The sequence below is a fragment of the Oreochromis aureus genome, linkage group 17 (assembly GCF_013358895.1).
Source record: "Oreochromis aureus strain Israel breed Guangdong linkage group 17, ZZ_aureus, whole genome shotgun sequence".
NCBI classification, from domain to species: Eukaryota; Metazoa; Chordata; class Actinopteri; order Cichliformes; family Cichlidae; genus Oreochromis; species Oreochromis aureus.
In genome coordinates, this window is record NC_052958.1 from 1,102,582 (window position 1) to 1,331,008 (window position 228,427).

The 228,427-nt window shown below is 42.5% G+C and overlaps 8 protein-coding genes across 14 annotated transcripts; 3 read left to right on the plus strand and 5 right to left on the minus strand.

Annotated features, from left to right (window-relative positions):
* Positions 1 to 13,912: 13,912 nt before the first annotated feature.
* On the minus strand, positions 13,913 to 14,955 carry LOC120433987 (transmembrane protein 178B-like). Its single transcript, XM_039601321.1, has 2 exons — positions 14,876 to 14,955; positions 13,913 to 14,624 (listed from the first exon to the last, which is right to left on the minus strand). The coding sequence occupies exon 2, from the start codon at positions 14,312 to 14,314 to the stop codon at positions 13,913 to 13,915; it is 402 nt and encodes a 133-aa protein (XP_039457255.1). The 5' UTR covers positions 14,315 to 14,624; positions 14,876 to 14,955.
* Positions 14,956 to 19,432: 4,477 nt separating this feature from the next.
* Positions 19,433 to 26,205, plus strand: mrps33 (mitochondrial ribosomal protein S33). The gene is made up of 3 exons (XM_031726311.2): positions 19,433 to 19,741; positions 23,010 to 23,226; positions 25,694 to 26,205. Exons 2-3 carry the CDS (start codon positions 23,012 to 23,014, stop codon positions 25,797 to 25,799), a joined length of 321 nt encoding a protein of 106 aa, XP_031582171.1. The 5' UTR covers positions 19,433 to 19,741; positions 23,010 to 23,011; the 3' UTR covers positions 25,800 to 26,205.
* Positions 26,206 to 26,852: 647 nt separating this feature from the next.
* Positions 26,853 to 60,885, plus strand: braf (B-Raf proto-oncogene, serine/threonine kinase). 2 transcript variants are annotated; one of them, XM_031726310.2, is made up of 20 exons: positions 26,853 to 27,524; positions 36,739 to 36,840; positions 36,948 to 37,235; positions 38,616 to 38,719; positions 41,666 to 41,768; positions 41,870 to 42,018; positions 42,567 to 42,686; positions 42,797 to 42,956; positions 44,446 to 44,485; positions 46,529 to 46,648; positions 47,770 to 47,906; positions 47,985 to 48,102; positions 48,871 to 48,955; positions 49,083 to 49,259; positions 49,345 to 49,391; positions 49,895 to 50,013; positions 50,332 to 50,463; positions 51,563 to 51,697; positions 53,278 to 53,431; positions 57,232 to 60,885. In XM_031726310.2, exons 1-20 carry the CDS (start codon positions 27,369 to 27,371, stop codon positions 57,252 to 57,254), a joined length of 2,469 nt encoding a protein of 822 aa, XP_031582170.1. In that variant the 5' UTR covers positions 26,853 to 27,368; the 3' UTR covers positions 57,255 to 60,885. The 2 variants fall into 2 exon arrangements, with proteins under 2 accessions (XP_031582170.1, XP_031582169.1); XM_031726309.2 differs by lacking the exon at positions 46,529 to 46,648 and having other exon boundaries at positions 26,855 to 27,524.
* Positions 60,886 to 62,618: 1,733 nt separating this feature from the next.
* Positions 62,619 to 71,139, minus strand: LOC120433805. 2 transcript variants are annotated; one of them, XR_005608768.1, is made up of 4 exons: positions 70,922 to 71,139; positions 70,452 to 70,834; positions 63,148 to 69,003; positions 62,986 to 63,060 (listed from the first exon to the last, which is right to left on the minus strand). XR_005608768.1 is itself a non-coding variant. In XM_039600709.1 (3 exons), exon 3 carries the CDS (start codon positions 67,310 to 67,312, stop codon positions 65,495 to 65,497), a length of 1,818 nt encoding a protein of 605 aa, XP_039456643.1. In that variant the 5' UTR covers positions 67,313 to 69,003; positions 70,452 to 70,834; positions 70,922 to 71,139; the 3' UTR covers positions 62,619 to 65,494. The 2 variants fall into 2 exon arrangements, 1 of the variants encoding a protein (XP_039456643.1); XM_039600709.1 differs by having other exon boundaries at positions 62,619 to 69,003.
* A 3,409-nt stretch (positions 71,140 to 74,548) lies between these two features.
* On the plus strand, positions 74,549 to 87,803 carry LOC116320218 (interferon-induced protein 44-like). Its single transcript, XM_039600618.1, has 9 exons — positions 74,549 to 74,637; positions 80,382 to 80,898; positions 81,336 to 81,384; positions 81,674 to 81,869; positions 81,944 to 82,096; positions 82,175 to 82,346; positions 85,211 to 85,311; positions 85,785 to 85,975; positions 87,240 to 87,803. The coding sequence occupies exons 2-9, from the start codon at positions 80,427 to 80,429 to the stop codon at positions 87,340 to 87,342; spliced, it is 1,437 nt and encodes a 478-aa protein (XP_039456552.1). The 5' UTR covers positions 74,549 to 74,637; positions 80,382 to 80,426; the 3' UTR covers positions 87,343 to 87,803.
* An 854-nt stretch (positions 87,804 to 88,657) lies between these two features.
* rabgap1l (RAB GTPase activating protein 1-like) lies at positions 88,658 to 194,761 on the minus strand. 4 transcript variants are annotated; one of them, XM_039600622.1, is made up of 27 exons: positions 194,656 to 194,761; positions 189,137 to 189,363; positions 188,647 to 188,794; positions 186,595 to 186,799; positions 186,035 to 186,209; positions 185,036 to 185,193; positions 184,504 to 184,614; positions 183,904 to 183,970; positions 183,716 to 183,818; positions 182,171 to 182,337; positions 179,322 to 179,396; positions 178,610 to 178,736; positions 173,531 to 173,624; positions 172,070 to 172,220; positions 136,087 to 136,200; positions 121,517 to 121,591; positions 120,141 to 120,266; positions 117,195 to 117,338; positions 112,091 to 112,132; positions 107,200 to 107,328; positions 97,530 to 97,622; positions 93,816 to 93,926; positions 93,305 to 93,409; positions 92,378 to 92,461; positions 92,200 to 92,271; positions 91,466 to 91,666; positions 88,658 to 91,060 (listed from the first exon to the last, which is right to left on the minus strand). In XM_039600622.1, exons 2-27 carry the CDS (start codon positions 189,272 to 189,274, stop codon positions 90,905 to 90,907), a joined length of 3,171 nt encoding a protein of 1,056 aa, XP_039456556.1. In that variant the 5' UTR covers positions 189,275 to 189,363; positions 194,656 to 194,761; the 3' UTR covers positions 88,658 to 90,904. The 4 variants fall into 4 exon arrangements, with proteins under 4 accessions (XP_039456556.1, XP_031595619.1, XP_031595618.1 ...); XM_031739759.2 differs by lacking the exon at positions 179,322 to 179,396 and having other exon boundaries at positions 194,656 to 194,760; XM_031739758.2 differs by lacking the exon at positions 179,322 to 179,396 and having other exon boundaries at positions 178,610 to 178,739; positions 194,656 to 194,760.
* Positions 158,400 to 160,351, minus strand: gpr52 (G protein-coupled receptor 52). The gene has a single exon (XM_031739768.2). The coding sequence runs from the start codon at positions 160,349 to 160,351 to the stop codon at positions 159,233 to 159,235; it is 1,119 nt and encodes a 372-aa protein (XP_031595628.1). The 3' UTR covers positions 158,400 to 159,232.
* A 2,224-nt stretch (positions 194,762 to 196,985) lies between the features above and the next one.
* fam163ab (family with sequence similarity 163 member Ab) lies at positions 196,986 to 224,862 on the minus strand. Of its 2 annotated transcripts, none has more exons than XM_039601428.1 (5): positions 224,403 to 224,862; positions 200,212 to 200,293; positions 200,066 to 200,087; positions 199,397 to 199,511; positions 196,986 to 199,049 (listed from the first exon to the last, which is right to left on the minus strand). In XM_039601428.1, the coding sequence occupies exons 4-5, from the start codon at positions 199,487 to 199,489 to the stop codon at positions 198,651 to 198,653; spliced, it is 492 nt and encodes a 163-aa protein (XP_039457362.1). In that variant the 5' UTR covers positions 199,490 to 199,511; positions 200,066 to 200,087; positions 200,212 to 200,293; positions 224,403 to 224,862; the 3' UTR covers positions 196,986 to 198,650. The 2 variants fall into 2 exon arrangements, with proteins under 2 accessions (XP_039457362.1, XP_031595614.1); XM_031739754.2 differs by lacking the exon at positions 224,403 to 224,862 and adding an exon at positions 211,375 to 211,458.
* Positions 224,863 to 228,427: the final 3,565 nt, after the last annotated feature.

The following is a 228,427-nucleotide window of genomic DNA, read 5'->3' on the forward strand; positions in this document are numbered from 1 at the left end:
ATAAAGCGGCATGTTGCAAGCCGGGAAGAAGACTGACTGTCAGAATTGTGTGTGTATGCATGTGTGTGCACATTTTCTGTATCTGCTTAGAAGGTCCTGTTGAGGAAAGGCAGCTTTACTGAGCTCAACACCTATCTCCACCTGTCAGCAGACAGGCCTCAGCCAATTACTCACAGAGAAATGGATGTCATTCAAATGTCAGAGTCATTCCAGTGGCACGTGTTGCCTGAGCCACGTGTCAGTGTGTTAATTAAATGCATCTCACAGGCTGACTGGATCAAACCTGAGTTAAAAACAACAAAAACAAAAAGCAAAAATCTGCTGAAATGTGCAGGTGTGCCTTTGTATACAGCTTGGTAGGGGGTGTGCCTGAGCATATTTCCTGTTGTGTCCTGATGATGCAGGTGGAAGCGTGCGGTGGCTGGTACCCTGGACACGTCCCATCAAAAAACATTGCCCAAGGCTTTATAATTGTAAATGGTTCATGAACTGTTCATGATCTTCTGGTGCTTTCTCAAAGCACTTTATACAACATATAAGACACAAGAACTTTTTTCTATGTCTAAGTAATTTCTATCTAACATTCACACATCAGGAACAACTTGGGCTTAGTATCATCCCCAAGGACACCTTGGCAAGCAGACTGGGCCATCCAGGGATCTAACTACCAACCTTTCATTTAGTAGATGACTTGCTCTAATTGTATAATGTGCTAATGTGATGAATTAGAGTAAAATCAAATCTGTAACAACCAATACAAATAAATAGTTTCAACGCAACGTCCAACATCCAGGAAACACTATGGTAATTGGGCTTTTCCTATTTCAGTGACGCTGGACCTGAAGGAGAGAGGAGTGCAGGTGACAACAGCTAGAAAGCTGCTGCTTCACATAAGTCACTCGTGTGTGAATCAACAATAAAAAGAGTTTTTCAAAGTGCACATCCCAGGTCCTTACTGTCCACAAATGGACCTAATGTGTAGACTCCCAGCTTTCATTTGAGGGTATCCAAGGGTGTAGCAGTTTCAGCTCCTTAACATGTGCCAACCTCTTTTTAAAGGGACCAAAAGTAATTGGACAATTGACTCAAAGACTATTTTGTGGGCAGAGGTTGGAAATTCCTTGGATATGTCATTATCAACTAAGCAGCTAAAGGGCCTGGAGCTGATTGGAGGTGTGGTGATGACATTTGGGAGCTTTTACTGTGAACAGACAACATGCAGTCAAAGGAGCTCTCCATGCAGGTGAAACAAGCTGCGAAAACAGAAGAAAAAAAAACATCACAGAAACTGTTACAGTCTTAGGATTGTCAAAATCTTTGGTCCATCCTGAGAAAGAAAGAAAGCAATGCAAAAAGACCTGGATGTCCACAGAAGATAACAGTGGTGGATGATCCCAGAATCATGGTGATGAGAAACTCCTTCACAACAGCCAACCATGAACGACACTCTCCAGGAGGTCGGGGTATTGATATCCAGGTCTGCCATAAAAAGAAGACTGCATGCAGAGGGTTCAATGCAAGGTGCAAGCTATTTATAACCCTCAAGAAGAGAGAGGCTAGATTTAAAAAAGACATCTAAGAAAAGCCAGTACAAATCTGGAAAAACACACTTTGGAGAGATGAAACCAGACAGATGGTTGGGCTGCGTTTCATAATACAGATGGAGAAATGATTCAGATAGAGGGAGATGAGGTGGAGGTGGTCAACAAGTACAAGTACCTCGGGCTGTGGGTGGACAACAAACTGGACTGGTCATGCAACACAGGGCACCTGTATAAAAAAGCCCAAAGCCGACTGTACTTCCTCAGGAGGCTGAGGTCTTTTAACATCTGCAGGAAGCTCCTGAGGATGTTTTATCAGTCAGTGGTTGGAGTACTTTTCTATGCTGTGGTGTGCTGGGGGAGCAGCACAGCAAAGAAGGACTCATCCAGGCTGGAAAAACTGACCAGGAAGGCTGGCTCTGTGGTCGGCATGAAGCTGGACACTCTGGTGACAGTGGCAGAGAAAAGGACACTAAAGAAACTGCTGGACATTATGGACAATGCTGGGCATCCTCTGCACACGGCCATAAACAACCAGAGGAGTCTGTTCAGTGACAGGTTGCTTCTCCCAAAGACAAGAACCAACAGACTTAAAAACTCCTTTGTCCCACACGCCATCAGACTGTTTAACTCCTCTCTGGAGGGGAGAGGGAGGGGAGACAGGAGGACAAAGGAGGGGGGACAACTAAGCTGTAGTGCCTTTTCACTGTGCAATACTTTTTGTTAATAACCAACGGTGCAATAGACTCACAATACTTGAAATGTCTCTGTATTTATTTATGTGTATATATGGTATTCTGCTCACATTCTGTAACTTCTGTTGGTGCTGTGCTATTTGGAAACCGAATTTCCCAGAGGAACCCACCCGAGGGATTAATAAAGTTCTATCTTATCTTATCTTATCTTATCTTATGATCCAAAACATACAACAAAAGCAATACAGAAGTTTGTTAAAGCAAAGAAGTGAAATATTCTTGAATGGCCAAGTCAGTCACCTGATCTTAACCCTGCATGCATTTCACTTGTTGCAGTGAAAGCCTGGCAGAGCATTAAAAAGGAGGAAACCAGCATCTGGTGATGTCCATGAGTTTATTCAACCTACTGAATTAAAGCTGAAAGTCTGCTCTTCAAGTGCATCTGAGCTCATTGTGGTCATGAACAGAACCAAATTAGAAAAAAGCTGCTCTGTCCAAATATTTATGGACATAAGTGTATATGTTTGTATATGTTATGATTCTGAACCTTGCCTCTCGTGACTTAAAGTATAGTTGTTACAATTTTTTTACTGACATTTCTCTTGCTATAATGAACACCAAAATACTTTTGTTTGCTGTAATAGTTGCTTGTGTCCATACTGATCCTCAATCTGCAAAGTTCTTCTAATGGAAGGAGCTGAGACAGCTGGAATAAATCCAAATCTTCTGCCATTTAATTCATATCAGTCAAACCAAGTAAGTATTATCTGAAGTACAAGTGTTAATTAACAGTTAATTAATTGCAAATTAATAGTTTGTGTTAAATTATGTTTCTGTGTTTCGGTAAGTATGTACTCACACTCATGGTGTTTTCATCTTCACTGTACCATGACAGCAGTGATGAAATGTTAATATACTGTTAATACGGTGCAAGTGGTCAAACGTGTATATCTATACACTACCAGTCGAAAGTTTGGACACACATTCTCACTTAATGGTTTTTCTTTATTTTTGCTACTTTCTACATTGTAGATACAAACTGAAGACATCAAATATATGAAGCAACATACATGGAATCCTGCACTGTAAACAGCACTGTATAAGAAATTCCAGGTTATTGTAAGCAACAAATGGCTATGCTAAATTAAGCGGTATTTACAAGTAAAATAATCACTTAGAAAGTTAGAAGTGTCGTTCAGGTCTGTATTGGAAGCCATGACATCTGCTGAATGAGCCTCCCTGCTCCTAATAGTGCTGGATATTCTCACACAGACCTCTTTCTGAAAAGCGCATTCAATGTTGATTGAAAGCTACAGATACAGGCTGTTAGAGGCGGGGGCCAAAACCATAGGTTAGACATCCGAGGTACAGAACATGACCTGTGGGCTATTTGGGGGCTGAAACCTACATTCTGGGCACATGTAAACTAACCTTGATGATACTTAAAGTGGAGGAATATGAGGCATTTAAATAACCCATTACACATGAAGCTTGATCAAACTTTCACTTCTGTTCATTTTCTCTAAGGGGCAGACGTTTGTGTATTTGTTTAATGTTTGTTCCTGATGCTCATTAATGAAGGACACCTACTTGTGTAGGAGCTTTAGCTGAACTCAACTGCCCAGAAAACCCCACCCCGCCAGCAGTGATGCTGTCGTCGTGGGAACAGCATTTTTCTTTCCACGACTGTTGTCACCCGGAGCAGGAAGATTTGTTGTCTAACCTCCTGACGTTCAGAGAAACATTCATCCTGACCTGCTCTCATCATCTCAGCTCAGCTCAGCCGCCGGCTCAATCTGCCTGAATAACATCTGTCAAACAGTCAATGCGTGTTACCATGACGACACAAACTAGGGGGGGGGGGGCGTTCTTGATTGTTACAAAGCACATGATAATGATGCCCTTGTTTAGTCCCCCTTGTGTTAATCAGCAGTTGCAAATTAACAGTCTGTGGTTAGTGTGAGACGATGTTATGAGCAAACAGGGAGCACAAAGCTGATAACTATTGCCTTTCACTGAACACCCTGCCTGGATCCTGCTCCTGCACAATAATGCTCCCTTCATAGGACATAATTCTTCTGCTGTCCTGCAGTCCTGAGCAGTGAGAAGGACTTTCTTGTGTGGCGGGCAGCTGTGGCTACAGAGCTCCCTTCATCAGCTCTCCCTCCACACAGGCAGCAATTCTTTGGGGCAGGCAGAATAAGGGCCTGATTGATGTGGGCTCTTCCTAGAGGCCCACAGCACTCTGTTGACTTGATAAGCCATTGATTAAATGGGCCAGAGGAAGATGAGGCTGGAGAGACACCGCGGGAGAGAGAGCTGCCTTCTAAAGAATGGAAATGTCCACTGATGTGAAATCAAACATGGTTTTTATGCTGAATGCTTCAGGAAGTCTCAGCAGTGCATCCCAGCTCTCTGTAAGTGCACTCTCTTTTGTGAGGTGTGTGGATTTGCTTTGCTTCTTTTATGTTGTATTTTATGTTTCAATTGAACTGCACTGTTTCATTTGTTAGGGTGCATTTACACCACGCTGCATGCTAAAGTGCATGAGCCAGGTGGCCTAAAGATAAAAGTAACAACGTACAAAATATAACTACTTTTTACATTCTAGACACAAACTGAAGAGATCACATATATGAAGGAAGATATATGAAATTATATAGCAATGGAAAAACTGATAAATAACTCTAAATATGTTCTATATTTTTGATTCCTCAAAGTAGCCGCCCTTTGTCGACAGGGCTGCAAACCCTCGGCCTTCTCTCAGTGAGCTTCATGATGTAGTCATCTGAAATGGTTTCACCTTATCAGGTAAATATGTTGAGAAAATTAGTTTCTTTCCTGGCACCCATTATTCTTGTTTATCTGTGGTTAAACACACACACAACCCCCAGATAGACTGGTCCAAGGTCTGTATTGCTGGATGGAGCCTGTCGTGCCATGAGAACTGTCTACGCTCTGCCACACCCAGTGTCTCATCCTGCGCTCCATCTGAATTTGTCAAGTTACTCAAGTTCCAGTGGTCTATCATGACCTCGCTAAGGTCTTTAGCAAAGACTTAGCTCTCTCCCTCCCTCCACATCCCCAATACCACTGTGGGATAGATCTGCTCCTTGGTGCTCTACTTCCCACTAGTTGCCTGTACAGCCTGGCCAAACCTAAAAGCGAGGCCATGGAGTGGCATAGCACAGACTCATTAGGAGCCGGAATAATCCATCCATCCACATCGCTGCCTGAGCCGCGGTTTTTTCTTCGTGAAGACGAATGATAAGTCTCTGTCCGTGCATAGACTTTCAAGGATTAAACAAAATCACCATTAAAAATAAGTATCCTCTTCCACAGCTGTGTTCTGCCTTTGAACTTCTTCAGGGGGCCACTATGTTCACTAAGGTGGATTTAAGGAATGCTTAACATTTGGTCAGGATAAGGGAGGGAGAGCTTTCAGTACTCACCTCAGACATTTCGAGTACTTGGTCATGCCCTTCAGCCTCACCAGTGCAGTTTTCAGGCATTGGTCAATGATGTATTGAGGGATTTTATTAACCACAGTGTTTTCATGTACCTAGATAACATTCAGATTTTTTCAAAGTCTTTGGAAGAACACAAGAATCACATCTGCCAGGTCTGCAAAACCTGGCAGATGTGATTCTTGCAGACCTGGCAGACCAACCTTGTTAGAGAACCGGATGTTTGTCTAAGTCGAGAAATGTGAGTTTCACATACATTCTCTCTCTTTTTTGGGGTTTATTGTGGAGCAAGGTCAGCTTCGGGCTGATCCGGCCAAGATTAAGGCCGTGGTGGAACGTCCGGAGCCCCAGACTCGGAAGCAACTGCAGGTTTCTTGGTTTCGCCAATTTCTACGGACGTTTTATTCCAGACTTTAGTGGAATTGCTCTGCCTCTGACATGCTTGACCTCTCCCAAGGTTCCATTTCAGCGGTTCCCGGCGCCACAACAGGATCAGGAGTTGTTGGCCATAAAGCTCACACTAGAGTCTGACTGGAGGGGACGGAACAGATCCTTAATAGCTTATCATGTACACATTGGTCAGTTGTCTTGGTAAGGTTATTATTTATACATGCATTCTTTGTGATGTGTGCATTTTGTACAGTGCATCTTTCTATGCAGCCATTGTGTACGTTATGTCTTAGTGTACAAAGGTTGCTGTCCCGCAGTACAGCTGCACATGCTCTGTATGTATCCATACAGCGATGGTCTGTGGGAGAAACCATGAGGTCATCAAACATTAATGTTGGCTTTGTAACGACAAGGAAACAAACCACATCTTGATTCTTCCCCCTCATCGCTCTCGCTTTCTCACCGTGTCCATCTACTCTGCCTGTGGTTGTAGGAGTCACACTGACTCCGGGATGAGTAAGTCTCCCAGCCGATCAGCGCTGCTGTCTGCTTCTGGACTCGCATGTTAACGGCAAAAGAGGAATCGGGTTTGTGTGCTGAGCTGCCGTCATCATTTGTATTGCATTTATATTCTCATGTTCCACGAAAAGACACAAAATGACCATAATATAATGGATCCATTTGACTGGATGTACAACATATTTGGAGTGATTTTCAGTTGCTTCTCTCACGCAGTAGTTTAATGTAATGAGGAGAGAGCGCGAAAGCCCCCTAGTGGAGGATGGAACCTCTACCAATCGATCCCAGAAAAGGCTTACAAGCCGATTAGTAACATACAGATTGCAGTTCACTGAAAAATAATGAAAAATAATAACTTTTTAACAGTTTTCATACCGTATTTACATTGTTTTTCATACTTATGCCAACTAATATGAATTCATATTAACCATTTTACTGTCAAATCTTGTGAATAACGGCTGCATGGAGTCCTTTGGTGCTGCCTAGGGGGGTCATAGCGGTAGTCTTCCAACCTATCACAATTATTCAAAGTTTAAGGTTAACAGTTAGCAGAATGTAAGAAACAGTTGTTGCTCTGTTGTGTGTGTGAACTTCACAGGTTCCTTAATAAACATTATTCTGTAACCAGTTGTCTGGTTCTACGTGTTAATCATCAGTATTCAGAAAAATGCAGAACAGATTTTGCAGTACATGAATCTCATATTCTGAATATGATGAAAACCTGGACACACATATTCACAGAGAAACACTGACTTTAATGGTTTGGCCCATAGATTCCCTTTTCTGTTTATTAAATAAATATTGATCTTTCCTTGGAACTGATTGTGAATTGAAACAAGTTGAGTTAACTCCTGATCTTTAGTATTTTACAAAACTCTACTGGGATTTCTGTAACGCAGTCAAAGAGCTTCCTGTATTAGTAATAGAGAACGTGTACACACAAAGCCCTTTAAAGGAGAAACAGTTAGTTTGTATCTGTCAAAATGAGTGAAGCAGCAGAAACCAGGTCATTTGCTTGAAGTCAAACCTTATGTTTAACCTTTATGCGACAAAACTAGCAAGAGTCTCCTCACCTCACAGCCACTGAAGCTACAGACTCAACCCGACTCCATCTCTGAAATATTACAAAGAGACAGCAAAGGCATAAAGGAGCATTCAGTACACGGGCACTGAAGCTTCTGTCAAATCTCATTACATCTGTTCATCAGGATCATTCTCTACTAAATAGCACAGAAACATCAGATTAGCTTTGTCGCCTGGTGCCTGACTACAGTTCTGATACTTTGACATGTTTGTGTGACATTACTGCAGAGTGACACAAAATAAAGGTGTACCTTATACTGCTCAGGGAAATATTTTTGTCTGTGTTTCATTACTCTTGGGGTGTGATGGCTGCACCGGCACCTAACATGAAGTGAGTGAGTTTGCTCAGCCTGTCTTCAGTCTGTGGGTGCACTAATGAGCACAGAGTGCAGCCACATGTGAATAATTTAACTGTTTCCAGGAGGATAGGAGAACTCCTGGCTGAGTTTCCGTGGCCACAAGAAAACATGTTTCACATAAATAACCTAAATAAAACCTGGATTCTTAAAAAGATGGAGGCTATAATAACCTGACACACAGACGCGCCTATGGCCTGGTTACGACCCGGTTTAAATGAGGCAGAAACTGAATCTGAGGCCATCGTTTGTCATCTGCTTGGATATTTTTTACAGTAGTATCATCAAGAACTGATACAATGATTTAGTACTTCATTGGAAGGTAACACAATCAAAACCACTAAAATATATGTTTTTGTCGTGTCCACCTTCAGACGGCTGCCTGAGGAAACCCAAACCAGCACTGAGCTCCTCACCTTTACTCACATGGCTACCTCTTTCCTGAATTAGTAAAAACAAAGTTTTGCTTCCTGAGTTTAACCCAGAGAATCAAAAGAGGGCGTGTCACTCTAGTACTGGCCAATGACAGACCAGGAGGTGGGCCTTTCACTTTCTCATAACATTGCAGGTATGAGAATGGGTGGATGGGTGGAGTACTTGTTGAAATGTTACCAGCGTCACTGACTTTCAGGTGTGTTCCTCTTTTATCGTCCTCTAATTGCAGAAATCATTTTGACGTTACAGTTTTTGACACAGAGCAGGTCTCAAGTTTAAACAGGAAACTTGTTATTTTATTTTCATAAAAATTAGACCTCATAGACAGGTGTCCATCGCAAAAGTGCCACACCCACCTGCCAAACCCTCCATGTGTCTATCAAATAAGTAGTTCAGCCAGTGGGCTCATTTACAAGGAACCTGTGAGATACCTTTAACCTCCCGTAGTATCTAATTTAACCCTCCCCAGGTCTCCTGGGGAATCGAGTAATCCAATCCAAGGCCTTTCCCTGCTGTTTCTGCTTGGACAGGACTGTGAATGTCTTTATGAGGAACTGAAAGGCCTTTTCCTCACAGGGTGATGGCAGATGGTACAGGAAACCTCACTCCCCCACCCCCACCACACTCTCTCTGTAATCCTCCCCTCCCTGTTCATCCTGTTCTCCACAGCCATCATTGGTTTTCTCTTTCTTCTCATTTTCTGTCTCATACCACTTTTTAGCTCATTGTTGTTTTATCTGTCCCTTCCTTGGGACGGACACAGCAGCAGAGTGAGCTGCTTCCATAGCACATCCCCAGCAGATCGTACACCATGCCCATTCACTGTAACCAAGATCATACAACACATATTTGGATTATCAACATGACACACACACACACACCGTGTTTTCACATCTTTGTGGGGACATGTAGTTGACATAATACTTTCCCGAGGCGCTTACCCTAACCATCAAAAATAAATGCCTAACCCTGACTCTAACCCACAACCTAAACCATGACCTAACTGTAACCCTGGCACTAAAACCACATTTTGAGTCTAAAGAAGTACCTTTAAACTCATGAGGACGGGGATTTTTTTCCCCATAATGCTTGTGGGGTTGTTGGTCCCCACAAGCATAGTAAATTTCCAATTGTTGGTCCCCACAAAGATATGTAAACACGTACACTCACACACACACTTTTTTTATGTGTGTGTCGTTTGATACAGACTTACAGACTGTGTCATTCAGACTCCACCTCAATATGCTTTGTGAGGTTTGTTGTAAAGAAATAATTTATAATCACTTGATAAGTCATCCTCTTACTGTGGCCGTTGACCTCATACCTCATCTTCTCTGCCCTCTTTCCATAAATCTGCATAATGATGCAGCCTGCTATTATGGAAGATACTGGAAAATGAGGAGATGAAGGGATGTTGCTGATCTGGCTAAACACTGAACGCTGAAGCAATATTAGAGCACATGCCAGAGAGATGAATAAGGACCAAAACATTAGTCTCAGATCTGTTAAGTTTGAAATTAAATGTGAATGTGATTTGATCATGCAAAGTGATGGGCAGGTTATGATTCATGTCTTATATTTAACAAGTTCTATATTTATTCTTTTAAAAACAGCATAATCTATTTAAAATGGGCAGGACACGATTCATCAGTGTTTTGATGTGTGTCCAACAACAAGGATGCAGAGCAATGAAGAAGCAGCAGCATGTGGTCAGTTTGTGTATTTAGTATCTTGTCCAAAGACACGTTGACATGTGGACTGGAGGAAGCAGGGTTTGAGGTTAAAATGGAATAAATGTGTGTGTGTGTGTGTGTGTGTGTGTGTGTGCTCGCTCACTGGGAGCAGCTGGGTGACCCTTAGTACAAGTTTGTGCACAAAAGCAAACACAGAGGAGACCCCATCAAAGCGCTACTTTGGGGTTTCAATCTCTCGCCTGGTAATTGTGAAAAAACTTTAGATATTAGGACTATAAAATAACTTGAGCTCTTTGTTTTTTTCCATATGCAGGAGAATATGGGGAGGAGGCAGGCACATATTAAAATATCCAGGTTCATATTTGCTTATTCAGCTAATTTATACTGTACTTTAGACCAACAACACAGTACTAGTTAATCTTCATAAATGTGGAGAAAGATTCTCCTAAAAGTCGATCATGAATTAACTCAGGTTAACCACATTTGTTGGAAAGCTCAGTTCAGTTTCACGAGCCACACCCTAATTACTAACAGGCCTGTTGAATCAAGGAAGAGAACCTCTCTGACAAAGTACAGCAGGCTAAAAGATCTCATACAGCAACACATAATTTCATGCTTTAAAGAAACAGCTGTAAAACAAAGTGAAAGCTTTCAGTCTGGAAAGAGTTACAAAAACATTTCTAAGGCTTTGGGACTCCAGTGAACCAGGATGAGAGCCACACATGAACCTTCCCAGGAGCGACCAGCCTACGAAAGGTACTCCAAGGGTTTATCAACAACTCATCCAGGAGGTCACAGGAGAACCCAGAACAACATCTAAAAATGTACATGTGTCATTTGCCTCATTTACAGTCAGAGGTGGTGATTCAACAATAACAAAGAGCCTGGGCAAAATGGCATCTGTGGGAGAGTTCCAAGGAGAAACCACTGTTGACCAAAAAGAACACAAAGACTCGTCTCACATTTGCAAAAAATTAAAAAAAAAACATGTTGATGATCCCAGGACTTTTGAGAAAATATTCTGTAGATTCGTGAGGCAAAAGCTGAGCTTTGTGGAAGGTTTGAGTCCCGTTACATCTGCCATCAAACTAACAGTCGGACATGATGTGTGGTCGTGTGATCGTCTGGGACTGCTTTGCTGCTTCAGGGCCGGATGACTTGCTTATAATTAATGGAGCCATGAATTCTGATGTCTAACAGAACATCCTGAAGGCAAATGTCCAGCCATCAGTTTCTGCCCTGAAGCTCAAGAGGACTTGGGTTATGCAGCAAGTCCACCTCTGGATGACAACAAAAACCAAATGGAGACTTTTGAGTGGCCGAGTCAAATTTCAAATGTAAATGATTGAGATACTTTGGAATGACCTTAAACAGGTCGTCCGTGCTGGAAAACCATCAGTGTGGCTGAATTAAGACAATTCTGCAAAGCAGAGAGGGTCAGATGTCCTCCACAAGGAAGCGAAACTCAATGCTAGTTACTGCAACACTTGAGTTACAGTTGTTGCTGCCAAGGGTGGCACAACCAGTTATTAGGCTGTATTGATGCGTGCTCAGTCATCCAGGTAAGTAAATCCCAAAAGGTTGATTCTGTTCATCTGGATGTTTTCAGTGGGAGAAACATTTCGTCATCATCATCAGGTGACTCAGCTGACTGCAGGTTTCCAACCTTATAATCAGGACATTTGCACAGTGACTGAAACCAGCACACTGAATGAACAACGGGCTGGGAGGTCAGCTCATTGATCATTAATATCCAAATTGTCGTGATGATTGATCAATAACCATGAGTCCCGTTCACAGAGAGTTGGGGAATGGCTGCAATCACAGCATTGTAAGATGGTGACAGATGTACCCTTAGGCCCCCTCCTCCATTCAGAGGTGGTCTTTCCCTTTTCACATAAATGGCCTCCTTGACTCCATGTCCAGGATGTGTACATCCTCATCATTGAAAGAGTGATCAATGAGCTGACCTCCCAGCCCATTGTTCATTCAGTGTGCTGGTTTCAGTCATTGTGCAAATGTCCTGTTTATAAGGTTGGAAACCTGCAGTCAGCTGAGACTGAAGACGTCACCTGATGATGATGAAACATTTCTCCCACTGAAAACGTCCAGATGAACAGAATCCACCTTTTGGGAACTACTTACTAGGTTTAGGGGCAATTACTTTTTTTACATTTTGAATACTCATTTTTTAATATGATTTATGTTTTCTTATTTCTTAACATCACAAAAATGACATTTAAACAGGCGTTTGTACACAGTCATTTCAGGCCGATGGGGTATTGTCATCATCCTACTGTGGTGCCCGTCTGGCGTTCCCACTGAACTTTTATACTTTTAACAGTAGTATTAGTAATACCAGTATCACTAAAAGAATTGGCAGTAATTGTATTTGTGGTGTAGTTGCAGCAGTAATATGGCAAAATATGGTACTAATAGGTTGCTGCTTGTAGGTGTCACTGCTGACTGTGTGTCGTTGTAAAGCAGCTGCATGTAGCTACAGGAGTTGTTAGATGATCACACGACTGTACATGCATCATGCATGGATTTAAGTGTTTATGTCCACAGCTACGTCCTTATTGAGCCATTATTGTGAGGTGACACTCAGAGGCATCATGGAGACAAACCACACGTAGTTTTCCAAGCTGATGGAGATGGAACAGATCAGAGCTCTCTATGGAGGCATTCATCTGATCACTGAGTGCTCTGACTGTGGGCTGCCCATTACTGCAGATGGTAGGCCATCAAGGCCATTCAGGCATCGTCAAAGGAAGGCACAGCTGCAGCTCACACACACATATGCACATATCACCTCGCACACACACACACACACACACACACAGTCTTGTTCCATTTTTGACTTGAGCCAGTAACTTCCATCAGAAAGCTCATCCTCCTTGCCTTAACACGCAGCTCGCCTGTGAAGCACAGTCAGAGGCAGAAGGACGGACCTGGACTTTGAATATACAAATCATGGTGGGTGTTTGTTTAAATGCAGGAATTAACATTTGCATAAGCAGTAACTAAAACTACCATGTCTCATATGGTCCTCATAGGTTTAGGCTGACTCTATTTTGATAGATAAGCTACACTTTATAATAGCAAACAAAGGTGAAGTGACTCCATAGTGCAGCAGTTTACACATTCTTCTAACGAGCAAAAGATCCCAGGATCACAAACAAATTCCTTATATGTGAAGCTACGCTGTGTCAATAAGGGAGTAACTTTGCTCCAGTTCCTGTTTATGAAGTAATATGGACAGTACCACCGTCTGTACTATCCTGATCATCTGCACATACTTGTTGTACTATAGCACAGTTAACATTTTTGATTTGCAATGCTGCATTACTGGTGACTGAGCCCATGCTCATTCACAGTGTCACATACTGCTCTTTAGCTCCTTCCTTAACAAGCAACTCTTCCTGTTTCAGGCTGAGTGTTTGGCAAGCCCATGCACATCCTGAAATGATTATGTCATATTTTGCAGGAGCAGGTTCACACACACGCACGCACACACACACACACACACACACACTGCTGCTTGGCGTCATCGTCAACATGCAAATAGCATGACAACAGGCCCTAACCCTGAGCCATGCCCGTGGAGCAACATGAGCTTCCAGAACAGGATGATTTATATTGTTCGATCAGTGACCACAGAGCAGCCTAAATCCTTTCCTGCGATTCATGTTCCAGCACATCCATCGTGTTTCTGTCACTCTAACGTAGCGTCTATTTCATTCTTGTCTTACCTTTCCGGATGCTCTCTTCGATTTCGTGGTCGAAGGCCAGCCGATGGCATTTCCTCCACAGCCCCATGTTGGTGGAGTTATACTGCCTACTACATTCATCTGCGGCGCTCATGGCGAACAGCTGCCGTCTGTTCCGGGCCAAAAGCAGCTTCTCTTGCCAGCGGGACACGCTGCTCCGGCTGGCCCGCAGCGGTAGGCTGTTGTTGGGGATGTAGATGAAGCCCGGGTCCTTGCGGCGGCTGGAAAAGCTTCGGCACCGCTCCCTGTACCGTCTGGCGTCTGTCTCGTACCAGTGGTCGGAGCACATCGCCACGGCCAGCATGCCCAGGGCGCAAAGAGAAAGAGAGAGGCCGGCGTAGAGCAGTAACTTCCCCGCAGCCATGCTCGGTTCTGTCACAGCCGCATCAGCACCTCGACAGACGGACAGCTCCTCTGCGGCTTCCCCACCGCTTCAACTCACATCACCTCTGGAGAGCAGCGTCGGGACCATCCTCCGGGTGACCTTTATGTACAAACGGAAGGCGAACCTTTCCGGGGGAACAGTCTGCAGACAAATACGTTTAAACCCCGGACGCGGAGGTTTTCGGTGATAAAGTGCCCACGTCCGTCCTGCGTGCGCGGCGCTGCAGCACCTCGGCGGAGAGAAAAGGAACGCTTATCTCATCTCAGCTCCCAGCCACGGATCCGTCTGTCTGAGTAGGGCGACACCATCAAGCACAAAACACATCAGTACGCCGCTAAGGGTTTAGTTAAGCATGTAGTAGGCCATACTTGACACGAACCACTGCATAACCCACCCACTGACAGAAACGATGAACGAAGAAGAGTGCAAACAAGCAACGAGTGATTTATACAGCCGTATTTACCGAATGTAAAGGTGCGATTGAACCAGCACGAACATGCACGATCTATAACGTGCAGCTCATAGGTTTAGAGAACCAACCTGATGTGTCCACAGAGCCCACGCAGACCGCAGCCCACCAGAGCAGAGCGCAGGGGTATCAGCGCCACAGTCAGCATCCCCAGCACGTCTGAGGGGATGACGGCAGCTGCTACACAGCAGGCCTGTGCGCTGACCAATCAGCACCAGTCTGTCTGGAGCAGCGCCGTCAGCTCACGGGCTACATGACTACAGCTGCCCGCGTGAAATCTTCAGTCAGGTTTGATTTTTGATTCGGATTCAACTTTATTGTCATTACAGTTTGAATCTAATCACACGTGCAAGAGCAGTAAGAGCAATAGGAGCAGATTATATATCAATAAGGGTAGTATGAAAGGTGGAAATAGTTATAAACAGATTATGTACAAATAAGTTAAGTATACAGATGTTTATATTGCTATACAGACGGGCAGATTTACAGATGTAGTATGAACAAATATACAGATGTATCGATCTGTGGTAACCAGATCTACAGAGCGCTACACTGACATTCACTTAAATGGAAAAATCCAACGAAGCAACAATGGAGGCGGAGTGGATTCCCTCACAGTGTTAGAACATTCTGCTTTAAACACTGAAAGCTAGAATCACCCACTTTTAGCTGAGCCCTTCCCTTCAAACCAATTGGGGGGGAGGGGGGGGGGGGAGTGAACAAATGTGATCATGTGAAACAGGTTTTCAGTTGTTTCTAGTGTTTTGCCTCAATAAGTGCTTCCTGCAGGAATACATGTGTTTGACACAGTCACGTGACCGTACATATCTTCAGCTCCTGAACAGGCTGCTGTCAGACTGCTTCATAGTGTATCAAGCACATGTTGGTGGACTGACCAGCAGTGACGTCAAGGCTGGTATTACTGTTCTTTTGAGTGTGTGTTTATTGGTGGAGACATTTACCTCAAAGGTGGTTTTGATAACTATGGTCCATGTTTATTTCTGTGTAGCTCAAATATTTTGTGTCACATTAAAATGAAGCGACAGCTGAAGCCATGTTTTCCTGAATTCAAGTAGTGTTGGTTCTTAAACCTGACTCAAACGTTTCTCAAGTCAAAGAAATTGGATGTTTTTCATCACCCATGAAGAATATGCCATATTCTGCAGAAACTGGCTATTTTAGGACCCAGAAGAGCAGCTTTTCAGTTAATGTAGGCAATATTGAATGCATTAAGATATTAGTATGTTGTATGCTGTTTATTTAGCCTGACACATTTGTTTTGTAGGTGTTTGAGCACTGCAGCACAAAAAGACATTGAGTCACATATTTAGAAGGAAGCTAAAGTAATTTATGATTGGTCATAGTTATGCTGATCAAAGCTGTTTAAATAATTAATTAAGGTACATAAAAAAAAATGCACATTTTAAAAAATTTGGACTGAAAACATCCAGAACAATCTTCGGCTTCTACGTTCTGTTTCTTCATATCTGGCGCCATCTTCTGTTATTAAACTGTAAAAACATAAGAGCAATAGACTGCGGGTGCCACCTAGAGCTGGAATTAATTCAGTGCCGATTCAAAAGATCCATTCAAATTCTCAAAGTAGCTTCGGCTTAAATGAAAATTCGGAAAAAACTGAACAGAATGAAAAATAATAAATGGTAAAGTATTGATCGAGAGTGAAACCACATTTAAAACACAGAGCAGTGTTTGCAGGAAGCTGGCAGGAAACGCTGTGTGTGGCGGGCACAGTTGCAGACCCAAATTTCAGACAGCAGGCGGGACTGTGCTTGGAAACTGGAACTGGCAAATACCAATAGACAGGTTCAAACAGAGAATTGGCACTTAGAGAGGACACACAGTAAGAGGGAGATGGCAACACTGGACGGAGGGAGACAGATACTAAATACAAGAGGGAATCAGGGCAAACAGGAAACACCTGGGGAACATGGCTGGCAACAATCTTAGAGGTGAGATGGGGGGAACAACACTGAACGTGACGCACACAGGACAAGTGGCTCCAGAATAAAACAGGATACACAAACTGAGGCGCAGACTGACTAAAATACAGGGAACAAAGGGAGAGGGCCAAGAGAGGTGAGAGAAAGCAGACAGACACACAGAGACATGACTGGAAACAGGCGACTACACCTGGAGAAGAGAAAGACTTCACAGGGAAGGACACAGAAACGAGACCAGGACATGAAAAGGGGCCTAATAACAAACAAGACAACCTAAACTAGAAATACAGAGAACAAGGAAACATAGTCACACAGGGAGCCCAACAATAATGATTAAACAAGACCCTAACAGAACCCTGCTGGAATGACTCTACATTTAAAATCTTCAGTTGGTAAAAAACAAAATGAAAATGTAGTTCTAATGAGCGAAGACGAAAAAGAAGGAAACACTGACAAAATATAAATAAAGGAAGAAGGCAAAGAACTTGACAGCCTTTAGGTTTACTCAACAAACTAATTCGCTTTGCTGTCGCAACTTAGTTTAAGAAATTTAGTCCAACGTTTGTCAGAGTAAACATTACTCACCTTTCACATGTACTCAGTGGTTTAACATAAGAATCCTCAAACTATCTTCCTTCACTATACCTTTTTAGCATGATAAAATGGTAGGGTGCATACCATTAGTGTTGCCTGTATGCACTTTACATGAGCATCTTCACCTTTCTGCTATCCTGTTGCCTGTTTTGTGGTCTGAGCCATCATCCCCCTCTCCATCATGCTAATGCTCATGCTAACTTAATTATTAAAAACTTTTTCAAACTCCATCTTCTCTACGTCACACTTGTTGCCCAAGGTGGTTAGCAAGAGAATCCCATCTATTATGATGCTAAATCACTGAAGCTCGTTTACTGGCTAATGCTACAGTTGAGGCCAAAATTATTAGCCCCCCAGGAATTTTGGATCATTTTGCTAAACTTTTGCCCAATGTTTGCAGCATTGATTAAACTGATGAAATCAAGAGTGTTGTCTATTTTCATAACGGGGGCTAATAATTTTGGCCTCAACTGTAGCTGGTCTAACTGATCTCAGAACAGTAGGCACCATACCTTCCATCAGTTCAGTCACAGAGTGGCAGTTTATCCACAACGAGCATGCGCAAACCACCAGAAACAAGCTGCTGGCCCCTCAGCTTGCTCATCTCCAGTCTTTGTTAACGTGAGACGAAAACACCTTCAGACAGAGATAGCTACACTTTGCTGTGAGGTGAAACAAGCACAGCTTTCTTCAGCCACAAGATGCCTGTAATGTAAAGGCTGGATGCACATATTATTTGACAGGTGAGTAGCTTTACGACAGAGCTGTCTGACATGAAAGCCTTGCTTTATTTTGGTACATTTTTATTTAAGTCTATTTTCAGATGCGAAAACGCCACAGCTTCAGGTCACCAAGACCTTTACAGTCTAACATCAAAACAATGATGCTGGTACTGTAGATGAGCTTTTGATCTTATAACTCATATTCAACCACAGTAAATAAAAAAAAGGTTCAATATTACTGTGTAATGCACAGCTCTTAGACAAGCGTTTGCAAGAGCATCTTTTCCAAGTGTGCTACTGATGACAATGTCTCATGCATTCTTACACTACTATACACTACACTATTGCTGGTTGTGCTCCACTCTGGACTGGCTGAGTGAATGTGACTACAGTAAAGTGACTCCGTTGCCAGAACTACCATGGCAGGTTCAAGCACATGTGTGCACTGTGGTCCCATAGAGCATTAAGCCGTGGGTCCCATGCACCTACCTTAAATGTCTCATGATACGTTGCATGGACCAGGCAGGTTAGGACCCAAATACAGGACTCTCAAGCTGGACTGAACTTAACAACAGCTTTATTGCTGGAGACAAAACAAACTAAATACAAGGAACTTAACTGTCAGGAACTCAAACACTCGAGATTGTGTGAAAAGGAATGACAGTCAGAAAGAAAGTAAATAGCAAAGATATGTTGAATAGAAAGGTATTAATGAAATGTCACAAAACAATGTCATTAAAATATCATTATGAATTTATAGTTTTTTTATTTATATAGGCACGAATTAAACCCAATTTGTGTGTGTGTGTGTGTGTGTGTGTGTGTGTGTGTGTGTGTGTGTGTGTGTGTGTGTGTGTCAGAAAAAGTGTTAAGCATAGATAAAAGTGCTGCAGAATGAGACTTTTAGAAAGCACCTTTAGTGTTTGACATGAGTAGAGGGTTGCTACAGTATGTTGTCATTCATCTGTCTGCACATGAATATAAACTTGAGTAACGCCCCATTCTTAATCCATAGGATATTTAATATGATGCTGGTGCACCCTTACCAGCTATAACAGCTTTACAAATATTTTATTTTTTTATTAAGGTTTATATGTTGTGTTTTTTTGTTGTTTGTTTTTTTTTTAAAGATGGACGTAAAGTGTGTTAGTAAAGAGTAATTGATTGAATTGAATTATGTGCTGCTGAACACATGGGCTAAATATTGTTTTGAAATGCTTCGTCGTGCACCGTCGCATTATTACCAAGCCAAATAAAAAATCAGCACCTCCTGCACTTATAAGCGAACGAGCTGCATTTAAGCGGAACTTTGCCTATACGTGTCACATCCACGGAACTATTAAGAGCGACGGACTTCCTCTTTGATTGCGTAAACGCATTGGTAGATAAATTAGAATATATCGACTAGGATAGTGTTTTCGAGAATTTAATGACGGCTAATGGATACATATATGTGTAATAAAAACTACTAATTGTTCCAATGATAGATATGTGTAATTCACACAGAGTCGCACAAACAGGAAGTAAAAGAAACAAGCCAATCAGTTCCACGGAGCATGTGTCACGCGTGCTGCACCGTCTCTGGTGAAGGTTACTGTTAGCTGTTACCTGAAGCAGAGGCTACAGACAGATTCTGGAGACAACGCTGTGCGCAGTTGCGGTAAGAATTAATTTCACTGTCATGAAGCTGTTCGTCTGCTCACATCAGCTCACAGACACGAGCTGGTTCCTCGTGTTCTTGGCAGAATGCTGCTTATTATTTACTGGAGTGGGTCTGTGTGCAAACATTATCGAAGTGTTAATAGATCATCCTGTGACTGCAGCATCAGAAACCCTAGTTCTCATATTTACCTGCTGTTCAGTGATCCAGTCTGACTCACTTCGTCGGCTTCCCTCTATAATTTATCCCAGCTGACCCAAAGTAACAAAAAACGTGCTAATATATAATTAGTAATAATTCCTAAAGCTGCAATACAACGAACCTTGCTAACTGAATTATACAGACCCGCGAACGCACTTTGATAAGTTAACATAGTTTATAATCTGGATTTAGCGTGTTTATGTAAATCTACGCCGCTGGACTCCTGGGTTTACCGGCCTGCCGTTAACATTCACGGGAAACTGGAAAATACAATTATGTTTAAAATGTGCGTGATCCGCGCTGCTTGGTTAGTTTTCTTGACAGTTCTCATGAATGGTCAGATGGTCCTCGCTAAGAATTATGGGACGGCATTTTCCCTTTCCTTTCATAAAGGATGCCCCAGTGTTAGGAGAGGCAATTTTGGGGGGTTATGCTTTTAAACGAACAGCATCAAAACACCAACATCATGATTGTAAAGCCAATAATTCCTTTTTTTTAATTAATTAATTAAATTTAGATTTTTATTTATTTTTGGGAAAGCGACTGTTCTCCTGAAAACAATCTGGTGGCTTTAATGAGAAAAACCCTTTCAGTAACGTTCAGGCTTCATAGACTCTGTAGTTTAGTCTTACTTTTCATGTCACTGTTTCTACAGCAATAGGAAAATCAGGCTATTGCATAGCTATGTTAATGCAATAAATATGAATCTTTATGTTTTATTCTGGTTTGATTCCCCATGGGTCAGACACTGTCAGCTCAGAAAATATTGAAATATGAAAGATTAAATTAAATTAGTAACTGGCCGGGTGTGGGTTACTATGGTTTTAAGTTGTTTCTGCCTCCGATGGCTGTTAGCTACTGATATGTGTGTACTTCACTGTCTCTGTGAGTGAAGTGACCTGCAGTCATAGTAAGAATAGGTTAAATATTTGAAATGATTAGGATTGGTGCTTCAATCAGAATCAGAGCACTTTATTAATTTCTATGGAAATGATCCAGTTCCTCCAAGACAAGAACAGACTGAACTAAATTAAATAATACAACATATTATACATCTCCTAAAGTTGAATCTGTTCATCTGGACGTAGCGTTTGGTGGGAGAAACGTTTCGTCACTCATCCAAGTGACTTCTTCAGTCTCAGCTGACTGCAGGTTTCCCCAAACCTTATAAACAGTACATTTGCATAATGACTGAAACCAGCCCACTGAAGGAACAATGGGCTGTGAGGATGAGTGATGAAACGTTTCTCCCACAAAACGCTACGTCCAGATGAACAGATTCAACTTTTGGAGATTTACTTTCCTGGATGATTGAGAATGCATCAAGACGTTTTAAAACACATTATACAGTTTACAAACTATAAGAAACAGCACTAACATATATGGTTCCTTTATTAGCTCCTTTAGCAGAGAGAGGAAAAATTGTACTTTATCATAATTTACAGCAATAATCAACACGACTGACTCAAATGTCTCAGATAATTTAGATGCTAATACTGCATTTTCCAGTTCAGGCCAAAACCTGCTGATCTGTATTAAACCTTGAATGTCAGGCTGGCATAACTAGTTATTACATTAGCATCAGGGAGAAGGCTAGCAATACTACAGCACATGGTATGTTAAATGTTTTTGGAGAAATATTCACTGTTCTTTTTATTGTTTCCTTTACGTATTGTGTATTATTGCTAGGAAAATAAATCAGTTCTTGCTGTATGTATCCCAGTCATATACAGCTATATTTCTCAATAAGTACATATCTGACCACTTTGTAGGCTGGCTGGATCAGCATAGAGTTAAAATGTGCATGATCTTAACAGCTAACAAAGTCATTTCTGGATTCTGGTAAGTACATCTGTACGGATCATCCATCCATCCATTTTGTGCCACTTGTCTGGGTCACGGGTGCAGCAGTCTAACCAGAGACACCCAGAGCTCCATCTCTTCAGCCACCTCCTCTAGCTCTCCTGGGGGGACACCAAGGTGTTTCCAAAAAACCTGAGAAATATACTCTTCTGTGTAGCCTGGGTCTGCCCTGGGGTCTCCTCTCAGTGAAACATACCCAGAACACCTTACCTAGGAGGTGTCAGGGAGGCATCCTAGTCAGAACCACCTCAACTGGCTCCTTTCAGTGTGGTGGAGTAGCAGCTCTACTCTGAGCTCCTCCTGAATAACCAAGCTCTTCACCCTGTCTCTAAGGCGAAGCCAAACCATCGTGTAGCGCAGGGGTGGGGGAACTCTAGGCCTCAAAGGCCGGTGTCCTGCAGGTTTTAGACGTGTCCTTGATCCAACACAGCTGATTTAAATGGCTAAATGACCTCTCAACATGCCTTCAACTGCTCCAGAGGCCTGGTAATGAACTAGACTCTCACCATTACCCCTTGAGTGCAAACTAGAACTTCTGTCCATAAATATTATGAGCAGAACAGCAGAGTCCAAAACCCACTGAAAATGAGTCTGACTTTTTGCATGCAGCGCAGACCAAACTTTCACAACGGCTGCAAGGGAACTGGACCCTGCAACAACAGGCTCGATCTACTCTGGAAGCATCCTGAGGGACACGGTCAAATGCTTGCTCCAAATCCACAAAACACACACAGGCTAGTTGGGCAAACACCCAGATGCCCTTGAATGTTTTGAGAGGATACAGAACTGGTCCAGTGTTCCCTGACAAGCATGAGCACCTCATTGTTCCTCCAAATAAAAGCCCGAAATTTTCACAGTCCTTTCTTACCATGAAGATGAATCACCAGCTCTTTTACAATCATGGAAAAACTTACGTAGAATACTTTTAAACATGCTAAGTTCATGTAACTTTCATGCTGATTAAAAAAGTAAGACAAGTTGTACCACAAAGAAACCCAAACACTGTACATTGTGATATCAGACATGTTTAGTTATTTTTCACATTTTGCTTTGCTACATAACTCCATAGATCCTGTTTGACATATTTGATGTCTTCAGTTTGTATCTACAATGTAGAAAGTAGTAAAAGTAAAGAAAAACGTTAAATGAAAAGGCGTGTTCAAACTTGTCAAATGTCAAACTATATGTTTCTTGTGCTCATCAGTGATGGCAGGCCTGTCCAGCTATGCATTGCGGATGGCCAGACTGAGCTCACAGATCTTTGGAGAAGTTGTGCATCCAACGGACCCGAAATCTATGAAGGTGGTCCAGCTGTTCCAGGAGCCCCCTATGGCCAAGAGGAAGGAGGTGTATGACTGGTACCCACACCACAAGATTTACTATGCTGTGACCCAGAAGCTCAGGTTCATGGGTCTGTTCAGGTACAATAGAACACACCTGTGATACGATGTCAGTATTTACCTTTGTAAAAGCAAAAATGGCTTCATTTATTTTTACACAGTTGTGCTGCTGAAACACATTTTTAAGAGTTTGAAAGTTCATGACTTCTGATATTAACATTTATTTTCATTTTTTGCGGGATTTACAAAAAAAATGTAAAACAAATCCCACTGTTGTCATTTTGTCCCTTTAAAAAATGTAATTGCATTACAGTGTAGGTGTGATAATGAACTGAATGGATAACTGAGGATCATCCTAATTAAACAACAAACAAATATAAGTATACATGCTGAAGTGTGTTTTGTTTGAACGACATTTTTTAAATAATTGAAATTTACACTTCGGCATGAAACACTGTAACATACAATAAGTATGTCAGTGCAGGAGCAGTTACATTGTTTCCAAAACCAAAAAAGATAACCAGGAAGTGAAGGCTGGAATCTGAGAGATCCAAGCTCCGCCCTCTGCGTTGGCCTCTGTCAGTGCCTCTGAAGTTTAATCAGCCACTAGTTATTACTTCAGAAAGAATATGAAGTGACTTATAAATGGAGGAAAAATGTGAACTGCAGTTGCTTCAGAAAGTACTTTGACTCCTTTGCTTTTTTGTTAAAAACTGAAATGACTCATTTACAAAAGTATAAGACCCTGAATGCTTTAACGGTACTTTAAAGGTCATCATGAGTAAGTCTGATGAAGAGGGGTTTTTTTACTTTCTTTGATTCTGGCATATTGGACGGCATCTTCGGTTCTATCCATAAATGTTAATAATGTAAAGTGTGGTTCATGTCTGGACTGTAACTCAACGACAGTTCTTGTTTCTCAGCATCGTCTTGGCCTCGTGCTGAGAGCTGACCCACTGCCTCAGTGTCAGGTCGCTGCTCACTGGAGCAGGTTTTCCTACCATGGAGCTGTGCAGCCTGACAACATCCTGCCACTCCCACACTTCCCACTAGTTTTTAATCACTTAATTATTCTTAATTACTAATTAACTTGTTACTAGATATGCATTTTTTTCGTTATTTATTCTGTTTTGTGATGAAATGTTTCTGTGGCCCAGATATTGAACTGATTGCATCCAAATTATTTGCTGTATCAGGGTTTTTGTTTCTTTGTTTGCATTCAAAGATCATGTGACGTGGAGGTGTCGTCATTCATTCTATTATGGAAAATGTCTCATGGTTACCAGTGGGGATTTTAACCACGCCTCACTGGAAAACAGTAAGTCGAGTGTGCACCAGAACACAGAGAGCGAGAGGTGCTGTGTGGTAATGCTGCTAAAGCACACAGTGTCACTGGAGTTATTAGGCTAGCTGTTTGAAGCTGCTGAGGCACTGCAGGAGTCCACGTGCTGGAATGAACTTTGTAAACCACATGGAGAGGACATTAATAAGCTGTATGACAGAATATATCACATTTGTGTGTAACTACACCATCTTACCATCTCAGGGCTGCATGTTGCTTTGTGAACAAGAAGTTTTGGCTCATTACTTCCCTTAAAGACGTGTTTAACTGCTCAGGTCAGCGGTGTCCAACCCCAGGTCTCGAGGGCCGGCGTCCTGCAGGTTTTAGATGTGTCAGCTGATTTAAATGGCTAAATGGCCTCCTCAGCATGTCTTGAAGTTCTCCAGAGGCCTGGTAATGAACTCATCATTTGATTCAGGTGTGATATCTAGAACCTGCTGGACACGGCCCTCGAGGCCTGGAGTTCCCACCCCTGGCTTAAAGCTTCCAGGTCAGGCTCCCACTGAGGAGGGTCCAGCATGAGCTAAAGGGGAAGCTGAAGAAATACAAGGACTACTAGCTTGAGCGGAACAGCACAAGATGTGTGGAGAAGAATGAAGAACATCACTGTGTTTAAGTGACTGGTTGTGGCTCAGGTGGCCGAGTGATGGGAGAGTGGGTCGTTTACCAGTTGGGAGGTCGAGGAAACGATCCCCAGCTCCTCCTGTCCATCTGTCAAAGTGTCCCACTGAACCCCGGTTGCCCCCGATCCATCCATCAGAGTGTGAATGTTACATAAACCTGCTTCACTGTATGAGTGTGTGTGTCCACCAGTCCACTGAATGTGACAGACGACCAGTGAGCAGCCTGGAGAGAGCAAATTAGTTGCACCATTCCTCCACCAGGTTTAGCTCACAGCCCTCTGCTGCTTCCACACCCTTACTGCCTTTAGTGATTACCCCCAGTGGGAAGCAAAAAGTTCAAATCGAAACCCAGATATGCTCGGGCAGCTGTTATGTTGCATACCTGTGCAGGTAAAGTCTGCAGAGATGTCCTGTACCCTTCTTCAAAGTGGCTTTCTTCTGCTTCACCAGAAAGTCCTGAGTGATGGTTTGATAACTTTCTGAAGAGATCTCATATGAAAAACAGTGAAATCCATAAGATGAAGTGCATGTAAATATGGCAAAAGTAAAAACTGTGTCTAATCAAATTTTTAATTCGTTTTAGAGATGAGCATGAAGACTTCAAGGAGGAGATGCGTCGTCTGAGGAAACTAAGAGGAAAAGGGACGCCAAAAAAAGGAGAGGGGAAGAGAGCAGGCAAGAAGAAATGAACTGCCACGCTTCTGCTCCCCGAGGCTGCACAGGACTCGACGTTCTTTGGTTTCTGTGCAGGCTGCACTGGTCGGTGTGCACTGTGGTGGGATGCTGGTCCTGAGAGCGTTCCACTGGTCGGGACTGTCCTTTGTTTCTGTGCTGACAGGACGTTCTGAGTCGGGCATATTCCACTTCTGTTAAATTGTGTATGTTATTGAACATGTGTGTGTGTGTGTGTGTGTGTGTGTGTGTGGTAGTAAGAGGGCTGTGCTTATATCTTATTACCACATAATAATGCCTTTCTGTAGAACAGCCCAGGAGGAAGTGTTAGCTGCTGATAGCTTGACTGTGGATGGAACAGCTCAAATGTATAGAAGTAGACACCCTTATTTTTCACAATAAAGTCAATGTGATAAATCTGCAGAGTGGTGCAAAACTTTGTTTTATTGCCTTTTAAAGAAGAAAAATCAAAAAGAGGGGGATAAAATCCCTCCATGTAGGAAACACTCAGCATACACTGCTATCCACAATCTATGTTTTTCTGGGTCGACCTGCTGACATAAGCATATATGGTCATTAAACGATTTGTGAAATACTGAGGCTGGTGGAATCATCGACCAATCGGAATGATTGCCAGCTCCTATTGTTCAAGAGTTGAAGTATCATTGGGCAACATACTGAACCCCGAGATACTCCGATGGATGCACTGGGTGTGTGTGTGAGAATGTCGGACAGTACTTGGGCACAGATAAAAGCACTGTATGAGTGTGTGTGACTGGGTGAATGAGACTTGTAGGAGAAAGTGCTTTGAGTGCTCACATTGAGTATTAAGGTGTTCTTAGCAGCCCATCCATTTACCGCATTCGGACTTCCATGACATTAAGAAAAAGGTTTGCTATTGCAGGTAGTTACTAAACCAGGGGTGGGGAACTCCAGGCCTGAGGGCGGTGTCCTGCAGGTCCAACACAGCTGATTTAAATGTCTTGAAGTTCTCCAGAGGCCTGGTAATGAACTCATTTGATTCAGGTGTGATATGTAGAGCCTGCAGGACACCGGCCCTCAACACTTGGAGTTGCCCACTTGTGATCCTATAAGAAGGCTGCTAAATTTATTCACACTGGGCCCTCGTGTGAATAAATGTTTTAATTCAGATATTGTTAATGTTCGGGTCTCACTGCACTGCCATCTTTGTGCGGACTTGTTTTACTGTGGCTGAGCGCACACTCATAATCAGCCACGGTTCGCTCATGCTAAGCCCGTGTTTCCTACCACGCTGAGTACTGAGGGGCTGAATCCTGGCACTCGGCACGCTTCAGGTCATCCAGGGTTGCTACCCTGCAGCACTCCTGCGTGTTCAGCGTACCGGGCACCTGAAGCTCCCAGCGGCAGGTGGACGCAGGAAGGCTGTAAGAAGCTCTCCGTGGTCGTTTCCAGCACCGTGGTCGTTTCAAACGGCTGCTTTTCCCGGTTTTACTCAATCGAAAGAGGTCCGGAGCTCTGGCCCGTGCCTCTGTCTCCCCCTCCTGTCCTCAGCACCGGGTTGCGTTTTCCTCGATTATTTTCCACTCACTTTCTCGCAGTTTAAAATGGCGGCGTTGAGCAGCGCCGAGTCCCCACCGCCCGTCTTTAACGGAGACACCACGGAGCTGGAGCCGGGCAGGGAGCGGGGCCTGGACGAGCTGGGCGCCGGACTGGACTCGTCCTGCTCGTCGGGGATCCCGGGAGGTCCGCAGGATGAGGAGGTAAGCCCCACGGCAGCGGGTCGAAGCTGGGCAGGGGACACGGGCTCCGAGCGGAGGTAATTGGATGGAAAGGTTCGGGAAACGGCGGCTGGAGCCCGGGCGGTGGGCTGCGGCGCAGGGCTGGAAATGCGAGCGGCCCCGGCTCACCCGGCTCGCGGGCCGGGCTCCGTGGCGGGGGAAGCTCCAGGCTGCGGAGCTGTGTTTGTGTCGGGCCTGCTCGCTTCGCTCTCCAGCCTCACAGCATCTGCAGCCTGCTGCGACAACAGCACACGCGCACACACACGCGCGCACACACCGCTGTTCAAAGCACAAAGACGCAGTTTAGCGCTTCGTGGTGTGTCGTGCGGAATTGTGGTGCGGACAAAGTTTGACGGCGAGCGGTGCTGCGAGGCCTGCGCTCACAGGGCTGCTGCCGGGGATGCTGATGGTGGACCTGGAGGCTAGCCCGAGTCGTGCTTGTGGTGTTTGAGGTGTGATTTAGCCACACATGCTACTTTTCTTAATGTGACACGATATGACTAGCATCTCCGCAACTCCTGCACACACACACGCAGAAAGCATCAGGCTGTGTCCTCAGCAGTGTCCGCACTGACCACGTAGCCTAGCCTTGATTCTGCAGGTCACAGGCCTCCCTGCTGGACCACGACAGCAGCCTGAAGCACACAGCAGGATGGCTTTGTCTTAAAGTTTGGAACAAACAACACTGCAGCTCATATCTGACGTGAACACATTTCCCTGCTATGTCATACAGAACATGAGAAATCCGTCACAGGCTTTGGCAGCACCCATTTTAGGGTCCAGAACTCCTGCGTGAACATTTGGAGAGTTCCTGTGTCCACGTCTCTGTCACTGCAGCTCAGCTCTGTAGTGAGAGCTCCAGGGCCCTGAGCTCACCAGAGACTAAAAATAAAAGCATTTAAAGACTGCGCTGACTCTGGATTTTAGTCTCTGGAGCATCTACGGTGTGGTGGCCTTAGTGTGTCGGTTACAGGCGCGCATCTGCTGGTTTCTCTTAAAATTTCTGTAATCACACATCTGAGCTCAGCTATAACTCTTAGGCTTCTTCATAAAATGGTGTAGTGTGTATTTTAGAGGGGCTTTTTTTCATGTGCCATTCAAACTCCAGATAACATCCGGTGCAGGATGTGTTGAGCCCTGGTCCACACACAGCGCTGTTTTATATGAAAAACTGCAGATGAAGTCTCTGCAAAGCAAACTCACCTGTCCCGGCGGCACCGTTCTCCATCAGCTGGTTTGAGTCGTTTCTGGATCATCTACTCTCTCTCACTGCGTCTCGCTGAGAATGTTCCATGTTTGGTTAAAAATATCATCAGAAATTATTTTATGGCTCAAACTATTGATTTAAAGGAAAACCCGGGATGAATATTTTGGTGCCTCAGTTTGGACATCACCCTGAGAGGATTAAACGTCATCCCAGAACACTGGGATAATTCAAGACTGCTATCTATACAGTACAGCTAGCAAACTGTGATCCATTGGTTATCCAACTCTGCCGCTGTGCAGCTGGATAGAAAATCAGTCTTTATTCCCTAACACGACCTTCATGTTGGATTTCCCAGCATGTCTCAAGCTGTGTAAACATAAACTGTAGCTTTTCTGACCCTATTTAAAAATAATCATTTCTAAATTCTGTAAGTTTGTGTTTGGCTGGTTATTGAATTAGCTTCATTCTGATTATTTTCAGGACTTTGTGGGACGGAGAAACTATTTGAACCTGCTGTGCATTGGAAACTTGGACAAAGCTCCAAAGTGATTAAAGTAATGAGAGCTGAGCTTGAGCTAGGACGGTGTCTGATGGTGCTTTTCAGTTGCATTCTGTTCATCCAAGATCAGATGTTGTCAGCTGTCACAAGTGTCCATATTTACAGGATGTGGTCATTAATGTGTGACCAGAGTAAAGGATCGTCCAGGTATGGAAATCCCAGGAAGCTGATGCTGTTCATCTGGACCATGAACACAATCAAAAAGTTGATTCATGTCCAGATGAACAGAATCAGGGAGACTTTTCAGAGCAGGCTCTGTCTGTTTGGAGCAGCATCGGAGCTTGACACTGAGAGGAGAAGTAAAAGATGGTGAGGATGGATTATTGATTAATGCTGGGGAACAGTTGTTTTAACATTAGTATAAAAAGCTTTGCTTTAGAAACTCTCCCTTTTTTCTACAAGTACAATTCACATCACTTAGTGTGTGCACAGAGCACCAAATCAAAACAGTACTAGTTTCAAGGTATGAGGAGTTGGACCATAAAACATTACCGATGGAAACCAACTGTCCAGTGATCAGCTGTGAGCCACTCAGAGGTCAGATGACAGGTGGGGGAAAGCAAAGTGCAGAGATGACCAACAAAATGTGACAAAGCACAGGAGAGCAAAGATGTGGAGTAGTGGCATAAAAACCTTGAAACCTTGCTTCAGTTTCCCAAATGATTGATCCTCAGCAGCTGTTAATGGGCAGCGTTAGGACAGTGATACGTTTTTAAGAAAGCCAAACTTTTGTTTCAGAAACGGATCAAACGGCTAACTGCAGGCCTGAAAGTGAAATCTCACTCTAGCATCTCCTGACTTGAAGTGATTAGCCGCCTACTAACTGTAAAGAGTGTAAAGCAGTCAAAGTGCATCGCTGTGGTGGAGAATCGTCAGTGAGATCAGAGAAGACACAAATGTCCGCTTTCCTTTCCAGACATCAACATGATGTTGTCTCCTCTGCCTGTCTTCTTTGACACTGAGAGGATACCATGTATTTATTTTTTATCTATTTATTAGAGATTTGAGTCTTTTTTATTTCCCCAAGTTGATTAGTATTGTTTTACATTTATAATTCTAAATGTGTAAATTTAGCACACATAAAGTCAGGTATATAGAGCATAGCATGATGACCACTGCATGACCCTGCGGCTAAACTGAATGCATCACATTACGCTTCCACTATAATAACAACAGTTTTGTCTGAGAGGGACGGGCGATATGAGGCGAATCTGATATCACGATATTTTTACGTGATATATATCACAATATCTGTAAATAACCTTAAATGTTATTTTTAACCACATAGTGCTAACACTGCACTGGTATACTCATTCAAATAGACAAGTCAATGTTTGTTTTCTACGCTGAAAACAAAAAATCTGAATGAATTGAAACATTTTATTTTACCCACATTTGCACACACAGGTTTTCCACAAATGACTGTGACAGTAAGTCTCTCCCTGTGGTCAACACTAAACCTTTAACGAACAAAAGATCAGCAACGACACAAAAGTCTGGATAGTAACTATAAAACGACTGACCTGGGACCGTTACAGGTGTCACGGGTAGTTTGTTTAACGTGTTCTTTGGTGCGTTTGGAGACGTTCGTGTGCCAAGTTTTAAACATTGATTTTGCAGGTAATAACTTCTCAGCTGGTGGAATAAATTTGTGGCACTGCTGCCTTTTAGTGACAATAGTTTCACAGCATGTTTGTCAAATTACCACGTTTTGCAAACAGCTTATGATAAAGCGATTTCAGCCATGGAAAAACCAGCGATACATCGAGTATATTCGATATATCGCCAGCCCCTATATCACAAACATAAAAATAGACTAGTGTTATACTAATATTTGAACAGATTACCGCTATAAACAAAATAACTGCACTTATTTTGCTAGTACTAGCTGCTAACAGGCAATGACAGAAGGCCCTCTTAACCTATAACCAGATTTTTAGTTTGCCAAGTGTGGCAGTGTGCAGATAATGTGCCCAGTGCCAAGTGTCCAACCATGTTTATATATGATTTGCTTAATGGAAAATGTTATTGGTGGTGAGCTGCCCCTCCCAATGAAAATCCTAGCATCGTTGGCTCTGGCACCTCCAGCTCCACCGCATTGCTTTTGTCAGTGCCACAGTCTCCAAACCATAGTGTAAATGAAGAACTCACGCACAATGATAGCAGCTTCAGCTTTTGTTTATTCGCAGTATTTTGTGTGCTTTCTTTCTAATGGGTTGCAATTCAACTCAATTTGATTTATACAGCGCCAAATCATAACAACAGTCCCTTCAAGGTGCTTTATATTGTAAGGTAGACCCTACAATAATACATACAGAGAAAAACCCAACAATCATATGACCCCCTATGAGCAAGCACTTTGGCGACAGTGGGAAGGAAAAACTCCCTTTTAACAGGAAGAAACCTCCGGCAGAATCAAGCTCAGGGAGGGGCGGGGCCATCTGCTGTGATTGGTTGGGGTGAGAGAAGGAAAACAGGATAAAGACATGCTGTGGAAGAGAGCCAGAGATTAATAACAGATATGATTCAGTGCAGAGAGGTCTATTAATACATAGTGAGTGAAGAAGAAACACCCAGTGCATCATGGGAATCCATGGGAATGAATTAAGAAGCAGAAAGTTAGCGGCCATCCAGGTCTTTATGTCTTTAAGACATTCCTGCAGTTTAACTAATTGGTGTGTGTTACCTGGCTTCATGGATAGATAGAGCTGCGTGTCATCTGCATAGCAGTGAAAATTTATGCTATGTCTTCTAATGATGCTGCCTAAGGGAAGCATGTATAATGTAAACAGAATTGGTCCTAGCACTGAACCCTGTGGAACACCATAATTGACCTTAGTGTGTGAAGAGGACTCTCCATTTACATGTACAAACTGGAGTCTATTAGATAGATATGATACAAACCACTGCAGTGCAGTACCTGTAATACCTACAGCATGTTCTAATCGCTCTAATAGGATATTATGATCGACAGTATCGAACGCAGCACTGAGGTCTAGCAGGACAAGCACAGAGATGAGTCCACTGTCAGAGGCCATAAGAAGATCATTTGTAACCTTCACTAAAGCTGTTTCTGTGCTGTGATGAGCTCTGAAACCTGACTGAAACTCTTCAAATAAGCCATTCCTCTGCAGATGATCTGTTAGCTGTTTGACAACTACTCTTTCAAGGATGTTTGATATGAAAGGAAGGTTGGAGATTGGCCTATAATTAGCTAAGACAGCTGGGTCTAGAGATGCTTTTTAAGTAAAGGTTTAACTACAGCCAGCTTGAAGGCCTGTGGTACATAGCTGATTATTAGAGATATGTTGATCATATTTAAGATCGAAGCATTAATTAATGGCAGGACTTCTTTGAGCAGTTTTGTAGGAATGGGGTCTAAAAGACACGTTGATGGTTTGGAGGAAGTAATTATTGAAGTTAACTCAGAAAGATCAAATGGAGAAAAAGAGTCTAACTTAACATCGATGGTACTAAAAGTAGCTGTAGATAATATTACATCTGTGGGATGATTATTGGTAATTTTTTCTCTAATGATAAAAATTTTATTTGTGAAGAAGTTCATGAAGTCATTACTAGTTAACGTTAAAGGGATTGTTGGCTCAGTAGAGCTCTGACTGTTTGTCAGCCTGGCTACAGTGCTGAAGAGAAACCTGGGGTTGTTCTTATTTTCTTCAATCAGTGACGAATAGTAAGATGTTCTGGCTTTGCGGAGGGCTTTCTTATAAAGCAGCAAACTATTTCTCCAGGCTAAATGATGATCCTCTAAATTTGTGACACGCCATTTCCTCTCCAGCTTACGAGTTATCTGCTTTAGGCTACGTGTTTGAGAATTATACCACGGAGTCAGGTACTTCTGATTTGAGGCCTTAGTTTTCACAGGAGCTACAGTATCCAGAGTCGTACGTAGTGAGGAGGTAAAATTATTAACAAGATAATCGACCTCTGTTGGAGTAGCGTTCAGATAGCTGCTCTGCTCTGTGTTGGTACAGGGCATTGAAGAAGGAAGTGACTTGCGAAGTCACTTCCTAGCACTCACTTGAGTCAGCCCTCTGCTTAGTGCTCTGCTCAGCTGTCTCTCCTCCAGGTTAACTGTCCTACTTCAATAGGGGAGGCATAATTGGCTGATGTGGCATCAGCCTCCCCTTCCCCACACCCTGAACCCTCTGCTTCCCTCTTGCTGCTATCCTACTTTGACGCTTCACCCCTGCACTCGCCTCCACCCTGCCTGCCTGTACTCTTTTCTTCACCCCTCGTGTCCACTGTTCACTTCCTTCGATGGTTGACCAGATATTTAAACTCTACCATCACTCTCTCTACTCCTTGCATCTGCACTGTCCCACCTGCCTGACTCGTATTTATACTTACGCTTCTATTGATTTTCATCTCTTCTCTCCAGAGCATCCCTCCACCTCATAGGATATTGGACTCCTACTCTCACTACAGATGAGTGTCGTCTGCAAACAGGTGCTTCTCTGGCCTCACCTGTCAATCTGTCCATTAGCACTGCAAACCAGAGCGGGCTCAGATCAGATCCCTGATGTAATCTCACCGTCCTTATGCTCTTCGTGCACCACCCTCACATACTTCTCTGCCACTCTTGACTTCTTCATGCAGAACCACAGCTCCTCTCTTGGCATGCTATCATCTGCTTTCTCTGATCCGTAAAGACTCGGTGAAGCGTCACATCTGTAGTCCTCTTCCACTCGGTGCATGAAACCATACTGCTACATACTGATTGACACCTCTTTTCTTAACCTGGCTTCAACTCTTTCCCATATCTTCATGGTATGCCTCATCAGCTTTGTCCCTCTGTTTTGGTTTGCAGCTCTGCACATCACCCTTGTTCCTGATACTTGGTACTAGTTGACTAAGCAAGGAAAAAGTTCATAATGCACATCGTGCATTATAAACATGCATGTTAAACACTTCACCCATTTTCTCTCACTTACTGACCTCCTCACCCAACGCTCAGGCATAGACCATCTACCTTTCAGCGAAAGCTAATTTCTGCTTTCTGTCTCCTGCATTGTAGATGATGACTTTGCCTCCACACCTAAACAGAATAATGAGTACAGTCGGGATAACAGTAATAAAAAAGTAGGGCTGAGCTGTTCTTTCCTTTAACTTTAAACTCTCTTTTCCTTTCCTGTGCTGTCTGTCTTGGGGGAATTAGCTCTCACTTCTCTCTATCCGCGTAATACAGTAGCATTAGCATTAGCATTAGCTGACACACTGAAGCACTTTGTGTATTCACTGTGTGTTTTACACGTTACTGTCTTCATCCTTGCTCTGCTTCAACACTCGCTAGATGCTGAAGTGCCTCAGACAACAACTTGTATATATTACAGTAATCAGTAACAGAGTACTGTTTCAGTAATTATAGTTACAACTTTGTTGCTACTTGTGTTAACAAAATTCTCGCTTATCTGCACACTGGGTGGGTCGAAAGAGGGGAAACAAAAAACATCGAGCTTGCTGCTTTTTTGTTCCGCACACATGGGCCACAGGCCCGATGTCAGTGTAGATATGGTCACTACTTTAGTGCTTTAGAGCAATTTAAAAATAAGAGTGCAACAGTAAAACTGCACCCAGGACAGAAGTGGCTACATTATGCTGCTAACACAGTTGCAGCACTTTGGACTGAACTTCAACAGGTAACAAAGGCAGCGGCGCAACATCCGTGTCGACCTGAATCGCTGTAACGGTCGCTCTGAGGTCCCGATGGGCTGGTTTTCATCTTCGCTGTGTTCATACATGAAAAAACTAAAAGAAAAATGATGTGTGTCTCTATGTGTGTGTGTTAGCATAAGGACTTTTGTTGGTGTGAGTCTGTAGTCTCAGCTTTATATTGTGATCTGGTAATTATGCAATAATGGATTTCAGGTCATTTTACAGAGGAAGACGGATGTAATGTAACAGGTGTACTCTGGTAGAAACTAAGTAACATACTGTGGTTTAAAGAAAAGTCATGAGTAATGTGTAAACACTACTTTTTTTGAGTAATGAACCTAATGCTGGTTCTGGCCCACCTTTAACCCCTGAGTGTAGCGCTATAAATGATGCATAAGTTATTTGGTTTTGCTCGTTTCATCTCTTTGCGTGTGATAAGCCCGGTGATGGAGGGTTGGCTCTTGTGTTGCTGTTTCCTCCAGTTTAGGTTCAGAATAGTTTGAAGACGGATGTGGAATAATAACTCTCTTCAACTATCATGAAAGTAACGAGGCTGAGTAAAAAGTACAGATATTTGTGTAAAATACGAAGCTGTCAGAAAAATAAAGACTCAAATCACAAATACCATAAAATTCTATTTCAGCACAGTAACACAAACTCTGTGTTTTGTTACGTCTCCGCTCTGGCTGTTGTATGTCGAGCTTTACTTGGACCCGTTACTCGTCTTGGTGACAAAGCTGAGGAAACGGCACATAATGTGACAAAAATGTGCCACAGGTGTCTCCACCAAACACCCAGCGATCGAACACCACCCTGTTAGTAAAGGAGCTACAGCCCCACTGTCCCCAGCTACTTCACTGAGGTCCTGAAAGTAGAAAGAAAGAACCCAATTAAATACTTTATTTTTTTACTGTCATTCTATCAAGAATTCTGTTTTCATAAATCACAGTGACATGAGTCTTTACATGACTCCAGTTTTTCTAACACAGTGAGACCTTTTTTTTTTCTGGTCTTCTGTCTTTCCCAGTACACAATGTACATGTTTTCTATGCAAAGGTCAAAGGTCAAGTTTGGATAAAGACAAATTTCAACCAAGCACATGGTAATTATATCAAATACAACAGAGTCTAACAACGTAGCCATCATTAAGCTGTTATGGTTCCTCTGCAGGACATGGACTGTTAATGTGTGGATTACTTGAACTTAAGGAAGGACGGGGCCTGGAAAACTAGCAACTTCTTTTTGTCGGGGTCCAGAAAACACAAATACAAAATGGCATTACATAACAAATCCAAACAGCTCCCTCACCCACCCACAGTCTGCACAAAGGGTGTATCTTCAGATTATTTGTGGGATATCTAAAAACAACATAAACTGTAAATGCAAATCAAAAAACCTGCACAGCTTTTTGCTAAAATTGGAAAATAAGGGTGTCCTTACAGTGATGCACATGGGACCATAAAGGTTTTATTTAGGAAGGACAGTTACAATAAACACATTAAAAATACTGGTCCCAGTGAAATTTGACAAAAATTTGCATGAATGAAGAGTGAACGATTTAGATTGTGCCGTTCAAAGGTCACTGTGAACCCAGATTACATCTGTACATCTCCAGGGGTGTCCATGTTATCTGATCCTGGTATAATAATGTCATGTGCCTACACAATGAAAGCATATTCTGCACATAATGCATAGGAAGGAGTCATGTTTTAGACTTGCAAGTATTTACTGAGCCTTTTAACCGTGTTTCCTTGCAGATCTGGAACATCAAACAGATGATAAAGTTAACACAAGAACATCTGGAGGCTCTCCTGGACAAGTTTGGCGGAGAACACAACCCTCCCTCCATTTATCTAGAGGTAAGATCGTTTTGGCTTCAGTGAACAGAACTTGCTGTGACCCTCATAAATGTCACCGGAGGTGTTGAAGCAGTCGAGTTCGTTCCTCACGGTGTCTTCTTTGGCAGGCCTATGAGGAGTACACCAGTAAACTGGACGCTCTGCAGCAGAGGGAGCAGCAGCTGCTGGAGGCCATCGGTAACAGCGCAGACTTCTCCTGCTCTCAGTCAGCTTTACCAGCCCTTCTTGAAGTCAAGATAGGAGGTTGTGGGGTTGGTGCAGGGCCTCAGGCTTTCCCCTCGGCCCCGAACACTTTGGCTGTCCTGCAGACCCCCACTGACACAAGCCGAGCCAACCCTCGCTCCCCCCAGAAGCCCATTGTCAGGGTCTTCCTCCCCAACAAACAGCGAACAGTGGTATGTGTGACCCACTCTCTCGGGAACAGTAGATTTTAGATGTTCAGAGTTAATATATGCTCTCGGTGATCTTTGCATCTGGTCTTTCACAAACTGCTTTTTCATGTTGACTTAGTTTTTGCTGAGTTAATGATGATACAGTGTAACATGTAACGTGTTGCTGAACATGGTGAGGAACACGTGATTATTATTTTGTCATACATTAAACCTCAGAGATGAAAGACGGCGTGCAGTCTTTTTGACTTTAGGTTGCACAAACTGCTCTGTCTCACTCGCTGTCAGATACTCACAGCAATAAAGATCTCTAGTTTAAAATAAAACATGGTTTTACCTTAAGGCATAAATATTATAAGTCCCTTTACATATTTGTATTTCCATTCAATTGAAAATAGAGCATTGGGCAGATACTAACCCTGAGTTTGTCACCAGAATCTCAGAGTTAGTATGACTGTTGGATAAAAAGCACGTGGGTGTGGAAAAAAAGTGCTTGTATGAATGGGTGAATGAGGCAAGTTGTATAAAGTGGTTGGAGGTAGAGTAGAAAAGCGCTGTATCAGAACCAGTCCATTTACTATTCAACATCTTAATCCCACACCAGGGAAATGCACTCGTTAAAGCAGCAAAAAGGGTCCGAAAGGAAATTATAGATGCATATTGTTCAGTCTGACTCCTGTCGGGATAAAGGCCTGCAGCTCATCCTACACCGTGGTTGTAACAGCTGTGGTCGGAGGAGCGAGAGTTGGTGTCCATAATGGACATCAGCTTGGCTCTTCCTCTGAATTATTGTTGCACATTTGAGGAAACATCAGGCTTGATTTAAACATTGCATTCTTAACTTTGAAAAGTAAACTGTGACTAAAGATTATAGCCAAGAAGATGTACTGACTTGGTTTTTATTACTAAGACAAACTCTTTGTAAGCTCGCTCCGTGCTTATTATAAAAAAGTCCTGCAGATCGACTCGTTCAGATATGTACAGGACGGGTGCTTCTCTTTTCCGTCTCTGGCTAAACATAGTTCTGTGTGACAGCGTCTGGCTCAGCTTGGGAATGATTTCTGCAAAAATCTGCACAAAACTTCAATTTGTCATTAAAGTGCATTCACAGGTCTGCTGTGGTTTAATGCAGACGAAGGCTGAGAGCATTAGCCTGACCCATAAAGTCAGAGTAAAGCTCTGCACAGGGCCACGTCAGCTGGATCGTCAGTGCTCTGCTTCTCTGAATGTTGACGATGACTGAATGTAATGCTGCTGTACTGCTGCCAGCCTTCCCTGAAACGATGACCTGTGGCTGCTGGCTGAGAGATGTAAAACCCAAACCTGGTGTGGTTACGTCCTGTCGTTTCTGTGTCGGTTCAGTGAGTGTCGTTGTGCTGCCTTCAGGTCCCGGCACGCTGTGGGATGACTGTGAGGGACTCCCTGAAGAAAGCCTTGATGATGCGAGGACTCATTCCAGAGTGCTGTGCGGTCTATAGGATACAGGATGGGTAGGTGTCTCACAGATTTATCAGTTGGTGTTCATGTCACTGCATCCCCTCGTGAGTTATTACAGTTTGTGTTTAAAGGATCAACTTCACTGTGACATTATGTTAATTTTACCTCTGCTTCTTCGTTACAGATATTATAAGAATGGACTGATGTAGGTGTCATGTGCAGATTCCCTGGCTGGCAGTCAGGATGTACTTCCACTTTAATGTTTAGCCAGTTTTTTGCTTCAGGCCTTTATCTGCTGACATAAGAACTATAGTATGGAAATGAGTTTGGAAACAGCTGGGAATCTCCTTCACGTGAAATGTACAGTCCTGGGAAAAAACAAAAAAAGTACCTGTTTACTGCTTCTGAATGATTAAGAGAGCAAATAGCAGCTCACTGCTACTTAATGAAATGTAGCAAGTGTCAGCGCCTCTGTAAAAGCAGAAGTTTGAGTAGTTCCCTGCTCTGGTGCATTCAGATGTGTGTGACACAATGACCCAAAGGATCGGACACCTCAGCAAATTTACCCCGAGGTCTGAACGTGCACCACTTTAAAACAAACCCAAGAACTACAGCTTAGACCAGCGGTCCCTGACCTTTTTTGGGCAATATTTTCACGGACCGGCCTTTAAGGTGTGGCGGATAAATACAACCAAATAAAATGATCCGACCAAGACAAAAACTGTGGTATTTTGTAAATATAATAATAAACGCAAAGTCACTGTGTAATTGTGTAACTTTATTAGCAGCGTCCTCCTGAAATGCACCAACAAAGCTGAGAGTAACATCCTCCTCTCTGCCCCTTAATGCTCTCTGGTCGCTATGGTAATGCGTAAACATTTCTTTCAAAATAAGACGCACAACTACAACACAGGAAAAGACCCAGGGAAACCGAGTTAACGATAAAAACCCTGAAAACCATAAATTTCACACCCGAGCCTCAACTCTCGCGGCCCGGTACCAAACGACTCACGGACCGGTACCGGCCCGGGGGTTGGGGACCGCTAGCTTAGACTGTCGGCCTCAGTTAGCACGTTAAAGTTAACGTTCATGACAGTCTAATTAGAACAAGTATGTGACGTCTGGAAGGGCTGCGAGGGAAAGCTTCTCTCTAAAAAGAACATGATAGAACGTCACAGGTTTCTAAAGCTACATCTGGAGAACCACAAGACTTCTGAAACAACGTCCTGTGGACATGTTGGGCAGTAATGCACAGCGCCACACCTGGAAACCAAATACAGCACAGCAGCACAAAGACCTCGTACCAGCACAGTAGTGGAGAGGCAGACAGCTGCTGGACCTGGGCACCTTCCAACATTCGTACTCCGATGGATGTGCCAGAGATGGGAAGGATATTTGGCATGCAGACTGGAGCAGCCAGGCATCAAACCACCAACCTGCAGATAGTAGAGGTGAAGCTCTACCTTCTGAGCTAGAGCCATATAATGTGAGGCCACGTGTGTCACAGTGACAGGGATAGCGCAGTCCTCAGAGCGTACCTGCAGAGTGTTTGTTGTCAGATGGAGATGGTGTCCAACATGGGCCACACCAGAATGTGCTCCATCAGTGTGTCCGGTGCATCCAGAGTCTGTGGCCCACTCTTCCGGCCCACTTGTAAATGGTAACTGGCCTGTATTTGTATAGCGCTTTACTTATTCCCCAAGGACCCCAAAGTGCTTTACACTACATCCAGTCATCCACCCATTCACACACACATTCACACACAGGTGATGGCAGCTACATTGTAGCCACAGCTGCCCTGGGGCGCACTGACAGAGGTGAGGCTGCCGGACACTGGCGCCACCGGGCCCTCTGACCACCACTCGGCATCAACTGACACGTTGCACATCTGCACCCAGCAACATGCAGTTGGTACTTTGGAGGACGTTTGCTGAGGGTGAAAACCCCTCTCTGTGCTCTCCGAATGGGAACATGTACACTTGTTACCAGAGATGCAAACAAACCTGTATTTCAGTTCAATTCAGTATAAATGGTGAACAAAATAATGGTATACAGCAGGTAAAATAAGCATTTTAAAAAAACAACAACTATTTTCTAAGGAAATATATTTGTAAAGGTGCTACTGACGTGAAATTCTCACCGCACAGTCCATCCAATCCACACATGCAAAGAAGTTATGTGCAATAATCAGAAATGGGTAGCAGTGCAGAGCCAAGGATAAGCTAATCGCTGTACTCTGCCACTTCTCCACCCCCGTTGCCATATTGCCTGTTTGACGCACTGTTTTTGAAAGGAGGAGGGAACCAGGACTTGGAATCTCATTGGATGCCTCCTGGCTGAGGTGTTCCAGGCATGTCCCAACAGGGCAGACTCTGGAGAGGCTACATCTCTCGGCTGGAGTTCCCCTGGATAAGCTGAAGGAGGTGGCTGGTGAGAGGGAGGTCTGGGCTTCTCTGGTTAGGCTGCTGCCCCACGATCCGGCCCGGATATACGTGGGTGGATGGATGTATGGATGGAATGGCAGATTGGCTCAAAATTAATGTCGATAAACTTTAATGAACTAAAACAACGGTGTAGAGACGGGAGGGCCAAACTTTCTCCAGCACGATGTGACACACCGATAATGCCATACACAAAATGCTGACGTCAGGTTATTGTTTCTGAAGGTGGATCTACGAGCTGCCGAATCATGGGGTGTGATTTTTTTCATAGGCCTATGTGTTGGGATCGCCATATGGCCATTGGGTATTTTTGATGTAGGCAGTCTCGCGTTATACCGTGTACAACAGTGCGGTACACGTCCCACACTGTGGGGAGGGTTATACAGTGCGCACAGTATCATGAGTCCTGCTGTAACTGATGAAAGTGGAGCAGTAGGATGTATGGGTTTTCTGCTGGAAACCATCATGGTTAGTTTTGCACCACTCTTGGTGCGGTGGCTAAACCAACGGCTGGCTGAGGTGTAGACAGTTTCCGATACTCCCCACTTCCTGTTTCAGAGAGAAGAAGCCTATTGGCTGGGACACAGACATCTCGTGGCTGACGGGGGAGGAGCTGCATGTAGAAGTGTTGGAAAACGTGCCGCTCACCACACACAACTTTGTAAGTACTTTCAGAAAACATGTGTCCCGTAGTGGCTGAGAGGAGAAGTGCTCAGTGCAGCCGGGGTGACTCTGGTCTGTATGTCTCTGTTTGATCCACAGGTGAGGAAGACCTTCTTTACACTGGCCTTCTGTGACTTCTGCAGAAAGTTGTTGTTCCAGGGTTTCCGCTGTCAGACCTGTGGCTACAAGTTCCACCAGCGGTGCAGCACTGAGGTTCCTCTCATGTGCGTCAACTACGACCAGCTCGAGTAAGTTCAACGCAGGAAGCGGCACACTGCTGTGACCAGTTTGGGACGATATCAGGATGTTATGGCTCCGCAGGCTTGGCTCAGTAACCTCTGCTCGTGACACTGAGAGCCTGCAGTTATGTGCTGACAGGCTACTACGTTTGTATCTTTGTACATGTGTGACTGCCACAGGGAAGCAGGGATCAGGACAGTACCGGCAGTAAAAATGTGAATAAAATGAAGCTGAGACATCTGCACGGATCCTGATTCATCTTTATGGTAACAAAGAGCAGCGACATGTTCAGGCTTTTAGCTTCAATGGGTTCAAACAATGCCTCAGATTTTAAAGTGCAACAAAAAAGACAAATGTCATGACTACATAAAAATGAGTTACTGTAAGCTCCAAAATTCACCGTTAGTTCCTGTGGTAGGCAAATGAAAGGGCTGCAGAACGAGTGTGCTCGGTGTGAAAGGATGTGGGTTAGTGCTTGTTCAACACTAGTTTGGCCTGTTTAAGGTTACAGTTCCAGATGTGCCTGAATCATATGTTTTCGGCGTGTGCTCTGCAGCTTGCTACTAGTGTCCAAGTTCTTCGAGCACCACCCGTTCACCCAGGAGGAGGTCTCCTCAGAGGGAACCACGCCTGTGTCTGAGGCCTGTCCGTCACTTCCCCCATCCGACTCCACTGGGTGAGTCCTCCAGCCTCATACTGAAAAGGAGATGTTGTTTTCCTTCTGTTTCCTCAGCGGAACATTTAGAGTCTGAAGTTTGAGGTACTAACCACCGTCTTTCTGTCCAGATCAATATGCCACACCACTGTGTCACCGTCCAAATCCATACCCATCCCACCCAGTTTCCGGCCCAACGAGGAGGACCACCGCAACCAGTTTGGCCAGCGAGACCGTTCATCCTCTGCCCCCAATGTGCACATCAACACCATCGAACCGGTCAACATCGATGTGAGTCTGCTGGACTCGCTGATAGATGAGAATTTTCTTTCATTCTATTTTTTTCATCACCTCACACAGCGCTCTATGGTTTCACTTCAGTGTCCAGCATGTGTTCCAGATGTGTTACAGATGTGTTCCAGAGTGCAAGTTGACCGTTGACTCTACAAATTGCCAGAATGATGTAGTCTCTTATTTCTTTTGTGCTCTTGACATTAAGTTCACAAGCACGAGCTCTCTATCGTCCACAGACTCTGTGGAGCCGCTCTGATGAACAAACTCTTCCATAACACTTTAATAATACTTTATTATTCACTTTCTTTATTATTAGTAGTAGTATTTTACTTCCCTGAACAACACCCCATCCAGTCCACACATGCAAAGAAATCAAACCATAGATGTCCAAATATTATATGTAATGAGCAGAAATGACACAGGGAAAAATTATTGAACATGCTTGCTGAAATTTATATAACACAAATTTAATACAAAAACTGTTGCCGATGACAACGACAGCTTCTGTACAGAGAAACTATTCGCACGCATTGCTCAGGTGTGATTCCAACCCATTCTTCCACATCCTCAGGACTCTGTGGGCCCCGTCTTTAGTTCTTTCCATGGCGTTTCAGTTGGATTCGGATCACGTGATTGGCTGGGCAATTCTAACATTTCTCTGAACCCAATTAAGTTTCCTTGGCTGTTTTCGGGGGATCGTCGTCTTCCTGAAACATCCACCCTTATTTCATCTGGCAGCAGATTTTTATCAAGATGTATTCAATTTATATTCAAGGTGCTTTATATTGTAAGGTAGACCCTACAATAATACATACAGAGAAAACCCAACAATCATATGACCCCCTATGAGCAAGCACTTTGGCGACAGTGGGAAGGAAAAACTCCCTTTTAACAGGAAGAAACCTCCGGCAGAACCAGGCTCAGGGAGGGGCGGGGCCATCTGCTGTGATTGGTTGGGGTGAGAGAAGGTTATGTATTTGTACTATTTGTAACTGGAACCATCTGTATGTTTGGAAACACTAAGGATTTGAAGGTCTTGAGGAGTTTTTACCCACCATGAGATGTTTCTTGTGTGACTCGTTGGTAATGTGACACATTTTGTGGGCCATCAGTTGTAAATGAACCAGCTGATAATAACTTTTAATTACTGATAGATCTCAGCTGCTGTTCCATGTCTTTTCTTCATGTGTTCAATCATTTCTCATTATTACACATAACTTAATTGATGGACACCTGTGGTTTGATTTCTGTGCATGTGAGGATTGGATGGATTGTTACCAACATCTGGTGAGGATTTCATGTCATTTACACATTTAATTCAAAAGTGGGTGACGTGTTCAATACTTACTTTACCCTCTGTAAATACCATCAGTTTGCACTTGGAGCAAATCCTCATGTATTTATGTTAAGTGTGTTTTTCACCCTCTGCAGCAGCTGAAATCATGACACAGTCTTCATGTTTATTTTGCTTTCTTCTTTATTTCAGGACCTGATTCGAGATCAGGGCTTACCAAGGTCAGATGGAGGTAAGCATCCAAGAAGGAAACTTGACACTCAACTTTTTCCCCATCATCTCACATCTTTGTGCTCTTGAATTTTTTTTATCTGTGTGCGTGTGTGTGTGTGTTCAGTCCTGTGCCTTGCCAGTCACAGAGCCGTGAGCTGAAGGTCAGGGGTTTTCGAGGATGAGCGGTCTGAGTGCTCCGCCAGGCTCGGCTCCTCCTCACGTGAAACTAAAACATTTGAAAAATTTTCCAAAAGTCCCAACAAAGCAGCTCTGCAGCAAAGCATCACAGTGCATGGAAAGTGTTAAACAATGTTTCCAGTGTAATCTGGGTCTGCAGTAAATACACAGAGTGGATATCTGTGACACGTGTGTGGACTGTTTTACATTCAGTGTGGTGTGGAAGTTTTAGATCCTGAAACTAATCTTGCAGTTCAATTCAGTTTTATTTATACACCAAATCACAACAACAGTTGGCTCAAGGTGCTTTATATTGTACAGTAGATTGCACAATAATACATAAAGAGAAAAACCCAACAATCATATGACCCCCTATGAGCAAGCACTTTGGCGACAGTGGGAAGGAAAAACTCCCTTTTAACAGGAAGAAACCTCCGGCAGAACCAGGCTCAGGGAGAGGCGGGGCCATCTGCTGTGACCCGTTGGGGTGAAAGAAGGAAGACAGGATAAAGACATGCTGTGGAATGAGTAATGTTCAGTTATTAGCCGACTACAAAGTGCAGTCAAATTCTTAAGTTGTCAGAGTAAGCAGTCACATGCAGCTAGCTACAATCATCATAAGCTAACCCAGCGTTTCAGCTGCACGTTGACACGAAAGTGGGAAAAAAAATTCTGTGATAAAAGAAACAATACATGACATATATGCTGGAAGTAACACACAGCTGCAGACAGTGTGTGTCAGAGGAAGAGCACTGTGCAGTAGTTCAGTATTAAAAACCTGTGTGTGTGTGTGCGTTTGTGTGTGTGTGTGTGTGTGCGTTTGTGTGTGTGTGTGTGCGTGCGTTTCAGTCAGACTGGAAAACAGCTACTAAACTATATGAATAAAGTCAAGTTAGCAGACCTGTCGTTATCACAGCGCTGCCACCGAAGAAAATGATCAAGTTTTCCATTAAATGAATGATTGTGTGTGTGTGTGTGTGTGTGTGTGTGCTGTTTCAGCCTGAGGAGGATTAAAGATGAGAAAGGCTCATGTGTGTGAATTTGATGCAAAGCCCACGAGTACAAACGGCTTTTCTGTTTTACAGTCATGTATTAATTGTTGTGAGATTGTTGATAACGAATGGGAAATTAAAAAACAAACAAAGCCCTCGTCCCGTCTGAGGCATCGTCCAGGGATGGTCAGGCAGCGATTATATATCGGTCTTGTAGGGTCAGAATTTCCAGAGGTTGTGTAAGAATGTCCTCAGGTTAGAAAAAGGTTCATTTCAGCTCCCAAATTTCAATTTAAAATAAAAAACCCAAGGAAATCACAGGAGAAGAGCAGAGTTCAGAGTTGTTTCATTGAACAGTCAAGTTCAGCAAAACAGAAGGAAAACAAGCAGTGTGATCTTATGATATACATGTGAATAATACTTGACCCAACTATATAGATTATATACAGTTCACATATATAGGTTACATGTTTAACATAGTTATTCCAATATAACACTCCAGTGTAGGTTTATATTGTGTGTGTGTGTGTGCGTGCATGATCATATAATCCTTGAGGTGATTTTATTGTGTTCATTACTTCTGACTGCAGACTGGTTTTGGTTTTGCTGCATGAGAGCAAACATCTGCTGACGTTTACTGCAGGTGTACACATCATCCAAAAACTCCACAACAGTCGATCTCTAACCTGGAACCTCACAGTGTGAGTTGCCATGGAGATGTACTCGAGTAAAGAGCCAATGGACTTCATGGTAGAGGACGCCCAGAGCGAACCCTGGAGTCACCCTGACTGACAGCTTATAGCTCTGACTGTGTAGCCATAGTTAGAGCCTAGTTAGTGACAGGGGCGTGTTGAGTAGCAGTGATGGTCTGTCTGTCTCTCTTTGCCCTGCAGCCCCCCCGACCCACCCCGCCTGCTGCTTGAGGAAGCACCGAACACGGACCTCAAGCCCCCTCCTATACTCCTATCCCAATGACATAGTGTTTGATTTTGAGCCCGAGCCCGTTTTCCGAGGTAGTTAGGCCTCTGTGTTCCTGTGTTGTTCTTCCATTCACATACACACCCCACCCACCCACCCACCCACATCTCCACCTCAGCCCCGTCTCCCTCCACACTCTCTCTGTTCTTTGCCTTTACGCCCTCACATGCTCCTTCAGCCATACACCTCACGGCGCAGTACCACACTCTGCCTGCTCAATGGATAGCAGTTTCTTTGATGGAGGCGCTGTTGTGTTCAGTCATTGGAATGACATGTTAACCAGAAAGTCCGCCTCCTGTCCCAAGGCGGGCTTAGATGTTCACTGCAACATCTTGTTAGCAGGCTGTTAAAATCAGTTTATACCCTAACTGTTACATAATAACAAAGATATTTCATATTTGTTTCCCAGTTTTTCTTTTAATATGTCGTCTTTGTAAGATTTCCAAAGCCTCCCAGCTTTTAGTCATAATTGAATCATGATTTTGGTAGACATGAACGATCCATTAATTGGTTCGCGGGATTTTTTTTCCATTTCTATTCAGACCTCACAGCTAACTGTAGCATCTGTAGCCGCTGGATATGAAGTTATTGCCTGAACTGTCAGCTGTTTGAAATCAAAAAGGTGTCTGCTAGTGTCACAAATATGAAACGCATCCATGCTGCAGAGGGCCATCTTCAGAGTATGGCGTAGTCTGTGCACTCCTTTGACTGACCAAATAGGTCTGCACGCTGATTGGCTCGGATTAGAAGTAGCAGTTTTGTAGTTTTTGCTTTTACGGTGAAGTCTGTTTTCAAACAAGCTGGCTGAAAATGTTGGGACGACATTTTTGTAGTTTTTTTCAGGACGTCCAAATCTTATCTTCAGGACCCATTCAGAGAAAAAAAGACGATTACGTATTAGAACCTTTGTTTTGGAAGAATTGGTGACCAGAAATATCAAATCTGTGACACAAACAGCTGCCATCCAGCCAAGCACGCCCTCACCTGTCCTGTACATGTGAACACACACACACACGCACACGCACGCACGCTCACAAACATTGATGCTGAAGCCTCAGTCTCTCTCTTTTTTTTTCCCCTTCCTGCCTTCTCTGTTTTTGACAAGTCCCTCACTTCCAGATCTTTACCTTTCACTACTCTTTATCTTCTTCTCTAGGCTCGACCACGGGTCTGTCGGCCACGCCTCCCGCCTCTCTGCCTGGCTCTCTGACCAACGTCAAGGTCCCACAGAAGTCGCCGTGCCCACAGAGGGAGCGCAAATCGTCGTCCTCATCTGAGGACCGCAATAAGATGGTGAGTGGCGTCCGCAGATGCTAGCGTTGTGCTGCATCTCATTGTGTGCTCGTGCTGATCGAGTGTCCTGTACGACAGAAAACCCTGGGGAGGCGGGACTCCAGTGATGACTGGGAAATCCCGGAAGGTCAGATTACTCTGGGTCAGAGGATAGGCTCTGGATCTTTTGGAACTGTCTTCAAGGGAAAGTGGCACGGTAAGACTGCGCCGTGCCGACACACCCCACGCTCGGTAAAGACACTACTTTGATGAGCAGAGTGTACACGCTGCTTCCTTTGTGACATCATGTGACGGGCTTCCTGCATCAGTTAGTCCAGCAGGACCAGCAAGCAGGTTAAGGTCAGGGACAAGTTTGAGTCAGCGCTCTTTCTGGGATAGAAAAGTGTCCATCAGCTCGGGGTGAACAAACTCTGCTGGATAAACCTGCTCGCCACAGATAAAAGTGAAATGAGTTTTAATTGAAAATGATTTGGAATAAATAAAGCAGATTAGAGCTGCTGGGCTCGTGTAGCTGTAGTGTAAAACAGGCTGAGCGGCGTTGGGACCAAACCCATCGTTTAGTAATGTCTGGTCTGTTTATGCTGTTGGCCATGAAAGCGGTCTGATGTCTTTATGAGGTGCAAAAAGACCAAGAATTAGCAATTTTAGCGCCTTGCTAGGTCGTTGTGTGTTGCCAGGCAACATGACCTTTTAATGTGTTGTGTATAATTTAGCTTTTGTAGATATAAATGCTAATATTAGATGTTATTGACAGATGCCACGTATTATAGTAAGATCACCAAAGTCAACAAACGTGTCGGGGGGGGGGGGACTTTCAGCTAGTTTTTAAACTGAAATTCTCAGGCTCAACATAATTAGGTGGGAACTTCACCCAATCCTGCTTCGTGCGTTAGCTTTTCCTTGTTAAATCTCAGCAGTTAGTAAATTAGCATCATCTTTAATCGTTTTGTCCCCGGGCTCTCAGGTGATGTGGCAGTGAAGATGCTGAATGTCACCGCTCCCACGCCACAGCAGCTTCAGGCATTCAAGAATGAAGTGGGAGTCCTCAGGTAACCCCCGCCTTCTCCTTTGTGCACGAGCGCGCTGCTGCACACTGCAGAACGTCGCCTTACTGATGCGTCCTCTGTCATCGGCGTAAATCTTCTGTAATTTGAACACGTTGTGTGTTTGCACCAGGAAAACGCGTCACGTGAACATCTTGCTCTTCATGGGCTACACCACCAAGCCCCAGCTGGCCATCGTGACCCAGTGGTGTGAAGGCTCCAGTCTGTACCACCACCTGCACATCATCGAGACCAAGTTCGAGATGATCAAACTGATCGACATAGCCCGACAGACGGCTCAGGGCATGGAGTGAGTAACCTTTCAAACATCGAGCGCTGTCAAACTCCACAGTGAGTGCCGTCGCTCTAAATGACGCTTTGCTCTTCACCCTCAGTTACCTGCATGCCAAGTCCATCATACACCGAGATCTGAAGAGCAACAGTATCCTTTTGAATCAAAGTCATCGGTTGATAAACTAAACTTGGTGCTACAGGAGCGTAAGCAGGACCAAGAAATGCTTCATTTCAGGGGAAAATAAGAAGAGCACACCTCACAGCAGGTATGGACGTCTCCAACAGGCCTTCCCACGACCCTCGGCCCAGACGGAGGGAGCGCACCAATATATCAAATATGATATTATTACCATTTATCCACCAAAGTGATGGGATCATAATGCAGTTATTCTCCAATACTGCATAATACTACAATACTGCAAGACACACGATACAGAATATCTGTAACTGAAGAAGAAACGATACTTATTGATTCACTGCATTGTAGCATCCAGCATGTGTGTGTCGTCGTTTTTAAGTATTGATGGGTTATTGTCATGTCAGTGTTTTGGTTTTTAGTCATTTCATGAAGGATCAAAATGGAAAATCCATACTTGGAATATGAAGGAGCTCAGAAGTAGACGAGAGTGTTTCTTTGACCTGTTGTCCCAGATATTTTCCTCCATGAGGACCTAACAGTGAAGATCGGGGACTTTGGTCTGGCTACAGTGAAGTCCCGCTGGAGTGGCTCCCACCAGTTTGAACAGCTTTCAGGCTCTATTCTTTGGATGGTCGGTGTTCGTGTCTTACGAGACACTTTTTGTTTTCCTGTCATTCTTTCCATCTGATGTATGCTCTCCAAATGTGCTCATGCTTTATACCAGGCGTGCTGAGGCTACAGTAAGAGTGAGAATGCAGACGTGATCAGAAATGCAGATCAGCCCATTTTCACCCTGTTTGGGGGAACAGAGTGCTGCAGAGAATATGAAAAAGAAGCGCCCCCCTTTCATTACCATAATATATATTTGAGTCTTTTGTAGACGTTTCCTTTCAGTTTGACTGATCAAGCAGTGAATTGTTGATAGTCAGTGTAACTTGTGCTTCGTCAGGCTCCGGAGGTAATCCGGCTGCAGGACAAGAACCCCTACAGCTTCCAGTCGGACGTGTACGCCTTTGGCATCGTACTCTACGAGCTGATGTCAGGAGCGCTGCCCTACTCCAACATCAACAACAGAGACCAGGTGAGTGGATGTGATCATCGACCCACTGCTGCACTCGCTCTAACAGATACGGTGCTGTTAAGTCCAGACTCCGCCCCAATTTTACCTCTGCGCACCAGCAGAGTGAATTTAAAATAAAACAGTGATATGTGATTGAAGTGCAGACTTCCAGTTTAGGAGCCACGGTGTAGGATGGAGCGTTATTCCAGGTCAGCAGTCAGACTGAACCATGTTTTTGCTGCTTTAACAGGTGCATTTCCCCCAGTGTGGCATTAACATGTTAAATGGTTCTTCTGTCGGGTTTTCTACTCTGAGCACGTTACACACCATGCCTCATTCATCCATTCATACAAGTACTTTTCTCTCTATGCATGTGCTTTCTGCTTGGGGTTGGTATCTTGCCCGAGGATATTTGGCGTGCAGAGGGAGGGATTGAACCCCAAATGTTTAATGTTTTGGGAATTTCAGCCAGTTTTATTCAAAGTTTCCATTTTCAGAGGCTGGACTGAACATCATTTTAATAATATTTGGAATATAAATGGTGTTTGCTGTTGAATGAGTGAGATGCTCTGCCAGGCCTTTAGCTGGGTTTGTCTTTGGTTCATTATCCATCCACTGTGAGGCGCGGTTTGATTGGTCTCACATTCGGCTGAAGCTGAGCAGAGTCCTGTGCACTTCACACTTCATCCTGCGACTTCTGTCAGCAGCCATGTGCATGCCCGTACTGTCACATGGTCTCAGCAGGTGATGTGTTACGCGTTGAATCATGAGCTGTTGCTTTCTTTCTCCATATTTGTTTCCCATCTTTCTGCTACACGACAGTTTTAGTTTATCTGTCCAAAGACTAATTCCAGTGTTTTCGGGCACCAGGAGGTTTTTCTTTTCCAGGCAGAGTTCTGTGATCCTCTTCAGCTGTTTAGAGGTTGTAGAGCTGGCCGACACATTTTCTCTTTGGTCCTTGTATCGAAAGTTTGAGACCAAATTTGAGCAGCTACCAAATGCCAAAAACTTCCACACTTGGAATGAGCTGCAGATCTTTGATTTGTCATTAACGATGACGGAGCAGACCTCAGCTGGCCGTGACGACGAAGTTTGACGACTCGTTCTTTGTGTTCCGTAGATCATATTCATGGTGGGACGAGGTTACCTGTCCCCTGACCTCAGCAAGGTTCGCAGCAACTGTCCAAAGGCCATGAAGAGGCTGATGGCTGACTGCCTGAAGAAGAAGAGAGAGGAGCGGCCTCTCTTCCCTCAGGTGAGAGCCCATGCTGATGCTTTTATACATCGAGAGAAAATATTATTTATAGTAAGCTTCTTTTTTTCCCCAAACCCTTTCAAAAATCACTGGGACACGGAGACAAGGGACCAGTTTTGAACTTAATGAACGGCACACGTGTGAAAAAAGTCAGGACTGGGTCGTGTTTCCCACTCCGGGCATCCTCCCATAATGTCTGGGAGCAGCTGCTGGACTGTTGGGACAGGAATGAGGACTCGTTTCCTTTCCTGATGCTCTGTGTGTGGACTGCATGCTGCTGGAGTAGATGCAGTTCAGCATCGTCCTGCTCAAATATTTCAGCACTGATGGAGGAGCAAATACATAACACAATGATCAGACTTAGTACATAGTACAGCTTGACAAAAGGATTGTTAAACCTCCTTAACAGATTCATAAAAAAGGTCCAAACATTTCAGGAGTTGTGTTATTACTGGTGCAGACGGCACAGACTTTCCCAGTTTGCAGTGATGAAAATCACCCGTAACAGTCCAGTGCAGAGCCATGGCTCTGTGGGCGTGTCACATACCAGCACAGAGCTCTGAATCCCCAACATTTCCACACATGGGGAGCACTGACATGTTCAGCACACTGTGGTGTTCGGTATCATACAATCACACAACCAAGAAACGAAGAAAGACGGGGAGCGGCACAACCAAGCAGGCGGCGTGGCACGGGCTGCTTTCTGTGTGAAGGAGCTTTGGGTGAAGCACACACAAGTATAATGAATAAAGGTTTAAAAAAAAAAAAAGTTAAAGGGTTTCAGGGGTACACATTAGCCTAGTTTGACCCCACATGATGTGTGTGCATTCATATTCATACAGTAATTCTAGTCTCACTGACAAACGTCACATTTTAAGTTTTATTCAGGGCTCTGCTCTAAACATATCTAGAGCATTTTAGAAGAACCCGTCACAGACACGCGACGCACTCTGCAGAGAAAGGCCGGGGTTTGAACACCTACAGCACTGTGCCAGGGTTCGAGGCACCGGGGAAGTTGCCCATACTGGAGGTGTGCAATAGCAGGAGGAGCTCTATAAGGAATGGCGTGACTCCTGGTACTGAGTCCATGTAACCAGTGGGGGGAAAAAGCTCCTCTGTTAGAGAAGTGATGAAAACTAGGTCACAAATGCAGCACACTGCTCTCACACTCATCACTGCAGCTCCCAGCTTCTCTTTAAACTCTAATGGTCTTAATATTTGTTATTTAACTACAGTTTAGTGAAGTTTCTGTCCATGAAATCCGACTCTTGCTGTCCTGGTGTTCACCTCCAAAGCCCTTCAGCTAGTGGCAGCAAACAGACATGGATCGTTTCAGGGTAGAAGCTCTGAGTTTGGTGCGGAGTGAGCGTTCTCCCTTACTGTGGATTTGCAGCATTTTGGATTTCTTTACTTCTTTCTTTCTGACAGTTGTTGCGTTGCCACCCGATGGCCTCAGCAAGCAGCTACAACCACAGAAAGCAGCTGAGCTGACGTAGTCGCTCATTTCTTGTGTTGTGAGTGAATGGTGATCGTACGATCCTGACTAACGACCCCTGTGGCTGTGTTGTTTATTTCTTCAGATTTTGGCATCCATTGAGCTGCTGGCTCGCTCATTACCCAAAATCCACCGCAGCGCCTCGGAGCCTTCGTTAAACCGAGCTGGTTTTCAGACAGAGGACTTCAGTTTGTATGCCTGCGCCTCACCTAAAACCCCCATCCAGGCCGGCGGTTACGGTGAGTTATTTTTCTCGGGAACAACACTTCTCAGGATCTGGAGAGGTGAAATCTGGAGCACACAGTGACAGTAACAGGAAGTGGTAGTGTAGCTTTTTCATCACGTACACCATAACTGCCTCTAATGAACGTGCCTTGTCCCCAAACCATGCTTAGTGCATCACATCTCATCTTTCAGTGTGTTGGCTTGCAGAATATTTCTTGGAACTGAATTTCCACTTACCGTATTTTCCACATTATAAGGCGCACTTAAAATCCTTTAATTTTCTCAAAAATCAACAGTGCGCCTTATGTATGAATTCTGGTTGTGCTTACTGAACTCGAACTGATTTTACGTGGTACACGCCCTCAAAAATATGCAAAAAATGTTTTAGTACGACTTTGGTAAGCTACGAAGCCGCACCGCTTGATGGATTGTTGGAGCATTACAGCTGCCGTAGTCAGGAGCCTCGCGGAGTAATCTGGGTCCTAAACTCCGTCTGCTTCAGGTCCCAAAGTCAAACGAACACTGCGGCATCACTGAGAGTTACAAACTGTCTAAATTCTTTCATCTGTAATAAAATGATCAGCGTTGCTGCTTTACCAGGTGTAACTATTAAGTTTAACATCCAGGCATCCATGAAAACAGGATTTATTACATTTAACGGCGTTAGAAGTTAGCAGGAAGTTAGCTCGCTAGCTTCCACCTAAACATGATATAGCATGTTCTGACTGAGAGATTTCTGAAACATTCAAACGTACAGCTCTGCTATCACTTCCAACATAAATGAAGACAGAAAACTAAACAGCAGTGACGTTTGTAGGGTTACTGAAGTTGGGCTAGCTGCTATATAATGATGTGCTACGTGATCGCTAGCGACACAGCTATGTTAGCATAACATAAACACAGTGAAGCTGGAGGATGAACTCTAACTTTTTTCCACTTGATAAAAGTTAACGTGAGGGTTCCCGATGGTTAGGGACAAATGCAATCGCATGGCAGGATGCTGTAAACGGACCAAACTTCAGTCAGGAGAACCACTGAGATAATCCATCCACAATACGAGGTTAGTCATTAATATACTGCAACAACATGGGAATAGAGCAGCTGCAGGAGAATTCAGCATTAATGAATCAATGATACGGAAGTGGAGGAAGCAAGAAGAATGAGTTGAGTAAAGTTTGACTTATCTGACTGTTTTGTTTAATGCGCCTTATGGTCCGCAAAATACGGTATGATGTCAGATATAAGTGTTGTCCAATGAACTCTGTGGTTCATTGGACCGAGTGTCTCATGACAGTGACGTAAGCGAGTGCGACGTTCGTGACAACAGCTGTCTGCAGATCAACAATGGATAATATAACGAGTGCGGATTGAGTATGAGCGTGCAGCGTTTAAAGCATGGAAGTACTGACCTTACTTTGAGTTTGATTCCATAAAAAGTGACAAAAACATTAGTGTCCGTTGTGCGTGGGAAGAAAACTTCTTTTTACAGCGAAAGAAACCCCTAAACTTCCAAGCAAGCACCGAGTGCGCTACGAGAAACTCGTCGATTCTTCCACTGACTGCCGCGGCACACCTGCACCAGGGTAAACCTCCGCCTACCCCACTCCTGCTTTACAGGTGAAAATAGAGCAACAGGACCGCTGAGTCTTTGATTTTATTTATTTTCTGCTGTGTTTTACTTTCATCTATTTGAAAGAGTGAGTGTAAACACAAGAACATATTTTATTTTATGTGCTGGAATGTGCAGAAAATAGGTTTAAATGTTAAACAAAATTCTTCCAGTCAGAGAATGTTGCATATAATTAAGTTTTTGCTTCATGCATAAAGTTAAAAGATTAAAACTAATAAAACAAGTTTTAAAAAGAGACTTTTCCATTTGATTACATTTTGTATGATGGATTATGCAGAAAAAGTAGAATTGGGTTGAAAGATCTATCACTTTATCACCTATTCAGGTTGTAAATCATGTTTTTAAAAAGTAACTAAGTAATTAATTACTTTTGAAAATAAGTAATTAGTAAGGTAACGGGATTACTTTTGGGGGGAAGTAATCAGTAATTAGTAACTGATTACTTTTTTCAAGTAACTTGACCAACACTGCTGATAACAGTGCAAATGTTTGCAATATAAAAAATAAATGAAAAATGTAAACATCTATGTTTAGTGAATTTCAAAATCCTGCATAATACTGGTTGTTCACTGTGTTAATTGAGCAGTGGTCTTTGGCGAGGAAAACGTTACTGCGTTTGTTATCTCCTTGCGTCTCTGGGAGCTGGTGGGATATTTAGTCGCGTTGTACAGGGTAGCGTGAATGGAGGTCTGTGAGGATGAAGCAGGTGTTGTCGAGAGTTTTTCTCTATGCTCCTGTTTGATCGTATGTCACTTTGTGAGCGGTCTTCAAATGATTGAATAAATTTGTAGTGTTGCTCTGTGGTGCAGCTACGACACCGTAGCAAAGTTTCCACACTATGTCTACTTGATCCACGTCTGACTCCGCGAACCCATAATGTTTCCACACAAGTCGTTTTACCTCTTTTCAACCAACGGCATTCTTTCTTCAGCAGCCGTTATCCTCTCCTCTCCAAATAACTTCTGCTTAGCTTTCCGAGCTTCCCTCGGGTCCTCTTAATTGTTGTGACGGTGTTCGAAACGCAGAGAGGTGCGCTTGATTTGCCACACAGAGCAGCGCGAGAGTAAAGCACGAGGGAGGTGCTAATAATCGGCTCAGTCATTTTTAATGATCGTTGAAAGCCCAGATCGTAATCTAGATTAAAATTCGATTAATTGAGCAGCCCTAGTTGGCAGTATAGTGTGTGATGCTCTCTGGATATGCAATGACGAGGCTGTAATTCATTCGCTGTCTGCAGTGCAATAATAAACCTGTAGTGTTTTGATGTTTCTGCACACGTTTCAGTCTTTGTTTGGTTTTATTTGTTTCTTACATTATTTGTTCATTTTTTGGACCAGCTGCCTGACAGCATGATTTACAAAGATTTTTCACATGTTCCTGAGAGTTTAATGAGATTAATGTTCATTTGACTGCTCAGGCTTCACTCTAATCCAGGTGGCCATAAAGAAAAGAAAAGGTATCATTACACTGGATTCAGTGTGGATTTTGAACCACAGCTGTTTCAGGAGTAACGTTTTCCTTTGTGCATGTAGGGATTTTCATTTTCCACCATCTCCATTTTTACAGGTGTAACCTGTTTGTTTGCACAGCTTCACTTCTGTCCAGCAGCATGAGATCCAGCGCTGCACGTTACGCGCTCTGAGAAAGTTAATGAAGTGCATTAGAATTCCTTGAACGCTGTAGTTTCGATATATTGGCAGCCCAGGCTGTTAGCCACAGAGCTGCGCTCACGCTGCATAGCTGTGAAGGTTTCATGCTATCTCAGCTTTGGTTTCCATCCTGCCCAAAAGTGCTGTGAGCGCTCGTAGAAGCTGGAGTCCACGCAGAGTCTCAGGTTTTGTTATTTTTGTGTAATGTGTGACAGAGCGTCAGGAGTTATTTTCCCTTTGAGTGTTAAAGTTGTTGGATATTCTCAGATGTGTGCATAAAAGCAAATAAATAGAATAATAGGTTTTCTTGAGGATCTCGCTCGTGGTACTTTGGTGCTTGCATCAGTGCAGTAGTCCTTATATTTCACATACTTGTATTGGTTGGCCTTTGTCACAGGGTGAGTGTTGTTCTCCAAAGATATTTCATAAAGTAAACTTCACTGGAAACGTACTAACTTCATATTTCCACCTGAAACTTGACACTGCTCTGGCTGCTCTCCACACACAGATTGTCTTTGTTTCTTTATCGTTTCAGGGGAGTTTTCAGCATTTAAGTAAATGGCAGCAGATACCAGCAGTCCATCCCTCGTCACTCCTCAACAGTCTTGTGTCCCTGCGGTGGATTCATTCATTACTGGGAAAAAAAGAAAAAGGAAAAAAAATACGCCGTTTTCTTCCTCCGTCACCTCGAAGAAGGCAGCCTCACTAACAAGAAGCCGTCCATTGGGCAGACGGCAGCAACACACACAAACAAATCAGGAAAGACGAACAACAACAAAGCGAAGACAAAGATATCCGTACCAAACCGCTTTGAGGAAGACGTGGAAGTAATCGCCTTGCCTGATGGATCCAAGTTGACCCACAGAGGAAAACCATTTAAAGGAGAGCTTTGGATGCGAGTTGTCCGGTTGCCCGTTGTGCCGGTGAGGAGGAGCTGGGCGTTAGCCGTGCTGCTGAGCAGAGAACAGGCCTGCGGACCGAGAGGAGGCTTCATGCCGTCAGCTGCTGCAAGGCGTTGGCGCTTCCTTGGGATGGGCTGGAGGAGAAGGAGCTGATTCTGAAGGACGATGACTTGAAAGAGAAATCTGTTTGTATTTTTTTCCATTTGTGTTTTCCATTTTAGCTAGCAGCTGCTGGGAATACTTTCTGTCTTGGATCTTTTTCAAAGACTGTTGCTGTTTTTTGTTTTCGGTGTTTATGGAGTTTGTCTCCAACATGGCAGCTGCTCTCTGCCAGCGAGGCTCTCTGGGTTTAATGGCAGGACAGCAAAAGATCTGCACCTCAACCATGTTCTTCATTCCACTTTAAAAGCTTTCCCCCTTTCAAAGGATATTGCGGTCATGTGACAAGCAGCAGAAATGATCGTTTCCAAGGTAACATCAGGTCGTGTTCACAGACAGAGCGACGGCGGCCGAAGGTTTCAGCTGACCTGCTCGTGGGGTACGGCCTCTCCGAGCTCTCACCTTGTTCTGTGACATTTTCAGCGTTTCTTTGCTTCTCATCGTTTTCACAGATTGTTTTTCACACTAAGTGCACGTTGTGGCGTTGCTTTATCTTCTTCCTGTGGGACCACGAAGCTTTAACGTTGCACTCGGCTCACGCAGACATGTTACTGGCTGCAGCTCGTGGGCGCTGAGCTGCAGAGTTACCTGCTGTTGATCAAGAGTTCTGCAGCTTTGAAAGTTCTGGAAATGTCCTCTGATCCCACCTTTTATGTTCTCTGTACTCTGTGTTTAGATTTTTGTTATGCTCTTTGTTTGCCTTCTTCCTGTACAGGCAGGCCTGCACATATTGACTTATTTATGGGACTTTTTTATGGGTTTATTTTCAGACTTTATTTTATTTTATTTTTACAACCCTTGTTTTAGTCATGTGACTCATATTTGCACTTTGATGGATTGAAGCGAACGAGTGACTCGCCTTCTTGTTTTTGTTTCTTTGTTTCTAATTGAAGAAAAATGTGAGCGAGCAGATGGCTCAGACTTTGACTTCCAGTGAAGCTGTCCTCCGCAGGTGCAGGACTGTAAATATTCATTCGAGCACCGCGTGACGAGCCTGCAGACCTGCCGGCGTACCGCAGAGACGGGGCTGCTGGCCTCTCCTCGTGGACGGAGAGCGCGCGGCTTGTTGACGTGTCAGACCGAGCGCCGACAGGGCGGGTCTTCGCATCCATGTGTGACTTTCTATTACGAATGATGGAAACGGACGTTACCTGTCACCTCCATGGCTTCCCTTCCAGTGCGTTTGTATTTTTAACGTTGACTCAGTCGCCACATCGTGAGATGATCTGCTTTAGAAAATCTAACTGAACCGTCGCTGTCACGTAGCCAACAAACGTTAGATTCAAAGTATCTGCAGACAAAGAGAACCTACCAGGCTTCAGCCCACAGCACCGTGGGCTCAGCTGGCGTCTTACTCCACATGAGTGGCACACAGAGCTGAGGGGGTCGTGGAGTCTGCGAGACAAACCGTTGCTGTATAAATGTCCACCGGCTGTCGGCTTAGTTTGTTTCCAGTTTATTACAGAGAGACCACGTTGTTGTCACCACTTCAACTTGCTGGACGCTGCCTGTAGTAAAGTCAGACCCGGACTAAACATGACAGCAGTGACAGCAGACGAATTCAAAGACTTGATCTGATAAAAGTGAAAGCTTTTCTTGCTGTGTGTACACTGGACGTGCAGGTGGCTGTTTGCTAACACATCAGCCACGAGCAAAGCTGCAGGGACATATCAGGGTGCACTGCTGAACACAGTTAGCGTTCGTGTGCAGTCATGACTGAACGTTGTAGTTACCGTCATCAATTCAAGGATTATGGAATTCTTCTGACAGCTCTGAGCAGGCACCGTATCGTCCAGCGTCACAGCGCGAGAAGCTGGTTCGATTGAAAGGTTCGAATTAAGTGTCCGGCGCTCAAAACTTCCAGAAGCCCAGAACCAATCGTCGATCAGTAATGAGCGTTTATTTACCCGTACCCGCCTCCGTCTGCCACTTTTAGAGATGATATGTGAGGTCATGTTGGCCTTTTTATTAAATTACATATCGTCCTGTCACTGGGGAGGTTTTGCTGCTACCCACGGCTCCGTAAAGCTTTACCCACAGCTGCCGTTTTCTCCAGAGGACTCTTTAAAGTCTCCTGTGCAGCTGATTGTGTCACCAGAGCGATCTCTGCTGGTACCTACAGAGGAGGACGAGGTCCGTCTGAATGCTCCAGTTATCAGTTTGAAGCTTCGTCACGCTGCACAAACAAAGACGTGGACGGGTAAAGTCTCGTGGATGGTGTGTTGCGTTACATAAGCTAAAAAGTTACTTTGCTTCCACAGTCCTAAATTTCTTACAGAGGCACTGAAATCCCAACTGCACATCAGACTTTTCACAACTTTCCACTCGTCTTGTTCACATGATCCACAGGAGCTGCGTCTCACGGTCTTCTTCGGTCACACAGAAGTGAAACTGTCCAAAGTTTGGATGGAAGAGTTCTGAGTTCACGTTGACTAAAAGCACCAGAGATATCGGTGGAGATGCTGATGAAGACCGTGTGATGCAGCACCTGGAGTGTGAGCTATTTCTGAGCTTAGCCTCACAGCCACCTTCCACAGGCAGTGTTAACATCCTCCTTCCTGCCGTCTGCAGAGCTGGGATCAGCTCACGTGATTGAATTCAAGGAAGGATTTTGACGTGTTTTTTCGAGAGTGCTCCATTGGTTTTCCTGGGAGATGGTTATTTTCTATAGGAATACGATGTACATCTGCTCTAGCTTCATAGATCCTGCAGGAGCAAACACTGGACTCTCCGTCTCATGCAGCGCTTTCCGTTAACCGCCTTCTTCTACTTTCACGTTCCTTTCTTCTTAAACATTCCCTCCCTCACTCCTTGCCTGCACCTTAAACCCAACAATTCCTTTCAACCGAGTACTATCATGTAAAACTTTAGATTTGTTTGGTTTTTTTCACCTGTAAATATTGTACAAAGGAAATCCTGTCAGTTTGCTAGGAGGCATGGAGACAACAACTGTACAAACAAAGTACAACACGTTCCAAATAAAGTCACAAAGATTAAAAGACATTTTCATAGGCAAACAAATGTTTGAGTGTAAAAATATTTAAGGGTGTATCATACAGAGAAAGAGCTTAATGTATTTGTTGTGAATATAAAAAACTGATATATTAAAGAAATGCATGAAAACTTTACCTGGTTTTCTGTGTGTGATGTGCCGGAGTCGAGTTGTGCTGTGACATCCACAAGGTGGCAGCGTGATCATGACTGTACATCCTTTACACGAAAATCATAATAACCTTTTATCAATGCATTACTTGACCTGTGAAGTCCATAAATGCACATGAATGAAAACTTGGAGCGCTCAGCCAGCAGCTGCAGAGCCGCATCTCTGAGAAATCACTTGTTCAAAATTATTCAACTGTTTCCCTGAAGCTCCGCCTTCATTTTCAGTTAATATTTTAAATACACAAAAAATATGGACAGTAAGCCTGGTTCTCAGAAGGCCACAAGCACGACTCTACGATGCATTCCTGTAACTGAGCTCGACCTTAAACTCCTGCATCACTAATATGGATCCATAAAACCCTGATGAACCTTTTTCTGCAGAATAACTACTTTTACTTTTGGTACTTTGAGCTAAAAATTGATAATAATACACAGTCTGTATGCTGTGGTGTGTTTTACAAAAGGAAAGGTGCTGAAAAATCTCCACTTCATTACTCAACATTGTGAGCTAATGCTACATCTTTTCATAACTGTAGAATTAATATTATGTTACAATTCTTCAGGCAGAGAGGAGTGCAACCAGGTGAAGATGTTCATGCAGAGTACAGCTAGTACCGCTGGTGACCGTGAAAGCCATCTGAGTACAGTGACCTCATTGTCATGTTAATGAAACAAGTTTGAGATGATTTGAGATTTAGATTGTTTTGCTGCAGATAGACTCATAAGATCAACTCCAGGCCTCGAGGGCTGGTGTCCTGCAGGGTTTAGATGTGTCAGCTGATTTAAATGGCTAAATGACCTCCTCAGCATGCCCTGAAGTTCTCCAGAGGCCTGCTAATGAACTAATCATGTGATTCAGGTGAGTTGACTCAGGGTGAGATCTAAAACCTGCAGGACACCGGCCCTCGAGGCCTGGACTTGGACGCCCCTGCTGTAGATACTTGCATTAACAGGTGAGTGTATAAAAAAGAACAAAAGACAAAGCAGAAAATGATGAAATGGTGTGTTTCAGTCAGTTCAGCTCTGGGGGAAAGTTCATGGATCCAGTGACATGTTGGTGGGACAGCGGAGGATACTGGGACAGTGAGAGCTCATGATCTGCTGTGGTGAGCTTTAATGGCAGCAGTCGAAAGAAGAAATGTGTTAAACAGAGTTAGGAGTGACTGTAGTTCAGGAGGAAGAACAGGTCATTACTAATTGGAAGGTTGGGGGTTTGATTCCAGTGTGCATGCCTTATCCTTGGGCAAGATACTAACGTGTGAATGTTAGCTAGAAAAGATGGGAGGGGTTCGAGTTGATGGGGTATTCTCTGATCGCCTTCCTTGTAAACATCATAGAACAACAGTGTGTCGCACATCGCCGACCAGTGACCACGACTCGTATCTGTGTCCATAAAAACCCTCTGCACGTCCTCTTCACTCTTCCCTTCATGAACCTCCTCTGAGATCTTCCCCTTTTCCTCCCAGTACCTCCATATTACATATCTTCTTATATATCCACCTTCCCTCCTCCTCACGTCAGAACCACCTCAGCCTAACTTTGTCTCCTACCTGCTCAGCCTGAGCTGTTCCTTTGACGTACTCATTTCTAATCCTGCCCATCCTGCTCACTCGCAATGAAAATCTTAACGTCTTCAGCTCTGCCTCCTGTCTTTTTGTCAGTGTCTCCAAACTGTACATCATAGCAGGTCTCGCTAACATTGACTGAAGACAAAGCACCACCTTCAGTAGTGACAGCAGATGAGACGAGCTCATTACCTCCAGACGTGTGGTGCCACAGAGCGGGAACCCAAGTCAAGTCCTGCCCCTGAGAAGTACAGATAGCTGACAACTAAGGGAAACGTGCCTGGGTGGTGTGTTGGTAAAATTCAAAAACTGCATGGCTGCATCAGCGATGACTCATCCCCGCGCTCTTCTGAACAGACTTGGCCCGGACATCAAGTTGTTTAATTATGAACCAGCTGCAAAAGTGACGCTGTTCCTCTGTTTCAGAGACTTTGAGAGAGCCGTTCGTGCCTTCATTTCATCTCTCCTCGACTTTTGTCTTTACTCTGGTTATAATTCCCTCGAAGCACAGGCAGACGCAAGTGGTTTTCTGTCACTGGTTTATTTGAAGACTTCTCTCCAAAGCCACCGTGAAAACTATACAGCATTAACAAAATAAAACTCAGAGTAAGACACAGCACTAAAAATAACACTGTACAACAAACACGATAAATCAATAAATACCTCGTTGGCTGCATGCTGCAAAAAGGGAATTAGCCGCCGTTCTTCTGAGGTTTCCTTTAACCGTTTAACTGTGTGTAGTTAAAGTCCACTTAACATGTCTGTCAATAAAAACCATGCTTTCTGCGCGCTTACAGGTGTTTTTCTTCTTTCTACCCAAAGAGGAAACTAGCGCAACTTGTAAGAGAACTTGACTTTCAAAATAAAAGCACCAAAATGTTGACTACAAAAAAAACAAACATAAAGTAATGTACAGCTTAAACAATTTACAATCATGACATGGATCTTGACAAGATAAAGAAATAATCCAAATTATATACAATGTCATCATGCCAACAGCTACACTCCCACCAAATCACACGAATCTTTACGTGGGATTTCCCAAATGAAATAGTCTCTGCAAACAAGCATTCCTACTTATCACCAAAGAATTCTTGTTATCAACCCTTTGTCAGGTAACTTCCAGCAAACAACCATTTAGTCTGCTTCTAAGAGAGTAACCACTTTTTAAACAGGTCTCTCAAGAAAAACTGTTTTAGCTGTGCGGCTCCCTCCTTTGTCATGTGTATCACTGACGAGCAGCTTTATTCTCCTCACTCGATTAACCGATCCTGGATAAACTTCTGTGACTCTAGCCATCTTCCACTCATTGCGTGGTGCCAGATCATCTTGTAGAAGGACAATGTCGTCAACCTTGATGTTCCTTCTGTTCTTCCGCCACTTTTGTCGCTCTTGTAAATTTAGAAGATATTCTTTCTTCCATCGGGTCCAAAACATATTAGCCAAACACTGCACTCGACGCCATCTTTTCCTAAGATAAACATCTTCTTTGACAAAATCTCCAGGCGGGGACAGAATGATTTTGGACTTCATTGTTAAGATGTGGTTTGGAGTCAATGGTTCAGGGCCTGATGGATCATTCAAATGTTCAGTCGTGAGTGGTCTGCTATTGATGATAGCCATGACCTCATACAGAAAGGTTCTTAAGGAGGTGCAGTCAAGCCTTTGTGATGACTGATCGAGAATAGCAGTAAGACCACTTCTTATAGTCCTTATTTGACGCTCCCAGACACCTCCCATATGGCTTGCTGTTGGGGGGTTCATGAGAAATTCACATCCTAGAGTCTTAGTCTTTTCTTGATCCATTCCTTTCATTAACTCCATGAACTCTCTCCTAGCACCAACAAAATTGGTTCCTTGGTCGGATCTTAGCTGTCGAACATTTCCTCTTATGGCAATGAATGCCCTTAAAGCATTGAGAAACGCATCAGTTGTCATGTCATCAACCACTTCTATATGTATGGCTCTTGAACATAGACAGGCAAACAAAAGACCATATCTTTTGAGAGTCTTTCTTCCTTCCTTAACATAGATTGGACCAAAGCAGTCCATGCCAACATAAGTAAAAGGCGGTGTTGTTGCTGTCCTATCTTGTGGCAAGTCACCCATTTTTTGCTCTTTAGTGGATCTTCTGTACTTCCTGCAGGTCACACATTTAAAAATATGTGATGAAACTGCACCGCTGCATCCCAGGATCCACCAACCATTCGCTCTCAGTTCATTCATTGTCATTCCACGTCCTTGATGATGGATTCTTTCGTGAAAATGCTTGATTAGTAAAGCTGCTACGTGGCTATTCTATGGCAGAATTGCTGGGTGCTTCACATGAGGGTGCAATGTGGCTTGACTTAAACGTCCTCCCACTCTTAAGATCCCTTCATCATCCAAGAAAGGATTTAACTTGCACAGTGGACTGTTTTCAACTACCGTCTTTCGTTTCAAGCTCTTTATCTCATCTGAGAATGCTTCTTCCTGAACCAACTTGATAATAACAAGTTCTGCTTCTTTTCTTTCCTCTAGACTTGTGCTATCACTTGTTCTTTGCTGAATACCTTTGTGCATTCTGATGTATCGTTTCAGTCTGGCAACTGCTCTCGATAACCTTGACCAGTCAGAGAATTTCTTGAAGTTATCCAACAATGATCTGTCTTCCTTTGACTTAGTGTTACACACAATCACCTTGCGGAGTTCAGGATCATCCTCCTTGATTTCTCCCACCTTGCATTGTCTGCCAGGAAGTTCTTTTTGCCAAAGAAATGTTGGGCCGGTAAACCAATTTGAGGTCCTAAGTCGCTCTGCAGTCAAACCTCGAGAGGCATGATCAGCTGGATTATCTTCTGAAGCGACATAACCCCATTGTTCAGGGTTTGTACTTGACTTGATCCTCTGTATGTGATTTGCTACATATACCTGAAACCTTCTGGCGTCATTGTTTATGTAGCCAAGAACAACAGTGGAATCTGTCCAGAAGAATTCTGGATCCTGGATTTCCAGTTCACCGCGAAGCATGTCACTGGTTCGGGCTGGTTCGGGCTGCAACAACTGCTGCAGTGAGTTCCAGACTTGGTATCGTAGTAACGCTGATTGGGGAAACTCTGGATTTTCCCATTACCAAAGAGCAATGTACTTCATCAGATTCACTGATGGCTCGCAGGTAAGTACATACACCATATCCTGAGAAACTGGCATCTGAAAAATGGTGAAGTTCATACCTTTTGACATTACCAAAATCTGAAGGTAAGGCACAGCCAGGCGACGAGGCCGCTCCAAACAAATGAACCTTCATTCTGTAAACTGATGGTGAGGTTTCCAAGTTGCCATTCTCCCACCATAGGAATCTCAAATAATCTTGATCTTCCCTTTTGACATGAAACTGGTGGAACATTCTCTCAATGTCGCACATGATTGCAACAGAACCCTTTCGAAAGCGACAAAGGACACCGACCAATGTGTTCGTTAAATCTGGACCAGTGAGTAGATGGTCGTTGAGAGATGTTTCTTGGAATTTGGCAGAGCAGTCAAATACCACACGTATTTTCCCTGGTTTCTGTGGATGATAAACCCCATGATGTGGAATATACCAAGCCAATTTCTCATCATTTTCTTCATCAGGGACCTTCTCTGCATCACCACATGAAATGATGTCATTCATGAAGCTTACGTAGTCTCTGTAGTACTGTTGGTTTTTCTTTAGTCTCCTTTCCAGGCACTTCAAGCGATGTATGGCACATATCTTGTTGTTGGGTAATTTAGGCCTGTCTTCTTTGAATGGCAGCGGCATTTCAAAATGACCTGTATCATTTTGCACGATGTTTTCTCTCAACTTTGTCAGGAACTTGAGATCATCTTGAGACACAATATCATCTCCAGTTCTTTCTGAGAAGTCTGATTCCAAGACCCTTATGATGTCTGAGGGAGTTACTTCCTTTACTTTGGTTTGGCTCACATAATGCACTACCCTTTTGAGGTTGACAGAAGACTCAACATCTGGTATCACTTGTCTCACTACTATGCGATGACTGATTCCAATTGCGTCCCCATAATCAACACAAGGGTTCCCATTACCAACAATACTCCATCCAAGGTCTGTACGTTGTGCATAAGGCTCGTTCTCTTTGCCAGCCACAACTTCTCTCGGAAGCAGGGCTTGTGAACAGTCATATCCGATAAGAAGACCCACTTCACAGTCCTGCAGAGGTGCAATTTCTGACTGTAAGTGTTCTAGATGGGGCCACGCCTCTGCAGTTTCATTAGTTGGGATGTGAGTTCTGTTAGCTGGGATGAAATCACGCGTGTACACTGGTGGTAAGGAGATTCTCTCGCTGGAGTAAAAGCCACGGACTTGTAGGTTACTTACTCTTTGAGAACTCACAACTGTAGTTGTTGACGTCATGGTAGAAAGCTTAAGCTTGACTTGTTCTCTATTTATCTGTAAAGTTTCTGCTACTTCACTCAACACAAATGTTGTGTCACTCTGCGAATCCAATAAAGCATACACAAGGACTTCTTGTGCTGGTTGTGTTGTGCAGGAAAGCCACACTGGAACTATTGCAGCTGTTTGTGTTTTAGCTCCATGAAGCATTACTGTATTTGAAGTAGCAGTTCTGGTCATTTCGTGATCCTGTGCTAGTTGTACTTCTTCATGAACCTCACTTGAAGTTTCATGATTCCGATTTTGCTTGGCCTGTGGTGGTTTTTGCTTCTCTTTGGTTCGTTCTTCATGCAAACAGGTAGGATGACGCTTCTGGCACTTGTCACAAACACTCCTACTGATGCAACTCTTTGAGTGATGACCGTACTTCAGACAACCAAAGCACAACTTTTCCATTTGAATGAATTTAATTCTATCATTAACTGCTTTCTCCACAAACTTCCTGCATTGGTGCAATGTATGCCCAGTCCTTTTGCAGAAAAGACATGTAACAGCATTTTTTTCACTGGAACTTGTGATCAGTGTCTTTGCTGCAAGGTTGAAATGTCTTGAGGATTTGTTTTTTTCAGCTTCATCTTGTTTCAGTGCCTGCAGCGATGTGAGAGGGTTGCAAGCAATTTTCACCTCTCTTGTCAAGAACTTCACAAATTGGCTGAAGGAGGGAAATTGATTAGTCGCTTCTTAAATATTCAATATTCAAGAAAAATTGTGTATGTTTCTGTTCTGTGTCCTGTGTACTGTTTGTTTGTATATGTGTCTTTTTGGCTGCTGTTACAACCGAATTTCCCCTTGTGGGACAATTAAAGGATTATTCTATTCTATTTCAATAACTTGTCTATTCCATCTTGCTGTTAGCCAATCTGGTAACTTTGACAAAATTTTTCTGTTTTCATTACAGTCATTCAAGATTTCCAGTGCCTTAATATGGACCATGGCGGCTTCACAACTACGGAGAAAGTCAGAAAACTCTCTGAGTTGAAAGCTGTCCTTGGAGCCTATCTTGGGCCATGTCTGAAGCTTGTCTCTATATGCCTTTGCAATCGTGAATGGGTTTCCATATCTTTCCTCCAAAATCTCAACTGCTGCAGAATAGGCTGATTCGGTTCCAAGAAGGAAATAGCCATCGATTGCTTTCTTAGCTTGTCCACTTACATACCGGCGAAGGTAGTAGATTTTCTCCTTGTCTTGAATGCTCTTCTGGTCAATCAGCGTTTCAAAGGAGATTTTTCAGTCACTGTATTTCAATGGATCCCCACTGAATACTGTAGGTTCAGGAATTGAGATTCGGTTGGCACTCAAAGCTCCTGCCAGCACTTTGACAAGTTCTGCAGTGTTGTCATTTGAAGAAGTGGTCACAACTTGTGGTGCAGGAGGCACACACTGGGGCAAACAGCCTGTGGGAGCACAAACTTTATTATCCACTACAACCTCAGGTTGCAGTACGTCGTTTTGCTCTTCCTCTTTGTCATTCTCTTGATTGTACACCAGCATTCTCGCCCTTGCTGCACTGAGATCCTTCATTGCCTCCAGATGCTGTAATTTCCTCCGTTTTTCCTCTAGAGTCCTTTGTAGAGCTACATGCTCTTCCTCTAGTTGAGCCTTAATTTTAGCTTCCTCTTCCTCTCTCTGCATTCTTCGTTTTACCTCTTCTTGCTCTCTTTCTAACCGACGTTTTACTGCTGCTGCCTCCTGCTCAGCTATCTTCTTCTTAGCTTCAGCTTCTAGACGCTCGATTTCTAACTGTTCCTTTTCTTGTTCTTGTAGCACTTTAAGAACAGCCTGACTTGCAGCAACATCAGCAGCAGCATCTTGTCGTCTTGCAGAAGACCTGCTTGAAAGTACTGAGGTGCCTTTCAAAATGGAAGCCACAGAACCTGAATTGCAGGTGCTTGAATTAAAGAGAGAGCCTGCTTCTGGCCAGTCTTGCTCCTCCTTTTCTGGAGACCTTCCATGCACCCTACTTGAGGCTCTGGATACAACAAATGTAGAAATCTCTACACACCGATCCACTCTACGGCGCGTGACCTGGTCTGGAGCAGAGATCTTTCGTAGCTCTTCATAGACACGCTGGACATCTGCAGAAAGACCTGTGACATCACTTATAATGTCATTAAGCAAGTCCTCAGATAAGGTCTCTGTTGTCTGTGGTAAGGATTGTCTTGCAGATTTAACTTGTGTTTTCCATTTGTCATATATATAGTTAAACCTTTGCTGGAGTGGTCAAAGGAGTTTGCAAAGAAAAGCGTCTGGACTTCTTTAAGTTGCTTGAAGACGTTTCACCTCTCATCCGAGAAGCTTCTTCAGTTCTAAGGTCAAATGGCCGAGAGTCCCAGATTTAAACCCAGTGGGAGTATCCCCCCAAGGAGGGACAAAGGACCCCCTGGTGATCCTCTAATCACATGCGCCAAGGTGTGAAAGCGGGTGTGGGACCTAATCAGCCAGGGTTTCGGGTGAGCTCATTGTGAAACCTGGCCACACCCTGTCATGTGAATTCCTGAGGTCAGATGGCCCAGGATGTGAGTGGGCGTTAAGGCGTCTGGGGAGGGAACTCAAAACTGGATTATAGATGGCAGACAGTTGGTGTCGTAAACCACCGCCTCTGTTCAAAGATGGTCGCTCACAGTGGACATAGATGGCCTCTTTCACTCCTCTTTCAAACCATCTGTCCAATATGTGAACATTGGCATCCTCGAAAGAGTGACCTTTATCCTTAAGATGCAGATGGACTGCTGAGTCTTGTCCTGTGGAGGTGGCTCTTCTATGCTGTGCCATGCGCTTGTGAAGTGGCTGTTTGGTCTCTCCAATGTAGAGGTCCGGGCATTCCTCACTGCACTGTACAGCATACACCACGTTGTTCAGTCTGTGTTTCGGAGTTTTGTCTTTCGGGTGAACCAGTTTGTGTCCGAGTGTGTTGCTGGGTCTGTGAATGGGTTTAAATCTGGGACTCTCGGCCATTTGACCTTAGAACTGAAGAAGCTTCTCGGATGAGAGGTGAAACGTCTTCAAGCAACTTAAAGAAGTCCAGACGCTTTTCTTTGCAAACTCCTTTGACTACGATGACCTGGATGACTGAGAACCTTCACAACACTTTGCTGGAGTGCTTTAATTTTCTCATCTTGCATTTCTTTGCCTTTCTCTGTTAGAGTTCTGATTCTTTCACTTTGTCTTGGCTGCTGCGCTTCCTCTTGCTGAGCTTCAGCACCATACACTTGACCTTCTTCAGGCTGATCTTGAAAGTCTGCACTGTCACTAAACTGAACTGTAGGCTCGCTTGGTTCTGACATTTTACAGCACCTCTTAATCAACCACTTAGAAATAAGAAATGTAGCTGGTTAACCAAGCCTCAATGTTTAACACTTACTCATATGTAAATGGCACAAAAATAACACAGTTCAAATGGAAATGTTATCTTACAAAAATACACCTGATAATAAACTTCAAAACAGTTCAAGAATTTCCATCCAAAACCTTCACTTATTGCTTCCCAAATGCACTTTTACCTTAAAATCTTCAAAATAAAAGAACTGTAGCTTACACAACAAAAGAAGATGTACTATACACCACAGTAGTTATCAAACACACAGTATTATTCAGCAATGTTTGCAAAAGTCCCTTCTTAGGCCACTTAACTTAAAGACTTTTCCTTAAAACACTGCTCTTTAATACTTGTGCATGTGTTATCACCATATGCATATAGTACTTTCAGCTTATCTGCCAGTTCTTGTCAGCTCCGCTGCGCTGTAGACATGTAGTAACAAGCCCGCTGATGCTTTGAAGTTGCCGCATCGTCAATTAGTGGCCGCTTGCGTCGACGAACAGTCCGAGTTTTCACTATAATTCCCTCGAAGCACAGGCAGACGCAAGTGGTTTTCTGTCACTGGTTTATTTGAAGACTTCTCTCCAAAGCCACCGTGAAAACTATACAGCATTAACAAAATAAAACTCAGCGTAAGACACAGCACTAAAAATAACACTGTACAACAAACACGATAAATCAATAAATACCTCGTTGGCTGCATGCTGCAAAAAGGGAATTAGCCGCCGTTCTTCTGAGGTTTCCTTTAACCGTTTAACTGTGTGTAGTTAAAGTCCACTTAACATGTCTGTCAATAAAAACCATGCTTTCTGCGCGCTTACAGGTGTTTTTCTTCTTTCTACCCAAAGAGGAAACTAGCGCAACTTGTAAGAGAACTTGACTTTCAAAATAAAAGCACCAAAATGTTGACTACAAAAAAACAAACATAAAGTAATGTACAGCTTAAACAATTCAATTCAATTCAGTTCAATTCAATTCAAGTATTTATTGTCATTGTCAAGAACAATGAAATTGTGTTTGGAGCTTCTACAACAAATAATAATAAATACTAAATTCCCCTTAGACCCGGTGTGACTTCAGTGCAATGAGACGATCCTTAGCAAAAACATGAGAATATGACAGGTAGTGTTCATGGGACATTCAGACAAAGACCTGAGAAATATGACAAAGTGCAACAGTGCCACCCGTTCAATTATTGTACTGTGAGATATGATAATTGTCTATTTTTCAGACCAGTTCACTGCTATTAATAAGTTGGATATGGTTATTGTCCGTGAGAGGGGGGGGGGCAGAGAGGGGGGGCAGAGTTCAGGAGCCTCACAGCCTGTGGATACAGGCTGTTGGCCAATCTGGACGTTCTGGCCTGTATGGACCTGTACCTTCTCCCTGAGGGCAGCAGGTGAAAAAGGTGGTGCGCAGGGTGATGTTGGTCCCGCAGGATACTGTGCACCCTCCTCAGACAGCGAGTGGGGAAGATTTTTATTTTTATTTAACCTTTATTTAACCAGGAATGTCCCATTGAGATTAAAAACCTCTTTTTCAAGGGAGTCCTGGCCAAGAGGCAGCAAATTTCCAAACAAATACATACAAACAAACAAGATTAAAAATTACACAAAACAATTACACATTATTGAGGCAGTCTGTAGGGCTTTGAGTTTAGTTTTAAAAACATTTAAAGACAACAGTTCAGTCAGTTTCCAGTCTTTCTGTAACAGGTTCCACGAAAAAGGCGCAGAGTGGACAAAGGCTTTCTTACCCAACTCTGTGCGGACAAGGGGAACAGACAGCAGCAGCTGATCATTTGAACGCAAGGAGTAAGAACCACTATTTTTCCTTGTGACCAAAGTACAAATATAAGGAGGCAGCAATCCAAGCATAGCTTTGTAAATAAAAGTGTACCAATGCCCCTGTCTTCTAATGGCCAAAGAAGGCCAATTTACTCTTAAGTACAAGTCACAATGATGGGTCAAATATCTACAATTGGTGATAAACCTCAAGGAAGCATGATACACCGTGTCCAACATTAGAAGGCATGGAGAAGAAGCGTTCATATACAGAATGTCACCATAATCTAACACAGATAAAAAGGTTGCAGTGACAAGACGTTTTTTTACTGCAAAAGAAAAACACTGTTTATTACGGAAAAAGAAACGAAGTTTCAGCCTCAGTTTCTTTACAAGTCTCTCTATATGTGGTTTAAAGGTAAAGGAGTCATCTATCCAGACACCAAGGTATTTATATTCATGAACTATCTCTATGACATTTCCTTCAAGGGTGGACACCACTGGAATAGGCTCTGGGACCTTCTTTGCCTTAGAAAACAACATTAGCTTAGTCTTATCAGCATTGAGAACTAATTTTAGCTGGATAAGTGAATGCTGGAAAGCAACAAAGGCTTTCTGTAAGGTTTCAATGGCCTGAGTAAGAGATGAACCATAACAGTAAATAACTGTATCGTCAGCATAAAAATGCAAATTTGTGTCTGAGACATTTTGACCCAAGTCATTGATATATAAAAGAAACAGAAGGGGACCCAAAACTGAGCCCTGTGGCACCCCCTTGTGGACAGCAACAAATTCAGAACAAAGACCTTCAAGTTTAATGCACTGGGTTCTATTATTCAGATAATTTGAGAACCACGCTATTGCATGTTCTGACAATCCAAGGCTGAGCAGTCTGTTTTTAGGACAGCATGATCAACAGTGTCAAAAGCTTTTGAGAGGTCAATAAAGAGTGACGCACAGTACAATTTCTTATCAAGTGCCATAATAATATCATTTATCACTTTCATAGTGGCAGTGTTAGTACTGTGTTTTTTCCTGAAGCCTGACTGAAATTTAGAAACAATATCATTAGAGTACAAAAACTCCTTCAACTGGTCACAAACTAGAGATTCCATGATTTTGGATAAAACACACAAATTTGATATTGGCCTATAATTAGTCAACACTGATGGATCACCTCCTTTCAACAAAGGCAAGACAAAAGCTGATTTCCAAACCGATGGAATTTCTTTGGTTTTAATTGAAAAATTAAATAGAATTGAAAGTGGTTCTGCAATATAATCCGCTGCCAACTTCAGAAAATAAGGTTCCATCAAGTCTGGACCAGGAGGTTTTGTGATCCAAAGCCTTTAAAGCTTTATGCACTTCATAAACACTAAAAAGGTACAAAGTTAAAACGGTCTCCAGAAAACATAGAGAATTCTGGGCAAGAATTTGTTAAAAAGTTTCTGCAGAATCAAACAAGGAACCCACTGATAAAAAGTGCTCATTAAAGCAATTCAAAATTTCAGTTTTATCATTAATTGAGACTGAATCTTTTACAACAAATTTAGGAAAGGTTTGAGTCATTTTGTTGGCAGAAAAAGACTTGATTACTTTCCAAAGATGTTACTAATCTCTGGCAGAATCGTTCCAATAATTCTGCCAGCTTCTTTCACCACCCGCTGGAGTGCTTGCTGGTCGGCCTTGGTGCAGCTGGGGAACCACACTAGAAATCCGTACGTCAGAACGCTGCTGATGGCACAGTTGTAGAAGTTCAACATCAGAGGTCTGGGAATGTGTGCGCTCCGCAGTCTCCTCAGGTAGTAGAGGTAGAAACAATTTACAATCATGACATGGATCTTGACAAGATAAAGAAATAATCCAAATTATATACAATGTCATCATGCCAACAGCTACACTGGTGTCAGTCTGTCATCAGTTAGCCGACTGCAGCTGGTCCAAAACGCTGCAGCACAGTTACTGACTGGCCACGTATCTCCTGTACCAGCATCCTTACACTGGCTGCCAGTTAGTTTTCGAATTGATTTTAAGATTTTGTTATTCGTTTTTAAGGCGCTGCACGGATTAGCACCCTCATACCTTTCTGATCTTTTGAAGTGGTCCACTCATGCAAGATCACTGAGGTCTGCAGATCAGATGCTCCTGGCTGTCCTGAGGTCCAGATTAAAGCACAGAGGAGATCGAGCCTTTGCTGTGACCGCTCCTTCACCTCAGGACCTCCCCAACACTTTCAAAACCCGTCTGAGAACCCACTTTTATTTTTCAGCTTTTAAATCAGAATGAGTTTGCTCTACTTTTATTTGCCTTATTTCTTTCTCAAATCTTCTCATTTTATGCTTCTTTTCTTAAATTTTGTCATGTCTTCCTTTGTTTTTTTCTCTTTTGATTATCTTAAATGTACAGACCTTTGTTCAAACGTTGTTGTTTTAAATGTGCTGTATGGGCTGGAATGGTCTCTGCCCCCCATTCTGCTTGTAAACCACAGGTAAGCCCACAGTCTGCGAAATGCTTCCCGGTTCATTTCTGGCGGCAGACTGCTTCTCACATCTGTACTGCGCATCTGTCCACAGCGACGTCTGAACAGCTGCTCACGCTCTCTCACCTGTCTGGACCAGTAGGTAAGACTGGAAGTAACAAAGAGCTGCGGCCGTTTTTTAAATTTGCATGCAAGATTTTGAATGTTTGTTTTTTTTTCTTTATTGCAAAACAACAAACAAACAACAACAACAACAAAAACCAGAGAACTGTAAGAAAGTTTAGTTAGTGTAAGTTAATCTAACGGAGACATCATTCGATAATAAAATGCAAAATAAATCTGTTAAATCGCATTTGGTATAGTTGTGAGCTGGGTGTGGTTCGCTCTTGTCAGGAAATCAGACGTTATGGTGCTGTGGTTGTGCCATGTGACGCCACTCTGTGGTGTTCTTTGTTTCTTTGTTTCTTTTTTCAGTCTTTCTCTAAATCTATCATCTTTTCCAAAGTGACCATTTAGATTTGGATGCATTCAGATTTGCTTGTTTAACAAACTAAACAAAATATATTGTCACAGATTTGAACGGAATTTTGGTTTTTTCAGCTCCGTTGTGCCAAAAACTGATTTCCAAGGCCTCCGTGTGTTTTTATGTGTAACATCTTTACGTATGTTGGTTAATGAGCAGGGTTTACAAAGGGGTTATATATAAAATTTAAAAATTACCTGTTTTTCAAGTAACTTTATAACTCTGTGTTGTATTAATCCGGTCCTTTTTGTCCACTTAAAGTATGTTTACAGAACCATTGTAATATTTGTTGTGATTTCTGCTGTCCTCTTGGTCAGATTGCTTTTTTTTAAAAAGAATTTTTTAATGTCAACGAGATTTTTTCTTTTACTGGATAAATAAAGGATATATTAAAGTCACGGCCAAAAACTTCTACCTTGTTACAGGAATGTTGTTTGTGGCTCAAGATGACTTGATATCATTCACGAGGGATTTGACACGTTTCGCATATTATAGACCAACAAGTTATCAGTTTAAATACGAGCAATCCGTTTTTGGCAAATACCGGAAATCAGTTTTGGCACAACGCGGCAAAAGAAACTTCAGTCTGACTTTGATCAAAAGAACCGATAAGAAACAACTTTGCTTTTAATGCTATAAACTATGGAGTTATTTTTGTGCCTCTATTCTGAGCACACGTTAAAAAAAAATGCAAGCACAAATGTTGCATTTTGAGAAGAAATTTATTTTGCGTGAAGAAAAGTTTAATTTGAGCGAACAAAATTCATTTCTGCGTGCAAGAAATGTATTTCCCTGTTTGCTATTGCCCATACACACACACACTAACAGCCTCTCTCGCTCAGTTCTCTGTGTGCTGACAGACATCTGCGGACCTCCCCTCAGTGTGTCGTGCGCGCTCACAACATCTCTGCCTCGTGCGCGCTCAACTCTCTGTACACCCTGGTTTTGTGCCACAAAACCAACCAATCACAGACTTGGAAGCAATAATTCTGATTGGCTGTTACGGTCTCCAATCAGCTCGCTAGCTACTGCATTCCGGAAGCACGGTTCAGAATGTAGCTAAAGCCAGTGGAGTGTTTTGGTTTAAACTAAATTAAAAACCAATAACAGTCTCAAAAAAAAATATATATATATTTAAAATAAAATAATGAAACATACTAACCGAAAATGGATTCTTGAAGTGTGAAATTATCAAACAATTTTGATAATTTAGAAATAATACAGATAATTAAAAGTCTTTGTGTGTGAATTTGATTCAGTGCACTACACTGAGACCTAAGAAGGGCATTATTAAATAGCTCTCCAGAGGCAAATGAATTGTTGTAGTGCGATTTAAAAGGAATGAGGCAAAGAAACTGCACTTCTTTGTTTTTAATTATGAGACTCAATGCAGTGGGGAGCAGTAATTGTGGATGTGTTTTCATTGACTCCACAGATTAACCCTTGTGTTGTCCACGGGTCATTTTTGTCCTCTACAGAAATCTTTTGCTATCAAAAATATGTTTTTTATTCATCAAATGGTCTGAAAATAACAGAAGTTATTCATTACTATACTATGCATGATTGGAATAAGTTTTAAGTAATTTGATTTATTTATGGGGTTTTTATTCGATTTTATAACACCTGTTGTCCTCGTGGACAAAAATGACCCCAAAGTACAAAGTGTTGCAAAAGGCCGTATTTTCACAACATACTGCTATCAAACATCTTTGATCTTGGATCACTGATGTTTGGGGTCAAGCACTGGTCATAACAACCACAACAACAACAACAACAGGCAGCACAATGAGGAGGCAGGTGCTCTATATTCAATAAAATGTTATTTATACTGCGCCAAATCAAAACAACAGTCGCATCAAAGTGCTTCGTATTGTAAGGTCGACCCTACAATAATACATACACAGAAAGTATGCTCACAAGCCTCCATTGCACTAGAGATTTGCATACTTTGATGAGCATACTTTTTTTACCATGTTGTGCAAAGCAATGACCAGTAGGACAAAGCACATATTGTCCTCTAGTATAATGAGGAGGAAGAATCAATGTTCAGGAAGATCCAGGGTTAGAAGATATAGAAAATATTGTCAATATTTAGAGCACATGCTACCCTTTCTCTGAAAAAGCACATCACCCACCTGCAGAAGTGGAAGAAGGCTATGAAGTGAAGAAAAGTGATGAAGAATCTGCACTATGTTCAAGTAGGTTCTTGGGCATCCAGGGCATTGTAGTCTGAGGAACTTGGAAAGAAAGTGACTGGGCTTCTTGAAGTTTCTTGAGTTTTCAGAATGTGAAACTGGAATAGAAGATGTGTCAGAGGACTGCACATCATCCATTTCAATTATGATGAAGACAAAGAATCAAGCAGGAAAGAGGAGTCAGCTGAGACGGAGGAATATTTGCAGTAATGTGAGGACATTGATCTGGTCTTCTAACATCCCAATGACAGACGATGCATGACTCTCTCATGTGCCACAGAGAAAGATAATCTATCACAGTCCAAGCACATATGCCAGGTCCCATACTCCTTCATTGGCTTTCTACTCGAGCACTGAACGCATTATACACAGTGTTCTGCTTGTATTCTGCTTTTTAACGTTCACATGCCAATGGATGCATCAGAGACCAAGTTGGGGTTCAGTAACTTGCCCAAGGACACCTTGGTAAGAACTCCAGACTAGAGCACACAGAGACTGAACCAACAACCATCCAATTAGCAGATGAGCTGCTCTACAGCTAACTCTATGACGAACAAGGAGGGACAAAAGAGGGGAAAAAATGGATCGAATGCAGCTGTAGTCTTATGTGGGTATGTTGATTCTACATCCGGTGGAGTCGCTACGGACAGTTTATGACATCCTGAGTCTGGTAGAGCAGTTTTAAAGGTGACACAAGATTAATCATAGAAGCGCAAAAAGGATATAATTTCTTGATAAAGACACAATAGATGATCATCTTGCAGGGCCCCGCCCGTCGGGCTATATGATCGCCCGACTGGAGATATCACTAGCTCCGCGACGTTGGGCTAGCGATTTTGCGAGCCCTGTCGTTCATGACACAAACGCGCTCCCATTTGAGGTGTATGGAACAAGTGGGTGTTTCTCCTGCTGTGATGTAAGATCCTGATACTGATGTGACTGTATGAGCACAAAGTCCCGTTCAGAGGACTCTGTCCATTCCAACAGAACATCCCAAGTAAACCTATGAGATAAAAACATGGCAGTATGTCATGCCAGGTCCAGCTGTACATGGAACATGCTAGTGTACGATGGCAAACGTCTGGCCTGCAGTCAGGACACACGAGTTGTCCCTAACATTGCAGGTTTCCAAAAGAAAACAATCATCTGTAACAACTTGTTTACTGTATATGACCCTTGCCTGCAACTGCAGAAAAGAAAGCTGTCCATGATGGGACCAGTGCAGAGGAATAAACCTGAGCTTCCTCCTGCACTTGTGTCAAATATGGACATGAAAGTTTGCCTTCACTCAGACCCATGCCCTGGTGTCCTACCATGCCAAAATATAGAAAACTGTCAGGTAATGAGTTGGAATAAAGTTGAATAAAACCTTGAAACACAGAGATGGATGATATTTTATACTTATGGCTTTATAAACAGTCAAAGCAAACAGGGTCATTTTTGAGCGCAGAGGACAACAGATGTGATTATTTGCTGCCAGTAAAAACTTGTAGTTTAAAAACAGCTTTCTAAATTAACTTTGACATATACCGTCTGTGATCATCTGCTAAAGCAACTGACTCTGGTTGTGAAACGATAATCACAATAACTGATGATTTGATTTATTTTTACCCGAAAACAAAGAAAAATTCATTTTATGAGGTTTTAACAGACTTAAATTTGAAATGGAATAAAAAAATGTGTCAGAATGTTTGAATTAAGTTTTAATTAAAAGTGGGGAAAAATCCACTTCATAGTAATTAAGTATCAATCAAACCAGATGGGGACATTTTTGACCCTGAGGACCACAGGTGTGATTATGTGCTGCCATTTAAAAATTATAAATGGTTCAAAAAAAACTTTTCACTAAAGTTCAACATAGAGCACTCTGTAGTTAGTCAGATAGTCAAAATTATCTGAACTTTTAAATATTTTATTTTCTTGTTTTGTTTCCACTCGAAAACACAGTGTATTTTATGTAAACAAGGTCTGGTGGCCCTAAAATGTAAAATGTTGGGTAAATTTTGTGTTAATGTGTTGGTCTTAAGTAAAACTAAGATGTAACATTGAATTGATTGACAAAGTATACTTTATATTTTAAAACAGTCAAATGAAGTGGGGACATTTTTGACCCCTGAGGACCACAGGTGTGATTATGTGCTGCCATTAAAAAATGTAAATGGTTCAAAAAAATTTTTTTCACTAAAGTTCAACATACAGCATTCTTTAGTTAGTCAGATAGTCAAAATTATCTAAACAATTAAATATTTCATTGTCTGATTTTATTTTCGCTCAAAAACACAGTGTACTTTATGTAAACAAGGTCTGGTGGCCCTTAAATGTGTAATGTTGGGTAAATTTTGTGTTAATGTGTTGGTCTTAAGTAAAACTAAGGTGTAACACTGAATTGATTGACAATTTATAATTTATACTTTAAAAACACTCAAATGAAGTGGGGACATTTTTGACCCCTGAGGACAACAGGTGTGATTATGTGCTGCCATTTAAAAATTATAAACACTTCAAAAAACTTTCTCACTAAAGTTCAACATACAGCACTCTGTAGTTAGTCAGATAGTCAAAATTATCTAAAAAATTAAATATTACATTGTCTCATTTATTTTTTGCTCAAAAACACAGTGTACTTTATGTAAACAAGGTCTGGTGGCCCTAAAATGTAAAATGTTGGGTAAATTTTGTGTTAATGTGTTGGTCTTAAGTAAAACTAAGGTGTAACACTGAATTGATTGACAATTTATAATTTATATTTTAAAAAACAGTCAAATGAAGTGGGGATTTTTTGACCCTGAGGACAACAGGTGTGATTATGTGCTGCCATTTAAAAATGTTAAATGGTTCAAAAACAAATTTTTCACTAAAGTTCAACATACAGCACTCTGTAGTTAGTCAGATAGTCAAAATTATCTAAACAATTAAATATTTTATTTTCTTGTTTTATTTCCGCTTAAAAAACAGGGTGTATTTTTTGTAAACAAGGTCTGGTGGCCCTAAAATGTGTAATGTTGGGTAAATTTTGTGTTAATGTGTTGGTCTTAAGTAAAACTAAGATGTAACACTGAATTGATTGACAATTTATACTTTATACTTTAAAAAACACTCAAATGAAGTGGGGACATTTTTGACCCCTGAGGACAACAGCTGTATGGAAATCGGGAGGACATTATGAGGGTTAAACAGTATAACTGACTCAGCTCAGAAGATCATTTTTCCATCATGAACACCAAGCTAACCAAAAGCAGGCAGAGAGCCATCTGCTCTGAGCTGGGGAGAGTCAGGCTGCAGCTGCTGTACAAGGCCAGCGTCCACGGCTTCACCGGTGAAGCATTTCACCAACAATGTGACCACCGCTCTCCCACTGTGTCCGTGGGCTACAACAACTCTGGTTTTGTGTTTGGAGGCTACACCAAACAACCTTTTAATCAGTCTGGAGGGTTTGTGAATGATGATAAAGCTTTTCTTTTTACCTTCACTGGGGAGCAGCTCCTCAAGTATCCCGTCACTGGTCCTGAAAATGCAGTGAAAATGATCGGAAACTCTGGACCTTATTTTGGAGAAGCACTGGTTCTTGTCCATGGAAGCAAACCAGTAGCGTACAGCAGTCCAGGAGATGATTACAACTTCACGGCTGAAGAGATGCATGGCAATGATCTCAACCTGACAGAGTGTGAAGTCTACCAAGTGGAGGGTAAGTCCACTAGTATGATTACCGTCCATCTGCATAATTTATCCCAAAAATAAAATAACTTTTAGTAATAATAATAATAATAACAGGTATCACAAGTTGTACTCTTGCCCCCTAACAGGGCTTTAATCATTCCCTCCACCCCCGTCACCCTAAATTGGACACATGGTTAAGAAAATAGATTTCATCACAAGCTCATCCAACCAAAATACTGATGAGCTTATTGCACGGCAAGGGGGTCCATCTTTGACCTGTCTGTCCACAATATTCAAGACCCGCTAGTCCTCCAAGAGAGTATTAGTCGAATTTTAAGGACACCTGCAAACATTTGCCCCAAACTGCATTCAAGGTCAAAGTTACATTTATGGTTTTGTGATGCATTGTGAGCCGGATGAGCGGCTGCAGCACTGATGTCCTGGTTTGTTTTTGCTCTTGAACAGAAAGCACTGAACTTGAGAGGCCATGGAGGACGATAATGTGGGAGTCTGAGTAAGTGTGACGGAGCCACCGTCCTGACCGTGCTACTAATATTTATTACTTTTGTACAACACACTGATCTACAAACAGTTGGAAGAATATGTTAATCAGTTGGCTGCAATGACATGATATTATATATACTGACACACAGGCTGCTATATTACAGTTGTTGCAAAGGTTCTCCATCTCATCATGCTGCTGAGTGACTGCTGCTCGTCAAACACATTTCATTGCAATGTTGACCCTGTGCTAACTTGCATATGACAAATAAAACTGAAACTGAAACTCCTCGTTTGTGCAGGAAGAGGGAGGAGCTGATTGAGAGCATTAAGAGCTACAAACCCACAGTCAGCTCTGTGACCCAGGCTCGGGTTTTGCTCATCGGACCAGTCGGAGCTGGAAAGTCCAGCTTCTTTAACTCTGTCAACTCTGTATTCAGAGGCCACGTCACCAGCCAGGCCATATCTGGCTCCTCCTCCACCAGCCTCACCACACAGGTGATTGATTATTGTGACTGATTTCAGTGGTCCCCTTTCTGTGCGCTGTGGTCTAATCGCTTTGTGTCCAACAGTTTCGCTCGTACTCTGTGAAAGCTGGGCGTGAAGGGAAACCTCTGCCGATAATCTTGTGCGATACGATGGGGCTGGAGGAGAGCAAAGGGGCGGGGCTTGACATTGATGACCTGAACAGCATCCTCAAAGGTCACCTGCCCGACTGTTATCAGGTGCTGCATTAAATCAGCAGGATACTAACAGTGATTTGTCAGCAGTCGGCTCAAACTGTGTCTCCGTTTCTCCTCTAGTTCAACCCTTCAGCTCCTCTGCATCCTGAGGCCCACGGCTATCGCAAGTCTCCTGGACTTAAACACAAGATCCACTCTGTGGTTTATGTCATTGATAGCTGTAAGATCTCCATCATGCCCACGGGGCTGGAGGAGAAACTGGACGCCATCCGCAGAAAGGTCAACTTAATGGGTCAGTAGAACCGAGTGCAATCATTACAGCTGTTTCCCTTCATACAGATACAGCCACTCAAAGCTGCTACTTTCAGCCAGAGGTCAGCAGGCCGACCGTTAATTCTCAGCCACCAATCAGCCGCTGGGAGTCCCGCCTCCTATCTGCCATAAACACGCACCTTTCACTCAATTGCAGAGTGGCACCAAGAGATGGCGCTTTCTTCAAATAAACTTTGACTTGGATAGTTAACTATAGGATGAGTCTTTACCTTGTAATATAGATTAAATAATAAATACATAAATAAGACTAAATTGAAATTCAACCCTTTTTATAGCTTTCGTTGTAAACCTCTTCACCTGTTAGTTAATGGATAAAACTTTACAGTCAGTAAGACACTCAGATATTTTACACTGAAAATCACCAAAACTTTTTCCAGTAAACAGATTTTCATTCATCCATTTCAATCTAATCTAATAAATCGATACAATTTAAAAGAAAATTAAATACAGAAAAATAATATTCTTCCTCACAGATCCCAGACTAGATGTAATTGGCCTCGCTAGAAGTCTGACCAGCTACAGCTAAACATGAACCCAGGAAGTGCAGACAGTAGATGAAATCTTATGAAGTTTACTGTTTCTTTCATTTTGTGAAACTGCAACAATAAAGCATATACAGAAATGTACATTACTTATCTCTGCTGTTAACAACAATATGTGCCTTAAACCAATGACCTAACAATGCGATTGAGAAGCTAGCATGACGATTAGCACCGTAAATTAGCATATGAACTGGCGATCTCATTTACATATGAATAGCGCATTAAAAACGTGCTAACTGTGATCTATCAAACATCGTGAAACAGCATAGCAAGAAAACATCAACTTCCTGTTTAACTCTTCTTCTACTGTCATAAAATATCGACTTAAAGCGGCCACAGGGTGGCGCATTTTACTAACATTTAAAACATAAAATTAACCAAGCAGTAAGATAACACGAGATGTGGAGGTGATTTCTGTGACTGGTAGAGCTTCATTTTGCCATTTGTTCTGTTGTTTGCTGGCTTGCTGCTTCTTCAGACCTCGGTTTGATTTATAAGCATGTTCTTCATTATTTCTGTCAGGCTGCAGTTTAATATTTTAATTTATTCTTTAAATTCTGAAATTGTGTAAAAGTCTCGAGCAACTCATAATTTCTCTATATTTTGAGTTTATTATGAGTTTCATGAAGACTGGGAAGATATCTTTGGAATTGTGGGACAGGACTGAGCCAACAGAAGTAACCTCATGGTGCCTTCCCAAAATTAGACATTAGAAGACTATAAATGCAGTCTATGCTACTATGTGAATTCCATAAATGGAAGATTTTCCTAATTAATATTCAGTTTTTGTTGTTTCTGTTGAAACCTTCAATTTGTTTCGACGAGGAGAATAAATGGTCTCACAGTTACATCAAGATTTTAAAAAAGACTAATATTTGGATGTCCGATTTTTTATGAACGCAGCTCTGCAGTGAAACTGTCGAGTAAACCTTAATAAATTAAACGGGCATATTCTGGCTTGTCAGATCTTTCCACCCAGTAGAAATGAGTTCTCCATATTTTTAAGTTACACTCTGTTATAGAGTCAACATCGTGTCACAAGGTTTAACAGCGGCTTTAGTAACATAATAAACGGCATACATTTAAAACCTAAATGTGAAAAGTAATGTAAAAATCAAAAAATATTTTGTGATTCATTTTATTAAAAGAGAAACTCATCAGTGGCTTTCAGGGCTGCTGCTCGTCTTCGTGATCATTAAGAGTTTGAACGCAAACGAAGCGCAGCAGCTGAACAACAAGCACTAAAATGAGAAAGGCAAAAATCTGTCGTTTGAACTTTGTCACAAAGTTAGAAAAAATCCAAAGTAAATGGTTGTTTTGTAACAGTGTTGTGTAGATACTTTGTTTCCGTGTGTTAACATCACTGTTTGAACATCAGTGTGACAGGTCTGCGCTCTCGCACAGCGATTTATCAGACAAATTCTTACATTATTAGTAAAACTGCTGTTAACACGTCTGCGTAATATATTTAACATGTATTTATTTATTGATCGTCAGGATTCAGAGGGGTCCTCCAGTTTCACGCATACCCGCTGTTGCTTTTTTCATGACTCTCTCACAGCGCAACGATTTTGAACTATGAAATGCATGACGGAAGTGATAACCTGCAGAACACTTGAGTAAGCAGGCAGGATTACCAGCAGCTTTAAGCACAGAGGCAGCGTCTCCTGGTTCTCTCCTAAAGCTGCTTTCACTTACCTTACTGATCACTTGAAATGTTTAGAACAAAGCGCCACACATACATACCCGATACACAAGACATTACCACCAGATGTTCTTAGCACATCCTTGCTACACAATCAGGCACACCAGGCCTCTCCAGCATCCTCACTCACCACCAGGTTGTGATCAGTGGACAGATCCACTTTGCCAAGTGGTGCCAAGTACCCTAGGAATGACCCTTACCCATATTTGTTATGGACAAACTATGATTAGTATAGAAGTCCTATGGGGACCCCAAGCACTCCTTAGGTTCAGATCTGGAAGGTCATTCCTCTCAGTCACACTTTGCCCCTCAGATGAGAGCGTTCTAGCTTCCCATCCAAAGGCTCCAGAAGGCCAGGTCCTCTGAACTGTCATTAAGCACACAACCATAACCACGTATACCCACAGTGCACACACTGGCTCATCCTCTCTCCTCACCAGAGAGATGAGATTCAAATATGATGATACTGTGAACCATATTTTATGGATCTGGAAATGCAACCCTAAGATTTTGATAACTCACTATGTCAAAATCTGTGGCATTTTGGAAATGACCTTCCTGCTCATTTGTTTCCAGGTATTCCTCAGCTGGTGCTCCTCACTAAAGTAGATGAAGCCTGCCCACTGGTGAAAGAGGATGTGAGAAACATTTACAAGAGTGGCTACATTAAGGACATGGTGAGGATGGTTCTACAGGGAAAACAAACGTTTTTTAGTAAATATTTGAACATGGTAGAATTACCCTTTTCTGCACATTGTGATACAGATAATTCTACAACTCTTTACAACTGTTTATAACTTGCATAGTTCATATTTCATATTTCTGTATAGTTTTCATATTTATATCCTGTTCATAGCTTGTACACTCACTACAGCCTGTACATACTTATAGTTATGGCATATTCATAACATACTTCATACCGTGTACATTGTAACATACCCATAATAGACCCATATTTTGTACCGTCATACCTATAACAGACCCATTTCTGTAATATATCTATATATCTATGTTATTGCTAATATCTATTTGTAATATATCTATATTATGGCTAAAGCACTTCTGGATAGATGCAAACTGCCTTTCGTTGCCTTGTACTTGTGACATGTGCAATGACAATAAAGTTGAATTCTATTCTGTTCTATTCTAGATGCAGGAGGTCGGCTCCCGGCTCGGCGTGCCGTTGTCCTGCATCATTCCGGTGAAGAACTACAGCGAGGAGTTGGAGGTGGACACTGACTGTGACATCTTGTTGCTCAGCGCCGTCATTCAGATGCTTCGCTTTGTTGATAATTACTTTGATGAGCTCAGTGACCGAATGAGCAACATGCAAACCAAAGAGTAAGAAGAATTTAAAATGGCTCATTTACCTCCAGGTGACCCTGCACAGTGCTAGTTTACTGTGTTAGCGGGGTTACCGGGAAGGCAGAAAAGCTTCTTTCTATATTTGTTTTTCATGAAGCAATCATTTTGATTAAAACTGACATAAAAACACGAAACAAGTATTTATTTAAATACTTAGATCTCTCTATCGATTCTATCAGCTGAATTCAAACCAGTCAAGTAAATTTCATTTCACCAGATTCCACTAAATGTACCATTTTACATTTACACTGTACTTGTGTAACAAAATTACACAGAAAATCAGAGGAATGACATCAAGGGTGTAGTTTACAATATGCCTTAAAATCAAGCATCTAGCCGTGCAGTCTGCCTCTACGAACATCTATGGAAGAGTGAGTTACAGTCTAAGTCTGAAGAGCTCGAGTGTGATACTTTGTATGTGACATTTCACACTTTACTGTGTAATCTAATTATATATTCTTGTGGTATTCAATTTTTTTTATTTATTTTTTTTTATTATTTTTTTGGGGGCAAAAATGATACAAAATCTGTGTTCAGCAAACTCTGGTTTCTGATCCTGATGTTTGTCACACAGTTTGCGGGTTGTTGTTTGTAATCAAACTTCGATGTTTTACAATGAAGCACAAAATTACTGTAAGTCAAATACACAAAGTCCAATCTGGCCTACACTTCCTGGTTGATGAGAGTCCTGAACACATGCCTGGACACTTAGAGCACCACCTATTAGTATATTTGATGTACTCCTCCTCACACGTTGACCGCATCAACTGAGTCAAAGAGTTTTTATTCAGCAGCGCATCCTGGTGGCAATGCAACAAAAGTTGTTGCTTTGGTCCACAAAAAGCTTAAAAGGCAGTGAAACTTGTTACACATCTCAAATGTGATGAATTTCCCGACAGGCAGTCATGAGCTGCTGGATAGCGTAGTGATAGGACTACACACCTCTGGAGCGGGAGTCGTAAGTTCAATTCCCGCTTGGGTGTCTGTATCCAGTAACTAGGTACAACATACATGCTACGGCAAGGGGGAGCCAGGACGCCACGGCAGGGGGGGGACATATCATCACCCCCGCCCGAGATTGGGTACCGAGGATTCATGGAAGGACAAGACCCTGCACGGAGAAGAGTTTTTATTCAACAGCCTATTGTTATAACTGCATCCCAATGCTGTCATGTATATGTGTGCAACTGTTAAGTCATACCATGCTACGTCATGAAATATTAATCTGTGGTTCCGCCAGGGTGTGCCCCACCTCTCGCCCTATGACAGCTGGGATAGACCCGAGCACCTCCGCCTTCCCGACAAGGATAAGCACGGACGGTTCTGCCGGATGGAGCCTCTAGCCTGGACGGGATCCACAATAACACGTTACATGATACCGAGTGTGGTTGATCACGTAAACTCTTTCGCTGGCCTAAAAGCCAGTAAGCCAATATGGAATCCAGGTAGTGTCACATGGGGAAGTGCCGTCGTCGCTTCGTGGGATTTGAGTATTATTCTTATAGGTTTGTTAGATTTACTGATCATTGTTTCCAAGTCTTTGATTTCCGTTTCTACTTCATGGTTGTTCGCGTGGTAGAGTTGATCTTTTTCTCCCTCTGCTCGACTTTGAAGGTGGAGATCCTTCACCGTGCTTTTTTTTTGTTTTGTTTTTTTCTTTCTCCCCCTGCTAATGGTTGTATGTGCTTGAGTCGTTAATCTTTCTCCTCGTTTCAGTTCTGGTCTTTGTTCCTTAGATTCCTGCTTCGGGTTGCTGCTGTGTACGTTTTGGGTTTGCAACAATAAAGGTTGTTGAGCAGTTTGGCTTCGTTGTCGTGAATCCGAGTCACACAGTTTCCACCTTCCCCCTGAGCTGTGTAGTGTTGATACACTGAGGCAACTGAGAAATTCCTGTAAGCTTTACACTTATAATGCTTTTTAAATAGAAATTTCAGTAAGTTTATATTCAGTTAGGTTTATATGTTGTATGACTGGTAAATGACCATTTATGACTTACAAGGACAAAGTTGCATCATTTTAAATATGAGGATCATTTGAATAAATCAGTAACTGCCTGAAGTCTAAAACCCACAGCCATCAAATGTTGCATTTGGCCTTCAGACGTTCTCTGCTGAATGTAACCAGCTGTAAACTCTCTTCATCCATTGTTCTTGATGGTTTTCTAAATCATGGAAATAATTCTGTCATCATCAAACCCACTTTTTGCATCAGGGTCTTTTTGGGTCTCATCAAAGGAAAAGCAGTGAAAAGGCACCAAACACAAGTTCAAAACTTGGAAAAACTCCAGATATTTTGTATGTTTAGTTTGTGATGGGATAACAAAGATAAAAGTGGCTGAAACTTACAATTCCTTAAATTTAAGCTGAAAGTCTGATTTGATGATTTCAAATCCACAGAGGTGAAATCTGTGTCATTGTCTGAACACTGATTGGTGCAAATGCCAAGCCAACATCTGGAGTTTAGTTTGAATAAGTGACCCAGCATGGACTATGTTTGGGAATACACAAGCTCAAATGACTTTGGAACAATATGAAGTTTTATGAGTCTACTTATAACGGGAAAACGTTGCATATCTGCATTTACCTGCCAATACCTGCACACGTGTGTGCACGTGGTGTCAGTATTCTCCTTTTCTATTAAATCTCAAAGTGCACAAACAAAGAGAAAAACTGATATTTATTAATGCAGCTCAGACAGTTACTGTACAGCAAACGGCGTTTGAGTCGGACCAGCAGACGAGCAGTCCCTCCCTCCCAGTGTAACAGGACTGTGGCGTCACAGCCACCTGTAAACTACACACCTGTAACCCGACTCAGCGCCTGCTTGTGCAACATTAAAATGAACAGAGTTTAGAGGAGGTTAGAAACTGCCGGCTGTCCTCTCAGCATCAATAATCATCAGCTACAAAGTAACTTTCAAACAAACACACGTTGAAATAGTGTTTCAAATATCAGTGTTGCATTAGTGCACATAATAGACGGGGAGCTCTCTCCGACATTGAACTGCTTTGTACAACAAGAATGACGCAGTGAAGAGGAATGTCCTGGAAATGCAAAACACCTGGAATTCAGTGATGATCAGTCGGCTTCTGTTTTCTCCCGTTCCATGATATTGAAGCATTCCCTCCAGCTGAAACGCCGACTAGCCCTCCAGCGACAGGACGGCCCTCGATTCGTGAGGCTCCTGGAGGAAATGTGTGAAATGTGGAGCTGAAAATGATGTCCAGCAAAAAGTCAAATGACATGGTTGTTCTGTATGGGCAGAGATGGTTAGGACGACTACAAGAAAGGAGCAGAGGAGAGGCTCTTATGGCACAGCTGACGCTCTCCGACAGTTCAAACAGTCGATCGCTTCAGTCATTAACAGAAAAGGCAGCCACGTGAACGAGGAACATCAACTTGAACCACTTGAATAACAGTGCAGAACACACACACATTCACACGCACACACATAAAGTACACGTGGCATTGGTCCGAGTCCAAAGGCTGATGTTAGTGTCAACCAAAGAGTAAAGCAGGGGAGTTGGCACCGCACTGCAGCTTATATCTGCTAAACGAGCACCAACACGCAAAACGGAACGTTTTATTTTGGCTAATTTTCCAACAATTTTTATTTCTCTCCTCTGAAATCAAAAAAGCAGCTTGTTTGAATTTGGCGCCATCTGCTGTTGGTCTCATAAAGTAGACCCACGTGACTGTATTTAAACATAAGTGAACGGCTCAGAGCCAACACTCATTTATGGACTAAAGGATCAACATGGAGACGATATTGTGTAAAAATAATGTTCCCACAACAAAGGACGAAGAGGGCGTTGGCACCTTTGTGCAACTGGTCTATTTAACAGTAGTGGAGCAATACTGCAATAAGTATGCATTAATCCTACTTATTAATGTTCGAGGTTATAGATTTTCATAAGAAGAACGCAGCCTGTGACATCTCCAGCTAAAAACAAGGAGATGAACAAAGCTAAAAACATGCAACTAATATGTCTCAAACACGTCGTATTATCAGTTTTATATTTATAAAATAACTGAGAATTAGAGGCCACTCCTGTCACGACCAGAGATATCTAAGAAGAAGAAAAAAAAGCCTTTATCTGCAAACAGGAGAAAATAAAACTCGATTTAGAAATTAAAAACAGAAAAGATTACAAAGTCATGACTATAAAAACATTAGAGTTAGAGGGGGAAACAGAAACTGGTGGCTGTCACTTTGGCCCTTCAGCGTTTGGACTCCACCACATCGATCACACACTGTGCTTACCTCAACATCTAAAGAGATGACATTCAATTTCCAAAGAGTAGAAAAGAAATTTAAGAACTTTGCCTCGTGTGTTTTTGCTGTACAAGATTATTAAAAAAAAATTACTAATCAGTTATACATATTTATAAGACAACATTGTTTACGTTACATTAATATAAAGAAACACAAGTTTCGTATTATTCTCATTTGTATGCAGTATTCCTTTCTCAGAGCGCGTGCGGATATTTCTGCACTGAGGATTAAACGTATAAGACCCCTGTGATCGAAACACAGGTGCTGAACTCGGGTTTACTTTCAAGCTACCAGAAAACTTCACACAACATTGCTGCAATAGCGACATCTGGCCACAAGGTGGAGCGAAGAGACCAAACTAGGGTTCAGCACTGAACTTCTTCGCCCGTCTGCTCTGATCCACTGTGAAGTGGACAAGGTTAATATTTCCCTCAAACTCAGGCAGATGGTCCATTCAGTCCCCCCGCCTGGTTCTTCCCACAGTTTTTGGCTATTTTCGGTCCAGGAAGCTCCGTGTTTCCGCCTAATGGAAAAGGAATACTGCATTTTTGCGCTTCTTGCTTCTTCAACTTGTGTTCCTCAGCTCTAGTGTGCATCCTGCAGGGGCGAGGGAGGGCGAGGGAGCTTGGTCTAGGCAGTGCCTTCCTTCGGAGAGGACGGGGTCTGGGATGTGGAGCTGGAGGAAGAGGATGCAGAGCTCTTCAGGGACCCGAGAGTCTTGCTGAACCAAGAGTTCTTATTGGCTTGAATCTCAGTCATCAAAACTCCCCGCTGATGCTCGAGCTCCTGCAGAGCCACAGAAGGATTCAGTCATTAATGAGAGCACTGAGCATGAGCAGGTTTATCACTGTCACATAGCTGTGCTTTAACACTACAACTCTTCACTCCTTACAAAGGGTCACATGGTGGCCTGCAGTGGGCTCCATGCTTCTGTACATGCTGTTGTTTTATGTTATTAAGCTTACAGTCTTTATTTGTCACAGCAGAGACAGAAAACAGACGCAGGAAGTTGAATTACATACAGTAAATTACCTGCTGCTGCTGCTCAGCCTTCTGTGCACGTGATCCAACAGCCAATCGGATCATCAGCAACATCTCTGTGTTTTAGCTGAATGTTTTTACAGCTTTTGGTTGGATCACGTGCTTGGCATGCCTCCCTGAATACACTAGATGCCGTTAACACCTGCTGACCTGAATGCGGCACTTTGCCTCCACCAGCTGTAGTTTGGTCTGTGCCAGCTCCAGCTCCAGCTGTCTCAGCTGCTCCTTCAGTCCGTCCTTCTCCTCGTCGTGTGGCTCCGAAGACGTCTTGTCACCGCCAGGAGACGAAGTCTGGAGGGACCCGAGTGTGCTAAACAGGCCCCTGCAGTTCTGACAGCCCATCACTTTGTTCTGCAGGGGGGGGGGGGGTGAATAGAAACACACAGAGTTACTACGACAACACTAATATTCAAAGCCTGATCATCACTGCAAAGGTTTAAAATTCACTGTTTGTTATTTGTGACGGATCTGATGTTTGCAGTGAAAACGGTGCAAAGATGTTTTTCAAGCTGGTCTCAGAATGAATCCTCAAACCTGGTTTATTACAATCACAAGCTGAACTTTGACACAAACAGTTTCAATGATTTCCAGCTGCTTTATGTCCCGTACAGCATCCTGATTACCACGATGTGATGTTGCACCGTATCACATTTAAGGAGATCTGAGAGTCCTTTATCCAGGCCCGAGGCGGTACTCTGCTAGACCCACACAGAGCACCACTTTGTGCAGTCAAGTCCTTAATGGGTGTGATACTGCACAAACCTGAACTTGCCCGAGTGCTCAAAGGTCTTTTGGTCTCTCATGCAACTGTGGTTTTCCTTCGGACTTGGCAAGTCTCCTAATTTGCATCTGAAGCACACTTTGCATTAAAAGGATCGTCTCACCCTGACGATGTCCAGCTCCTCTTTTGTTGCCGCCTGTTGTTTTTCCAGCCTGGTGCTCAGCTGGGAGCAGATCTGTAACCCAGAGAGGAAACTTGTTTATGTTTGACTTTAACAAGGTAATAATACATATATCAATGTGTGCAGTTCACAGGCTGTAAATGAGAAGACACCAGCAGACCTGTTTGTATTCAGCTATGATTGCTGAGGTTTTCTTGATTTCCAGCTCTGCTTTTTCCAGCTCCCTCCTGAACACCTCCTTCAGCTGGGACAGAAAGAACAAGATGTCAAAATTATTATTTTAAAACAAAAAACTAATGAGAAAGATGTGCCGACTGTGCATAACTACACAACTGAGGTGTTTAACACAGTAACTTTACCTGGATTTGCTCTTTTAGAGCCCGCTAGTAACCATCGACTGGTGACCCATATATGATCTCTCCAGTAAATAAAAAACTGGGATTTTTATTTACTGGGTGTTGCTCATGTGTAACTGGTTCATTATTACCAATTACACAGAAAGAAAATCAGCCCTAGACCAATGCATGAGCTGGGGCCCCCTGGTGGGCTGCACAGGTACTGCGAGTGGGCCACAGTAACAACAGAAATTCAGTTCAACTTATTTATATAAAAAGAAAATATTATTATTGTGATATTACTTAAATGTAATGCTCTGTATTGACCTTTGTGTCCCAGTGGCAGGGTTAGGACATACAGGGCTTTCTGTTGTAGTTTGCTCAGAGCAGGGGTGGGCAACTCCAGGCCTCGAGGGCCGGTGTCCTGCAGGCTTAAGACGCATTCTTGATCCGACGGTAATGAACTAATTATTTGATTCAGATATGTTGACCCAGTGTGAGATCTGAAACCTGCAGGACACCGGCCCTCGAGGCCTGGAGTTGCCCACTCCTGCCTTAGAGCGAAGATTTAACATTGGTTGGCTGGTTTTTGGGGGCCGCAGCACTCTTGACTTTGGGAATGGCCGATTTAGATTGCTGATACAGGGCCTGCTTTATTTGATCACTGCTGTAATTGCACAGCTTACTCTGGTGTTTTCTGGTCACTGATGTAACCTGTTAAGCGTCACTCATCGCAGCAGTGTGGATGTTACCTGAGCCGTCTCCTCCTCGTGTCGTTTCTTCTCCTCCTCCGTCTCCACCAGACGTTGCTTGGTGGTCAGCAACTCTTTGTTCAGAACATCGGCCTTGTCTTCTGCCTGAGTGCACGTACACACACACACACACACACACACACACAGTGTAGTAAACAACGTGCACACAAGCAGCAGACTACACAAACACCTGCTCCTTTACAGGATCGCACCGTTTACTACGCTCATTAATCTGGTCGCTTGCTCGTTTTCACACCGCGCAGTTCGTCTGAGCTCTACTTGGAATACTTCCTCTGCTACGTGAGGCTGTGCATGAGCCACGTTCCCTTTACTGAAAATTCACCAGACAGATTTCGTAACAGGAGTCAGCAGGTTAAGACCAATTCTGACCGAGTCGAGCATTTGCATTCTCACGTGTGCTTATTTATGTAAAACTGTCCACGGCTACAGCACATGTGTAAACACAGCTCCGGTTTCAGAGTGTTTGGAGGTTTCGTAGACTTTTTATTACCTGGTCAAGGTCATTCCGAAGGGCGATTTTACTGGTGACCAGTTCGTGTGCCAGGTCATCGTTCTCCTGTTCAAGTCGCATGCTGGCCTCCTGAAGGCGACGGTTCTCCCGCTGCAGACACAAACGCACACAAATCAAATATACTTGTAAAGCAGGGGTGTCAAACACAAGGCTCGAGGGCCACAATCGAGCCAAAACAATGCTCCAGTCTGGGTCGCCAGAAGGAGGGCATACATCTTTTACTTTTAACTGTATTTCCACATTTTTACAGCTTTTGCTACACTTATACTGCACCGAAGTCATTAAATATTAGAAAAGCAATTTACATTTATTTTGATTTGTGTTTTAATTCATAAAAAAAAAATCTGTATTTCTTACAACTTAATCCCAAAGACTCATGCTGACAGATTTATAATATAATAAGGTTGTTGTGCAGCCACAACAACCTGGTGCTGAGCGCCCAGAAGACAGTGGAGATTATTTTGGACTTCAGGAAGCACGCAGCCCCACTCCCCCCCATCATCCTGACTGACACCCTCATCACCACTGTGGACTTATTCCGCTTCCTGGGTACCACCATCACCCAGGACCTCAAGTGGGAGCCCACCATCACCTCCGTCATAAAGAAGGCCCAGAGGATGTCCTTCCTGAGGCAGCTGAAGAAATTCAACCTGCCAACACGAACGATTGCAGTCATCGAGTCCATCCTCACCTCCTCCATCACCGTGTGGTACGCTGGAGCCACTATCAGGGACAAACAGAGACTGCAGCGTGTTGTGCGCTCTGCTGAGAAGGTGATTGGCTGCAGACTCCCATCTCTGCAGGACCTGTACACCTCCAGGACACTGGGGCGTGCAGCTCGGATCACAGCTGACCCTTCTCACCCTGGACACAGTCTGTTTGACCTGCTCCCCTCAGGCAGGAGGCTCCGGTCCATTCGCACCAGAACCTCTCGCCATAAGAACAGTTTCTTCCCCTCTGCTGTTGGACTCATGAACAATAACCATATGACTGTTCGCACCACTAACACATGATGCTACACTGTGTTCACTGCATCATTCTATTTTTGCACTGATCCCCACCTGCATTCATATATATATCTACTTAGCACGTTTAATTTTTATTTTTATGTTTATTTAAGCGTTGTTTGACAGTATGTTTTGCACAGAAGAGTGGCGTGTACGTGTGGAGGAGATCAGATAAATATGGAGGCGCGAGGTTATGAAGTGCTTTGACAGTAAGAAGCAGGAGGTGAACTGGAAGCTAACGGAGCTGTTTAAGAACAGGTTCAGTCGATCTAATTCCTGCTTTTTGAAATAACTGCAGTTTAAGGAGAGACTCATGAGGCAGACCACAGAGAAGAGAAGTACAGTAATCTAAACGAGATGTGACAAGAGCATCGACAAGTACAGCGGTGCTGTTTGGAGTGAGCGAAGGACGAAGGCGGTTAATATTACGAACATGAAAATATTTATATGTGCTGTGAAGGAAAGAGAGCTGTCCAGGATGAGACCACGACTCTTACCTGAGGGGAAGGTGTGACATGGTGTCGATGGATAATCAAAGCATTTCTTTACATGTAGAAAAACAGACGTATGGTTGAAAAAAGCAGGTCTTATATATGACGATCTCTGAGTTGTGATTTGATGCTGTATAAATGAAATGAAACTGGATTGGCTAACAGACATCCCTGCTGTACGGTCTGTGAGGTTCATCCAGACTTAGTGTTAATATAATCATCACATGACCACAGTTTAACTCCACCAAAAGGGGTTATTGTGACATTACAGTTATAGGCGGCCGTGTCAGGCTCAAGTCCTCACTGCAGACCATTAGCTGAGTCTCATGACTGCTGCCTGCCTTTAAACAGGCTCACATGACGACCATGAATGGGACAAAACTGTTGTGATGGTTGTGAGCAGTCATCTGACCTGATATCCCGTCACTTTTCCCCTGCCTGCGTCTCCGTACGCTATGATATGAAAACAAATGGTTCATCTGAAAGCTCTGAAAAGCTTATCTGTTATTTACAAACAGCAGCAGGAACTTCAAAGACAAAGAGGAAAAAACATGTTTGATTGTTGTGAGATCAGCTGTGTTACCCACACACGTGTCATCATTTAGAACGATGACACATCTGATGGTTTACAACAAGACCGTGAACTACTTTAGTCAGCGTGGTGTAAAGTACACAAACACATAAAGGAAGTCACAGTCAGAGATTCAGGACTCGGCATTTTAAAACGACACATCATAAATATAAATGAAATGATAGTTTTTGGGGCAGAAGCTTACCGAGTGTTTTCAAATCGAGCCTCCAGTCGCACGCTTTAACACATGATCCTGACACGAGCTTCCCTTCTCTGCTTGACGCTGCCCAGCCCGACTCTCCCCTCCCTCCCTTACATTTATCTGCTTTTAGTAATAATTCAGTTTGTGTTGCAGATAAAAAAAGTACATCTGCTTGGACACAAAAGAAGCCAGTACACACTTAAACTGGGGTCTGAAGCCTTATAGAAACATTGTTACATTAGCAACAAAATAACTACATAGAAATAATTACATTTTACGAGCAGCAACACTTGTGTGTTTTTTGTGTTGTTGTTGTGGAGGAGAACGTCTTTGTGCTGTTTACAGAGACGCTGCCGCTGCTTCAGCAGCTTATCTGTGATAAACTCTTCCTTCCTCTAAAAGCAGCAGCTTACACACCAACGTGGCACTTTTGCCTTTAACAAGCAGATTCAGATGTAATTTGGGTTTTGGGGGGGGGATGAAAGCTGTCATGGTTGTTTGTGTCTTGTGATTAGATCAAATGCTGCTTCCATAGTTTTACTTGGAAATTTAAAGGAGCAGCTTCAGACGGCCACCTCACTGTTCAGGCGCTGCAGGAAAGTCACATTTACTTTGTTCTCAGTGACAGTGCTGCACTCGTCTCCTTCCCATCATTGTCTTTAATTATTTTAGTGTTAATAGCATTTATCATATACTGTGCACATTTATGTATTCCATTTTACTGACTAGAGAAATACTGCCTGATGTGCTTAACTGAGCAAAGGCAGGTTTACTACTACGAGGCACTTGTGCATCCAGGTTTGGGCCTAATTGTGGGTAGAAACATGAAACCAAGTGGAGGTAATTCTTCATTGTCACATGACGCTTACATGAAACATCCACTCTTTACTCTGGCGCTCGCCTTACTTTCTGAGTCATACAGTAACACTGTCCTGTTCAAGCAGCTGGACGGTCTCTTTGTGAGCTTCCAAAAATAAAACTTGTCAGAATCATTAAATATCTGCCTCACACAGTTTGTTTTACCTCAGGAAGAACAGAGAAAGATAAACTCAGTGGATACAAACCTTTGCAACCACAACAACCCAGCAGCTCAGCCCAAAAATACATTTTTATTAATAGCAGGGTCGATGATGAAGAAAGTCAGCGCAGCGAGAAAAGTCAAATTTCACGTCAGAACAGTTTTAAAAACAGACCAAACAGCGATGTGCCCATTTCTAATCTTGGAATCACGGCTAATTTTATCTATAAAAGCAGCTCCTTCATCAGAAACGTAAAGAGCCGAGTGCTGAGCACTTTAGCTCGGGGAGGCTGCTTTCATGCAACGTGATTGTGTAACAAAGAGGGAGATTTAAATTCCACACCTGGCGGGATAAATACAAAAAAGCAAATCGAGGTGAATCTTATCTATACGTGCGTGCGTACCTGGTATCGTTCGATGGGGTCTTCTTGTTGCAGCTGGCTCTCTCTCAGAGTCTGATATTCCTTCTCAAACTTCTTCAGCTTTTTGGTCGGGACCTGAAAACAACAGCAAAGTTAATTAAATCATCATTTTACTGTTGACTTTGTTTACTTGGCCTGATAAAAATCTCAGCCCATCCCAGTTGTTTGTGAGCTGGGGGGAGGGGGGTGGGGATGCGTGGGAATAGGGAATTGGATAAAACAGTCAGTAGCTCTCAGCTCTTGCATCATCTTCCTGAGTCGGCGGGAACCATCAGCTACTTCTCTCTGCACCAACGCTGCTTTCATGCCTTCGTTCCATGACAGGAATAAGCAGCAGGGGTCAAAGGTCAGAGTCAGGTGTCATGTTGAGAATCAAACCAACGGGGCTTCATGAAACAACATCCATGTGATGTGTCACGGGACATCACCCCAAAGCGATCAAACTCCAAACATCGCTGCCGAGCTGGTGCGGTGTTGTGGCTTGTGTTGCACAGTTTCTACTCGCTATTGCTCCATCTGCCTTTATCAGTGTTAATATCTGCTGCACATCTGCGTGTTGTTCTGCTACTTTCCCATGAGATATCATTAGAAAACAGGAAAAAGAAACCAAAAACCCACACCCACGTTCACAAGCTTTACAATGTACTGTTATAAATCAGCAAGTCGTAACCGTGGATCAGAAACGTCCAGTTCACGCTGCACGCTGCGTGATAGACACGTTACAGGGGAACTGTGCTGTCGGTGCATGTGCTCAGGGCTCACTATGTGAAATCATTTCAGCAGTTTTGTTCTGCAAAACCAGTCACAGCAACTTGTAAAAAGCACCAAATCCATCATGAAATGATTTAGATTCATTATCAGACTGAAGGTTTTAACAGACTCGACCGGCGATCAGTGAAGCTTGAACTTTCCCATTCTGCTTGGAAAATGTCAGGAAGCATTGCCAAAGTCCTCGACACCAAGAGACGGCCAAACACCAGAGCTTTACTCGCATATTTCACTACATTAGGTGTGTGTGTGTTTCTGGTTTAGGTGGGTGGTAACGTTATCTCCCCTGTGTGGAAACAGCGTTGCCATAGCGCCAACTACCAGGGCTGGGGATTCCAGGTCGGTCACAGTCACATGACCCCCTCCTCTGAGACTGTAGTAGTATGTGCATCCTCCACTGCTGCCTGTTTCACACACTATGTTACACTGAAGGGGAATGAATGAAGCTAGCAGCGCTCACAGCCTCACCGGAGTAATAGTGCGAACTCCAGAAACAACCAGAAAGATAAAAGACTTCCTTATTTGGAAGGAAAGTATTTGTACTGGAGGACGTTGTTCAGTACAGGAAGTACAAAAGCTATCTGAAGTACTCATGAGAATGCACTGTACATTTAAGATTGGATATTAGAAATGATAATATAGATAAAAAGAAAACACCTCAGCATCCAGGAGTATTCTCGCTTAGCTTCAATACTGCAAAATGTTTCTCCAGTAATACTGAAGCTGGTGTACAAGCATTAAAAAGGAGCTCAGTGTTTGAACTACACAGCAATGTAAGTGCCCACGTCACAGGTTACATCCTGGAAAATGAGCCAACACAGCGCAGCAGTATATTAGCTTAAAACAAGGATAAAAATCACGCTGCACATTTCCATTATGATTAAAAGCCAGAGGAGGGACTGACTAGTTATTAAGACCGCCCACCTGGGCAGTCATTACCTGTCCTTGTCAATGACCTGCGAGTTAACCCTCGACTTTACGACTCAGGCATCGCTACGGCGAACGTCACGCTGTTATCTATTGGACACTCAATTCCCGAGCAGATAACAGCTCTCAGACTCGTTTTGTCGTTATCTGTGTGGGAAGAAGGAGCAGCCTGGTCTCTGCCGGCTGGTTAATAATCGCTTTATTGTAACAAAACAATGCAGACAAATTGAATGTGGTGTTCTCCTGCAGGGCTGCCAGATTCATTTCAACTACAGATTCACTGCGTGGCGTTTTGGACGCCGCCAAGCTGTCCAGTGTTTCTCACTATGGAGTTTGACCCTGTGGGTCTGTGTGCGTCAGGTGAGTGAGCAACGATGAGCTGCTGCAGGTGCATTTTTAACCAGCTGATGCTTCAGTCCAGCAGCAGCGCTGGATTAAGAGGTTTCTCTTGGTCAGCTCCTCGGACGCCAAGTTTAAAACAATATTTAAAAAGAGCCAGCTTCCATCTCAGCTGATTTATACGTAAACCTGATACGAAGCAGCCATAAATTATTGTACAAACACAATCTGAATATGTGCGAAAGAGAGAGAGAGGGTTTCAGCGAGGGCGAGGGAATGACTCATGCTTCCTGAGGTTTGCTGTTTTAAATAAACCCCCCTCTCTGCTGTGTCGCATTCACTTTCCTTTATTGTCTCATTTCATCCATTCAGGCGTTCTTATAACGTAATCTAACCAGTAACAAGCTGCACACACTCCAGGCTTCCTGCGTGCGATGGCGCCACACAGATTTCTGCAGGATAACTGAAGTTAGAAGTAAACGGGCGCATTTATTCAGTCTTTACTGCAGTTTCTGCGCGGCTGCTCATGTAACTCTGCTGCATTTCCCTTTACTCTCCTCATCTCACAGCCAGCCAGCTTCACTGTTTGTTTCTTAACATTATCACTGAGTCAGCCAAACTATCACTGAAGAAATGTGTCTTACGCTGCTGCTGTTATAACACCCGCTGCCCTCAAACAACACCCGTAAAACACACAAACATTACAACACAACTGTGTAATGAAATGTGCAGGCTTTGTTAGAAGCAGCAATCCAGTCCTGCTGTAGCTACAATCAAACAGCACCGCCGCCTCCATAACCTCCAGTTTTCCTCGAATTCATTTTGACATCATAAAACGACGACATTCACGTATATGCTCCCAGCTGACTTTTTCCCGAGAATTTAAATCATATTTTCCTTCACAGTGAGCCAAAGTGTGTAAAATAACCCGTAAATCTTTCATCGTTCGCAGTATTTTAAGGTTCGCAGTATTAAAGGGAAGTGCTCTGCGTTTTACACTCCGTCATACACACGACGCAGCATTTCGACCTTATCAGCAGGTCTGTGCATATTCTCTCGTTTGTCAGGTGATATGCATGTGTGTAGTTACGAGTCACGCCCTATATTATGTGTTGTGTGAAACGGGCCAAAAGAGACATTTCACTGGCTGGAAAGTCAAAAATGATAAAATAGTTTTCAGATGTAAAGAGCTCAACCACACGAGCGAGAGCGCAGGACGATCCGAGCGCTTTCTCAAAGATCACAGGGCCACAAAACACAATATGGTGGAGAAAAGTCGAGTGTCCGCAACTGCAATGTGTCGACTGCACAGAGACACGAGCGCTGAGAAAGACGAGCTGCAGGGCTGAGACGATGAAAGGGCTCGGAGGACCACGTGGGCGGGACAAGCAGGACGAGACTGGTGTGTGTGGTGACACTGGGATGAAAATAACCTCCCCATCCTACCACCACACAGCAGTACAGCAAGGAGTAAACTGACCTGTATGCCAGACGATACTCCATTACACGTAACACAAGTACTCCATTACATGGTCAGCCAGGCCCTGGCCTCAGGCCCCCGTGACCCGACCTCATCCTCACGTCGGTTCAATTCTGCTCACATGTTTGTATAACAGCACTTTGGACTGACTGTGCTGATTAATAAAACAGATAAAGAAAACAATAAATGATTTGTAATTATTACTGTTTAATAACTGACTGCAGGCAGTACATGCTGGCATTCCCAGTAAAACATATATCCTGTTTTTTATATTTTAGGAATTTCAGGGGCGGATCTGTTTAGCAAGCTCGCATGAGCTGCATCACCTTGCTGAAGGCCACTTGAGTAACACACACTGTACCCACTGGACTCCATCAAACTGGGCTCCCTGGCACTGTAAATATCAGAGGGTCCACTCCGATCAAGGGAAAAGCAGAGATTCCTGGCGCTGCAGCAAAATGGTCCCAGGCCCACTTTTAGATTCCTGACCTGAATCGCTGCTGCAGAAAATGGAATTGGTCCCAAACCTCCAAGATCAGACTCAAAGAACGGAAGAAGGGTGAAGTCCACTTACAAGAAGGAGCAGCCGAGGAAATGAGGACGACACCAGCTGGACATTTGAGCCAAAGAAAAAAAAAAAAAATAGGGCACGTAATTCAATTAAGCGCGTGACGGAAACACACACGTCTCATTGATTCCAAATTAAGATCAGTAATTGAAACAAAGTGACTGTCACGAAGCAGCAGTGACTGACAAACCTCAAATATCTGACACACTTTCAGAGGGAAAGGAACAAACACCCACACGCTCACACACGTGTTTACACCGTTTAACATACGGAAAGAAAAATGCATTTTCAGTAATACCGGCATTTTCCACCTCTGTGCATGACGCAGGACGCTTAACGGTTAAAAAAATAAAATACGGATAAGAAAGCGACAACAGATTAGAAAAGAAAAGCAGCTACAGCAGCAGGTGAATTCAAATGTTCCTGTTCTAAACACTGCAGTAACTAAGAGTCATTGGAAACATGAGGCCAAACTGTTGTACTGCAAGACATCAGAACAGACCTACCACTGGTCTGGGAGCTCGGCGAGGTCTGGAATGGGCAACCAAGCACGCCAAGGTGTCCTCCTCACCCGGTCGGTCGACTACGTGAGCATCGTACGCCACCATGATAGACACCTCCTGCATCATCTTGACTCCCGCTTGCTCCCGGCAGCAAGGAGGAGAGGAGGAGGAAAAGCGGGAGAGTGCAGCCGACAGGTTTTGTTCCTGGCAGTGAGCGGAGGAGGCGAGCGGCTGCCTTCGAGTCCCTCAGGAGCCGAGCCCCGCCCAGTGAGAGGAGGAGAGGTGGGGGCAGCGAGAGAGCAGTACAACACACCTGTTTGTTTCTCTCTGTAACGCTAGAAGTGTGTGACAGAGGACGATGAGTTTGCTTTTTCTTCCCTTCCACTGAGTGAGTACTTCCCTGTTGCTGCTGCCTCGCTTCTCTCATTTGTGCCTCTCTCGCTATCGCTCGCTGTCCTGATCTATCTCCAGCTCTTTTCAGGCTGCAGATTTCTGTCTTCTGTTTCCTGCAGCTGGTAACAAAAATACAGATAAAGGCTCGTTCACACATCTGCACTGTTTACGTGAGAGGTTAGGGGACATAGGAAGGAAGTTGTCAGATCAACCACAGTGACATGACGTTCTCTGTTGCACATCGCTCCAACAGCACAACCCAGGAAGTGAAGTGACAGCAAATACAGAGCTGTCCTGGAAGACGCCCGAACACTCTTAATATTCTCTGAAAGGACCCAGAGCTGAAATCTACACGTGAAACCCACATATGCATGAACAAGCTCCTGCTTTCCTTTTTCTTTAAGCGTCTTTGGAGCTTCAGAGTCAACAGTTTTCCCTTCTGTTATTCTCTCAGTCTTATCCACTCAATGTGATGCAATAGCCAGAGCTAAACTGTAGGGTTATAGTTTGTAGTATACTTTTTACTTTTACTGAACAACACTAATTTAAATCCTGGTGTCAAATTACTCTTTTAAAAGTCAACAAAGTTAAAGTTTAAGTAAAATGAAGTAGTTAAAAGTTAATATTTACTAGCTAACCAGCCAGGAGTTGGTCTAACAGAGTCTACAGACCGGTCTGCTGTGATTGGCTGGTCTTCACTCAAACTGAATAAGTAACCGACACCAAGGCACAGAGAATGAGACCGGACAGAGCTGACCAATGGGAACCAAGAATACTGCTGACCGATGGGCTTGGCTGGCCCAGTGACTGGACTGCTGTGGTGCAGATGTTTCCATTTTCCAGAGGAAACTGTCCCGAGTCTGTTTGATTAGATAAGCAGCGGTCCCCAACCGCTGGGCCACGGACCGATACCGGTCCGTGAGTCGTTTGGTACCGGGCTGCGAGAGTTGAAGCTCGGGTGTGAAATTTATGATTTTCAGGGTTTTTAATCGGTTTTTATTGTTAACTCAGTTTCCCTGGGTCTTTTCCCGTGTGTTATGAATAAATCATCTTTTTCTGGTACTTTTTTTTATTTTGTTGTATTTATCTGCGACACCTTAAAGGCCTGGAAAATATTGTCGGACATAAACCGGTCCGTGGCGCAATAAAGGTTGGGAACCGCTGAACTCGAGCTCTGCTGCATTAAGAACTACATTAAGCTCCACACTGCACTGAAACGTCACAATAACTGTGACGTTCTCCTCAGACATGGTCACAAGCTGGTCAGCAGCGAGTCTGCAGCCACACGCTGCACAGTAACGAGGCAGGTTATGTAGGCAAAGTTAGTCTTTGTGATCTACCCAGGAGTTTAAAACCTCACAGTCTGGAGTGTTTGTCTTTGCACAGTAACTCGTTTTCAGGCCAGTCCTTGTAGCTGATCATTATCAGAGGAATATGTTTTTCTTTGCTAAATGACTCAACACTGGCCTATGAGTTATTCAAGCACAGTCATGCTTTGGGGCTGCATTTCAGCCACAGTGGAAAGCTCCCAGTCATGGATGGGCCTCCCCACACATCAGCATTACTGAAACAGTGTGGGATCGTCCTGACAGAGAACAGAACAAAAAGGCGCCCGGCATCCAAAGAAGAGCTCTGACTGTCCTTCACTGAGCCTGGAGAACGTTTCTGTGCTACAGGATTCAAATACTAAACACTGACCTTCAGGTGCACACGCTCCAGTGAACTGCTACACCCATTTACTATTAACCGAGCCAAACCTGAGGGCGCGACGGACGGCTCGAGCTCTTTTCCCCAAACCCCTTCAATATGGTTAATGTAATAATAATGTAATAACTCAAAGCCTTCACCCAGCCTTTCTTTGACACTGTGTTTGTGTAAAAGGGTAGAATCATTTATAGAGACCCAGCACAGCCTTCTCCTCTCTTCCTCTCAGTTCGTTAAAGTTTTGCTTTCTTAATAACTCCAGCTGCGCTCCGATGAACGTTTAAGCAGGCTAGAAATTCAAATTCCTGATCCCCACAAAGGCTGAGCCAGCCTACGACCCGTTGTGTTCATCAAGTGAATTCCAGTGAATTCTTTCCCCGTTTTAAGCAGCTTATAGAATTTGGTTGATCCGATTTAAACGTCGGCAGAAAATATGTAGGGGGGGGGTTAAGAGAAAGAAGAGCTGGGGGGGCCGTTCTGCCCATTAGCTAAAGCGGTGCTAGCATGTGTTCCACACAAAGATGGCTACTGGGTCCAACGACCTTTAATATACAAATCCAATGGTTTAACTTCTTATGAGTGGAAAATCAGATATGTTCACAGTGGCTGCTTTCTGCTCTCAACTTTGATCTCGCCTGTTAAAAATATGACTAACAGTCACAGTCATCATCAGTGAGTGTGTGGGACGGCCGAGAGCGTAACAAGTCCATAGATTAGTGGAAGGTTTTGTGACACGAGTGCCATAACCAAACGTGGCCTGGCATGCCCGGTTACAAGATTTCATGTGGCGTTGTGTAACGTGACATATTCAAGCTTATGTAACATGTGACCTGTGGGTCAGCTGGTGTGAGTGGGCAGTCAGACAAAAAGCAAGACTCCTTTCTCCTCTTACTGTTTTCTTTGAGGCCCTTTCTGTGTTAAGCTGCTCACACCTCTGTCCACGGGGAGGAAATCTATTTTACAAGTTAAAAAAGAAAAGGTTTAACAATACGAGTGTGAAAAGAAGAGCTGAGAAAAGTCTCTCAGCTATGACGTTTATATCACAGATTATGGATTCAAATGTGTAAAGTCACTACTTTCATCCAAGGAGGAGTTTTGGTTCCTCACCTCTCCCAAAAAGCTTTAAATCCCTGAATTCTCCATTTCCATCTCCAGTCTCAACTGTGAGGCCAAAATGAACAACTTAACATGTTCTTCAGGTCATTTGAAGTAAGTCTCATGATAACGAGTCAGTGACCCTAACATTCCACATTCAGCACAAACCTCGTTCGATCACGGCGGTACTTTCATTCATCCGATGAGCCACACTCTGCATGTTTCTGATTGGCTAAGACGGCAAGAAGACGACGACCACAGTTTGTGTTTTTGTTTGAGCAAAGTTCCAAAAAAAGAAACTCTGTGCTCAGCTCGTACGGTTTCTCTCAAAGGAGAGAGAGAAGAAGAGCGGGAAAAACAAATACGCCAACGCAAGAAGACCGAGAAACAACGGGGGAGCGAGAGAACGGCGAGGAACCATAAAGGAATGAGCAGAACGAGGCGCAAAGTGTTTCTGCTCGTCATCCTTCCAGACAGAAGAACACACACACACACACACACACACACACACACACACACACACACACACACACACACACACACACACACACACACACACACACACACACACACACACACACACACACACACACACACACACGTTCTTTGACGATAATTCATCTTCCTCCTCACGTGTGAGGAACACAGAATCAGGACACTGATGGGAACCACACACTTTGTCAAAGTCACCGTTTCACAGCCTTCCTGTGACGCCTGTTGAACGGTGCACTGCACACCACAGAACACCGTCTATGCTGTTTAGTTGTTCAAACTTTACACCAGTTTTGAAGTAAACAGGTTGTGTGTGTGCACAGAACCAAAATACTACTAAAGTCACCATTACAGAGGAATACTGAGCCGCAATACAGGATATCCTGTATGACGAAAAACACAGAAGCACACGAGAATCATAAGAGAACAGCATCCTATCAACGTGGCCTCCAGCCGACTCGCTCGGGATAAGAAAATGTTAAATATTACAGCACGTATCGCTGAGACGCCGGGGAGAGGACGGTGGATGATTATCTCTTCCATCTTTTTTCTCCTTCTTTCCTCTGTCGTAACACACACCGCTGACACAAATACACACAGTATCGCACACACCGTGTACCGTGAACTCGGCAAATTCCCTGAATGCCAGCGGCTGCTTTAAGGTCAGTAGGAGGATCGTAACGGCATCAGGAAGTATTTTAGGGAAAACATGGCCTGGACTGCCATCCATAGAAACTGTGTTGTAGGTGATGGATTCACAGAGCAGAGGAAAACAAATGCACAATAAAGACTTTTACAGAAGACTAAAGAAGCAAAGATAATAAAGCATATGGTACAGAATCTACACCTGCTTCCCTTTCCTCTCTGGCCTGGTGCTCCACAGATACTTCCACCTGCTGCACATCACAAAATTAGAGCGTTCTCACTGACAGCAGGGCTCAGTTCCTTCCTGCTTCACAGTGAGTGATGCTTTTTACATTTCAGGATGGCTTTTAATACCCGGAATGAGACAACGTAATCACTAATATTCCTTAAAGTACAGCATTTAGTCACAGCTCACCTCTGCAGAGCGTGTTGCACGTGAAACAGGAGTAACCCTGCTGTGGCACCGACAGACAGAATCGCGGCCAGCACATGAATAAACAGCTCAGCGAGTGCGATGAACCACTGCAGGCTACCTGAGAGAGAGTGCACCGTGTACAAACCACAGGTGCTACTGTGGTCCAGACTACCACAGACTACAACCACATACAGCAGCCAAAACTGCACCTCTGACTCATCTGGCTCAGTGGATACAAGATTTACAAGAATACCCTTGCATTATGTGCAAAGGTCTTGTGTGTTTGTACATACTTGCACAACTATTCCAAGCTCCTCTCTTACCTTGATGTTGCAGGCCTGCTCCATAAGCCTTCGGGCGTTCTCTGCAGCTCTGTATCGTTTGGGGAGCTGGACTCTGAAAAACTTGAGAGCCCCCTCGAAGTCTGCCTGCAACAGGTCCTCTTTAGACGTCTGGGAGATGAGGAGGAGTGGGAGGAGAGAGGAGAACAACAAGGGATAATCAATGAGACACACAAACGTCTTAATGAGAGTTTTATACTCACAAAGACTAAGAACACGTGATAATACAGAGACGACTGTCTGTAGTTACACACTGTAAGCATTCCCGTGTGTGTTATAGCTCTTATTGTAAAACAATAGTTACACTGTAGTCTTCTAAAATGATATTTCCTGTGCAGCCAGTTACTTTAATTCATCTCTAAGCAAAGGCTGAGAGCTCTAGCTCACAGTTTATCGTAGTCCTGCTTTGCTAATCCCGTGCTGCTCTCCTCCTTCAGGACAGGAACACGAACCACCATGTTTAAGCAGCAGCATGAGAATCATTTGTAACTCCCATATTTAAACCCTTCACCCCGTGAAACCCTATTAGGAATAACCACTGAAGCTCTTTTCTGTCATTTTTCAAGCCTCTGATGAGACGAGAGGTAACACGTCCTGACGAAACTCAAAGTCAGCGGCTTTCTTTTCCAGCTCCTACTCTAATGGTCGTCAAACCACGTGTTTATTGACACATACCGAGGTGTCGAATATCATCTTTATGGGGGAAAAGAGATCACAGAGAATTTAATAACAACAATACCGCCATCCTGTGGTGTAAAGATGCAAAGACACCAGAATGTGTCGAGTGTGTGCTTTGAGAGCGATCAAACAGCGTTTTCCTTGTAAGATTATTTTTTGGTTCCATTTCTGCAGACGGAATAAATGTGGAGGTGATATCAGGCAGGAAACAAACAGCACGTGCTGTAAAGAACATTTCAAGCAGTCAGCGGCATGTATGCAATGTGACCTGCAGGGAGTAGAATATGCAAGCTACACTTTGAATTTCAGCTGTCTTTAAAGGTCAAAGGTCAAGGCATAACGGCGACTGATACAACTACTAAATTGATAAACTGAGACTGCATTTTAAAGGCACGCGTTCCCAGTTTTCCCCACAAACTCTTCCCCCATTAAAAACACTCTGGTCTAACTGGTCTAACAGTCAACCATCACTCCATCCCTGCATCTCTCTCTCACCGCCAGCAGCCTGGGGACGAAGAGCCGGTGTCCCATCCCAAGAAGGTCCATGACCCTGCAGAAAGAGTCTGCTGAGGCCTGACTGCCGTGGGCCCTCTCCTCAGTCTTTCTCTCTCCATCTTCCACTGCTTTGCAAACTGCTGGAAGGGGCAAATGCGGGGTCAGGACTGGTACAGGAGGAGGAGAGGGCGGTGGGGAGTGTGGAGGAGATGGAGGTGGGGTGGGACAGGGTGAGGGTGAGGGGTGGTCCCGCTCCGGGGCCAGAATGGAAGATGACTCCAGCGTGTCGTCTAGATGCCCAGGAGTTTCCTGTGTTGTTGGAGTAGACGAGGAGGGGCGTGGGAACCTCTGTTCTCAGCTCAGTGTCAAAAGCCAAAAAGTGTTGAGGTTCTGGTGAATGAGGAGAGAGCAGCTGTTATTTGCACGCCGTGACAGCCTGGCGCTCAGAAGGACAGGTGGAAACGAATCGAAGACGAGCCCAATGAAACGCAGCAACTCGGCAGCCGGCGCTTCGACGTCTAGGACACGTGACGTTCAGATCGATCCAGTTCATCCGGGCAACGCAGACTATCAACACGTGGACAAAACGTTGGCGGAGGCCGCTCAGCTTGTACCACTGTCAGAGCCCGGCGCCGGCCCCCCGGTGCGACACAATCACAGTCAGGAAACGATGTGTTGGCGCTGCTTTCCACATAATGCTGAATAATAATCTTCCGGCTACCTGCCAGACTTGCTTTGAAACCCAGTCACATGACCCACTCTCATCTTCTTCCCTTGGCAAACTCCCCCTAACCAATTCCAATCCAGCGTACTGTTGCCTGGCAACAGAGCTGCTCAACACGTGGGGTGCTTCTCCGGCAAACAGCAGCACTGGATAAGAACGCCACCTTTTTTTATTTTTCCTTCGTTGACTTCAAAGACGCTGAGAAAATCCGGCTCAGGCTGCACAGCGGCGTGGCCTTAATGCTCGAGGCTCAGCGCGCGAGCGATGACACATCAAAGCATCGATACGTTTGTACCCACTTTGCAAATGGAGCTTCCCCGAGGTCTGATTTCTCTGAAATGACAGTGAAATAAACAGCACTGATCTTTTTTGCGTGCTCTCCACGCCTGGACAGGCGGTCCTAGCAAAAAGCAGAAAAGGATGAGATGTGGTCCGTTTGGAACGTGGCGCGTTTGCGCCCGCAGGAGACGATGCGCTGCGTGTTTGAGTTAGAGTACGGCTGAGCGGATGCTGAACTCACTGACTCACACGCAAGCCAGTGATGCGTGAAAACCAAGATGGAAAAATGGAACAGAACAGAAAGTGTGTGACGACAGCCTCCTTCAGTCTTTGCTCTTCACTGGTGTAAGACATTCAATTCTGCACAAATCCACTCCACAGTAAGCAGCAGCCTAGTTCACAGCTCGAGCCTGGACTCAGCAGATTTCTATCAGCAGGAGCAGCCGTGCATCCGGTCTGTATTTGTCAGTAGATTTTTGAGCTCAGGAGCCGCCTCCTTTAGGTAGAAAGTCCCTTTTCGTTCCCCTGAACTGCACAGACTCACTGAACGAGGGTACGAGTGGGTGTTGGATCTGCAGGAGTCTCTGCCCTGGCCAGTAGCTGGGACCAGGCAATGCAACGAAGCCACGCCACAGTGTTTCCAACCCTCAACCTCTCTCTCTCTCTCTCTGTACTTGTGATGCTAGGAGCTAATGGTTATCAGTAGCAGGGGCGGCTCCATTGCAGAGGTCTGGCTGGTGGACAGAGGTAGCATGTTGGACAAATACATATCCAACCAAGAGAGAAAAGGAGGAGGTGGAGGTAGAGGAGCAGGAGGTAAAGAAGAAAGGGAACGAGGAAGTGAGTGAAAGTAAAGGCTCCGAGCAGGCATCCACGGCAGGAGAGGATAAAGAGCAAAAACACCAAAACATAAAATCACAGACACACACAGCTTTTCTCCTTCAGGTCCAGATCGCTAACGTTATCTCTTATGCTCCTGCTGTGATGTGGATGTGGCGACTAAGCCGGAGAGGGAGGGAGGTGAACACAGATGGAGGGAGGGGTGATGAGAGCGAGGAAGAGTGCAGGATGGATGGAGGGAGGAGGAGGGAGCCTCTGGGGAGAATGCCGTCATGCCCGGCCAATTAGAAACAGGCAGTGGAAGCCCCTTCCACACTCCTCCCTCCTCGTTTGTTCTCCATTTCCGACCATCGTATCCACCGCATCTTTCTCTCTCCGACACAGAATAAATGATGGCCAACACACAGGGGAGGAGGGCTTTTTAGAAACCAGCCATCCTTAATTTTAACCAGAGACAAAAATAAAAGCACAGTCATTGCCTCATTAGTATCTAAAAGCACAACCTGTTCTTATTACTGTTATCATAATCATTGTTATTATTATTGTTATTCAACTATATGAGTGTAATTTATTTATTTTATTTATTCTTGTATTTGCAAAAATGCAGATATTTTAAATGCAGGCCTTATTCATTTGTGTTGACTGATCGATAATAAACACGAATAATTAATCAGTAAAAGTAAAATATTGATCAAGACATTAGAAGTTCAAACACAGCCATGAAGTTTCTTCTGGGATCACAGGAAAGGTAAAGAAAAGAGAAACTTTCCTGGTTGTTCCATCATTTTAATGACACGTTTGTGTAAAATTCAACCCTTTCACACTCCGGGTGTGTCTATAAGAGAAAAGGAGGTGAGGATTCATCTGTTTACCTGGTAACTGTCAGCCAGTGTAATTATGAGCCAGCTAACAGATGTGTTGTCACAAAATGAAATACTTGTAACAGCCAGACACAGACGTGCTCTATGACACAGTCATCACACCAAAACTCACTGATCTATCCCACCACAAACACAGAAAATAACAACAACTAGTAATTCTTCACCCCTGTGCTTGGACAACAAAAACATGCAAACCATTTGGTATTTAAAAATGCAAAAATAAATAAATAAATAAATAAAAGCCCAAAATTTTAACCAATTTAAAATCAACCAAACGTGTTATTAACTAGCATACTAGGTAATAATAATAATCCCTTAAATCAAAGACAAAACAGTTTCCTGGTCTGTATCTGGACAGTCTGTGACCCAGTCGTCTGGTTTCTGTGATTGAGAACGAAGTTGATTAAATATGTAACTTTTGTCTCCCCCTTCTGGCAGTAAGTGTGATTACACAAACCCTGTCGATCATGCTGTTGAAGAAAACCTGCAGCTTTTCTTCTCTCTTGTATTTTAAAATCTGGAATATCCTTAAAATTTTCACCCATGGGCTCCATGATACTCAAGCCTACTGCATCTCATCCAGTCTCTGGTAAACCAATGAATGAATGAATGGATCAAACCAATCGATCAGATAAAATACAAAACCATCAACAACCCATCTAAAACTCTGCTACATTTCAAATTACCACAAATTGTTCAGCTCAGTGTGGTTTTCCTCCACTGTCAAATCTGCAGCCTTTACTGTAAGGAGTCTATAACCATTTGCTTTCAATGGACAAACCACAAAGTGTATGCAACTAAACCAGCCTCCTCTCTTCCAGATGCAGTTTGTGATTTGACCACTAGGAGGGGACAGATGTAAACAAATGCCTCTTGGGTGCAATCCAGCCTGCATGTGCTTTGATTTGCACTTTGGGCTTACTATGTGTGCAGAGACTGATTTAAACACAGATGTACAAAGAAAGTGAGGACTAACCTTGAGCAGGGCGAGGGCTACATTGAAGATGATGTTCAGACCCTGAAAGAGAAGAATTATTTGGTGAAAACAGAAACAACAGAAACACAACAGCTACATTCGTTTGCATGTGTAGTTTTTAAAAGCCACTTCAGCAATTTTAAACTTGACGCTGCACTTTGGAGTTGTAAAAATGAAAATCTGCAAACAGCCAACAGAGTCACATTTTTCGGAAACAATACTTCAATCTCGAGTTCTGCAAGAATCACTGCCACAGTAAACCAAAAAGAAACTGTTTGCTCCACTTCTCATCTTTTGCTCAGGTCAGGATAACCTCAGCTTCTTATTTTCTATTTTTCATACCCACACCTTTATTCACACCAGTATAAACACACAATGCACAATCACAGTGATGGATCCTCTGCACACATGCACAAGTATAGTGTAACTCTTCATCATAGCGACGTTAGACATGCAATTACAGGATCAAACGGAAACAAATATCTACTGTGTAACAAGCTTCTGCCGTTTTACTATTAAGGAGCGCCAGGAAAGAGTCCTTCCAACACAACTTTATAAATATTTTCACAGACGAGCAGATGTGTGAACTGAACATGATTATTCCCATTACAGTAACAATGGTCTTTTACAATTAGCTTATCAGTATTTATTTAGCGATGCCACAGAGCACCTTTGAGTTCAGTTTAGCATAAAATTTGTAGGAAACACCTTTTTCATTTTATCGTCTGATGAGGACTCTACGAATGATTCTGCAGCACAAAGAAACCCAAATACATGCTTCACAGGGTAGAGCCAATCCAGAGGCGCAGAGTCCTGCTTAAAAACAAACACCACTTTGTTTTATATATAATGTGCATATTTTGATGCATTAATTCGACCCTTTCTTCATACAGTGCTTGTAATTTTGACCAAAAGAAAGAAAATGTAATGCGGATGCCAGCTCTGCATGGGAACACCCATCTCCTTGGTCTCCGTGACAACCAGTTCACATGGCAACACAGAGCTAAAAATATCTGAGCAGCTCTAAAAATATCTGAAGAAAGAGAAAAGAGGGGGAGCTCTGCCTCCACACACCTATCTTTGCAGGCCTCACGATGGCGCTAGAGTGCTGAGGCATGATCAAAGGCGTGTTTGGGAGGAGAGATTATCTCAAAGTGTGTGTTCAAGCAGGGCACGCTGTTGGGGAGAGGAGAGAAACATCCAGAGACGGGGAGATACTATGAGGGAATAAACTGGGGAGAGAAGATCTATCTATCTATATCTAGAGAGAGATATAGATATAGAGCGAGGGGAATGATCAGCATACATTTCTAAGGAGACCATCAAGTAAAGACAGCAGCTGAGACAAAAAGAGTGATTAACAATGAGGGTCTGACAGTGATGAGGAACAATCACAAAGAAGAAGATTGTCAGAGTGAAACAAAAGAACAAAGAATTTGTCCTGCTTTAAAACAGCGACATATTTACAGGTTTACATACAAACAGAAAGAAAAAGAAAACAAGAAAATAAAGATAAAAAAACCATACCACCGAAAAGTTTAAGGAAATGACAAAGTGTGAGTGCAACAAACAAAATGGCAATACAAGAAAAAAAAATTGGAAAAAGAAGAGAGGAGTGAGAAATGATGAAAAAGATGAGGGGGGGGCATAATATCACAATGCTGCTTTAACAGGCAGATTGTCATCATGCGGCTCAATGGGTGAGAAAGACTTGGGAAACTTTTAATTGTTCTGCCTGGGGCTAACTGGGAGGCAGGAAAGGGGAGACTGGGGGAAAAAAAGGAAGGGAAGAAGGAAGGCAGGCAGAGAGGGAGGAGGATGGAAGAAAGTTGCTTTTGCATTTGATGCAATTACAGTGAGACAGTCAAAGCATTAGGAATGAAAACACTAATAACCCACCGTGTTTATGTATGTTTATTTTTAAAATAGAGTCATTAAGTCAAATTGTAACCAAGGACGATGGTGGTGGTAACTGATAAGGTTACTTTGTGTTAAAAGTCAGAATTTGACACAGCAGGTCATACTCGCTGCACACTTACTGAATGACATGAGAAGTTCATTAGGATCTGCATGCATTAGATCAGGTGTTCCTCGGGGCTTTGTTATTGGCCCCATGCAGCCTTGTGCGTAGGCTGAAACATTACATGGCCCCCATCGTATTTCTGGTTCCACCAAGTCTATGGCAGCTACATCTCTCCCATCCAGCGCTCTCCAACCTTTTTTGCATCACGGACCGGTTTAATGTGAGACAATATTTTCACAGACCGGCCTTTAAGTTGTGGCGGATAAATACAACCAAATAAAATGATACCACCAAGACAAAAACTGTGCTATTTTGTAAATATAATAATAAATGCAAATTCACTGTGTAACTCTATTAGCAGCGTCCTCCTGAAATGCACCAACAACATTGAGAGTAACATCCTCCTCTCTGCCCCTTAACGCTCTCTGGTCGCTATGGTAATGCGTAAATATTTCTTTCAAAATAAGACACACAACTACAACACGGAAAAAGACCCAGGGAAACCGAGTTAACGATAAAAATGATTTTTTTAAAAATGGACCAGTACCGGTCCGTGGCCCGGGGGTTGGGGTTGAGGTCCTAACCTGTATTGCTGGTTCACACCCAGCTGCAAACCCCCTCAGTGTATGTGGAGGGCCATGTTCTGATGAAGCTTAAAGAACATCATCAAACAGGAGTGGAGATGAGACGAAACTGTAGAGTCCAAGACCCGCTGAAAACTGATTTGCCTTTTTGCCAAGGACGGGAACACCGCTCTGTTAAAGGACCCGATAACAATAACCCACCGTTGTTGGCCACATACCCCATAGTCCTGCTACACCGCCCACAAGACCCTCTGGGGGGCCAACGTGTAATACTTTGCCCAATATTTGTCTTTCTGGTATTCATATATTTTGTGTAAATGACTGAAACACTGCATTGAACAGCACATTATTCCCTCTCTTCGTCTGTGTATCAGTTTCCTAGTTTCTCTGTAGTTCTTCTGCACGAGTCTCCAGAGCTGAATGTGTCTGATCTATGGATACTGGCCCACAAGTCTGTTCACTGTTTGTTGATGCTCAGTGCTCCGCTTCTCTCTCTCAGCTTTCCTCTCACTCAACCAGTCGAGGCAGATGGCTGCCCAACCTTAGCCGGGTTGTGTCAGGGGTTTCTTCTGTGAAAAGGGAGCTTCTCCTCCCCGCCGATGCCAAGTGCATTCTCAGGGGTGAAATCGCCATCGTTAACTTACCATGTATAGTGCCATGAGACGACACAGGATTATACTGTACTATAGAACCACATCCAAGACTGTTTGGGAGTGTGTGGGGTTTTTTTGTCAACTCAACTCTGAAATATATATTTTTCGATATATATACACACGTATCTGAAATGAATCATATAAAGCTCCTCAGTGATGCCCGTTATTTCTGGGACTAACACTTCTTCCGTCACACAGATTTTGTAAGATGATAAGTGACTTGCTCATCGATCGGTATTAGGTCAGGTGGCCCTGATGATATTAGATCATTGATAGCATCGACTCTAAAAGGCCTGAGCAGAAGCATCGATGCTGTGTGCCCTTTACTTGTGGCCACTGATAACCGGGAAGTGCAGTTTGGGTTCACCGACTCCTCCCTCGCTACTCCAGTCTCCATTCACATTCCAGAAGGGCTCGTGGAAACTGATTTGGATTTGCACCACGGTAAAAGCACCAGTAGCTTGGCAACATCGTGTGACTCTCCTTTATAGCACAGCACTTGCTGTTTTTCTTTTGTTTTTTTTAAAGGGTCAAGGTCAAGTTTATTTATACAGCACATTACCAACAGGCCATGCTGCACAAAGTGCTTAACAATGTAAAATGCCACTAAAATAAATAAAATGCACAACAATGATTCAGCAAAATATAGAAAAATGAATAAAATAAATGGATAACTAAAACAAAGCTGTGAAAACCAAACTGTTTAGGTCAGCGTGTGTTAAAAGCAGATCTGCGAGACAGAAAAGTGGTTTATTTTTTATACCATTAGGATGTTGCACCTTTTTTTTCATAGGTCATATCCTCTTAGTATTGTATGAAAATGTCTTCTTACCCCATTTGCACAAAACCATCTCTACACATATCATGATGATCTGTATTTCCGTAATTTCTTTATATATTTGAAGTGACCACAAAAGCCAATTATTTGGCCTTACTAGATATCCCAGGGATCGTTGTCCATGTGCCAAAGCTTTTTTTTTGTTCAGATCTAATATCAAGAGGAAGACTATTCCAGAGTCCGGGACCTGCCACAGAGAAGGCTGTGGAATAGTTAAGGTTAGTTTGGACAAACAAACAGGAACTCAGACAGGTGAGAAGGAGCTCGGCCGTTCAGTGATTTTAAAACAAAAATTACGATTTTAAAATTGGATCATGTAAGGAACAGGAAGTCAGTGTGGAGAGGCCATCACCGGGGTTACAGGCTCCTTCAGTTTAGTGCCAGTCAGCAGACGAGCAGCTGCATTTTGGACCAACTGGAGACGATAAAGAGAGGCCTGGTCCAAACCAGATACAGAGAACTGCAGTAGTCCACTCGGCAAGTAATGAACACATGAATAACACGTCCAAAGACATCAGCTGGAAGGTGTGGCTTTACCTTGGCTCACACAGTTTAAAGGAACCATCAAGGTGCACACTGAGGTTTTTAACATTTGACTTACAATAGGAAGCTAAGGGGCCCAGAGCCCCGTCACTCTGTTTATTAACGATTAATGATCGACGGGTATTATCTGACAACGGTCTTCAGGCTGAGGGGTAATAAAAACTGCTTGGAGGAATATATTTCTGTGGAGCTAGCAGAACTTGCAGCATACATTACTTCTGTGTATTTTCCACACCACAGCAATGAAGCCAGGCATTCTCAGAAGAGCTGTTTTCAGTCGTCTTTGTCGACATCCAACCCTCTCCTCTAATACACTTCTCCCGACCCCTCGTAACCTCCTTTCTATCCACTTTCAACTGATTTCCTGTTTCCAGACAGTTGAGCATCGCCTTACTGGACTCTGGACAATGTAGACTAAAGCCCTCTCCCCATGTAATCAGTATAACAAGTGCACTGACGTTACCTCGCAGAGCAGCAGGTCAGTGATGTGAAAAACCATGCACAGGGGGAATTTGGCGGTGAAGAGTGTTAGGAACCACTGGGAGGCGTACATGTGTGCCTCCAGGTTCAGGTTTTGGAAGTGGGACCACAGATCTGGAAGTTGTTCCTGTAGGAGAAGGAAAAAGGGGAACTTGTGAGATAAAACAGCACTTACAAACAGATAAAGATGTGGCTCTGCTTGTCATTTCAATTTTACATTATTTCATTTTTGCTCATGCTTTATTAAATCATGCTGTCTCACTGAGATGATAATCTCTCCCGAGAGACCCACAACTAAGAAAAAACTAAAGAAATAAATACATTTTAAAAAGACACATAACATAATACAGTATTATATCACAGCTGCCAAACAGACCAGGAGATTGGTTTGACATTAGACATGTTTTTAATGTTGTACAGAAAAAATACAATCATACAGTTAAAAATCTAAAGGCACTAAAATAAATGTATTCTATTTGTGTTCTTAGTGTTTTTACAACCTTTGTTCCAGTTACTTTTAGTTTTGAGTGTTCGAGCACGTACAGTGAACCACAGAGTTCATTGGACAACACTTATATCTGACATCATACCGTATTTTGCGGACCATAAGGCGCATTAAACAAAACAGTCAGATAAGTCAAACTTTACTCAACTCATTCTTCTTGCTTCCTCCACTTCCGTATCATTGATTCATTAATGCTGAATTCTCCTGCAGCTGCTCTATTCCCATGTTGTTGCAGTATATTAATGACTAACCTCGTATTGTGGATGGATTATCTCAGTTGTTCTGACTGAAGTTTGGTCCGTTTACAGCATCCTGCCATGCGATTGCATTTGTCCCTAACCATCGGGAACCCTCACATTAACTTTTATCGAGTGCAAAAAAGTTAGAGTTCATCCTCCAGCTTCACTGTGTTTATGCTATGCTAACATAGCTGAGTAGCTAGCAATCACGTAGCACATCATTATATAGCAGCTAGCCCAACTTCAGTAACCCTACAAACGTCACTGCTGTTTAGTTTCCTGTCTTCATTTATGTTGGAAGTGATAGCAGAGCTGTACGTTTGAATGTTTCAGAAATCTCTCAGTCAGAACATGCTATATCATGCTTAGGTGGAAGCTAGCGAGCTAACTTCCTGCTAACTTCCTGCTAACTTCTAACGCCGTTAAATGTAATCAATCCTGTTTTCATGGATGCCTGGATGTTAAACTTAATTGTTACATCTGGTAAAGCAGCAACGCTGATCATTTTATTAAAGATGAAACAGTTTTTAACTCTCAGTGATGCCGCAGTGTTTGTTTGACTTTGGGACCTGAAGCAGACGGAGTTTAGGACCCAGATTACTCCGCGAGGCTCCTGACTACGGCAGCCGTAATGCTCCAACAATCCATCAAGCAGCGCGGCTTCCTAGCTTACCAAAGTCGTACTAAAACATTTTTGACAGATGTTTGAGCGCCGTGTACCACATAAAATCGATTCGAGTTCAGTAAGCACAACCAGAATTCATACATAAGGTGCACTGTTGATTTTTGAGAAAATTAAAGGATTTTAAGTGCACCAGAGAATCAGAATCAGAATCGTGTGTTTTCTACAGTCAATGGTGCAGACACATACAAGGAATTTGGTTCCGGTAGATGGTGGCTCTCAAGCACAGCAATGTAAATCACACGCACACACCTGTCTATATATACATTACATATACATACACAAAGCTGTGTAAACCAACTATAAATAACTAATCTAAACTTATATACATAAAATACAGAAATGAAATGAGGTGGAATGAATACTACAGAATGTACATATAGTGCGGAGAGTACGGTACTCTAAATTACCAGATGGTATCATTGCACTGAGCTAATGTGATTGCACTAACTGTCTCCATGCTGACGGGCGACTGCTAGCAGAGGCAGGACGGATTTAGGCGCCAAGATCAACTCAGTGGATTTGGGTTGTAATACCCGAGTGGGATGGGACATCAGCACTCATTATCCTCAACGGTGAGAAAGCCTACACAGGCTGCAAATCTATACTCAACTCTGAAATATAGATTTTTTTCAATGTTTTAATGAAAGACAGGCGTCAACGAGGCAACATGTTACAGTCCAAATATGATGCAATAACTGGCAACGTCCTCTTCAGTACGAGTAAACTCAAACTTACTCCGAGTTAAATGCAAAGTCTTTTTCTGTTTAGTGCACTGGTTTATGCATTTAATCAGTAATTATTATACAGCTCCATTATGAAGAAAGTACCAATGCTGGAAAATCAAATCTAGTGTAAATGAATGGTCCTGGAGACTGGTCTGTATACAAAGTGAACTTCATGCCATTTAAGTCATGAAGCAGACAGATGGGATAAATTTTAATGTCGAGCTGTAATTCTGAGGCGCAATCATTTAAATTTCTGCAACCAAGTGGTGAGATCAAAAAATGTGTTGCAAATGACCAAAGACAACAAAGGCAACTAAGTGGAAAGAGCTATTCCCGTATGCTAGGTGACTCGCAGCTCTAACAGCGCTCGTAATCATCAGCAAACTGTCCTTGATTTGTAAAAAATGAAGGTAGGCCTGGGTCCTGTGTAAGAACAATGACGTCCAAGCTAACTACGACTCCCAAAGTGAATCCACTTTCCAAAAACAGCTTTTAAAACACTCCCAAACACAGTCAAATAGATTTAGAAGACTGATATATGCTTTAATCTGAAGCTTAACCCAATTCATATTCACTCATTTCACCGACTACGGTCCAAAGTGAAGCTTATCAAACTCCAAATAAAAAGTAGCCCAGAATGAGGGACCGAGTCATTCACAACAGCAACATGACAGACAAAACTAAACCTACAAACAGAAAGCAGTGTGATGCAGACCATCCTTCCTGTCAGGGTCCCATTGATTGATTTAAAAATGTAAAAGGTTGCAGGACTAACCTGCATCAGCCTCTCCAATTGGTAGAACTTGCAGTGAAGATCTTCAAAGTTGTTCTTGTAGAGAGCTCTCAGGCCATATTCATACATGATTTTTACCAAAACACAAAAGGCCTGCTCCTCGGGCATCTGAAAGCATGTGGAAAACCTCAATCAGCAACACTTTGGAAAAATGACAACAGCTAAATATCCAAAATGTGTTCCTGCTGACACAAAAGGTCAGAGCAGCTCCCTCAAGAAGACTCAAACATGGCCGTCACCTAACAGTGGAGGGAAACAGTGCAGCTGTGGAAGATGCGACTAATACAAGTTTTATGTGTGAGCATTTTATGGTCTGTGTGTGCATGTGGATGGATGAAGACGAGGAGCAGGAGAGAATGCTTAATGCTGTGCTCGTCTCTCAGTGTGTACACGGCTTTATTTCTCCTCTCCTTCACGTGCACGCTCTCACAGACTGTGAGGTGATATTTAATCAGAGTGACAGTATGTGTTTGGGACTGAATGGGCTCCTGCAGGTAAACCCGAGCCTCTATTAATATTCCTGACATTTCCTCTATAACCTCTCCCTCCTTCCTCTATTACACGCCTCCTCCTCCTCCTGTATAACCCCTCTTTCTTAGACTGCTGCTGTCCCCTTTATCTTTACAGCCTTCTCCTCCTCTATAACTTTTTCCTTGTGTCCTCCTTCTGCAGCCAGCTCCTCACCTTCACATCCCTTCAACAAACGTGCAGCTCTTGGGCACATCTCTCCGACCTCATCCCTACTCCTCTCTCCCACAACATCTCACTCCTCTTTAACCTCTGCTGCCCTTGCCATTTGGACTTTAACCAAACTTCCACAGCTCTCTTACCCCATGTGTCAACTCCACTGTCTCTCCTTCATGTGTCCTTTAAAAACTTGCTCAAATCAAATTTGAGGTGATATTTGTGCAAAGTCACTTTACACACAGCATACAGGTACTATAAACATGGATTTGTGACCTTGAATGTGTGTGTGAAAGGAATCGATTCTCTCACTCCTTCTCTTCATCCACATCATCTCATTCAGTGTGTTATATTACCCTGCTGCTTTATTATACTTTGTACAAGCCAGGAAACTGTTTGTAGAGACAGTGAAGTCTAGGTGCAGGAGCACGCTGCTCGTGTTAACCTTGATCATTTGTTTGAGTGCCATCTGCAGATAGTGTAGGAGAATCAAGGTTACATTTAAGCAGCGACAGAAAGCTTTTATTCTGAAAGCCCGGGAGAAACACTGAAGGCAAATTCTTTTGCAAATGCACAACGAGTTTGAGCACAAGCATGTGTTTAGCAAACAGTGCTAACTGGTGTGTTGGATCATCTGCTGTACAGTGAACAGCTGATGGGATGAGTTTACTTACATGTAAGAGGAGAACAGCAGCGAGGAACGACTGACCCTGGCAGTAACCAATTTCCTCATCGTAGACCGAGTAGGCCTGCAGGAAAACAGCAAATGACAAAAGACAGAAACCAGTTCCATTAGGTTCCTCCATCAGCAGCATGAGTATCTGAATCAGTTTGCTTAAAATGCAAAATGCCACAGCGTAGTGTTAAAACCTTTATTAAGATCATTTCTTGTACTGTGTTGCAGCCTGCTGCTTGCATTAGCCATAAAACAAGTTCATCAGCCACAGCTGAACAACTCCAGTGTGTTATGGAGCAGCTTACATTGTTCTGAGCCACCAGCGTCAGTCTGGTGCTACATCACCTTTCAGCATTCAGATTCAGTGTTTTCAGAGTGTGATGCAACTTCACTGTTCTGACTTTGTGTAGCTCTTTCTGGAGCTTTAACATCTACCACGGATGTTTTCTTGCATCTAAAAGAAAAAAATGTAATATTTACCTGTGAAAACACATTAGCTGGTAGAGCAAAACCCTTATTAGAGCCTAAAAATCTGCATTGTTGAGGCCACATTTAACAGTAGCACAGTGCCATTAACCTTTGATGTGAGAGTGTGGTTTGGGGCCAAACTGCTGCGTAATGTGATGATCAGCTGCAGTAATAAGGCATTAACAGTACAACTATAGTTTGGTTTTTTTAATAAAAGCTGATTTATTTTGGACCCACCCAGGTTTTAATCAGGCACACTGGAAACTGATAAGAGTATATCATCTTTGCAATCGATTGGACGCCGCTATGAGGGTTTCTGTGACATTACTGGATGGTTAAGGCTTTATTTATATTCAGGCTTAAAAACAAAAATCCATGTTTCCTTTTATTATCCAGGTAAATCAGGCAAACCTAATAATATCTGCTGACAACTGCTATCTATTACCAAACTTTGCAAGCTCACAGCAATGGAACCCACAAACTGGACAACAGAAAATTGGAAAAATGCTGGCTCGTCTGAAGAGTCAACTTCTGCCGCAACATTCAGATGATAGTGTCACAATTTAGAGTAAAAAACATGAAAGACTGGATCCATCCTGATTTGTATCAACGGTTCAGGCTGGTGATGGTGTAATGGTGTGGGGTGTATTTTCTTGGTATTAACTGAACATCATTTAAACACCACAGGACATCAGAGAATTGTTGCTGCCCACGTCCATTCCCACATGACCACAATGAACCAATCATCTGATGGATTTGCAGCTGAGAAATCTGCATACTACTTCGTGAGGCTATCATATCATGTTTCCAGCACCTTTTTGAATCTATGCCACAAATAATAAAAGACAAAAGGGGGCAAGTTGTACCTAACTCACAAGTGTAGGTTAAAATACATAAGCAGAGCTACAGGACGACACTGAAGTATAACCGAGTGGTCCTGAAAAGTGTGTTTCTTGCGACTATATGGACTGGTAACATTTGCTTTTAGTGAAAATACTTAAGAAATAATCATACACCATTTCATCTTGAAAGCTTAGTGCCTTGCTGATCTTCCAGTTAGCCTCAGAACATCAGCATGTATACGAGACACGTCCTGAGAGACAGTTTCTCTCAGCATTTAAGTTTTGCTGAGCTAAACCCCCCAAATTTAATAGTAAACATCCAAAATGCAAGAGCTGCTTTAAAACACTAGAATCTCTTTCATTTGCCAATAACTTAAGAGCGAATGAGAATCCTGCCTGTTCTCAAACAACGAGGGCAGAGTATATAAAAGTCTGGATTGCATAAAACTGTCATTTCAAACTGGCTCTGCAAATTTAAGGTCATATTGTATTAAGCCTGAACCAGATGGTTTTGTCCAAAAACTGGAAATGAGCTAAAGTGCTCAAACTCATTTCATAGCTGAGAAACAAAACCCACAGAAAGAGAGACAACTCACCGTCTACAGTCACTGTTGTATGGTTTCCAGGAACTCTAATCTGTTCATTTTTGAGTTTGAGTGAGTGTTTGTGCCAAATCTGAAGAAATTCTTCAGTGTTTCTTTCACAAAATGCATTATATATCTTACTCTAGATATGAGAGCTGGCTAGTTCAGTCATTAAAGTGACTGATCTAGGAGAATAACCTTCAGATGACCATTCGGGAGAGGCAATGTCTCAAAACGGTTGGTAGCTGACACACCCCACCAATCATGCTAATGAGCCAACAGACAGCCTTTTCACCGTGTAAACAAGAAATGACTTAAAACAATTACACTCGAGAGGAAAAACAACGATTGGACAGCTTACATTCTGGTTTGCTTACACGTGTACGGGAAGACTGGTACTAACCACAGGTGTGATTCCAACACCTGCAGTAAGAGGGGCACCAAGTCTATTTTAATATCAATCACCTTGCACTATTCGCTTATAAGCAAGTGTGCTTAACTGACATGAAAGCTCAATGTTTGAGAGGCCAGCAGCCCCAGAACTGCGTTAGCTCCCCTTTATTAAGCAGCTGCGCGGCTGGTGAAGCGCGAGGGGAACTACAAGTCCATGAAATACTCTTTAAACTTGTTTTTTTATAATCACTCAAAAGGACCAAGTCTGTAACGGTTCAATATCTTCCACCGATATTTTGGCAGGATGCTCACTCGCTGGATGGACACCGACGACAAGAGCAGTCAAACAGTGGGTTCAAAGACTGTCGCCCCGTTTCCACGCCTGAAAAATGAGCGTGGACGTCCAGAGCTCCACTGCTGATCGGTTCAGCTAATTTGGGGTTTGATGTGGAGGTAATGGAGAAGTCTTGTGGAGCTGTCTGGAGCGTAATCTACAAGCTGACATGCTTGATGGAGTGTGGCATTCACACGTCCCCTACTCGGCTGGGAGAAGTGCACGCTGACAGATGGATGGGGGAGGTCCTGGTGGGTGAAATCTAAATTTGTTAGCCTGAGCAGATAATAGGATCAGAGGGGTGCATTATTGCCGTCTACAAAGTATGCTCGAATCCTAATATCTAACGAGCAGATTTTTCTATTCTTACGTGTAAAGTATATAATGGTGGAAATGTGTTAATAATCATAGTATAAAAGTCATAATGTGTGTGTGGTTGCCTCACTGCTGGCGAACAATCTGAAGCTCCAATGAGTTTAAATTGTTTTTTTCATTTCAGGTAAGAAGCAACTTTAGAAGAGGAACAAAGGAAAACTGATCAGAGTATCGGTCACCCGAACAAAAACTAATATCCTGAAAAACATGTGCACACAAACATTCAGTAATTACTGGCACACACCACTAATCTGGCTGATGAGCCATGGTTACATGTTACCATGTTAACTTTCCCCTCTCTTGGTTAAAGTCCCATTTCCATGGAAACAGAAAATATTCCCTTTATTCCTGTATCCAGCCATCTGAAAGTTGCCAGTTTTGAATCCCAGCACTAGCTCGTTAACCTCGAACTTCTCCAGAGGGCACGCTCAGCGTAACACGGTAAATGTTGGGCGTTTTATATCATAGCTTCAGTCTAACTGAATGAAACTGAGTGAAACTGACGATAACTAAGGGAGAGAAGTCGTCCTTCCCTGGAGATTAAAGGTTAGGCTTATTACTGAGTAGGATAGAAAGAGGAAGAGAAACTTTGTGCTGGATCCTCTGTGCCTGTAACCCGCTCATGCCCGAAGATCCAACCAACCTTATCAGCAGCAAATCTACATGGATTTGCATACAAATGAAGGCTAGCTCGCCACTGACCTAGTTGGGTCCAGACTGGATGTTAAACCTTCCTGACAGGTTCTCCCAAAGCGCTGACCAACCATACTCTACTTCTGCAGTGCCAGAAAAACACACGGAGCAGAAGTTCTTCTTCATCACTCTAAACCTAGCTTTGATTTTAAAGGCAAAACATACCAATGTGGGTACAGCACAAGGCCTTATCCACATCGTTATTTACTGTATACGCTTCAGATAAGCTGTTGTCAGGAATAGAAATATTGTCCTGCTATTAGTTGCTGCTATTTTATAATCATCATTAACATTTCATGTTAATAGGGATGTTGCATTCAGATGCACTCAGATGTTCAAAATATATTGGTATTATATTAGTCTTTATTACAGGTTCAGTTATAATCAGTTGAATCTATAATTTAAAGGTTTCTGAATGTTTTATATTCTTACACATAGTCTTCAGTGGGGGAGAAGCTGATTGCAGGCTGACAGGAAACGGTGTGCTTTTGCAAAAGTGAAACCAAAACCAGAGTCTGGGTTTGTATAATGAGTTTATACATTTTACATAGAAGTTAAGATCATCACAACACAGGATGGCCTTAGCCTGGTTGCCTACGTGAGGTCAACTAAGGTTCAGAAAGCAGATGCACACTCTGTGCACAGCAGAGACATACACACACACACACTGTTAGGGTGTAGGTGAGAGTTGACTGATGAAGCAGTAGATGCACGATGCGAGAGCTGAGCTGGCTTACGGGAAACCACCGGGAGAAGATGGAAGCCAGTGTACTTTTAATTGTGCCTTAAGCTGTCAAATAGAACATTTGTGGTTTTGAAGCTGATGTATGTGATGACGCAATGAGGGGCGTCACTAAATATACTCTGATGCATATAAAACTGTATTTTGATGTTAGGAGGATGAGATTGTGGGGCTGTCTGCTTACGGAGTCCGCTCATTCTCCCACGCGTGTCATTTCATTAAAATCATCGTCTTTACCCTTTGGACCAGTGTGGTTACTTGCATTCCTCCTGTGTTTCCTTCCCTATATTTTTGAACCTTAACATTTGGGGGCTTCGTCCGAGGGGGAAGTGAGACAGGATGGAGAAAGGTCCGAGGCGTCAGGCGCTCAGGCATTGGTCAGTGGTCAAAGTGAGTGACAAGCCGGCATATAACAAAAGGTAGGCACCACCTGTTGATCTTATGAACCAAAGTGTGTCAAATTGGGCTGTGTAAATTGAAAGTCTACTCACTGAAACTACTGGTAGATGTCTGCTTTGATTTTGGTGAAAAGTTGAAGGTTGAAGTAATGATAATGATAAGGAAGTATAAGTGACAGTACTGAGTAATGAGAATAAAGGAATGAAAAGAGAATTAAAGCAGTTGGACTGCGAAGTGAACTTTAGAATGATAGGGAATTTGGTCATTGTGTGGGTTCAAGTCCCATTGGTTATGCAACCCTTAAGAACTTTCTCGGGTGGCGCTCCCTGCTGGATAGAGAAATTTATCCTTCACCTAGCGATGACTAGGGATAGTTTCGGGCAACATTCGAGGAGGACTCGGGAATCTCCAAAACTGTTGAGGGTTGTCCTTAATCTTAATCCTGTTTTGGGTGTAGATTGTTGTTTCAAATTATTCTAAAATTACTTGAGGACGAGGAGTCTGGGACCCTTAAGAAGCGCATTTTCTCCTTGGTAACGCTTGCGCTAAGACAGGACGCTGATCTTAGACCTACTAGGACAGTAGGGATAGTACCGTCGACAGCGGGAGAGAACTTGGGAACCTCTGAAATTGCTAGGAGTTAGAGTCTCCTATTTGCGCTTTTTGGCTACGATAAATTTGGTTAGGGCATTAGCAATCGGGCCACCGTCAGGGACGGAATACTGGCTAAAATTGGTCGCAAAAAAGTCAGGGACTTTTATCGGTTGGACCGTTATGGATAAATTTGTCGAAATTTGTAGGAGCGACAAGGCCTAAAAATCTGTGCAGTTGTAATTAATAAGACGTCTGTAATATAAAATATGAGATCTATGAGTAAGATCAGTCTCTGTGTCAGTCATGCACAGCCGGATGTGCACTGATGGTGTGTGTAAATGCAAATGAGCAGCAGTGACGCAGAGAGGGTGGTTTCAGTTTTCGAGAGGACTGAGCTTTTGCTAAATGCCTGTATATAAGAGGTTGGTTTTGCTTATTATGAGAGTGTAAATACAGTGTGAATATATTAGTGTGGATGTATAGTAAATGACTGAATTTTGATAGATGTATATTTCGTGAGCCATAAAGGTTGGTGTGTTTTATTTTCAGTTATGTGTGTGTGGGGAGAAGCGGGGTGTGAGACGATGAGAGGTTTCAGTTTTCTTTTTCTTTTTCTTTGACTTGCTCTTTCTGATCATGGAAGGCATGTCCAAAATACTCGTATGAAAGCGTATTTTGCGTGATTTTAACTGTGTGAAGGCTGTCAGTATTTGATTTGAGTGACTCTGCATGATTTGTCTGAGTGAGTGGAAAATGGCAGTTTGAGAGAGAAAAGGCAGTGTGTGAGACGATTACTGAATGACTAAAGAGGTTAGAACTTTTAAAGGTGTGTATGGAATAAAGGAGTGTGAAATATATTTCTTGTGTGAGGAAAAGTAGGATGTTTTAAAGTTTGAAAGTGCTTTTAATTCAAGAAATCCATGAGAGATGTTATGACAGGTTGAGTGTATTTTTTCCGATTGAAAATACATAAGTATATGTACTTGGGAAACCCAGTTAAGAGATTATTGGGTGACTGATGCTATAAAACTGACCTAAAGAATGGTCCTGTCCGTGGAGAAGTGTTAGTTGTCCTGATGTTTGGAAGAGCTCTATTTAAAAGTGTGTGTGAGAGGAAGGTGTGTGTGACTGATGATGTCAGGGGAGCACCCAGAGAAATAGACAGAGTTAAATTCTAAGAAGATGAAGCGAATGCATGTGTTAAGAAAAAGTAATAAAGTAATAAAATTATATTAATTACAGGGTTTAGAAAAGAGACAGACTGAGAGAAATAAATACAGGAACTAACAATTACATTAAGGAATTGAAAATGCACGTACACAAACTGTTACATGTGAAATTATTGTTGGAAAGTTTAATAAAGAAAGCAGTTTACACTCCTTTAATTTCCAGAACCAGTGTGTCCCCTAGACCTGATAACACTCTTGCCCAGTTGGCTCCTGTAGTAGGCGGGCATGGAAGGCTGGACAGCCCATGACGGGTAAGATCCCACCTCGAAACCCTGGGACAACCTAAGGCAAGGCGCAGTCACGATTGCTCGAACCTAAGTCCCGGAGTGACCTTGGAGTCACTGGAGGAGACGGGATTTAACAGGTAAGGCCACTGGGCACAGGCGGAGGGGAAATGTCATTAACAAGGACCAGTGATGAACCAGAGAGAAAAAATACACCCTGTCAAAAGGAGTTTGAAACACTGCAAAAGAAACATTTATAAAAACCACACATACAAACAGAAAATGCACTAACCTTACAGAGACAAGCTCATGAAGATTAATGAACAGATAATGACTTAAAACCTGGCTAAGAACACAAACATACGTAATTAAATCAGCCTGCTAATTTCATGAGGGTTAAAATGGTGTGAATGGTTAATACAATTGATGGAAAGATTTAAAAAGATGGAAAAACAAAAGAAAAGTCTCTATAAGAGTGACTCAGGAGTGCTCTTGCACTGATTGATCAAAGTAAGTGATTAGTATAGAAAGAAAATGAAAATAATTCAATAATGTGATAAGGTTTAAACATGTATTCCTCTTGTTAAGTTGGCTGTTGAGCTGTGGGTTTATGCAAATTAGCTGGAGTGAGTGAGTGACAAAGACACTTCCTGTGTGCGTGTGTGTCGGAGGCTTTCAGTTCAAGAGAGATCGGGCTGATGAAGAGTATGGGAGAAATATATAATGGTAAAGTATCAGGATATTTGATTACGGTGGTCAGGTCTGTTCAGAGGGCAGATTTGGACAGGAAATTTATAATTTAAGGATGATACGTTGTTGAAATTGGTTTTATCTTGTGCTGAATGAAAACGGTCTTTGATCTTTTGACGAGGTTTTCGTGTGTTGAACGGGTGAAATTTAAGATTGTTTCAGATTTTTGAGGCCGTTGTTTTATTTCCAGAGAGGGTGTTTAATTAAGACATGGATATGTCTGAGAGGGGCCCCAAAAATTTTTGTAGTAGTGCACTCAGGAAAAAAACCTGTCAGGTGATTTTGTTTTGTACTTTGATGAGCTAATAATCAGCTCTCTTTTTCATTTTGTTCTAAGCAGGCCTGGAAGAGAGTGAGCGGACGGCGCTGACAAAATTACCAAGTACGAAAATCAGGTGGGCATTACGGAATTATAATTGATTACAATCAGAGACTGATTGGCGGCGTAGTCTCTGTCTAAAAATGGGTTGTATCGATTCAATCCAGTCAAAAGTATAGAGAACTATTTTCCTAAAAGGAAAAACGAAACGAAACAAATGCAAATGATTGAGCTCATTTTGCTGATGTGGAGCATCTGATGACGTGCGCGGGAGGCTGCAGATCAGCAAAAATATCATGTGTGAATGCATGTGAGTGAATGTGAGTGGTTGGACCAAGGGGGGAAATAAATAAAAGGTTGACAAACAGGAGAAGTGGAAGACTTAAATCTGGGGATGCTGATGTTCCTTTGGGTGAATTTCTGCTTTGTTGATTTGGGTTAGACCATATTGATACATTATAAAATGCTAAAAGGAAACATTGATGTAACTTAAGTTACCATTAACTGAGGTAACACATGATTAATAACTGTTCTGTTTAAGTTTATTTTGTGTCATGACACAGATTGGATCATATAGGGGGAGAGTTGAGTAAAGGTTTTGTTTTCAGGAAATTCCAAGGATCCAGACTTTGCATGGAGCAACGAGTTGGAGGGGATTTGACATGATGATTGAATTGATTTTGTTCCTTAAACACAGGTTTTCAGGGCTGGAGCAAAACACCGGAGAGGACAATTGCTGAGCTGTTCTGGGAAATGAAATGACTAACCTTTTTTCCTTTTGATTTGTTAAGCTTGGGTGAAGCATGTTGAGTTTTTTGCCACATGAGATGTGTCAAAAAAGAGAGGGATTTAAGATTTAATTTGTTTAATTTGAAAGGGGTTTTACTAGGATTTTATAATGATCGGGGTTGTTTGATAATTTAGAGATGGTAAAACTGAGGCAGAGATTGTTAATTCTAAAGAAAGGAGTAAAATGAACCGAATTCTGTTTAGAAGATAAATTGCTGGGGTTAATAAGAAGTTGTACACCAAATTTAAAGGGGAAATTGTGGGAATAAAGGATATGCTTTGGGGAAAATAGTGAAGATTTTATGAGTAGAAAATGTGGGATTTCTTTTTGATTTTTAGGATAAGTTGTAACAGTGACATAATGTTAGAATGTTGTTATAATGTAGTAAATAGATTTATTTTTAGGGTAGAGGAGAGCTTTTTATGAGGATGTTAAAAGTCTCGCTGACTCAAATGAATAATATTGGAGATTATATATGTAGAAATGATTTTTCATACACATTGCATTTTTGTGCCTTTGACGGAGTTGTGGCTCAGAGAGTCGTCTCTTGAGGGTCACAAACTTTTGGTTAACGTTATGATTAGCCAATCTACTGTGAGAATGACCTGAGTTATTGAAGGATTGCACACGCTTACAGACATATAGAGTTCATTAAGACCTGACAGTATTGATTCCAGGCAAAAGGCCTGAAATCCATTTAGCATTTAACTGAATAGGAGTTTCGTTTGTAACTAAATTGGGTGACATGTAAAATATGGAGATAACACATGCAGTTCTAAATTAGTCCTCTTATATAAAATGCAGTTACAGGATAACAAATACTTGTTGAAGGGATCAAGTTTTTGCTTTAAACCAGGTCCAAAGGGGAAAAGCTTATGTATTTTGGTTAAAACTGATAAAATATAATGACTGATAAAATATAATTAGAATGTACCATTACATTAAAAGCAGCAAAATGAAATAAAATGATATATTCAAACAGGTTATCACCCAGGAAATGGGAGTTCAAAATACTGTTAGAGTTCAGCTTTTAGCTATGATGAAAGTTATTTAGGAGTAATTGATTATATGCTTAAACTTAGTTGATTAAAATGGTTGTTTTTCTTTGATCCTTTTAGTAGAATAAGCCCTTATAATGATTTTATGATGATTTTGCTTGTGAAAGGTGACTTTAGATGAGAGGCCCTTGCAGCAGTGGCAGTTTTGTGTACAGGATGTTGATGATCAGATAAGGAAAAACAGGAAGCGTATGACAGCAGTGCTGTAAGACTGTTAGAAAGCTGTAGATTGAGATGAGTGATGTTTAAGATTATATAGGAATAAAAGTCAAAAACCAAATACGAAATTAGGTTCATGTTTTGAGAACAATCGAGGAATAGAGTAACTTAGAGCATAGTAGGGAGAAAGTGTTTTGTTTCCTTTGCAGGAGGCCCAGAAGAGAGTGGGACCCAGAAGAGGAGCAGAGACCACTTAAGCATGAAGTGTTCTCAAGTGGGAGAGGGCATTTTATAACTAAGACCACCTAGATGACATGAGGTTGTCTGATTTGTTAAGTCACAGGATGCCAAGAGAGAGTCAGAGCTAAGAACAGTGATCCTAAATGTCCATGACGTCAGGGGTGGACAGGGAAGCAGTTGAATGGGCCAAGGAGTGACCCAACACAGTATGGTGACCTCTTGTGGTCAAGAGGTCAAGAGAGGGAGTGTCAGGAATAGAAATATTGTCCTGCTATTAGTTGCTGCTATTTTATAATCATCATTAACATTTCATGTTAATAGGGATGTTGCATTCAGATGCACTCAGATGTTCAAAATATATTGGTATTATATTAGTCTTTATTACAGGTTCAGTTATAATCAGTTGAATCTATAATTTAAAGGTTTCTGAATGTTTTATATTCTTACACATAGTCTTCAGTGGGGAGAAGCTGATTGCAGGCTGACAGGAAACGGTGTGCTTTTGCAAAAGTGAAACCAAAACCAGAGTCTGGGTTTGTATAATGAGTTTATACATTTTACATAGAAGTTAAGATCATCACAACACAGGATGGCCTTAGCCTGGTTGCCTACGTGAGGTCAACTAAGGTTCAGAAAGCAGATGCACACTCTGTGCACGCCAAGAGAGACATACACACACACACTGTTAGGGTGTGTAGTGAGAGTTGACTGATGAAGCAGTAGATGCACGATGCGAGAGCTGAGCTGGCTTACGGAAACCACCGGGAGAAGATGGAAGCCAGTGTACTTTTAATTGTGCCTTAAGCTGTCAAATAGAACATTTGTGGTTTTGAAGCTGATGTATGTGATGACGCAATGAGGGGGCGTCACTAAATATACTCTGATGCATATAAAACTGTATTTTGATGTTAGGAGGATGAGATTGTGGGGCTGTCTGCTTACGGAGTCCGCTCATTCTCCAGCGTGTCATTTCATTAAAATCATCGTCTTTACCCTTTGGACCAGTGTGGTTACTTGCATTCCTCCTGTGTTTCCTTCCCTATATTTTTGAACCTTAACACTGTCTTATTTTCCTCTGTGGTCAGAAATAACTAAACTCATTTCATATTTACCCAATCCAAGAAATTTTATGATGGACAAAATCTTTATGTTAACACACAGAATACTGAAATACCTCAGATTCCACTTTATTGCAGCACAGCCCTTCAGGAGAAGTGTAACTGTGTAACACCATGTTTCATGAAGAACGTCAGATATTTTGCATGATCAGCATTTCTGAGACTTGTCCTTAAATTTTTCTTCCACATCATTCAGTTGCATCTTACATTAGCGTCATCTGTCATCTCTTTAGAACTTTACATTTCACAATATTTTTGTGTTTGTCTGTTGGTTATATATAGTTAGATCCCAATTTTTTGGACACTACCACACCAGGTTGTTAAAATCTAAATTTTCCATTAATCATTTGGAAATTACAGACAATTTTCAATTGGGCAGGCTGTTTTAAGAGGTTTAGAGTCAAGTCTAACTTCTAACTGACAGTTTGCACAAAGTTCTATACACTCTGTGTTTAGATTAGAGATGGCACGATACCACTTTTTTATGTCCGATACCGATATCATAAATTTGGATATCTGCCGATACCAATATGAATCCGATATAGTGTGTTTTTTAATCAATAAAACTGTTTTTTTAATATCTTGCTGCATTTTGTATAAGTTCATACTCCAGTTTAAATAAACAACAACACTAAAGCTATTCTGTTATACCTGTATGTAAAAAATACACTGCGCCCAAAATATTTCATAGTTCAGCAACACTGATCAATCTAATAAACTTAAACCTGCTCCATCCTCCCTATTCTGGTATTTTAAAGAGTACTTAGCAGAAATATTAAGCAACCTAACTAATAGGGTTGCAAACTGCCAGCAAAAAAAAAAAAAAAAAGGGAACCACCCCCCACCCTCCACCTCATCATAATTAATCGATGTAATCAACTTCAATTTGATGCAGGGTGAAAAAAAATGCACAGAAATAAATTATTTTTCAAGAATAATTAAATAGATTCAACATCTTTCTTCAACAGAATTGCAGACTGCACAGATGGTTCCCAAAGGAAAAAGTACTATAGCTTACTAGGGTATATTAGACTTAACAGTTACTATATACAGTAATGGACTTCTATACATTTTACATCAGATTAAAACTTTGGGTGTAAGATTCAGATAATTATTTATTAAAAGCTAGACATTTAAAATGAGAATAAGAAAGAAAAGTATGTCTTTGTGCCCCTTTTCCCTGTTCATGCCCCATCGGCCCCCTGGCTACACTTTGGTAGATCCGCCCTGCACAGTTACCAGCCGTCAGCTACGTGAAAAAAGATCCTGGTGTAGAAAGTAATATTAAATAAATTCTAACAACAGCTTATCAAGCTTAAACGTGCTGCTGTTGTTCAGCCGCTGGTTTCCTCTTTCTGGTGCAAAGTGGGCCAAAAACAAAGAAGAGAGACGGACTCGACAGAAAAGCCGATCAGCTGATCATTGATCAGTTTCACGATTGAAGTAGCAGCAGGAAGGTGAGGGAGGGAGAGGCAGTCGCTCCATATATCGGTTGTTAAGCTTAACGTGGGGAGCGCTTTACAAACATTCAGAGATGAACTTACACACTTGCTTTACTTCTCTCTGGGATAACTTCCTCGGAGATGAAATGCTGGTTTGGTAGCAGGCTACAAATACACACAGCCGCTCTATCATGTGAGCGCACTGCTCCAACATGCTACGGTTATGAGCCGAGTTACGCCGTGTCGCAAGTTTTGTGAGGTGTTTTTTTGATATTTAATGGATCGGATTATATTTTTTATTTCTGGCCAATATCCGATCCAGTAATTTAGGTCAGTATCGGACCGATACCGATACGTAATATCGGATCGGTCCATCTCTAGTTTAGATGAGGGGTGTCCAACTCCAGGCCTCGAGGCCCGGTGTCCTGCAGGTTTTAGATGTGTCCTTGATCCAACACAGCTGATTTAAATGTCCTGAAGTTCTCCAGAGGCCTGGTAATGAACTCATCATGTGATTCAGGTGTGTTGACCCAGGGTGAGATCTAAAACCTGCAGGACACCGGCCCTCGGGGCCTGGAGTTGGACACCCCTGCTTTAGATGAACGAACACTCCTCCTGATTACAGACTTAATGTGCCCACCTCCTCCAAACTGTTCTTGATAACCATGAAAATCAATCTTTGGGTCTCATTTGAAAGTCCACTAAGAAGCTATAAGAACCTAATTCAACACTTTGAATCAACTTCAGACATTATATCTGCTTCATTTGTCATGATGTAACATGGGAGCAGGTCTAAAGTCCCCTGTGGTGGTGTACAGAGGCAAAACTACAAAAACTGCGTCTTTGTACAACAAACTATGGACCCAAGTAAAGTTGGGTAAATACATCTATGCATAAACATCATCTCTTAGCCTGATTCCAGTGCACAGCTGGAATCAGGCTAAGAGGAGAACAGTCAGAGATTAAGATTGGATTTCCACAACCTTGGCTTTCGTCTGCACCGTGTTATTTCACAGATAATTACCCCAGGACCCAAGTCCACTGGGGACTCTATCATTCTAACTCAGAGAAGGCAAAGCCGAATTACAGGGGTGTCATTTTGTGACTATTCCCTGTTAAATATTTTACGTGTATGCATGGATGGAGGTAAGATTTTACTGTATTACTTTTGGAATTTACATTATATTGTTGTATCTTATCTGTATGAAAACACATGCATGTAGGGCATGCCCCAACATCCTTTCAACTCTGCGGTTTATCTCCGATTACGTCGAACAAAGGTCGCAATGTTTCGTCTCGTTGTCTTAATAAGTCTCAAGTATTTTTGCAATTATACGGCTTACTTATCGCCTCGAATTTGATACTCAAAAATCATTTTTGGTTGGCAATATGAAGAAATCTCCCACCTACATAACAGCCACCGTGTTTTTCCACTTTTGAAATTGGAAGAAAAGATCAATGACTGTCCACAGAGTGGTGCGTATGTCCAGTAGGTCACGTGTAGGAAGGGTTGGTGTCGATGCCTCAGTGTGCACTGTCAATCATATACTGTGGAGCCAGATTGAAATGCCAAGCTAATTCCTACTAAGCCATGCCAGACCAAAAAGATTATTAAAAATGTTGGCTGGCCTTCCAGGAACAGGTTAGTTTTACCACACATACAAGAATTAACTCTTAGCTTAGAGCTTAAAACAATTCTGCCATAAAGAAGGCAAAGTACCACACTACTGAAAGCAAGAGCTTATTTCATAATAATAATAATAATGATAATAATAATAATATCTGGATCTTCTTACTGTCACATGTCAGGCTTACCTTGCAGATCTTGTACAGTGAGTCCTGTCCGTCTCCATCAGAGTCTTTGAAGTAGTCGTGTGCAGGAAAAGTGCGGTGGATGTCACGGGTGATGACACTTTCCTGTGCAGAGTCCTGCAACATATGAAATAAATGCTCTTTACACGTGCGCCAAGTCAAGTGTTTATACCCCCAGAAAAACTTATACCACATTTGTGGTACAGTACAGTGGAAAGGGGGAATTTTACTTGGTCACCATGCAGGCGTTCAGGACATTTTCATCTTTTCTCCCTTTGGAAATGGAAAAGAAGTGGATGCAGTGGAAAAGGAGGCAACGTACTGTGCTCAAGTCAGAACTGACAGTATCAGTTCACAGGTACGAAACAAACCAACACGTCACTGTGTTTGTGTATTAGTCTTCCCTCGTTTCTCCTGCAACAGCCCTCCCCAGGCTCCAGTCGCTTCGTCTGCACAGTCTAATCCACAGCACTGCAGTGCACACACACCGAGCACGGCTGCTTATTTTGCAATGTGCTTCTCACTCACAAACAAGCATACACACACAGACAACGTGCTATGTCACTTCCCCCTCTCACACACACACAGTGCAAACACAACCGAGGGAGGACTGGAAGCAGAGTGTTCTCCAACAACTCACTGTAAGCTGAAGATAAACCAGCGCTGAGCCTGGTCGGCCTTGATGTGCGTTTGTGTGCATCACAGACACAAACAGAGAGAAAAATAAAGGAAAAACTCAAAGTTTTATCCTTTTGTGACAATAGTTAAGATTTTAAGTTCAAGCACCTCAAAGAGGAAAAGCAGTCTTCTACAATGCGAGCTGATTTACACAGCTCTCTATACTGGTTAGAATGGTTTTTATGATGGCTGCTGATACAACAAGCATAACAGATGTACTGTAGTGCCTACAGACTCTAACTTACACATTAAGCTGGTGATAAAACACTAAACGAAACAAAGAAAACAGAGTTTTGCAGTGTCATCATAACATTTATGATGCATTACTATGTAAATGTAAAGGCTTTGGCTTAACACAGGCCAGGGGCCTAATATCAGACTTCATCCATCTATAATAGTTTACAATAAAAAAACAGTTATTTATATAAAGATTTTCTTCCTGCCTTCGAGTCGCCCGGGGCCGTCAAACCTTCGTACAGCTGTTGAGCTGCAAATGGTTTTTTAATGTTTGTTCTGTTTTGCAATTTAAAATGTAGAGAATAAAGTCATGCCAGACTTTAAGTCATTCACTACAAAGAATGAGTTGGCTAACGTTGGAAAATCACTAGAAACACAGTTACGCACCACATTACAGTGAATTTATAACTACAACACTAAATTAAAGTCATCAATGAGCTAATCGTAACTGTCTGCTCGAATCCTACAACAGGCTTCTATTAAATGAGTGAAAATGCCAAACATACATGAAGCACACACCAACACGTTTGATGGAAGCTGTTGGCACAGCCGAGCGTAACGCTTTAATGAGCTCTGTAGAGGAGGGGGTGTGCCACTCTGTGCGTCTGATATGGAACTAACAGCTTTAAACGGCAAAAGAAATGAAAAAAATTTTAAAACGATGCTGCTCTTTAGGAATGTCTGCAAAGTTGTGAAGGTTTGTTATCTCGACCTGGTGTAGCCTAAACCAATTATGTTAACACATTAATTTACCCACATTTCATGGCTAAATTAATAACAGCGTGATGAAACTTGTCGGTGTTTTTATGCTGCATTCCTTCTCTGTGCAGATGGATTTCTATCTTCTTGAAGTAAGTAAGTAGTAAGTAAGTAAAATTTATCTATATAGCACATTTCACAGATAAAACTCACAAAGTGCTTCACAATAAGATCAGACATACAAGTTAAAATTAATTAAAAGCCCGCTTGTATAAAAATGTCTTCAGCTGCTTTTTAAAGGAGTCAGTAGAGTCTAGACAGTGTAAAGACAACAGCCCGATCCCCACGTGTTTTAAACCTAGTACGTGGGACCACCAGTAGCCTCTGACCTGAAGACCTAAGTGCTCGGGATGAAGCATGAGGTTTCAACAGGTCAGAGATATACTGGGGAGCTTCACCGTGCAGAGCTCTAAAAGTTACAACTAAAATTTTAAAATGAACCCTAAAATTTACTGGCAACCAATGAAGAGAAGCCAAAACTGGAGTAATGTGAGACCTCTTGTTTGTACCAGTTAAAAGTCTTGCCGCTGCATTCTGTACAGACTGAAGGCGATCCAGAGCTGATTTGTTGAGACACGTAAAAAGACCGTTACAATAATCCAAACGAGAAGAGATAAAAGCATGAATAACCATCTCAAGTTCTGCCTTTGACACCAGCAGTCTGAGTTTAGAAATGTTTCTTAGATGATAAAAACAGTTCTGGACAAGTTGTTTAGAGTGTTTCTCAAGAGACATTGAACTGTCAAATATAACACCTAAGTTTCTGAGACTCGACTGAAATGAAGGGTCTAAAAAACTGATATGCTGCTGAATTTCTGAGAGCATGTGATCAGGTGCAATAATCAAGGTTTCTGTTTTATCTGCATTTAACTGGAGGAAATTGTCATTTAACCATTGTTTGATTTCTGACAGACAATTATTTAAACAAGACAATTTATAAAACTCAGAAGCTTTGAAAGAACAGTATAACTGAATGTCATCAGCATAGAGATGATAAGAAATATTATTGTAACGTCTGATAATTTGGCCTAGAGGGAGTATATACAGCAAAAAGAGAATAGGACCTAAAACAGATCCTTGAGGTGCCCCAGAAGGCAGAACTGATGTTTCAGACAACACATGATTAATACAGACAGTAAAGGATCTCTCAGACAGATACGACATAAACCATTTCAAAACAACACCAGTAATCCCGAACAAGTCCTTCAGCCTATTCATCATGATGCTGTGATCAACAGTATCAAAAGCACAGGTGAGATCCAACAGAACCAGAACGGTGTACTCTCCAGAGTCTGCTGCCATCAAAATGTCACTAGACACTTTAAGCAAAGCGGTTTCAGTGGAGTGCAATTTGCGGAAACCAGACTGGAAAATGTCCAGAACATTGTTCTTCTCCAAAAAGTTGTTAAGTTGTTCTGCAACTGTTTTTTCCAAGATCTTTGACACCAATGGTAATTTTGATATTGGCCTGTAACTGCTTGGAAGAGATGGGTCCAAATTTGATTTCTTTAATATTGGTTCAACAATAGCTTGTTTAAAATAGCTGGGAACTGAGCCAGTATAAAGAGAAGTATTAAGAACACAGGGGCCAATAGAGTCAAACACACTAATGAAAAATGGTGGAGGAAGTACATCAAGGTGGCTTGAAGTCAGTTTCATTCGACCAAGCAGAGCACTGATGTCCTGTAAGGTAACAGGAGTAAAAGAGGAGCAGGTATCAGAGGTAAGCAAGGTGTCAGTGTGATACTGGGAGGATGATGGAGAAATATTAGACCTGACGGCAGCGACCTTATTAACAAAATAGTTTAAAAAGTCATTACAATCAGATTTAGTGTAGACTGGTACATGAGGAATATCAGGAGAGACAATGTTTTTAATTGTATCAAACAATACTCTGGGATTTTGCTTTTTTGAAGCTATTAGATTAGCAAAATATTCAGTTCTGGCATTTTTTAATCATGTCATTAAGTGAGAAAATTGATTCCTTGAGATGTACCCTATGGACCTCAAGCTTGGAAGCCTTCCATAAACGTTCTAATTTGCAACAATATCTCCTAAAATTTCGAATATTTTAATTTATCCAAGGACAGAAATTTGAAGAATGGACAGCATTTAGTTTCAGAGGTGCCACCGTATCTAAAATAGATTTACATTGATTGTTAAAAGACAAAATAAGTGAATCCATATCATTTTGAGCCATGTGAGGGTCAAACATGGCAGAGAACCTTCCAGCAGCATCCTGGTTTATAATCCGCCTTTGGATCATCAATTTAGGAGGTGAAGGATCCACGTAAAATGACAAATTAAAGAATATGCAGCTATGGTCACTCACATGGACATCCTCCACACATACATCATGTATATTTAAACCCAGGGAGAAAACAAGATCCAGTGTGTGGCCCTTTGTATGAGTGGGGCCAGAAACATGCTGCATAAAGTTAAAAGACTCAGTGATGGTGATGAGCTCAGCAGCAGTGTTACAGGAAGCGTCACCAATATGAAGGTTTAAGTCTCCCAATATTACAACCTTCTCCAGTTTAAGTACAATCACAGAAAGACTAGACATCAACTTAGTTTGTTAAAAAAACAACCTTTAAAATAATTATAGGGTAATTATTAATGGAATACTTTCGTAGTTACTCCATCAGGATTAATAAACCCATTTATGACACTGTAATTACCACTGCAGCATCATCAGGGACCAGCAGGAATCTGCTTGACAGTGAAAGTTGTAAACACTTTGATTTAATAAACCATGCATGCCTCTGCTAATTAACAGCCTCATTACTCAAAAAACACCAAAAAAAAGAAAAAAGGCAGGACGTCCTCTAAGCGGCTTAATGTCCTTCCTTCTTGTTTATATCCTTTCTTCCTCTTCTCTCCAATTTCCTCCTCTCCTTGAATTCTTTCCTCCTTTGTTCCCTTTTCAAGCTTATCTTCTCCCATTTTCTATTTCCATATTGTACTTTCCACTTCATCTCACACTGTAACCTCGCTTCTATTGCTTTCTCTATTTCCTCCTGCTTTCTATGATCTCTTTTGTCTTCTTTTCTACCTCATTTCCTTGCTTTTCTATCCCTCTCCACCTCCACATGGCCACCTAAATATTTGAGTCATCTTCTGTCATTTTCAGTGCAGAGAGCAACTGTGCAAAGCTATTTCAGCAGTACGGTGTTACTATGCAAAAAGACAAGACAAACCTTTTCTCTAACACTGACCGTCCACATGTTTATGTGCCAGTTTACTTTTCTATGAAATGCAAAGTTATAATGGGATCGAGTAGCTCAGCCAATGAGGAAAGGCCGCTCATTCCTCACAGTAGCATAAACATTAATGGTTATCAAACCTTCCAGGAAACTAGAGTTAACAATAAGCAGGGTGACTCTGTGATTATATACCTGTTATGTATTTCACTGGCATGCTTTATGCTTAATGGGGAAAATCCCAAAGTGTTTCCCCACATGGGAGAGAGCCCAGCACACTTTGGCACCTCGGGGTCATCAGAGGTCAACAGAGAGCTGGACGTTATCAACGAGTGTAGCGCGGACAGAAGCAGCGTGCACAGCATCGCTACCGCAATCGCCACAATCCAAAGCGCCTTTAGCTCGAATATCTTTTTACAGCTGCCACAGGAGAAGGAACAGAAAAGACAATGAGGGGGATCCAGAAGGCTGTTAGTGATTGTTTGCTACCAGACAGGGGCAACAGTAGGACGAAGGATCTGCGGCTGTGATAAGACCGAGGTGGGAGCACCATCTGAAGAAAAGTCAAAGCTATTCTTAGCCGCAGGTAATCCTCCAGTAACCCAAAAAGGAAGGCGATTGGAGATGTTAGCTTGCACAAGCTGCTCCACAGGAGAGAGCCAGTGAGCCTGAAATGGTCAGTTTATCAATAAAGCCTGTTGAAAACAGAAATACAGTAATATAGGCGTAATCATTGGGGGGGGGGCAGCACAGACGTCAGAGCAGCAAACAACACCCACCAAACAGACTCGCCTTCTGACACCACGCAAAACAAAAACAAACAAACAGACGTCACATGACTAGCTCCCAAAACTGTCCTGATCCAACACTACCGTGTCCATGCAACGCCTCGTTTTTGTGCCCCTTGGTGGGTTTAAAGCTAACTGACTAAAGGAAGAAAACAAGACCAAAAAGAGAAAAGACTAATGAGAGAAGAACAGGAGAAGCAGAAAGCACTGCAGAACGGTACGTGGAGCGATCAAGATGGATAAACAAGCAGAGACAGATGAGACAAGTCGAGAAAGAGGTTTAAAGAGAAGGGAGCGATACGAGTACACGGAGAAGAACAACAGGCTCCTGTAATCGTAGCCTGGGGGCTCGTTGGGCAGACAGTCCATTACTCAGACCTCTCCAACAGGTTACCTACTTAACACGCACGGCTAAAAATAAAAACTGCTGATATGTCCAAACCTGCACTCAACCTCCACATCTGTCTACGTCCACCAGCGTTTCATTACCCACACAAAGCTGACTGATGGAAGCAGCTCACAAACTCTGGAGGCTTTCCTCTGTGAGAAACACACATTCATGCTCAACGGTGACATATGAAGAAGTCTGTTCAAATCATTGTTTAATACACAAATTTAATTGTAAGCACTTTAAATGGGTTTTCATTCCATCCAGTAAAGACTGTCACTGCTTTGGATTAACGGTAACATAAACGTGGCCTTTAAGCCTCGAGTATCCATTTCTGACAATAGCTTTCCTTCATAATTTTGGTTCTATGACCTTATTGCAACCAAAAACTAATAAATACGTATTTTTACATCAGAGTGCTTCTGTAGGCATCTCCCTGCATCTAAAGAGGTGGACACTGAAACAACTCAGATACAATAACAGTGAAAATTTCCCTCAGCTAATGAAAAAGTAGTAAAAGCAAAGAAAGAGAACAAAAGAAAGTCAAAGTAAGAACTGCACAAGGACATTTACTTGATTAAAGGTGCTGAATAACACACTGAGCTGGGAATATTTCTATTAGATCAGCTCAATTCAATTTTATTTACACAGCACCAAATCCCAACAACAGTCACCTCAAGGCGCTTTATATTGTAAGGTAGACCCTACAATAACACATACAGAGACAACCCAACAATCATATGACCCCCTATGAGCAAGCACTTTGGCGACAGTGGGAAGGAAAAACTCCCTTTTAACAGGAAGAAACCTCCGGCAGAACCAGGTTTATCAGTCTAATGAACCCATGTGTTATAAATCAAAAAGCAATGTGGTCGTTTTGAATGAAGTCCTCGTCTTCTTGCCCAGGTAACAACGTGGTTATCAGCATTAAATGAACTGATTATTTCACTTTTTCGCACATATTTCTAATTCATTTAACTCCTTGTATAGTATCTGTTAAAACATCACTGGAGCAAAAAGGATGGTAGGTAGTAGTTAAAAAAACAAATACATGAAGATATATGAAAAAAACGAGCAGACTTTAATGACTGATACTAAACTGCTCCCTAATGTCATAGAAGTAAAGTAGTAAAAGGGCAGCTGCTTAATGGGGGATGTTTTAAATGTTAATTACAGCCATGGGAGCTGGGCCTTCATTCATATTACACTCGAAGGTAACATAAGCAAACACCTGCCATGGTTGAAAACTATTTATTCAGGAGCCGGGTAACCGAGTTGACTTTGTCTTAAGTGTGGTTGACAGGTTAGCTTCCCTGGTCTCAGCTTCCCCTCGCGTCTCGTCAGAGGGGAAGAATGAAGCCGGGGGACCTTTAGGCATACTGGGTCGTGACCTTGACAGATGCCGTCATGCTGCTCCACAGGAAGATTTCACCATATCAGGCAGAAAGGTGTGCTCTGGATCTACTGACTTATAAGAGAGATGCCTACTTACTTATAATGTGATACATGTTGGGAAGCAACGTGAGAGTCTATTAAATTAAAGACTGAATGCTGTCTGTATCCTTGCATTGAAATTTATACATGTATAATTGCAAACAAGTGTCTTAATGGTACTAAAACACAGTATACAGGCGTCTGGGCAGATGTTAGAGCAATCAGTCAAGACACTGCCCAGAGTTGCCTTTTCTCATGCAGTACCCTGCAGAAGTCTGCTGCAGCTGCACCAACTATAGTAAACTCTGTGGTTTGGATGAGTGTGCAGCCCGAGTACAGAGCACCACTGCATGCTGTAACTGCACCTGCACAATCTAACATCACACAGATTTCTTAAAGGTCAATTAATGCCCAATTAGTAGTCTCACAGGCAGCTCTGGTTTAGCAACGCTCAGGGCTGCAGATCGTGTCAACACGGCTTATTTGATATTACAATGCAAGAAAATGGACACTACTCTGCCACTGAGTTAGATCTATACCTACATTATTGTTTCCCAACAGTTTGAACAAACTTATCATGGAAGGCATCGGCGCAGAAGCCAGCGACTCCATTAGTCGCTCAACAACGAACGACTTGACCCCACGAACAGACCAATCGGCTTTGTGGGGTTTTCTGCCGGCACCGAGGAGCCTCGGATCATTTCTGAACATGAGGCATGTTAGAACAAAGTGAAGTAAGGCTATAAAAATTACAAGGTCAGTACTTCAACAGTTCGCTTCAGAAGCATGAGTCAGTCTGTCCATCAACAGCACAAAATCCTGTCAAAATGTCCTTGAGCGAAATAATGAACCACCTACCTGCTCTCACACTGTCAGGCTCTTTGGATAAAAGTGGCAGTTAAATGCTCTACATGTAGAAATGTAAATGCAGAATCTCAGAAGCAGCTCCATCCTTATTATACCATTCTAGAGAGCAGCGAGCTCTCAAGTAACCCTCCTTTTCTGACAGTGTTATGCAACTCCCGGGTGTGGAAGGAGCCCACGGGTGCTGGCTGGTGAACCCCTCGACTCAGAGGCAGCCACGCTTTGTTAAACCGATGAGGCAGAAGCGAAATATGCTGGGTTTAGACAGCTGAACACTCAGAGCCCACTAAGTCCTAAAGTGACAGCCTGGCCAATCAGAGATGGCGCTGGAAGCAGCTATGAAGGCTGTTTGCTGCCTGTGAACTGAAAATGTGTGCAGAGAATAATTACAGAAAGATTCAAATGTAAATATTCCTCCACATTTACACAATAAAACTACAAGATGGCTGAAAGTCAGAAATGTAATTCTATACCCTACTACTCTGCCTTTTAATGTATTTTATATACCTTAAATACACACATATACATGTATGTCTATTTGGTGCAAAATCATTAAAGGAGATGTATTCATTTCAAGGCGGTGCACCATATCAATATCGGCTCAATCAGCGAGGTTGACATAAATCATTTACATACGTGCAGCATAAAACTACAAACTCAAAGGTAGATGTGAGGTGTGTGTGCATTTATTCTACAACGCGTGAAAGTCAGCTACTGTAACACGATTTCCTTGCATAACTAATAATAAAACATGAAAGTTTCTCATAAAATCCAGTCCGACCTTCATTCAAGACTCCAAAAGAACAATCCAAAACCAAAAGCCTTCATACTTCAGTGCAGGCTTGTTGACTTTAGTAACAACCTCGGTCACACATTTCATTTAGCTGCTTTTGAGACGAGGACTAGAACGACGTTCCTTTCTGCTCATCAATAATTCTGGGAATGTCTGATGAAAAAGCTACGAGTCTGATTTGGCTACGTCAAAACAAAATGCCGTTCTCATGTTAGATTTGAGTGCTTAAGGTTGTGCAATCTTCTTGAGAAAATGTAGCAGACTGTTCCTTAAATGACTGCAGGGTATCCAGAGCCTGGGGGAAACCAAACTGAGAAGGTTCAGGAGAACTCGGAGGTTTTCTTTCTTTTCTCTCCTCATCCTGGACTGGGATAGATTACTTGGTGTGTTCAAAGGCAAAATAAACTAGAACGGTTAGTTTAGTGCGCTTGTGTTGGTCTTGTTGTCACTCAAACTGATGAAGATCAGAGAACATTTTTATAAGAAAATAAAGTTCCCAGTGTGCTAGTGAGCCAGACACGGCAACTGTAGGTAAAAGCAGAGGATTGTACCACTAACCTGGCACTCCAGCACTGAATACTATATAAACTCTATTATTTCTGTCCGCAGGCATAAACGCCAAACTAAAACAGTTACGTTGGACAACAGCTGAGTCACTGAGAGGTGTAAGAGCTGAAAAACGAGGCGACCAGGTCTCACCTGTGGTTTAGAGACAACATTAACCCGGCACATTCAGAACATGAAATGCTTTTTTATCAATGTCTCTCAGAAATCTTGCAAAGTACAATCATGGTGAAAGTTAAACAGTAATACATTTACTCCTCAATATAGAATCAAATGCTCTTCCTGCTGGTTTCACTGTGGCTCTTAAAGCCAAACACACCCGTGACTCTAAAGACAGAAACACAGTCTGTGTTAGCATCTCTGCACGCTGTCGAGTAATCGATCCTGTTCTCAGTTAGAAGGCCTCATCCTAACACTCTACCAGCCACGGTGGAGGATCGGTTGAAAGAAATCTGATGGACTTTGACAGCAACGTCTCCAACAGGGACGAGGAGACAACAAAGGAAAGAGCTGCCCTGTCAGAGTCGAGAGCGGCGCATTCGGCACCATATTAGGGAACAGCTGCTGCACGAAGCAGCAAGATGGTGTGTTAAAGAGCACGGCTGTTGCAGAGCTGCACCCTGGAACCAATCAGACTACGGTCCATATGAAGTCAGAGCCTCAAGACTGGTTGAAAGAAATGTCTGTTTTACTGTGAGGCACCATTTCATTTGTTATTAACTTACATCTTTAAATGAAAACTATGCAGCTGAATAAGACACGGTGAGAAAACTAACAGCATAAACCCAGACAGAAGGAGAATGTGGAGAATCTAAAGTACAGATATAAAGGGAAGAGGAAATGACTCAAACAGGGAGACAATCTGAATGACTGACAGGCAGAATATTAGCTGCCTCCATCTTTTGGATGGAGCTTCTTCAATGAAGGCGCGGCACTGAAAACAGGGCAGAAGATGTTGCTGTTGCTGTAAACACACGTGCAGTAAACTGTACTTCTAAGAGAATCCATATGAACCACAAGGTTGGGCTTCAGCCTGGGCTCTGTGCTTTTTTCTGCTCTCGGGTCTCTGTGATGTCACCTCACAGCAGCCCCACCCACCTGCTGTTTACAAAGAGAAGGCAAAGAGAGGGTGAAGCTAAAGCTATCAAACACACTCAGTATGAAATAAGCAGGATTAACTCTGAATCATGCAAAGCTTCTTTAGTAGTAATGAAATGAGAAATACTGTTTTAATTAAGGAAGATAGGACCATTTCTTGGTTGCAGGAAGCCTGGTCAGAAAAAAGCATGATGCTCAGCAAACATTTTTTCTTTAGATGTGAATGTAGGATGGTTTCCATTTGTTTCCACTGAGCTTCCTTATGGTTTGAGGAAAACTCAAAATGTTACCCAACAAAGGGAATGAAATGAATTTTTTAAGAAACTCCCAAAATGCCTGATTAATCCGAGATTTTGTATCCGAAATCTTCCAAAGACAGATGCTAATTGTACATGTTAGCGAGGCAAAGACGGACCATATTACTGGTCCTTCGTCACAACACAGTCAGACATCGGGAAGCAATAATGACTCTGCCTCTCTGCGGACGTACCTGGCTTCACAAACACTCCTCATTACTTTTTTGCCTCTTTTTCCCTCCGTGTGATGCAGTGAGATATGATATTCAGAGGACACAGCCCAGTAATTAAAACCCAGCTCCCCTCGAGGCCTTTGTGCTTGCTTGCTGGTGAGGAAGTTTCTCGAGGCTTCCCTGGAGGGTGGACAGTGGGTGGTGGTGGAGGGGCAACAGCTGGCCTGCCTGGCAGATTGCAGATTCATCTGTGTCTGTATCGCTGCCGTGGCATTTTAATGGTGCGGCTGGTTCTGCATTTCAATAAGCCGAGCATGGCGCGCGCACGCACACGCTAAATTTCATCTTCCTCACAGTTAAACTGGCACAGCTGTAACTGCAGCTCCGTTTCATTTTAGCTTAATTAGGACTTTTCATCAACGTCTTTTTAATGTTTTTTCTTTATGAATAAAGAAATACTTCAAAAAAAAAGTTGTTTATTTAAAAAAATAAATGAATAAAATAGCTTTTGCTTGTTAAATATTTAACAATGTCTGTGCTCTCATTAGCTGGCTTAATATAACAGCAACTGGAACTTGACCCATGTAACAGCTTTTTGGTTGAACAATTAGATTTTTAAAAAATCTGGTTCCTGCTCCCGAACTATGAGAGGACTTTTATTTCTCTATTTGTTGGGGTAAATATATATAATAAAATGTGTAATAATAAATTCTAATGGCAGTTTTTTTTATTCTTTTTATGGAATTTTAGACACTGCAGTAGTAATACGAAACTATGAAATACAACATTTAATCAGTAAGGTCATTCAAAGACTATCTGTGATCACAAGCACCTGAGTTATCCTGGATAAACACTTTAGATTTATCACGCCATGCAAATTAAACTTGCAGAGATATTAGCCATTTGCCAGTTAAATCATTTTCATTCATCATCCAATAAATAAAAATTATAATGGAAAATAAGAAAAACATAACAGACGGCAGAAACACCCTTCAACCATCATACGAGGGTCCAGCAGGGGGCACTCTGCAACAAACAAACCTTGTAATTTCTTTTGTACCCATAAATAACTAGACGTAAACATTAGGGAAATTTGTCGGTTTCATGAAAGAAAAACAACAAACAATACAATTCATACAATGAAAAATCCTCGAGTTACCCTTGTACACTTTAAAGGCCTGTATGTCTAAATACTGCTTCTTCATCCTTTTTGAAGCCCCATGAATCTACAAGATAAGCCTGAAAAACAGAAATGGAGTTTTCAGGGCAGATAAACATGTTTCAGCTTTATTAGAAACGTGTCATGGGAGCAACACTGTAACAAGTAATGGCACAGAGTACTGTGAGGGGACAAAAACATCGATGTAGATGTTAGACGTTTTATTTGCAGGGGTGAAAACCACCAAACTGCATTCTGGGTAAACATATCACCATGTGCGATAGATGGCTGGCTGTACTTCCTCCACAAGCTGATGAACTGCATCAGCACCTTGTGTCATGTGGCACTTTGCCTGGAATGTTTCTAGTATAGAAACAACAGTTGGATTTGGTAGGTGATGCCCCTCTGATGAGACGCACCTCTCTCTACCTCTCACACTGCATCACTGAGAGGTCGGTGCATCCCCCAGGTATCTGACATTTTCTATGTGTTGTCATTTTCACTGTAGGATAGCTGAAACTCTTATGTGGGGACATAAGACCCCCAGGGGATGATAGAGGTGGCACAGTGGGTCAAACACTTAGTGGGTCCATGAAAGAAGATAGACACTTGTTTCACATTGAGTAGTGTGATTTTTTCCCCTGCATTTATAGTTCGCACCTTTCCATGTGTTATGTTAGAGGCTGTATAACACCAAGACAGAGACATGACAATCTGATCCACAGTTTATCCAGGGAGTACCGGGGTGATGAAGGTTAACATGTCCTGTGCCATTCCCAGTGCTCGAGGCTCATACTTCAAACGCAAATACTGGCAAACCAGTTTGATTATATCTGAGCTTTTTGTGGTTCCTCAACCATCAGAGACAAGCGAAAATCAGAGCTGGCAAAACGTCTGTGCAGGCAATCTGTCACAACTTAGCTTAATATTTACTCATTATTATTAATTGTGTAACATAAAAAAGGTACACAGTTACAATTTGGTTACAAAAGTATTGTGAAAAACAAGAGGAGCAAAGCTACGTGTCATATTAATGATGGTTTGAGATGAGCTGCCTCTCGCTACCAAACTGCCCAACACAACCAGTCCTGTTGTCCATATAAGGCTCTCAAAGACACAAAGGGAAAGTCTGCAGGTCTGAGTAGGAATATGCCGAGGGCCCAAGGGGGTAGTTTGACTGGCTTATGGTATTTCATTCAGCTAAAATGCCTTGAGAGAGAATTAAAGAAGCTGGCAGTCGTTTTCTGGCAGAGCTTCAGTGTCTGAGGTCTGCAGGGAGGGCAACAATAAAACACAGGTTTGTCCTCCGCTGTCTGTCAAGGTGTTTGTCCTCGTGTGCCTGAACAGCTAAAAGAGGAATATTAGTGGAAATTATGCCAAATTAAATTAGAATGTATTAAAAGAAATCTTAAAAACTCTTCAGATATTAGTTTAGCGTTGCAGTAATAAGACAAGAAGCAGCGGGAATGAGGATCAGCACCTCCAAATCTGAGGCCATGGTTCTCAGCCGGAAAAGGGTGGAGTGCCCACTCCGGGTCGGGGATGAGTTCCTGCCCCAAGTGGAGGAGTTCAAGTATCTCGGGGTCTTGTTCGCGAGTGATGGGAGAAGGGAGCCGGAGATCGACAGACGGATTGGTGCTGCGGCTGCAGTGATGCGGACGCTGCACCGGTCCGTCGTGGTGAAGAGGGAGCTGAGTGTAAAAGCGAAGCTCTCAATTTACCGTCGATCTACGTCCCTACCCTCACCTATGGCCACGAGCTGTGGGTAGTGACCGAAAAAGAACGAGATCGCGGATACAAGCGGCAGAAATGAGCTTCCTCCGAAGGGTGGCTGGCCTCTCCCTTAGAGATAGGGTGAGAAGTTCGGCCATCCGGGAGGGGCTCAGAGTAGAGCCGCTGCTCCTCCACATCGAAAGGAGCCAGTTGAGGTGGTTCGGGCATCTGACAAGGATGCCCCTGGGCGCCTCCTGGGTGAGGTGTTCGGGCATGTCCCACCGGGAGGCCCTGGGGCAGACCCAGGACACGCTGGAGAGATTAAATCTCTCGGCTGGCCTGGGAACGCCTTTGGTGTTCCCCCGGATAAGCTGGAGGAGGTGGCTGGGGAGAGGGAGGTCTGGGCTTCTCTGCTTAGGCTGCTGCCCCCGCGACCTGGCCTCGGATAAAGCGGATGAAGATGGATGGATGGTAATAAGACAAATGGATTAAAGCATTTCCAATGCCGATACTTAACGAGCTCCGTCCTGTCACAATAAAATCCACTTCAAACAGGAAGAGCGTATCTGCGGTGAGAGCGGCAGCTGTCTGACGATGATGTCGGCGACAACAGTACCAACGTTTTAAATATCGTTCAAGTTCAACCTAAACTATTGTTGACAAACAGTAATCTGAAAACGAAACTTTTAATTAGCTCTCATTTGTGTTCATTCATTTTTGCAATAGTAACAATTTAACTAAATTAATAAACATTAACTCTAATGTGTTTTTATCAGAACAATTATAATTTTTATTCAATAGTGGTTAATAAAGTGTCCCTAGTTTTTGTTCAAATCTTTAATCCTTTTTCCTCTAGAATCCACGTTTTACAGAAACCCTCCATTTAATTTAACAGTCGCTTTTTATTGGTTACAAATTAATGCATTTTCTTCTCTGAAAAAATGTAAAAATTTATTTTGAATTTATTAACCCATATAAACTTATCAAGCTTTAAAATTATTACTAATCAGTATTATCGTTGCATGAGTATATACGTCAAAGATCCATTACAGGCACAGCTGCTGCTGGCCACACACAAATATAAAAAGGTGCTCAAGACTAAGGTGAGATTTTAAGATACAAAAAGGCACAGAGGGAGAAAAAAAAAAAAAACCCTGCAGAAATACTGATCGTTACTTTCATCCAGTGAAACCAATGCAGGAAAACTCAAAGCACTCAAAAGAGATGGAAGAGAAAGCTCTCAGCAAAGAATCAACTGATGGAAAAAAGTACCTATGGCGGGTCCAAAGGTGAAATCAAATTGTGAACTTAAAAGCATCGGATGAAGAGAGCTGGTGAGTCCACATTTTAGACATTTCCAATGTTCCCATCCAGCGCACTCTGCAACGAGTGGGTAGCTAAGTGTTCTGTTTATTGCTCTGGAGCACTTGGACAAGAATCAGGTCCTCTGTGAGAATTGAACCACTGACCATTTTGTCACCATGACAATTACATAAACACTCTGATTAAATGTCACAAACTCAAAAACGTGTTCACCGGAGAGGCACTCGTATGTCATCACTGCTGCAGATGCTTTCGAATATATCAGCGTTGTCCTCGATATGACTGAAGAAACTAAGGCCACCCTCACTGCTTCCATAGGAATTAAGAGGACAAGAGGCAGCCAGGTGCAAAAAGCTTGAGTGCTACGCCTCACACTCTGTAGGCCTCAGTGAGCATGTTAAAAATTAAAGTTTGCGACAGTATAATTAGAAAAAAGCCTGAACGACTGACTTGTTTGGAAGGGTTGCCAGCAAAGAGCGTCCACACTAGAAGAACACGGCAACATGGCTTAGGTTTGCTAAGTTCTCAACAAACCACAAAACTTTATGTTTGCCCACGTGTGGGACTAAATAAGGTTATCTTATCTTATCTTATAATGCACAGCACTGCTTTTGGTGAAAATCAAACAGCATAAACACCTCGCGCCAGGTGTCCAACGTGTTGGTGGAGATCTGATAATTTGAAGATGTTTGAAGGTGTTTAAAAGTCCAGTCCGCAGCTCAACTGAGTGCTGTGCGAGGCCCTCGGAGAGCTGTGCAGAAATGAATGTCTGCAAACGTTCACTGGAAAGAAAAGTGGGCCAAAATATTCCCACAGCAATTTGAGACACTAATACTTTTTCCATGCAGAGAAAAAAAAAAAAAAGTACTTCACGTTAGGGTTGGGCGACTGGATGAATATATCGACTATCGACGATAGGCGGAGCCCACCGGCAATCGTTTTTACAAGGCCGATTTATTTATTTGCCCATGAGTAAGTTTGCTAATAATGATGGAGCTAATAGAAGCAGTCAACAGAAAATAATAGCGCTGTTTTAACAGCACCCTCTTTCATCGGCGAGCAAGTGCCCCCTCCTCAGAGCGCGCCCAGATGCTTGTTGCTGCAGAAGCTGCTGATAGCCTAGCAGACTCAGCCGGATGGTGGACACGTGCATGCTCATGCAAGTTAGTCGTGTTCGAGTCCTTTGCTCGCACTACACGTCTGCACAAGTGGCACACCGCTTTGGTTATATCCTCAGGTTTGCCTCTTTCATCTGGTTTAAAGCCAAAGAAATCCCAAATTGGCGACTTTATTTATTTTTATTTTTTTTAGTGCTGTCAGCGTTAACGCGCTGTCATCACGACTAACGTGATGAACAATTAACCCATCTGGATCACAGACCGAGTCAAAATCCCTGAAATGTCTCTGTCAACGCATTTCGGCAGTTTGTCCAAAGTTTGTTCTGCGCTCCAGACGGAATTTAAAAATTTTAATCGCGTTAATCATGATGACCACGTTAACACCACATTAACGCTGACAGCCCTAATTTTGGGGGGAAATTAGGTCGTTCATGTTTGGGCTTCTTCCGTGTTGTAAACGCGCAAATCAGTCCGTGCATGATTACATTGCTCCGCCCATCAAAAAGTCTGCGCATGCACAAATATATTACTGAACTGATGATTATCGGTGATTTTTACATGTCGCCCAACCCGACTTCACATTATTGCTGCTAAAGGTACTTCTACAAGCAACTGAATCACGGGGTGTACTTAGTTCTTTTATGTCCTTTTTTTCCTTTGGTTGTAGTTTAACTCTAACACAGATTAACTGTATAACTGTAAAGGACATATTCTCATGTGTGGCAGTCACCAGGCCCGCACCTCTCTGCACATCACAGAAGTTCACCGTAGTCTTTACTGTGGTTTGGAAGAGTATGGGACGGCATATTTTTACCTTATTATTCTATTATTCAAACTTTCCCTTTAGAAAATCTGTATCAACATAACTATTTTAGGAAGCTATGCCGAGAGCACCAGAGGAGTGGCACAATCAAGCAGTCACTGCAGCTGAAATGATTCAGGTAGACTGACTGCCATGAAGCATTGTATGGATGTCCTCGGTTATTAGCTTCACTAACCCACCCCCCCAAAAAAAACACAAAACAAACAAAAACACCCTGAAGATAACTTTTTTCAAAAATAATTTAGTCAAATATTTGAGATTAACTATTGATGGATTGAATCTTGATTGCCGCCCCCCCCCCCCAAATGATAACAAATCCAGTAATGATGTGGGTTTAACCTCCCACTGGATAAATTAAAGTTTGAGGACTGCTATAGCTGGCTATGACTAGCTGTCATCTATCAGCTCCCACAATCTGGATCTCATGTTTTCAAAGAGAAATGGAGGCAATACAAGATGTATGAGCGAGTGTTGGTGTGTGGGTGTCTAAGTGTGTCCCTCCTGGTGCCATCAAAGGCTTTTGGTGACTGCCGCGAGGCTCCGCTATTAGCGCACAGAGACAGGAACTGGTTTCCCCTCCAATTATGACTTCCCCACCTCAAAAGAGGGTCAGGTGGTCCTTTCTCAATCGGGACGGAAGAAGCAGAGTGGCAGGATGGAAAGGGAACGAGGACGTGAGGCAAGTGCTACCATTTGTGGAAATAAAAGGGAATTCCTGATATAGCATTGGCCGTGAACATTAAGTGGGGCCTGGACTGGGAAGCTGTTCGCAGTTTGACTGTCAGTTTGGATGCGACAGTTTGCAGTTTGTCTCTATGCAGTAACTAGCTTTGGTTCATTACTTGTAATACAAATGTAATTGAGCACTTTACCCACTTCTCATTGGACCCAACCACATCAGTCATCCTCCCTCAGTCGGCTGCTTTGGCAAGACTATTTTCCAGAAAGCTCTCCGTCTCCTCCTGCTTCTCTGTCCACTAGGTGATGACCGTGGGTTTATGGCTGTTGAGAAACTCACTCGCAGTCTAAAAGCATCATAAATCTGAAAGGCCGATTTAAGATGGACAACTTTATCATATGAAATCTGTTCACATCAACAGAGCACATGAAGGAGTTTTACCCAGTACAAGACCGACTAGTCTGTGGCAGAGATCACCGCCCAGTCAGGAGAATAAAGAGGTCCAAATCTGACAGATGAATCTTTACCTCATCTGTTTGTCATTTACTGCGTTTGCTGTGTAGCCTAAAGATACAACTTTAGGCTGGATATACTGTATCCATATGTACACACAGGTGTATCAGTACTGACTGCCTGCATCAAAAGAATCAGCACGTATGTATAACTAAGAGGGATCTAACCTCAGAGCTTAAACTGATATACCATCATTACTGAAATGATGAGAGTCACTCGTGTAGGCTGCGGTTGCACTAGGTTGCAATTTTCATTCCATTCTTTCTCTGCAAGGAGTCAGAAGACGAGATCTAGATTTATTTTCCCTCCTCTGTTCCCGGATTTATGTTATTTATAAATGCGCACGGCTTCCTTTCTATTACACACTGAGAACATTTCAAAAATGACTTGTACATCAAACCGTCGTGCCGTGGCCCATGTTTGCTGAGGCAGGTGTGAGCTAATCAAATGATTCGGCCACAAAGTAAAAACCCATGCTTCCACTTTCTGCAACATTTTGAGCAGAGAAAATATGAAGACTACTCTGGAGACTCAGCAGTGTATGAATGAAGCTACTGATTCACAGAAACACACACACACTGTACAAAAGCAATGTCTACTATTTTCACCTTTATTAGGTTGGCAGCAACAGCAAAAACCTTTTGACAAAATTTCAAATTAAAAAAATAGATACTGTGCAATTTAACACACTCGCCTCCTACTCAAACATCAGCCTAGGTGAGTTAACGAAAACGGGTCCACAACACCTGCCAGGACTTTTTTTTGGCTGTACAGCAAAAACAGATACACGCACTACATACAGCATACTCATATGCAGTAGATTGTATAAAGATTCAAACATAAATTAAATAAATATATAATATTTCCTTTAAACACTTTTTACTAAAAGCTTCTATCAAAGCACTTAAAAGGAAGGTGACATAACAGTTCTGATTTTTTTAATACCACTTCAGTTTGGTCAGTGTAACACAGACACACAAATCATTGATTATTAAACACTCATTAAGCGGCACTTTGATTGAAACCCTGTGCCAGGACCACGTTTCACATGACCTGCTACATGAAAGCCTACAAAGGCATGAACACGTGTGCATCTTCATACCAGTAACTGTAATCTCCACTTTAAATGTTCTTAAACATTTTGACTGCTCTATTTTATGTCATTACAGAGTTTTGCTTTCTGTTGCCTTACGTGTTATTGTTTGTCACCACAGATTTTACAGGTCATAATAATTTCATCTACTACCCGACTAATACGCTCCCGAAGTGAATACAAAAACACAAGCTATCAAAATAAAATATATATATAGAGAGAATATTGTAAGTCTAGTATTTGACACAGTCCCTACTGTTATACCTCATATATGCCAGATCGTATGGCTGTTGGAGCGAGTTCACTTGGACATTTCTATAAATGTAGCTATCAAATAGCAGAACATGTAAGTCAGAAATCACATCAACGCTGATAAATTTATGAAACAACTCATTTTCAGTTGAAGCGACGACCCTCTTGAACTTAAAGTAACAAAAAGCTAAACGCAGTGACGATGTATCCTCGGATGTGTAAAGTTTCACACGGTACGTGAAATGTTTTTAAAAAGTGCAGCATGACCATGTGATGGCGATTATTCTCAAGATAAAATACACTTTTCCTACAAATTACACCTTTAGGCACATAAAACAATCTATAATGCATTAACGTTGCATTAAAGTTGCAACTATTTGTAATCCAACACCATCGACCACGTGGAGCATTTTGAAGAATGCTGACGGTTCCTCTGAGGACCTGCACACATTTCCACAGCTTTTCACTTTTGCCTCATTTTTTTCCTTTTTTGAAGCGTCTGCCTCCAATTTCACTTATTTGAATAACCAAAAAAATAACACTGCCAGCAGTTACAGCAAACTATATGAATAAACCATTATTAGTTGCTCCCGGAACAAATTCAGACTGACCACAGGCCAGTGAAGACACTACAGCCTGCAGATTAATCAAAAAAGACTAAGATCTCATTACAATGACTTTAGCTTAAATTTATAGGGTGGCCAGAAAGACTAAACTGGAATGCTCACATACTCCATGTCAAACATGTCAACGAGAATACGACTCAGTTTTACTGGCCGGTGTCCAGCAGGGTTTAGATCTCACCCTGGGTCAGCACACCTGAATCACATGATTAGTTCATCACCAGGCCTCTGGAGAACTTCAGGACATGTTGAGGAGGTCATTTAGCCATTTAAATCAGCTGTGTTGGATCAAGGACACATCTAAAGCCTGCAGGGACACCGGCCCTCGAGGCCTGGAGCTGGACACCCCTGGTCTACACAAAGAAGTGTCCCGCAGCATGGACAGTTACAGTATCCAGGAGCTGGGTTTGCTGTGTCTCCTGGTTTCCTGCGTGGCCGTTATGCACTACAGGGCTGACACTGCTGACACTACAACAGGAGCCAAATGGTAATTTGGCCAAAGACTGTTGCTGTATTAATGTGAAATGAATTTTCTCATTTGACACTGGTCAAACGACCACGAAAAAAATGCATTTTATACAAAGTGGAATAACTACACTACTGAGCTGTAGTAAAGTGTGAGTCAGGCTGCAGGCTGCTCTAACACACAGCATCTCAGCTTGAACAGCAAATGCACAAGATTTGGAAACGGGAAGGAAGATGAGAGGGTAGAGCACATCACAGGAACCACGACCCTTTAGCATATTTAAGTTTATACCCCCCCCCCCCCAAAAAAAAAATCAATCCCCAAAGACAATCATTTGAAACTCTTTCTCACACTAACATCTATGCTTCAGCCTCCTCGGCAGAGTAATCAATTGCACAAATGTTATGAAACCAGAAAAGGAAACTTCATCTACAAATGAATCATTTATCCTCTGGTGTGTAGTTATATAGATTTTCATGTCTATTTCAGAACTGGGAGAAATAAAACACGAGGCAAAAATAAAGAGCGCTGCCAGATGACCAGTTCAACAAACAAAGACGAGGTAAACAACCAATAACCTTAAACGTTTACACAACTCAGCCCGTCATTTTTTAGCTGCACAGCAACCTGCAGACAGATCAGGTCACATTAATCCCAGCCCCGTCATCACAATAATATCCTTCACGTGTGCCACCCAAAGCACAAGAAACTCGTGACATCTTAGGCCGCGCACCAATGTGAATGTGTTAGTGGGTTAAAAGCCACATTCAACAGTAAAGCAGCTGCATCCTCAAAGCAGCTCATTTAGAAAAAAAGATTTGGACAGTGACACTTATACTGCATCTTCATCTGTGGGTTCACAATCCAGCTGTCATTTGTATAAAGAAAAGATGTTTATTGGCTGGTTCAAAATCATGAAGTCATGCATCAAACTGACTGAACACTCATAATGGGAACATCAGGAACGCTAAATCAATGGGGGGAATTTCTGATGCTCGTGGAATACAAAACACAAAGATAGACCTTGCACTAATTTACTGACTTCAGTTAAGCATCATAGTATGAATCTATGCTAAGCCTGACATATCCTTTGTTCCAGTTTGAAAATAAGGTGCTTTTTAGTGGGGGGAGCACGAATCAGCTAGCGGCTGATGATATTCAGGTCATATTAAAGTTGTTTAACAATCTCGTACAGGCCCAATCACAGCAGCACCCGAACTGATGGACATTTGATGACCAGCAATAAATAACTATGTTAAGCAATTTTGTTCATGTTGTAGGACTTTAAGTTCATTTAAAGGTTTTAATGCTAAAGCTGCACAGTCCCTTGGTATAATGCTGCATAACTGTCAGAACAGAATTACATTAAGTTTACTTTCTGAGATTAGCAGCATTTATTCATGTCGTAAAATCTTTAGCTTAAATTTCAGCTGTAACCGATCACCCAATCGCGCGGGGGGAGGGGCAGAACACCTGACATAACTCCATCTGCTCACTTCCTTCTTGAAAACAGTCAAAGCCATATAGCGTCTTATTTGTCACAGCAGCACACTGGCTGCTGTCACTGTCGTATGTGTAACATTTATATGGATACGTCTAATATCCACTTAGAACCTTTAAACAGGTTTGTGAGCACTACTGTAGATTACACTGTATCTACTGATGACAGACACAAAGAGCATGAAGACATCCATTAGACGGTTGCTCTGAATCACAACCACTAGCAAAGGTTAACAGACGTGAAACGGCATGGTCACATTTGATTTGTGAGGAGATATCTATGAATGTTTTGGCATTTACAGTTTTGTCTTTCCGGTAGATCCGATCTCATTGATGATGTGCACAGAGATGTAAAGGCTAAGAAAGCCTTCGCTGTAATGTAGAGTAAAAGCCACCACAGAGCGCCCATTTCACTTGAAATCTCAGTTGAGATGCTGCATTCATCTCCTTGAAAGGCTTTTAATGCAATTACCAGTGCCCAAGATAATGTCACAGTTATCAGCTAAAAAGGTTGATACAGTTATCCACTGAGCCCTGCCAATTTAACTACGAGTTAACTAGCTGCTAAGCATGCTGGGATTCGTATTTCCTCATCCTGTAGGAGACATGGCTTCAGATGGAGCACGAGTTTGCCCTCTTTCTTGGTTTAGGCTCGCCAAAGTCCCGGTCATCTGCAGCACAGTGGCTGAAGGAGCAAATGGTCTGCGAGAGCCTACGCATGCCCAGCCGGAACACACTATTAGACAGGCTGTAGATGACACAGTTGCAAAAGCTGTTGCTAATGGCCAGCCAAGTTGTTATGAAGGAGAGGGCAGGGCTGTCCAGCACGTGAGAGCTTTCTAGAAGAAAGTAGATTATGTAGGGCAGCCAAAGCATATAGAAAACACTGGTAATGCGAAAGAGTACCATCGCGTAGCGCCGATCCGGCCCGTGCCCCCCATGATGCCCGCCACCATTCCCTTCACCGGCCTCCATCTCCTGGCTGGGAAAACGTGCACGTCGTTCGCTGATCTCCCTGTTGTGTTGCTGACAAATGCGGAAGATGTGGTAATAGGTAAAGCAGACCACAAGGGCAGCAGGCGCATAGAGCAAGCACACCACAAAGCCTGTGAAGAGGGCGGAGGTGGGCCAAGAGTGTGCGCACCACTCGAAAATATCCCCGTGATAGCCCGGCTTACCCCAACCAAAGAAGGAGGGCGAGAAAATCAGGCTGGAATAGACCCAGATGAGAGTGATGCAGCCTCGTAGACGGCACGGAGTCACCAGCTGGTTGTAGGACAGCGGCTTCGTTATAGCCAGGTACCGGTCCACACTGATACAGGCCAAGCAGGCCATTGAAACACTCTTCAGAACAGAGATGACATAGCTGAAAACTTGGCATGTGACTGGCTCCTGGACACTGGTTGGGTAGTGGAGTAACGACAGGGTGGGAACCAAGCAGCTGAGCCCCACCAGCAGATCGGCGTAGGCCATGGTCTGGATGAAGTAGCTGGTGGTGTAGTGGTGCAGCAGAGGGGCACAGTGGAACACAAAGATCACCGTCAAGTTCCCAGCAATAATTAGTACAGTTAGCAGCACGATGACAGCGGTCTCCAGAATACAAGCATCCAGGCCTCCATTCAGCCCCCAGCCCAAGGGACAGGAGTGGTTCGAGGCCCTGCCAGGAAAGGAGTCTCCATGGCTGATGTTGGCAGTGATCGAAGGGTCTGTCGTCAGTTCAGACTGGTTCATTGTTCTGGGTGCCGTCCAGGTGGGTCAGGACTGCGGCGTGTCACCCATAAAGGCAGCTGGGTCGAAATTGGAGATCGGCCCGTCTCTCTCCTGTTTTTCGCCAGGCGTCTGCAGCCAATCTCAGTTCACAGAGCTCAATATCCTCCCTGGCGTGCCCACGCTCTCGTTCGCCTTACTCTCATATCGCTGCTGGGCCTCGATCAAATGAACGCAGACTGGAGGAAAATCAATGCAGCTGCCAGCAGCGTAGGACAACCCGTTCGGCTCTCCTTTCCAATAATGCATGGTCAGTGAAGGTAGTGGGTGGGCAGCGGTCAGTAGTACGAAGAAAGGTGCATTCCCTCAGTAAACCTAAAGCTTCGGCCAGCACGTATCCCAGCGGTGAGCTTATTTGCCGCTTTGCCTTGCAGTCGGTGGCCTCATCGTCTGATTTAAATGAGAGTTGCCACCAGGAGGCTGAGGGCAGGAGGTGTCCTCGCAAGGGCAGAGAGCAAAGATGATGCGAGGGAGGAAATCACACAAGGTTAAAGCACAGAGTCCAATGCTCCACTCACTTCACTAAAGAGCTCAAACAAATATGGAGCATGTTGTTTCTATTCCACTCCTCCAGAACAGCTGAGATTTTCTGGGTGCCGTTGTGGCTCCAAAACACATTTTGGGTGATCGCTATGTTTAATTAAAACATCAGCGTCTCTCTCGATGTATAATTCAATACATTTGTTTAAATCAAACCTTTATTACAATCCAAAGTTTCACTGTGTGCCAGAGTGTTTACTATGTAACCGCAGGCTTCCCTTATTTTGGTGGTCCTCCGGTCAGTGTCTGGAGCCCGTGTATGCCCAGCTATTGTCTGAATCAAAACACAGACACGGGCTAGAACAACATGGGGATCTCCGCGGGAGATAATGTCACAGCTCTCTCAGCGCACACGGTGGTGAGGGAAAATGTGTTTACAAGGCATCCCTAGGCAGCATGAGGTAAAGCATCCCAACGTCCAGATGACGTCTGCCAACAATGTGAAGTTTAAATCCAAATGTGCAAACTTGCCTCTCAGTGTTCTGGACTGCAAGTTGTGAAAAAGACAAACCAACGTAAGAGTCGAGCGGCTGATGAAAGTGTTTGATGTCAGACTCCCATGCAGGCAGACGTGAGGACTTTCCAGGAGAAATGAGAGGCCACCTGAATAACTCAGCGCTCCAATCACTTTGACTCCACAGCAATCCTGTCGCAGACACTTGCAGAGAGGGCTTTGGGAATGAATCGACAGTCGGCTTATTTATCCAACAAAACTCGACACTTCCATTTTCATTGTGGTATTCTTGAAAATCTGGCAGCACCTAGAAGGGCTCGGGACCCTGTCCTCAAGTGCTTAATGCAGCCGCAGATTTTCCAAGTTGCCTTAGTCCTTTCAAGTGTTGTGGAGGGGGTCCTATAGCAGCGCCTCCAACTCTTCTCTCAGTACGTCTGTCGCCTGAACAAAACACTGACGGTACAACAAAAGGGAATCCACTCTAGCAGCATAAAGAGAAGAAAAGTCCCAGTCAGAGTCCCGGTCTTTTTTTGAAAATAGTCCCTTTTATTTTGGATAAACAGAAAAAAAAAACCCAACACGTTTTTAATTAATAATTCCTCAGATCCTGGCACACTGAAGGATATGAATGCAATGCATCTGTCCAAAGCAGCAAGTAAAAATGAAAGGCAAAAAAAAGGGGGGGGGATGACTGCGCTGATGGAAATGAGTTAAATCTGCAGCGAGGGAAGCGAGGGGACGGAGAGTCCCTCAGCCCTGGTGCAGTGAGGAGAGATGCTGTGACTGGCTTACACTTCCCTCCCTCCCTCACCACACAATCTCTCTAGCTTGCACACTCCAGTCTCTCTCTCTCCACACACACACACACACACACACACAGAGACCCTCCCCCCTCCTCGCTGCTCACAGCCCTGCCTCCTCCCCTCCCAGCTGCACCTGAGGCTCCCTGCCACATTATCCTGCCTCAGACTGGCTTTCTCCCAGAGGTACATTTGGATACATTTCCTATTTACATATCACTTATCTCTCAAACTCTATTAACTGAAGCTCTTCTCACTTTTTCTCCCCTTTCCTGTTTAGTCACACAGCCCTTCATTGCACATATACCATAAACATAAACTATTCACATTTTAACTGCAGCTGAGCAGCTTTATGTATTTAAAAAAACAAAAACAAAAAAAAACTACTGAATCTAAAAATATTCAAATGCAAATTTCATAACATTGGTGAGTCATAATATGTACAGTGTTCAGTCTCAGCTTGCCACTAAAACAGACTAATTAACCAATAAAGTGTATATAATGTACATGAACACTCAGTTTACCTCCAGTATGATAAGAAACATCTTAATTATTGGAAAATGCATCTTCTGCATTATCCAAACAGACTCCAGGTTCTTCATGTTTCTTTTCTTTATTTACCAACAGCTTAGCACACTTATCTCTGCCCCTTAGTTACAGTTGCCAGGTATTTCAGCCAGTTGGGAGCATCCTGAAAGGGATCAAGTGACAGTAAATTGGCTCATCTAAAGAGTGGATGGAAAGAAACTGGCCAACATCGTGCATACAAAACTGAAACTTTGTTAATATTACTGACTTGTTTTTAACTCAGAGAAACAATTAAAGTCATTGAGGAGTGGTCATTTTGACAGTTGTTACACTGCACTTATCTAGAAAACAACTTTAATTACTCTGGAAAACAAACTGATGCACATTAAGGTCTGAAAGGAGCGACCACGGCATGGACTGAAATAAGTCGGCGAGAGAGCACGGTTACTGTGAAGTATATGAGCCAGCTCAATATGAGTTTTTGGAGACTGTTATATTAAAAAAATAATAATAAAAATCTACAATAGGCCAAACCCACACAGAGCGAAAGAACAAACAAATGCATCACCTGAATAAAACTGGGGGAACGCACCTTCAAGAAAAACTGCTATTCAGATATAATGGTAAATGTGTATGATCTTATAATAATAGGAGCTCCTGCGATTTCATTTCTTCAGTAATGCAGCAGCTTATGACAGGACATAAAAGCTGAAGAAAGGCGCGCACAGACTTGATGACTTCGAACAGATTATAGCTCATGGCATCAAAACAGAACTTAAGAGTTTCTCATTGTAGCTAAATATTTCTGTTTATATTAGTCAATAATTAAAATCTATAAACTATGACATCATTCATGATTATTAAATCAATTTTAGTGTTTGACTTTAATAGTAGCGTAATGTCTAAACCCTCATTTTTAAGGTGACATCAAGTCCTACCTTACATTACTCAACTAATAATCTTTGAGAGAGCAACACGCACATCTATCAAAAAGTGCACCACAATTAACTTTGACTTAAGGTTGCAAAGACAGGCAGTGGGAAATAACATCATACAGAATGCACTATTTATTTGGTAACACTATGTTGTTAGCCCTACTCTAGAAAAGTGTTACAATTTGACTAAATATAGAAGTCAGCATGCTCGAGTCAAAATGAGACTAGTTTCTACTGAAACAGGTCAATAAACTAAAAAAAAATAGAACAAAAATAGATCAAGTGAAGTTCAGGTAGACAGTTGTGCTGTCACTATGGGAGGAGCCAGTCAATGGAGATCTCTCATCACAGCACTCTTTACCTTTGGAGGTGGACACTGATGAAAAACACGACCAGAAGGCCACCGTTAATAATTCATTCTGCTCCAAAACAAAGCCAGCGGGGCCACTTGGAAACAAAGGTGGAGGCTGATTCACCTTTCACTGCTTCCCAGCATCCCTCCCTCCTCCATGCCTGGGCTCCTGCTGATTTCAGTCTAAACAGCAATGTACCAGCATAAGCAGGGAGTTTATATCTACATTAAAAGGTGTTTGGCCTGGTGGTTTATCCAGAGCACGGTAAAGAAAGTGGCAGGCTGTTCGCCATTACATTCAAGACACTGATTAATCACTTCATCTCCTACAACTCTCATGTAAATATGCAAAAAGCACAGAACAAAAATAAAGTAGCAACAACTACTTTGTTCTACCTCTTACAAATAGAACCCTGCAAATGGTATTTTTAAACATGAGTACAGCAGCAGGCAGGTGAAGGTGACAGCTTAGGTGAAGAAGCCAGGTTTGGGCTGGTACACGAGTCCTTTCAGAGAAATACAGGCGCTATTAGGCTAATCTGCAAGAAAATTGTGATGTAAAGAATTTTAAGGTGAACAGAAATAGCATAGATAGATAGATATCTCTCTCTCTCGCTATAGAGCTATATAGACACATATAGATATCTATATCTGCCTTTCTTTATATCTCTAGACCTCTATCGCTGTCCATCTACATCTCTAGCATATCTATGTATTTAGATATCTATATCCATCTCTAGATCTCTCTATATAGACAGAGGTATACAGATATAATCTTTATACATCTATATATCTCACTTTCTCGCTCTCCTATCCATATATTTTTGAAAAGCAATCATCTCGTACAACATCACCTTACATCATAAATGTGACTGGATGGTAAAGAAGGCACAAAAGGTCAAAAACAGTGAAATCACCATCTATCATATTCATTTAACATCGTACTACATACGAGACCACTAAGGTGGGGCTGACATATATCGATTATCCTACAGCTCCCATTGTCCTTGTTGATCTCTCAGAGTCAGAGTGTAAACACATAGCACTTAACATGGATTTGTACTATGGTACAATAAGTATGACAGAATGATAGCCGTGCCACTGTGTAACCTGCAGGTCAAAGCTACATATGCATTTTCAATACGACTACACGAAGCTCTTAGACTTCTGTTACAGCCTCTGGTCCCGTGATGAGTGCCTCGAAGTTCAAGGATATGAAATAAGATTTTGTTGATTATACTAAATGATTCCATCCCAGAGCAGCTTCAAGTTTTATCTTACTTAATCTGCAAATAAACAACATTACTGCTGTATCCTGACAAATCACATTTAAAATTAATCTAACACCTAGATGAAAATGCTGTTCATTGTAGTTCATTCACATTTATTGAATTAGGTGATACAAGCTGCTGCGACTCTGCAGTGGAGGCAAAGACACAGAGCACTGAGGGTTGGACAAAGAAGTGACCAGAGAGGAGGTTGGCTAAATCTCCTTAATGCGGCCGCATCAGTGTCAGCACAGACGGCCGATGCAATTATCACTGTACACCAGCAAAACTTCAAAATCATTTTAATTCACTTTGGCATGGCAGCTTAATTTCACTCAATACTAAAACTTCTGCATCTAATCAGAAGTGTCCAAACGGCACACGCGCACACACACACACACGCACACACACACGCGCACACACACGCGCACACACACGCGCACACACACACAGCAGAGTGTCCTTAGTAAACATCAAATCTGTTGTCGAGTCAGTTTTTAGCGACCCTTCAGTAACTACAGAAATGATACCGATGTTTCTGACGCTGTGGATCAGAGGCAGCACATCCTCAACGGTTTTCCTGCTGTGGAAACTGTCGGTGAATGGAAACTGGAAAACTGCATTATGGACAGGCACACAGACCAGAGAATGGAGAGTGCTGTGAATAGACCTATATTGTAGGAAGCGGTGTTGCTTGGCTGTACTGCGGACGTGCAGTGCAGCTGTTCCCTACAGATACTATAAAGGAGGACGGGACAGCGAGGCGAGTGTGTACGAATGTGTGCGAGAGGCTTTGATTGGCTGAGACCATCACAGGGATTTGTCTTTCAGGCATAAATGATGGGAAACCTCAAACTTTAAGGGTGAAAACTTATCGTCACCATGAAAATGTCGACATATATAAAAGATGAGAGAATAGTATGGGCAGAAATCTGTGCCATCAGAAACTGAATTTGAATAATTTAAATTTGAATTTGAATTGCTCAGATTGAATCTGAATTGTAACTTGAATAAATGCTTTTGAAAACTGAATTTGAATTAGTCTAAATTGAAATTGAATTTATGGTTTGAAAATGATCATCACTAAATTGAAATTGAATTTTATATTTTGAAAATGAATTCATTTGCTTTGAAACTGCATTTTATCCTTTAAAAATTCAGCTCTCGAATAATTTCAGTTTCACTCTCACCATTCAATTTCAGTTCCAAAATTCAGTTTTTTGGAACTTACATCCGGTTCCGGGTCAAGCGCAGATTAATAGAACTACATTTTGCTAGCGGACTGAAAGTGTTACTGACGGGAATCTACAGCGTCTTGAGCTGAATTAAGACTTCAGAAGTCATTCGTCATGTCGAATGACCAGCGGATAAACTCTCAGGTTGGTAATAAATGTATTACATGTATAAGAACAAGCGTCATGTTAACAAATGATAGCCGTACACTAACTTTTATGCTTATTGTAGCTGTTAGCTAAAAACGCTAATTTAGCGTCGTTTGCCCTGGATTCAGCTTTGACAAACAAATATGATCGACTGTGTCTAGTAGAAATCCTAAGTTGTCATCTTGTACCCTGTCAGAGCCCTGTATGCTTGCAGAGACCCCTACAGTAGGGAAACATGCAAAACGGTGTCCAAACCTTTGTATTTGAGCTTTATTTATGTCTTACACAGCACCCCAACTCTTTAGCTAACTTAATAACTTTAACTAAAGTGAATAGTTCGTCTAATTCATTAGTGCAGCATTACTGGATCACCTCTGTTTGAAGTGATATAATATGATATACAACTATCACTGTGTTTATCTACCATAATAATTCTTAGGGTACTGAGTGCATGCTTAATCAGATATTTTTTTTTAAAACATACTGCTCCATTGCTATGTTTGACAGGCTGAAGTTGTCGGGTCACCTCCTAAATCAACCATCTTTTACAGGTGTTTTGTGCCAGAAATGGAGTGTCCACTGAAGACTGAAGATACTGAATCTCTACGCCTTGCCATTGATCCCTCTTGTGCCTTCATCTAGACAAGAGACATTAACTTAACCACTCTCACATGCTCTGTACCTACATCACCTTCCCTGACAGTCGTAGCTTGGCTCATCTGAGGGTGAAATTATAAGAATGTGTTATTTTGCAAAGTGCTCTCTAGGGTTCCTAAATAAAATATGGCATTGAGGTCATTTCTTTTTAATTAATCCCTTCTTCTGAACTATAAGAACCTCTCCTGGTTTTAATGGCACTTTGGATTTCCTTACTTTCTGTTCAACTCCCAAACCCAAATAGATGCTGACAAGCTGACACAGTAACATGGAAGAGGGAAAGAAGTTGGAAAGGACTACTACAAATAAACCTAATGCCTAACAATGAAAAATGTAAAATAAGAACAATAATAATAATAAAGATAAAAGATGATTAACAAGTTTTTAGTTTTTTGTTTATTCCAAATGATCATCCAGATGTCTGTGACGTGATGACAAACACCATAATGGAAGGCCTTTGTCATCACATGCTTAAACTCATCATATATTTTTGCATATGCTGAACAGGCAGTCAGACATGCTGTAACTGTGGGGTAGAAAACTGCATGAACACCATACGGCAGGGGTCTCAAACTCCAGTCCTTGAGGGCATGGAAAAGTTGCATGACACCAGCCCTTGAGGACTGGAGTTTGAGACCCCTGTCATATGGAATATGACAGGTGTGCATGAACTGCATGAAGTTTCTCTTCTCTCCTGACAGGACAGGAATGTGGCCTTGTCCTGTGAGCCACCGTAAGGATGTACTTAGAGTAGAACTGGACTGTCACCGGCCTCAGGCTCTTCACCTTTTCAAAGACAAAGCAGTCATTTAGATAAAATATTAGATATTGTTTACCTGTAAATGCACAAAGAGAATTTAGAAATGTAATTATTGTCAAGAGTGAACAAGCACTAATAGTGTAATCTACAGCCGTGGCCAAACGTTTAGAGAATGAGAAGTGTTGTTTATTTAGAAAGTTTGCTGTTTCAGTGATAGTTGTATATCATATTATATCACTTCAAACAGAGGTGATCCAGTAATGCTGCACTAATGAATTAGACGAACTATTCACTTTAGCTAAAGTTATTAAGTTCGCTAAAGAGTTGGGATGCTGTGTAAGACATAAATAAAGCTCAAATACAAAGGTTTGGACACCGTTTTGCATGTTTCCCTACTGTAGGGGTCTCTGCAAGCATACAGGGCTCTGACAGGGTACAAGATGACAACTTAGGATTTCTACTAGAAACAGTCGATCATATTTGTTTGTCAAAGCTGAATTCAGGGCAAACGACGCTAAATTAGCGTTTTTAGCTAACAGCTACAATAAGCATAAAAGTTACCTTACAGCTATCATTTGTTAACATGACGCTTGTTCTTATACATGTAATACATTTATTACCAACCTGAGAGTTTATCCGCTGGTCGTTCGACATGACGAATGACTTCTGAAGTCTTAATTCAGCTCAAGACGCTGTAGATTCCCGTCAGTAACACTTTCAGTCCGCTAGTAAAACCTATTAATCTGCGCTTGACCCGGAACCGGATGTAAGTTCCAAAAAACTGAATTTTGGAACTGAAATTGAATGGTGAGAGTGAAACTGAAATTATTCGAGAGCTGAATTTTTAAAGGATAAAATGCAGTTTCAAAGCAAATGAATTCATTTTCAAAATATAAAATTCAATTTCAATTTAGTGATGATCATTTTCAAACCATAAATTCAATTTCAATTTAGACTAATTCAAATTCAGTTTTCAAAAGCATTTATTCAAGTTACAATTCAGATTCAATCTGAGCAATTCAAATTCAAATTTAAATTATTCAAATTCAGTTTCTGATGGCACAGATTTCTGCCCATAGGAAAAGCCTTCACTAATACTGAAATACTGTATGTGTGCGCAAACTGGACAACTAAGGATCACATGACAACAAAATGAATGTATGTTAGTGAAATAAGACATGGATTTCTCTGAAAACCGTGCAGCGGTCGCCACAGTGATTCTGAAATCCATAAACAACTACTGCAGGTTTCAAAGGCAGAACACTAACTCATTAGGCGAAGGAAGATTCTGAGACAAAGGCTAAAGGAGACACAGAATTGTCATGGCGATAACTTCAAGCAAAGAAAAGTCTGTTGACCCTCACAGTTACCATGGCAGCCTTTCTTATGTACATTGTGCTCCGTGTATCTTTATGCGAGTTATTAGGCGTGGGTGCAGTATTATTCCAGACTGGCTGCATGGCTGATGCTACCTTTGATTACACACAGACTTTGTATGTCATCACTAAGCTGGCTCCTCACCAAAATGGAAAGCACCTTAGAAGTCCTGGGAGGAAACCAGGTGAGATCAGGGAAATGAAAGACACACAGAAAAAGCTCATCTTCACAGACGAGGTTATACACGGAGTCTTCAGCCGTCCACCCTTTTTTGTTTTTTTTAAGGAAAATGGGTGCAAGGTGCAGCAATTTGTTGAAATGTTGGGCTCGACCTTACATTAGAGCACCTTCAGGTGACCGATGTTGTCATTTGATGCTATATAAATAAAACTGAAGTGAAATAATTATAATTGAATTGCAACTCAATAACAAAGTTACATAAAGTGGAACAAACTGCTTTTGCAAAGCTTGATTGTTATGTGTAGACGGCCTGAGTTAGGTGCCTTTCTATGAATGAATAATTCATAGGTCAGTGTTTAGCAGCTTTGAAATGTCCTGCAATGGTCAGTCTGAGGTCCTGCCTGCTGTGCACAAAGTTTCCCTCCATGCTTCCATTACAGCTTTCAAAGCTAAGACGCGATCCTGGCGTCTGTTAACTCATAAAAAAGAGAAAAGCAAAAAAACGAGATTGGTTTTTAGGATGGCAGGACTGGAAATAGCTGGCTGAGCTTTTTTAAGCTGTGGGTTCAAGCGTGGCGGCGCACCTTGGGCTTGTTCGGCTCTGGGGACATGAAAAGGTTGTTCAAATGTCACCAGCAACCCCCCGTTCCCGACCTCAAACACAGCGCTGCGCCAGCCCAGAAAGTTATTTGTGAATGTCTCAGCTGCCCCGAGGCCACAGTGTGTGTGACACAGTGTGCATTTGCGACTCTGTGTGTGATGACTGTAAATGAGAGCAGTGCAACACTTAAGTGTATTGCAAGTATCGTGCTATTAAACGAGCACGCCACGGGTCACATGCTGCTAAATGCTGAGTAGATTAGTAGTTTCGAAATAGATTTTTCAAGAGGTCATATCATTTTGAGGGTCCATAATACGGGGCCCCCGGTGATACACGGTGCTGAGCATTAAAGGTCCAGAAAGGTATAAATGAGCTCCACAGCACCTTCATGTTGCTGGTCTTTGCCTCTCTTCCCTCCCCGCTCCATCTTCCCTCAGTTCCATTCATTTGGTGCAGCTATTAATAGCACGACCAACCGCCTATCAATACCATCACTACTCCAGCAAGACAGAAGATGTGGGCGTGCCCAAGCCAGCGCAATGAGCTGAACAACAGAAGCTTAGTCTTACGTAACAGGAGCATAGGAGAGACAGAGAGTGGGGCACAGGGAAAAAATCTAAGAAGAGCAAGTACAAGAAGACGGTTCCTACAGAAGACAAAAAAGAAAGACGAGGGATAAAGATAACGGAAAAAGAAGGACCAGAAATATCCACACAGCAGTGAAAGTCACTATCCTGGCGTTTGCACGCGCTCCCTTTCTCCCGTCAGTCACTAAAACCTAATATTTGTGGGTTCACACTCTTTGCTGGCTCAATTTTCCATGCTTCATGTCTACACCCCTATTGCTTTCTCTCTGTTAGTGCTTATTGATTGAAGCAGGTGCTTTCACTGGCCTCTGTGCTGCAAAGAGAAAAAACTATTTTATTACCCATAAAAGTAAAGATCTCCGTCCTTCTGCCGCCGCGTTCAGGTACAGTTGGGTGCTCGACTTACTCGTTAAGTTGGAAGTTAAGAAAGATCAGATGAAACTATAACAGAAGTAATATTTCTTTGCTGGGTTGCATTTTTCCCCCCTTTGATCAAAAGTACTGCAGCACAATGTGCAACTAAATCAAATATTTCAAACTTCTCAGGTAAAAATAAGGCCATAGTTAAATGGCACATGATGAAACATTCCTCCAGTGTGACACTGCAGCTCCCTTCAAACAACAAAGACGTAAAAGTTTTGTGCAAGCCCGTGTGTTATACCTGAACGCAGCCAGAACGACAGGCAATAGTTAAATACTAAAGGTCCAAAAATTCACTTTGAATTCCTGCAAGCTCCGTGGGAGGCCAAAGGGCAGCACGAGCCGCCACAGTCCCGCGACAGCGCCGCGCGCATTTAAATGTCACCGCTAAATTAAAGCCTTCTCCGACTTGACACACAGTTCAGAGGAACAGCTGTAACGAACGGCGGTATCAAAAGCGTTGGTGAGACACAGATTTGTACGCAGTACAGAAACACATTTCCTCATTTACTCTCATCAGTGACGAGATCTCGTAACAATTCACACCCGTCGTCTGGTTTTCACTTAAGCACGGCAAAAATGGCGACTACAGCCGAAAGTGTGGAAGTACAACACCGACACAAAGGAAACACTGAGCACTCTCACGGTTCATATTCACAGGAGGAATGCGCTGACAGCGACATCAGATTTTAGGGTCAAATACAATGAAAACCGTGGATTTGTTGCTGCCTCGCCGGCCCACAGGCAAGGATGTTAAGAAAAGTCTTACGTCAGTGTTTCTTTTAGAAATGCACTCTTATTAGCAGCTGTCCATCCCTGCTGTGTGCGCGCGCGCGTTTACCTTGGTGATGAGGATGCGGTAGTGCTCAAGCAGGTCATGGTTGTCGTGGCAACCAGCCAGCAGCTGCCAGACTTCAGCTCTGAGTGGCTCAGGAATGCCGCTGCGGACCAATGAGGACAAACCTTTTGGCCGAGTGGACAGGTTCCCGTGCCTGATGTACACACACACACACACACACACACACACACACACAGAGAGAATCCCATTATTTTACAATGCCGATTCAGCCACTTGAACTTTGACTTTACGTGCAGCTCTTTGACAATCACTTCTTTGCTGTGACAAGACAGGAGCTTTAATTTTGAAGTGTCGCGTGTAAATCTTAATGATAAAGATACAACAACATGCGCCTCACCTGCTGTTATGCTACAATAACTCAGCTGATGTATTACTTTATTACAGCAGCAGTGATCAAATGTCATGAAACTATTTCACTAACAGCAGAAAGTGCACCACTGTGATGTGCATCAGCAGTCCCACGCTCCCACGTAATAAAAAAAAAAATCCTCCTTTAGAAAAATACACTGTCATCTCTTTTTAATGATGCTTGAAATATTCTCATAACACATTCATTGAAGGCATATGAATGCACTTTCCCAACAAAATTCACTTCATGATGCCGACGCAGCTGAAAGAAAAACGGGCTGAGGACTCGCGAACGGCACAAAACGTCTCTTATACGCTTTCTAACGACGGCGTCTGAAGCTGAATTTATCAGCAGCAGTTACTGTAACCTACTGGAACGAACGCTTTCTGTTGCAACACATTAATTAAAAAAGTAACAAAAAATGTTAATTAAAAAAAATAAAAATAAAAAAAATTGGCCGTTCTATTAGGCGCCGGGGTCTAGCTCGTTCCATTTGAAGTGGGGACAAAGACGAGGGTAATTCATTAAAATGTCTCAGTTGTAGTTCGAGTAGGTAATCCATAAAAACTGGGATCATAAAACAATCAAGCTGTACTGGAAATCACACCATGTATGAGGCAAAGCGGAGCCGACTCTTCTGCACAAGAGGAAGCTGCTGAAACATTGGATTTTAAGGAGCTGCGAACAATTCTAAATGTTCTGCACTTCCTTTAATATCTGACCAAACAACAAAGCTACACAGTCAGTCCAGCTGGAAACACTTTGTTTGTATGAATCAAGCTTAATGTTTTAAAATCAATAAAAACTGGGATTTAACCTGAGCCTAAACTGCCAATTTCCTTTAGTTTTACCCATTTTTCAGTCATCGACAGTTTTCTTTAACCTGTATCACAATCTTAGCAGGAGTCAAGTTACAGATGAAGTTTCATTGCTATGGAGGAGCCCTCAGCTGAAGCTGACTGCCACCCAGCTATTGTCATGCTGGGTCAGTTGAATCATGGATACTGTGATCTCTATTGTGCATTTCTTCCACTGCTTAGTACCACTTCACATATTTAGTCATTCAGTCTCAGTGTGTTCACATTTTGCCTCACCATCTATTGAGGATTCCTCCCCAGGACTCGAGGATTTTCTCAGGACAGTCTTTGGAAACGTCGCCGGTTCCACTGGAAATTTCACTGTCGCTATCTGCAAGACACAGAACAGGACGCCGGTGATGTAAAGGTTCACGATCAATCGCAATCCACAGGTCACGTTAACGTGTAACATACAGAAAGAAAGTAATTAGAGTTGCAATCAACTGAGAAGTCGAGGAGGATCGCAAACAGTCGTACCCCGGACGAGTTCATCTCGGTTCACTACAGTCACACAGATGCATTAAGAGGAGCAGCACGGGGACAGATGAGCTAATAAAGCAATATTAATGTGTGTTAGGAGCATGTATACCTTTGTATACCTGAGCATACAGTTAAAGGTCAAGATGTTTGTCTCTGTAAGTCCAGGTAAAGCTGAATGTGTCGTCCTTTCAGTCACTCAACACTTAAACACAGAGGGAGCAGGACGTGTTTGCATTTGGGCATTTTGCCACCTACCAGGAGAGCTGTGACCGTTTCTGTGACTGCTGTGCAAGAGCCAGGCAGAATAAGACATTCTCTCCTGTATCTGCACCCAACTAATAAATCCATATTAAGCTACTCTGATACGCAATGCACATTTTCAAACCTGTTAATATTGATCTCACAGTTTAAATGGAGGAAGGAGTGCCTGTGCAGCGCCTACACGTTCCATTATTGCCGTTCTTCTGCCTGATGGTTCGTGAGGCAGACAAGAGGCAATCAGCACGCCGAACCACTTGTGTTTAGATGCAGAAGCACTAATTGACTGTCTGGCCTGCTCAGCTGCTGGAGAGATGAACTGATCCCCACACAAAGCACCCACGAGAGCAAACGCACAGATCCACACTGCATGTTGTGATACGGACGTGGCGTCTGCTGTCGTGACTATGCTGCACAGAAACCGGTGCTGACAGATGCACGCACTAGAGGGCGCCTTACTTCATAATGGACCTTCACGATTATTCATACAGTGTTTTATATCGTTTAAAGATGAACTAGAAACACAGAATGAGAGGAAAAAACTAAAAAGCACAAAAGAAAAATGGTGTTTCCTTACCCTGGAAAATTAAAAAAAAAAGAAAAGAAAAAAAAAAAAAGGTAAAATTAACATTGAACCAAACAAAACTTAACACCAACTTAATGATAATGAGTCCCACTACGTGTCCAAAAATTAAGAAAAAAAACTGTCATAGTTTCTTTCATGATATCACAGAGATGAAAATAACAGGATGCTTTAGAAGGCCTGACGCTGGACGGTGGAGCATCGGCCCCCACGGTAAGTGTCGGGTTGACATTTTCTTCCAGAGCGTGCAGCCACTTCGCTGACTGCACCGCTGCTCCTATATGTCCTCAAAGCCTTTAGCAGAAGCTTTTCAGGTCTTTATAAATGCTTGATGAGTTCTTTCAAATGGCTCAGACGCAGCACAAAGCAGCTACCTCTGTCCTCAGATTTTCCAAGACCAGGAAGCACAAATGCATTCCAACTGCCGGCGCACTCGCCGATAAAAAGAAAAACTGAAGACAAAGACCATTACCTTTTAATCTGCAGAAGGGGCTGCACACTGACTGTGGGATTCATGTCATGTAGGACGGCTCTCATTTTGAAAGCACTAACAGATTGGTTTGTCTATGTTAAAGCAAGCAGAAATTTCCAGTTAACAGCATGAAGATGTTTTAAATTCCATCTTTTATTCTAATGAACTACAAATCTAATATGACAGCAGTGCAGTGATCAAATCAAGCCTCGTCTGATTACCGTGTTATATTTTGTAACAAATAAGTGATAAACCAAAGGAACTGCTGATGGAACATGTATGAAATGGGAAGGGACTGATTGTATGATATGCACGCACGCACACAGAGTATGATGTAAAAGAAAAGAACATCAGCTCCGGGGCCATCGTCCACATTGTAGCGAGGGCTGTCGGGGGCATCCACGTGAATGGAGCGTGTTTGCACACAGCAGTGGCATCTACACCCTGACTGTATTCATTTCTGCACACAATGGGGCTGACCTCCACCTCCACGGCCCCGAGTGCCTCCAATTTTCAGCTGTGGGGGAGAAGCGGGGCGTTATAGAAAAGGCCCTTTCAAAGGCTCTCGCAGTACTAGATGCCTCGGTGGCTGGCCGTCCCTTCGGCGAGTCGGCAGACAGACACAGGAAATACAATTTCCGTTCAAGGACGGGAGAGAAAAAGTAGAAAAGTGTTTGCAGCAGCAGACGATGAGATCAAGTCTCCAATGATCCCATGTTTTATGGCAGCTCTGAAGTGTTTAAAAGTTGATTTGATTTAGAAACTTAGTTTTCACTTTAGTGGGAGAGTAAATCACATGAAACTGTATTACATTAAAATGCTTTTGGTTAGCTGTGTAGATGGAACTTACTGACCTGTATAATTTTAGGATTTCCACAATTAAATAAACTCGATAGATTAGTGGGAGAGTAAGGATCCACAGTGAGACCAGATCCATGATCTGCATCTACAGTAGAGGGCACTTTTCAAAGCAATGCAGAGCCATAAGTTACCGTTGCTGTTGAGCATCTGCTACATTACTAAAGGGAGCACGATGAAGATCCTGGCTGACATCATATTCGCTGCTTTGGCGCAATTTCAGCCAGTTACGTGTCTCTTGGTTTCTGTAACCTGGTGCATTGTGCCACTGTTGCTGGGTCAAAGGTCGGCTGAGTGACTGCTGGAGGTTGTGAGCTGGTGAAATCGGTCACAAAGAGGGTGCGCCGAAAACCTCCGGTGAAAGCTCCCACCTTCAAGTGGTCAGCATGAAAAAGGCCGACTTATCTGCAAACATCCACAACATTTGCTGAGCTACAGTGAAACTTCAACACTGCAAACACAACTTTGAAGGCGAATGGTCCCAGTTTCCTGTTTGCAGCACTGCAGTTAAAATCAAAAGGATTTAACTGAGCAGCTGTTGTTTAAACATGTGTAAATTTAGGCTGAGAGTTAGGTTAGGTCAGCAACACATTTAACCTATTATGACTTTTTAAAGCAGGCCAAATGTTGTATGTAACTGTAATGTAAAGTATGTATATATAGCCATCTCTCTGTAGCTATATTTTTTCACCATTTTTTAATATTCTTTTTATTTTTAACAAACTGTTACAGTTACAGTCATATCAAGCTTTATGAATCTTCTGACAACTAAAATTTCATGTAGTAATTCACTGACATAATCGCCATTTGAATAAATTGTGACTGCAAAGAAGTAAGAGTACTTCAGAAACTACATCAGAATGTGTGGACGGTGGATATTTGTACACGAGCTCCGACATGAAGTGTGTGGTCTAAATTGGAGCCAGGCCTAATCTGCGACTCTTGCACCAACAGCGCTCAGGTGGAAATGCGAGTCCTGTTTATATTAGTGAACTGAAACTGGGTCATGTTTGAGGACCACTGGGTCTAACAGCCAGTGTTGGTGTCATTAATGTTTCTGCTGTTTTGTCTCCATTTCTCTGGCAGCACTGCAGTTACTGATGGTGAAAGAAATCAGCGTGCTCTGGCGTATCAGCTAAACCCGTCATGTTTAGATTCAACAATTAGACTCAACAGTTTAATCAACATGCAGGACAGAAGCCACTGGATTTAGACAGTTTGCACCTGCAGCATCTTGTCATTATTCTGCAATACGATTAATATAAATTGTAGTCATGCGACTGGCAGTAGCTCCGGGAGCTGGCGTAGAATGTGACCTCCAAAGCGCACACGCCGCTCAGTCACACTGTCATAGAGAGAGGACGCGTGGCAGTGCGGCGGACTTCTTCATTGGTGACATGGTTCCGGGAAGAGACGCGCAGGATCTGGCTTAGCCATCGCTGTTGGGCCACAGAACGTCTTTTGGCGATTTTGGCTGATGGTTTCCACGTCTCACAAGCGTAGATCGCAGTAGGTATAACGATCGAGTTGAGCAGACGAATCTTCGTCCATAGATCGATCTTTGGACGAAGATGAGCCGAAGCTGCTGGAAGACCGCACCCGCTTCCACGGTCTGACACACAATGTTGTGATCAGCATCTGCGTCGCTTGCAAGGATGCGGCCGGGGTGGGTGAACCGGTTCAGGTCCTCCAGCGGTTGCTGTCCTACAATAATGGGATCCTGTGGCGTCACTGATTCTCATGACCCCGCTTGTTCCTGATCTCCAAGCCCACTTTGGCCGCCTCTTGCTCCAAGCTTGATGTCCTGGTCTTCATGTTCTTCCAGATGTCAGCCAACAGAGCTGATCATCTGCACAGGCGGGGTCCTTCAGGCGTGTTGGTGGACACCAAGGTATCCCAAAGCTATCTTGGTCCATGGCAGTCCGATGGCCAGAAGGAAGAGGAAGGAGAAAGAACACACCTTTGCCCACAGCGGTCTCAATATAACAAGTATACAAAATGTGTTGCATCACAATAATCACGTGGCTTGCTGCGCACATCCCCACAGGACCCGTATCAACACTTTCAAACACACACAGCTCCGCTGGAAGACCGTGGTTCAGGGGGTTGGGCAAGACACTTCACCTACTGGTGTTGGCCAGAGGGGCCGATGGCGCGATATGGCAGCCTCGCTTCTGTCAGTCTGCCCCAGGGCAGCTGTGGCTACAACTGTAGCTGCCTCCACCAGTGTGTGAATGTGAGAGTGAATGAATAGTGGAATTGTAAAGCGCTTTGAGGGTCTCGAAAAGTGCTATATGAATGCAATCCATTATTATTATTACTACTACACAGCGATATGTGCATGCATCTTTGCAAATGCTTATAAAACATTAAACTTTAGTGTTTGGATACACTAAGAACAAGGCTCTGCCACAGAAACACGTCGAGTTCGGTACAAATCAGTTTGGACATCTGTGCATTCAAGCTCGTTCAGGTTACGTGCAGCTACACCAACATGTCGAAGGACTTTTACAACAAAGAGCACATTTTTTTTTATTTTTGTGGTTTTGAGAGGCGGCTTTCTAAATAAGAATTAAAGCACATCGTCATTGACAGGAGGAGAAATAAAAAGTCTCACACTGCATTTGAATGGCCCAACAAATATTTAAAGCCAAAAAGACAGTACCTTCATCTGCCTCCTCTTCCTCAGTGGGCGAGGCCAGGCGTCCTTTTTCTTCATTGCTTCTTTCCATCTCCCTCTGGAGACTCACCACCTCGTACATAGCGTCGCTCTGACCCCCTCTCTCTGGTGCCTGCTGAGTAAACATGCAGACAAATAATATCAGGATGCGCAAAAGGGGGGAAAATAATTCCTGTAGTAAAATGGTAAATGGCCTGTATTTATATAGCGCTTTACACATCCAGTCATCCACCCATTCACACACTGGTGATGGCAGCTACATTGTAGCCACAGCCACCCTGGGGCGCACTGACAGAGGCGAGGCTGCCGGACACTGGCGCCACCGGGCCCTCTGACCACCACCAGTAGGCAACGGGTGAAGTGTCTTGCCCAAGGACACAACGACCGAGACTGTCCGAGCCGGGGCTCGAACCGGCAACCTTCTGATTACAAGACGAACTCCCAACATTTTGAGCCACGAATGTGTAGCGTACACATTACACACTAATACTACAGTACACTGTAGTATTAGTGTGTAATTCTTTTCAAGCCATGCTTTGAAATTATTTTAATGACACATGTTCATTTATTTATGTTAAATCTAGAGTGTAATTATTACTAAAATACAACATTAACTACAGCTGAAAAAAAGGAAAAAGAAAAGCATCATAACAGAGTGAAGAAATGCAGAGAGAACAAAGACGTCGTCAGGCTCGACCTTCGGTGTCATAAGCAGCTGATGTTTATTTCTGGTCCGTTCATTCACTCCAGCGCCGCTGCCGCTCTCCACCACCTGGTAGAACGGATCAATGAGCTGTATTGATTGGCCCACTTGCACGGCATCTAATGACCAACTCATAGCACAAATTGGCAGAGAATATAAAGCCTGGCCTATTTTTAGAGAAAACTCGAGGAGGCTTGGGTAACATAATTTGCTTTGCTCTGGCCTCTGCCAGCGAACAGTTAAACACGCAGGATAAATTATTAACAGTGATAAAATTTGAACTGAAATTTGGGCCAAAGAAGCCACACTGCACAAACACGGCACCAACAGGAAGAGATTTATAGGAAAATAATGAAAGAGGGGATTAAGTCACACTGTCGATATATAAAGAAAGAACATCGATGCCAAATGTTACAGTTTGCTGAATGTTAGGATGTAAGGATAGCACCATTCCCATGCAAATGTCGCAAACGTAGCATTTACCAGCTACGAGCTTTGATCGTCTCTTTGTTCACAGTCCCAACACTTCTGAATGCTACCTAAAGCTTTTACATGCTCACTTTATTTTTTCCTTTAGCAAAAAAAGCAATTGCACTGGTAGAAACCGCGCTCAACTGAGCGTGAGCACCCCCACTCCACATTTCCATCAATGAAGGATCAAAAAATGTCCAGAATATTAAAGATCATGTTTTATTCATATTTTCAGCAAGATCATTTTAATTTCATGTTTTACAGTTTTTAAATAAATGAACAAAGTTTGAGGACACTGCACAGTGAGTACCTGACTAATGATTTTTTTTTTAGGGTTCTGGTTCTGAAGGACTATTTGGAGGTCCAGTTAGTGGATTGAGGCCTGTGGCAAAATCTTCAGTAAAGTCAATCATTGCAGATTTTTAAGGTGTGTTAGGATCCTTATCTTGGTTTAGGAGCCATCCATTTAAAACAGCATCTGATTTTTACTTCCAGGACTTTAACTGGTATTTAACTGAATTTAGGAAGTGAAAGGTTTCCCTGAAAACTTGCAGTTCACCTTTATTTGGCCACAGGACCTGCACAATTCCAATTACAAACTTCTGATGCTGATTTTTTTAAAGATGTAAACACAATAAATGTTTTTTACTGTTTGACTTCCACGGCAGTGGATCAATGCACCAGCACCCCTCCATGTCTAACTTTAGAACTCACACAAATTCTGGCCGTAACTTTTTTGCATTGTACTGTAACGTTTACATAGTTTCTCTGCTGATCGTTTGAAGTGCTGTAAATTGTTATTATTGCTTTTGGTGAGGAAAAGAAAGTGTATAAATTTTAAAGTCTAGTATGGACTCATTCATGGAACTCAATCTTGAACTAATCTTGGATTCGTCCCAATCATCCAGCCCACAGCACGATGGTTTGCTGCCTGATGTTTTAGTAAAGCACACACAGGAACTGACACTTTGGTGTTTCAGATGCTCCATTTTCTTGGCAAAAACATGACAATAGGACTGCATATTTTATATGCATGTGTATCACCTCTGATTGCCATCTTGTGCAAAAACCTCCACACAATATTATCTTTTAATTAGCTCTTAACCACAGCACCAGTCCAACACTCTTCCATTTACTGAGGAGATAACTAGAGAGGCAATCAGGCAGACGAGTCAAACCGCTGCTGTTAATTACCCACGCGCACATAATGAGACAGAGTCTCTGCTTAGCTCCCACAATCCAAAGCTTCCCCACACTCCGCTGCTTCACCAGCTCCCCACGGCCCACTAAAAGTGATCTGCTTTTTAACAAGGGAGCGGAAGCTTGCAGCTTAACTGCAGCAAACGCTCAGACGGGAGTGCCTTTGTGGGTGGGAGGTGAGTGAAGGTGCACTTTTTTAAACAAAGAAATGTCATTGGGAATTCCAGAGGGCAAAAATGTCTGAAACATTCCCCAAACAGGAAGCGTGCAGCTCATTTTTATCAGCGATGGCACCGACAAACTGTGGTTCTGTTACTTAGTTGCAATAAGATCAAATGAGATGAAACTTGGCAAAGTTGCTATTAATTCAGCATTGAGTAGGTTGATAGTGTATCCAGACACGCACTACATATCACAGTCTACTGTATAATTTTACAGCACAGAGGGACCCGACACACAAACTCTGATGTTCGTTATAGTCACTCAGTTATTAATAAGACAGGAAGACTACAAGTCGAGGAAAACTGAGCTGTTCAAGTGGAAAGAGTTAGCAGATGAAACATTTGTTCCATTATAACACAGACCTTTAGCTTATTTCATCAGTGAAGGAGCATTTTCCCCTCAGTCTGACCACCTCCACTCCACTCAGCCTCCGAGCTGCCATCCACTCAAACTGGGACATTATGTGAAACTAAGTGCATAAAATAATACAAATGATCTGTCTAATACAAAAGGATAATAATAATAAAATCTCATCTTGAATACAGTTCAGCTACCTAACCCAACTTCATAGTTACAACTATTACATACTGCCCTGTAACTCATGTTACAGAGCGGCTGTAGCTCAGGAGGGAGAGCAGATCATCTACTGATTGGAAGGTTGGTGGTTTGATCCCTGGCTGCTCCAGTCTGCATGCCAGAGTAACCTTGGGCAAGATACTGAAGTAATCAGATTATTAATGCTCAACAAAAAACACAAAAGTGTAAAAAAAAAAAAAAAAAAGTGTCTGATGAAGTGTTTTGAGTGCTCGTGTAGAAAAGTGCCATATAAGAAGCAGTCCATTCACATTTTACAGTCGGTCTGTCAAATAAGCTTTGACGTCACCTACACACTCTCCTGTTATAAGGAAACGAGCACATGTAGGAGGTTTTGTAAGTTTCAGTAAAGATACCTGTCGGAGTCTGAGGTAGAAGGTCTCACTGAAGGTCTTGCGGCTGAAGTACCAGAAGCGCTCGTTTGACGGATAGACCCTGACTACAGTTTCCAACAGGAAGCGAACTGGCTCCACCACTTCGGTCACCACCAGGTCCACCGCCACCGTCATAAAGATCTGTTTATCTGCAGGAAAAAGCAAGCATGATGAGAGACTGGTGCCGTCTCTTTCTTTGTTACAGTTAAGCCGTGGGTACGATTGACGGTCAGCTATAGGCACAGTTCAGCTTTCAAAGCATTCAGAGCGTCGCTGTGTTCTCGTTGTTTTTAAATGGTACACCGGGCACATCACATCAGCACCTTTCTCAGAAAACACAGACAATAGCAACTTCAGAAACAGTCAAATCTCACTCAATGGATCCAGACATGCACATCTGCTGGGTTCCACTGTGAGGCAGAAAATCCACACATCCTGCAGGGAAGCCACACCCCCTGGTGGATAAGCACTCCAAGTTCCCAACATGTCTGCAAGTTCAACTGTTCACTGAAAAGTTTACACTACTAACTAAACCCAAAGCTTAACCAACCACTTCTAAACAGATGTTTTGATTTATGCAACAACATCTTCATAACAAAAAGCTCCAAATGAACAAATCACTTAATGCTTCTGTTCTGGAGACAGCCTCATTATGAAAGAGGAACAAAAACAAAAGGACAACGAGGCAGGAGACGTAGCGACACAGCAGGGAGGTTTTATTTTTTGAATCAAACCGTGAAGGAGCCAAGTGCATTTGTTAACTAGCAGCAAAAGAAAGTTGAGCTATGGTCGATTAAGTCTCCTGACTGCACAGATTGTTATTAAAAGAAGTCCATAAGCCTCGTGTGCACCGACACTTCCACACCGTTACAAAATGTTTGATAATGTTTGAGATGTTTCAAATGCGATTTTCTTCTAATCTGTCTTTTTAAAGGGTCGGCACAGGTCACTAAAAATGAGCATAAAGCTAGATTGATGCTCACCTGTACAGAGTTCATCTTCACTCCCTCCATCAACATCAACTTGCATTAAAACCTGCAGGTTTCACTTGCAGGAAAAGTCAGAAAGCTGCTTTTAATTGGATTTCTTGTGAGCATCCAAAGCTCAGTTACCCCTGATGCTCGACACAATTTGTTTATGTGTCCACATGTAAAACATGCCAAGCCGTAGGTCACACGGCCGGCTTCCACACAGCACAGAATGGATTAAGGCAATTATCACACCCACTCTAGTGCGAGCGCTTTCCCAAATGTGACCTTGGGCTTTTAGCAGTCGCACTGACAGTAATGTATGGAAATAAATCCTGTTGCATTTGTATTTTTTGCAAACAGATACTCGTGGGCTGTTATGCTGTTCAGGGTTTTCAGGGCAAGAATGCAAACTGCAAACGCAGCCACTTTTTTGGCTTTGTAACATATAAAGTATCGCAGATCAGTGTTAAAACTTTATCTTCTATGAAACTGGCACAAACCAAAACAGGTCACATCGAGCCAGAAGGAGAAAAGAAAGAAAAGGAGCCATAATAACCTTTAGGCGTGTCTTCATTCAGTGGTTGGAAGGCCGCCATGTTGGGGTTCCAAGTTCCTGTGATAACGTAGGCCTTCCCGTCAGAGCTCTTCCCCATCGATTCCTGTGTACGGATTAACCGGTGGATTATTTTCTTGTAACAATCTTCTGGTTTAACAGTGAGCCGAGTTAGAGTTTGTGCTGCTCACCATCTCTAGTAGATGCATGTCACTGTTGCAGACTTTCTGTCCTGGACTCAGCAGCATCCCAAAACACCTGGAGGGAAGACGCAGGAGGTTCAATCCACAAATCAATATAAGCTGCACAGATACAGTCTGCATTCAGTCTGCTGAGGCTGCTCGGTCGAGAAAGGCAAGAAACGACACAAACAGCTCAATGAGCCAAACTGCACTTTTATACGGTATAAAATGCTAAAGCTTAGGTAACTCAGTAAGATGGCGTTGGTGAACAATGATTAACAACACCAGAAGAAACTCCAACAACAAGAATTAAGAAAAGTTAGAAAGTCAAGTTTCCTGTTCTATCATACACTGAATATTTGTGTAACTCCTGCCTGCTTTCAGTCTAACAGCCCACAGCTCCCCGACTGCTGCTCGCTGTCCCCTGGAGGACCCAGACAAGCATACATGACCATTTAAGGACGTCTCCTCACACTCGAGCTGAACCAATAAGACTTCCATAAAGTCTGTAATGCTGTTACTTATCCTGAAGTGACAGTGGACTAAAAGCTGAAGGCTAAGATTACATTTGAGGAGATCGGGGCATAAGTGCAGCGGGGTGCTGCTCACCTCTCGATGCCCAGCTCCTTGTTACACATCTGTTGGACTGAAACCACGACCTTCTTTTGGACAGACTGTCTCAGCTTGAAGTAGAACTTTTCTCTGTCCTTCGGCACGGGGCTGTAGGGAGCAAGAAGGATGAATTACTACACAAGTCCAGAGGGATGACTGCATATGCAGTAATGCTCACGTTAGTGCCGTCTGTAAACTTATTTTCCTGATCTTTTCTCTGGGGAAATTATAATAATCTGAGCGTAACTGTTAAAACATTACAAGTCCTCTTTTCAGTCTCCTTCATGTGCCGGATTCTTCACTTCATCACATCTCAGAAACCAGATGACAGCATGAAAATGAAAATTGATCTCTACTTGTAATAAGACGATTTAAGATAAGTTTTATGCTCTTTGCAGGTGAACAATACCAGATAAAATACATTAAATCTGCTAACATCTCTGCCATTCTGACAGTCCCGTGATGAGGAGAGGGGAAAGAAACTACACATATGAAATGCAGGTGTGTTTCTGCACGTGTGATCATGTACTTGTAGTTGCCTTTGCCATCATCCTCTTTGATCTCCAATGTAACAGTGAAGGTATAGAGATCACCGTCAGGTGGACTGGACAGCGTCGTGTCCCTGATGTCTGCTGGTCGTGAAGAACGCCGAAAGGCCGTAGAGAAGCTGTACAAGATACGACTGACCTGGATGGACGAGGACAAGAGAAGATGGTCAATGAGGGAGGAAGCTTTGCAGGTAAAGATGATTAAAAAGACAGCATGAGTGATAGACCACGTATGGATCACCTACAGATGTAAAATAAATAAGTCTGTATACACAAATGAAGAGCTGAGCAAGAAAAAAGACAACAGCGCCCTCAGCTGGTTGAATAGTGTCAGTGCTTCTAATTCTGTGGCATGTTTACATAAAAATACAGCACATATACAAAACAAACAAACAAAAAAACAAAACAACCAAAATATCTGTAATAACACGATTTCCTGTTCCGAGCAACTCTCAACTTGCACAGCTGCAAAAGCCCTAAAAATGTGCTGAACCTTCAGTCGTCCAGTGGAGTTCTTGTTTTAGAGTCTGTATGTAGGTTCGACTGAAAGAACATGCAAGCCACCTCCAAGCTGCTCGTGAAACCCTCGTCTGCAGCTTCTGGACAACACAAAAGGTCCAACAACCCAACATTCTCACTTCTCTTTAAAGACTACAGCGCTCTCTTTTCCATTTTGTTACACTATAATTATGTAGGTAAATCACTGCAACACGACAACCCACACATCTCGCACCCGTTCTAAGACAGCCATAGTTTGTAGCCCAAAAATATGGACTATTATGAAATGGTCAAAAACCTTGCAGGCTGTAGGCTGACTGTGTCAGTGTCTGTTTGTCAGCCAGTTAAGGTACAATATTATGTTGGTGTCTGCTCAAAACAGTCATTTAATCAAATATTTCATTGGCTGCATCAACAGGAGGGTCTTCGTGGAGTAAAATGGGATTGATGCTGCAGTTTGTCATGAGAAGTAAAACACTCACAGCTTCCTTGATGTGGCAGGAGAAAACATGAATCTGGAAGTCCTCCGAGCTTCGGTAACTCTCGGTGAAGGAAAAACAGTCACTTTCCACCGAGCCCTCTTGACCTCGAGCACAGAACAGCACCTTGTAGATCGGGAAGGAGGCAATCTCTGTGCCTGTAGCCTGGTCCACAATCCTGGAGAATCACAATTCATTCTCAGACTTTCAGTGTAAAAGCACATTAGACTTATAAATATATTCATCTGTAATGTACTTAATTTCTAGAAATACATTTATACCAAGTTTCATCTATTTTTCCCCCAATTTCCAGCCCCCGAAACCCCACAGCAATTACAAACTGCTTGAAATTAATCATATTCTCTAAATTTAAAAAATGTATATAGACAGAAAAAGTGCTTTAAGCACATCTATTAAAACATTTCATGCTCCCGCTGATCTCTGCTCAGGTCACTTCATCTGTGACTAAACAGCCTTCAAAAGGTGGAGAGTCCTCTAACGATTTTCATCACTAGTTAATCTCTCCTGGTCTTCATCTCACTTATCTGTACAGTCTGGCTGACCTGACAGAGCCCTCAGGACCACAGGGGACATGCAGCGTGATGGGGATGGGGATGGCGCTTTCGGCTCGCAGGGTGGCCATGGCCCTCTGTGCCTCCGCCTCATTACGAGGGGCTTTGACCCAGGTGCAACCCAGGTAGGACAGCTTGTTGAACTGCACACTGTCCTCCTCCAGGACCGTTGGGCTTTGTGGTGGTGGACATGCTTCTGTCAACAGACATGAAGGTTTTTGGTGTTTATTTTTCTTTTGACCCGTGTCAGTATAACAGCTGTTTCACTAGCATGTAAACATAGCAGAGAGGAAACCACAAAAACACTGAGAAGAAGTAAAGATGAAAAGAAGGTGAGAAAGAATGACACAGGAAGTGTGTGTGTGGGGGCTGGGGAGGGGGCTCTTCTCTAATAGGACTTTTAATCCGGAACTTAGAAACTCTGCAAACAGGAAGCAGAACAATGCAAGCTGCAGCTGGACTTCCACTGCTGAGTGGCTCTTATGCTACATCATGCAAACCGTTTCCTCTTAGCTCCCTCTGCAGCTGTGCAGCAACACTGCTTCTGAATCACTGGCAGCTTGGAAAATGAACGAAACAATATGAACCAAGTATGCATTTATGGGACTGAATATCGTTTTGTACGTGTAAGGTAGGTGTCAGTGAAAATGTTTAATGTGGTCCATCGTTTGGTCCCTGCATTCACTCTCTGCCAAAACATGCCAAAGCATGGAAATAATCCTGTGTGGTTTAGCCAAGGGAACGAGGAACCCAGCAGTGGTGAATGTTCTGCACTATAATCTGCACACTTTAAACATCACTGCCGTCCCGTGAGATTTTCACCAAGGAGCTGGCAGGTTAAAAACCAGCCTGACGCTGTGTTCCAACAAGGACCTTTGTCAGCTAATGGTTGGAACTGTAAACACTGCTTCAGAGCAGAGTATCAGTATCATGGGTCAAAGTATCAGAAGTGGCAACATCAGAAAGTTAAAAAAATATATTTATCTTACTAATTTTAGCTTTTCAAACATATAAAACTTCACCTAAATCGATATCTCTGCTTTGATCTGCTTCTGTACTCACCGACCTCTCCTTAAGAGAGTATATTTAAGGTTAATAAATAAATTAATCTTTCCTCCATGTACAAACCAAAATGTCCTTGCTAATGCACACATGGTTAAAGCAACATCAGAGTTCAGATAGCAGCCTTGCTAATCTGATATCATTAAAACTGGATGTGTGTGTTTATATATCTTTGTGGGGACCACAAATTGGAGGTTTACCATGCTTGTTGGGGCCAACAGCCCTTATGGGGCTGGTAACACAAATTTGAAGAGTCTTGATGCATTCTCAATCATCCAGGGAAGTAAATCTCCAAAAGTTGAATCTGTTCATCTGGACGTAGCGTTTTGTGGGAGAAACGTTTCGTCACTCAACGCTTTCTCCCACAAAACGCTACGTCCAGATGAACAGATTCAACTTTTGAGACAAGTTTGAAGACATTTTTCAGACTCAAAATGTCGCTTCTGTGTCAGGGTTACAGTTCGGTTAGGGTTAGGCATTCATTTTTGATGGTTAGGGTAAGCAGCTAAGGAAAGCATTATGTCAGTTAGATGTCCCCACAAGGATATGAATACACACACGTGTGTGTGTGTGTGTGTGTGTGTGTGTGTGTGTGTGTGTGTGTAGGTGTGTGTGTGCAGCACACAAATTAATGTTTTCAAAGCAAGAATGTGGAAACATTACTTCTTTTGTGCTGCAGCGTTTACAGCAAAGCGAGAACAAACACTGAGTGTGTTCACATCACTGCAATAAATAATAATCACTGTCCCACGATGTTATAAAGATAAGCTTTACAGAACAAAAGTGCCATATACACCATCCATCCAGTAACAATGACATTGGTATGTTTTGATTAAACAAGTTACCTTTCAGGAGAATACTGGAAATTTCCAAGTATCAGTGTTACTACAGTATATTGTGTAATAGATTTACCTTGATATCAACGCTTTTCGATTGGGAGAATGAAAAAACTAACAGACCTGAAAGGTCCCGAATCTGTACCTGCAGGCTGGGTCTGTAGGACTCGACTCTCTGGTTCCTTGTGCTTCTCCATCTTTTCCACATTGCTCTTCTCCACCTTCACTTCATCATCGTCATCCAACACCTCCTCCATAGCTTTTTCCAGCTGTTCACTCCCATTCCAAGACATCTTAGTGAGAAAGAAGCAACACAAAATGTGAAAGTTTAAAGAGGAACAAGGAGAGATGAAAACTGGGCGGAGCAAAGGTGACGAACCAAACAAAGAGGTCTGTCTTTAACTGATTTAATCAGCTGACATCCCACAGAATTGCATACAAATGCAGGTATAAACAGTCACGATGAGTGGGGATCTAACTAATCAAACTGGTGATAACCTAGGCACATGTAGCTGCAAAACCAAAAAGCTGATTGTAAAACCAGGAGGACAATGATGCTCAAATGTGCCCGGCTTTCAGGCAGCCAAAAAAAGAAATCGATTAAATATGAAATTGCATCCATATGTGGTTCCGACCTTGAGTCTTGGTTTTCCCTCAGAGCCCTGCGGTGAGCCTGCAGAGCTGGACTGCACCAGAACAAACTCCTCACTAGTGACGGTGGCCACGGACTCAGTGGAGCTGCTGACTTTGCCCAGTGAGGAGTTGTCATCCATGGCTAGCCGCTTTCTTGAGGGCTGGCCAGGGAGAACAGGGTAAAGCTCTCCCCTTCCCTCCTGTGTGCCCAGCTCCAAAGGAAGGTATCCTGCATACACAACAAAGAGCAACACAAGACCATTCAGGTGCTCTTCTTACAGTTTGGTAAACAGCATTTAGGTTTTGAAAGCCTGCGATGCATTTAAACACACAAGGCAACACGAAACCACAGTTTTGCAACCCAAAACATAAAGTTACAAGAACCTAATCCAGGCACCCTATCATCTTTGACTTAATCCCTGCCTAGTAGTTTGGAAAATTTGTAAACCTAACCTCAGATCTGCAGTTGCTAAATTCCTAAGATTGTTTGCATGCCCTTGGGGTGTGATTAAAATCTCTTAAATCTCTCATGTGCCATTTCCCTGAGAGCGTCGCTGACGGGCCAGGCTGGCAGCTGAACAGGGTCGTTGGGCTTTCCTTAATCACAGTTCAGACCAGATCCATTTTCCACATGGTTAAGACGCAGCATGCTGACCATGGGCATCTTTATCATTCAGCACCTCCCCCCTTTCTTTCTTACTGCTGCACTACTACTCTGTCATAACCAAAGAAATATTGACAGTCATCTCTAAACTACTTCCCTCGCACCCTTTTATGGAGCAAACTTCATAGGCTCTTTTATTTTGCTGTGATTCAGCAGAATTGAGTTTTTCTGTAATCCATTTCCTGCTAACTAAACAACAGATTACTCTGGCTGGTGATTACTTATTGTTAGGCTAACATTCGTTTCTATCCGATGCCCTTTTTACTTTGCATTTGTGGACACGTGTGTTAACCACAAGCACCCACAAACACAGTCTGGACCTCCGTGCCAGCCCTGCATGTCACACCCTGCTCCTTCAATAACTGTACTGGGAGTTGTTCAACACCACAAAGGAGCATGCCCCATGCAGAGCTGGTTGATATGCGGTTATATGCAAGCGCAGATAACACACTCGCATTCTTCAGCGTACAATTAAGTTTGTGCAACTGTTTACATAAAAGGTAACACCTTCATTAGCAGTTAGGCAAAGCTGAAAAACAGCCGGTCACACTTGACTCCCAAAAAGGAAACTATTTTGGTAATCAGTCAATCATTTGCTCTATTATCTGCAGCTAAACAGCATAAAATTAATTAGTTTAAATCTGCAACTGAAACTTTTCTCTGTTTTGTATAACTGTAACCTGCATGCATTTGGATTTTTCTGTATCATTTTAAACTTCATAAAGTTAGACGTGACCTTAGGCAAACCCAACACCAATGCATCGTGTTAAATCTATTGTATCTAGTGGGGTTTTGCAGCATTTATGAGGACACTGTGGGGCTCGGCGGCGAGGTGCAGGGTGCAGGGTGGACCCAAGCCTTCAAATTGGCAAATGCACATAGTCAAAGTAATGAAAGAGGTTATTCATTCACACAGAGTGAAACGATTACATGCAGACAGAAGGCACTCATTCACACTAACCCAGGCAAATTATATTCATACATGCATGTGCACACAGACACAAGCAAACACAAGAAAAGCAACGGGGTCATGTGCTCCATTCAGACTTATTCAGTTACACAAAGCACAGAGGACACTCCCATTGATTCGCTTACGGAAGTAGCTGCAATGAGAAGAACCAGTGAAACACAGACAGTGCTGGGAAAGTATGTCATTTATAGCAAAAGCCTCCTTTGCTTGTGTTGGACCTTACTCATGCTGAATCTGAGGCGTGTGCTGAACATACTCACTATTAATCATCACTGTGCAAGTACAAGTCTCCATGTTCCACACAAACAGTCGAGGAATAGAAAAGCAACACAGCACAGAATCTCCTGTATTTGTCAACAAAATTCCTTCTTTTATAAATAAAACCAAACATTTAAGAAGGTTCTGAGGGTAAAAAAAATAAAACAAAGCTTATGACTGTTGACTAATTTATCAATCATTACCTAATTTTAGATCAGTAAGCCAGTTGGTCATTTCAAACCTTACTTCCTACACATCATGCCGTTTCTGCTAAGGCTGAACCGTCCCTTCCAGAAATCTGCACCCAGTCATTACCAGCCTGTTCAGCACTGACCCAGATGATACCAACAACTGCCTGCATGGAAACTGTGAGTTGCCAGTGGGTTGGACAGACTGCGCCCACATTAGCTGGGCTCACCAGCCACAATATGTCTGTAAGGGTGAGTGAGGGCGCTCGCCCTGCTGCTCTATCGCAGATACAACACCGTCAACATTTTTATCTACAGTGTGTGACCTGACCCTGCGTCCTGGATGAGGGTGGAAACAAACACTTGTGACACTTCACTTGAGGATTGGCTTCGTCTAATCCTCGCTGTTCCATGTGTTTTGGCATCTTTAGCTGCAGCTATCATTGCAACATGTCTCAAAGCATGTCTCCATCGCATAACTTATTGTGTCTTAGACGACGTGGCCAACCCGCCATCTGCTCGTTTGCCTCCTGTCATTGACAGAAAGATTAAGTGCCATAAGTGTGTTGAATAAACCTGCCATTGTGCCACAGCAAACCTGTTAACCTGGTACAAAACATAATAGATTGAAAGGGTTAGGTTAGGGTTACTATTTTAAGAGCGGATAAGCCGCGTTTCCTTGTAGATGCAGTCATTTGCATTGCCTGCATCTACATTTCAGCCAGTGCACCTGTGTTATAATCAAGCATATAAAAACTGCTAACTGGGTATGTGTTGGACAGGTGTCTCATGTCTGACCAGGTAGCCTCTTTCTAGGATTTGGGTGTGGCATTCACACTGACAAAAGGTTCATTTCCCTGTATCCATGTTCCTGCTAAGCCAACTGGGCAAACTGACTGATTTCATTGATACAAGTAACCACAGTCAGGTCTGACATCTGACCATGACTGAGACATCTCCACACAGTCAAACAAAGACAAAATCAGTTAAACCAGCTCTGAAGTTTGCTGGTGAATACAGCAGGCGTTTTGCCTCTTAGTGACACCTGACACCTGTCACTGAATCACTTCCCGTTAGGTCTGACACCACAGTTATTTTCATGCAACTTCTGACGTTTTTGTTTATGACACTTTCAAAATTACCTCAACCGGCACGTAGGAAGTTGAGGGTTTCACACTTCAGTGTACTTTTTAGACAACGTGTGCTGAACACTGTACATCACAGCAGCACATCAAGAGCTTTTTAGTAAAACTAAAATGGGAAATGTAGGCCAATTATTCCAGTTATACTGGTTAGCTTTCAGAGCCGCTGTGTTAAAACACTTTTTAAAGTAAGCCAAAGAAACACCCTTGGTTTGAAGCCAGGGACAAAGCCCAGCCTATCATGTGTTTATTCCAGTTTAATGATACCGCCACAGCCTACGCCAGTTAAAGCATACAGAAGCTTGATTGTTGTTAAATACTACCTGTTTTTCTCCATGTCAATAAAATTTTACTATCTTTTTATCACTGATTAATCTGACAGTTATCACGTTATACGTGTGTGCAAGTACCTCAAAAAAGATTCTGTTACAGGTCATCCTATTTAAGGCTTTTCCCCATAAAGACTCCCATCTGATGACTCCACACATCCCACGTGGCAAATAAAAACCCCAAAATACTTTGTTAACTCTAACTGGGAATCACTCTGAAGCTGAGGAACTATGTGCAGTTCCACTCAATAAAAGTGGCTTTATTGACTCGGACAACAGGACAATAATTGTGTTTGAGGAAACAACGCTTTTTACAGAAACACATGAAAAACGGACGTTTGTATCACAATAAAAATATGATGAAGCCAAATCCAGTCCCAGGAGACACGTGGATTTAGTTAAAAATAACAGAAAATAAAAATGCATATCAGGACGTCACAATCAGCTGCTTCACACAGCAGCACCCGCGAGTTCAATGGTGAATCTACAAAGAATTACGAACAAAGGCATTAGATGTCCTTTGTAGTAAAGCAACGCGGCTCTTTCCTTAATCCATCCATTCTCTTCTGCTTATCCAATTCAGGGTTGTTGGGGAGGATAGAGCGTATCCCAGCTGCCACAGGGAGAGAGACGGGGTCCACCTGGACAGGTCACCAGCATGCCGCAGGACTGAGAGGCAGACGACCAGCTGCACTCACATTCAGATCTACGGGCGATTTAGAATCACCAATCAACCGAACCCCACCGAGTCCCTGTCTTTGGACTGTGGGAAGAAGCCCGAGTACCCGGGGAGAGAACCTGTGCAGACACAGGGAGAACATGCAAAGTGTACACAGAAGGGCACCAGGTGGGTTAGAACCTGGTACACTCAGCTGTGAGGCTAACCCCCATGCCACCTTGCTGCCTTTAATCAGACTTTGAAAACACTGACACATCACTTCACTTGTTTTCCTCTCCAGCTGGCCACGAAACATGATATTCCACTCATATCGCCAACTAGAAAACAGCAGTATCATCGCACCTCCTCCCTGTGTTCTCGCACAGAGCAAAACATTATCATTTACATCTTTTAAAAACCACCTAGCGCCCAGCCTGAAGCAATCTCACACATCCAGCTGCGGTTTGTGGATAAAGTCCTGCATGTTGAAAATAACTGTACTGATGATGTCATCCTGGAGCTGATGCACAGACAGGGGAACAGATGCTGTGACACTACGACAGCAGCTGGGATGAAGTACAGACACATTAGTTTGAACCCTCAGCTAAAGCTTTCTAAACGACCTTTCTGAATAAGACACGTTCAGGTGTTGGCTCGGAGATCTTTGCACCGCCTTCACCTGACAGTGTTTGTGGTTTGACACTCACAGAAATGTTTTATCCCGTGTTAAGGGGAAATTCTCTCGTTAATTACTGCAGTAAACTGTTACTGCTCCTCTCACCGATGATGACTACAGGCCCGTATGGAGCACATCACCACCACTGCAGGCTAGCTCGGCATACTTGGCAGCTTTCTTCTTTAAACAGCAGTTTAACGACAGTTGAATGACATCGGCATGGCATCACGCCAGAAACGCATCTCAGCTGCTGTCAAACGCACATTTGTAAAGCGAACAGATTTCCTTCACTAGCTAACTGAGCGCAAACGACAGGCGGGCTAACTTATCCACAGAGTCACGAACACCACGCTGACACTAACACAAACTTGTCACCAGCACAACTCGAGACAAGTAGCTAGCTGTCAAAAAGGTGAAGGCAGGGTTTACATTGCAGTACCTGTACGTGCCAGGCTACATATAACAGCTAAAGCTAAGTTTGGCTAACGCTAACCAGCTCGAAGTCCAACACACTCGGACCACCACTCGGAGGGAAAATGAGGGGGGAGAAGAAGGAAAGCGCCATTCGTGTAGTTTGTGAAGGTAAATGTGACAGTACAATGACCACAAGTGTTGATAAGAGAGCTGTCAACTTACTTGTTTTCAGCCTCAGAGTTGCCTGCTGGAGTTGCAACGAAGATCGTGTGTGTTTGAGATGAATCACTCGGGAATCACTCGCTTTCCGGTTTGGAATTTTAGCGTTATCTCACGCATGCGCTGTGCTCCTATAGTCTGGCTGTAGTAAACTGTATATATTTCTACATCCTTCGTTCGTGTAATATTACCATATTACAAAATATGAAAACATATGTTTGTTTTTGTTAAACACGTGGTTACAATTGACTGAAACACAGACTAAATAAAGAGTTTGTTCTGCATACTGATGACGTTATCTTGTAGTGGTTGTGTGCCTCATGACAATGATTACCCGGGGGTCAAACTTCATGCGGTCAGAGCGGCTCATGATTAAAAACGTTACTGAAAACTTCATTTTCTTTTCTGCCCTTTACACGTTTGACTGATTCTGAGCTGAGCATGCATGAATAAATATATGACTGACTAAAAACATGCAATAATACACAGAAATACAATAAGGTAAGGTAAAAACAAAGTTTATACATAAAAGTGTTTCAGTCACGTTGAGGTCTATAGGCTCTATGCTTTTGTATCCAGCTATGTTTTTACTGCATTCAGTGTGTTTGGGATCATAGTCATGCCCAAAAATGAAACCACTGCCAATCAGATGCTCCTCAGATAGTGTTGCATGGTAACGGTACTTTTCCGAGTCCATAATTCCATCATTTTTTAAAAAGATCTGAACACAACTGGCTGAAATGTATCCCCAAACCATGACAGAGTGTCCAGCATGTTTTACAGATGGCTGTAGGCACTCACTGTTGTACCTCTCTCCTGGCCTCCAGATATACTGACAACAAGTGTTTAGAACAAAAAATGTCAAACTTGAATCCATCACTCCATAAGAGCTGTTGTGCAGAGTGATTTACAGTCCAGCTCTTCTGTAATTTGGTGTATCTCAACCTTTTCTCACTCTTTCCCTTCCTTAAAAACAGCTTCTTGACAGTCGCCCTTCCACTAAGACCGTTTCCAACGAGGCTTCAGTGAACAGTAGATGGATCGACTGAAGGGCCAGATGCATCTTTAAGGTCCTGTGTCAGGTCTTTTCAGGATTTTTTCCTATTTCTGAAGGACATGACTTTTAGATTCTGTTCATCTGCTGTAGCTTTTGTAGATTCAACAAAATACTTTTTTTTTTAATTTCAAGAAAGTCTGTCTCCTTTATCAGGGTCTCAAACTTAAATGATCTGTGGGTCACTGCTGGCACAGTCGTCTCATTGGAGGGTCACTTTAGTGTTCAAGTGATGCAAAACAAACAAACAAGAAAACAGCAACAAATATTTCCCAAAATGTAGTGTTTGCTTTTTTTTAACTTTTCAAATATTGTATAACAAGACAAAACTGCAAACATGAATACAATATTTTCCCCTCACTCTTAACTGAAGCCTTTCATTGAAATACCAAATAATCACACTGGACCTCTCTTTCACACGTGGCAGCACTTCTGCTATGATTATGTTCATATTTAATAAAATCAAAATGCAGACATAAGTGACACATGAGTTTGTGACTCTCTCACTGAGCTAACACAGCCAATCCCTCAGCATGTTTGTGCTCTCTGCTCATGTTGCCTTCATATTCAATCAGTTTTGGCTTTTTAAAGTAATTATTTTAACATTGCACTCCAGAATAAACAAATCCTCCCTAACAAAAAAGTCAATTGCATTAGATTTCTTCACGTCAACATACGGGCCACAAGTAGAGGTGACACGCCTGCCTTATATGAAAAGAAACTTTTGTATATATATTCAAGATTCAAGATTCAAGAGCTTTATTGTCAATACAACAGTATACACAGTATACAGTGTACCGAAATTCAGTTTCACCCCAAGCCCCCCATCGAGCATTTATAAGTATATAAAAGATATATCCCCAAGAGATATAAAACTAGAAATTACAAATAAATAATGTGCTAAATTTTGGTAAAATGAAGGGATAAAAGGTAGTAATTACTAACTATACAATACTAACTGTACGATAAACAAAGACAGGACAGAGACAATACAAAGTGGATTGTGCAGTGGTTCTGAATACCAGGTTCAAATTATTGTTAGGATATTATAGACATGTGCAAGAAGCAAAATGTGCAAATGTAGTACAGTTTAGATGTGCGTTCAGTAACTAACTAATAATATGTATATATATGTGTGTGTGTCTGTGTGTGTGTGGTCTTGTGAATAACCACACAAAAACTCAATTTAAGCAGTTACAAATCTTTTATTTGTCAAAAGTTAACACCATTAAATAACACAGTTTTTGTATTCATTTGTGTTTTAATCACATCTCTAAAAATCATTTTCTTTAATATTTTTCAAAGATTACTGGTTAAGCAAAGAGTAAAATAGATAGCAGGTAATACAATGTCTAAATAATTGAATAATGACAATAAAACCATCGTAGGACAGCAACATGTCCACGTCTCTCCGCTCGTTCCACCGACTGAAACCTCTGTACATATACTGTTAGTTCTTTATTTGCTCGTGTTAGTTAATCTGGAGAAAACCAATGCTTCCATGTGGTCTTCAGAAGGTTGAATATGCACAGCATAATAATGGCACCGCAGTTAAAACTGATTTAAGGATTTAATTATGAAAAAGTAATTAAGAAGCTGGTAATAAAGTCTGATTATGCACGGCTGGAGGAGAGGTTAGAAAAGTGCATCTTATTTTGTTCTTAAATACTTGGATAACGACACTCTCCAACATTCTCACCTCACACAAATCCCAAAGGTTTCTTGCTCTGCTTATTCAGGCCCACCGACTCCTGCTGTATACACAGATATCAAAACAACAACAGCAAATATTATCGCAAGCAACACAGCATCATGTAGAAAAGGAGCACTGTGAAATGACACAGGTGTGTACGCACACTTTCTCATAATACAGGGGAAAAATAACATGAATGTAAATTAATGTGGATATTTGCATCATTATGAGAGCAGTGCTGGAGCACAGAAAGAGTGCGTAGACAAAATAGCACGAATCAGTAAATCAGACGTATCGCTCTTTAAACCCCCAGCGTGCATCTCTCTCCCTCTGTCACCAACGCCGTTTTCTGGTTACTATTTACATTTCAAACTTTTTGCATTTCTGTCAGTAAAGAGAATTTCATTCAGTTCATTTCAGGTGTCCCACTGCTGCATTCGGGGGGCTCAGGCATCCTTTGTTTGTTCACAGGTTTCCACATCAGGGGGGAAGTTCGAGCTTTAATGCTGCCACCGTTTCTAAATGCTTACAGCGTGTCTATCTACACGTGCCTCACCACCACGCCTCACTGGTGGGCACAGCAATCCCAATATTACCCCCTTCACAATATCACTGATGACATGAAAACCGCTGAAAGGAGAAGGCTGACATGAAGAGCTGCGGTAGTTTGCTAGACAGCTTGCATAGAGACATCTCCAGTCGTCCAGCCTCCTCAACGTTATCTGAACGCCTCCCAAGACTACACAGGGCATCGTGCGATTGTGATAAAATTGCTTCATACTTGCTACTTACCTCTTTATATTACTTCATGGCAGTCACAGGGAAGATATGTAGCATGAAAAAAATAATCCCACAACTTATCCATAATAGCCCTCGGTCGGTAAAGACACGGAAACAGTCGACAGTGAACAAGTGTGTGAGCGTTTAGCCACACCCTTAATTCAGGGTTTAGGGACTTTTATCTACTGTGAATCACAGAATTATTACTTTCTAAGTGAGCATGAAAACGTACAATTTAAGAGTATAAAGGAAGGAACTCAGGCTAAAGGGTCCCTTTATAGTCAGTTTCATCTTCTCAGCGAATCTGAAATAAACGGGATAAAGGAATCAGTAAATTGGTTTAGTGGTTGTGTTAGTGGTGGTGCTGGTGTGTGTAAGGGAACACAGGGGAATCTGTGTGTGTAAAGGTCAAGGGTCAAGGAGGAATTTTTTTTCTTTTTTTTTTTGTCAGAGAGGAGGGGGGAGGGGTGGTCACACTTCGGTGCTGATGGCGCGTGTGTTGGTGTAGAATTCAGGAGGCCGACCTCGCTGCGTCTCCCTCAGCAGGGAGCCTCGGACCGCGGGCAACGGCATCGACAGCGCCTGGTTGTCATAGTGCGTGGGCATGTAGGTGATGCGCTCGCCACCGTTGCGCATTTCATCTGTAGTGCGGATGTAAAAGGGCGAGTCGTAGGGTGAGCAGGTGGGACAGTAGCTGCGTCGCCCCCTGGTGGTTTTGGTGGGTTTGTAGGATTTGGGCGGCACCGGTGGCGACAGGGACAGTGGGGTGATGATGGGTCCGTCCAGGCCTGAGACACTGCAGGCGTTGCAGGCAAAGTGTTGCTGAGAGATGGAGCCGCTGTCAGACCCATTCTTCTTGCAGCAGTAGTACTGCAGAGAGAGAAAAAGTCATTGCTGTGGTTAAACTCAGGTTTTCTGAAAAACAAAAATACACTGCAGAAGCCACCGGGATACTCACAGTAATAATTTCCTTTCTGTACAACTTCAACTGTTTCCTGTGTGGATTCAATCTATTGTGTGGCTCTGCAACACTGCGTGTGTTACAGAGCCCAAAAATCCTATTTTTCGAAGACAAATGAATGCCTCATCTTCCTAATCGTTTTTTGTGTCCTTTTATAAAGATACTGGCACTAATTTCTATATTTCTAAAAGAAACCAACTCCAGTGAGAACCGTATGCGATGAACTATAAAGTATAGTAAAGTAGTATAAACATACCTGGAGTCTACAATAACACAGCACGGCTATGATACACAGAAGTATCACTGTGGCCAGTATTCCTCCGGTTATGACAACAGTTCCAGCTGTCATCCGACCAGCTCTCCATCAAACTCTGAGACAGGCACAGGAAATGAATTTAGAAAGAGCTTTCTCATTGCTGAACCGACATGAAGTGTGAAGTCATGCAAGTGTAAGGCTGTTCAACCTCTTTCAACAGTATAATAAACAGTGAGCTCTATCATTTGTTGGGCAACGACACATTTGTGGATTCTGTACGTCTGTAATTCAAGTGTTCACCTTCAAATCAATTTATTTAATCAAAGTATGAACATACGACCTTAAATTAGGATATTTACAACTACAAGTAATCGTAATGAACAATAACGTGCATAGACGTACAGAAATGAAGTCCTAAAATTAGTAAATTCAACAACAAAGTCCAATGTTTTGAAGCTAAAATGTTTATTTTACTTTGTGCGAGTATTAATATCGAAGCAACTTTGACATAACTTTGTGCAGAAACTCAACGCCAAATGCACTGATCCAATTAGCTGAGACAGAGTAGGAGAATTTTATGTTAACAACATAAAATTATTTGCATTGTGGCAAACATGATATCACAATCACACGTACATCATAACCATTGATTGGTGTTGATATACTCACGTTCAGCAAAGCTGCTTAACACCTGAAAGGAGACAAATAATAATATCAGACAGACAAATGGTGAGACAGACAGACAGACACAGACAGACAGACAGACACAGACAGACAGACAGACAGACACAGACAGACAGACTGATCAAACTTACATCAGAAGAGTGTTTGAAATGGTTAAAATCAGTCCAAAGGTGAGGGCTCACTTTCTTCCACAGGCCTGCTGTATGAACATCTCTGAGGAGAGAGAGACAGAAATGTTAATTGTAGTAACTGTTTTCTTCCACAAGATGGCACCAAGAGTACAATAAAGCTCTCTCTCACAGGGGGCAATGGCTTGTTACAATTAGCTAGCCCTAAGGAATGACTACAGTCACTGCCAGTGAAGAAGAAGAAGCAGAAGAAGAAGCACGGGGGCAGAAAAGCAGAAAAGAAGGTAAGAAAACCACGACTTCATTGTTCTATCAGAAAAACACAAATATTAACAAGAATAACAGCAATTAATGTAAAGTGGCAAATACTCCTGCAAACAACAAAGATTATTTGTTTACTACTACAACAGATAAAAACTGTTCAATAACCTCATATCCATATGATCACATTATAACTGTGTCCCCCTTTTTACCTTCTACCGATCAACAGTTCAGGTCTTCTCAGGCGAAATGTTCAGTTTCACTCTAAATAACCAGGGAGACAAAAAATAAGCACTGATGTTTGTACACATCAGAGTCTAAATCGTCACACACATCTTCTCTCTTATCCACACTGGAAAGCGCGCGCACACACACACACACACACACACACACACACACACACACACACGGACAGCATTACGGGATAGCAGCAGTAAAAGTGATTTAGTAGCGAGGGCCTCGATTGGTTGGGGTTTGGGTCTGCAGCCTGAGGCTGGTCCAGGTGAAGTAAAATCTATGCCTGCTGATAAAAACATGTCCACCCTGTGAGACGGGTGGAGGTGGGAGACGTTTGTGAAGGGAGAGACAGGAATGCTGTAATGAATTTAAAAAGAATACAGATATGCTACTCGTGCTACACTCGTGCATGACACCCAGAATTAATCCTCACACGTACGATTTCTACTGTTTGACATCCGAGTGGATTTATGTGTTTGTTTTTCCTGTGAATGTAATGTCACAAATCATTTTTCTGAGTGTACTATAACAGAGGTGCAGATTAACAGTTAGCTCACTGGTATCTCAGTCATCATACTTGTTTTTGCATTACATGCTGCATATGTCAGAAGACTGATGCAGAGACCCTCGCTATAACGCGGTTCACTTTTCGTGGCCTCGCTGTTTCGCTGATTTTTTTATGTGCAATTTTGCATGGTTCTTCTTCTTCTTCTTCTTCTTCTTTTTTTTTTAAAACTGCGCATTGTGTTCTGCGTCCTGATTGATTGACAATGGTCTACAGCCAATCTCCTCCGTGCCGTGTCTCCTGTACAGTACAGAATGCATTTGGCTTGTCAAATTTACATAAATCTTTGATCGCTAGCAGTGTGACTCTGTGCTGTACTGTATGTTTGTAAGTCTTCTCCCCAACAAACACAACGAAGTTGACGAAACGTTTTGCACCGTCAAAGGCTCCTGCGGTCGCACCCAAAGGCAGAGGAAGATGCTAACCATCGCACAAGAAGCTGGACTTCTGGACCTGCTAAAGGAAGGTAGAAGCTGCCGGATTTTTCGGACCATAAGGCGCATTAAGCGAAACAAAACAGTCAGATAAGTCAAACTTTAACTCAACTCATTCTTCTTGCTTCCTCTACTTTCGTACCATTGATTCATTAATGTTGAATTCTCTTGCAGTGGCTCTATTTAAATGTTCTGGACCTGAAAACAGGGTTTGATCTTTGGTTTCATTCTATAATACTGGACTTATTTTTCTATGAAGGTTTGAACTTTGAGAGTTTAAACAAGAGAGAAAAGTGTGAAAATGTTCTTGCCTGTCTGAGAAAAGTGTATAAAGTGTGTAGTGAGGGGTTTTACAGCCTTAAAACATCTATAATAATAGTAAAAAATAAAGCTGGCTACTTCACGGCTTTCACCTATCGCCGGTTATTTTTGGAACGTAACACCTGCGATAAATGAAGGACCGCTGTATTCAACTTTTTTTAAAAAGTGGAGCGTTTACCTCCACCAGTCTTTAAATGGTTTTAAATTCAATATTTATTTGCGTTTGCAAGTTTTAATTTGCTATATCTGACATTTTTTCCAATGAATATCTTTAAAATGTATTGGGCAATTTATTTTAAAAAAATCGCACTGATGATGTAGAAGTCTCACAAACTCAAAAAATATCAACAACGACAAAACCTCATGTAACGAATATGATACACCAGTGGTTGTGGCTGCTTGACCACAGGTGTTTTTTTTTTTTTTATATCTCAGCTCAACATTTATTGTCCTCAAAGACATTAAAGAGGAAATTCAGGCGTTTAATTAGGAGGTGTCCTATAGAAGTCTACAGGAAAACAGCTTTCTGAGCAGACCTTTGTAAACACTCTCCTGCTGAGTTCACGGGCTCAGTAAATCTTGTTCATACTGTGTTTCAAAGTGTAGGATTATCTATGATATGATCATTGGCCTGCCAGTTGCAAATCGTTAACCAATGAGCAGTCAGTTCCACAGTCAGAAGGATCTTCAGCAAAGCCGCTCAAAGTCAAAGTAAAGGTCACGTTTGCTTTTTTATGAGCAAAAAACTGTGAATTGTGGTGGATCGGGAGCCAGATGAGCTACTCATCACTGATGTTCTGCTCTTCTTTCCAAAAGCAGTCAGTTTAATATCACTGAATTACTGACGCTGTTAACTAAGCCAGAAAGCCGGCAGAAAGCATTAGCTGACTTAAAAACTCAATTCAATTCAACTTTATTTATATAGCGCCAAATCACAACAACAGTCACCTCAAGGTGCTTTACATTGTAAGGTAGACCCTACAGTAATACATACAGAGACAAACCCAACAATCATATGACCCCCTATGAGCAAGCACTTTGGCGACAGTGGGAAGGAAAAACTCCCTTTTAACAGGAAGAAACCTCCAGCAGAACCAGGCTCAGGGAGGGGCGGGGCCATCTGCTGTGACCGGTTGGGGTGAGAGAAGGAAAACAGGATAAAGACATGCTGTGGAAGAGAGAGAGAGGGTAAATGTGCACTCTTGGTACATTTACATTAAATTTTTTACGTTTTTCTTAAACGAGAGTAAAATTAAGGCTTCCCCAAACCACTGAGTGATGTCTCTGGGTCTACAGCCATGCTTTATGCACAGCCACATGAGCCAGTAATTAGCTGATGATCATTAGTTGGCCAATTTAATCTTTAAAACAATTTAAGTAAATGGCCTATGATAATAAATTCCAAGAAAGAAATGAACATTTTTACAACTCTTCGACACATCCTCAGAATTTTTTAAATCTGTCCATATATTCATTTTCTCTCCCAGCTGTCATAGGACAAGAGGCAGGGAACACCGCAGACAGGTCACCAGTCTATGACAGGCCAACGCTTACGGCAACGAGACATTTGTGGCCGCTGGATAAACTGCCTCAGATCTCGGTGCCATGTCTGGCAGTACTGTTGGCCTGTTGTGTCTGACTGACAACAAAAGCAATGTAACGGTCTTTTGCACCTGATGCTTTGTTGAGCTGTATTGTCCAGATTTTGCTCTTTTGCACCATCTGGTGGTGAACTGTGTAGGGTACAGTTGGGTGCAATTTGGTTCTCCACCCAGCCACATTTTGCTAGCACACATGGTGTCTGTATGCTGCAGCTCCTGCATAGCTCCACACATGGAGAGAGTAATGTTCAAAGTTAGATAAAGAGAAGAAATAAGTGAGAAAAAAGATGGAGAATAAGATAATAAGGCCATGACGGACTATTTAGCTCCTCCTGGATGTCAGCTCACGAAGTTTGTGTACTTTAATGTTTTATTTTCTGCGATTAAGGACTTTTGATTGATTGACACCAAGTACAAGAGTGCATTTTGATGTGATGTTTTTGTTTTATAGTTTTCGTCCGTGAGCAGTTCTCACAGGTTGTGATAATAAACCCTGTTTTATAACTCTACATCATGCCTGTGTCAATCCCTGAGGGTGCTTCAAGCAATCCTGTGTGGAATCTGAGTTTTCAAAAAGTTTAAACGTTAGAACATTTAGAAATACACAATTAAACAACTCAGGAATATTCAAATAGAAATACTTTTTTCATACGATTCCTGAATGATCACTTATCACAAGTAACAGGCACAAAAAGGTCAAGTTTATTTCTATAGCACATTACCAACAGGCCATGCTGCACAAAGTGCTTAACAATGTAAAATTCCACTAAAATAAATAAATAAATAAATAAATAAAACGAGTCAATAAAAACAACAACAACAACAATTAAAAGCAAAATGTCCGACCCTGACCCCATGGCGTGAGGAGATAGTGGACCCAAATGCAGGCACGGAGGCGAAAACGGTGATAACAAAAGGCAATTGTAATGTAAGGCGAGAACAGAAAGCAGGAATTATAAATACAAAGAGTATAACTTAAACCAAAAACCACAAATAGTGCTGTGACAAAAAAAAGCCCACACATACTAGAAAAAGGAAAACACAATAGCTCCCCAGGTGTGCTGCTCGTCTCTGAGTGATTATATGCACCGGTTAGGGCTGGGCCATATCATACCGTTCACGGTAATACCGGTATAATGTTGGGCAACGATAAGAAAATGAAATATCGCGATAGAATATGGGTAAAATGTGCATGCGCAGTGCCTTTGTTTTCATACACACATGGCGGAAAAAGCATGGCGGCGACGGAGAATGAGACCTCGAACCGATTTTATGTGCCACACGGCGCTCAAAAATCTTTCAAAAAATGTTTTAGTACGACTTTCGTAAGTTACGAAGCCGCTTGATGGATTGTGGGAGCATTACGGCCGTCGTGTGCAGGAGCCTTGCGGAGTGATACGTACTGTGCTTCAACATAATATTACTGTACTGTGTGTGTATAACCTCTTTTTAAGTTTTGTGGATATTTTACATGGTTATGCTGAGGATATGTCGGCCAGTTTTCACTGGAAATGTCTTTTGGTTAAACTGTCAGCGAGGACTTTGCACTGTTAAATTTTTAAATAGCTTTAATGCACATAAAAAACAGCTGCTTGTTTAAGTGAAAACACATTGATGGGGTTTTTTTGCACTACTAAAGTTGTGGAGTTGTAAAGTATTTTGTCTCGCGTATATCGTCAGTTATATCGTTATCGCAAATTTTCAAATATGTATCATGATAAATACTTGTGGTCATATTGCACCGGTGTTAAGAACGTTCATCGATTCCTTCATTAAACCACAAGGACTTGGAAATGGTGTCAGAGGAGAAGAAAAGGAGCCGGCGCCGTGTAAAAAGGCTGCGACCTGAACCGCTACACTGGAACCGAGCTCATAAACCATGTTTCTGTCAGAAAGTGCACCAGCCCTCAATTATGTGTGCGGACTAAACTGGATGGCAGCTGACAGATTCCTCTTAACATCATTCATCATAACTCTCTTCACCGTGAGCAATCTCAGGCTCGGCACACCAAACTATTTTTCATAATTAATGCCAGCACGGTGACTTGTGCTGCAAGGAGGAAATGGAAATGGAGTCGCTGCTGTCACCACATCATCCTTTACTTTCAGACTCAGAGGCACGAAATAACAGACTTGTTTTTCTGTTTACGTGTTGCTCTGCAAGCACTTTAAGACAAACTTCACATTCATTTCAGGTTCGTTTATTTGACAAACTATCTGCATCAGTGGCGCACGCCACACACCCACTTAGACACACAGATCCCGTACACGCTGCATGAACACACGAGTACAAGCAGAAAGGAAGTTGGATCAGATTAGAGTGACCCTCAAAACCCCCACAATGGCTGAAGAGCCCTGCACGCCGATAACGCTCTCTGACAGTGACACAAACACACATATTCAAACAGCCAAACATACTTGGGCATAGTGAACACATCAGAACATCCTCATAAAACGTCCATTAGAAGTGACAGCAGAGTTTTCATAGCACTTAGCAGCAGTCAGTGTACAAAGAGTAGCAGCATTTCATTTATGAGCAGCACTGAGCCTCAGGACTCGTAACAACGCTGCAGTTTAATCGCACTACATCTGAGGCCGAGCAACTGGATCGTTTGCAGTAATGTGCATGCATACATTATTATAGCAGCTGAGGTTCTCAGATTTAAGCACAATGTTTAGTTTCTACACATTACTGGAGCTCCTGTGAATGATCATGCACTTCACTCCCAGAAGGGAAAAGGGAAAGTGAAGCAAAGTATCACCAGGCTGGGTTGTGTTTTTTTACATTATCATTATTCTTACTGAGACATAAGGTCTGCCTTCGCAGCCCTTTGACAGTATGATGGTCTTTGTGTACCCAATGACACCACTGAACTATTGCTAATGAACTTAATTAGTTCTTCCAGTTGTTTCTCATAGTAATACTTAACTTTCCAGCCTTTTGTTGCTCCCATCTCAACTTTTTTGATTTTTATTGCTGCCATCCAGTTCAAAATGAATATTATCCATTAAATATGAGAAAACTTTGATGTTCTGTTGTGAATAAAATGTGGGTTCTCTCAGATTTGGCCTCGTAGTTAGTAACAGGCCGCATTAAGCTACGTTCCACATAATCAATTTCATATTTCGATATATGCATATGCTATGCACTTTGTTCCACCTAACGTTAGATGACACATATAATACTATGCAAAGATTAGATAGTGCAGAGCGCCGTGGTACTCGCTGATGCTTATATGGTTTTACACCTGCGATCATTGACATTTAATTTTTATTGGCTTGTTGGCACTCCATTGTGCTCACTTCCCTTATTGCTTTTCTTTGTCCCTGTTCGGGAAGGCATTTCATTTATAGGACAAAGATCCTTCATATTGTAAAACTACAGGTTTCCCCAGATAGCGGTTTTGGCAAATCAGAGTAATGCACACTTCTCCCAGGCCAGCTCTGTCTTTGATGGAGTGCTCACTTTGGATTCTTGGCCATCAGTCTTCAGGAGCGTATGAAGGACCTTGACTGCCCCCGGAAGATTTTTGCAAGATTGATTTTTTGGATCTTAAATTGTTCAGACCACCAGTAACTCACTGTCCCTCTATGCTCCTTCAAAGACACTACAAACCCGCACTGGACTTAAATGGCATAGCTTTGATTGCCCAAATAAGTCCTGCAACATTAAGGGTTGCTCATTAGTTAGTTTTAAAGTTTGTAATAACAAATATGTGTTTTTGTTGACATATATTTCTTTAAATTGACTTCTGAAGATATTATAAAATTACCATTGTCAGATGAAAGATAATAAACCACCCCTTTATACATAAAACACATCAAATCCCCAAAAAACCCTGCAGACAATGCGTAGTTTTGACCAATGAGCGGTATTCGTACCCTGCCCAAACATACACCTTACACCCCCGTCCTACATTCTTTTAAACTTGTAACTTCCCATACCAAGTTCTAGTTTCAGAATATTCCACATTCCATAGCTTTATGGTGGAGAGAAAACAAGTCACCCATCCAAACAGGATTCATGGTCACAGTTGAAATGTAATTTGTCTAATCCTGTTATCTGGCATTCCGAAAGCTTTCCCATATCAGCTTCCTCTCCCCATCATCTGTGTTGTGGCCAGGCGTGGGTGTCTGTGTGTGTTTGCATTCGTGTGTAAATGTGTGTTTGTTTGCATGCGTGGGTGTGAAGTAAACACAAGTGTGTGGGTTGGTTTATAAAACGTGGACCGCCTTTTTCTTCAAGATTATTCCTCGTAAAAGCGGAATAACGGGGAAAGTGTCAGAACAAAGAGAAGTGAATCTGTTAACGCTCCAAAAGCTCCAAATGAAATCTGAAGATCAGTGTTTGGATTATTGGATTTTTGTTAATGTTGTGAGTTCAAAAGAGCAGCCTGTACATAGTTTGATGCTGTTCACTGTTTACAGTCCAGCTCTAAAGTAAAAGTGTTGAAAAATGTCGGCAAACATTCACTTTATAGAAATGAAAATAAGAATAAAAACTCAGTGGCCAAAAGCACCTGTGTGAATGAGCACTGTCCTTGGTGCTGAAGTTACTGGAAGCAAAACCTGGATTATTTGTTGTTTTAAACCATGACGCCTGGTGGATTCAGAGTCCCGTTTAGTTAAAACTCAGACTTTGTTAACCTCGAAATTAGAAGGAAAGCATCAGGTTTTCTTTTCCTGCAGCTCCTGCACCAGTTTGGGTGTGACAAATACAGTATTATACAGTTGATGCCAAAGCGCTTGCAGTACAGTGTTTATCTTTATGAAATGAAATCATCATTTAAAAAGTGTATTGGTACAAACAGTGAAATGCTTTATACATGTGTGCTCTGTTACATTCAACTTGAGTGCTTTTATAATCTATCTTCAGTGTAAGCACAGAGTTTAAAACTAGTGTTTGAATCGACACTGCAGAGTGTGTGTCAGTGTCCTGACAGCATTTTGTGTACATTCACACATTGAGATACGATCATTTAAAGCTGCTGAGCAACATTTTGCCTCCTGACATCTGACAGCCTCTGTAGAAATTATCCACACCCTCACTTATCTTAACTGCACTACTGTATAGCTCTGTGTAAATAATCATTCTGTACATACAATAATTTTTAACCTTACAACTGTTTACAACTTGCATAGTTCCCATTTCTGTATAACTGTATATCTCATATTTCTGTAAAGTTATTTATTTCATATTCTGTATAGTTTTTCATATTTATATCCTGTTCATATCCTGTACATAGCTTGTACTCACTACAGCCTGTACATAGCTATAGTTATAGAATATTCACAACATACTTCATACCGTGTACATTATAACATACCACAATAGACCCATTTCTGTAATATACTTGCATATCTATATTATTGCTAATATATATTGTAATATATCTATATCACGACTAAAGCACTTCTGGATGGATGCAACTGCATTTCGTTGCCCTGTACCTGTGACATGTGCAATGACAATAAAGTTGAATTCTATTCTATTCTAATTCTATTCTATTCTATTTTAAAATGTACAGTGTCTCTAAATTAAAAGTTTGAACCTTGACATCTTTTTCACTGCAAATGAGCAAAATCAGCTCATGAAAATATTTGGTTAAAAAAATCAGATTTACTGGGTTTTATTAATATTACAGGTCTGTATTTTTATTTGCTCTAAGACGCTTTTGTTCACTGTCAGGTGAGTAATGACATACAAATCAAATGTATGATTGAGCAGGTTTCCAGCTTTATCTGTTAAGGAAAATTCAGTCTAGGTTAAATCTAAGTAAGTGAGTGGGAAACAGATTAAAGTGACTTTCCTCATGTGGGTGTGAGCGTGTATTCATATCTTTGTGGGGACCAAAATTCTGGTCACCACAAGTTTGAAGGCATTTTTAAGACTCAAAATGGGGTTTTAGTGTCAGGGTTACAGTTAGGTTATGGTTAGGGAAAGCATTATGTCAATTGGATGTCCCCACAACATATGAATACCCGACTGTGTGTGTGTGCTTACATTCATGGTTCATGGCTCAGGTTTTTATCAGGTGTGAAACATGGCCCACATGTTTGTGTTTATTTGGTTTTAAAAAGAAAGATTTTAGTCGAGCATATCATTTTGATTAATCATAAAACACTAACTCAGGCAGCACGGTGGTACACTGGATATAAAAAGACGTTTCTGGGTTCGAACCTCCTCCACAGGCTTTGTGTATCGAGTTTGTTCATCCGGACGTTGAGTTTTCAGGGAAACCCATGTTCAAAAGAAACATGGGTTTCCAAAAGTTGGCCCCTTTTTAACTTAATGTCACTAATACTAAACTCTGTGTGTCGGAACAAAAAGTATTTTTAGCAGTTTACAGCTACACGTCGTAGAGACGACAGCCTTCCAGCTGATAATGACTTCATTTCCAGGTGACCTTGAAAGCGTTGTTCATACAGTGAGGAACCTACAGGAGTTCAACCAACCGTTATCCCATCTTCTCTCTTAAGCTGCCGCAGCAGTTACGCACCAATAGGCAGAGATTGATGACAGTGGACATTTTAGTTCAATTACTTGATTTTGCTCGAGGTCATTTGGAGCAAAGAATGCAATGAATGTGAAGAACCACTCTCCAGAATGATCCCGTTGGCCCTATAAACCCACATGATCAATAAAGACAGTAAAACGACTTCGTTCCTGTGAAGATGGAGAGAGATAGGACAATAGAGAGTTGGAACAGAGTTTGAATTTTTTTCCTCCGTCCAATCTGGACCACGTTCTGATGCCCTATATGCTTCTGGCAGATTTATAACTAGTGTACATTATGCTGTTATGCAGCCCTCCGGGCTACTGTACTCGAGTCTGCCAGCTCCTGATTCAGCCTTTCTGCACACTTGGTGTGACTCAAGATGTGGTGAATACCTTTACTCACATAACAAGTGAAAGATTTATTACGCGCAGACTGTGTGTAATTTCTATACATACATCAAATTCAATTTCCTCCCTTTTCATAGAGAACATCAGCAGTGCTGTGCTGGTTATGGCACTACCAGCTGACTTCCGATCTCTGCCCTTTAACTGCTATTACAAGCACAGCTGCTGTGTTGATAGTAATATTACTATGACTGATAGCTTCAATAGGGCTGCTAATATTACTGCTCGATGGCTAAAACTGTCCAAGAGAGACAAGAATTACCATTGTCTCTTATATGATCATTGCTTGTGTGGTCACACTAAACACAAGGAACGCGATGGTTAAATATTTTCCCAAAATCTATTTGCTCAAATCAAGTCAGGGGCAAAGCAGCCAGTGTGTGAGGGCTTTCTAGTGAGTCAATTAAAAACCACAATGGGCACAAAGCCTGCAACAGAGAGCTCATAAACTACTGCAGAAGGTTTTTGCTCAAACACACTTCATTTAATAAACAGTGATGATCACATCTCACGAGAAGCCGTCCAAAACAACTGGCAGATACTCTGATACTGATAATAAATGTTTGTAACATCTCTCTCAACTATACAAAAGCTTCTCGAGTGCCTATTGGCAAGGCACTGGATATTTCAACTCTCGCAGTAGCAGGTTACGTTTACACCCAGGTTTAAACATATAGCAGGAAGGTGTGAGAAATATCCACAAAGTTTAACCTCATGATAAACATTCCCAACATTTAAACACCACAATGAGCTGAATGAAAATGAGCTGTTGTACACCCATCTTTAACGCACATATTGTTCCAATAAAAACAAAAGCAGGCGCTTCAGATTTATGTAACTTACATCATTTTCCAGTATAACTTCACCAGATAACAGGACATCAGCCTATTTCTCTTTTAAACTTGTCTCCATATGTTTTTTTGTAACTGCTTCATCCCTCCTCATACCAAGGCTTCCGGCCTGTGGCTGAGCTCTGGACAGCTTTAGCTTTAGCCACTTTCTTTCTGTTAGCATCTTTAAAACAATTCATGTTCACCTGCATGATAATGACTTAACTGTCTGATTACATATGTTGTCATAAATGTTTTTGTGGTAATTCCCCCAAATTTTACTTTGCTGAACTTTCTATCTTCCTCACCGACGATAAGAATCGGACACAGACACATGCTAGCAACCTGTGGCTAGGTCACATGCTAGCAACCTGTGGCTAGGTCACATGCTAGCAACCTGCGGCTAGGTCACATGCTAGCAACCTGTGGCTAGCATGTGACTTTTATACAGTCACTAGTTTTCACGACTCTTTGCCTGAACCATCGCTGTGCATTGATGAAACAGACCATCTCATAACTGGACATAGGTGAGCCTGACCGCATCGAGCACAGAAAATCAGTCGATTCTGGTCTCTGCTCCCTGATCAGTTCTACTAGTATTATCTAATACTCAGCTTCACTGACCTGCCATTATTATATCAAGTAGTAGGTAAATATGGGTGTTACCAATCAGATAACTTTAACAGAGTCTTCATTGATGTCATTACTACCTATTCTTTAATGTAAAACGGATGTCATTAATTAGCTCAGTTGTATGCTTTTGTACATGTACTAAATGATGCAATGAGATGTCTTCCAAATTACCCAAAGAACCTTCCTCAGTTCAATACTGTTAGCAGCTCTTGCGTTTACTTTACTGAATAATAGTGTCCATTCACCTTTGCTGCGTTTTGCTGATTAGAAAAAGTGCAAATAGGAAATGGAACAGGGACTGATGCATGTTTTCATCACGAGTTGGAAACAACCTGGAAAGCTTGTGGGTCAACTGAAAATAAAGTCAAAATTCAATCACATGGCATCTTGTTAAGATTCTTAACAAGCTGAACCACTGAATTGCCGCATCTAACCTTGGGGGAAGACCTCTAACCACAGAGCTACTGACTAACACACACTTCAAAGCAGAAGACTTGAATTGATTTTTTTTGCTAATTTATATCCCTTTCTGACAGATTCACAGTGAAGAACTTGAGCAAGAAAAGGAGTTGACATTAACATGCGTGCAGCTTTGGGTTGAGGTTTACAGGGATTTCATTATAGTTGCTCAGCTCCTCCTCTGCTGTCCTGCGATATGCCAGCCTCCCTGCACATTTGGCAGCAGTGCAGCATCGCTGAATGCACATCCAGTATAGGCCAGTGAGCAGCCAGGGAAGCTGTAATTACTGTACCACTATTCTGCTGGTCAGCACAGCAGCCTCATAAAAGGAAATGAAATGTTCCAGCTTTAATCTTAGAGGGAGTAATGTACCACGAATATTGCATTAGCATACAGTTGCAAGGAAAAGTTGCAACAGATGCTCGAACAGATTGAGATCTGGAGAATTTGGAGGTCAGGTCAAAACTACAAACAGCGTCATGTTCCATCAACCATTCCTGAACAGTTTATTTGTAATGTGCCAGGATGCATTATCCTGTTTAACAAGCCCACTGTAATTAGGGAATACCAATGCCACAAAGAAGGTGGGCAACTATTTTTACACAGCTTCCTTTCTACCCAACCTGCCTCCGTGTCTTCTCCAGTTAAATGTGCCCTGCTGTACATGTGTTGCAAAAGAAAGTTTCATATGATTCATATGATCAGGCTAAACAAGTAGTTTGTGATGCCTATACCTAAACGGTGTGTGAAAGCAAATTAAATGAAAAATCAGTGAGTGAAAAAACAAATGAAAGAAGAAAAAAACCCAACAATGAGACAACTGCCTATGAGCAAGCACTTTGGTGACAGTGGGAAGGAAAAACTCCCTTTTAACAGGAAGAAACCTCCAGCAGAGCCAGGCTCAGGGAGGGGCGGGGCCATCTGTGACGACCACATAAAAGGACATGAGTCATAACATGCTAATAATTTCTTGAGCACTTCAGAAAAGGAGCTGCTGATGCCAAAAAAAAAACATCTTTAAAAATTGTGGACTACAGCACCCACACTGACAGACACTGTGTACAGATGGAGGAAATGCAGCACCATCGTTAACTCCCTCAGGAGTAGCTGATAAAGAGACTTGGAGGTCAGTGTTATGCCAGGCACCTCTGTGCTGGCACACAAGTCCCAAGTTTGAACTTTATTATTTATTTATGAAATAAATGTCCATGTCTCCACTCAGGTAACCTCCTGGTACAGATGTTTGAAGGCTCAGACACAACTAAAAACATTAAGCAAACAGAAATACTCTAATATGTTTAATTGTATTTACCCATAAGCACAGATACAGTAATAACTACAAGAAGTGTGCACAAACAAATCACTCATCCAATACACAGTCAGCATCAGGAAGGTGCAAGATGACATGAACATCGGCAGGCTCCAAGAGGTTGGATTTCCAATTGGATGCTCTACATCTGCAGTTCACTAAAGATCACATGGAAAACCTTGAAGGCATTTTTAGCACTATTTTATGCACAGACAGACCTCCCTAACCAAAACAGACATTTTTTGGTCAAAATAAGAAGAAATGTAAATGCTTCACTCCAGCACAATGTCCAAATAAACAGTCTGGAGACGTACTGTTCAAGAGCACTTAAATCTGCACAGTGCTGTAAGGCTGGACTATAAATACACAATAAGGCTTCACAAAGACATATCTGAACATATCATATGGAATTATTTTGATGTCATAACCTTTGTGCGAACAAAAACAGAATCGGAGCAAATACTTTCATTTCACAGGTGCAATTACATTCCTCGCACGTAAATTCAACAACCCGCGCACGTAGAACTCAGCATCCGCACTTTTGCCTGTTTGGAGGCGGAGCCCAAAGGAGGACGGGATCCTAACGTGATTGGTCACTTTGATGGTCACTTCAGGTTACTCTGGCTGCAACATAAGGGCTGTTTTAAACCACATTTGTTTGCTTGTTGGAAAGGCTGTCGACTGTGTGAGAGAGCCCCCTTGTGGCGACAGAGCGTAGTTGCACTATTGGTCCAGGTTAAGCTAACACGTAACACAGAGGTTCCCAAAGTGTGGGGCCCGCCCCCTAGGGGGGGCGCAGAGCCATTGCAGGGGGGGCGCGGTATGAAAAGAAAAAAAAAAAAAGAGCGCTTGGACACTGTGGACAGGTTTTTGACGGGGCTCCCACACAAACGCAAAGCAGGAGATGAAGCATCGCCAAATATGTTTCCAAACCAACTTCCTTCCAAGCCAAAGACTAGAAAATATGGTGAAGCATATCTTCCCTTTGGCTTCACCTGCACAAGTGCCAAGGTAGGTCTCCCCTGCAAAATTAGTTTTCCCTGCGTGGGGAGCAGCGCTGGGCTCTCCAAATCACTGACAAACAGGATCCCACATTCTTGATTTTTAGTTCACAAACACTTCTTGTAATAACTAACTACTCCTGACATTTTTGGACATGTTAGCTCTTTATGCAGTAAAGTTACAGCGGGATACAAATAATATCAGGCTGATCCTGCCGTAATTTGTTCCCCTGTTCAAATCACGGACAAACAGGATCCCACAGCTGTTTATGAACCCATTTTGCACAGAGAGACATTATATGAAAAATGTATTGACAGCAATGTTGAAAATTATTACACAGGGAAAAAACAACTACACGTAAAATAATCACACCATGACGCCTCTGCCTTTCTAAATGGAGGGACAGTAACTGCGTGTGTATATGTAAGCGTGTAAAAACTGCAGATAGTCAGATTAACAGTATTTTGTCTCTATCTGCCATTCTGCAATTCATCTCATGTAAACAATAACGTGGCGCACAGCGTGACGTGAAAAGAGGCACATACCTTTGACGTTGCGTGATTTAACTCTGTAATCCTCGTCCACACGTAAACGCAAAAAAGGAGTTTTAAATAATCTCCGTTTTCGGTGAATCGCAACGCCGTTTACGTGTTGACGAAAGACCCAAACGCATAGAAACAGCTGAGTTTTCAAAAATACCCGTGTAGGTGTGGACGCAGCGTAAAAGAGTTAGTAGTATATTTTATTACTACCTGTAATTTATTGCTGTTTACTTGTATTTGCTTAATTGTTTACTAAATGTTTGAGGTGTGAAATAAACCGCAATGGAGCAAAATATGGGTGTGTGTGTTTGGAGGACGTGTTTGTGCGGGGGGGTTAGGTGGTGGGGGGCGCGAACATTTTTCTTGTAAAAAGGGGGGCCTGGCAAAAAAAGTTTGGGAACCACTGACGTAACAAGAGGCACCTTGCAAAACGACTCAACAGTGGACGTGTAGGCATGGTTTGAGTTGTGTGCATCACTAAAGAACTACCACACACACACACACACACACACCCCTACGAGTCCTTGTAAGCCACAGCTGTAAGCCTGTGTTTGCATTACTGTGCTGTTGTGTAAAAGAATGACAGTAAAGAAGGAACAACCTTATTTGAGGGTCGTGTGTGTTCTGACCGACACCACTGCTGTTCAACCAACGCCTTTACAGTCCTGGCTGAAACCCAAATTAACACGTTTACTACTGAAAAAATAAAGTTTGCCGAATTAATTATCGACAGTTATTATTTGCATCAGTGGAAATACAGACAACTGTCACTGGATTACTTTAGTGCTGAAGAAATATTTTAAACCAGAGGATTCTAAGACAAGCTCTGCTGTCCCATTAATCAACAGCTGTACACATCTGGCTGCAGAGCTCCACTCACACTCACCAATCACATTAGGACCCCGTCCTCCTTTAGGCTCCGCCTCCAAACAGGCATGGTGTCCACAAAATGAAATTCTTCGGTCGTATTACGTTTTAGCTCACACAACGGTTATGACATAAAAATCATTCCATAATGTCATGTCTTGAATTTATCTAATAAGACTAATCGTTTTTTGTTTGTTTGTTTTGTTTTACTCTTTTGCTTCGAGCCCTGTGTACATGAGCTGCATGCTAAAAGATGTTTTGTTAAAAGGGTTGGCGTAATGAACATATGCTTCAGCCAATACCTTTTGATTAGCCTTGTCTCGTGCTTTCTTGCTTTGTGGTAGATCTTTATTCTGTATTCACTGAGATATTTGAATGCTAATCAAAATCAAAATAATAATAAATAAAACTTTTGGATGAATTCCAGGTAAAACTTCTTTTCTAAATAACACTTCTGACTAAATTTGCTCAAATTGAGAAGAAAGTGTTTACCTTCTAGTGAGAAGAATTACTTATATCAACCTCAAAACGATTCACTTTAACAGAGATAAACTATCAGTCATGCCTTCATAGTTTTTATTTGGCTTGTGCTAAGTTCAGAGTTCTCATTTCCTTACTGTCATTGTAGACTCAAAATCCAAGCGTGTCAGGCTACAAACCAGGCTAAACACCTTTATGGAAATGGCCATCAATCAGTCTATGAGCACTGTGCAAAGCCTGTGCCAACCTTCACTCCCTACAGTGCATTTCCCACTACTGTCAAAACAAACCCCAGTGAGAAAATCCTTGGGTAAGTATGACTGTCAGTGCATTGATAAAAGCCATTTCAACACGTAGCCGTGAGATAAAACTGAATGCATGACCTTCAGCTTGCAGGACGGTAACTGAATCCACTGTGCCATCCTGCCAACAGTCAGGCAGACTGAAGAGGAAATGCTTCCAGGACAAACAACCACTCAGCTCTCCTCTCGTCGGTTAGGCAGCGGCTCTCCGCTAATTGTTTTTGAGAGGGTCGCTCATGAGTTTGTCTCAAATGCATTAGGAAGCAAAGACACACCAATAATCAAAATATCTTTATGCAGACACAAAATTCCAATCTGCAACAAAAGGTTTGTCTCCAATCATCGCAGCATTGAGCTGCTGTTTTCATCCCATCCATGCAATCGTGGTGAGGCTCGAGAAACAGAGAAGCAGCTTGTGAGTGACACGATTCCTGCTGACTCTTATTGTAGGCAGGAAGAAACAGAGGAAAGAGAAAAGAGACCCTGCAGAAATCCAACAACTTTATCAGACAGTTCATCTTAAGAACATCAGTCTCTTCACGTGCATCAGTTTAAGGTAATATTGAGATTAAAAGGTTGACAGACTTTGAATTAATGTGTTTTATTTGACATGGATTAATTTAAAGATTCGTTTTGTGCAGCTCACCGTGCTTTAATAATAATAATAATGATAATAATAATACATTTTATTTAAAAATAGTGCCTTTCAGAGCACCCAATGACACTGTACAACAAATACACAATAATGCCACATGTTTTATTCATGTTTAATATATATTTTAGTGCATATCTTCTGTGTTCTCAGTTCATATTGATACTATCTGCATCTGGTAAGCTGACCGTTCTCATCTTTACTAACCAATGCATATATGCATGCTGAACTCTGGGCTGTGCCACAGCTCCGTGTGAGTAAGAGAAGGAGGAAAAACTGCTTACTACAAGTATAAATGTTGGATGTGAGCTTCAAGCGGTGCTTGCGTAAGAGAACGGCTGCAGAATCAAAACTAATGCTGGGGAGCGGGTGGGCAGTGATGGCAAAAAGATGTAATTTCAGGAAAGACGTGTTTTAAAGAATAACAGTTCGAGCTGGCTGTAAGATAAAGAGTTTCCTCTGCGGAGAACAGCTTAAGGCTTAAAACAGGAGGTACTTATGAGCTGAAGTAAGCAGTCAGTCATGGGCCACTTCATGAGGGGAAGCCTTGTTTTATTAGACGGGAGGATAGAGGTGCCTCATTTCTACCTTTGCAACAGTTTCACGTGTGTCTTATTGCAACATTAACCTTTTTTCCTTTTACTTTTTAAGGAATGTGATCGCGAAGAACTCCTAAAATCTGTCCCAGCCTTTCAGAGGAAACGTCCACTGGCTTAAAACTAACAAAAGGTCACATTTTGTGGGTTTGTGTTCCACAAATCCAGTGTGTGTACTAAACGTTTGTGAGCGTTCAGACGAGTGTATTTGTGTGCATTTGTTTCTCTAACTGAAGCATGAACTGCAGATGAACTGCAGACAGCATTGGGGGGAAAACAAGGTGGAGACATTCTCAGAAACTGGCCTTTCTCACATGTAGCACACAGCAGGAGATAATCCACTTCAGACACATTCTCAATGCTGGAAATATATTTAGTTTAGGCGAGGGTGTTGCCCAAAAAGAGTCTGGTGCAAGAGTCTGTGAATTCACTGGATTATTGCTCTGTTCTTAAATAGACATTACACAGAGTTTGCACGAGAAAGTTGACTGTTGAACCCTAAAACAGACCCCAAACAAAGGGCCATCGTTGACCCTATGCTTTAGAAAGAAGCACAAAGGACTTTGGGGAAAAATCTAAATAGTTTTTAATCCATATTAAAATTATTATTCTTTTCCCTGATTGCCAAGACTTTGGACCGTGTGGTGGATGCAGTGGAGGAGGGCATGGATGGGGCAGATGTGACAGAAGAGGATGCTACACGTAGCAGATTATTTGTGTGGTGAGCCCCAAAGGGAGCAACGTAAAGAACAAGAGGGTCGCACAGGGTTGGATGGCTTGCACCTCACAGGGTTATTTATAGAAGAGCCACCTCCATTGGACAAGACTCAGCCGTCCATCTGCATCTAAAGGTCAAAGGTCACTCTTTAAAGATGCCAATGTTCACATTTTGGACAGAGAAGACAGATGGTTTGAAAGAGGAGTGACAGAAGCATCCATGTCCACTGTGAATAACCATCTTTGAACAGAGGGCGGGGCTTATGACACCAACTGTCTGCCATCTATAATCCAGTTTTGAGATCCTTCCCAGACGCCTTGACGCCCACTCACATCCTGGGCCATCTGACCTCAGGAAATCACATGATAGGGTGGGGCCAGGTCTCACAATGAGCTCACCCGAAACCTTGGCTGATTGTGACCCACACCTGTTTTCACACCTTGTGATTAGGTAGAGGATCAATAGGGGGTCCACGACCCTCTTGGGGGGACACTCCCACAGGACTTCAAATCTGGGACTCTCCACCAGTTGCTCTTAGAGCTGAAGAAGCTTCTCAGATGAAACTTAAAGAAGTCTAGACGCTTTCCTTTCCAAGCTCCTCAGACTACGATGACCTGGATGACTGAGAACCTTCACAGACTTACAGGGCTGGACATTTCAGTTGTCATGTGCACCTTTGGAAGATCCTTAAAAGTTCAAGGTGATCAATGAATGTTTGAAAAAAATGGTGCTTAAATCTAAATGCCAAAGAGCTTCGTTCCCCTTTCCCCTGTCTTCCTGTGTCAGTCTGGTGTCATCTAGAAGTTGTATGCACGTGTCTTTGTGTGTGTGTTTTTGATGAGTCACCACAGATAAAGCAGCCAGCAGCGGTAGAGCTACATTAGCAGATAACAGCATCTCTCTTCCAGAGACCACCAGCTTTGCCAACAGCCCTTCTTCTCATTCGGTTCATCGTAACCCGGGATACCTGCGCTTCAGGACAACGGGCGTTCACAACCACGTGCTACAGGGTTTGTAAGCGTCACAAATTACCATCTAAAGCTGAACAACAGAAAGTAGATCTTAAAACAGTTGAGATCTGCTTGAGAGGACAGCAGCATAAGGATACCCACTTCCCTTAATGTCAGCATACTGTATGTGAGCTATAACAGGAGGAAGATAGGAAAAAAATAGAAAATAAAAATATCTATCAAGTTCTACAGTTTATCAATGTACCAAGAACCAAATATTCCAAGGTAATATATTACTGTTAATCGTGTCTCTATCACTCAGGTGGAGGTGTGCAGCTCACAAATACATGAAGGAGTTTCTTGTGATTTTTTTGGCACATTTATAAGCTGAAAGTAGTTTTCAGCTCCAGCCGCAGATCATGCTAGAAACCAGCCATCACTATAGATTCAAGTCTGTTTTAAAATCCTTGCTGGCAGGTAATAAAGAGGTGAAAACAAGCTGGTCTGACCGACTGCTGTTAGATGCTAGAACTTAGCGTCCTGCTCGTGCTGCACTGCAGCTCGGACACGGCTCGCCTCGCCTTTCATGTGTGACTACAGTACGCTCAACTCTCAACTTTTATGGCAAGAAACATCAATACGGCAGCCACGAAGACCTTAAGGGGCGATGAATAATTCACGCAAGGCTCCTGAAACACTGAAACACTTTCCTCTTCCCCGTGTCGTCTGAGAATCTCTCCGCCGACCCCCAACAAACACACACGGACACGCACACACACACACACACTGCTACCCCAACTTAGACACACTCTTTCATGCATGTTGTCCCAGAAAATACACTCAGGTTGGTGTTAGCAGGAGGATGCAAGGACTTTACAACCAAAGGCAGGCTGAGTACAGCACTGTGCCTCAAGAAAGCAAGACAGGCAGAATCTCTGACACAGGCCCTCCCTGAGGCAACAATGGCTCCACTTTGATTTCAAAAAATACTCATTTGAATTCAAAACACCACAGGCAGTTTGAGACTGTCATCATGGATGAGACACACTTATAGTACACATTATGTCACACGCAGCGCCTACCGAGCTTCAGATGTTCATCTTGTGGGGACATGATGCAAGATTGTGGGTCAAAATTCAACCACTAGATCACTGGATGACTCCTTTTTCAGCAGACTTTTAATGCATCTGCTTTGGCTCCATGATTTCAAATTGCAGGACCATTATTAAAATGCAGACGCTTGTACAAAAACATAACTACAACAGTTACATTACATACTACAGTATCCAGTGTGGTGCTTCTGTCCCAGGTTTGAGGGGTTTAATTGGTCAGCATAAGGTTGAATATTCCCAGCGTTCCCGTATCCGCAGCAGAAACACGAGAAATCGCGTACATCGTGAGGATTCGTCTGGTTTTATAAGGCAAACTGTTTCCTAACTTCACTGAGGCTGATCAAATATTTAGTCACATAGCCAGAGCAGGCAGTTACAGAGCAGCTTGGTACTGACAAATCAAATGTTGCAAGCAGCCAGTTGTCATTTCCCACAGTGTTTTGAAGTGTAGGCGCAGCGCACCATCGCACAGCCTTTGTATTAAATACATTTTGTCTGTTGCTGCTGCGTTAGCTGTGACAGCGCTGACTGCAGACTCCTCTGGGAAATCAGCCCACTTCCTGTTGTGTCACAGCCACTGGAGGTGAAGGAATTAAGACGTTTGTGTGTGTGTGGAAACGGAAGGATATAGAGAGGCTGCTCTACAGTTATTTCGTCAAGCTCTGTTTTCCAGCCAGTCTCCATGAGAAATGGGTCACACAAGGTTTTAATGTGGTGGAAATTAACGAACCAACATAAACGTAGAGGCGAAGGATTTGTTTGGATGTTTGACATGAACATATACGCTCATGGATAAAACACCACCTATAACTAAGGCTACGTCTGCAGCCAACACTGGATGTCGAAGCAGCAGCAGCTCTCGGAGGCTTTGTTTCCAAGACAAGAGCTGAACACCATCACGTAGCAGCTTCTCGACAAAGTCACTGTCACCGGTCAGTGAAAGCAGACGTGTCAAACACAAGGCCCAAGGCCCAGAATCAGACCGCCAAAGACTCCAATCTGGTCCACTGGATGGCTTTGAAAAATGTGAAGAAGAGCTTCTAACTGTATTTCCTACTGATAAAGACCATGGCTGTTTATACTACACCAATGCAAATAAGTAATAGATTCACCATTAAATGACAGAAGAACTTGTTTTTTTTCACTGTCTACTTTATGATTTTCCAGTGGGATCACCATAAAAACAAGCAAAAAGAAAATGTCTCACTTGAAAAAAAAAGATCTATTTTAGAATAATACATATATATACATATATATACACATATATATACAGATATACATACATAGATATATATATATATATATATATATATATATATATATATATATATATATATATATATACATAGTAACTGAAGTTTTTCTCTAAATTTACACATTTATTTCTTACTATTTCAGCCCAAAGCAGCATTTCTTTCTCATGTAGAAAAACTGCTGATATTTCGGTCTTCATATTAAACGTATTTACGCAGATAAAAAGAAGGATTTCACTGTTTCGGCCCGTTTCAGATCGGAGCCATCAAAGGGCCCACAGTGTAAAATGACTTTGACATCTCTGATTTAGGCGTTTTGAACATGTCAACTTTAATCTAAAGAAAAGACGCTTAAATATATTTCTTCTTTCTCGGACAGCAAAGTAACTGCTGCATGTGCAAATGAGGCAGCAGCACAAACACGTTACACATGTTGGTCGCACACAGTGGTGACTACACACATACTGTTCTGAGCATAGTGTCACTACATACATGCTACTGTATATGAACAGTGTTTCCACATAAATACTGAATAAATGACTGACGTAGCCACCAAAACACCACCAAAACACCACCATCGCAAAGTTCTTTTGCGATGCCTAAAACTGAGCTTTGGGCCATCGCCACCTTGGTGTTTTGAAACCGGATATGACAGGTGAAGCACGTGTTTGACTGTGAAGTCGACGCCATGTGTTAACTGACTAAGACGTTGAGTTTAAAAATTGGCTAAGATGGCGCCGCCCTAGCGGCAGCCTGTCGTAGCAGCTCCCGATCTCTGTAATGTCCTTTTTATATTTATACCTATATCTCTATATCTATCTGTTTATCTTAATATTTATCTATCAATATCTCTGTTTCTACACTCATTTTATAAAGTGCTTGACGTTTGTTGTATATTTGCTGCTATGGCAACTAAATTTCCCTCTGGGATTGATAAAGTTTCTCTGGTAAAAAGTTGCCTGCATAGTCCCCATCGTTCACTCTAATAGTGACCATAATTTGAAGGTCCACATGACCTGAAGCTAGAGGTCATAAAGTCATCAGGAAAATCTTTACTGAGGAGCAATCGAGCCAAGCACATTATCGTATAGACTTGTATACAACTGGATGTTTTTTTCTCATAGAAGTCGCCCCCTGTTGAGCGCTGAGAAGAATGCAGGTCCTTGGTGTCACTTTTCAGACTCTGAAACAGCATCAATCATTCATACAGTCTGTGTGGTGAGGAGGATTAGGTTTGTGCATGTGTGTGTATGCAAGCGAAAGGCTAATAAACTAATAAACGACACTACATAACAGAGCCATAACCAGCTTTGTCATCCTGTGACTCTGCAGCCTCCATGAGCTACAGCAGGCACCATCACTTCTCCAGATTCTTCAGGTTCTGATCAGGCAAACAAAAAAACAACCTCGAGTGGGGAAACTCACAGAAACCAAAACAAATCAAGCACATTTTTCTTTGAAACTTTGCTTTGGTAACGGGACTCTATCAGGATTGACTTCCTTTTGGATACAGCCTCAAGTGATCATTTAAGTAACTGCAGTTATTTGTGATGGATAAATATTTTTCTTCTTTCAGTCCAAAATTCTGCGTCATATTTTGCAACTTGTTTGTACAATGTGACCATTAAAGGGTTGTATCTGTGTCATGTTTTGCATGTAGTACAGTAAAGGACTTTGGGGTGATCCCTCTCCAGGGGCCAAACTGAACTTCAGACCCCAGCAGTGAGGAACCTTACCTCGTTTCCCCCATCTGTTCAAAAAACACTAACCACAAGCAGTAAAGTAGCAGTCACTGCCTTCATCTACACATTGCTCTTTAATTAATTTCATTTAATGAATTGCCAGCAGGCGATCACAGTAGAATCAAAATGGCAAACACCTCCAGCTGAGCTTCTCCACCCTCACTTTATCTCCACTGCCCACATTTCACGATGCATAAAAGTGAAAAAAAAAATTAGCTTCAATTATACCTTCTTTTCCAGGTAATGTGACATTTTCATAAACCTAACAGAACAGTGACCCTTCTGAACCCCAGTCATTCCAGTCAGAAACTAAAACCTCTGATTAAAAATAAATAAATAATAAATAAATGGATTTTAAATAAATCTGAATTCTTTTTGAAAGAATTCGCTTACAAACACAGTTTCAATTTCAACCACACATACCTGATCTAATTACATGGTCCGCTGGTCAATCTTGGGCCAATCTTGTGGAAACTGACCATGAAAAATCCACCAGCATCCTTATCGCAGCAAGAGGAAGACAGAGAAACGCTGTACATGGGACTGCGGCGGAACTTCTCCGAGGATGAGCCGGAGTCCAGAGCGCGCACAGCCGCCGAAACACCAGCGGTGTGGAAACAGCAGACTAGAGGTCAAATGCACGGCTGTGAACACAACCAGAACCGGAGGACACTGAAAAATGGAGCATAGTGACGGCGCGCCAACCGGAGGAAACAAACCGATAAGGACGAGAACAACTCCCAGATGAGCGCTTTTTACGCGCATGTAGTGTGTGAAAACGCGTTCACCTCCACTCACAGCGGCGTTATTCTCGGGACTCCAAGAGAGAAAGCAAGCGCCAGGAAGCTTGAAATCACGGAATTTAAGCCGGACACATCCAACAAGTGCGGACGGGAAGGCGAAATGACGCTGCTGGGCGGACTGGGGAGCGATGGGAGCAGAGGAGCCGCCCCACATCACGCAGAACCTCCCTGAAAAAGAAGACGTGATGTAGTGGGCCTACATTTCATGAATGCCAAAAATATATTTATATATCAGCCAGAATATTACCGTCGAGGTTCCACTTTACTCGATGCCAGTAAAAATGAAGTGGGATGTTTCTGAACTCTGTTCAATCACAGCATAAACTTAAAGTGTGCACCATATTCAAAATATTAGTACTGTATCATATTACTGTATGAGTATCACAGTACTGTATGATAGCAGTAGAATTCAACACGCTGATATAGTAGAAGAAAGCGAAGTTAAATGATAAATATAATAACCCCCAAAATAACATGTAGTCATCATTATATAGATACAACCAGGAGACGGGACATTTCGACGCTTTCAGCCATACTCATCACCCATAAACTCCTTTAGACTTAAGAATACAACCTGGATGTTACCCTGAAGGCTGGTTCAGAATGTTCCCATTAGAAAACGAAGTCTGGGTAATGCTACAGTAAAACCCCCATACACAGACCATTGAGCCACAGTAATTGATTTGCCCTCAATCACTGTTCCTTTAATCTACTTACTGTTGCAGCCAAGTCAACGCCAATATTGACGGAGAGGGAAGGCCTGGCTGACTAAAAAGGGATGTGCAACAAAATTGAAACACACAGATTTATGCAAGTGAATCCAAGAAGAGCAGGGCAGCGGAAGCTGGGCAGTCTTGCTCCAGGATCTCAAACTACAGAGGACAAAAACTGCCAAAATCACAAAGCAATAAATTATTAAAATGCATAAAAAAATAAACTTTGCATTAAAAAGGTTATGAAATATAATATGATTCTTCTTTTTAGCTTTTAGCTTTGTTTTACTTGTTGACCTCTAAGGAGCTTGGACCTGTTTACTTATTTTTACATTTTTTATCAACATATTCATTCTTTAGATTTATTGATGTATTATTTGACTGTATGACTTCCAGCTAAGTTAAGCGACTAGTCCATATATCACCAAATGGCTGACCTCGGTCCAGATCCGAACTAAGTGCTGGTTCTGTCTGGAACGGTAATCAGTGCCAGAAAAAATTCCCCCGTAATACATAAACCCAGAGCACTGTTTTATCAGTACAGCGTAAAACAATGGGCGCAGGTAAACCAGTCCTTACGGTAATCGCCTACCGTTTATGGAGCAGAAAAGTCAATCAGACGTAGAGATGAGCAGACACGATGTGCTCGACGGTGAGTGAGTGGACGAATCAGTGTGGGCTCATTCCTCCAAACCTTTATGTCTCACATACTGTGAAACAGTGGAGCTAATCAAAAGCGGGAATGTTAAGCGTCTCTACGAAACCAAACACAAGTTTGTTGAAAAGACGTATCCACCGCAGTGACCATGTTTGGGTCGACTTACAAACCAGGCAGCATTCTCTATTATGAACAACAAGCACCGTTCCAGGCTCACCAACGCACACTTCATATGTGCACTTGTTGTGTACAAAATCTTAGTAATTGGACCTACTGGGGTTTTAATTGGTTACCCCTGAACTAGTCCTCCTTCTAAGTGTAGACAGCTACGTCAGTGCTGTGTGAACAGAATCAGTATAGGAAAGCATCCATCCATCCATCCTCCCATCCATCCATCCTCCCATCCATCCATCCATCTATACTCCCATCCATCCATCCATACTCCCATCCATCCATCCATCCATACTCCCATCCATCTATACTCCATCCATCCATCCATTCATACTCCCATCCATCCATCTATACTCTCATCCATCCATCCATACTCCCATCCATCCATCCATCCATACTCCCATCCATCTATACTCCATCCATCCATCCATCCATACTCCCATCCATCCATCTATACTCTCATCCATCCATCCATACTCCCATCCACTTCTGGGAATTCATTCAGGGGACAAAGGGAATTCAAGATTTAGAGGATTGAGAGACCGGTAACACCTTGCTACTACTCTCATGTCTGTATGCTAGATATGAATCTGCAGAGAACAGATGTCTAGCTTTGCTTCAAATAAAGACCTAAAACCAAAGTAGACATCTATCCTGACTTTACCCAAAGGCAAAAGAACAACGATCCACCACATCTTATTCTCATTAATTATCTTATTAGGTTGGAGGTTTTTTTGCAAACACAAAAGTGTAAATGCAAGTTATTGTTTTTCAAAACTTCTCTGTCAAACCATTTCCTGACTGGGAACAATGATGAACAAGTGTATTTCCCAGAGTATTCATAGTAATCTCTTTCTTTGAACCTCCACAATGACAAAAACTGAAATGTCTTTAATCAAGATATTAATCCATAGGAGCCCAGACCCATTTTTATTGTCAGGAAAACTATGGGCGAGTCAAAGTTGAAACTTTAACAGGAACTTTCCTCATTGTGTAAAGGAGCGTAGACATCTGTGTCGCTGTGGTTGTATGGGTTAAAGATGCTCATTCAGTAAAACTACAGTCACCTCAAGGATACGGTTCAAAACCTTTAGTCACTGCTTTAAATGTTCTCTGGAAAACAACAACAAAAAAATGCATACCTGTTCAGACTTGGGAGAGCGGGGGACCTCTCTACCACAAAAACAAGGACATGGGTTTAGACCGCTCCTGTAAATGCACGCCACACCCAAGTCTGTGCAAAAACTGTGTATCTGAAATGTAAAAGAGAAAGAGAGCATCCAGAGCAAGCTAGAGCTGCTTGATTTAACTGACAGTATTGACTCTGGGGGAGGTGCAGACACAAGATCTGAGCTTCACATTGCTGGATCAGTCAGCAGTGACCTTCCCTCATTACATCCAGGACGTTACTCCGTATTACAGTATGATATTTTAGTCAGAGGAGGGGACTGGATGACAGAATAGGCAGAAGGGTCTGAGATCACAGAGGGCAGACAATGCAGGTAACACACATATTCTGCTGTGCCAAAAAGGGGGGAAAGTTGTGTAAGTGTAGACGTGTGCTGGTTGACATGATTGACCCTAACCTGAAAATCTGGCTAGCAGTTTCTGATGCATGTATATCCTATTTTGGTGACTGATAGAAATATGAGTTATAGCAGATGTGTTAAACAGTGGCTTGTTGCAGTTAATCAAGCAGTCAGTCAGACAAGATATCCATCACAGTGAGGAGTTTGAGCCAGAGCTTTATTACTCATGTCTGACCTGCGCTGTCTGATGGACTGATGGTTAATGGGAAGTGCACTGTAGAAACACAATGCGATGGATACTGGGCAGCAAAGCTGGGCACTGACGAGGTGCTGGCATTTAAAATCAAAATAAAACCAAGTAAGAGCTAAAGTAGCCATCAGCTGTTTGGGCGTGTGTGCAGCATCTCTATGGCAACCTGGCTCACAGTGTGCCGTGAGAGTGGAGACCATAGAAACGCATGCCACGAAGCTCCCACTGCACACTTCTGGTGCTGATGTTAATGTCAGAGGAGGTTTGGAACACATCAGCATTTGGCATCTCCACCGTGAAGCTTCATGTGCTCTGCTGCTTCAA

What these genes read in the sequence shown, in the direction of transcription:
- LOC120433987 (XM_039601321.1), bottom strand. Translation starts at nt 14,314, where the DNA reads ATGGCTGCGGGGAAGTTACTGCTCTACGCCGGCCTCTCTCTTTCTCTT.
- mrps33 (XM_031726311.2), top strand. Translation starts at nt 23,012, where the DNA reads ATGGCAGGCCTGTCCAGCTATGCATTGCGGATGGCCAGACTGAGCTCA. An exon ending in AGGTTCATGGGTCTGTTCAG is followed by an intron (nt 23,227 to 25,693) that starts GTACAATAGAAC and finishes AATTCGTTTTAG; the next exon opens with AGATGAGCATGAAGACTTCA.
- braf (XM_031726310.2), top strand. Translation starts at nt 27,369, where the DNA reads ATGGCGGCGTTGAGCAGCGCCGAGTCCCCACCGCCCGTCTTTAACGGA. An exon ending in TCGAACCGGTCAACATCGAT is followed by an intron (nt 42,957 to 44,445) that starts GTGAGTCTGCTG and finishes TCTTTATTTCAG; the next exon opens with GACCTGATTCGAGATCAGGG. An exon ending in CCGAGATCTGAAGAGCAACA is followed by an intron (nt 49,392 to 49,894) that starts GTATCCTTTTGA and finishes CTGTTGTCCCAG; the next exon opens with ATATTTTCCTCCATGAGGAC.
- LOC120433805 (XM_039600709.1), bottom strand. Translation starts at nt 67,312, where the DNA reads ATGGAAAAGTTGTGCTTTGGTTGTCTGAAGTACGGTCATCACTCAAAG.
- LOC116320218 (XM_039600618.1), top strand. Translation starts at nt 80,427, where the DNA reads ATGAACACCAAGCTAACCAAAAGCAGGCAGAGAGCCATCTGCTCTGAG. An exon ending in ACCTGCCCGACTGTTATCAG is followed by an intron (nt 82,097 to 82,174) that starts GTGCTGCATTAA and finishes TTTCTCCTCTAG; the next exon opens with TTCAACCCTTCAGCTCCTCT. An exon ending in AGCAACATGCAAACCAAAGA is followed by an intron (nt 85,976 to 87,239) that starts GTAAGAAGAATT and finishes TGGTTCCGCCAG; the next exon opens with GGTGTGCCCCACCTCTCGCC.
- gpr52 (XM_031739768.2), bottom strand. Translation starts at nt 160,351, where the DNA reads ATGAACCAGTCTGAACTGACGACAGACCCTTCGATCACTGCCAACATC.
- rabgap1l (XM_039600622.1), bottom strand. Translation starts at nt 189,274, where the DNA reads ATGGATGACAACTCCTCACTGGGCAAAGTCAGCAGCTCCACTGAGTCC. An exon ending in AAGGAGCTGGGCATCGAGAG is followed by an intron (nt 183,971 to 184,503) that starts GTGAGCAGCACC and finishes TCTTCCCTCCAG; the next exon opens with GTGTTTTGGGATGCTGCTGA. An exon ending in CACTGTACAAGATCTGCAAG is followed by an intron (nt 121,592 to 136,086) that starts GTAAGCCTGACA and finishes GTTTTCCTGCAG; the next exon opens with GCCTACTCGGTCTACGATGA.
- fam163ab (XM_039601428.1), bottom strand. Translation starts at nt 199,489, where the DNA reads ATGACAGCTGGAACTGTTGTCATAACCGGAGGAATACTGGCCACAGTG. An exon ending in TGTGTTATTGTAGACTCCAG is followed by an intron (nt 199,050 to 199,396) that starts GTATGTTTATAC and finishes CTCTCTCTGCAG; the next exon opens with TACTACTGCTGCAAGAAGAA.